General features: G+C 41.3%; 7 protein-coding genes and 1 long non-coding RNA gene across 34 annotated transcripts in view; 3 read left to right on the top strand and 5 right to left on the bottom strand.

Moving 5' to 3' along the window:
- Positions 1–8,525, top strand: part of sorcs2 (sortilin-related VPS10 domain containing receptor 2) — a 292,242-nt gene extending 283,717 nt beyond the window's left edge. For 2 of the 11 annotated variants that reach the window (XM_058625361.1, XM_058625351.1), the window contains exons 18-28: positions 364–535; positions 626–812; positions 1,473–1,606; positions 2,437–2,560; positions 2,839–2,951; positions 3,419–3,541; positions 3,657–3,756; positions 3,872–3,913; positions 4,226–4,328; positions 5,313–5,506; positions 6,312–8,525. In XM_058625361.1, the coding sequence (XP_058481344.1) occupies positions 364–535; positions 626–812; positions 1,473–1,606; positions 2,437–2,560; positions 2,839–2,951; positions 3,419–3,541; positions 3,657–3,756; positions 3,872–3,913; positions 4,226–4,328; positions 5,313–5,506; positions 6,312–6,415 (1,396 nt within the window). In that variant the 3' untranslated portion in view covers positions 6,416–8,525. The other 9 variants (XM_058625358.1, XM_058625356.1, XM_058625353.1 and 6 more) reach the window with 9 other exon arrangements.
- An 8,955-nt stretch (positions 8,526–17,480) lies between these two features.
- Positions 17,481–109,803, bottom strand: afap1 (actin filament associated protein 1). 4 transcript variants are annotated; one of them, XM_058625124.1, is made up of 18 exons: positions 109,735–109,803; positions 55,174–55,302; positions 53,902–53,984; positions 38,607–38,715; positions 38,305–38,516; positions 37,674–37,853; positions 32,281–32,367; positions 30,939–31,014; positions 27,415–27,567; positions 26,452–26,663; positions 25,941–26,086; positions 25,281–25,395; positions 24,483–24,701; positions 22,699–22,828; positions 21,201–21,365; positions 20,892–21,082; positions 20,602–20,769; positions 17,481–19,793 (listed from the first exon to the last, which is right to left on the bottom strand). In XM_058625124.1, the coding sequence occupies exons 1-18, from the start codon at positions 109,757–109,759 to the stop codon at positions 19,767–19,769; spliced, it is 2,427 nt and encodes an 808-aa protein (XP_058481107.1). In that variant the 5' UTR covers positions 109,760–109,803; the 3' UTR covers positions 17,481–19,766. The 4 variants fall into 4 exon arrangements, with proteins under 4 accessions (XP_058481107.1, XP_058481106.1, XP_058481108.1 ...); XM_058625123.1 differs by lacking the exon at positions 109,735–109,803 and adding an exon at positions 69,024–69,261; XM_058625125.1 differs by lacking the exon at positions 109,735–109,803 and adding an exon at positions 69,024–69,261 and having other exon boundaries at positions 38,634–38,715.
- A 4,216-nt stretch (positions 109,804–114,019) lies between these two features.
- Positions 114,020–193,691, bottom strand: ablim2 (actin binding LIM protein family, member 2). 9 transcript variants are annotated; one of them, XM_058623619.1, is made up of 24 exons: positions 177,309–177,553; positions 166,170–166,340; positions 152,622–152,805; positions 149,876–149,988; positions 149,497–149,623; positions 148,953–149,046; positions 142,604–142,691; positions 141,229–141,287; positions 140,588–140,629; positions 139,672–139,749; positions 139,400–139,543; positions 138,476–138,508; positions 136,361–136,478; positions 135,221–135,508; positions 134,166–134,237; positions 131,706–131,807; positions 129,162–129,215; positions 127,176–127,213; positions 126,889–126,997; positions 126,736–126,794; positions 122,947–123,007; positions 120,847–120,854; positions 120,651–120,731; positions 114,020–116,104 (listed from the first exon to the last, which is right to left on the bottom strand). In XM_058623619.1, exons 1-24 carry the CDS (start codon positions 177,322–177,324, stop codon positions 115,991–115,993), a joined length of 2,253 nt encoding a protein of 750 aa, XP_058479602.1. In that variant the 5' UTR covers positions 177,325–177,553; the 3' UTR covers positions 114,020–115,990. The 9 variants fall into 9 exon arrangements, 1 of the variants encoding a protein (XP_058479602.1); XR_009239848.1 differs by lacking the exon at positions 177,309–177,553 and adding an exon at positions 193,289–193,691 and having other exon boundaries at positions 120,651–120,854; XR_009239849.1 differs by having other exon boundaries at positions 120,651–120,854; positions 140,588–140,626; positions 177,309–177,551.
- Positions 193,692–196,077: 2,386 nt separating this feature from the next.
- zcchc4 (zinc finger, CCHC domain containing 4) lies at positions 196,078–204,626 on the top strand. Its single transcript, XM_058624189.1, has 13 exons — positions 196,078–196,284; positions 196,558–196,676; positions 196,767–196,849; positions 197,168–197,440; positions 197,539–197,619; positions 201,856–201,928; positions 202,022–202,172; positions 202,632–202,732; positions 202,975–203,096; positions 203,897–203,972; positions 204,080–204,131; positions 204,225–204,375; positions 204,464–204,626. Exons 1-13 carry the CDS (start codon positions 196,167–196,169, stop codon positions 204,588–204,590), a joined length of 1,527 nt encoding a protein of 508 aa, XP_058480172.1. The 5' UTR covers positions 196,078–196,166; the 3' UTR covers positions 204,591–204,626.
- si:dkey-219e21.4 (E3 ubiquitin-protein ligase TRIM62) lies at positions 197,520–201,857 on the bottom strand. The gene is made up of 7 exons (XM_058624190.1): positions 201,675–201,857; positions 201,191–201,405; positions 200,183–200,278; positions 199,873–200,109; positions 199,034–199,053; positions 198,814–198,944; positions 197,520–198,415 (listed from the first exon to the last, which is right to left on the bottom strand). Exons 2-7 carry the CDS (start codon positions 201,401–201,403, stop codon positions 197,817–197,819), a joined length of 1,296 nt encoding a protein of 431 aa, XP_058480173.1. The 5' UTR covers positions 201,404–201,405; positions 201,675–201,857; the 3' UTR covers positions 197,520–197,816.
- Positions 201,975–269,621, bottom strand: LOC131456142 (uncharacterized). 2 transcript variants are annotated; one of them, XR_009239876.1, is made up of 5 exons: positions 269,035–269,621; positions 263,374–263,545; positions 224,119–224,214; positions 222,661–222,710; positions 201,975–202,197 (listed from the first exon to the last, which is right to left on the bottom strand). It is a non-coding gene; the product is annotated as an uncharacterized LOC131456142 (long non-coding RNA). The 2 variants fall into 2 exon arrangements; XR_009239877.1 differs by lacking the exon at positions 201,975–202,197 and adding an exon at positions 202,950–203,152.
- Positions 209,760–283,086, top strand: pde5ab (phosphodiesterase 5A, cGMP-specific, b). 5 transcript variants are annotated; one of them, XM_058624185.1, is made up of 22 exons: positions 209,760–209,843; positions 235,923–236,439; positions 237,366–237,539; positions 240,792–240,881; positions 241,559–241,630; positions 241,739–241,828; positions 242,461–242,598; positions 252,267–252,334; positions 259,517–259,625; positions 259,718–259,802; positions 262,314–262,489; positions 264,497–264,556; positions 267,421–267,567; positions 269,629–269,754; positions 271,572–271,666; positions 271,802–271,889; positions 276,295–276,395; positions 276,760–276,837; positions 277,166–277,229; positions 280,267–280,341; positions 280,482–280,565; positions 280,679–283,086. In XM_058624185.1, exons 1-22 carry the CDS (start codon positions 209,794–209,796, stop codon positions 280,796–280,798), a joined length of 2,607 nt encoding a protein of 868 aa, XP_058480168.1. In that variant the 5' UTR covers positions 209,760–209,793; the 3' UTR covers positions 280,799–283,086. The 5 variants fall into 5 exon arrangements, with proteins under 5 accessions (XP_058480168.1, XP_058480170.1, XP_058480169.1 ...); XM_058624187.1 differs by lacking the exon at positions 209,760–209,843 and adding an exon at positions 210,910–211,067; XM_058624186.1 differs by lacking the exon at positions 209,760–209,843 and adding an exon at positions 216,620–216,728.
- Positions 283,087–283,910: 824 nt separating this feature from the next.
- On the bottom strand, positions 283,911–287,982 carry mad2l1 (MAD2 mitotic arrest deficient-like 1 (yeast)). The gene is made up of 5 exons (XM_058625297.1): positions 287,814–287,982; positions 286,920–287,066; positions 286,160–286,280; positions 285,368–285,471; positions 283,911–284,441 (listed from the first exon to the last, which is right to left on the bottom strand). The coding sequence occupies exons 1-5, from the start codon at positions 287,875–287,877 to the stop codon at positions 284,269–284,271; spliced, it is 609 nt and encodes a 202-aa protein (XP_058481280.1). The 5' UTR covers positions 287,878–287,982; the 3' UTR covers positions 283,911–284,268.
- Between the last annotated feature and the right edge of the window lie 376 nt (positions 287,983–288,358).

Raw genomic sequence — 288,358 nt, 5'->3', positions numbered from 1 at the left:
ACACCATGCAATCTCTAGCCCCTGCCGTAACATTAACCATCACAACCAAATGCCTAATTGCCCCAAATTCTAACCCTCACCTAAGTGTTAACCCACAAATGTCCTCACTCCCTATCATAAGTTGTTTGGTCCTCACAAAGATACCCATACAAGAACACACACACATGTTTGTGCGGCATCTGTAGCAAGGACACGTGAGAGAATGTGAGGAGCAGCCAAAATTGAATGTCCTCACTTTCCCCAAATGTCTTCACTCCCTATGGTTTGAAGAAAGGTCGACTGTTCAAACTCACAATCTGATCCTGTCACGGCTTAGCAGACATGTCCACACTCTCACATCTGTCCTCTTCTGCTGTCCTTCAGCTACAGGAAGGTGATATTAAACGCGTGCGAAGGAGGGCTAAACAAGCAACAGAGTGCCAAACAGCATAACTGCCCTCTACTGCCCCCTAGAGGACTATGGGTCGGCATCAAGGGGCAGATGCTCGCCGTGGTGCCTGGCGACGATATAACATTTATCGTCCACCAGGAACAGGTAGGTTCGATGAAAGGCGTCTTCCTGTTGGTTTGTCCCGTCTCCATATGTCGAATGTGCTGAGCTGTGTCATTGCTCTCTCCAAACCAGGGCGACACCAGCAGCACCAAGTACCAGGTGGACCTCGGCGATGGTGTCAGGGCCATTTACCAGAACCTGACGGTGACTGATGAACCCATCCAGCATCGCTATGAAAAGCCAGGCATTTACAGGGTCACGGTGAAGGCGGAGAATATGGCCGGGCACGACGAGGCCACCATGTACATCCAGGTCACAGGTTGGTTTCTTTGACTTTCATGTTTTCCTGTATTTTGCTGTGTCTGGAATCTTTTTTTTTTGTTTGTTTTGTTTTAAAGGAGTCAGTGAAGGTTTGGTTCCTGAAATCGCACACTCTGTCAGCAACCTCGCAACTCCTTTGACCTAAATTTGTTTTTACAAGTGCCAGAGAAAAAGATGATGAACACATTGTTTTGTTCTCTCACTTCCTCAAACGCTCAGCCCCTGCTGTGAAGAAGACGGGATTGGGTCTCGTTTTCTTTTCCTTTCTTTTTTTATTTTTATAACTCTTCATTTTTCACTTCCCGGGCACAAATGATTACCTTACCTTGTCTGACACTTGAAGTTTCATTATACAAGGCAAATCTGTGATACCTCAGTCAGCAAATATGTTTTTCTAGAGCTTTAAAACTCAAAGTTCTACCTTTGTTGTAAAATTGATAGTCTACCAACATACAGGCAGCCCCTAAAACTTGTGACCATAAAGACCAAGGTATGAATCCGTGGAAAACCAGAACAACGTTGGCCCTCATTTTAGTTCACGCAACTCTGTACAGACAGGAAACACAGATAATATAAGATTAATTTAAATTTGTTCTTAAATACTGTACTTCTCTAATTGTGGCACTTGATTGACTTGATTTCATGAATTCCGTTCTAGCTCCGCTTCAAGAAGTCCACCTGGAAGTGGTTCCCATCGCAGAAAGAAACCAAGAGGTTAATCTGTCGGCCATTGTTCTCCCCACTGAGGCCAACCTGACTGTCTTCTACTGGTGGATAGGAGACAACCTGCAGGTAAAAGGATGCACCACACGCAACATTTTCAAGCATTCGATCAAACATAGGTGTTATTTTCAGAGGTCCAGAGAACACTGGATCTGTTTACATGTATGCTGAAAGTCAGGTTTTAGTCAGACTAAGATAAATATATATATATTTTTTTAATGTCATGTGAACATGTTAGTCTGACTAAAATCAAACTAGTCTTAATCGGACTAACATACCTGGATAATGCAATTCATAGTCCGATTGCCCCTGCATGAATACGATTAGTCGGACTGGAGTCAGGCTTGGCGTTCTCCGCATGCAGCAAAATGTCCTCCCCGGTCTTTGTCCCGGAAGTAGAAGGAGGCGACCTATAAACTGTAATTCTGTTGCTGGAAATCATGCGGCATCGGCTTATTTGTAGTACAATTAATATGTACAGCAGGTGCGGAACATACAGAACCAAAGCACGATCCATCTCACCGCTCCTCTTGCTGTTCGCTGTTTGTTTTTCTGTGACGTAAAGGTCAACAGGAAACTGATTCAATACACGCTAGCTTATAGAGAGATACAGCAACCGAAACTCGGACTCAATAGGTTGTCCGATTGCCTGTTTTCGTCGGACTAAGGCCTTAGCTCGATTAAACTGTGCATGTAAACATACTGAGTGTCATATTACTGCTAAACACTCACCTCTTGTTGGCTTTTGCACTTTTTTATACGTATTCTGTCATGCAGTATTTGTTTTCATGCTATGTATTAATAAACTTCACTAATAAAGTTGATACAAATGATGAGTAGCCCAAATTCATCAATACAAGACAACCCTGTGATACCTGCTGTGACTCTGTCTCACGCAGCCGACGCTGACTCTGCAGAGCAGCCTTTTGACTCGTTTCCCCGAGACCGGAGAGGTTTCAGTCACCGTCCAGGCCTCCAACGGACGATCCATGGTTCAGGATACCAGGACCGTCCAAGTCTACGGTAACGCAGATCTAGTGTATTTGCACACACGCAGCATTTTATCCAGTCAGCAGCCAGAACTCCACAAAGAGGTGGTTGTTGAGCGCGACAGTTGGTGACTTGGAAATAGCAGTTGAACAAAGCAAACACACACTCTTAACTCACTGTCACATCTCATGGTCTTCCTCAGTGCAAGTGGACAGAAAAAAAATCTTCTTTATGGCTCATTTTTAATGAAACGTTTCTTTGTGAATGCGTTCAATGATCGCTAACTCCTCCCGTGTTCTGTCATGTCCCAGATAACTTCCAGGTCATCCCTCTGAGCTTCAGCAGGAACCTTGACCACTTCAACCCAAACATCCCAGAGTGGCGAGAGGACATTGGCCAAGTGGTCACCAAAATACTCGCAAAGGTTAGACTTTTAAGTAACATGTTTGTTGTTGTTAAGACATAGATCTAATGTATATCTACAATCAGGATTACATTTAATGGACATCTCAATTATCTCTGATCTCTGTGTTTCTTTGGGTCCAGAATTTGCCTCCTGTACGTTGAAATGATTTAAATTCTGCTGTTGAATTTCAGACAGTCCTCATGGACCATGTGACACAGGAAGTTGGTATAAAAACAAACTAGATAACAGGCTCTTTTTTTTTTTAAATTCAGTTACGTTTTTTGACATTGTTATTGGTCGAAACAGTGTAATTTAGTTGGGAATTCTGAGTCAGTATTACCAATTTCCTCATTGCCATATCATGATCTGCTTTTGCAATCTAAATTTTGATATCGATATTTCACCAAATCGATATTTTGACCCACTCACTAGTGTTTTAATTTCACATTTTTTTACTCATTAACACATTAACCATGTGACCTCAGATCACAGGTGTCCCTCAGGAGTCCCTGGTTACCGTGGTGAAGCCGGACCTCCCCACCACCGCCGACCTGTACATTCTCCCACTGAACAGCAAACCAGCCAAGAGGAACTTGTTTGTCGATAAGGTACAGACAGATAAAAAATAAATGACCACATCAACCACTTCTGGATATTTATTTATTTATTATTATATATTTTTTTTTTTACTTTTCGCTGATTGAATATTTTCATCATCCTCAGCGAATTCCAGCCATAATACAGGCCTTCAATGACCACAATGTGAGCTTTGTGGTGCGGGGGGGTCTTCAAGTTCTGGTCATGCTGGCTGACCCAAATGCAGGTTAGTATTTCCACGTCATTTTGTCCGCTTTTGTAAGTGCAATTTTTTTGTGTTTGTTTTTTTGTTTTTTGTTTTCTTTTTATTGATAATTGCATGTTATTGATTTATTTCCAAGGGCTAATTGCTAATGACTCAGCAGCTGCAGCAGCAGAGACGGGTGCGTTCATGAACCATACACCTGCAGCTTTCCACCTCTTAGATCCCTGCGCCTTTTACTTTCCTGGTTTCCTAACTAATCTGAATCTTCTCAAGTCTGACCCTGTCTGTGCTGTGCTGTGCTGTGCTGTGCTTTTTAATCCTCCCGGGTTTTTACCTCAGTGAATTTAACATGGTTGTGTAATCTGTGCAGGTGGTTTAGTTAAAAAAAAATCTGACTAAGACTTTATTGCAAACCTTCTATGCCTCCTGCTCAGAATATCTTCATATATTGTGTTCTTCATGGGTGTGTTTGTGTGGCTCATGAAACTAGGTTACCACGGAGCAGCTGGAGGTCCAGGAATTTGGGCTCTTGCAGTCATTTTTCTTATTAGCATCATTGCCACCGGTTCCTTCATCTTGTACAAGTTCAAAAGGTGAGTCAAGCCCCGTCAAGAACCTGTCACGTGTCATTCAGCCCAAAAAAGATATGTCTGCATGTTGTCTGTTATTTTTTAATATTACTTTTGACATAATACTGTATCTTTTTTATACAACATAGCAATGAAAGGCTGCTATTCTGTCGTATATTCGGATGCTCTCTATTCTAATGGAGTACGACAGGACGTAATATTAGCGCTGCAACTAACGATGAATTTCATAATCGATTAATCAAGTACTTGTTCGGTCTGTAAAATTCCATAAAAATGTTGACCAAACCTGGAAATGATGATGTTTCTGAAATGTCTTCTTTATTTTTTTTGTCCACAAACCAAAATGATTCACTTTTAATGATTTATTTGTCACATGAAGCATGAAACCACAAAATATTCACATTTAAGATGCAGAAAAATCTGAATCTGAATGACTCGATGATCAGAATAGTGGATGAATCATTTAGTGATCGATAAATAATCAAATAATCATTGCATTCTTTCATAATATCACATTGTTTTTGTTCATGAAGACAGAATAATAACAAGTATTACATGAATTACCATGTTGAAACGTGTGAATGGGTGAAAACTGTAGTGTAAAGCAGTTCATTAAGCCTAGAAATGCTCTATATACAGTCAATACAGACCATTACCAACTCTTCTTCTTCTGATTGATGAGTTTTGTACTTGTACTTTGTTACATTACAACACTGTTGTATATTTATAATATACAGTATATCCCGATATACAGCTTTTTATATATATTACCTCATCGCATATTTATCCTTCATCACATTTTGTAGCAAAAGATGATTCACAATGTGTGAAAACAAACTGCATGCGTTTTTTTTCACCCCGCACTTGACTAACTCACCAGCTGCACCTGCTCGTGTCCCAAACACATATATTCACCCTTAAAAAAAAGTCACTTAAATGAAAACAAAAACTAAGACCTCCATCTTACAAAAACAACAAATCCCACAGTCCTTGGCTTAGGACTGAGGATGCCTATCCCCCGCTGTTTTTCAGGAAGCTCCCGGGCAGCCGCAACGTCTACGCGCAGATGCACAACGAGAAGGAGCAGGAAATGACGAGCCCCGTCAACCACAGCGAAGACACCCAGCACATCATCCAGGGGGAGGAGTTCATTGACGACGACCTGGACTCGCAGACTCTAGGTAACGCAGGAGGTAGCCCCGCCTTCCGTTCCCTTATAAGGACCACTACCACTAACCACTGCTACTAAAACCCAAGCTACTAACACCAGCAGCTAACACGCACCAAGGTACCCGATGACTTTTCACTTCTCCGTCCGTATCACTGGTGCTGCCCAAAAAAAAATAAGAATATTCATGTCATTTACTTTGACCTTCAACGTTGGTCACATGGTGGCGTGCAGTTTGCGAGCATGATGATTAAAATCATCTCATAACCGAAGCATGTCATATCATGTTAGTGTGCCATCATGATTACTGTATATATATAGATGCAGCACAGAATATGTCAGTGACCGAAACTTAACAAAAAGAAGATATAAAACCGCCGCATGGTGACATCCATTATAATAAATCACCTATAGATCCTGCAAAAATCCTGCTCTTACCATTAAATCTATTTAAATAAGCTGCTTAATGATTGTTAAATATAAGGTGATATAAGGCTCAGTGTCTCACCTCTGTTCTGTTTCTTCTCTCTCTCTCTCCCCCCACCCCCACGTTTGTTGCCAGGCAACCATTCAGGTGTGGTCCTGAGCATCAACTCGCGAGAGCTACACAGTTACCTAACCAGCTGATGGCTGCCATGACAACGCTAACAAGCTAGCCTAGCCTAGCCAGCTAACGAGCACAGGGACTCCACTTTGCCTTCCTCCTACTCTCTCTCTACTTTCTTTTTCGCCTCCGCGGACACTTTGCCTCCACACCACGGCCTCCTCAACCCTTCAGTTCCAGCTTTGGTGATTTTTTTTTTTTTTCTCCTTGGAAGGGGCGGAGCCTGGTGGAGGGACGTCCCGTTCGACTCCATCCTTTTCCCTCAGTGTCTTTCTGCTCGAGGACGAGAGAGACTCAGCTTCCCCTCCTCGGCCCTGAAGACCCGTGCTGACGCCCGCTGAAGATAATGATGGTGTCACACCAGGTCACACGCTCTCATCGGTGTTCCAAAAGAAAAAAAAAAGGAAAAGTAAATGTGTGTGTGTGTGTGTGTGTGCGCACTGTGTACACATTTGTAGACACTCAAATCATCAACTGTGTGCACTGGTGCACAGTCGGATTCACAGTGGGAGGGGGTTGAATCATTCGTGGCCACGAGGCAGGCGACTGAAAGTGAGTGGTGTCCAAACGCCACTGTGTTCAGGTGATTTTAAAGGGATAGTTCTGGGGTTTTGACGTGGACTAGCCTGAGACACAGAGACTCTGACTGAAAACACAAATTTAAGCAACTTAACAAAAGCCTTTCCTAATCAAATCTTTGCCGATTTAAGCCGTCAGTAAGATGTTCACCCTTTTATCTTGTTATCAAACAGATTTTTCTGACCTGTTTCCACTGAGAGCGAGTCTCCGTGTCTCAGACGCAGAGCGCAGTGAGGCACCGACCATGTGTCGGTCAGTGCCTCGTACGAGCACACTTCAAAACTCATCAACTATCTCTTTAAAGTACTAAATGTCTTTTTACTCTTCCCTCCTTTCATTACACTCTCTCTTGGTTTCTCCCCGTATTTACTCGACACTCCCTCTCCAAAGGCAATAATGTTCCCTCAACGGAATGTAGGATTTGTCGATTTTACCCTTGTGAATTTGCAAAGGAGTAATGTGCACATGCAAAACACAAGAGGGCGGTGTTGCACTCTGTTAAAAGCCCACTCACAGGTACTTGACTCACTCACCTGCTTTCATTCACACCGTTCTCCTTCATCCACCCGTTCACACGCGTGTTTCTTAACTTGCACGCGTCACCTCCTCCCGTACGAGCTCGTCGTCTGTCCCACGGTGCCTAAGACAGCAGAGGGTAATCTGCTCGCTGACCTTTCCTGCTTTCAACTGTATTTATTTCTGATAATCGCCTGCCCTTTCTTCCTCTTCTTCTTCCTCCTCCTCCTCCTCCTCCTTTTTCTGCTCCACAAATTCTGGGTGAAATAAAAAGAAATAAAAAATCATTCCCCTGGAGACAAAGGTCGCCGTCATGGAGGGAAGGTGTAGTTGATATATTTTACTGTATCAGCCTATATTAGGCGTAGCCCATGGTGGAATGGTGTCTCCTTAACGGTTTTGGTTTGTTGTATGTAAATGTGTAAATATGAACAATCTCCACTTTGTATATATATATATATCTCCATATATATATATATATATTACCTTTGACGTGTGTGTGTGTTTTACACGACTACTTTTTTGTTTTGGGGCAGTTTCCAGAATTTGAGCAGTTTTCATTCTTTTCCAGTTTCCTCAGCACCGTTGCCTGCTTCACATAATATCCACTTTTCCACGTTTTCTGTGTAACTTGATGATTAAGATAACTTTTTGGTCTTCATTGTGAACTGGGGAACCATTTTGTCCTATAAAGACACTCACAACCACACGATGTAAACGGATATTTTTGATACACTTCTCGTGTAAACACTGGCGAGTGTTTGGGTTGCCTTTTCTTTGTTTTTGTTTGTATGATTGCACTAATTGTGTGAGAAGTGCCGTCGACACGTACTGGGCAGCTGCACAAATCGACTCTGACTCTGGATCCAAAAGGGGGTCTTAGGGGGTGAAAGGCTTCTTACCAGCCACCAACGCTTTTACCGTCACCACGGAGATCAACCGTCCTGTTTCGTCCTGTGTTTGCCGCAGCAGATCACGTTCACCCGTTCTTATTTACACCATGATTCATCTTTTGTACATATTCTGCACATGTTCTTAGTTCTCTAGTGATGTGTCGTCATTGTATCAATGTCCTCTTAAACAAAAGGGGAAAATGGGAATTATGGAAATACAATATAATAGTGAAGGAGTTTCACAGATGATGGCACTGACCTTGTTTTTTTTGTTTGTTTTTTTGGTCCACACAGTTTTTCTTGTTTTAATATTATTTTCCTCTTTTCTTGCTGTTTGTTTGATCGCTTGTTTTTGGAGATAAAAAACAGTTGTGTGTCCTCATCAGGAAGCATAGTGCACTCAACCTGCATCCTGGAATAAATCTCTACCATAACTTGTACGCCTGCTGGTTTCTCACATAGGTTCACACCTCATGCTGGCAACAGAGCGACATGTATTTTCTTCTGTGTCTTTTGAATCCAACTGTCTGAGATCGAGAGGACAGCCTGACCACCTGGTTGTATCTTCTTTTTCACTCAGTCTTATTGTGTAGACTTAATAACAGTCGTAAGGGGGTAAAGTGGAAAATATGTACAACAGCAATTCAAAACATCGTAAGAGCGTGGTTGCCCTGTTTTGTTTTTCACCACATTGTTAAAAGTAAGAACGATGAGGAGCATTTTGTCAGTTGGATTTTTTCATCAGCTACCGTGGCACAAACGACATGAAACAGCATCTTGCGACGGAGACACACAAGAGGAGAACACAAATAGACTTAAGGTAAGTCTGATGTCAACACGTTCTGTGGCAATAACACAACTTCTGAAGGTGGAAAAATTGCTGCAGCTGAGGCTTCGTTTGTGTGTCATACAATTAACTGTGGTGTTTATAATTTGGTATGAAAACGTGGTAATTTGACGAAAAAAAAATGTCTGACTGTTATCTTGTCGCATTGATCAAGTTTCAGTTGGACCGAACAATCTCAGAGCAGAATAAAAACCTGTTGCTGCCTCCTCCAAGGGGAGCTGTTTTCTACATTGAATATTTTCATAAAGACGTCTTCAGGGCGGGACTATAATCAATCACAGAACATTTGTTTTAGACCTATGGCAAAGTTATATCATGTCGTCCAAAATCACTCAAAAAAGTCATAGTATGCATGTCGTCCAAAATCACTCAAAAAAGTCATAGTATTGTATGTCGTCCAAAATAGACCAAAAAAGTCATAGTATAGTATGTCGTCCAAAATAGGCCAAAAAAGTCATAGTATAGTATGTCGTCCAAAATCACTCAAAAAAGTCATAGTATAGTATGTCGTCCAAAATAGGCCAAAAAAGTCATAGTATAGTATGTCGTCCAAAATCACTCAAAAAAGTCATTGTATAGTATGTCGTCCAAAATAGGCCAAAAAAGTCATAGTATAGTATGTCGTCCAAAATAGGCCAAAAAAGTCATAGTATAGTATGTCGTCCAAAATCACTCAAAAAAGTCATAGTATAGTATGTCGTCCAAAATCACTCAAAAAGGTCATAGTATAGTATGTCGTCCAAAATCACTCAAAAAAGTCATTGTATAGTATGTCGTCCAAAATAGGCCAAAAAAGTCATAGTATAGTATGTCGTCCAAAATAGGCCAAAAAAGTCATAGTATAGTATGTCGTCCAAAATAGGCCAAAAAAGTCATAGTATAGTATGTCGTCCAAAATAGGCCAAAAAAGTCATAGTATAGTATGTCGTCCAAAATAGGCCAAAAAAGTCATAGTATAGTATGTCGTCCAAAATAGGCCAAAAAAGTCATAGTATAGTATGTCGTCCAAAATCACTCAAAAAAGTCATAGTATAGTATGTCGTCCAAAATAGGCCAAAAAAGTCATAGTATAGTTTATCGTCCAAAATAGGTCAAAAAAGTCATAGTATAGTATGTCGTCCAAAATCATTCAAAAAAGTCATAGTATAGTATGTCGTCCAAAATCACTCAAAAAAGTCATAGTATAGCATGTCGTCCAAAATAGGCCAAAAAGTCATAGTATAGTATGTCGTCCAAAATCACTCAAAAATGTCATAGTATAGTATGTCGTCCAAAATCACTCAAAAAAGTCATAGTATAGTATGTCGTCCAAAATAGGCCAAAAAAGTCATAGTATAGTATGTCGTCCAAAATAGGCCAAAAAAGTCATAGTATAGTTAGCGTCCAAAATCACTCAAAAAAGTCATAGTATAGTATGTCGTCCAAAATAGGCCAAAAAAGTCATAGTATAGTATGTCGTCCAAAATCACTCAAAAAAGTCATAGTATAGTATGTCGTCCAAAATCAGTCAAAAAAGTCATAGTATAGTATGTCGTCAAAAATAGGCTAAAAAAGTCATAGTATAGTATGTCATTCAAAATCAGTCAAAAATGTCATAGTAAAAGTATGTCGTCCAAAATCAGTCAAAAAAGTCATAGTATAGTATGTCGTCAAAAATAGGCCAAAAAAGTCATAGCATAGTATGTCGTTCAAAATCAGTCAAAAAAGTCATAGTATAGTATGTCGTCAAAATTAGCCCAAAAAAGTCATAGTATAGTATGTTGTCAAAAATAGGCCAAAAAAGTCATAGTATAGTATGTCGTTCAAAATCACTCAAAAAAGTCATAGTATAGTATGTCGTCCAAAATAGGCCAAAAAAGTCATAGTATAGTATGTCGTCCAAAATCATTCAAAAAAGTCAAAGTATAGTATGTCGTCCAAAATCACTCAAAAAAGTCATAGTATAGTATGTCGTCCAAAATAGGCCAAAAAAGTCATAGTATAGTATGTCGTCCAAAATAGGCCAAAAAAGTCATAGTATAGTATGTGGTCCAAAATAGGCCAAAAAAGTCACAGTATAGTATGCCGTCCAAAATCACTCAAAAAAGTCATAGTATAGTATGTCGTCCAAAATCAGTCAAAAAAGTCATAGTATAGTATGTCGTCCAAAATCACTCAAAAAAGTCATAGTATAGTATGTCGTCCAAAATCACTCAAAAAAGTCATAGTATAGTATGTCGTCCAAAATAGGCCAAAAAAGTCATAGTATAGTATGTCGTCCAAAATAGGCCAAAAAAGTCATAGTATAGTATGTCGTCCAAAATAGGCCAAAAAAGTCATAGTATAGTATGTCGTCAAAAATAGGCCAAAAAAGTCATAGTATAGTATGTCGTTCAAAATCAGTCAAAAAAGTCATAGTATAGTATGTCGTCAAAATTAGCCCAAAAAAGTCATAGTATAGTATGTTGTCAAAAATAGGCCAAAAAAGTCATAGTATAGTATGTTGTCAAAAATAGGCCAAAAAAGTCATAGTATAGTATGTCGTTCAAAATCACTCAAAAAAGTCATAGTATAGTATGTCGTCCAAAATAGGCCCAAAAATCATAGTATAGTATGTCGTCCAAAATCACTCAAAAAAGTCATAGTATAGTATGTCGTCCAAAATCATCCAAAAAAGTCATAGTATAGTATGTCGTCCAAAATAGGCCAAAAAAGTCATAGTATAGTATGTCGTCCAAAATAGGCCAAAAAAGTCATAGTATAGTATGTCGTCCAAAATCACTCAAAAAAGTCATAGTATAGTATGTCGTCCAAAATCACTGAAAAAATACATAGTATAGTATGTCGTCCAAAATCAGTCAGAAAAGTCATAGTATAGTATGTCATCCAAAATCACTCAAAAAAGACATAGTATAGTATGTCGTCAAAAATAGGCCAAAAAAGTCATAGTATAGTATGTCGTCCAAAATAGGCCAAAAAAGTCATAGTATAGTATGTCGTCAAAAATAGGCCAAAAAAGTCATAGTATAGTATGTCATTCAAAATCAGTCAAAAATGTCATAGTAAAAGTATGTCGTCCAAAATCAGTCAAAAAAGTCATAGTATAGTATGTCGTCCAAAATCACTCAAAAAAGTCATAGTATAGTATGTCTTCAAAAATAGGCCAAAAAAGTCATCGTATAGTATGTCGTTCAAAATCAGTCAAAAAAGTCATCGTATAGTATGTCGTTCAAAATCAGTCAAAAAAGTCATAGTATAGTATGTCGTCAAAATTAGCCCAAAAAAGTCATAGTATAGTATGTTGTCAAAAATAGGCCAAAAAAGTCATAGTATAGTATGTCGTTCAAAATCACTCAAAAAAGTCATAGTATAGTATGTCGTCCAAAATAGGCCAAAAAAGTCATAGTATAGTATGTCGTCCAAAATCATTCAAAAAAGTCAAAGTATAGTATGTCGTCCAAAATCACTCAAAAAAGTCATAGTATAGTATGTCGTCCAAAATAGGCCAAAAAAGTCATAGTATAGTATGTCGTCCAAAATAGGCCAAAAAAGTCATAGTATAGTATGTCGTCCAAAATAGGCCAAAAAAGTCACAGTATAGTATGCCGTCCAAAATCACTCAAAAAAGTCATAGTATAGTATGTCGTCCAAAATCAGTCAAAAAAGTCATAGTATAGTATGTCGTCCAAAATCACTCAAAAAAGTCATAGTATAGTATGTCGTCCAAAATCACTCAAAAAAGTCATAGTATAGTATGTCGTCCAAAATAGGCCAAAAAAGTCATAGTATAGTATGTCGTCCAAAATAGGCCAAAAAAGTCATAGTATAGTATGTCGTCAAAAATAGGCCAAAAAAGTCATAGTATAGTATGTCGTTCAAAATCAGTCAAAAAAGTCATAGTATAGTATGTCGTCAAAATTAGCCCAAAAAAGTCATAGTATAGTATGTTGTCAAAAATAGGCCAAAAAAGTCATAGTATAGTATGTTGTCAAAAATAGGCCAAAAAAGTCATAGTATAGTATGTCGTTCAAAATCACTCAAAAAAGTCATAGTATAGTATGTCGTCCAAAATAGGCCCAAAAATCATAGTATAGTATGTCGTCCAAAATCACTCAAAAAAGTCATAGTATAGTATGTCGTCCAAAATCATCCAAAAAAGTCATAGTATAGTATGTCGTCCAAAATAGGCCAAAAAAGTCATAGTATAGTATGTCGTCCAAAATAGGCCAAAAAAGTCATAGTATAGTATGTCGTCCAAAATCACTCAAAAAAGTCATAGTATAGTATGTCGTCCAAAATCACTGAAAAAATACATAGTATAGTATGTCGTCCAAAATCAGTCAGAAAAGTCATAGTATAGTATGTCATCCAAAATCACTCAAAAAAGACATAGTATAGTATGTCGTCAAAAATAGGCCAAAAAAGTCATAGTATAGTATGTCGTCCAAAATAGGCCAAAAAAGTCATAGTATAGTATGTCGTCAAAAATAGGCCAAAAAAGTCATAGTATAGTATGTCATTCAAAATCAGTCAAAAATGTCATAGTAAAAGTATGTCGTCCAAAATCAGTCAAAAAAGTCATAGTATAGTATGTCGTCCAAAATCACTCAAAAAAGTCATAGTATAGTATGTCTTCAAAAATAGGCCAAAAAAGTCATCGTATAGTATGTCGTTCAAAATCAGTCAAAAAAGTCATCGTATAGTATGTCGTTCAAAATCAGTCAAAAAAGTCATAGTATAGTATGTCGTTCAAAATCAGTCAAAAAAGTCATAGTATAGTAGTATATAAATCTCAACAAAGTGTCATCGTATAGTAACTATTCTCTGAATTTTTTAGGTGATTTACATTGAATCTTGAACTCAAAAACATCACAACTTCAGACATTCAAGTCTTAATTTGATAGTACAAGCTATTCTTACTGAGCTGCTTTGTGTTTTTTAGTTCTGTTTCTTGTCTGCAGTTTTAAAAATGTGTGAAATTCACTTTGTTGTAAGATTCAAACCAATTATCTTACAGATACAAGTCACCTTCTGATGGACTGAGCAACTTGCCCTGATGCTCTTCCTCTAAATGTCTTGGTGTTTTTGAGTTTCTCATCTTGGCCAGAGTCTTTCAAACACTGAACCCACCATCTCATGATTTTTTAGAATCACTTTAACCAACGGAGCTACCTGCCCAGACACGTTAGCGACGTTTCACAGGGCTTTACGTTGTTTGCACTGAATATTGGACTTTTAAGATCTCAGTTTCTAATGACTTGTTTGAAATAACAAGTCATTAGAGAACGTCAGTACATTTGATGATTGCTGAATGGTTTTAGGCTTTTTAAGCCCCATTTTATGAACATGTTTTCGCTCTAAACTCTGCGATGACAAACAAAACAAGACATTTATTCATACTTTTCATACTTCACAATACCTTCATTATACCAATGCATTCTGATACATGTATTAAAATGATTTTGTTGAGATGATAAATGGCTGCCTTCACAATTAATTGTGCATTTCGACTGCTTTTTTCCCTTTGTCCTCATCCTGAAAAGACTCTCTTTGCCTCTCTCTCAAAAGCAGTCCTGCATACATATAAACACAAGAGGGCGCTGTTGCACTTTAATTCCTGCAGGTAGAGACAGTAACGAGCTCACACAGTTGTGGTAAAATATTGACTATGATAACTACAGGCAGGTGTACTTTAACATTTTGATTCAGCGGTTTTCAATGGTGTCCCAGTTCCTATATTCAGTTCCATTCTCCTCATAGCCATCTGACCACTGCCAGATAATCTTCTCGTACAGGCCGATCCAAGGCTCGGCACAGTGGCCACAGTGGCCTGTGTATTTCTCTCTGCAGTAGCTCGGAGCTTCAGTCCAATTCTTTGGCTCGGTAACAAAGATGTAATGACGGCGAAGGCGTGACGAGATGTTCCGGCCTGTGATGAGGTTTGGATTTGTTCCATCTAGTTCCACTGAAGGCACTTTTCCACTATAACCTTGGCAAGGCCCGACTCCACACGGTGTGGGTCATTTTCCATTACTATAGTACCAGGTGATGTCCAAGTAACATCACCGTGCCGTGACGATGTTTGATACAAACACACAAACTAGTGACTAGAGAAGCGGTTATTTTCGGCTTTCAGCAGTGCCGTCACTAAATACACCACACTCCTCTGTTAATATTTTATAGATTTGAGAAATTTCCCTGCTAAATGTTGGAGATTAACGCATGTTTTCGGGATTTTTTTTTACCAGTATCAGCTCAGCTCACTTTGAACCTCGCCAGAGAATGTACTAAAAAAAAGTACCAGGTTCTATCCCGGGACAAGTGACGTGTCCTTGGGAACTTGGTCAATTTTTCGTTTGTTCTGCGTAGGCCTCGTCTACTTTACATCAAGCATCAAGAATGTCTATTAATGACGAAAAAGGGCCTCGAAAATGTCTGGGGTTTTTCAAATTCACAAACTTTCAAGGATTTCAAGGACCCGTGGGAAGCCTGAGTAATGGACAGGAAGTAACCCAAAAGTTAACAAAGCTTGATGGCAGCCTTTATGAGTTATATATAAACTAATAAACAAGCTCTGGCCGCTCTGAATAATGTCACCATCAACTGTTAAATACTGTCAACTTCATCACTGAACTATAGCATATATATCCTTTTAGTGTCACCCTATCAACACAAGTCAGATTTCAGACACTTTTCATCACTCAATCACTCACCTGAGAGTTGCAAAACAATCAGCAAGAGGCGAGTCGTCATCGTCATGCTGCTCCCTGGAGTGTGAAAATGCTTCAGACCAACAGGCAACTGGTCACTTTATATCAACACCATCAACAAGGATTGTGTGTGTTTTTTCAAAGATCATATCAGTGAGTCACGACACACACAGGGGTTGCGTTAGGGAGCTCCCCAAAGTCTTGTATGAATTCATTTAATATAATGTATGAAAAAATTAAATGGCAAACAAAAATGGCAGAACATTGTTATAAAACATTACTGGAGAAAAGAGGAACATTATAGTTGGAAATGCAGCCTCAGCATTTTCAGCTAATTACTTTCAAAAAAAAGAGAAAGAAATCCATGCTGGGTAAAAACAAGCATGCCCTCAGGCCCAGGTCTAATATTAGTCATCCTCGCAAGCTATTAAAAAAAAAAACCCTAATTTTTCTCACCTACATCTGACCTAATTATTGATATCAAATACTAAATCATTTTCCAGATTTTTTTCATGATGCTGCCATGTTTTTAGATGAAAAAAAAAAAACAGAAATTAATTATTTCAATATACAACATGCAAAGTAAGTTCTTTATTGTGTTGAATTATTACAGCCTGAGATATAAAAAAAAATACTTTGACCAGCAACACAGTAACAGTGCCATCTAGTGGAAATAGCATGTTTTTTCTCCATACGCCAAATATGGCCAAAATGACGCCAGCCAGTGGAGAGTAGTAAAAATGATCAACTCGGAGGAAAAAGCCCAGATTGACACACAGACATGCTTAAACGCATGTATTATGCTTTAATGGAAGTGAGATCAAAAATTGCAATTTGAATGGATTTCAATGGGACATTTTTGGCGCTCAACAGTACGAGTGTGACACTTGTTTGTACACAGTGTATTTTTGCCTTACTGTAGGAGCTGAGCTGGAAATGACGTCAAATTGAAATATACAATATTGCCAAAATTCACGACATATGCATGAATTTTGGCAAAATTATCAAAGGACAAAGGACAAAGAACAAATAACGAAAAGTGTGACAACAGTCCCTAAGTGTCAAGGTGGAAACTTGATCACCTTCAGGATGTTGACGTGATCTTCATGGAGGGATGAGAGTCCGGTGCTGTCGTCATGGGAATGTTACATCGTGGACAATAAAGCACAGAAGTCAGAGTGAGCTGTTTGTCAGAGGAGTTTATTCATTTATGTACAAGCGCGTCCGTCACAGAGGCGGAGACTGTCTGACACATACAAAACAATAGGAACTGTATAAGGTGCAAAAAACATACACTGATGCATGAGTCTGTCCCCCCCACACACACACAAACACACCCCCACCCTCACCCTAAAAGCCAGTATGTACAGCAGGTTCACATTGACTTACATCAGACAACAGCACAGTTACAAGCTAACGGGGGAAAAAAAAAAGCAACAAACTGCCTCCACGCCGACTTGCCCGCGACACTGTGACTCGCAGACCTGTGGGCTCTTCCGCTGAAAGCACGACGAGGGATAGGACATTATGTACAAGACTGAGGAGCAGTTGGCGCCTGTGCGATTTATGTTGAAAAATCCATTGAATCCATTTTGAGTAACCGCACATGCTAACGCTACTTCCGTCAATCCACACAGGACCCAGTGGACCTGGTGATGTCTACATGGCAGTGAAGTGTCTAGGCAGTGGAACATGTAGTCTTTATAAAAAGAAAAAGAAAAGAAAGAAAAAAAAGCACCATTGACTTGTGATAAGTGACTTTTTTTTTATGCTGTGTTCACACCGGCGAGTTTCCAGCTAAGTCGGTGTACAGACGCGAGTAGATGCTAATTTTGCTTTCGGCCGCCCGGCCCTCACGTGAAAACTGCTCCGACGCTCGAGTTTACAACTAGCAAAGAACCAAACGACGTTGAGATTCTCCGGAGACGTGTGGATCCGCAAAACCAATCCGGAGCCGGACACAACTTGGCAATTATTAGCTAGTTAGGCCAGACAAAAAATTTGACTACTTGCTAGCTCGTTGCGAGGCCAGGCCAGGATTTCCCTGGAGCGATACCAACTAGCGATATCAGCGGAGCTTAACAATGAAATTACCGCTACTTCCCTCCATGCTGACGTTCGGAATGCGAAAGCACAAAAATGCACAAAAGAGATTTACGCACTTGGTGTGGCACGAAAAATCGCAGTTTGTGAGAATGTAGCATGACACAGCAATCAGGGGTTTACAGCAAGTGACCTTATTTTTAGTCAGTGTATAGTTGTTGAGTCTGGAATGTGCCTCAGAGACATTCACGCACACTTGCACACACACACGCGCACACACACACACACACACACACACACACACAGCTACAGTAGAGTGTGTGACTACAGGAGCTGGACTGAGGCTCTTGGATGAGGAACCAACGGCAGCCGCGTCGGTCGAGGTTTCTGAGTTTTCTGGAGCACGCACGCTGTTAAGAGTCCAATCCATTGTCGGTATAAGCGGCGATTCAAGAAGCACAGTTTACTCTGGTAGCTTTACAAGTCTGGCGTGTGTCAGTATTTGCAGTTTCTGCTTTAGCATGAGGCTAGATGTTAGCTCTGAACTTCAGCATGTTGTTGTTGTTGTTGTTGCCGTTGTCTTGTTGTTCTGTGGATGAGCTTCTTCTATTATTTCCAGGCAGACCGCCCAGGCCAGCTTCAGTCTGAATGAAGGTATACATGCACAAGGTTCCCACTTTTTCAAAGCCCTTGAACGCTCTTGAAAATCACCCTGAATAGACATGGCTCATTGAAAGTGCTTGAATTTTGTGCAAGTTGAGTTGACATTTAGGTAAATGTCTCCCTCGTTTGTTACGACGCCACCTACTGTTTCATGCCCCGCGGTGTTTGATGCACGTAGACTAGGCCTACGCAGGACAAACGTGGAGACGTGCGCGTCCAACGTTCAGCAAGAGAGAGCAAATGGCGACGCGTTGCCTGGGAAATGCAAATATCCAAGATCTCTGTCTTACCAAAGAATATCACAAAGACCGACTTTGACCAAGATCCCAAGGACAATCACTTGTCCAGTGGACGCCAAGGGGGCGAAGTGACTCTTTCAAGTTGCCCTCCCGTCTTACGCTGTGTCAGCACATTCAGTCCATGAATTCTGAGAGAATGGGTCCTGGAAAGTCCATGAATTTGAAGTCAACCAAGGTGTGGGAGCCCTGCATTAGTAGCTTGACTCCCAATCGCAGCCAAAAAGTATTTTAAAGGTCCGGTTTTTAGTTGGACACCCTAGCCGGGTACTGGCTGTAAGATCGAGGCTGTGATAGCGTTATTTTAGACGTTCATCACAACAGAGCCAGCAAAAAAAGAAGTGGAGAAAACCGTTGTCGGAGGAGGCGAGGAAGAGGAGATGACTGACGGAGCGAGGGGTCACACACGAGTAAATAGCAGACCGGCTTTTTTTTCAAATGGCGAGAATCAATAAAACACAGAAGCATGCAAAATGAAGGTCTGTTCTGTTTACAACAAACGCACATGACCGGGAGAAGGGAAGGAAGGGAGGAGGCGTCAGCAGTGACTTTTTTACAACAGTGAGGATAACGTAGTAGACAATGCATGGATGTTTACGGTGGTGTACTCCAAAACTGTAGGGGGAGCTCTGTAGAGAAAAAAAGGCAAAAAAAACGAAACAAAACGATTTTGTGGAGCGTCACAAATTCAACAAAAGGAAAAAAAAAACAAAAAAACTTTAAATATATCAACATAAATAAACAAAGGAACGCTAGTGTTTCCTTTCAAACATTTACAAATAAATACTTGGTTTTGACTTTTTGACCATTTTGAAACCTAAACTGCCAGAATAGATTTTGAGTGAGGAAAAAAAAATAATAAAAAAAATTGGTGTTTGCTTTTAAGAACAAAACAAAAACGAGTTGCACAACTTAGTACACTGAGCATGCTCAATAGTATAAGAGTTTAAACTGGTGGCTATGTGTACACTGTGGTACTTACAGTATGTGTCGTCCCCCAACTCTCTGAGACCGAATGAACACTTTTAAATAAATATATAGACAGTTTCTTAAAAAGATTTAAAAAAAAAAAAACAACAACAAAACAAACAAAAACAAAAGAAAGAACAGGAAAGGAAGACGTGAGGTGAGGAGGTGAGAGGTTTATGTGCCGCTCTTCTGCTCCCATTCCTGCAACACAGACACGGACAGAGAGAAGCGCAATTAGTTTGTGTGCATTAAAGGGTCCGGTGTGTAGAGTCCAGGTGAAAATTGAAGATGTGGAAGTGTACAATCACCACATTGTATGAAATCAAATCAAAATTTGCTTCTTTTATGTATAGCAGGAGCCAGGTCAGCTCTACAGTCGCTCACGACGGACAAAAGAAATACGTCGTACGACGAAAGGTCAAGCTCATTAACCAGATTAAAGTTAACCAGATTAAAATGAGAGAAACGTGTGTAGGACAGGGAAACACTGATTGTAGCCACTTCATAAATTGCTCTTCTTCTTTTTTCCCACTAGGTCAAATGAAGAATAAACTTAAAATCATGACGATGCTGCTGTGTTTGTTTAATTTGACCAGTTTTTCAAAACTGTATATTTTTTAGGCGAAGTGGCTCATTACGTGTACAGTATCTTATGTTTGCTGCTTTATTTTGCCTTCAGACCGCTGCTTCTGACCAGAGAATTTGTCTCACTTTGTTAAAAAAACAAGCTCACTCCCCTACACCAAAGCCCATGAAGAAAATCAGTGATATGACACGAGAGCAAACAGCCTCCGTCAGAAAGTTTAAATGTGTTATTTACTTATTATTTACTCGCGTGTTTAGACATCCGTCCTTCTGGTTCACCAAAGTCACGCAAACGTATCAAAGGAAGCAGCGGTAGAGCAGCAGCTCCCATGTCCCCCACGAGCTTAAAATGACGATTTTCTCGAGCGCTATCAAAAACAACAAGTTTCAGTCGCATGCCAACCCAAGTCCACCACTCACTGACCTTGGCCTTTCTGAGGACGTGTCCCCGCACTGTCGCGGGCTTCTGACCGGCCTGCTGGCGGCGGAGCAGCGAGGCGCTGTTGACCGGCAGGGAGCAGGACTCTGTGTCGCTGGTGTCGCAGCTGGAGAACGGAGAAGACTCCTGTGTCCGCCGCAGCATTGCCGGCGACTGTGCAAACAAACGCGGAGGAGGAAGAATTAGGCGCCCGACAAAGAGCTGGGGATTTACAGGCGAGCAGTAATTGATTCCTGAACAGCTGTGACACTTCAGTTACAGGCACGTGTTCTGACCTGCAGGCCAGAGGAGCCAGCTTTGGGTTCGATGGTGAGGCCCAGGGTGACGCCTCCGCTCAAGGCCTTCTTCAGACTCTCCTTCACCTCCGTCACCTCCAGCTCCAGGGTCACCCTCTCCTCCTCTTTCTTCCGGCAGTCGTCCTCCACCTTCTTCAGCCGCTCCGACAGGGAGCCGTGTGAACGCTTGCCTAAAGGACAGAGGGGCGGGTGAATTCTCTGCGACTGTTTTTGGTGTTGCTGTTGTGGGGGGAAAAGTGAGAAAGCTTCTTACAGGACAGACTTTTGACTTTTCAGTTGCTCTCTTACCAGCAGCAGCCTCCACAGCAGTGCGCAGGTCTCTCCTCTCCTTCTTCAGCTGTGTCAGATGGTTCCTGATGTCTTGTTTCCTCTTCATCAGCTCTTCCTCCTTGGCCTGCAGCCTCTTGGCGTCGGCCTCCACGCGATTCTTCCCATACTTGCACTGCTCGGCATCTGGATCACAGAGATTTGGCGCAAATTTAAGGTCGACGTCTTTCTCTTTCTGATCCACCGCACAATAAGGAAGCCACAAGTTGAGTTATTGTTATCGCAGAATGTGGACCATGTCTAGTCTTCCGTCTTTCAGATAAGTCAAATTTAAAGACCCCCAAACTTGTCCCTTTTATCCATTTTGATTTTTATAACTTCCCGCACCAAAGTCCATTCAGAAAATCAGCAATTTAAGCGCACAGGAACATGGCCTCTGCTGGTCTACTTCTGCCCCTATTAGTACGTTTGTGTCACTTCAGCAAATCCTGTAAATCACAGTCACAAAATAGCACCTGGCGTGTCTGCAACAAGAGTAGCACGTCCAGCAACATTCATATATTGTATTTATACATTGCTTAACTTTGCAGCTGATTTGTTTATTTATACCAACAGAACTTGTATGTGAGGGGGTCATGACGTTGGTAGAAAGGGATTTTCTTGTGACATGAAACCAGGACCCCAGACCAACATGTGAGCTGGAACAAATAAAGGAAAAGGGGGATTTGGGCCTTTATTATCAGGGCACTGTTGAGACCTGAACCCACACAGCCAATAATTACACCAAGAAGATGCCTTCACTGACTGGAAAATACACCATCCATCCATGTGTGTGTGTGTACTTATGAAGAATAACTCAATCAAACCACAGCTGACTTCTTCAAATTCAATCCCCTTATTTGACGCTGGAAATCTGAAGACTGTGTGGTAAATCCGACATGACACATATTTGGTGTTTCCCACTCTGACATTTGGTGGAGGACGGGCTACAATGAGCGGTTTTTAAAAACCCTCCGCATTCACACGTTGGCCAACATAAATAAATAAATAAATAAATACATCGATTTACTACCACAGGCTTTGTCACGACTACATTTTCGTCCACGGAGCTGGGCCGCGCCTCGGCTTTCAGGTCCGAGCGTTAGGCCAGTGCTGGAAGGAGGGCTCGGGTCTGGCCCACGTGCGCCACACAAATCGTCTCGAGGGGAGGAAAGGTTTTTAAGGTTTTCAAGTTATTTACTCCCCTCCCCAATCCCGAATTAAACCCGACTGTAATTTGGATATCATGCATTTTCCAAATGGCTGTGGAGCTGAGCTTTGCTAGAAAGCAATCAGTGGTGGTGAGGCTGGAACTGGGGGAGCCAGACTCACTGTCTGCTGCTCGCTGTCAGCACATGGCGTGACTGGAGAAGGTGGACTACAGTCAGGAGGCACCATGTTCAACATAGTTTTTAATGTCTGACGTTAAAAACACTTTATTCTACTAATCAGGACACACTTTTTCTCGCACGTTACTTACCGGAGTTGTTGCGTTTCAAAGAGGCCGTGCCATTCATCCCATTGACTCCATTCTTCTTAGACTGGTTCTTTGGCTCCACCTTCTGTTTCGATGCCATCCCATTGGTCGCTGTGCCCTTCTTTCCCTTCAGCTGAGTGTAAAAAGGAGCAAGGAGGAGGAGGGAGACTTTTTAAATTTAGCCATTTACCTCTAATTTAAGTTATCACTGCTAACAAATCACATGTACGGTACATAACCCCGGAAAATGTACCAAAAAAAAAAAGTAGTTGACAGGGACCATGTACAGAACCAGGTCTATACCAGAGTTAGCTAAATAACCAATTTGCATCTGTGGCATAGCATAGGCGCTAAATGATGAAATACATTTATATGTTAAAGGAATACTTCACGGGTTTGCATTTAGCTTTGTATTACTAGAATAGGTGTAGTATTTTTGAAAAATTATGCTTCGGGACGGGACCTCGTTCTCAGAATATAAACAGTGTCCGCCATCTTTGCTAACAGTTACGCTAACAGGACCAAGTGTCACTGTTGGGCATGTAACAAAGAAAAAGAATGAAGATTGTTTCTTGCCTCAGGGGCAAACTGAGGTTGGGACGCACAATTTTTCAAAAATACTACCTATTCTAGTAACACAAAGGTAAATGCAAATTGCTGAAGTATTCCTTTAAACTTCAAATAGGAAAACAAACAACTCTTGGGTTCTCCGAGTTCCGGGGTTTTTGTTGTGTAAATACAAAAACCCCGGAACAATAGCGCCTGACGCCACAGCGCCATCAAATGAGCAACATTCGCAACTCTTAGGCGCTTCTGACATCAAGAATTACGGCAATTTGTACATGTGAGTAAAGCATTAGTCTCCTTGTCTCGCTAGACGAAACTCACACACTGTCTTGACGTCTTTAAACGCAAATTTAAATCTCCGTGCCTCGTCCTCGAATCGCATCCACCGTGCCATCCAGTGTATCGAGTGACGCGGGACAATGGACTTTGTACGTAATCTGAACACGTAACAAATTTGATTTTTCCGGTGTGATCATAGTGCTATTGTGCGTGCAGAAAAAAAAGAAAGCAAAGGATCTTCAATGTAGCTCAGCGGCGTGATGACGCCCTAAAACTCAGTCGAGGTCTTACACCATAAGATTACAGCCTTTACACAAGTTCATTCTAGAACAATGCGTCGATATTGACACAGTGTGACACAATAGCTGACTGCAGCGCGCCGTAAGTAAACCTCGCTCCCAAAACGTAGCCGGGGACGCTACTTAGTGGTCGCAGAGGAAATGTTAACACGCCATCGGACAACGCCACACCGCGGCGCACACATCAGAGAAGTGGCGGGGAGGAGGCGGAGCTTCCCACAACACCATGCGGTGACTTATGGGGCTGTGGAGGCGAGGGTGGTACTTAGAGGAGGGCCATAAAAAAATACAAGGACACACATACACACACACACACACACACACACGCGTGCTATACTTTATACTCAGATTGTACTGGATAACACATAAACATCTGTCTTTTTCACATTACAACACAGCTGTTGATCTGTAGCATATGGTATTGATAATAAATCAGTAAAACATAATTTAACTGCTGCAGTCAGGGATGTTTTCCGCCTGTTTTTCCATTTTTCAACAACTTATTTTCACATTATTCTCCGGGAACTATGACTTTCTCCAACATTTAGCAGATTTTAAGTTGCAGTACAAATAAAAAACATACGCTGAAATAAAGAAGGGTGAGAACAGTGTGCAGCCAGAGCAGGTTAGTGTGTTAGTCACCTGAGCTTTAGTTTTAGAATCAGCAGAGATGAACTTTGAGGAGATTTTAGGAACAGGGGTTTTGTAGTGAGTGGAGGAAGAGGAAGCAGAGGAAGAGGGAGGCTTGGGAGGATAGCGGGAGGTCAACTTGGGGGAGGGCATGTTCTCATAGAGCTCAGTGCTCTCTTCTTTCAGTTGGCGCCCCCCGGTGCTGGGACTGGAGTACTGCACCTCGGGGTCCTCGAGTTAGAGCAGGCAAGCAAGCAGAGGAAGAAAGAATAAGAAAAACATGAGGAAGTAAGAGAAGCAAAAGTGATAGAAATATAACATTAGTTACACTGCAGTACAACATTAATGTGACCAGAGGAGAAAAAAAACCCAGTTAATTCCCATTAAAACTACTCGTGCAGATGAAAGTCAAGTTTTCTTAAGGCAAGGGTTAGGGTAAGGATTTCTCCTTTACTTTCATGACAGGTGCCAACCACAATTGTCCTGAAACCTCAGCAGTAACAGAAAGTAGCCACAATTTCCAGGATGAATCGAGCCTGAGATTTGACATTTTGCAGCCATGATAAATAGTCAAAAGATTATGAAGGAACTGTAGATGAATGATGAATGAATGATTCTCTGTGAGTCAGAGTAGATCAGGAGAGCATAGATCACGTGACACTTTCAAAACTGCTAATAAATAGAGCCCAAAGCTATTCAAACTCTTTTGATTCAGCACACAAGACAGTTAAATTGCTACATGTAATGATTTACTGGGGAAAAAAAAAAATCTACACGTGGCGCCTTTAATTAGCAGTTAGCTAATCTTACCATTCCATTAATGGGCACGTCATCGTAGTGCAGAGCTGTTCCAGTGGGACAGGCGTAGCCGTTGACCGGGTTGTCCAGGTACGGGTTAGGAGAGACGGCACGTTTACTGGTGAAGCTGAGAGGAGAACACACCAAGACGTCAGGTGCCATGCGCCTTAATTACGCACTATACTTTCAGTTTGTTACTTCTTTTTTCAGTCGCGAGAGCACAATGCGGAGCGTGACGTCATACCGCTGCGACAATGTTTTTTTGGGTCGCCAAATCAGCTGACTTTTGTGGGGGGGAGCCGGTCTAGCTTCCCCCGGACTGTACCACTTTGCTCTGGTACCCCAAGGGAAGGGTGCCAAAGAATGCAACCAGCTATTGTGGTAGTGTTCCTAATAGAAATGGAAAAAAAAATTGTGCCACTCAGTGGAAACACGGCTCAATTGTGATTCCAAAAGGGAGACCATGCCCCACTGGTGGTCTATGATGGTACTGCAGGGCGTTCCGGGTCATTAAAAGAACACTTTTGAGCTTCGTGGTTTTACAGATCATATCCGATTTTACCTTTTCTTTTTCTGATAACTGATTCCAGTGATTTCGGCCAGTATTGGACAGTAAAGAAAACAAATTTATGAAATTATACATATAAACAAAAAAAGGGTTGTCTCCCTCACCAGAAGGACTGCTTGGCCAGCTGGATGACGTTGGCAGTGGTCTCGACATCGATGTAGTCATAATGCAGCGTGGCGGGGTCAGTGGTGGAGCCGGTCTCCGCCAGCAGAACCCCCAACCATCGACCCATCTCCTCAGAAGAGGAGGCCTGAGAGAGTTCACATCAGATCGGTTTATACTCTACATGTAGATGAAATTCAATTTCTGCACTTTAGAAATGAAGAGAAATGAAAGAGAACGCAGCCGAAAAAATTAGAATAAGATGAATCATTTTCTGATACAAGGTCAAAACAGTGTCCCTGACTCAAAGACTATGGTCACTGAGCTCCCAATCGGCATTGTATCACACAACTCTGCGTCATCAAGTACACAGAAACAAGTCAGGAGTCCTGACCACATGAGAGGAACACAGCGGATATATATAATGTTTGCTTGTGCCAGTGTGGCTCCATTATTTCCCTGCACTCGACACAACAAATACGAGACGGAACCACATTTGGTGCACTAACTCACCTCCAGCACTGCCACTTCTTGGCTGTTGCGAAGCAGGCGGAAGGCAAAGGGATGTTTGTGGTCCAGGCCGGGGCTGACTTCACAGCCTCGCAGCGGCAGCGAGGCGATGTGGCTCTTCAGGTCGTCCCGGTCCTTGTGGAGCAGCAGCTGGTTGTCTTTCAGGCGGCACCAACGCTCGCGCCAGCGGTTGTTGGACAACACGTTCAGGTAGCCTGTCAATCAAAGCGGGGGTTTGTTGTTTAAAGACTACTAGGTAGGTACCGACACACAGTTTTATCAATGCTGACTTCACACAAAGTCCACAGAGGAAAACAGCATTTTTAGCTCACAGTTCACAGGAGGTGCTGGTCTACTGCTGCCTTGTTTTAGCAAGTTACGTAGTTACGTAGTGGGATGTTGTACCGGTGCGACGACGACTTACAACGACATCGAACACGACCTGTCTCAACAAGACGTTAAGCTTTGTATGTAATACGTACCGTGCCATAACCGAACCGTTCCACTCGGTGGGAACTAGCCATTAGGTCAATTTGACCAAAGGATTTCTGACACTGAAGTCACAGGACGACATATTTAAAGTAAAATCGCTGATTTTGTCTATGGAGTTTGGTGCTGGAGAGTGAGCCTGTTACCAAACGTCAGTTTCCGGCCTCGTAAGGATTCCTAATAGTGGGGGCAAACAAACACTCAAGATATTGTAGACTTTAGATTAGATTTTTGGTAGATTTTAATATGTGAGGCTTTTGTTTAAGTGGTTAAAATCAGGGTTTTTCTATTCTTTTCTTTTCTTTTTTCTGCACCCAATGGGGGGAGCAATTACAAGCAGTTACAAGCCCAATTCCTTTCCTCTTGGCCACGGACTGCCCTAAGATCAAGCATCAAGCTAGTAAATGCCTTCTATGTGTCAGTAACACATAGAACCGCACTTTGTTTTTTAATGACGTCCATTTTTCTTCTTCTCACCACATGTGGGGACGTCTTCCTCCGCCGACGACGTCTGCTCATCCGTGGACGGCTTCTTCTTCCCCAGCCCGATGATCTTGGTGATCTTCTTCCCCGCGCCTTTGCCCACCGTCCCCGTCTTGTTCTCCGACTTGGAGTTCTTTTTCCCTTTTCCTGAGACACACGGACAAACAAGACAAAGACACTTCAAATGAAATCCATGACTCGAACAAAATCAGTAAAGCAAACGCGCGAGAAAGGACTCCCGCGGACTTAATGTGCCTTGCCATCGTTATCCAAACTGGGGTAAATTACAGAGGGAGATGTTTCGAGTTAATTTTGTTGATTCGATTACGTGTGGATGCTTTTTTTCCAACCCTGTAACGAGGAAGAGAGGAATCTTAAGATTCCACTGTAAACAGCCATGAGTTAGAAATCACTTGTACCAGGTTTAATCAGACCCTTGTGGGTTCAAAAGCTTTTTGTTGAAGGATTAGGATCCACGTGCGATCCCAGCCTATCCTAGTTTCTATCCAGAGAGGGGAGGATGGAGAGGAGGGAGAGGAGGGAGAGGAGGGAGAGGAGGGAGAGGAGTGACGGTGCACATTCCGCTGGAAGTCAAATAAGCCGCTCCATCTCTCCGTCTGTTCAAAGGAGGGAAATAGCTTCTGCTTGGCTCACTGTTTTTAGAAACTGTGGTCTGTGGTGTTTTTATGAGTGTGACAGAGTTAAAAGCAAGAAAATTAAAGACGAGAAAGAAAGTGAAAGGAAAAAATAAAAAGTCAGATACCGACGCGGAGACGACGGTGGACAAAACGTAGCAGAGGAAAACGAATAATCCTTAATATTAAGCGATAGAAACTCTTTGGAATTAATTGTTTTTGGCCCTCATGAGCTTCGGTTTCCACATTTTTGGTAGCGTATTTGGCCCCCGGCATGATGCGACAACTACCACGGCGACAGCCTTAATTAAACAGTCACAGGGTTCTTTTCTCGTAATATGAAATAATACAAACACACGACAATGCAGGCCCGAGGTGGAAAGCAAGACACACCACCACCTCAGGTCACAGATGTGAAAGTGATTTGCAAAGAAGGAAAGAAAGAAAGAGAGGAAGAATTACTATTTTTTCCCGTCAGGAGATGAGGCACAGGAAAAGTCTGATCAGGTAAATTTGATTCCAGTAAATCAGCTTTTTTTTTTCTTTTTGTTACCAGCCATGGAAAGAACGAAGGCAGATGAAGCTAAAAACGCTGACACATCTGTTGTTTTTACGGTTGCTCTACATGAAATAAAGAGGGTAACACGACACAAAATGAAATCAAATCACATTATATCACATGCTGTCTTGTTACTGGGAGCCTTTGCAGTCGTTTCCGTGAGTTCACGCGACGCGAGTGACCGCTAAGGGTGGGAAATGTATTGATATTATATCAATAAATTAGTGAAAAACCAGTGTAAATTTCGCTTAATACCACTTGTTTAATGTTAAGCCAAATGAATTGTATTATAGCAAAATGTGACCATATTTATAGAAGTTGTTTTTTTTGTTCTTCACGTAATTATCCCTTATTTAACATAAAAAGCCAAAGAAATAAACCAGGTATTATCTGAAATGAAAGGTAATAACAGCGTTTTAGATATTATTTTGGGTGCAACACAGTGAGGATGGAAATTGTACAGTCATAAATACCAGGTCAGAAAGGTCAAACCTCCACTAGCCCTGCGCTGCCTCCATAATCACATTCAGAATTAACAACTGGTGGGAAATTTGTCCGAGACATAATGTTGGAAAAATGCACCGATCTTAACAAGGAGGAGAAAAAAAAAATGAAGAGTGTTAAATTTGAGCTTTTTTTTAAGACAATCCAAATAACCGAGCTGACACATACGTAAAAATGAAATTTCTCTCCCTGAGGAGAATCTGCCTGCTGAGCAAACAAACAGAGACAAATCAGAGACTATTTCATCCGTATCTCTTTGCTTTGGCATCCAGTTCTGCTCAGGGAAGACCGTCTCTGTGTTAAAAATCACGTTACATAAATCCAAATGCTCGTTTGTCATGCTTCATGCATTGTTATTATGCATGAAGGCTCGACTTTTTCAGAGCTCCTCTGAATTATGAGTCAGATGATGACGGGGGAACGGCAACAGAAATATCCCCATGTAGATGCCGAGGTGCGATTTTTTTTGTTGATTCCGAGAAACGACACTGACATGGGGATTACAGTTCAGGTTTTTTGTACATGCTTTAGTTAATAAAATAAATGGAGCTGCATGATTGCAGTGTTCCATGGACGGGATTAGACTCTGAAAACCGTGTAAAACCATGTAATCCACGTCCTCGTTTTGTCTCCAGGTGAAACTGGCTCTTGGACTCAACACATCCGAGTTTAAAGTCTTGATCGAACTCAAATTTGGAGATAAAGCCGGAATATCATGTCAAGATTTAAATAAACATGTCGACTTTTATCTCGACTTTAATCTCGACCGCTCCACAGAAGCTGCAACTGAATCCGGACGGTCAGCCTCAGACGTGGTTGGAGCGTGAACGTGAGTTTTTGAAACTCTTTTTTTTCTTGACTGGAAGCGGAAAAATATCAATAACGTCGAGACTCTCGTAATGTCTCTCTTTGGTGACGTTACTGTTAATGGGGTCAACTGCTCATTTCAGGTTTTCCTCAATAAAACATGATGTCAAGTTTCCAATTTAGAGGAAAATAGATAATAAAGTTTAATAACAAAAGACGTTTTATGTGACGTCTCTGAACTTCCGATGGCAAAGACTCAATTCGGGACTCTGGACTTGTCCAAATGGGAGTTCAGATTTGTGACCCGGGTCTAATGGTGCATTCAAATCATCATGCATACATTTAATGGTTAAAAAGAAATATTTAAAATTCCCCGGCAGGATTGACCTGAAGAAAAGTCACCATACTTTCCGCTGTGTGTGTCCACAGAGCTCGAGTATACCGCACATTCCAGTGGTTAAATTCATGTTAAAATGAGGTCAAAGCATTAATGTGTGTGTCATGGGTGCACAATGACACTCTTTTCCTTATTTTATGTATTAGCTAGTCGCTGTGACAGACTTCTGTTTGCAGGAATCATTGATATTTCAGAGGTCCTGATTGAGAAGGGGGTTAGTGTAACTCAGACAGCAGCAGGGACATTATTGGACACTTAAGAGACTGCTGTGAAACATGACAAGAAAACCCTGCAACTTTTTCACTTAATTCCCCTTGTCTATCAAAGAGTGCGGTCGATACACTGGCGTCATCCTCTGCCGCTCTTAAATGTCCTATCATTATGGTGTTTTATTCTTCTTTCCATTGCAAATGAAGCAGAAAGGGATTTTCCAAGTTAAGTATTTTTTTTTTTTAGTTTCCCACCAATGCTAAAACACTCTGGATGTAAATGAATCATTTCTGGTCAAAACAGATGGATTTTTTGGGGTTTTTTTTTCATACAAAGAGCCACGGAGCATCATTTCATTGTTGCAATGAAAATGTAGCCTAATTTTCATTGCTGTGTCGAGCCTCACCTTGGTCCTTCGGGTCGCTGTGTCCGTTCTCGTGGGGCGCCTCTCCGTCTGAGCTCGGCCTGTCACATGACGACTTCTGGCCACGCGAAGACCGTGAAAGAGAAGGCACACAACGTCGTTTTTCAAGACATGAACACACAAATACTGTACATCTGTCTAATTGTGTTGTGCATTAGAAAGAAGAAGAAGAAGAAGAAGAAAAAAGCATTAGGAGCATCTGCAACATGTTATAAATGAATAATTAGGCTGGGCTTGTGTTTGCTGTGCCAATTTGGAGGCAGTTTGTCATTAAAAGGCCTCTGATGTAGCCCGCCCCCCCCCCCATAAACACACGTGTATACAGTGCAGACATACAAGGGTTCCCCCCTTTTGTGCTATTTGCCAAACAGGCTTTTTTTACTACGCAGTGTGATAGTGTTTGATTGTGCCAAGAAAAGAGGCCTCGGGGAATAGGAGGTACACGTACGAATGCTTGTCCACTACGGGACAATGGAATCCAGGATTATGAGGCACAAATGAGACAAATAAACAGTTTCACTGCCTCTGAGATTCAAGACAATTAACGTGAACATGCGGTGCCAAACAGAGGTTGGATTTTATAGCATTTTTTTAACCTATTGTGCTTTATGCTAACAGTTCGTCAAATAACTACAGCGTATGAAATGTGAAATAAGTTCTGCAGGCTTTCAGCTCATTATTTTTTGTCTTAAGGCTCTGGTAGTGCGCGTCGCATATCACGGACCCTGGTATACTGGTGTGTCAGGGTCCTGTAGTATCCCACTTCACCATCGGGTGGACGCGGGGAATAGGACGCATTCCAGCCAAAGAAGAAGAGAACGATGCTATAGCTCCCTCGGAAACGCCTGGTTCAAGCGGCTCACAGCTGAAAGACCCGTCGGGGGTAGGGGGGGTCGGGGTGTCAGCCAGTTCGTGGGTCGCCAGGTCGAGGCTCGGAAGCATTCCTTGGCGACTACTACCACACACTCTCTTCTTACAACTTCTATTATTCACGCTGGTGAACACAGTGAAGCACATTTCCACCATGAGTTGGAGGAGGCCAAAAATAAAACCTGCTAAAAGAGGGGTGAATATTGCAGTCAGGATTTGTAGTTTGTGGCTGCATTGGCACAAATAGTATAATATGATCTTTAGACGCTGGTGTTTCCATGGATCAGTGGTCGAGGGGTTTGATCCCGGGCTCCGCGAGTCTACGTGCTAATGTCTCCCTGGGCGAAAACACTTAAATCAACGAAAATCTGAACGTCTGTGTCCCGGCAGGCGTGTGAGTGGGTGAATGTGGGGGAAGGGTTGTGTGTGATAGACGGCATTTAACGTGCGTTACCTTTTCCAGTTCTGGTTTGTGCACAGGAGATCCAGATCGACCTCCGTCCAAGTCCACGAACCCGTTAACGCACACTTCCCGCATCACCTGCAACACACAGATGTACAGTACAGCATGAAATATTGGGTCCACAGCATGATCCGAACACATGGGTGTATCCCTGAAACATTTCCTCACACGATTGCCACATAATTAAGCAGCTCATTCCTTCGGTGTAGACGGCATGCCTGGACTAATGTGGGCCACATGTGTGGTAAAACTCCCTCCTCCATCGTTCTCCATCGCGCTACTGAACGGCAGACAGAGGCCTCGTGAGAGGTGCGCGGCCTACAGGAGGCGGCAGAGTGCGCGCATGCAGAGGAGTTTCAGCCTCAGCCAACAGCAGTGAGCATTGTTGAGTACACATATATTTTGTTTTTAGATTTGTTGATTGTTGTTTGTGTTTGTGGTTTCATATTTTAGTAAGTTTTAGACTTGTATGTGGATAAGTTGTTGGTTTTTGTATCATCAGGTATCAGTCATTTTTATTACATTACATTACATGACTATTAGGGCTGCAACTAATGATTATCTTCATAATCGATGTTGATCCGTGAAATGATGACGTTCTCAAATGTCTCGTTTTGTCCACAAACCAAAATCATTCAGTTTTAATGATTTCTTTCCTAAATGGAGCAAAAAAAAAAACAGAAAATATTCACATTTAAGAAGCTGAAAGATCAAAGAGCTTGCTTTAATTATTGAAAAAAAACGACTTGATTAATTTAGTATCCATTAATCGAATAATCATAGTATATTTTTATGATTTAGTATTTAGTGTATATACGGTTCATATGCACATATCAACATTTACTCTTAAATATAGTGGTTTGTTTTTAATTTGCTTATATTTTAGATGTTCCAGCTGTTGTATTTACTGCATATTTATACTTCATATTGTTGTGTAATTGTTTAATTTTCCATTCTTCGTTGACATAGCTGTAACAAAAAACTATTTCCCCCGGGAACTAATTAAGATTTTTTCGATTCCTTCCTCACTCGGACGTTTCATAGTTGGCTTCCTGAAGTTAGAGCACAGACGGTAAAGTGGATGATGTCATCACAGGATGACCAAACTCAAACGGCCTGTTACCCTTGGATAGAAATACAGATTTTTAGTCCTGTAAATGTTTCGTTTTATCTAAGTATGTAAGTGCACCACTTTTGCTGCAGAAATATTACATACTATATCTTTAAATTGCCCCTGTGCGGGACGAATAAAGTGTTTTTTGAATTGCATTGAATGTGTGGTAGGAACTGGTGGAGGGATTGTGGGGTGGGGATCTGCTATACATATTAGACACCGCAGAGATTTACTACGTCCATGGAATCCTTGTGCAAATGTGGTCCAGTAGGGGCGAATGAGATCTGCAGGACTCTGGACGAGGGCGCCAGTGTGCATTACCATGACCTCGTTGGACTTCAGACCTGGCAACCCCCGTTGCCAAAAACTGGCAGTCCCGGGGCACGCGGTGGTTGACAGCGGTGTGTGCGCAGATGAGCGTCGGCAGGGCAGAGGGAAATGAGATTTCGGATGAACCACTGTGTAAGCACGTCAGCTAATGCACTCCGACACACACACACACAGACACACACTTTTCCACAAGCATTCTGAACCATCTCTGGCTGTGTAGTTCCTCCTCAGTTCATTGGTTTTGGCTCAGATGGAGCATAATTGGGTTTTGCGGGGAAAATGACAGGCTGTGGCTCCGGGGGTTTGGCCCGGAGAGCGACGCGGAGGCCAGAGAGCCGGACAGACGGCAGCCTCGACGGAGAGAACAGACTCGGGTATGAAGTCAAGCTCATGATGCAGAACATGTCGAGTTCTTCAGTGTCCATGAGAAAACATGTTGGTGGACATGTTGCTGCGGTATCCTTCAGCCAAGCGATTCTCGCGGATGGGTCGCAGGTGACTTTTGGGGGGTCACCAAATGAACTGCTTGATCTTTTACTCCAGCCTTTACTTAAGATTTATTCATTAAATTATCTTCTACTGCTTTATCCTCCGTAAGAGGGTCGCTGGTGCGGTGCCAATCCCAGCAGACACATTCACACCTATGGTCAATCTAGAGTGTCCAATTTGCCTAATCCCCAAATCAATGCATGTTTTTGGACTGCGAGAGGAAACCAAAGATTATTGAATTGATTTATTAAATAAGAAAATGGAATATAAATGCGTAACGGTTAGGTGTTATTACAAATGGCACATCTACATCTATCTTGTCATTATAACCTGTCCCTCCACATGAAGTAGTACCAACAGACGGACACTGGTGACCACATAACCTCCTCGTAGTGGACAACCATGATGCACCAGGGCCTGGATTGTCAATCTCACATTTGAATAACACTCAAATAGACGGTGAACTTTGAGAAGAAAAGGAGACCTTGGTGAACTGATGTCACGTCAGCATGTGAAGCAATAAATCGGGTCATGCTCTAGTGGGAGAAAAGGGAGGGAAACAATTAAAAAAAAAAGGATCTTGGAAGCTTCAGGGGAATGAAGTAAGGACAGAATATGGATGTGCGTTCCATAAACACATCGTTAGCGGACAATGTCTGGGATAAGCATTACTGTAACTCACAGGCTTTGGAAAGCCTCAGGTACTCTCCTCGCTTTGCCTCCACCCTCCTTTCCTCTCTTACATTCATCCCTTTCCTCTGCCTCTCAACTTGTTTCCTTTGTTTCCTCTCTTCCTTCCTTCCGTCCTCTCCCCTGCTCTCATCTCTTTCAGCTATATTTGATTTTCACGTGGCTTCACAAGGACAAACTGTCGGGCCAGCTCGTCCAACGAGGGCGGGACGCAAGAGATCACTCTTTCCATGATCCAAATCTCTAATATTAAATGTAAAAATGGCTTTTATTTTCAGTTTTATCTGTGGCTGGAAGAGGAGTTCAAGTTTTGTGAAGTCACAGTGACCTTGAACTTAAACCACTAAATTATAATCAGGTCATCCTTGAAATAAATTGAATGTTTGTGACGCACGTCGTAAAACTACGGGTGTTCTTTGACCTTGACCCTGGATCGTAAGAATCTATTCAGTACTGAGTGAACGATATTGTGCCAAATTTGAAAAGATTTACTGTAGATGTTCCTGATCACAGTCTGTAAATAAACGGTGGGTTCTTCCCGTTTGCAGGACAAGTCGAAACAGGACCCAACAATTTACTGAATCGCCACAAGGGGGTGACTTATTTGGTTGCAAAATGGACTTTGTTTAAATGGAAATGAGAAAATGAGCTTTTTACTTGATTTATATTGTCAGTATAAATTCTCCTAGGGGGTTAATGATCTCAATCAGTAGTTTCAGGTCTTCTTTGATAAAAAATTACGTTATGTAAACTATGTTCAACACTGGCTAGTGTTAGCACACTAGCCAGTGTTTGACCGCTTGTACCATCCAACAGGTGGTCGTGGCTTGATTGACCGCTTGTACCATCCAACAGGTGAACTTACGGTTCCGAAAAGTGACATGCCTTAAGTCAAATCATGACTTTTCCAAAATGAAGGTTTCTTTTTTTCCAACAGAGAGACCATGTCCCGTGTTGCAGATATATCACGTTCACACGGTAAAACCCCCCCCAAAAAAACTTAATTGTGAGGTCACAGCAACATTAGCGTTTGACGTAGGACCACCAAAATCTAATCAATTCATCCCCAAGTCCAAGAGAATGTTTTAAAAGGTTCTCTGAAGTCGTTCCTGACTGATTAGATTCGAAAGGCAAAAAAAATCGAGATGGGGGAAAAAAAAGAAAAGAAAAACAAGCGTTGCGAGGTCACAGCGAGAATAATGTTTGACTTTGGACCCATAAAACCTAATCAAGTCATCTGTGAGTCCAAGTGAAGGATTCCCTCAAGATGTTCTCCTGATATCATATTGACAAGAACAACCCAAAACGTGTAACGCCTCTGGTCACGGACATAAAAAGCCAGAGAGAAACAAAGACGAGTGGAATACATGAGACAATGTTTGATACCCAGTGGTCCTAGCAACACAATATCCAAACACAGACACAAAGGCAAAGCTAATCTCCCTGGCTGCGTCCCACTTCTTACACGCCCTGCGGTCCGAGGGAGTCTGGTGCGGGCCAAGGAAACCCGAGCCTCCATCACCCTCCCGCTAACGACACAAAACGCGGCACGCGGACTTTTAAATCCAGAGCCGCCACGAGGGCGTGAGGGGACGAGACGACTCCAAACTCCATGTCGCAATGAGTAAGTGAACAGAAACAACACTGACTGGCACAACCTTATCACTCCAACGTGTCTCCAATATCCCGGCACCTGACTAAATACACCCCGAGATCCAGTTTTGTCAACAAGCACCAATTAGTGCACTCTTTACCAGAGTTTGGGTGGTACTGGGATTTGTATATTTTCACGGGTCTGGTTGCGCGCGCCTGCAGATACCTGCCCACGCTGATCAATAAACAATGGCTGATTAGTGAGCGGTGACGGGTGATCGAAACCAAGGAGAAAAGACTGGCGTTTCCATTGACGTCGTTTTTAATAAGGCCTTCGATAACTGCTGCAAAGGAGCTGGAAAAAGCTAGCGGCAGAATGATTACGGAAATGCCAAACAGGCAAGGAGGAAGCTTAAAATAGAACACAATGCAAAGTAAAAGGACAAACAAGGAATTCCAGGGAGTTCTCCTGCATGAGAGCAAGGGTGAGGAGGAAGGAGTGTGTGTGTGTGTGTGTGTGTGTGTGTGTGTATGTGGAGGGGGGGGGGGGTTTCTTTTAAATCCAAAGACCAGATGAGGCCTGTTTTTTCCCTCCTGTGATTGAAAGAGAAAAGAGCCCAGAGGAGCTGGCACCACACTGACAACAAATAGACGCACAGTTTTAACAAAAAGGGAGCCAAAAAGTACCGGGGTCTATTTGATGTTGATGGGGTGGGTTTGTTTTGTCGAGCAGCCGCGGGGTGGGGGGAGGATCAAAGTGTGAAAAGAGATTATGATGTACGGGTTTGGAGGAGGTGAGAGGAAGAGAAGAGAGCGGATCAGAAAGCAAACATTTTCACATCAGAGGGAAACCAGCAGAAACACCTTTCCATAACAACCCAGTGGTCACACAATGTCAGGAAAACACTTCATCCTGAGGAGCCAAGGGTCGGGTTATTCTTGCACAAGAGTTGCGCCCTTTATCTCACAATGCTATTGGAAAACAAGGACGCTGCACGAGTGGCGTTTCATTTTGTCGCCCCAAACAACAACGACCAAAATCCAACCTAGAGCCAAGACTTTCATCCCCGTCAGAACTCCGGCTGTGAAGCGTCTTCCTGTTCCTTCATCTGCGTCACATGGGAGGAGAGATAACACCGCCGCACGTTTGCCACGTCATTGTTTTTACCTTGAGCCATTCTTCGGCCTGTTCTTTGCTCTGCACGGCCAGCACCAGGGCATCCGCCCCCTGGTGGACGATCTTCAGCTCGTGCTTCTTCTTCTTGCCGTCTTTGGGGATGTGCGTGATGCTGCAGCCGGACAGCGTCAGCTCCATCTGCGGGGTGTGGTCTTTGGAGGATTTGTAACACTGGGGGAGGAGCAGAGAAGAGGGGACGGTTACAGTGGAGGAACGGGATTAGTTTCGCATGGGGAGGTGGAGTAATGTCAGTTTTACCACAGGACATCTGTAATATTAATGACCAATTCGCATGGGATACGTCAGTAAAACGACCACAACTGGGAGAGGTAAATCGCTCCATGTGTCCCAGGAGCCCTTTACTGGGCCCAATCATGTTCCAGGTCCATTTTACCCAAGGTAAAAGTCGCTGCAATCTTAGCTGACATCGTTTAGTAATGATTAACGTCATGGCTAAAATCTCTGAGAAGTTAATAATTACTTCACTCCAAATCTGTTATATTGTCTTTTAATGGTCCAGTGTGTAAGAACGAGTGATATCTTGTGGTGAGACAACAGGTTGTAACAAATGGACGACTCACGCCGGATGCACACACGAATGTAGACTGTAAGTGTCTCATACCAGCAGTTTGTTATCTTTGATGACGCAGAGGAGTTTGGTCCACTGGCCGAAGCGTTTCTTGCGCAGCAGGAATGCACAGATGCGGGCGTCCTTCACCAGATCCATGGACGCCTCCTCAGACGGCCACTGGTGACGCATCTTCTGGCCCTTTCCGTCCTCCTCTTCCTCGTCGTACGACTCATAGGAGCTGCTCATGGCGTCAGAGTCATAGTCTGAGAGGGGGGAGAGAAAAAAAACAACATTTTTGCATGTATGGATTGTAATTTCGACGACGCGCAAATGTCAGTAAGCGCATCACTCACTGGAGGTGATGTATTCAGGAGCTTTACCGGGACTTAAAGGAACTGCCTCCTCATAGTAGCCTTCTGGCAGAGAGGAGCTGGGTAGTGGAGGAGGGCCATTGTTCGGAGGCTGTGGAGAGAACAGAAGTTTCCACTGATTAGTGTGACGGACGACTGACTCACATCCTTAAAACATCTACCAACACCTCTGCTCATTTATAGTAATTATAATCGATGAATCTTTTCAACGGACATTTAAAGAAAAACAAAAAAACACCTCATGCTGACAGACTGAAGTATCTAAGACACAGCTCATTCACATTTTATTCAATTTATAGTATTAACCACTGAACTCTTTAATACATGCACATTTTCTAGCAGTGACTGCTTTGGTTCATTCATTTCCTCCACTCATGTTTCAGAAAATCCTAAAAACGCCAATAGTCGCCTCCCAGCAACTTCACGCTCCTCTTTTTGAATGTAATACAATGTCTAGTATGTTTGTCTACAGAGTTTACTGCATGTTAGAGAGAGAAATCATGGTAAACTTAAACAGATTTCCTTAAAGATTTTACACTTGACCAAGACGGGAAAGTCGTATCAATAAAAGCTACAGTTTAAATCTGCGATACAATTCATTGGACTTGGTTGTGCTTCGACTGGAGAAGATAACGTTGTTTCCCTGTCTCGTAGTTACAAAATCTTGGCCAATAATCACAGATTTCTGTGCAGAAAATCAACGAGATGAACAATTAGAGCACTGGAGCGGTACCAACGTACCAAACGACACTGCATTTACTGGTGTGACTGGCGACTGGTGTTTCCATGAGGCCGTTTTCTAGACAAGAATGAAGTTACTTTAAAAAATGAATCACTATCAGTTGCTAACAAGTCAAGTGTTGTCCACTTTTTAAACCAGCTTGTCGAGTCGTGATGACGAGCTGCACATTTACGTTTGTGGTTCAGTGCACGTGCACAGGAAGGTTACAGAAGATGACGGATAATAAACGACACTCCTCTGTTAAAGCAATAAAAACAGAGAAAGCAGGTAGCCAGATGAATTACGGCAGCGATGAAGGCTCGTCTGGTGAGTCATTAGCGATGCTGACGGACGGTCGTTTATTCCGCCGTCAGCAATTTGGCCCAAAGTCTGGGTTGCAAGACAGGACGGGACGTTTTCAGCGGTAAAGTGAAGTCACTTTAAAGTGACACATTTTCAAGAAACCAAAGATGACGCCATCAATTCCTAGGGTGTCAGCTCAAATCAGCGGGCAACCACTTAGCGGGACGTTGTCACCTTTAAGCCCATAACGTGAGAAGAGGAGGGTGAGAAAGAATGTGTTTGAGGAAGAAAAAAAAGATGTAATTATAAGGTACTGCGTGACAGTGAAAACAAGCGAGTGGCCAAGTCTTGTGTTGGTTTAAGAAACCTAAGCAGAGGTCTTATTGATACTGACTGGAACTGAATTTAAAAGTGATTCAGTAGGCAAAATAAAGAAGCTGAGAAAAATGGTTAATTTGGGACTAAAGGCGCTGCAGAGAGGCATCCGCGTTATTGCGTGATGACTGATTTGGCCCTCAGTGGTTTTGAAGATGTTTTTATGGCATTGCAGAGCAGAGCTCATGACAGGAACGGAGAGGATTGGAGGAGAAATGAGACCTCCTTTGTTTGGACTTGGTTCTCTTTGGCAACGCGTCGTCCCCACAAATCCAGTTGTTAGAGCGGGGGATCAACTGCGCAGCCTGACGTGATCCATCTTGGCCGGAGCCGTTACCCAGTTTGCCGGCTCTGAGTAATAACAGAACTGTCACCGTGAACTGCAGACCTGATCCTCATAGAGCACATGGGAACAAGACTCGGCCTTACTGGTTGGATCATACAGCACTGTGATTCAACACTCAAGAAATAAGAAAAGTCACCAGGAGCTTTTCAGTCACTGATTTCTTAGAGCAGGTGAATGTGTCCGGGATAAACTAAAAAAAAGGAACTAGCAGTGAATCTACAGGCTTGGGTGATGGAAGTCACAGACACATAAATACTCAACAAAGCAACCAAAGCTACCACCTTTGACCCCACCATACTATTCTCCTTGTGTAGAAATGTTTTGTTGTATGAATCTGAGAACTTGTGGTCGGACCAGACCAACACTGGCCAACTGGGTGCCAGTGGACGTCAGTGTGTCCTACACAACGGTGGAAAGTCAGCAGCAGATTGAATCGGTAATGGAGGCCACAAAAAACGAGTCTAAAAAAGTTACTCTGATGTCAGCTAAGCGAATTACTCTGCACGAATAAAAATGGAAATTAACATAACCAAGCCAGAGGCTTTGGCTAAAGTCACATACTGGACATGATGTCGAAGGTGTTCTGGTTTATCTTTGACTCAGGACCTTGTGGTGTGTTCTGTGCAATGTATTTAACCAAAATCAACCAAACTAGAGGTGACGTGAGCCAAATTTGACCTTTGTTGACAGACCGACTGTTTCACCTCAAGTTTTATTGGAATTCTTCTCCACGGCTTATTTTTGTGCAAACGGAAAATACAGATAAGGAAAGGTGTTGCTAGAGAAAACCAACAACGATTGTGTTTTCCTCAAGCGTGCGTCAGTGAGCTTGCTAACCCTAAAACTGGATCGGCAACATGGACTTGAGACACCATTTATTATATTGTTTCCATTTTTGGGGGTCCCCACTGCGCCATGTCATAATAACAGCTGTGAAAATGGACTTTATCTGAAGGAGCATCTTCAGTTTTGTTGGTCCCCAGGAAGAGGTTGCATTGTTCAGCTTCTGATGTCAAATGGCTGTTTTTCCAAGTTTATCAAAATGGAAATCGTGATTTTTTTTTTTTATGACACAAATTAACACAACATTGTGTCTAAATCATTCCTCCCCAGAAGACCAGAGGAGTACAGCATGAACCAATAAATCAGCGTTTCTTCTGGAGTCTCATTCTAATAGTCAGTCTACATTACCGGCCAGTACCAGACAACTTTAAAGTGCAGAAAATGTCAAGCAGTAAAGACCTTAATGCCACACATTGGAGTCTTCTTGAAAGGCGTTTTCACAGGACCGTGGCTAAGCTGCACACATTTTCCTCGGATTGGAAAGCCTCTTTGATTTTTTCCCTTTGATTTTATTCTCTGGTGTCGGAGACAAGTTTTCCACTGGTGAACCCGTAATAAAGGGGGAACAATCCGATAGCTTTAAAAGTTATTGTTAACAGTTGACTCAACCAGTGCTGTGGTGAGGTCAGAGTCCACAACTGCAGCAGCGTGGGCTGTTCGTAAAAAAGTGTCCAGGCTGGCGTGCAGCGTCGATGACAAGCTTTTTCAAAGTGCAGAAAGTGTGTGTCACAGTGCCACAACAGTGGACGGAAGTCATCCTGCCACAATTACACTGCTGCTGTGATGAAAGGAAACGGTAGAATTTTATTTTAATGTCCGTGACTCTCAAGTATGCCAAGAATAATCTGTTGGACCAGTCCTTTCCATGAAGATCAACTGTGAACCTCTTGTTGGTAGGGCCTCGTTTTTTTTTGGCAGTCTTTCATGGTGATTTTTCTTTTGGATTATTTCGATGTAGAGTGTTTTCCAGGTTGGGTTGTGCAGCTCAAAACATCATGATGTAGCCTATATTTCTCATATGACAAACACAATCTAATCCTTCACAAGGCTTAAGGACTATGGAGCTATGATTCACTGGTCGAGCCCAGTGAAGGAAGTTGTGATTTGTAAATATGGGTACTCTTACGAGCAAAGAAAATATTGAAAAGTGACACTTGTATTGAATCCCTTATCCCTAATTGATCATAATGTGAAGAGTATAAACTAATTAAAGTATTTTTCTGTAACCAAATTGTCAACTGTTTATGAAAAGCTTCAGTATAAGTACCCCCAACAACATGCATTCAAATTTGTTTCCCAAACTTCCTCCTCTTACCGGAGACCATCACTCACAACCGCAACACTGGGTCATTTGTTAATATCTCAAACAGACAAAACTCTTTCATCCTAGCCAAACATTCAAGTCTTCTTTCCTTCCTACTGCTCTATCTCCATCACGTTTATTCACAAAGAAGTCCTCTAGAATCCAGCTTTTCAATCTTCACACAACTTTAAACTGCGGAGGGCAGCATTGCACCTTCCGGAAGAAACAATAATTATTATTAGAACACAATGTACATGATGTTACATTGAAAACACAATGTACATGATCTTCTAAAGCATTCCCCATTCACTGTGCACAATGCAAGGATTAGTTTCGTCTTCTTCTGTCTCATCTCGGTCAATGCAGCCGCCCCCTCCCCCCCGTTAATCCTCCTCTTCATCCTGCCTGGTTCTCTTTCCTCATCTATAAGTCAAGTGCTGAGCCAGACCTCGAGCAGAAACCTTATCGCGCCTCCTCTGGGGGAAACAGTGGTTCAGTGAACTCATTTCTTGGCAGAGATTCGCTAACCCACTAAAATCCAGCGCCGCCAGCGTTCTCCTCCCTAAACCAGCCCTAAGACAGAAAAAAGAAAAAGAATCCCCCTGAGAGGAAGACAGACAGAAAGCCAGGCAGAGAAGTGAAAAGAACAAAAGCATTCAGCCTCAAACAATGGGGCACAATATCAGGTTCGAGGAAGCGCAAGTTCAACTGGACGTGTTTTTGTTGATGGAGGGAGATTGTTGACATGAAGTCTGAAGCTTCATATCTCACATCACAATGACTTCCTTCAGGAAACCTTTGCACAACAATAATACATTAATAATCTTGCACAAACTGATTGTTTGAGGAGGCTTTTTTTTTTCTTCCCGAGTGCAGCTGAATACATTGCATTTGCACTCCAGAGAATGTGATCCCATTGCTCTGCTATGTAGAGACTCAAAGCTTCGAGGGACACGGGTGAGGAGAGTGTGTTTTTCATGCGCACAGGCACACACACAGACATACACCATACTAACTAATATGCACTTTAGCACAGTTTAACTTGTGCGTTTGCTTCCTTTCGCCAAAACAACAGCTTGGCCTTATCACACAAGTGATCTGCAGATAAATTACAGTGTGGCTCGAAAACGAAATTGAAGTTCACTGTGGTCAGGGGTGCATACCACCCCTGTGATGACCGGAAAAACACACATTATACGCAAATTGCACGTGTCTACATGTGTGCATGGTGCAATTAACTGGATTCCCGTTATTACCCGCAGGCGTATCCTCTTATTAATTAATTACAACAAGTTATTAAATGTGTTGTCGGCGATGTTCTTTTGGTTAACGTTTGGATAACTTACCGTACGACTTGGTATCCCCCGCCCCCCCCCCCCCCCCCCCTCACCTAAAATCACAAGCAGAGAGGACCGCCTCTTTGTGGAGTTTTGGCTCCTGATTGGGTAAACCCATGTCACTGAGCAAACAGAATCAGGAGTCGATACAATACTCAATATTGGTGCGATACCGGCAAAAATGAAAAGAAAAAGTAAACTCCAAATGGTTGGTTTAAAAGATTTAATGAGTGTATCCGTCTTAGTAGGAATTCAAAGTTGAGATATTGGTATTATTATCGGACATCGGAGGCATCCCAAGCAGAAATTTGGAGCAATTAATCACAGATTTGAATAGAAGTGAGGAAAAACCTACCCCTACATAAAAAAGTGAAATAAAACATGCCAGTAATGATACGTCCATATTACTTTTCATACTTTATGGAACTGCCAATCCACTTACATTACATTTAAAAGGGAGTTTTCATGTCCCACCATGGTTCAACTGCTGTTCCTCCCTCACAGTAACTAAAGAGAACACTGCTACAACCATAAGTGGAGCATCACATACAGGTCATGTGCATGGATGCAGATCAGAATGTCAGAATTCCACAGTCATAATGTGTAATTAGGTAGTGGTAAAGGAGTCCTGACCTTGGTTTGGATACTTGGGACTGGGAGGAGTGTCTGCTGCTGTGGCCCTGGCCTGAAACTCACATCCAAACATTTATGCTAAGTATCCATTTCTGCTCAGCGTAGGAGGACTGGACCTGAAAAAATGTTTCTGCCACGGTGCCAGTGCAACGCTGGAATGGATAAACGGAGTGGACACAGGAAAGCCACTCCCTAAAGAGAGGATATGGAAAGAGAAAAACTGCATTTCCCATGATTCTTGGCAAACAACCAAGTACTGCATGTTTCCAGCTATTACCAATTTTTCGTATTTGACTTATTGACTCAGATTATTTTGGGGAATCAATGGACTGAAGAAAAAAAGTGATGTCTGGTAGGTTCATGCTAGTGCTCTGCTTTCAGATTCTGGGTCAAATTTGGGAAGACTTTTCCAACTCTGGGTCACTATACAGTTTCTATGTGCAACAGCTGGTATTGTCAGGTAAACCCCTGTGCCAATAGGTCATTAATCAAACATCTCTCACTGTTACATTGCTCTCTTGATCATAGAACATCTCTAGAAGCTTTTGCAGTATCCCACAACACTTTATCCAGACAGTATCAACTCCACAAAGACGCGTCCTCACTGATCATGAAGTTAGGCCATTTGAGCCAAAGTGGCATAAAGGTAAAACTGCAAATACTCTTACTACCAGTTCATTTCAATAGCCTTGCATTTCCACAGCAACACATACACAAAACTGTACCCTTCGGAGAAAATGACTGTGTCAAAACCTGGACATCAAGTACTTCCATTTGACCGGGCCTTCAGTTCCTTCAGAGAAAGGATTATGGGTGAAATGTTATTGCAAGCTTTGCTTAAACCATTATTTATTTAGTGGAGGGTTTTGTTAAGGCCTATGTTCTTTTCCAGCACCGCCCTGCATCACAGTTACACACATTCACATCTGGGAGCTGCAGAGTACAACCACAGTCTTCTCCTGCTGGCGCCCGGTCATCGTGTACTAGAGGTTAAGTGCCTTGCTGAAGGTCACATGGATGGTAGTCATTTGAGGGAAGGAGGGGTGGGGTGGGGGGTGATGTTACTCCTTTTCTTTCCTTGACCAGACTTTCGCAGCTGGTCCTGGCCATTTTGCCTCATTTCCAAGCTACTGCCACCCATATTTGTTCAAGCACATGTGTTTTCAGTCCTGTCTCTTGTCAGATAAATCAAGGGCTGACCAAAATGTTTGAGCACACTCGTGGCTACATCGGCACAGCTAGGAACATTAGAAAGTTTATCAAGCAGCATGCGAGGGTGTGATCCTTGTCAGAGCTTCAGTAATACCGAAAGGCAAAGCGAGGTCAGATGGGACCAAATGTGGGCAGATATCCATGCAGACACACAAACCTCCACCCCCCAATCACATTCTTTGAAGCTCACGCATGAGGTCAAGCTGAAGCATTAAGTTAGAAATTGAAGCCAGGCTGAAGGAGAAGATGAAAGCACAGAGAGCAAAAGGCTTTGACGCAAGTTACCCACCAGCCTCTGGGCTGACCTTGAATGTCCTGCCATTGTCACAAGACAACCCTGGGACAGAAGACACATCAACCTTTGACCACAATCTGATTAATTTATCCTTGAATTGTGCCAAATTTGAGAAATTCCCTCAAGGTGATACTGAAAATAAATTAATGACAGTCTAATCTAAAATCCCTGTTGATAGAAGCGGGGCTGACATTGAATTCAAGGACTTTTCAAGGGCTTTTCCAAGACATCAAATTCAAGGACTGAATGTGCTGACACAGCTTAAGATGGGAGGGCAACGTCACCCATGGTGTCCACTTTTATAGATTTGCAGCACACTCTGCATCTGGACTAGTGATTGTCCTTGGGATCCTGGACAAGTCAGTCTCTGTAATTTTCTTTGGTGAGACAGAGATCTTGGAATTTTCATTTCCCAGGCATCACTGAATTTGCTCTCTCTTGCTTAACGCTACTCGCTCATTGTTCCGCATGGAATCGCATGTCAACGACAGAGAGACAGTGGACAGTGTCCACAACATCTCCAGTAACTACGGCCTGACGTTTGGCGTAGGCCTAGTCTATGTACATCAAGCAATGAAGGGCATGAAACAGTAGGTGGTGTCATAACAAACAAGGGAGACCAAAATATCAACTTGTCTTCTTTCTAACACAAAATTCAAGCACTTGCAATGACCAATGTCTATTTAGGGTGATTTTCAAAAAACTTTACATTCGTAAACCTTCAAGGATTTCAAGGACCTGTGGGAACCCTGCAGAATGCGTTGGCTGTTTCTGTTTAGTTCCAATTTTGTTTAATACAAAAAAGGAAAACACTTGATGAGTATTGAATGCCAAAAGCCATTAACCTTACACTCTCAATTTATGTACGGTGACATTTAGAAGTGTCAGAACACGCTGTGTGTATAAATGTGAGTAATCACTTGGAATATTGTGATAACAAACCGCAGCACCTCATTATGTTGGCGGCAACAGTGGCAGCTCTCCACCAGCATTACTGAAAGCCTCATTGTTTGGGGGAGGAATTGAACGCGGATGTCAGCCGATTAGACAACGCATACTCAACAGCACATACATAACAGTCCTCTTTTATGCCTCGCTCACATTCTAACATGCGGGTAAGTGTCCACACACGAACTGTTTGTACGAGAAGGAACAAGAAAACAAAAGACAAAGCAGAGTGTGATACTCCATTTCCTACAAAAAAAAAAAATCTGTGCAGGATTCAAGTCCTGAGCCAAGTCTCTAGATCCTGCCAAACTCTGCGATACACATCGAGGTGTTCCACCTCCGTGTTTATACATGAACCACCCATGCTAGTGTTACCCACCGACAAAATAAAACCCCTTTCTCACAACTCCCATTTTCTTAACTTCCCTTTCACCACTTTCTCTTAAGTTGAGTGTGTATTTTTGCAGGACAGGTGCACTCGGCCGAGGGCCTCTTACTGGCAGACGTGCCAGCTTACAGAGCGAGCTAAAACAGAAAACTGGTGAGAGAGATTGGGCTGGGAGTTTCCTGCGTTTCTCTCACTTCACAATGAGGTGGAAATGTGGGTCAGAGGCAAAGAGGAGATGGTTTTGGGGGTGAAAAAGGGAAGGACTGGATTGGAACCTGTGTGCTGTACAACATTTAACGCAGGGATCTTGAACTCAAACAACCTGGGGGCCACTGAGTGTCTAGTTTGGTCAGTAGGGTGCCAAAGAAGTCCAACTTTTTTTGAGAAAAAGACATTGAAAAAATAATATTTATGATGCTATTTCTCATAATTCCAAATTAAAAGTGTTTGTTTTAATGTGGAACGATAAATATGCAATATAAATGTATCTATTATGATGCAAAATGAATCTATCAATTAAAATAAAACTCATTATAACTTGATATAAAGTGGCGAGCCCAAATGTAGAGCGTAATTTAACATATTCAAACTTGATACAAACTTTCCAAACTGAGCAACTAATGAAGAAAATTGCTTAAATTTAAATTTTAATTAGGTAGCAGTCACCCAAATATGTGCCAAGTTAGAAAATACACTTTCTTTTGTGCTTCTCAACTGCGATTTCAACACTTCCACCAACACATTTGATAAAAAAAAGAAAAAAAAAGTAGCACTGTGTCATATAACCTGAATGATTTCTGTCCAATGTGTTAAATGTTGCCTTTGGCTCACGTGGGACATCCACATAATGGGTCAGACGTTTTCCCAGACCTCTTCCGTTCATTTCAGCTGAAAGTCTTGACGACATGAATTTATTTCCCACCAATATTCACAATTACGGTAACCCGTGCCAGAATAACACTCTCTCGTTTTACTGCTCAACTGGCGAGTCGGGAAACTGGATACTTTAGCATGATGCTGCTTGATTTGCAAAAAGAGAAAAGACATTTCGGCAAGCCTTGAGATAAAGCAGAGAGACACAATATTAAGCAATTTAAGTGAGCATTTTGAGACTTTTCTAATTTAGTCATTTCGAAGTGATTGACCCATTAACCCATTGGTTTGTGGTACATACACACTAGAAATCTAATCTTACATGAACGTGATGTGAAATCAAGTTTAGTCCACCATTCTTGGAAAAACAAACCCCCTTAAAGCTGAAATAGCTTAAACAATGTGATTGCACAGTGAACTGGCTTTACATAAGGCCCTATAAGCCTTGTTTATGCTTTTCTACCATGACCGAAGGGCTTTCTTGAACAAATGACTCCATTTATGACACAGTAGAACTGCCTTAATCCTCATTTAATATCAACCACAGTTTTTTTTCCCCCCAACACCAGCTCCAAGAATGAGAACAAGTGCTTCATGACCAAACAGGAACCGCTATAGACACAAAACTAGTCTGTTGTCCCTTTAAGGTATTGGAATTAATCAAGCTACATCATCATCTTGAATTAAAAAAAAAAAAGATTAATTGAAGGCTGGGCAAAAAGATGTCAATCTGTCATCAGGAAGAATGTGTTCACTTTGTCCATCGCCCTTGGTTTTGTTTGGTTTAAAGGCTAACTGCATTAGCTCTTTATACCAGACGGCAGAAATAGATTAAATTTTCCCTCAGTGTGTTATTAAGTCACTTTGTTCACTTAATATGTCAAGAGAGAAAAAAAAAATCCTGGCATTGTAAAAAGCCTTCGAAAGCACTTTAGTGAGGGGGGGGAAAGAAGTTGTGAAATAGGTTTTCCATCCATGCTCCAGTTTCTCAGCGGGGACTTTTTCCAGAGTGTCAGACCAAGTAGGACGAAATGGTTCTGGCACTTGGGATTAACCATGCTGCGGGCATGTGTCACTTAGCCGTGTAGCGAAGACTTAATTAATCTCCAATTTGCCACTTGTTCGGTTGCAGAGTAAGACCCGTCAAAACCACCTCCTTTCCTATCTCAAATGAATGACACAATAGCGCTGATGTCACCAAAAGCTTTGCTGTGGTTGACCAAACCGCCAAGTAGGGGAAGCCCACGGAGGAATTAAGTCAAATATGAAAACAGATTCATCAGCACCGAATGGAAACCAAACGTCGCCATGACAGAAACTACCAAAGGGGGAAAAAATCATTTTCAGAAGACGTACAAAGACAGGACTGGATCGACTGAAATTGTGTGATTGCGAGCCAACTCCTGCTGCACATGCAACGTCGTAGATTGACACAGCACTGTGACACATTTACTTGCTACAATGTGTTTCCCCTTTGGGCTAGAAAACATTTGGTTTGGCAAAATTCATCCGAACTACATGTATTCCAGACACAAAGCTGCTGGTCTTCGGCCACCAACATTGCAATGATTTGCAGCGGGTATTAAATGTTTGGAGACGATGGCGGGGACCAAGGGACCAAGATCCTTCCTCCAACTCGCAGTGACACCTAACAACTTAGAATTAGTGTGCATTTAGACATGAGTGTACACTATTTGTTGTACACAAAGCATTGGGCTGAGATGTATATTTATCTTTGAAAGTGCTCAGGGACGATGGGGGTTGTCTGAAAATGAATTCCAAATGGGACCCAGACTGGAAAGGATACCGCATCCTGGCTTCTATGCCCCTCATATGAACACATTTCCTAACCTGTCGGCGCTCCAAGTAGTCTCTAAGTGTAACAAATATGTCACAGAGTGTGGATTTTTAACGCATGCAGATGAAACGCAAAGGCCAGGCGGTTTTGTTTGACGGGTAGGGCCCTGAAAAGTCTGTTTGGAGGAGGGGGTGGCACCGCTCTCCAACATCAACACAGATGGAAATCATTTGTGTCTCAACAAGAGGACTGGTCCGTATTCAGCTCAAGCAAAGCCACAGCGGAGCCTCGCACGGTCCTTAGGATGCAAATGATGATGTGACTGGATTCCTGATGGAGATGCAGCTGTTTTTTTTTTTTTTGCTGAATAATTATCATAAATGCCAAACACTTGCATGTCATAGCCTCCCCCCAAGATGTGAGGGTTCGCTGCCTTTATCTGGTTTGCATCATTGCAAATTGAATATCCTCGGGTTTTTTACAGTACGCAGTTCAAAAATGAGGAATCATCTTGTGGTTCAAGTTTTCTTGCCTGTTAATCCTGATCGATCTATTCGAAAAAACTGACTTAAACTTTCCTATAATTGCCCAAATTTGCCAGAAAGAAAATTTGGAGTCCACGGTTTAGCAGTGCAAATGAAAGGGTCCACGCTTGCAAGCGGTTCCAACTAAATGTGAGGCACGTGTAAATAAAAAAAAAACGTTGTAGGATAGATCACAAAAAGAATCACTGGGTAAAGTACGCAATACTTTCAGGGGGGTACCAACAAATTACTCTGAAACTACCAGTTCATTTTTAACAATTCTACCAGAATAACAGTGTGGAGAGACAAGTCAAACTTGTGGTTACACTTTCCTCAAATCAAATCCCACTGCAATACCCATGGCCAGAAATGCAAATCTGACCAAGGCAACACAACTAACCTAACAACAAACACAAAATACATGCACTCAAGACCTTAGCCCTTCATTTGTATTTAAAAAGGTATTTAAAAACCATAACACACTTTTGGCTCAATGGGATACACGATAGATTTGCAAATGGGACGACGGTGGACCAGTGGTACAGCGATTTGTCTTTCAACTGGACTGGATTTACCATTTGTTTGCACAAACGGAAGCTGAATTAAGGATGCAAAACAAGTTAAAACTTTGAACTTCTATCTTTGAAAAACTTTGCTAATACTGGTGCTAACCTCTCAAAGGAAACGTCTACAAAGTGATTCTACCACAGCAAAGAGAAAATGAGCGTACAGTATTTACTGTGCGTCACCGTGTTCATTTCCTTGTTTTCATTTTGTGACAGCATGACATATGGACACTGCAGAGAAGGTCTTGTAACAAAATTCCAGTGACTAATCACTTCTGGAAGGATGCTTGCCGGATTTATGTGTTCAGCGAAGCGGCTCCATTCTCCATCTGGAGCTTAATCCCCCTTTTAATGCAGCTTAATGGAAACGCACATCATTTACATTAACTTTTTTGTTTTTTTCTCTCAGGACCTTTGTTCATACGACTCGACAGCCGGGTGGAACGCGTTCATACAGCTGAGACGCTGAGCTTGTCGATGAGAGGAAGGGTTTTTTTTTTTTTTTTTTTTTTTTACTGCCAAAGATAAAAGTGCAATGCAAGCGTCGCATAAATCTTGGATAAGAAAACAGAGAAAGGGTCTTTCAAGACCTCACTTGGATTTGTCACATTCAGAGGTCATTATGATCGAATTAGAGCCGGATCTTGTTTTACTGTGCGTGAAAGTACATGTGCATATAACACGTTGTAAAATGGTGGTGCAATGCACTTTCTTAGATCACTGTAGATATTAACAAGGTGAGGGGTGTAGACAAGCCAACTAAATGCTATGTAAACAATGTATAATGTCAGTTGCACAGAAGATCAGTTGCTGTTGTGCCGCTTTTCATTTTCATGATCTATAAATCTGTCAGTTGTTTTCTCGAGTCATCGCTTGGTCCATAAAATCTCAATAAATATTGATCGGCGTGACCCAAACCTTGAAACGACGACATTCTCAAATGTCTCTTTAAATTATTCCAATTGAATGATTTCCTTGTTACGTGGAGCAAAGAAAACATTTATCAAAATAGTTGCCACTTAAACAATCAAGTACTTAGAATGCATGCAGTTTTAGGTTCATATCCACCCAGTGTTGCCATTATTAAAATAGTCGTTCAACACTCGAGCAGAACTTTCCAATTAGTTATAAATCAGTCGATAAATACATTAAAACGATCTAGTTTTAAATCCACTGAGGTTCCCTGAACTGACGACTCCTTATATAACCCGTGAGTAATCAAAATGGCTGCCACTGGTGTAACTTCTGAAGCCACAGGCTCTCTCGGTATTGCAGAGAGCGCTGGTTTGGCTCAGCACTGAGCCTTGACGGGTCACAGACAGACCATAGCCAAGGCCGTCTCTTGCTCCTCCGTGCTCCCCCGTTCTTCAACCACATCTCTCCTCTTTTTACTTTTTTTTATTTTGCTGCACTGACTCACCCTCATGCAACTCAGAAAATATCATATTTTACACGTTGAAAAAAAAGGAAAACTTATCAGTGTCCCGTCTGCACCAGATCTTGCTCTGCTTTGTGTCTTCAACTTATTGTTTCCCCCCCCTTCGCATTCTTCTCTCTCTCTCTCTTCCTTTTAACCATCTATCTTTTCTTTTTTTTTTTTTACCCCCTGCACGCTAAAATTTATTTAAACTTAAAATGAAGCAGGCTGGAGATTGGAAAGCGGGAGCGGAGCGGCTCTTTCGTCCTCCGTCTGGACAGCTTATCCAGAGGTCAGGGAGGAAATGTGATGAATGGTCATTTCAGTGCAGAGGGACAGTAAGAGAGCACTGGAAGAGAATAAAAGATAGCAGCTGGCTTTCCGTCCAAGTGTATTTATGAGAACTGTACTTTACTGCCGTCATTCTGCGCAGCAAGCACATACGGCACTTTGAGTATTCTTTATATATATATATATATACATATATATATATATATGTATATATATATCCCCCCATGGCGATCTAGACGAAGGTGGCGACCAGTCCATCCACCCAGAAAGTAATTAAAAAAAAGACAATCGGTCTTCCTCTTTCATCCAGTTTTGTTGTTTCCAGACACACACACAGGGGTCACTGGAGGAAGCAGATGCTGAGCAGTGGTTTTAATTAAAAACTGCACTGTTAAGGCCTTGTGTGTGTGTGTGTGTGGATTTAGAACGAGGAGTTGCGGCATATTGTTATGAAGAGAGAGAGCGAGAGCTTTGTGAGCCAGATGCAGCAACTCCAACAGTTTCTGAGGAAATTAAAAGTTCACTCGTTTGAGAACTACTTGAAACAAAAAGCAACATCCACTTTTTCTTTGCCCAGTTGATGTCAATTACTCTTTGTCTGTTTACAATAAAAGAAACAGGAGGTGTCAGAGCTGCTTCCCAGTCCTGAAACAAGACCACACCCAGAGCCCTGACCTGCGAGTCCACAACATCACGTTGTTCACACTGGAATTTCTCTACGCCGCTATGACAATCGGGGAAGTTTATTGTTCATTTATCATCATTTTGGCTTGGCCAGAGATTGGGAAGCAGGAGACAAGACACAGCGGTGGAATCCGAGTGACACGAAGTTGGCCGGTGTTCGGAGAAACAGCTCTTTTCACTCTCAGACGCCCCAAAACTAGGGCTGAAACTGAGATGTTTCTCGTAAGCTGGGCTCAGACGACAGGAATTTTAGGCCGATTTAAATCCGAGGATGCATCTGGTCTCTAAATTTAATTAGTCATGATCTTTCGGCCCAGACTGTCTTGTGGTTTAAGGGGCATCTGAGTCGCCCTTTACTCTGTACAACTGTTTAAAAAGGACGATCCAGGTGAAGGTTTAGGGACTGGATGAAAGTCTTACCAGCCATGGGTGAGGGATTTCTGGGAGGGGCATCTGGGGTGGAGCTGGTAGTCCGCTGTGGATCTCCGACTTGAACGAAGGTTCTGCGGGGACAAAAAAGGGAAAAGTGACAGAATATAAGAGGATGTTCTTTAATACATGTGCATAGTGAAGTCTAGAAACATTCAGTCACTGCAACTGGGTAAGAAGTTACAGTTTGTTTTTGGGAAATCTTGTTTTGAGTTCTATTTAGTAGCCGATTCCTTTTTGTTTATGTGTTCAAACTAGACTCGGAAAGACCTTTCACTCCCATTTTCCCATTCTGCATAATCACATGCACAAACTGTTTATACAGATTAGAAACTTGGATTAAATATTCAGCATACAAACAGGCTTTTACACAGCCGGATGAATAAGAATGTGAGGACTGTCATTATATCTCACCGACGACTTGGACGCCAGAGTTTAAACACTGGCTTCGGTTGAGACACTGGATAATGGAGGTGAAATTAGTCAGGCATGTGGTTTAAATGAATGACCCAGCACGAACCGGGTGTGTTGCACGTGTCTGACTGTTTCAGCTAACGCCATTTCATTAGAAATAGAAACGGGACTGAAGCCTCTTCCAACAGGAAACTGAAGTTTGTGCCGCTTCCCAAACGACTCCCCCTCCTGGACCAGAGTCCATTGACGAAGTTTTTCATTTAGACTGACCTAATGAGCACAAACCTACTAAATGAATCAGCAGTGGAGGAGTATTTTCTGTGTCTTGTGAGCCAAAACTGCTGTTTTTGTCAATGGCGTTTGGTGCGAGGGAGCGATCGGTTTACAAAGTGACACAAACGTCAGTTCCCCCTTTGGGAAAGCACACAAGCAGATGCAGAGGGGAGCCTTTAAATCTGGTTTCCCTGTTGTCCCCGGGTTGCTGCCATGTTTTCAATGAGCTCAGGCCCGTCCACCAAAAAAAACCTTAACTATGTGTCGTCAGTATCCAAAACTGGTATCGGGGACGAGGAAAGTTTGATCGGTGCATCTTATATCTGAACACTTTGCTCTGTTCAGGGGGTAAAAATAACATCTGTTATCATTTCAAGCTGTTTTTAGGCACAGTTTTATCTACACTATCAGTAAAATGTGTCCAAAACAGCCTCACCCTCCTCCAAACATGTGCAACCTCTGAATTCTCACAGGTGAAGCCAACAATCTGATCATGTACCAAGATATCAGTTCCAGATATGTCTAAAAGTGTTTCACGGGGAGTGCAAACGTTGCATTAGTGGGTTTGTATCGCACCTTTGTCAGAGAGAACTCTGTGAAGGATGTTGGACAGGTAGATCTTCTTCTCTCGGACCCCGGCGCTCAGGTACTCCCTGTCCAGCAGGTCCAGGAACAGACGAAGCTCAAACACCAGCTCCTCCATCGCTGCGGGACAAAAAACACAGATGATGTCAATTTCGGGGGAAGCTATTATTATCACTCCAGATAACGAGGATGTTTATTACATCTGTAATCGCACTCATAACAATGAAAAAATGCTTCTGGCCAAACAAGCACGTCTACAATTAGATCCACAACCCACAATTTGTGTTTTAAGTCCCTCAGGTTGTAGAAACTCTTCAGTCCCACCATTAGACGTCATCGATTCCTGACCTTTGCCCTTTAAAGCACAGCGACGGGCGACGTCAACAGCTATTAATCATCCCTTTGCGCCACATGTTTGAGCGAAAGCTGTCGGCGGCGTCTTATCGCTCTCGGGGCCAACGCAAAACAGACACCGAACAAAAGCAACGCACCGTTATATAACAGGTACGAGCGCAGCCAGGCACGGAGATGAAAGACGGGGGCCTTTCAGTCAGTCGCTCAATCATCGAATCAAATCGCTCTTCATTCCAGCTAAAGAGACCCAGCGGGGCTGATAGCCGCTCGGCCAGGACAGACCTGGCAACCCACCTGACAGACATATCGCGGGTGAATTATTAGAACCTGGTGGAAAGACGCTCTACGGCCAGAAAAGATAAAAAAAAAAACATTACAGCAGAAACTAAATATAGCACAGATCTAGAGGCTTAGGTATGTGTGTGTGTGTGTGTGTGTGTGCCGCAGTGAGGTGAGCAGTGTGTTCATGTGTAGGTTAAAGTGTGCGCTTTGTGCGTTCCTTCTCCACACACTCGTATCGGAGAGCCTGTTGTGATACGGATGGTATCAGGGCTGAGATCATAAGCGTGACTCTGAGTGGCCGCGCAGAGCCCCGTCCTGAAGCCACTCGAGCTTCTTGTCAACATCTGATTACATCGCAGGTGACGACATCGCGCTGGAGAAGCAGCTGCAGGCTGAACGAGGGCGAGTGGAGTTGACGGTGATTCGTTCAACGTGTTCTTTCCTTTTTACAACCCCTGATCCTGCGTCACACAGAAACTGTGAAACTCCCCAAAACTGTGGAGGATAAAAACTGACTTGACTGAATTTGAAGCTATAACGTGTAACATTTCTGCATTTAAATATCCAGAAATGAAAGGACTGTGTTGTGGATTTCCACTCTTTGAATTTCTATTCAAGGTTGTGGATCGTTTCCCTGTGGTTGCCTTTTAATGGCATCATATGCCTTACTCACAAATCCCATGATCCCACGCTGCTTCCTGACTTCATCAAACTTTGTGTTGTTTTGAATGTATTTATTTTGTTGTATCGACCACACAAAGCCTGATTTTGCACCTTTAATAACTTTAGATTGTTTAAATTTGACTTATTTTTCTTCATGCCCCATCCCGAGCTCTGAAGTCTAATAACAGGCTGCTTTTGGATTTTAGTGCCAAAATCCCAACTTTTGTGTAGCTACCCTTAACTTTGGAAAGAGTTACCCAGGGATATTAAATCCACATTTAAAGACCCACCTCTTCTCCTTGGCCTTCACTTCAGGATAAAAATAGTCAACCTGGACACTTTTATGTAGTTTTTACCATTTTACTATTTCATTATGACACTATTTTTACTAGTTTTACTTCTATTTTTTTTAGTGATTTTATGTTTTATACCTTTTAGGTTGCCGAGCCTTTAAATCTGTGAAGCACTTTGGTCAACCTTGGTTGTTTTTTTTTGAATGTGCTCGAGAAATAAAGTCGACTTATGCTTCAGTAAAAGGGTCCAGTCATCTCCATGGTAACCGAACACCTAACCTAACAATATAGGAATCACAGGGTACCTCATGACACGATACATGGCCCACGATACCAATAATATTGCGATACAGCGATTGTGTGATAATCAATATATTGCAAGACAATCATAAAGCGATACATCACGATATCTGACGATATATCATCAAATGGATATTTTGAGCCAACCCTAATCCTAATGGCTGGCTAGCATACGTGTTTGTCACAAGTGGCACTAAAGATGACACATTCCAGTGTTTTGGGGGACAAACTTTTATAAGATGGCTGACAGGAAGGGGTAGGAAGCCTTGGTTTAGTGTTTTTCGAAATGTAGCCTGCTGTTGCTAGCTTTTCCACACTTTCATACCCTATCTTTAATGTTAACGAAAGTGCACCATCAAGGGAGATGGAAAGGGAAAGGAAATGCAACAAGAGATGTGAAGACGAAGAAATTAAGACACAACATAAAAGTTAAACAGAAAAAAAAACGAGCTTCCAGCTAAATTGATTCATGCGTTTGTACATTTTCAAACAAAAAAACCCCAAACTGCCTCGTCTGAGCCCCTCAGTGGTGAGGATTTTTAACTTTTGCTTGGCCCGGTGTTACAGAGAATTAATTATCTTTTGGGCTCTTTCTCCGATAAATGGGACACGGACACTGAACAAATAGTCATTCAATACAGATCGTAAAAAATAATAAGCGCATTAATCCATAATAAACATGCTACATAGATGCAGTCCCAACAAGACTTCATGGCCATGAAAACCAGCAGAGAGTCCTTCTGCTCGACCACACAAACATTCTGAAATGGAAAAAAAAACTGATTTCGGGAAAGGTTTAAGAAATTCAACTTTTGTTTTACGTCCCAAAAGTCATGATTCTCTTAAATCCAAGACTGAAACTGTCTTAGTTCCTCACACATAGAAGCTCATGCTACCCGCTAAGATAGCCGTGACGTGTCCACTTATCCATATAAATGGGACAAAAAGCAAATGGAGGACTGACATGATCAGTCTTAAACTAACCATCCCCTCCAGCTGTTCCACAAATCGATCTAAGGTGAGGGATTAGAATATACCAGATTGGATCATAACTCACTCGCGTCCCATCACACAGATATCTACGATTAATCTGCAACAGGTGAGAAAGCTGGTAGCTGGCAGGGCGATGGAGGCGAACCATTCCAGAACATTTCATCATAGTCCCTCCATGTTTCAACAATGAATTCTCCATGAGGAGGTTTGCTCTCGGGCGTCCAAGCCAAGTGTAATGGATTTTTCATAGCTGCAGAGGAGGTTTGTGAACTGGGCAGCAGCTCCGAGGGCTGGATACACAGCCACGTTCACATATTCCTCACACATTGTGATGATTCTGGAGGAGAGAGAGGTGTAAACAGTGTGTGTCCAAGAAGATGGAATAAAAAAGGGGAGTGAATGTGGGAAACGCTTCGAAAGACGAAAGAGAAAACCGAAGTGGTGAAGAGATAGAAGTCATGTTTCCATCAAATATTCTGAAATATCAGATTATTACCAGTCGGTTTCCATCTCCGCCAACCTTTCACCATTGGCAGAAATTTATCACAATAGTAGTAAAGTCATTTTCTCAGTTAATAATTTAGTTTCTTCTTCTGAGTTTCCTTGACAATTATTTTAGAAACCAGACAACAGAGAAAAGGGGAAGTTTAAAAAGAGATGATCACTATGAAAGAAAACAACACCATTTTAAGCAGACAAAGACAGACAGTTGGAGGATTATTTTGGTCTGAAGCTTCCACTGGCAGGAAATCCTACAGTTACTTACTGATTTATAACAATTTATACGTGAACTTGGAAACTATTCACGGCTAAAATAACCAGAGGATTTGTTTATGGCTACTCCAGCAAACTGTGCATTCCCTCCCGAGACTTTAAAGTAACCACAACCTTGGTACAAAACGCTGGCGTAATCCACAACGTTTGTCCAAGTCTCACAGCAGAGACGCTATAAAAAGAATTGCATCTTAAAAACTGCGCTTCGGCGTCGGACACAAGCGTCATCAATCATGGAGCTGTCTGATTCTATTCAGAGAACGACAAATACACAAAAAAATGCACGCGCGCACACGCACACTGTGTCTGTTTTTATGTAACAGCGAGAGCAGCCAAGCACTCGGCTGCACCATTTACTGTTTCATAGCGCTTTGTGCAACCTGTGCAATGCTTTACCTCCACGAGGGTGGTCAAAGAGCTGTGTGTGTGTGTGTGTGTCATTAAAAACTTAAAGTCCTCCAGATCACCAAAGAGGGGGCGAGGGAAAATGAAGCGACGCGGCGTTTAAGGAGGACCACCCTCAAACAAGGCCTGAGGGCAAGCAGAAGAAAAAAAAAAGCCTCATCATGCAAACACACCACCCACGGCCTTTTATTCACAGAGCAAAAAAAACACTCTCTCCTGTTCCTTCACCCTTTTGTCCATCTGTCACTCAACTCCCTCCTTCACTTCCATTTCCTTTAACAACACCTCACGAATGCAAACTTCTAATACTTCCAATTCTTCTACCTTCTGCACTTATTGAATTAACTGGGAATTTAAAGTACCAGAGGTCAAACACACATTTTGTCATTGTAACCTTTGCTTGCCCAAATCTAAGTAAGTCCAAATTTATTTAAAAATGATTCTCTCAATGTGTTCCTTGCATCTCAAGGTGTTGCTGGGTCCACAGTGTGATGTTGAAAATTCACCACTAAGATCTAAACACTTCATACTTGAGTTCGAACATGTTTTGCCAAATCTAAAAGGATTATATCACCAAAGAGGCATCATAAAAACAATGATTTTGCAGTGATTTGGGCTTCTAAAATGTGACTTTTTCACCATTATGTTCAGGTTTTCACACATTTACTGGACCAAACAACAAATCCATTAAAGCTTGAATCCTCATGTTGGTAAAAATCTAGTAATCCAAATGTTCTTTCTATTTTCCCCAGAGAGTTTAGATAGTTCCCAGTTTACTGATCAGGATTTCAAGAAACAAGATAAAAAAGTACAATAAAACTTCACGATAAAAGGTCAGATCAGAAGCAAACTTGCTAGGATTGATTATAGTCCTGTGCCAAAGACATCCATGTATCATTTCATTGGTTACAGAAAACAACATATACATAATAAATAACATAAAAAACATTAAAAAAAATTTAAACATAAAACAAAAAGAAAAAAAAAAACATTTTGGTCCTTTTTCAAAGTTTGGAAATGTGTCGCACAAATATTTTCTAATATATTTACACAAAATACATTCTTGGCCGTGTAATTTACCGCTAACCACACCTGCTGTGTCAACACTGGGCTGGCATGACAAATGATAGCGAGAGCTATTAGATTCCCGCACACACACACACGAAAACAAAAACAAAGCTGCTAAAACACCGAGACAAGTCAGCGGGTTGTTTTCACTGCGAGCTGCAAGGACAAAAGGCATGGGTTTTCCTGGGTGAGCTGCGTGTTTTCGGTGTGTTTGTGCGAGGCAACGGGGTCATGTTTGGGTCTCGCAGGGAACCTGAGACCCTGTGGCTCCACTGTTGTTGTCAGTGCAAAAATGCTTAGGCAGGTTAGAGAGAGAAAAAGAGGAGGAGGAGGAGGAGGTGGGCCCAGTCTCCTCTTCCCAGAATACAGCTGTTGTGATTGACAACACACAGACAGGAGCTATCTGTGTGTGTGTGTGTGTGTGTGTGTAAAAAGGCAGATCCTGACCTGAAAGCTTGTCAAAAGCCCAGACTAAACACATCCCTAAAGTGTTAAAGACACTGTTAGTAACAAGAAACAGACACCTGAAGACACACAGTCAGTACATTTCCATGCACACTTTAACATTTAATTGATTTATCTCAAAAAAAGTGTGTCTGCCTCAACTACACAAGGTAGCTATATGCCCCATTTTAAGCTTGCTGGTGTTATGAGAAGACAACGTAAGCTGGCAGCTGGTTGGTAACATGTCGAGCACCATTTTGCATCTTTATACCCTCAATTAACTTCAAAATATTTAATTGTTTTGGATTACAGAGCTTAAATTTGTCTCCTCGTCAGCCCAAAAATGTACCTGTCGGGATTTTGTCATGTTGTTCTCGTCCCCTTCTGAAATGAACATGTGCAGAGCTCTTAGGCCAGTTTGGGTCCAGTTGAATGAATACATGCAACAGTATTTCGACTCCCAATTGCATTATCTAAGTCCGGTTTTAATTGGACTCCTCATAAGCTAAGAGTTCATGTAAATGTACGAACGGCTTCAAAGACTTCACGTCACTCGATTGAAATGAATACACTTTCTCTCACCGAGTGTTTTGAATTCCCGTGTCCAACTCCTTCTAATTACAAACCATCAACACCATAAACTCGCGCCACTTCTGTAAATCTTAACCATCATGGGCTCTATGTTTACTCAGATAAGTGAGGGTTCTTAAAAAAATAAAAAAATTAAAAAAATCATAAAAGCCTCTGAATCTTGGCAGGGACGACTAACTTTGTGCAGTCAAAAAGATTCTGCTGTAAAACTGATACGACGACGTGAAGGTGCGTGTTCCTGAAGGCGTCGTGGATCAAGGTCAAGTCTGGCGAGAAGAATTTTTGCAAGCAAATGTGACTTGAACTAAAGCCGAGATTCAATTCACACACGATATATAATTACAACCGCTTTTTTTAAAACTTCACTTTTTACAACCATATATTTTAGCGAGTGCTCTTTTCACCGGAGGTGAGAATTCCAGTGTACCTCACGATAAAACACACAATACAAGAAACCAGAGCATATACACATTAAAAGGAGCTTGTCTTCATGAATCATTGTAGTAATCAATGTAGAAAACATTACTTGCACTCATTAAATATTGACACACATCCATATAAAGTGTAGCAGGCCTCTCTGTGGCATGACGTGGAACGGAAGACTAAGAAGTGGTTAATAACTGTTGAAAAGTAAATAAAAACTGACCCAACACACACCACAAACAAACCTGAGTGATGTAAAGTCACTCAACACCATGGCATGCATGTCTTCTCACGTGCCAGACATCTGCTGCTTCCAGCTATGCATTCTGGGTACTAAAACTACACAGGATGTGCAGATACAACAGTTTCCTTCCATTTCCGACACCTGGTGTGTGTTTTACTGCTGCAGGTGATAGACCCTCCCTTACGGAGCTTAGCTTAAACAGTTTCATGAGCCTGAACCAACCACCAGCCGCTCAGCGACGGTGAGCACTTTCTGTGCTTCTGGGAAACTTAATTGTGCAGTGCGGTCGGGTGTTACAGTAAGGCGGTGGTTGTCGTTAATTGAGGTTGGTTTACAGCCTTGCATCGTCATGGTTACTGCCCCCAGCGGGCCACCAAATCACAGCGGGGCATGACTGGACGGTGTTCGTTTGGATAATGGGCACACGGTTTTATAGGAAACCACTCACACAGAAGCAGAGGGACGAGCATCAGAACAAGAAAACTTCATGTAGGTGAAAATGAAATTGGCCTCTTCATTACTAGTAATGTGTGTGGGGTGAAAGTTAGTCTATATTTCAGCTTACATTTCCCTGAAAGTTGTAGTCATTTGCATTTTTAGTCAAAATAAATGCAACAAATGCTCCTCTCCAGCAACACGGATGGAAGAAAACTGCCAAACGTATCACATTCGAGAAAGGAAAGAGTTTTTTGTATGTGCATGTTTGTTCTGCACTGCTGCTGAAAGGCTATGGAAGTCTTGAAATATGACCTAATAGCATAAATGTTTCATAAAGGGTTTGTAAGGCCTCGACTTGGACGAGCACCAGTAGAGAGGGAGAGTTATGAGCAGATCAGAGGACGTGCAGCGCTGCATTAGTTTACGATGAAAGACAAGCTGTCTCTGCTCTCGCTCCCCCCCCTTCTTGCTCAGGTCTGTAATTTTGAGTTTTCTGCGTATTCCTCGTTCCGTTGGACATGCCAAGCGAACATCACAGAGCAAGACTGATTGCTATCGAACCGTACAGGTGGTTTACCGTGCGAGCAGATGTTTCCCCCTGACCACAAATATACATCTGCAAAACCCTGATCTGAAGAGGTCTGAGTGGCGGTGGAGGTGGTTAGTGATGGAGGGCCAAGGCAGTGATGACGGAGGTTTGAAGAAGATACGAGGAAAAGAGGAGGAAAGAGGGAGGGGGTCCAAATGCAAACCAAAGGCAGATAGTGTTTGGGGTGAGTGCGCTCTTTGGTATCTCTTTTAAGAAGATAATTAGAGGGTGCACATCTAAAAACCACAAGCCATGGAGTGGGAGATGGGAGAAAAGGGATGGAGGGAAAGTAGAAGCTCCAGCTTAGAGAGTCCATGTATCTTCTGGTGGGAACGGAGGATATGTGGTTTGCTTGATTGGACTGGGAATGGTAGCAGCCCGGGTGTGAGAATTAGTGAAGTTATGGAAGTGGCAAACCTACTTACAGCCATCAATTATCCTCTGATGACAGAACTACCCAACTCAGATGAAGACTAGGCACATGACTGTATCTGATCTGCTTCCAGAACAGACTGCAGGTCAGGTTTCTTAGTCGACATCTTTATGAAAATCAGTGGCTCTACCTCAAAATACAAAACAGTTTTAGAGCCACAGAAATCCGTGGAACTAATATGACCTTATATAGATGTTTTGTGCGCTCCTGCTGTTGTAATATTAATCTGAGAACACGCTCATTCATCCACATATTATTCCACTGTGAACTCATCAACAACAAATCCATTTATTGTGTCATTACGACTGTAAACTCACTATGCATGTGTGGTTTTAAAGTATTAGTGAGGCACTATTGCTAAAAACAAGTCAATAAAGGGTTCCAGAAGGTTGTTAAGCCAGCAACACATTAATCATTATGTGGCATTATATTTCAGATTACTAACAAAATGTTTGAATAGGATTCTGGTTGCCTTGCCCTGATCTACACCGTCACTGTAGTACAAATCATTTTGGACCTCTGCTGCCAACAGACTGTATCTAACCCCGTGCTATGCAAGTGCACACACCCATGGGAAAGTCTGAGATCTGCAAGGGTGTGTAAATCTTCGCACTGACAGAATATAACTGGCTGAACACCGTGGTGCCTGTCCAGATGCCAGTGGAAGCACATCTCTAGATGCTCACACAGTCCTGACAGTCAACCGTTACATCCCTCCTACAGTACCAGAACCCCCCCCCCCCCCCCCCCAAAACCACTGTACCAGACACACCCTTATGGGCATCTGACAAACACAAGTCAGAACATGGTGTAACACCCACATAAACACAAGGAAATCCCACATGTAAACACATCCTGTGGCCACAAGTGTATCCATTTGTCCAAACCTACCCTTTAGCCCTTCCTTTGTTTTTGGTGCCGTCTCTGCTGCAGGACCTCCCCTACTCTACCAGATTTCCCCCCCACACACTCTGATGATTTGATTCATGCACACACAGCAAACACACCTGCACAGTTAGACTCATTAAAAACAGAATTGTGCTCTCACAAACAAATCTTGACGTCAATGTGTAATTGAATAAAGAGCAAGGACAACAGATTCAACCAAATGTAGTCACAAGAGACACATCCAGGACACGTTTTGATGCCAAGTGCAGAGTTGTACTTTGGGCTGTCCACATGTGATCATATCATTGAGGACAGATGTTAATACCGGGTCTGAATGGTGCTTACATTACCTCTGCTAATTTAGCAATTCCCCCTCCTCCTACCCACAACCAATGCAGCTTTGGTCTTGTAATCCTTAAAACTTTGTCCAAGACAGACAATTCCGACAGCATCCCAAGCAAACCAGCTCATCCTATTACAAGAAAAAGCCTATTAAAGGCGCCTGGTGAGGCTCATCAGGAATGATCCTCTCCTAATGGACCCAAATTACCAGTTAACCATCAATGCCAAGACTAAATAGCACTATTTCATCTGAGCAAGGAGTCCAAAAGCTGAATACTTGGTTGATGATGTTAAATAACAGGGCGAGTTGCCAGTTTGTACTTGGCATACATCAGGTTCTTCTGAATTGTGCTCGAGCTTGGCCCGAGATCAAAATCCCTTCTTGCTGTGTTTTTCCAGATGGATATTGACACAGAGGGAAGGCAGGGAGAGCTATGATTAGTCGGTCTGAAATAAAAAAAAAAAGAAATTCTCTGTTCCCACATGCCAGCTTACTGACAGGCCGGCTTTGGAGGGAAGGAGGGGGAGATTACAAACTCATTTCTCCTCATCTGTCCTCTCCACTCCTGTGATCCGTCTTCCCCCAGCCACCAAAAGGGAGGGGCTCACGCGTCTGACAGATGAAAGCTTTTAAACTTCAATCATCGGGGTGAATGGGAGTCCTGAACAAGGCCACATGAAGTACAGTGACACCCCCCCCCCCCCCACCCCCCCCCCCCCAAAAAAAAATATATATATATATATATATAAAATGCATAGTCAAATGAACCATGTGGACCAGAAGGGTGACACCATCTACCCATTCTGCCCACATCACACACACGCCCCAGTTGATTGCTCATCGACTCAGGGTTTCCGTGAGGAAAGCTGCAAATAATGAAAGGCAATAAACACTTTAACACTTGTGCTTTCCCACCCCCAAAAAAAAAGAAAACCCTTGCACCCCTTAAGTGAGAGACCATTTGAGGGAAGGACTTTTCCGTGACTGTTACCCTGTTATTCCAAAATCTGTGGGTCGAAAAGAAAGAAAATGTTTCACTGTAGAGCAGCTCATACACTAGATTTCATAATAACAAGTTCATTTCAATGGAACTACCAAGATTCTTGATGGAGTTATTTTTGGTCGACTTCATGTTTGGGGAACATTGACGAAAGTGACCCAACAGCAATGAATCACGGTCCTATGTGACTTAGCGACAGCATGAATTGATGCACTTGTACTTATAGATAATAATGGTCAGAATATGCAATTGTAGCCTTTTTTACAGGCTGCTAAATATATGTGGTGATATGTAGTGAATGCAACTGGGCTTTATGTCATTATACAACAAAGTAACCCACCATTTCCTATAAATATACCTCCCACAAAAATGCAAGTTGAAGGCATTGGGAAACTGGGTAAACTGAACCACTTCACCCTCTATTACATACCTGCATATTGGATGTCTTAAACTCACAGTGGTCAAAGCCACGTTCCAAATCCAAAACCAAAACACGATCAGCTACATTCTTATGCACTGCAGAGATGTGATTACAGCCCTTCGAAACAATGGGCGTCTGTCAGAACCTCACCAAGTGCTGGGCAGAGGAGTGCCGCGGGGCTATCTGATACCCTGCAGCTGCTAGCAGAGGTCCTGTTATTGTAAGGCTCCATTCACCGCAACAAGCAACAGACAGTATAAAGAGATATGGAGCATTTGCGTTGTCATTCCAAGAACTGGGTTAGTGTGGCTTTACCCCACAGATGACCTGGACTGTGTAAGAAGTGACTGGGCACTGGCGGCGAACACTGAGCTGGGGTAATGTGATAGAAAATAAGTGAAGACCGAAGTGAAATGCAATGCTTTACTGTAGAGATGGACGATAAGCATTGCAGTGAGAAAGAAAGCCTCAGCTAAAACCAAAAAGATGGTTAGGCTAATACGTCTTTCAGCTAAAATTAGACATGTGTGGGTTAACAGATTAAAGTTAGGGATATCACTTTTTTCGTGTCCAATAACAACACCAATATCACAGTCTTAAGGTATCTGCTACGTGTGGGAATCACCAGAGACACCACAATACGATATTATCACGATCATTTAATACAACAGCTCTAATGAGAGTAAGCACTTGGCACCATCTAGTGGACTGAAATATCAATTTATTTTTTATGCTAATCCCCCCAAAAAATAAGTTAAGACATTATATAATAATAAAAAAAAAAAAAACGGTATCTACCGGTACCGTTGACTATAGAAGTCCACATAGCTCACAGGATCACTGCATCTCTCACTCTCCATTTATGTGATATTTAAGGTTTTTGGCTCAAACCGGATTTAACATTTTAATATTTTTCTATACCCGTGCCAGTGATTTTGACATGTACCGTCAATGAATCTTAAGAAAACACACAATGGAAGGAAGCACCAGCAGTTCCACTCATATCTTTCACTTCAGTCCAAACGACTGCCAAAATGAAGCAATAAACGGCGAGATTCACACAGACGTCATGTTTACATTGTCATCAAACTGAGGCTGAGGTGATAAAAACCTGTTGTCTATCGCAGAGTCTTCAACCATTCTACCTTTGCAGACAAAAGCCAGATGCTAGTGGGTGTTAGGGAGGTTTTTGCCAAGTGGAAAAGGGGCTTAACTGAGGTCATTTTTCTTTCTTGGGTATTACCAAGTGAAAAATCTGTATTGAATCATTTGAAATCTAGGCCATACGTTGAGGAGGCAAGGACAGAACTCCCCCTCTTTGTTGATACTGTACGAGGCAGCCAAAACTGCACAGCAATAAGCTCTGCTCCAGCAGAGTTCAGTGGCAAGAGTTTCTTTGCACAACTTACAGTAATTTGCATCCCTTATTTTATGTTTCACTGAGGCATGCAACATAAAAAATGTGTTGTTGATGTATCTGGGTCAGACTGTTGTCTAGCAACCATGAGGTAATCAGAAACAGACTTGTTTTTTAAGGTCACAATGATGCATGCTTTTTGAGGCTAGTTGCTGCAGAGCAAGTCAACGTGGAAAACGGTAAAAAAAAGAATGAAGTGAGCATCAGTTTTCTCATCCTTACAGGTAAACAGGTCTCAGTCTAGTCCGTCACCTACAGCCTCTAAGGTCATGGGACTCTTCAGCTCCATCCTCTGATCATTCCACCAAATTCTACAGTCATAGATAGAAGCAGTGAGCAGCCTGCACTGTCGAAACGTTTCACTATAATCAGTTTAAGTGCTGTAAAGTATGCTTTGCTCATAAAAAAAAGGGGGTCAGGGTTCAAAACCCCTGCAGACAAAAGGCCTTCTCTTACAGTCATAAAGGAATTAGGGCTGGAAGCAAATCGCAATTTGAAACAACTAATTAGCAAGTCAATTAGTGACTGTTTTCATGGTATCTCATGTGGTCATGTGAAGGTCGACCTAAAAGACGCAAAAGACAACAGAAGAACCAAGACTCTGGTAAGTTGTGTGGGTCAAAGTGTCTCTGCAGTGTTTTGGACATGGACTCCTGGCGTTTGTTTGCATCGTACATTGATTATGCGGCGACCAAGAGGACAAAATGTCACGAACAAGACAAGACGTACCGGTCTTAATATAAATGAATATAAAAACAGTTACGCGACGGTGTATTCTGTGTGTCAAAAAGTGGTGTATTATTCCAGTTTTACAGAAAGGAATATTCCCCGCACGTCAAATCCAAACATCTGTCAGGGAAGACGCAATCTGACGTTTCCTCAACGCGACTCAGGCCTGAAGTGAAGCCACGTTCATTTGGCAGATGTTTGAATGGAGTTTGGACTGAAGTTCACGCTATATGTTGGACCACAACCCTAATGACGCCTGTCAGGAGCCAAGTGTCGCTCCTCGGTGTCTCCCTGCCACTCTGTCACTGAAATAACCTTGAATAAGTATTTAAACATTGCATATTTAATGTCTACCCTCTTTTATAAAGCTGAATGTTATGTTTCTTTCCAGTGCATGCCATGTGTGCACAACAGTACGTGCAGGCCTGCTGTGCCAACGTGTAGTGGTAAATGCAATTTCACAATAAAAGTCATGCAAAAAGAATTGATTATAGTGGAAAATATATTGTTGTTGGTTTTTTAAAGATTATTACCAATAAATGTTTTTACATTATGATAAAATAGACATAAAAACTTTCACTGCAGTTTTTTTAACGCATGCAGCAACATGACAGCCCAGACCAGTGTAATAAAAATCACTGATATGAGCTTTAATCTCCTGCGTGGGCTTTTCCTAAGAATGCGGAGCAAAAACACTGGTTTTCCGTAGTCACTCACTCACCCACCCACTCACTCACTCACTCACTCACCCCTGCTGGAAGTGAACAGAACAGGGTCGCTCCTCATCGTCAAGCCTCTCTCATCTAATCCACACAGAGCGCGTGCCCAGCGGCTCCTCGGCACCAGTAAAATCCACGCACACACACAAACTTCGTGCCGTTTTTTCTTTTTTCTTTCCTCCTGCGTCGGAGCCTCCGCTCGCTCACTCACTCACTCACTCCCTCTGAGAAGAACCGGCCACTAAACCTCTCTGTCTCTCTTTCAAACTTCTCTTTCCACTCCTCCTCCTCCTTCCTTTCCTTTCCCTTCTCTCCTCCCATCGTCCCTCTCTCTCTCAAGCTGCCAGCATGGAGACTTATGGTGCGTTTAAAACTGTCGGAAATATGGAGTTTCGCTCTCGGCATTCTCGGCTAAAACTTTTAAAAAGCATTGAATAGTTGTTTTTACTTTTTTTTTTTGTTATATGAACTGTTGGCATACCATTAAGAGGCTTTTTATTTCATTATATTTTAATTTTGTTACATTTATTGCTGTAAAACCATGTGTGCATACATTTTATGGTGAGGCCCAGAGGTGGAAAGAGAACTGACATATTCTACTCAAGTAAAAGTTAAAAGTTACTCAGAGTAAAAGTTAGGGTTATTTCTTGTGTTGTGCAAAAAGGACAAGGGGACACAAATCTCACATGAATTGTTTGAAACTAAAGGCAAACCTTTACTAATGAGTGCTGACAAAATTAAATACGCAAACACATCATGCATCAATCAAAACGGGTCAATGTATGTGATTTAAAATGTAGCAAAGTACAGCTATTAAAAAAAACATATTTTAGTAAAAGTAAAATTATAAATTTAACACAAAAAAACCTATCAAAAATGACTTTCCACCTCTGGTGAGACCATAGAAAACTTTTCTTCAAATTCAAAACAGTTCACGTACTATACTAGATTCACTCATTTGAAGTTAATTTAAATGATTAGAAATATTCAACAATAGTCAAAAATCATGTGAAATGCAAACCAAAATAATAACCAATTTCCATAACCTAGGTCTTAAAAGTTATGAAGCTAAAGCACATGTGTGCACAAGTCTCCTGCCTGACTGCACTTGAACGCAGCATTTCCCACCTCAGCCTCTCTGTAATGTAATCCACAAGCTCGTCATTTGTTTATGTTCCTGTCTTAAAGATACTTTACTGCTACTCTTTTGACTAGACTGCGATAAACAGGACATTAACAATTAAATAAAACAACAGTATTCAACACAGAGATTAAAAAAAATCATAATAAAATAATAAAGGTGTATTGACTTGTAAGTGCAGTCCCATTTTGATGTGAGGAGTTGGAAGAGACTTCATGTGATACATAGAAACACTTTTTATGAAAAAGACATCAAAATAATAATATTTGTTGTTTGTTTTGATATGGAAACAACAAACAGTTCACATATACACTCATTTATGATGCTAAATTAATCTAGTAATAAAAAGACACACAGAAATAAGTCCTTATGGCTTTGACCTATGATCTGTTGTCTAATAACTAAGCGTCGTTCTGATAGTCTGCAGATTAAACTGTTGAGTGAATTTCAAAACTGTAGGAGTGGAGTTAAAGCCACACACAGAAGGAAAGCATCACTTAAAGAGAGAGAGAGAGAGAGGCTAGCCTCCCTAATTACACCCATTACTATAAGATGCTGCTGACCGACCTCAAACACACACACACACACATCCCCAGGAGGATGCAAGAGCCAGTCTGAGTTCAATATCCCATCTGCCACCAGGAGAGGAGGAGGAGGATAGGGAGGCAGATGGGGGAGTTAGACTGAGTTTATGCAGTGCTGTATTTTTTCTCTTTTTTCCCCCTTATTTTCTTCACGGCTGCGCTTTTTCAGCGAGAAACATGAGACAGAGGGAGGGAACGGCATGGAGAGAAAGAATAATGTGCCCGGCTCCACTTTCAGTTCCACCCGTATGAGGGGGGGAAGCGTGGAATGGCTGAAGTTGTTGAAGTGCATTTCCCTAAAGGATAATCACAGTAATGTTCCTGTAACTGACCTATTCCTCAGTGTGTGTGTGGGTTACAATGTTTTTCTTTTATTTTGTAATTGATTAATCACAGATTTCTGGAGTATGTTGTTCACTGTGAAGGCCCCACTGCCCTAAAAAGACTTTCCTAACATACAGTGACTCCAAAAGGTTCAGGTCGGATATCTGACTCTGAAAGTTGGAATAACCTTGCCAAACCTGACTTTAAAATAAAAACGGCTGCTCAGCACATCATTATGATCATATTAAAGCCCTGGTATACTTCCACGCACATGCCGCGTGTGCCGAAGTGTGCGTGGTGTACACGTATTCCTACCAAAGAAGAAGAGAACAACGCTATATCTCCCTCGGACATGTCTGGTTCGAGCGGCTCACAGCTGAAAGGCATCGGGGTGTCAGCTGGTTCGAGGGTCGCCAGATGGAGGCTCAGATGACTATCCTTGGCGACCTCTTCTTCTGTTGTTGAAATGGTTTTTTGCATGTTGGGTCAGCACGCGCTGTGCACGGAATACCAGGGCCTTTATCCATGTTTGATCCATTAAAGTGTTTCCTACAATGTTTACAAATGTCTTGTTTTGTCCACGAGTTCTTTGTCATGATGAGAAAAGAGATTTACATTGTACAGTTCTAGCACGGCTCGGCTCGGCTCAACTCTACTGGGTTTTTTTTTTTACCTGGTGCTTTTTTTAGTACCAGCTCTGGCAAGGCTCCAAGTGAACTGAGCCGATACTAAAATGTGACGTGGACAGACTGCCGGCCACTGATTGGTCAGAGAGTGTCGTCACTGGAAGAGTCAAGAATCAAGAATCAAACCGAACAATGCCGAACTGTAGATAATTTTAAAAAATCCTGAAAATGTGCGTTAATCTCTAACATTTCTAAAATGTCCATATTGAACAAAGTCTGAACGGAGTCTGGAGTATTTAGCGATGTCTGATGGAGTCTGTGCTCCGCTCTTGCAGGAACTAATGTTTTTAGTGAACTGATTCTAATGATTCAGTTCACCAAAAAGAACTGCTTTGCCCTTCACTAGATTGTCTGTTTGTGTTGCACATTAAAACAACATCACTGTAGTTTTAAGCAGCCGTACTATGATGACCACGCCCACGTTGAGGACATCCTATAGCAGTGGAAAACGCCGTGACTGATACCAAACCAAGTATAGAGTCAAGTAGTGCTAGAACTGTGTCACGGAGAAGCGCCATACATCTACATCTTTACTTGGAATCTTCACCCTCTTTCCTTATCCATAAGGATTCATCGCAACAGGCAGCAACAGACCACACACACAAATTGCGGTCCGACAATTGCCTGTCAAAACATAGTGCTGGATAATCGGACCCCCCCCCCCCCCCCCAAAATAAACCCTCCAGATTTTCAATCCATTAAAACCCACTTTGCTGTTCTTAAAACAACAGGAGCAAACTAACACCACTGAGTGTAGAGAAGACAAGGAGGAGCAGCTCGGCTGTGTTTGTATGGGCAGAGGAAGGCGGTGGTGTTCGCTCAGCCCACGGCGGAGAGAAATCCAGTGGGAGTTCCTGTGCTTGAGCTACGAGACTCTTATCACAGGCTGAGGTACGATGATGAAGAGGGAGTGAGGGGTTGAAAAGATGAGTGCTGAAAGGCTGGATGGGTTGCAGTGGAAAATGGATGTCTGTTGTAACTCACTGTATTGTATGTGTGTGTGTGTGTTGGCCTGGCTCTGCTGCATTACAGTCAACACTGACATCATTATTTGGCCCCTGACTGAGATTAAATCTAATAGATATTGAGATAGTGTAATAACTTGGACTCTTCTCTGGACTGGACCGGACTGGTCAGCCATCAACCTGTCAGGATTTTCAGACACCCCACTAAGAAGACACACATACACAAATATGCACACTTGCACACACACACACACACACAAAGAGTAAAGCCAGCAAAGAAACAGCCAGGGTTTTTAATATAAATGAATAACTGAGTGCATCAATCTCTCGCACAAACTCTCGTGAGACCGACAGTTTGAGGGGTAAACAAACATCCCCAATCGTTGTATTGCTGTTCCCACTACTTCCTGTGTCCCACCTACTCCTTTTTAAATGGCTGTTGTGTCTGTAATCAGCACACAAAACCCGATTGCGTCCAGAGTCGGCTCAAAAAATGAAAACATGTTTGATTTACTTGGGCTGGGTCTGTTACCCTCACACACTTGCCGATTCAAGTACAGCATCTACCATCAAGGACACCAAGGTCATCTTCCTGGTTATATATCAGGAAATGTGGCATGAAAACAAGCATACATATACACTGTGGTTTAACACATAATTACACACAATGGGTAAAGTGACTTTAAATGTTTTCAAGAGCTAAATACGGACTTTTTAAAAACGTCCACAACTCCTCTGTTGGGTAAAGGTCTGTGCACAGACTGGGTTGCTCCAAAAAGTGTAAGTTCTTCCTTTAAAGTCAGTTCCTTTTTAGTAGATTTAAGTGTTACTGTCCTAGGAGACATTTTTCACTTAATTATGGTGTAAATAGCCCCAAATTATGATGCTTCCTCCACTAATGCTAATTGTGTGGTATTGTACATGAGAATATCCCACCAATTTTGGACTGACACGTTTAGTGTATAGATCTTGGCAAAGCAATTCATCTGCATGATAAAGAAACACTTCTTCAACTTTTTCTTTTCAGTCCGTAACGTAAAAGTATTATCTATACTGAACCTTCTCTATTCGAGCACACACAATCCGTTTAAACCATTTCAATCAATAGCCTCAACAACTCTTTATGGACTGCCCTGTGTAAAACTGTTTATAAAAATGTAATGTAGAGGAGGAGACGCAACCAAACCGTGACGAGTCATCTGTCGTGTCACATGGTCGGAGTGTGACATGACATAATTGCCCCCCCCCCCGTTCTCCAGGTCGCCTGATTGAATTAAGACAAATGGTTTGGGGTTTGAGACAAAGTGAGCCTTGTCCCCGGAGTGAGAGGAGCCACTGGTGGAGTGCATTTCTGTCAGGGGCTGATGGGAAACCAGAGACGCAGGGCTCGCACCAGTCTACGTTAGAGACTACTACTGGGACTGACGTATTGATTGTGAGTACTTTAGCTCCATCCTGACTCTTTGTTGGTTGAAAAATGGTGGGTGTCGGTCCTTGTGACGACGCATTTGTATTTACACTAAAGCTTCCACTAGCTACAATCCTAAAATGACTTTGTGCGTCTGAATTCGCAATTGGTTCTTGCTCCTTTTATTCAACACAAACTCTTAACCACTCCATCTATCTCTTCCTCCACACTGAGCCAGCGTAGAGGTGCCAGTTTTGGGGCCCGGCAACAAAACGCTGGCGTAGTGACGTAGTAAAGCCGCAGTTGCAATTACAGATAAAAAAAGTTAAATTGACCAAGTTCAATGTTTTTTTGGAAACCAGCACTTTTCCGCGAGTTCTACACTGGAATTTTGCTGAGAGCTGGACGCAACTGTATGCAACACGAGCAATGACGGTGACTTTACTGCACAACAAACACCGACACCAAACTATCTAAATGTCATGAATGAAATGCTTTTCTTTGGGCAGGAAGACGGTACAAATCCCATGATCAAAATCCAAACAAAACCTAACCTCAAACATTTGAGCTCAACCTGTATAAGTGAAGATCCTTGATGTACAGTGACAAGACACAGGAAGGAAATGAACTATGGATTGTGGCCAGTGTGTTCAGTCAGAGGTGGAACTATCAAGAGAGAGAGCAGCAACAATAAGGAAAATGGAGAATATTATTGGAATGTTTGATCGAACATTTGTCTTGTGGACCAAAATCCATTCATCTACACTTGGCCAGAAAGCAGAGTTCGCAGACTATTTCAAATCCCACCAGCGCCGCACTGAATACGCCCCAGCAGTGGCAGCAGCAGGCTAACAGGTCAGCAAAGTGAACTAACTCTGCCTGACCCCGGTGACGGCCACACGAGTGTGTCTGTGTCTGCGCCGACAAAATAAAACAGGGGTGGGATGAAAGGGCTCGACTGTGTGCATATACACAGGGCAGCTTGTTTTGATTCAGTGTGTTTCCCCTTTCCCAGAAAAAGGCTGGCATTCAAGGCACGCCTGTCAAAACAGCAGCCAACCTGAGCGCCCTTCAGCACGCGCACACACACACACACACACACACACAGGTTTGTGCAGATATCCTTTTAAGGACTCTAATTGATTTCCTTTCATTTAAATGACCCTAACAAGGCGTTAAACCTAAAACCAGTTAATGCATAACCCTACACACACACACATATATGCCTGTCTGTCAAGCAAACCAGGGTGGAGAAACTCACGAGGGACAGCTGTTCCGTGTTGAATTGTGAGTTTGTGTACAGAGTGAGTGGATGCATAGTTTTGGAACTGTGTCGCTGCGCAGGAAATCCCTCCGGATTTTCGGCGCAGAGATTACCAACGAACCGAAATGAACGTCCACACCCATCTCCAGCCTCAGAGTTCAGGGCTTGAGTTACAAGTTTCCAAGACGCACAATTGTTTCATAGCTACTGTTGTGTTTGTTTTGCCATCTTCAGACAATGATAATCTGAATTTTGACTTCCAAAACCCCAGTCCAACGTGTCCACCATGGATTGCCCCCTGTCCCTGCACGCGTTTGGAGACTCTGCCGTCCATAACTCGTCAACGCAGAAACGCGAGGAGGAGGAGAGAACAACTGTCTTGCTTTAGAAGCTGCTGCCTAAAGGTACAAAGGTTGTCATTTTTAAACCTGGTAGCCGTCTGGTTTGGATTCAGGCACTGCTGTTTTTTTTTTTTTACTGCAGGGTGCAAAGGTCAACAGAATCAAAGCCAAAGCTGCAATGGGTTTTTCCCGGACATGTCGTTTTAAATTGGGTGAAGAGAGGAATGTTTTCCATCAGCGACAAATAATGACAGGTCTTGTTCTCTTCAAGGGTCAAGCAACACCGGTGAGGGTGGGACGCGGTACGATGTGTACGGACAGGTATCAGGGGGAAAAAATCAAGTCTTTTCTGACTTCTTATGGACTTGCAAAGCTGATACAGATATCATTGTTCGCCAACCACATCAGCATTCATTTGCATTCATGTCTCCAGTCACTGCATGGATGTTGAGTCCAATACTCACTCTTGTTTTAGCTTTGTTGTGGTCTCCAACAACTCCTGGGGGAAATATCTGGTAGCTGCTAAATGCTCCATTGTGTTCAATAGAGCTGGTCGCTAACTGGGTCTGTCTGCTGTTGTTTGGTGCACAGTAAAGTTGCAGGTTGTAAAAACCAAAGACAATGGGCCTCTTTCATTAATATCTTTTGAAATTATTTTTAATTTCTTTCCTTAAGAGAGTTCCCCAGAAAAGTCTACGCCAGGTTTACAACAGAAACGGAGTGTAGCGAGTAAAATATTTATTAAAAAATATAACAAAATACGATTTTATGGTGATTTATATTCTACAATATTATACAACTTTGGAACTGAAGACAACTCTCCATTTTTCATGAGTATGTCAATAGTCACATTTGAATATGTGTAGATTCAGTTCCTGCCTAAGAACACATCCCAAACAAAGCATTTGTGAGTCTCAGGATCTAAGTGGGTTTTAGGGAAGAAAGGTGTCACTAAGAACTTTGGTGAATGATGCCGTATGAGCTGTTATATGTTAAAAGACAGTATGGAACAGAGGCTCAATGAGTTGAATGCACATTTTCTCTCCTTTCACCACCATTGGACCCATTGTTAATACGAAAATATTGATTAGAACAATGTACATGTAAAATGTAATGAATCCTATAAAGTTCAAGTAAAGCACAGGTTAATAAAAACTATATAATATTCTTTTCTTTCTTTCAGAAGAAGAAGATTGAATTGAGAGATGGACTGAGTACAAATTTTGTTCAAATTTTTGTTCTCATAAACTTGATTAATGTTGATAAGTGTGGGGAGGGCAAAGGAAATTGGCTAAATATATGGGGCAAGAAGAATCAACATCACTTATAGACCATCAGCTGCCCTAATATCTAAAAACCGACGTGGGCAAAGAAAATTCCATATCGATCAGCCTCTAATATTAACTATGAGTCGACAGTTGCTGCTGCACAACGGTCCAGGTTACTTCAGGCTGCGCTGCACTCTCTTTTGTTTTTCCACACATAAACAAGTCGAGCTAAATGAGTCATCTCGGGCTTTTCAGGTCAAATCTTTGCTCACTTGGACAATTCTGTTGGCAGAATAATGCGCCGGGGACAAACAGAATGACCGCATGATCTGTTGGCTGTAGGAAAAGTGTTAGCACACACTGGACTTTCCCCCCCCCTTAAGGGTTGAGCCGACTCTAATCCTTGAGGTACTGGAATGTGGGTGAGGGCTGGAGGAATTCCTCTGGATCCCAGAACTCCTGCTGGCTGTGTTACAACAGGCTGCAGCTCTAACATCAAGCGCGCCGCATTGCTTTCCCAACACATCCAGTAGCGAGCGCGATCGCTCAGTAACACGTGTTTGTTAATCTGCCCTGTGCCTGTTTTCCATATGCGATAGACACAGTCCACTAATACCGAATAGTGGGGAGGAAGATATGCCGCTAAAAACTTAAAAATACTCTGGAGATGTATGTGTTTGCAGCTGGTTGTGTCTGTAGATAATGCATTTATGTCAGGCCATACGTATTTACATTTTCTTAGTATGCAAGAATAATACAATGTCCAGATGTTTCACATTAAACTAGTGCCATAAGAGCCCACAGGCTATGGTTAAATAGTGTTTTTGAGGCTAAGAAACACTAGGAAACCAAACACAGCCCGGAGCTTTTCTGCAGGCTGTGTTTTCTTTAATGGGCTTCAAATCACCGTATAATAAACAGTATTGTTTCACATGCACACACACACACACATGGTCACACCACCGGCTCACCTTTCTTAACTGGAAGTGTGTAATGGATGTTGACGTCAAGGTATTATAAATCTCAAGTCCGAGTGCGTCACAGCTGAGCAGGCCAGCTCGAATGTCCCTATCTGGAAGTCCCATCATCATTATAATCATCATCATCATCCTCCTCATCCTCACCAGAGTCAGAGACTTCTGTGTCTGCCTGAGTGTGTTCTGTGCCGCGAGGCACGACACTCGCTGGTCATTACTGCAGCCACAACTACGTGTCCATATGGGCTTTATGTATTGAGCTGCAATCATAGATTGTGCAACCGAAATAGGCGTAGCCTTCAAATTTGAAAAGTGAAGCTCGGGAAGCAGGAATTAAGTAGCAGTTGGCCACCAGGGAGCGACTCCACTGACGTATTTAGAATGCAGGTCTATGGGGAAAATGAGCCAACTTCTCAGTAATAAGTAGTTAATAGTTTCAGGTCCTCCTCAAAAGAAGATGACATCAATTTGGTAAATTGTGTTCCATTTAGAGGACAGCTGTGATCTGCAGTAGGTGCCTGGTTGCAGGTGAACTTCTGTTTTCAGAACCTGTCATGGTGCCAGTGAAATCCCAAATCTCAAACTGTGTCTACTACGTCCACTCGACATATGAATCATGGCTGCAACGCACAACTGCTGGTGGGAATGCAACAGCGCCAAATGCCGACTTGCTGGCTCTCAATCAGAGGTCAAATCTCTGCTCGTTCAATTGAATGTTCCAGAAATCCTCAACCTCATTTAGTATTGCAAGAAAAAAAGGTAAACCACTGCAATAAAAATGTAGCGAGACAAAGATCAGGACAAGACTTGGAAACCATTTCTGGAGCCCACAGTGTTCTCATCACCACAATGGTCTCAACAAGTGTGTAATGGAAGAAGTATGGAACCACCCGGATTCCTCCCCGAGGTAGTCAAGAAGGGTAGTGGTCAAGGAGGTGAGTGAGAAGCCAACTATTTCTCTAACAGAGCAGTAGAGGTCACTTCAATTTTATTGCCCCAGACTGGAAAATTGGCTTCAGACAAAGTACAAAAGTTATTTCGATAGCATAACAAAATAACACCTACTAAAAGACAGCCAAACATGCTAAGAATTAGGAATTGAAGCAAGATTATTACACATAATACTAAAACAATATCTGAGTTCAAAATCTAGAGTTTCATGGGCACATTCACCAGGGTTATTGCACCTGGTTCAAGGGAGGTTTTTTTTGTTGTTTTTTTTTTTTCAAACTCCTATTGCACTTGAACTGCACTTCACTGACTCTCTAGCCTGAGGGGGAAGTTTCAAATTCTTCTGCAGAATCGGTAGAAGCTGCAGGAATTAAAACAAGGACAATCCAGCAACAAGACCAGACCAGGATGCCAGGTTTCCATTATGGTACGGTCCGGTGGAGAACAGTAAAGCCGCGGGTCAGTCTTGTGTTTCAATTGAGAACAGTACCTTTACTTGGTAAGTGGGGTGTAGGCTGTGCACAATGGCCGCATCAGAAAGATACGTAGCGCACTGTACTGGAGCGACGACAACCAACGACAACATTGAAGGCAACATGATCTCTTTTTTTGCTCCATTTGTGGCTGTTTGTCTCAACAAGACTAGACAGCAGGCCTTGAAGAAACACCGGGTGCAAGATAGTTGCGTTTTTTCTGTTGCCCAATCAGCTGACCATGCCAATTTTTACTCCCTTCCCCAAGGGAAGGGTGCCAAATCTGGAATGTTGGGGTCGGTTCTTTTGGTAGCATTGGTAGCAAAAGAAATATGTAACGTACCAAACCGAACCTTTCCACTTGGTGCAAACACGACTTAAAAACTCTCTAATCTGTGTTACAAGACTTGAACATCTTGGAGAGAACTCCAAACACTATGTAAACACATGACACAATGGTGGTGACAGCATTATGCAATGCATGAAGGACTGTGGTATGCAACTTTGTGCATAACCATTACCCAAAGCATAATGCAAGGACAATGGTGGTGATTGGGATTCCAGACAGGTCTCCAACTGCACTTGAGTGGCCCGAAGAAATCCTGACTTAAACCCTGTGGATGATAAGCGTGGAGACATGAAGGTGGCTGTTCCCTCTTAAAGAGTGGATCTGTCAAGAAAAAGAATGTGATTAACTGCCAAAATCCAGGTGTACAGAGTGTCAAGAGACTTTTTCAAGAAGATTAATAGTGCGTAATTGCAGCTATAGGGGTTTGCACAAAGAAAGAACTTAAGAGTTAAGGGTCAAATTTGTGTAAATCTGTATTTTCATCTACATCTAGTTTTCCCTTTTTTGGTGTTAAATGGCAGTGATCATCTGTCCTGTTGAATTAGCGCTCCATTATTTTACTGGCTTTGCACACCTTAGCTATTCCTGGGTACAAACTTAGTACAAAGGAATGTTAAACTTGCAAAGAAACTCGGCACAAACAACAAGCTGCGTCAATAGTACAGTGTCTCTGCTTTAATTAGGAAGAAATATGACTATTTTCAAGAAAACATGTCAGCGATGGAATCTCTTTCACCTGCCATGAACTGCTGGTGTCTGTTTCGAAGACAGGAGTTTTTCTCTGAGAAAGACAGTGTTGCATAATTTGATACGTCTGTCTCTGTCACAGAACAGCTGCATATTGCAGCCGCTGCCTTAATCCAAACTGAACAAGACTTGCAGGCAGACTGGTGAGGGAATTATGTCGAGAATGGAACCAGGTGTTTTTACAGTGAGTGCGCCCTTCGAAAACACAGATCTCTGTGTGTGTGTGTGTGTGTGCAATCATACTGTTTTCTTCATAGAAATATCTGCCATGAATCTCTCTGCCCCAGTGATATGCAAGCAAAATGGGTTACTAGAGCTTGTTGAATTAATGATAACATTTTTTTATCATCTATTTTAGTCATACATTAAATTGCCAGAGGTAAATACCGGCAAATGTAGCTCAAAGCCATGGTGTCTCTAAGCCACAGTGAAGAAATGGATAGAGAACAGATGGAAGCAATGTCCAAGAAGTTGTTTTGTCCACAAGCTCTAGTTCCTGCTAGAAATGTTGACCTGCACCTGTAAATATAAATCATATCCATTTATTTAAGCCATCAGGCCCATCTTAGCATCACCCATCGTCAGTATATGACAATTCTTACTATGTTACTGTAACATTTATGAGAAATGAAGGCCTCAAGGTGCTAGCCTCGTGTACAAATGGGTATTTTGCAAACCTTTGGTCATGGTGCCCCTTTGGTAGATTATTTAACAAGCGATGACACATAACTTCTGTTTTTGTACTCTAGTATTTTGTGCTCCCTGCACATTAAATTGTGGCGTTTGTCTGTCTTGACTTGACTAGAGCCCCATGTGGTTACTTAAGCTCCGCTAAGTTTGTACCTTGTCCGTGGCATGCAATTGTTGCCACGGGAACTGCTTGTTTTTCCTTGTGAGGTGTAAATACACTTCAACAGAAGGGCTATGTTTCTTCACTGGTTTCACAATTTGAATCACAATTGTCATGTCCAAACCTCAATTCATTGTCTATTTTATTCAACTTAAAAGCACATCGTGGCATCAGCCAACATGACAGGACCAAAAATATTTGTTCAAACCTGGTCTAGCCCATCAAGTCCTATTAGGCCCTTGTGGGGCAAGGTAAGGAAAGTTCTGCCACAAAGCTGGAGGTTGTGCTTAGGGCCTCTGTGTAGGGGTCAAACCCAGATGTCGGAAGTGTGCTTGTTTCGGGGTCAAAGTGCACTACATGGCGGTCAAATGTCACTGGCTCCAGCCTCTGTTCTTCCACTGGGACTCTTTTTTACTTTTTTATGACGGAGAAAGTATCCATTCGCCTCCTAATGGCCCTCAAAAATTACTCTTAACCTCTGTGTAACTTGCTTTAAAAACACAAAGACACAAGGCTCAGCAACAACCTTTCCCCTTGCACTCCTGTTTCAAAGTAGCGTCACATCTCAAACTTTGGTAAATACTCGCAGTGGCTTTATTGCTGTCAGAAGTCCTACTTTTGTAACCCTAAACCCATTCAAAATAGCATGAAATACTTAGCTCTCGCTCACCTTAAACGTCCCTACACCTCATTTATCAGCAAAAGACCCTTTTAATTCTGCCATAAACTGCACCAAGCCTCAAAATATTCCCTCAAATTCCAAACTTTCGCAGAGCAAAAACCCTTATAACTACAAAATGCCCCGGACCTCTAACTAACATGCCTTCAAAATCCTTGAAAAACAAGTCTTAACCTCCACTTTCTCCTCAAAACAGGCCCCAGAGCAAACTTCATCTCCTACGTACCCATTCAAATAACCTCTGACCCTCAGCTACCTCCCTCAAAATATTTATCTTTCAGCACCTGACAGACAAAGAACTCTCCAGGCTGAAGTCACCCCTCAGAGTCCAGCTTAGTCGGTCACTGACCTGCTGTAACAAATCATTTTATAGCTATAGTGTGTTTCACCTGAGCTAATGGTGAAAACAGACGGTAAAAGGAGATGATGGAGGTGTCTCAGGTTCAGGCGGAAGAGGGAGCTTTCCTCTTCGGAGCTGTAAAGGTGTGTGTGTGTGTGTGTGTGTGTGTGTATTCGATCTTGGGTTTCGGTCATGTAGGCTGTTCTCATAGTGTAGAAGACATTTAAATGACACTCTGGCCACCCTCACACACTATAATTTCACTTTTTTCCAAAAAAGCATGCTTGACATGCTTTGTCGACAGATTTGTTCATTACTTTGCTTTACTATTCTTACACACTACCTTTTAGAAGCACAGTGTAGCTCGTAGCTAGCTAGCCAGCTAGCTGCAAAATGTGCTTCTAGGCTGTATATGTTGAGCACAAATGCGTTTTTAAGGTTCAAGTTTGAACTTTCCCTACCCAAGTTCTAATGGATACCCAGATTATGGCTAAAAGGTGAGAGCCTTTAGATTTGGTAAAGTTTGGTAAACCACAGTGTTCTGCTAATATTTCGCACGCCAGGGTACAAAACAACCCATATTAGACATTAATTATGGCAATCGTATTAAATTGCCATAAGGTATTGTGTTGCAAATTTGACAGATGCAATCTTAATTATATGATCATCAGAATTAGGGGTGGGTAAAAATTTTGATTTGGTGACATATCGGCGTCCGTCCTCGTGCAACGTGATAATCGATACGCCAGGACAGATATTGATATTTTAATTAATAAATGAAGGCGCTCTAAAGCAAACAGTTCCTGCCCGTATCACTTGCCAGACATCACTACCTGATGTCTCCTCTTGGTGGCGCTGCTCAAATAAATGAGGGAAACTTGAGCCGAAGAAGAGGGAGTTTACAGTGGGATAATGGTGGAGAAAGCTACGTTAACAGACGCTCCACCCACGTTTAATTCATTGAATTTATGCACTTTGTTCTCTATGTTGTGAATCAAAAGAGAAATCCTGCACTTTTTACTTTTCATGGACGTTTTGTTTTCTTCAGTTAGACAGATATCGTGATGTATCGCTATATGAATGTCTTGCAATTGATTATCACAGAATCATTGTATTGTGATATTATTGGTATCATAGACCATGTATCGCCTATCGTATCGTGAGGTATCCTGTGATTCCCAACGCCAATCAGCGAGCCCATTCATTTGCAGGTGATATCAAGTTTACATAAACATGTTTCATTATTATGTCATATTTTGAAACTAAATGTGCAACTGTTGAAACTAAAACGGAGCCAGCAGAGGAAAAACAGAGGAACCAAAAGGCAAAGACAGGATTGGATCGTGTCTGGGCTCGCCAGTGTCAGGTCTACCATTGTTTGCAACCACCATCACGACCAGATGTGAGTTTGTTGGCAAACATACGGTTGTTGTTTTTTTCGCTTTCTTTCTTTTTCTGAAGCGGACTCAAAGCAAATATACTGATCATTATCTCAGTAGACTCTGGCGTAATATGCTGTAAACATAATGGCAGCCCTGACACAGAGGAAACTGGCAGCTGCACATGTGCAAACAAGTGGAAAAACTTCCACATGGACACTGGGGCCAGATTTATACTTGTGAACAGGGAAGAGCATTTGAGAAGGCTGATTACAGCCAGGTCGAGGAGTGGAAATGGGTACTGAAATTGGTACCTCTAATGTTAACAAATAATCACATTGGGAGTACAAAGCATCAATTTCATCTACTCCTCCAGCACCTGAAGAAGTAAGAGAGAGAGCGGCACAGCTGTTCAGGCTTCATACATCACAGAGAATCATTGACTGCTCTGCCTCTGACTGTGAGCTACAGCGGAGCTTTGGTCTGAAAGACTACAAATGGACCGCGACCCAAACCTAATTATAATTTCAAAACAGGCTATTTTGTCCTGGGTGTGTGATCAGCTGTTCTGGCTCCTCACAACAGCTGCTTGGCAGCACAGAGTCACAGAATGCAAAATGTTTCTTATTTTGTTAAAAACAGTCAAAGTTGATCCTGATGTTTCCAACGCTGAGTTAACAACAGGAAAAGGTGTGAAGGAACAGCCATTTACCTTTACATCTTCCTCTTAAAGTTAAAGTTGTGCCGTTACAAGGTGAGTAAATTAGCGGTTAAACAAGTTTGCATGTTGTAGATGTAACTACAAAGTACATCAAAAAACACACCTCTATACTACACTGTAAAAAACAGTGTAAGAAAATTGTAGTATGTGCCGCAAATGTATGACTATATTTTTACAGTCAATTGAAAAACAAAATCACTAATAAAATATAATTTACTTTTAAATAACGGGTATGTAGTGATATTTCATGTGACGCAATAATATACAATGGCATTCTTTGTCCTCGATGGTTCAGTATGAGTCAGCATCTTCCACCACTGATGTCTTTATGAGTGGCCGTTTGTCCACTTGCTCATACATTTGTAATGGCGCTCACCCAAATACACACACAATAAAATGTCCTTTGACGACTTACACACACTTTGATTTCTTAAAAAAAGTGAAGGATGATGGATGAAGGATCGGGGGGAGGGTGTGGATTTTATTGGGAATGGTGATAAACCACTTTTTTGTGTCCAATACCAATACCTCAAATTAGAGTATCTGCCGATACCGATATCTGTCCAATACAATCATTTTAGACCTTTCAAACCATTTTTTACCTTTATCAACTAATTTGTGCAATTTCAAGGACATAATTCTCCAACTGTGAAACCAATATTCTTCTCCCATGAAGCAGAAATAAACAGTCCACAACATGACTCAGCTAAAATGCTATTTGTATTTACATTTCTACAGTCTGTGCATAGTGAAGCAAGCAATACGTAGGATTTTTGGAGTGAATTGGTGCAATATCCGATATCTGATTTTAACCAGTATCGAATACCGCCAATACTGAGTATCGTATCGGCTCATCCCTAAGATATATATCAAACAAAAATACAGAGTCAGGGTTGTACGTCTATAATTTTGGGCCGATTTTTGATCTTTTGCAAATATAATGGTCTGCCCAATATGGTTTGGAATGATACAGCTGATTGGCTGGATAAATTATGAAGCTACGTAATAAGTGTCATCTACGTTTAAAGCGCAAACGTCATACCAGTGTGACACACATTGTCACTAAATTTCACAAGGAAAAAGAAGGCCTTTTTAAAAATCTACCTTTCCGTGATTTTTCGTCCAAGAAAGTAAACTTTTACCACCTTGTAAATAACAACAAACTATAAATTGAGTAAGCTCCGCCATAATGTGGCCAGACTACTTTGCTTGGTAACCTGGCAGAAGGATGCCAAAAACTGGGATGATGACTGCACTGTTTGGTGGAAACGGAGCTTAAACGGTTCATCTTCTCGTTTCCTCTAATTTGGTCTAATGAACTGAAACGCTGTATGCCTCCGGTCATTTGGATGCCTTCTTTCCTCTTTCACAAAAAAAGTCTGTTGTGGAACAGCTGTCTTTGCACATTTACGTTGAATCAGTGGTTGTTGTTGGCCCGACGGTTAGCAAATCAGAGTTTTGTACCTAAAGCTTGAGGCGTAGGTCAAAACGGATGCAAAACATTATGCCGCTCGCGTGTTTGCTTTGGTTTTCCGGCATCACATTTTCCATTTGCGGCACGCTTTCCGTTGTTGCATTTGAAGTTCCAGGATTAGTGGCACGTTCCTCCTGATGGAAACCTCCTGGGGCCTTTGCAGAGTATTTGTTCTTGCGACAAAACCACTTGTTTTCAAATCTTATCAGCTTTCTTTTTATAAATAACAGTGATTTTTCCCACTGACTATTCTTTGAATATTACAGGGAGGAGGCAGTGGTGTTTGCCATGCACGAGGAGTCACATCAGTGCAATATAAAAGCCATATGCTCTGCAATGTGGTAGGTGATCCCGGGGATGGAAGGGGAATGACTTCATCTCTTTCCACTGAATCCAGGAGGAAGACGAAGGGTGAAGGAGGTGGGACAGCGAGAGCCTGGAGAGCAGAGGATGTTTCATCATCCTGCTTCCAGCTCACTGTCTCATGGTATTTATAGTACAGACGTTTGGTGAAGTCATCTCTCTCTTTGTGTGTGTGTAAGTGTGTGGACTTTGATACTGCATTTGAAGCTCACACAGACACAGAACTCTCTCTCTCTCACACACACACACACACACGTGTACACCTCAGTCAGCCGCCATGCTGGCCAACTGCTCTGCTTGGCATGTAGGTAGGAAAGTGAGCCTACGCCACACACCATTGGCTGCTAAGTGGTCAGAGCGGGACTCCAAACAGCCAACCAGCATTCAGCCAAATCCCAGCTCTGTTTCCGGGCCTGGAAACCAGTCTCAAGACTTTGTACATGCAAGTGAATATTTTATACACCATTAATCAAGCTCAGCGTTAACTTTTTATCATATAAATCACATTCTAATAGCATTAAGATGTTAATCTCGCAACCAGTGGTGGCATTTCATGCCTCATTCTTTACTGTCTTGTGTAATAAGGTAGTGTTTCTATTCGTTAGACGTGATTAACATCATTACATTTCAGCCTTGGGCTGATTTCTTACATTTTAATTTCACTGGTATCAAAGAACAAAGGACATAATAGTAGAATATCATGAGGTGAATCAATGTGGCAACAAATGACGTGATGGTAGTCTTGAGACATAAACTTCACCTAACGTGCAGTGTGGAATAAAGCCACTGTGTGGCAGCAGAGGTCAATTGACACGGTGCAGCGCATATATCAATAACATCGATTGCCCTTGGTGTTAAATGTTAATAATGTAGCTGTTATGGTCAAAATGGCCGTGTATCGCAATATGTATCGTATGTTTGCCTCTGTATTGTGATACGTGTCATATTATGAGGTTTTTCCAAAGAATAACAGTAATATTTTGTTGAACATATTATATAATTTAACCTAATTTATTGCTACCCATAAAGTGGATAGTCACATCAAGACAGGGCTTTTCGTTTGTCGAGGATGGAAGGACGCACCATATTGGACTTTTTGCCGATTATATCAGGATTAATTGGGCGATAACCAATTCCAATACCGATATTGCATACACACGTCACAGCGGAGGTAGATATAAGTTTCCGTAGTTCCGAAAATAAATAAACATAATACTCTATGCAAGCATAGAATGACAATGAAACAGCACCTACTGTTTCATTGTCATTTTGGGGATTTTGGCGTGTTTGCTGAATACCAATACTACATTGTAAAGCCGATACTGCCGATAATATCGTGCATCCCTAGCCTCTCTGCTTCATCGTCAACCTTGGGACAAACTTTTCAGGTTTTGTTTAATTCCCTTTCGGGGCTAGGTGACCTGTCCTGTGAGTCAGTGCAGATACAATCTTCAACCTCCTCCATCCATCCAATTAGCATTTTTCTGTTTTTGCAAATGCGACTGAAACTCTTTTTCTTTTTTTTATCTCTTCCAAGAATCCCTGAAATTACAAACACCAGTGTGAAGCTGAAATCTAATCTCAAACACTTTTCCATCCAATGTAATATAAGTCATGTAAATAACTACACAGCTACCGCACCCTACGAACACATCAAAGAGGGAAGGGAGAGAGAACCCACATAAGAGCCGGGGACCATGTAAGGACAAACCAGAGGTCCACATGATTCACGTTAGGAAACCCAACCATGTTGAGCTATATGAAACTAACTCTGATCAACAGCTTAGACTCCACTGCTTCATCTTATTACCAAAAGTTCACTTAAGTCTCCCTTGATTCTACATTACAGAAGAAAAACAGCTAATATGGAGGAACTGAGAGCTAGAGCTATTCGAGTAACGCAAAACACGTCTTTCCTCTCACACGAGGCTCTGACATGCATTCCTCTGGTAGACGTTTTTCAGAAGTTTGGCTGATTGATGACAGACAACAGCAGTGTCCCAAAACACGCAACCTCCGAATGAGGTGCCTGTGCAAGAGGCCTGTCCAAAGACAACAACAAGCTGTCTGTCTGGTAAGAAAGTTTCTCTCCCTGCCTTGAAGTTAACATAATTAAACAATATGATTAAACTTAGCCGCTTTAAAACTGTTAAAAGGGATGTTAAAATCCTATATAAACATGGGACTGCAGGTGCTTTTACTTTGAAGTGCTGGTTTTCCAGCTGTGTTACTTTTGTTGTAGCTTTACTTTCTGTTCACCTGTCAGTTACTTATTTCCTGTATCGCTGTACAAACTGCAGCATTAAACGCTAAACGTTACGTAAACAGAGAGACATGCGGCGGTCGTTACTCGAACGCTCCCTGTCGCCAAGCAGTGCCAACTATGAACTATGAAAAATAAATTTTCAGTGTCACTCAGATAAAACCAAGACGTAGTAACAAATATATGTGCACGCCACGAAAACAGAATAAGTCATCCAAAGCCATTATGTGCATTACATTTGAATTTTCTCAGTGTCGTGTTAAAAGTCCAATTTTAGTCTGACTAAGACAATAGAGTCAAGTTAACATGTTAGTCTGACTATAATCTAACTATTCTTAGTCGGACTAACACACCTAGGTAATTCGATTCGAAGTCTGATTACTCCTGCATGTACACTCCCAGTCAAAATTCAGACACACCTTTCCATTTACTTGAATGAAGAAGTGTGTCCAAACTTTTGACTGGTAGTGTATACACTTAAACAGACTGGAGATGGACTTATGCTCTCCCTGGTCTTTGACCTGAAAGTAAAAGGACACGACTGCAGTACCGTTGCCGGAAAAGAACAAACAACACAATATGGTTGTATCGGCTTAAGTGCAAGCTGTAGAGAAGACCCACTCGCAGGTATGTTGCTCATTTGTCTGTGATGTAAAGGTCAACAGGAAACTCATTAAAAAGCACTAGATTAAAAAAAAATTCCCCAAAGTGTCAATCCACTCTAGACTTTGCCCATACCCTTTTAGTTTTATTTGCTTGTCTGTAATACCAAACCCCATACACATTTTTCTTCTTTCTTTTTAATCGGGAAAAGAAAAAACAAGAAAACAAAACAATACCACCCCATGTTTATGTTCAAATCATGTTCTGTCATTGTACTGCTTGTAGCAGGAAAAATCACTACGTAGAACTGTCATAAAGATACTGATTTTATTGCGGAGAAGATGTGAATTTTTAATGAAAAATAAAAAGCACTAGCTTATAGAGCGATACAGCCCCACCTGTGGAGGCGGAGTCAGATGCACACGGTCAGTAAACCGAATTTTTCCTCGCATGTATACAAATAAAATGAAGTAGTGACTGTAAATGTAGTCACTGAAGTTCCCAATTTGTTTTTAATTCATGTATGGTACGAGATTGGAATATTAACCAATGGAGATGAAGACACCTTAACCCCAGATGACGTCTAAAAAGACTTTGTCCACATGCACATTCCAGCTAAGAAAATGCGACCAATTTTCCATGACATGTAACTGTCTGACAATGAAAACGATGTGTTTAGTGGAAAGAAAACATCAGCCATTAAACGGACGCTGTAATTTGGGGTTAACTGCACACGTTTGTGGGGAACTGCACGGAGGATGACATTCACATCCCTGCTCCTTTAGGGCAGGTTTCGGAAGACAGCGGAGGGAATCCATATCCTGTCTGGCACGGTCAGATGACACTAAATAAAGCACATATAGCACTCTGGTTAGTCTGCTGCATCAATTACCAGATTACCAGGGGATGGAAGACATTTCAGATTAAAATAAACAAGCAATCTTGTCTCTCTCACACACAAATAAGTGCATTCTCAAATGCTGAAGTTTGGTGTATGTCAGAAACTGTGGTCTGTTTATTTTTTAGCCGTTTTCACACTAAAATGACCTGCTATAACTGGGATTAATTAACCTGAATGAACCTGATTAAAATATGCGATTGTGGGGATAGTGGGATTATTCTGCCGTGTGGAAAGAAAGCAACGGAAACAGAATACGTGGCAGACTAGGGCTGAACAATTTTATCGAAATCGCAATTATTGTCTTGACCTACACACTTCTTATCCTACAGACTGAAAGGGAACGTGTTTGTTTCTCACAGATCTGCACAAATATCACACAGTAATCATTTTTTAAATAGGGTTTTTTGAATGAAAATGAGAATAACGACCACTCCCTCTGGCATAGCGAATCGTATGGCAACCGCAACTCCTGTCTAAACAAATGACGTAGATATTTATTCAAAGTTGTTCAATGCTATTGCAGACTAAGAAGAGATGGCGGTAGAAGATGAGCGAGTGAATATTCTCACTGGTCAAAAGTCTGTATTAACCCACGTTTAAATGAGCATGAATGATGTGATGTTGTGCCACCACCTTCACCTCCACCTCCACCCACCAGGTGAGTCACTGTTGGTTATTTTGTCAAAAACAAACGTAATCCGGGGAAAAAATTGCAGTTAAAATATGTAGGAATGTGATTTTTTTTTGTGTCTCTTTCGCACATGGTCTCTCGTAGCGTCTTAATTTTGATGTTCGGTTTAATTGCTACTGTGCAAATGGTTTCAATAATACTTCCAAATGCACCAGGAAATCATTACAGAGTACGAATGTCAGTGAGTTCTACAAAGGCAGGGTCTTCTGCAGAAACAGCGGGGGAGCGCTGCGATAACAAGACGAGTGAAGTCTTCATTAGGCCACAGTCTGGCTGTGTGACTTCCATCTACGGTGACGCCATCCCATCGGCCAGCAGCTACGAGTACAAGCCGCAAAATTTGAAATGATTTCGTTATTTACCTCCTTGGCAAGACTCGGAGGTGAAGACACACCGCCAAGGGAAACACATATTTTCAAAGACCCAAATTATGCAGTAAATCCACGCGATCCAGGCGCAGATTTACGGCCTAATGAGAGGCAAAAGAAGAAGAGTATTAGAGAGAAGATGATGAGGTAATGAGAAAATGGTGATGAGTTTCACATGTCTGCTGAAGTAATACACGCAAAAGACAGAAGGAGAAGGGCACAGCGGGTAATAAAGACCATGCAGCAGCTTTTTGAGAAAAAAAAAAAAACAACCACACCACATAATCACAAGGATGCGACGCGGCACGGTAAACAACATGAGGGCTGGATCTGCAGCGGGGAGAGAGCAGAGCAACAGATGAGCTCACTGCTAACTCCATTTAAAACGCCAACTCCTTCTTTATCGTCATTAGTCAACAGGAATAACTAATTACATCCTGACTCGGCAGATTTTCCCTTTGATTCTGCGTGAAGCAACTTTGCAATTTCTGTGTCGCTCATCACTATAATAAACAACACAGAACTGTATTATATCTGGCAATACGATGCACATCCTGATACACAGGTGATGTCCGGTAGACTGCGATGTATTGGGATACTTTAAGACAAGTTGATGTACTGAGATGTATTCAAGAAAAACTTGCATAGAAAAGAAAGAATGCTACTTCCTTAGCTTGGAAAGTCCGGTTCTTTTGGGGAGGTGCGAATGCGCAACCAAACTCTCATGTGCACCAAAGAAGCGAACTCTGGTCCACCTTTAAACATAGGTCTCGGTTTTGCTTCAACTGAACTAAATGCAGGAAGTGGACTACAACACAGGGCATTGTGGGTACAACACAACCAAAACACACGGGCCCATGTTTTGCTCGGAAACAAAAGTTGCCCTGCATTAACCAAGAGATTAGCGAGTTTTCTTGTTCATTGTTTGTCTCGTCTTCTCCTTCAGTAATTATTGATGCAGCGCCGCCTCAGACGAGGAGGGGAACGCGTTATTAAAAAGGTTCGGGTTCACTAAAGTTCAGTGTGAAAGGAAAGCAGCTGAGTGTTACCGAGTCGCCAAATGTCTAGTGGACTATTAGGTGTGAAAATGACCTTAGTGAGAGGAGTGGAAGGAGTGAGAGAGAGCGAGGGCGTTGCCAACTAGTGGTTGGAGGCTTAAATACATCACCATGAGAAAACCACCGCCAAGAATATTTCCACATCGATTTAAATAATCAATACAGGATCAACCCATTAAAGAGTGCAATATTTGTTATTTTACAACACTAGTGGCAACATAACATTAGAGATTAATCATTTCTGAGATCTCAGAGACATTGAAGTCCACTTAAATCCACAGATTATTTTGATTTTACGCGTGTCACACACTGGACCTTTAAAAGGTTATTGCAAAGCAAATCGCAAAGTTGGAATAATTGCAATTGAATATTTTTTCCTCCAAAACTGTTAAAGCACAGTGCATGCATGCCTGCATGTGTGAGACCTTGTCCGTGCTCAGCTCTGGTTTCCACTTAGCCTCTCGTTAGAGTCATGGAGGCAGCGATATACTCAAGGATCCCACTTCATAAATGACCACACACACACACACACAGTAAACACACGGCAAATAAACAAACACGTTCGCCCACACACACACTTCACGACAAAGCGGGAATACCTCAGCTGCCCTTTACAGTTGTGATTTTCTCTGCACACATTTTTCCCCCCTTCACTTATATTTTCTTCAACTAATTTCTTTGAGGGCGTGTCTCGCTCATTATCAGGGTAAATATCGTGACCGAAAGCCCAGAATAGCCGACGGAGGGAGAGAGAGAGAGAGAGAGAGAGAGAGAGAGGAGGGAAAAAAGTGGGTTAGAAAAATAACAGAATGGAAACTTTGCATGAAATTGACTCTCAGCCTCGCCACTAGCACGCGGGCCTTGTATAAATAATGAGTGGATAGGACCTGCCAACGACACGCACATGCACACACACACGCACATACACATGTGCATACGCACATACATGCATACAAACACACACACACACACTTGGAAAGAAATGCGAGGCGCCGCGTATTAACATGAACTCAATTTGCCAGAAAGTCACACATGGCAAATGCGCAGTTCTGCAAGAGGCTGGAGGGAAAAGAAGAGAAATGAAAATGGACGACACATCCGATAAACAGTGTGTGTGTGTGTGTGTGTGTGTGTGATGTGAATGCATGTCTGGAAAAGCTCATCCGCACTGAAGCAAACACAACAGAGTTCTGCGGCGGTGACGTATTCCCGTAGGCCGGTACGGATGTTATCATCACTCTGCTCTCCTCCGAAACGGATCCATGTTCATGGTTTCCATTCACTGTGAGTTGAAATATCATAAACAACGGCTTTTTTTTTGCTCTGCAAGACAACCGTCACTGTCAAATTTCAAGGACTTTTTCCAGGACCAGTTCCCTCAAATTCAAGGACCGAATGTGCCGAAACAGCTCAAGACGGGAGGGCAACCTTATCCACTTTGCAGGACGCTCTGCATCTGGATAAGTGATTGTCCTTGGGATCTTGGTCACAAAATCCAAGCACTTTCAATGACCCATGTCTATTTAGGGCAATTTCAAGGACCCTTGGGAACACATGCCCTCAATGTTACCAACTAACCAACAGGTTGTTTTTTTTTTTGTCTAAACCTTGACAAAGTGAATTCACTGCTTCTTATTTACCCTCCAAAAAGCACCACAACTAATTAAAACCCCATCAAGTTCCATGTCAATACTGGAAGTGATTACATTTTCTTTCAGAAATGAGGCACCTCGTCTTGACGTCACTCACGAGAAGCTGCACTTTGTTTTGAAGCCCCCAAAGTCGCAATTTGGCCGTCGCAACAGAATAATGACACACTTTTGTTTTCAGATCTTTGAAGATCATTCTGTTCTTTTTACTCTCTCCTTCTTTCTCTTCTCTCTGTTTTTTGTCACATGTGTTTTTAATAGCGTAGGTAGCTGGAAGCTGTCGTGGCGCGCGGCACGTTCCCCGAATCTCCCGCTGCCCTCCGCACGTGCGCGCGTGACCCCACAACAAAGGCGGAGGTCACGAGACGACCTCTGACAATCACACACACACACACACACACACACACACAAGTTTCTCGTTTACACCTGTGGCCCACTGGGACCGATTCCACTTTCATCAGGTTCTGCTTCTTCTCCACAAAAATGTAGAGACACACATGTTCGTGCTTTGAGATTCAAAGGCGGATGAAGGCTTTAGGAAAGTAGTACTGCACTGCGGATCGACTACTGAATTAGTCGTCGACTATTCAAGTTTTTTTAATAATGAAAACAAGCTCTCTGATTTTTCAGCTTCTTAAATGCTCCATTTGACAAAGGGATCATTAAACATCATCATTTTGAGCCAAACAAATACTTGATTAATCGAGAAAATGATCGTCAGATTAATCAATTATGAAGTTGCAATGGCACAAATGTTAGCAGCAAAGCTAGTGAGTGGACATCTCACTCTTATACCTATTTTAAAAGGTATAAGGCAGTTTTTTAAGTGTGTTTCAATGTGACGTATCTGGCCCCTGTGCCAAAAACCAAATTTCAGCCAATTAATAAGAGGTTAATTCTATCAAATCTATATGATATCATAAGAGTATACGGAACCACTTCAACTCAAACTCAGAAGGCACTTTTCCAACTGAAACCGACGTTTTTGTCACTGTAAAACTGCCACACCAAAGTCCATAGAGAAAATAAGCAATCTCACGTCATGGCACACAGCAGTCGTTGATCCACTGCTGCCTCCGTTACTACGTAAAATCCTTCATTTGGATTCACCTAAATGACAAACTCACCATAACATAGCACAGGTAGACAAGTTACTTCAACACTCTTGTGAGCTAAAAAAAACCCACTTTTTTTTTCTTCATGGAGTCTGTTGCGTGAAAAACCCTCAGCCAGACGAACTGCTTCATTCATTTTTAGCTAAATGAAGTCTGTGTCCATGTGACACTGAGGCATTTCATTCCCATAATGAAGTGAGCTGGAATACTTTTTTTTTTTTTTTTTTTCCTGACCACAGCATGAATCTGCCTCATCACATTCCATCCAATCACAGACTGGGTTTGTCTCGTTCCACTCACGTTCTGGTGTGAAGGAATGCAAAGTCGGAAAGGTACGGGCCGAGACACTGCAGTGTGTGTGTGTGTGTAGCTCTGTCCCTCTGAACGTTATTAGGGTTTCTGTCTTTCTCTCTATGGGACATTCTTCTGTTGTCGTCCCCCTGCAGGCTTTTTAATAAACATCCTTTATCTGTCATCAGACTACAACAACAAGGCAGAGCCCGGCCGTTTATCCCTCATACAGGAAATGGAATCCTACTGGCAGTGGACTGAGCATTAGCATTCTTATCAATTAATTAATAACTAGCCTAAACATAAAAATGAAAACACGACACAGAGTAATTTTTTTTGCATATAAATATATGCAAATGATTGGACAATGGATTCAAATTCATGACTTTATTTGGAACTTTTTCACCTTTTTAAACAGCAACTGAGAGGGGTAATCGATATTTACAATATTTTTTATTATATTTTAATATTATATCGCTTTTGACACACCAAGTATAACTTTTTGAGGTGTGGCATAAAACTTATCAAATTGACGTATCAGTCCACTAGATGGTGCCAAGTGCTCACTCTCACTCGGGCTTTTGTGTCAAGTATATATCGTAATAATATCGTATCGTAGTAGCTCCAGCAATTCCCACCGCTAGCAACGGAAGTTTTTCTATACTGTTGTGTCAAATATAAAAATTAGCAATAAGGTAGATAAGGTAAAAAATTTGGCCAATGTTTGCAATTTTTTTAATAATCTGATTAATATTTATTGATAAGAATTTCTGTTCTCAGAAACTGTTTTGAAGTCACTAAACTTTATTTTTTAATCCAAAATGTAAAACTTTTTTTGTTTTTTGATGACATGGTTCACATATTTTTCACAGTTTGCAATTTTTTATCATCAGATTTTTATTTATCAATCGGCCAGTGATTACAAATGACACATTTTTGTTCTCAGAAACCTTATAAATGTTTTCAAGTCACTAGAACAAACACATTTTTTTGATGTAATTGTTTCATGTATTTTTCATATTATTTTTATTGTAAATATGGTATAATTGCACTGCACTGCAGACATAACATTAGTATTGTTCAATCAATGGAATTTTTTGTATTATTTGTTACCATTAAACAGCAATGGAAGAAAAACAACACAACAATTGGCATCAATTACCTAAAAATCAGCATTGGTCACAGAAAAATCCAGACTGGTTGACCTCTAAAATGATTAGCGATCCCTAGTCAGACTTGATTATTCTGCTTTTTTTCCACCTTGTCATTTACTGTAAATCATAAATCATATTAAGACTAATAACGAGTCGTTATTCTCACGTGACGTCTTTACTGCGGCGAAGAAGCCGGTGGGTAAAACCTGTCAGAGATGACGACGATCTCAGGACGACTGAAAACGGTTAAAACGTCAGGCAAATTAATCGAGCGAGAGACTTTAAACTCGGTGAACTGTCGAGAGATTGAAGATTTTGTGAAGGAGCCAAACTGTCACTGTTATGAGAGCATGAGAGAATTGAATCCATTTACTCTAATGACGCATTAAGCAACCAGACATGAGGTAAATGTTTTCATGTGATGAGATTATACACACAAAGTCGAAGCCAGCGCCTGATTGAATAAACAGTCACACTAGGGCTGAACGATTCTGAATAAATATCTTATTTTGACAGTTACTGTGTAGACATCAGGTGCTGTTGAAGAAGACCTGGAACTATCGAATGAAACAATAAGTCCGTGAGAAATTGTTTACAGTCGTTGTAAATCAAGTGAGAAGCTAATTTTCCCAGTTAGAGGAGCTGCTCCCAGGTGGCTTTTCAGTATATTTTTACTTCCACATTAGCATCTCCCGGTAAACTGGGAGAGGTCCAGTCTATTTACATGTCATCAATGTCTTTGATTACAGTTTCAAAGCTCAAATACTGCTTACAACTCCTAAAACAGCTTCTGTCCAGGTTTCTCTCTGTAGTAAAATTGGGGCTACAGCCTTTAAATGGTGTGACGTGAGGGGAAACAGGTGTTGTTTTGGGTGCTGTGAGGCATTCAGGGACCTTATGGCGAGGCTGTTAACAAGTCCGGGCCAGTTTTTCTGACCTACATTAATACATTAACACACAGCAGGATCGCATGGGGAGGGAGGACACACAGACGGACGGACGGACGGACACAGGAGGTGACATGAGGTCTACGTGATGTCTGTCACTCCTTCTAAATCTAATTGTTCACTCTTTGTTTCACAACACCTGCTTTCTTTTTGTATTCCATTCGAGCCGGGCAGACAAATTATGACGGTGAAGAATCATGTTTTTCTTGTGTGTGCAGAGGAGCAGCTGTGCGTGATGCACAGCAGCAAAAATGTGATGACACGACGTAAATCTAACACCTTCACGGGGCAGCAGATCAGCAGCGAGCGCATTGTTCACTTTGTTCTCCGTGTGGACACACGTGCACACACCGTTACAGTCCACTGACGGAAGATTAAGAGTAGGTTTTTGTTTGAGGACAGTTTTGTGACGCTGGATTAATCGAGTGAACGCCTCCTTTCATGAACTTGCACGGACTGAGGGTCTCGCATCAATTCATTGACGAGTCGCTTGACAGGCTTCAAATCTAACAGACGACTGGGTGAGGACACCAGTGTGTGCAGCGTCGGAATCAAAGAAATATCGGTAGAAATGCAACGGATATATCGCTAAAAGACAAGCATTTGCCTTTTCTGCAACAAAACAAACAACAAGAAGAAAAAAAATCAAGAAATTCAAAAAACTAGGCACATATTGGCTGCCGTCTAGTGGACAAACTATGTAATAGCAACAGCGACGGCCAGCTACATTTAAACAAACTACTTGAATTATTAGCCAACGTGTGATAAAATTGTTATCAAACACTTCATGTTAACACGTTTTCTTTTAAGTAGATAAATCGTCATCATGACCAAATCGGTTCGTGGACAAAACAAGACATTTGCGAAACATACTTTCATGATTAATCGTGAAAACAGTCGACATTCGAGTATTCGATTATAAAGAAAATCTTTTTATTTCGCTGGAATCATAACCTAGAACTGATATTAAAAAATAAAGACACATAAACCTGTCCCGAATACCACGTGGATATTTAAGTGAGGTAGGCGGATTGATGCCAGAAATTGATGTTGGGAAAATATAAAATCATATTTATAAGTGCATTAATAAGTCCAAAGAAGCTAAATAGGAAAGATACATAACAGAGAACAGGCCAGTTTAGGATGTTTCTCTGATATTCTTTCCATAATTACGTCTGACATTGTCTCCTACACTAAATCAGAATTTTATCGCGCCAGAAATGAGTCCAATTCATACACAGATGAATGTGATTTGATGTTATTATAATAATACGACTGGTAGAGATGTGATGACATTTATCATCATCATCCTCTGAGTCTCCTCTTTGATGGGACACAAGAAAACGAGCCACAGTCTCCACACGGACGACGTAAACTGCGGTTCTAAGATGGTGGAGGTCTCGGTTTCGGGGCCTTCTGATACGATGCTGCCTCCTCTAAACAGAAGGACTTTGCCTCAGCGTAGCATCTGTGAGCCATTTCGCAAAAGTGCAGCGTGTGTTTAACAAGATCAGAGTTCCTCGTTCAGACCAACACACCACCCTTTACTTACTGCTCCCTGAAGGTAAGTAAGGTTGAAGCACCACCCGTTGCTCTTTAACTGCATCTACTTTGGACCAAGGCCAAACCACAGCACACACACATACCTACACACACCCTTTCACACAACGTCTCTGCTTAAGTTTCTCCTTGGATGTGGTGGAGGTGCTAACGACCCATCCTCTATCTTCATGTTCTCATCCCTCACATGCAAGAACCATGTGGGAGGTGATCAGGTTTATCGCGCGTGTGTGAAGAATACCAGATTTTGTCTTTTCTCGTCTCTTATCAGCTCACCTTTATCTGCTTTGGAGCAAAGAGCAGGAGATGTGCACAGAGACCAAACACAGAAAGGGGAAATCCAATTTGTGCCACAACTAACGATAATTTGAAAAATCATATGGAGCAAAAAAAAATGGAAAATATTCACATTTAAACATTACTGAAAAATGCTCAGACTGATTCATCAATTATCAAAATAGTCAACGATTAATATTGTATTTGATAGGAATGGGACGATGCCACTTTTTTGTCTCCGGTACCAATACCGAAATCACGAACACGAGTTTCTACCGATACTGATATTATCCCGATTCATTATTCATTTTAGACCATTTATGAACGTATGATGACACATTTGTGCCGAGTCATTTCAGAGACACAATTCTCCAACTCCCCAAAAAGAAGAAATAAACAAACCCAACCATGACTCAGCTAAAAATGCTTTTGCTGATTTGTATCTACATTTTTTTTTTTTTGTAGGATTTTTGGATTGTATTGGATTTTTTATTTTTATCTGTCTGATTTCCGATGATTTTGACCAGTATCGGATCAATACCGATACCGATTCCCATCCCTAGTATTCGATTAATAATCTCGTTCTTGCACACTCTACTGTGTCATGCAAATTAAAAAGGAAAATGTACTGTCAAAAAAGAAGCAGGTCATAATAAACATTCATTAAATTAAACCGATCATTACTTCAGTAATAGGTTAATCAATTTGTGTACAAATCAAAACTCAAATGATATTCAGTACTCATAAATAAACATTTCTGTAATCAGTGTAAAAAATAAACATGAATATACAGCAGATGAGACAACGTGAGCCGAAGAGGTGACCCCTGACCTGACCTGAGGATGGACTGCGCTCATGCAGCTCCTCAAACCACCTCCAAATGTGGTTTCTGTGATCAGATCCATCACAGGCGTGATCAGACCACTCCGGGTGGATGTTAATACCAAGATTGAGTGGGGTCTTAGGGGCTTTACAGCAGACAGATTGTATCTGTCAGCTCCCTCTGGTGGTAAAAATATGTCATAGCATATACATTAACCCAAAATTTAAAAAAAAATCTACCTCATCTTTTAACAATGAAACTGGAAAATAATTACATACAACAAACCTAAGACCTCCAGAGACTTAGTGGACATTTGATGGATGGATGGAGAGTAGCTGTGAAAGACGGAGAGGAAGATTGAGACAAAGCCTCTCCTGTGTGCGAAGACCTCGCTACACACACACACACACACACACACATCAACAAGCAGCTCCTTGCCTCTCAGACAGACAGTGACTCACAGCAGCGAGGCTTCATCTGTTAAATACCTTGACATCTCCTCCCTAACACACACACAAAGTAAGAAAGAAAAAAAAAAACTCCCCTCTCCTTTATTTCTCACTAATGCTTTTCCTTCACCTGCCCTGCAGCAGTCTGGATGGTATATAGCGTCTTAATGGAGATGAACACACATGCACACACACATCTGTTCTACTCGAGCCAGTGTTGACTCAAGACATTCCTCAACACGTGTTTAACTTCACACACTGAAAGCTTTAAAACCTTAATTTGAAACATACTCCAAACAAGAATATGTGGATTGAATACATAATAAAAATATATATGGAAAATACACACACACGGACAGGTGTGGTCGTTTGGACTGGGCTCAGAGATGTTTGATAAACATTAATATGTAATTATATGAAACAGCAAAGTGGAAAATTAATTTTAATGGAGAAATGTTACATATCATATTTTTAGAAATATGTTTAAAGTGAAAAACAAAGAATTGCAACATTATTATAAATTATGAGGTCCTGGAATGACTGAGAAAAATACAGGTTCCCTCTTGTGGCAATTCACTATTGATAATCCTGATAATGGAAACTCACCATGTTTAACTTCTAGTTCATGCTTTTCATCATTATATAATATAAAATCACATGTTGCTGCACGTTAAAAGTCAGATTTTTGTCAGACCAAGACAACAATTTGGTTTTCTTAATGTCATGTAAACACGTTAGTCCGACTAAAATCGAGCTAGTCTTAGTCAGACTAACATACCTGGATAATGCGATTGATAGTCTGATTACTCCTGCATGTATACATTTAGTTTTACTGGAGTGGGACTTTGCATGCACCAACATTTCCGGTAAGTTGCCGATTTGACGATTTATGTACATTAGGTACAAAACATACAGAACCACAGCACGATCTATCTCACTGTTCGCTGGAAATTGATTCAATACGCACTAGCTTATAGAGCGATACAGCGCCACCTACAGAGGCGGAGTCAGACGTACACAGCCAATAAATTTATTTTCTCCTCCACATGTATACTTAGACTGCGCAAGTTGTCCAATTGCCTGCCTTAGTCAGACTACGGCCTTAGCTTGATTAAACTGTGCATGTAAACGTACGGACTGTCAGAGAAAATGATCCATTAAAGAAATAGCGCCCTCTTCTGTTTCTTTAGCTCCACTGTGGGTCGTCTGCATTTACAGAAACATATGAGATACAAACAAACCACACAAAACAACCTATTCAAGAGTCAGTGATATCTGCCGAAAACCAAAGTCTTGGTCTTTAAACTTGCAACACATAACAGAGGTGAGGACTGACGCGGTGTCTCCACACGGTGACTTTCTTCAGCCTCCTGCACAGTCAATGTCAGGACATTTGATCTCTGTGCAAGAACACACACGGGGACTCAGCACCACTTTATAACTCTGTAATACAATTCCTCCTCGCCCTCTAATCACTTATGGTTATCTGTCCTGCTGAAGCAGTGGAGGATCAGAGCGAGGGGCGAGTGCCAACAAACACACATACACAAAATCAGTCCAACGCATGATTGGATTACAGAGACTCACTTTGTCTTGGTCTTTTTTACAGGCTTTTCATTCTCTCACCTCAGGCTTTCAAGTTCTCGTCCTGTCATGTTTTCATTGACTGAGGAGGTGAACACAGGCTGCAGGAGGAAAGTGTGCGTAGGTGTGAACTCAGGGGCCTGTACTAGGAGAGGTCGGAATGATCAACACAGTGAAATATTGCGATATTTTGCGAGGCGATATTACAAACATTAAACATTTTGAGGAATAGCATAGCATTAAAAAAAAGAATCTATTGACATTTCAGTCCACTAGATGCTAGGTGCTCATGAGAGCTGTTTACGCAAGATAACGCAAATGCAGTTATAGCGCCACGTCCAGGCCTGGCATACATACTTCTGTTGACAGAAAACTTCTTCAGAACGAAAAAGAAAAATATTGTGTTGGCAAACTTTTGTTTCCGCGAGGAGAAGGCTTTAGGCTGTGAGTGCATACATGGGTAACTGGATGGTAGCACCTCATGATATTGGGAAAACATGCAAAATGTGGTAATGTTGTTTATTATCGCAACGACAGTAGGACTTGTTGTCATATTGGAAGAATTGGATGCTAGTGTCTGCACTGGGTTTGCTGCTAAAACAGAACCAGATAGTAGCTTAAAAAAACGTGTCACGTAAACACACCAATCCATATCATACAATCAAGAGGAGTGGTGTATGCGGTTTTTCCTAGCACGACTTGGGTTATCGTGAGTCTCTAAACGTGTGAACGTGACAGATTCTCTTCTCATTTCTCGGCCCACCAAGAAGTTTGGGTATGATGGTGTTGCAGTATATATAAATATACACATACCTTTCCTGTAAGTTCTTGTACAAAAAAATCTAGTAGAGAACGGCACAATAATTTGCAGTTAAAGCAGTTTTTTTTTTTGCCCACCAAGAAACGTGCACATGCATGAACGTGCATGTTTGTGTTAATTAAAACTAAAAGCATCTCAGAAACTTAGAGTGTTTTGCAGACGTGACGAGTGAAGGTGAAGACGAGTTATAAGCACACACACACACACACACACCATAAACTTCCCGATCCCTCGCTGAGAGCCTTGACTCAGAAAAAGCGTTGAAGCTTAAGTGTCACTGAGATGCTCCGATAACAGAAGGTTTACGGCCTCTGCTGACAACCTGTTGTTACAGTTAAACCACAAAATTCCCCTGAAGTTCCTCAGTCACGTGTGTCCAAATTCAGCAAAAACATCCCCAGTCCAAACAGCACAGTCCTGAGAAACCAGTCCACAGGTATCCTTAACTTTATGATTCCATCTTTGGTGATAAACCAAATGTTATGGTTATGGTTTCGCACTCACACTCCCATAGGCTAGATGTCAATCACACAAAACCCTATACTGCTGGATTAACAGGTGTTTCCATTATTTTGTTCACACTATCTTTTTCAATGAAGATATAGTGTTACATGATCGCTTCTATAAAGCCTGTCCAACCAGTGAACAAAGAAGAATGGTACATTCCTGTGCCATTGTATCACTAAGACTGCGCTCCTCTTGGCTTCCACATGTTTGTGATTACACTTGAATATTTAAAAAAAACTATGGAAATAGATTTGTGTCAATATTTTCCCAAAGCGTGCAACACAGTTTTCCCCAACATCCGACAAGGTCCTTATAATGATTGAAATAATTGTAAGTATCTAACGTTCGTCAGATTATCTTTGAGTTCCAGACGGACAGCGACTCCAAGACCGTGTCTACTTCAGGTCCATTGAGCTCGCGTTCCAAAACTCAGTAGCCAATCAGCAGTATTTTTAAACCAATTGTTGCTTGTTTGATACCAATCTAATTCCATAAAACCCAGATCAAGTTTTCATTACTTAATATCTTCCATTGGTGTTTAACTCCTGAAGTTCAGTAGTCAGACCCTCACATTAGCTCATGAATGCACCGCCAAGTACACAAATCACTCCACCACGTGTACACTATTAAAACTCCAGAACTACAGGACTTTACCACAAACCAGAGTGGAGAAATGTTCCATCGTGGTGCAAAAGTTATGTTTAGCTACTGCATCTTCTGAGCCAGAGGCTCTCAAAGACTTCTAGAGGTATGCAACACCTTACAAGTGGAGGTGAAAACCCAATTTAAAATCATTAAGCAATCCAATCCAACACAGTTGCCCAAAGTGCTGTACAATAACATCAAACACAACATCTCACATTCACATGGCTATAAAAAAAACGAGGGGAAACAACAGTTCTGCACAACACCAACAGCTCAAACTGTGTCAAAGGCCAAAGGAGAAGAAGTGCGTCTTAAGACGAGCTTTAAAAACAGAAGGTGAAGGAGCATGTCTGATATTAAAAGGCAACTCATTCCAGAGTTTGGGAGCCAAGGATAAGGACGTAAGACCAGTCCCCTCTGGGCTTCAGCCAAGTTCTGGGTACATTCAGAAGCAGCTGATCAGCAGATCTGAGAGCCCGCGATGGAGCAGAGCACTGAAGCAAGTATGTTTCAGTCCTGCCCTTCACTGACTGGATTTTGGGCCATAATATCCAACTGGTTCCCTCCCTATGGAAACTGGTCTGGCCATCTTTGCTAGCTCATCCCTACGGATATGCAACAATCTCTGATGCTAGGAATGGTTGTGGCCAAAAGACTGATTCTGAAGGATTGGAAATTATCTTCTCTCCCCTTTCCTTAGACACGACAGTGCTCATACAGATGGAAAGACTCCGATTTTTTAGGGCATTTTCATCTGTTTGGGAGCCATTTCTTTCTTTCTTGGACAGGGCCAGTCACTTCCCCTGCCTGACTGCCTGCCATAGAGTGTGACTTAATGCACAACACCCACACACAAAGGTCTAGCAGCGAGATATGTTGAGGATTATTTTGTGTGTCTTTTCAAGCCTTCCAAAATAACCCAGGAAGAGTGAGAGGTGAAGAAAGGCGAACTTGTACTGACAGAGTGTGAACTGTCCAAACAAATTAGCTCCTGAGCCGCAGATGTGCCGGGCCGTGTTCCGACTTGACGTTCAGCACCTGAGCTTCTCGACATTGCAGTCATGCATCTCCTCGTCTGCGTCTCCTCACAAGCACCGACAGGCTGGAAATCCCTGAGCTCTGAGGCACAAAGTCGGAAATGTGCTCTCCTGCGTGACCAACACGGCGCTACGTGACCTCATTCATCCATTCACTGATGAAAGTGCTGAAATAATGCTTTTGTGCAAAGTTAGTCAGGAAAATGATGCTGTTATGAAATGGAGACTATGAAATGGATGAAAATAATCGGTAGTTGCAGCCCTAGTCACGTTGATATCGCAACTCGGAAGTCGGCGCTGGGAGTGACGTCACCTCTGAGTTGACCATGTTCCAATCCAATCCCATTTTATTTATAAAGCAGGTTGGTGCAGTGGTTAGCACTCTTGCCTTTGCAGCAAGAAGACCTGGGTTCGCGACCCTGTCGGAACAAGGGCCTCTCTGTGACCCTCATGTGGAGGATAAAGTGGTAGAAGATGGATGGATGGATGGATTTTTAAACCACAGCATGGAACAAAGGGAAGTACATACACTACAAATTAACAATAAGAGGGCTAAAAGCCAATACATGAAGCATTTTAAAAAAAAGAAAAAAAGAAAAGAACACACATAAGAAACAACTCACTCTGGGTTTTTAAACAAGATTGAAAAGCAAGAAGTGTGGGGGCCTGTCTGATGTGGTGATGTGTTGAACTCATCCCACAATTTAACAGCCGAGACAGAGAAAGCTCTGCCCCCCTTGATTTTGAGAGGAGCTGATCCACAGATCTTAGTGACCTTGAGGGAAACTATGGCTGGAGCAGATCACAAAGATAGGGAAGAGCAAGATTGCGAAGGCATTCAAAGGCAAATATAAGAAAATTCCAGATAGAAGTTGAGAAAAAACCACAGACACAAACATATCTCAGGCTAGCCTTTGTTAACAATCTTGCAATCCTAACTCAGGGTTTGTGAGGGTCTTCCAAGCAATTTCAGAATTCCAACTCCAAATGGAACGTCCCATTACAGTTACAGCACAGCCAGTTTTCCTCCTATACAGTATGCTCCTTCTATATAAAAGGCCGTATGGGCCACTTATTCAATGGTCAGAAAACACAGACCGACATACCTTAACTCATACATATCTGACACATAAACGCAAGAGACTGTAGACAAAATGATTCATCTTCTTCATAATCACTAATGATGAGAACAGAGTTTTCACCTGCAGGCAAACATCTGCACCGGGGCAGCGAGGAGGAGGAGGGGGAGAGGATATTGACTCTAGGGCAGACAGCAGACTGGTGATGTTGGCCCACAGCAAAGCACAGTGGGAGACAAGTGGTGGTGGTGGTGGTGGTGGTGGTGGTGGTGGGGGGGGAACGGAACAGAAGGGAGAATAAAAGGGAAACACTTCAGAAATGGTGAGGATGGAGAAGAGGAGACAGGACCAGAGAAAGTCAGACAAGACATTTTCCCAGAAATCCACGAGTCCATTTGCAACAGATTCAGTGACTTTTGGAAAACTAGGACCTGGATGAATGATAATCTATGCCGTACACTGTATGTTGCAATATAGAAAATTCTTACACACACGTACTTAAAAACAGATGCGGAACTGAAGAGTGAAAGGGAGAACATATGTCACACTGTTGCCATGGCGCCCACACACACGCGCAAACACAAACTACACATGAATCACTCTGACAAATTTATACCAGAATTACAGTGTCAAAAATTTCAGTGGGCTCATGCACAACTGAAAATAATATGTACGTTGTTTTTTGGGTTTTATTTTTGGGTGTTGGGACATTTATTCAACTGAAGCAATTAAGTTTGAATAAACAAAATACATGTAGGTTGGATTTGTGGTGAAACTATGTTCTGTTTTACTGCATCCAGTGGTTAAATGATGCAAACCGAAGGACAACACGGAGAGGAAGTGACACTGAAAGCTTCAGGTTACATTATTGATAAGTTATCAATAATTTAAAGACACAAATTAGCATGTTTTCTCCCCAATTTCTGCATAGCATACACTCATCTGAAACAGTGCTCACTTTTAATTAACTTTTCTTAAAAGTACAGAGCAATTTGCAGGGATGATTTTTGCATATTCTTTATCATTTCTTATTTATATAAGTTTAAATACTTGGGTCCTCGTACACTAAAAATTTATTTGACAAAGTTTAGATTTGATTACCTATTTAATGTATTTAATATTTAGTTTACTAAACTATTTTTATTTAAATATGCACACAATTCAGAATGCAGACAGAGACATTCAGTGAATGTTTATTAAGTTAAGCAATCCTGTGTTTCATTTACTTGTTTTTATTTATCAGATGGAGGGGAAAAAGAAAACCAGACAATCATATGCATGTCCAAAAAAAAATCTTCGCATATCAACCGCCCCGATTTCTTTCTCCATATGTTCTCCAGACGGCACAGCCATCTCGTCTTTGCTCTTATAAAAACCAAATACTGTAAAAGCCACATTATTCAGACTCCGTCCTCTAATAAAGCTGGAGAGAGAAAAAAAAACCCTCCTGTGGTTAAAACCACACACTGCTTGTCGTAGTGTGTGGTTTTTCCTGCTACACTCGCACAAGTGTAGAGTGCATGTCTGTCAGTCTGTCCCTCGGTCTTTCAAATCAATCCTGGATTACCACACACACACACACACAGATGTCCCGTGGTGGTGATGTCACCAGCATTATTGACAGGCTCTGGATAATGGAGCCAGCTGCTCACGAAGCTCAAGGCTCGTGTCATGTCGTCAAAGTGTACGAACTGATTTGAATACAAAGACCCATGTGCATTTCATTTCATTGTGTCACGAGAGACGTACAAAAGTGTGTCCTTTTATACATATTCGGCTGATCCTGCATTCAGAGAGAACACGGTACAGCTGCTGTAAACACAGAGACAAAATAGTTCATTTTTGGGTCAATATTAGATCTTTCTAAGCAAATTTAAAAATGCCCATGATCGTTTCAGGAGTGCACCGCCGTGTTAAAAGTAGATAAAAATCATTCATACTGGCATAAATCACATGTAAATACAAGCTTAATGCTTTATAATTACAAGTCATTTCCAGTTTTTTTCATCCAATTAACTGATCCTGCCTAATTTTTCCTAATCCCATGCTCTGCCCGTCCGCTTTCTCTATTGAATTTGATAAATTGGCTTTGTTCCACATCAATGAGATGCAGGAACGCCCTCCCTCATCCACAGTCTGCTGCATTACATTAGGGCTTGAGGTGGCGGGGGGCTCAAATCAGCTGATGCCATGAGGCGCTGCATTAAAACTAAATTTCTTGAACAAAAAAGTATTCAACTATTGGAAATGAGAGACAGTGAGAATGATGCTCAGGGTGACGAAATTTTCCCAGCTTTTTTTTTTCCCAGTGTGCATCTTTGAGTGGTGAAGCACTCTCTCATTACATGAATCATCTGTCCATTAAAACGCCTCATCCTCTCTATAAAAGAACCTTGGGAGCTGTGTTCTGGAGGTCACAGCACGGGGAGCTGACAGGAATCCATGCACCCAGCTGGCCTCCCCCTCTCCTCCTCTCCCTCTCCTCCTCCTCCTCCTCCTGCAGGGCTGAGGATGCTGGCTGGCCCAGGGCATCCAATAGTCTCAGTCTGCCAATTAATCACACTCCTCCTCCTCCTCCTCTTCCCCTATCCCTCTACCACATGGTCCTTTGTACCCCTCTGCAGTCTAACACTCGTGTGTTTTGCACTGATTTAGCAAAAATGGGGGAAATATCTGACTGATTTTTCCTCCAAACATTGAAATTGTACTTTTATTTGCTAGACTATTGTTATTCAAGATTTTAATAATGTAAATAAAGCTTTCCCACATGAGATTATGTGAAGAATATTAAGCACACTACAGTATATGCAAGGACAAGAACATCATACTGCAATGACCTACATTTTCTGAGTATGTCAAGAATGTGAAAGACATTAATAAATAAACTGGAGCCTTTGTGATTCACTAAAATTGATCAAAACTCTAATTCAAAAACAAAGATATTGCTTAGCCTTGGCAAGTAAAAATATAATCATTGTCTGTAACAAAAACTATGTAATATAATCTTCAATATACCAAAGGTTCAATACACATTGATATAATAGTTAACACTTGCATAAACACTTTTGCAATTAAATGTTTTGACTCAGATTCGCTAAATGGTTCTGTGTTTGTTGTATTCCGTTTAAAAATGATTTTAAAACCGCGGTTAATTGTTTTCTTTGACTTACACTTCGAACAAAACGTAATCTTTCATTATGCTCAAATTTTATAGCGACGATAACAACAGAATTTAACCACTTTTTTATAGCAATAACATCTTGTAGCCATGTTGCCCAGTGAGAAACCAGTCAGGTGCTATTTAGATATCACAGTATCACCTTGAAATACGTAGAAAATAATAATGGCTAATATTTATACACTAAATAATATCACACAGTACATTTATGTCAGCACTATAAAGGAAAAGACGCCATTTTAGTTTGTTGTTTATGTTTTGTTTTCCTTCTTTTTTTAATTAAACCTCCCTCTCCATCCTCCGCGTGACTCCCGGAAGCGCCGGAGACAACAGACAACAGAGTTCACGCTGAACCGAGCAGCGACGACCAGACACCGACCCGTGAATGAAAGTTGACCCGTGTGTTTGGGGGTGAAAGTGTTGTTGTGACGCGGCGGACACACAGCAGCAGACTCTTACCTTTGTCGCTGCTCTCCTGCTCCATGTTCTACATTGATGATATTCCCCCCTCACTCTGACCGACCGCCGGTGACAATAGAGTTCCGGTTGTCACGTGACGGACACGCCCCTTGGCAGGAAACAACCATCATCCCATTTGACATGGGGGGTCTCCAGCTGTTTTCCTCTCATGGTTTATTTCAACCCAAACAAACTGCTTGTTTTGTCCATAACTCACAGTTTGCAATACACTTGACAAAAATATAGTATTTAATAATTATTCAATTAAAATATTAATGCTGTCAAAACAATAACAATGCTATTATACACCAAATTTGGACTTATTCACTTTTCATTGTGTTCTTATCTGTCCACATGTCACTGTATCACAAAAAGAGAGACATATACTGGAGTGTATTCACTTAGGTTCACTTCATTTAAATGAGTGTAAACACTTTACAGTTTACACTCATAAAACAAAACTCTTGTTTCCCATTCTTTGTGGAAAGTAGTATGTCTTTGACAACTAATTAAGTAGAATTGGAGTAAGTTACTTTTACTTGAGTAAAAGTTTTGATTTCTGCTCAGTGGTTCTTAAAATAAGTTGATTAGACAATTACAGGATCATGTCAGAAAAAGTTGATTTTCTGTTTACATCAAAAACATCCAGGTTTTACTTGACTCAATGCTAAAGTAATGCCACTTTTTTTTTTATATGCCCCTTTTTTTACCATGATGGAATTTAAAATGACTCAATAAGAACTGCAATTGATAGGCTGAACCCGAACAAGAACTGGTTTTGATGAAATTCACATGATATAAATTGGTTTACGTCCACACTACTATGTTTTCATTATGCAAACAACATTGATCTGCGTCCAGACGAGCGTTTCAGCCCCATATTGGAAGTGATTTGCGTCCATAATTCAGGTGTCCTGTGTGTGTCATGTGAGCAGGAAGCTGGTCCTCTCGTCCCACTTAAGAAAAACACTTAAAAAAGTCCGAATGGAACGATATTTTTTTTAATGGAATACACTTTTGATTACAGCTGATGGTGTTGCCTGATGAGAACTGAATGTGTGTCTGTTTCTGACCGTCCAGACTACAGCCCAGTCCCAGAGTTTTCAAAAAACAATTGAGCCAATGCCTGTGTCCACTGCACCTTCACGCCTCGTCCCCTCTCATGTGTCTCCTGCTCTGCTCTGACAGGAAACTCCAGGGCAGCATGTTTGTCCTCCTCCACTCCTCCTCCGTCTGCTGCAGCTCGTCCACCACCAGCTTGTGCCAGTGCGTCACGGCCTCCACCTCCATCCTCAGCCGGGCGATGTCGCCCTCCTTCTGCAGCGACATCCTCGCCACCTCCGCCTCCTCGCCTTCCGACTCCCCGCCGGACTGTAACTGGAGGAACTGTCGGCTCGGCATCTCGTTCTGCACCTCGTAGGCGTTCACCAGGGACGCGATGAAGGCCTTCGTCCTCTGCTCAAATTGCTGGAGACGGTTGATCTCTTCCCCTTGCTGACCGAGCTGCCGCCGAAGCTTGGAGTTTTCTTCAAGCAGGTCTTGAGTGCTTTTGGTATCCATGCTCTCGGCGGCTGCCGAGTCCATAAGTTGGTAAAAGCAGGTATTTTTCTAATAATTCAGGTTGTATACCAAGAGATGCAACACTGTCCACAGGAAAACCCCAATAAAAACCAGATAAAGTTCCTTTTTTCTTTGATGTTTCACAACAGTTTGCATCCTTGATGTTGCTTTACTTCCCCCTTCAACCTTGAATCCCCTGGATTATCTTGACAGTGCAGTAATTCTGTACCTTGAATGCTTAGAATTCTCAGGCCAGTTCAAAGTCAACTGTGGATGATGTCACAAGGTCCTTCAATGGCGTATTAAAAGGATATTCACAGTCTTTGTCCTATGTTTTATGATGGGTTCCTTTTAAATAGGGAGTCAGGACTGGTCAGAACTGAGTTGAGCGCATTCCAACATTCCAGTTGAGCGTTGTTTGAAAAATACGACCAATAATGGAGCCACGGGAGTCATGATACACCCTTATGTTACCCCTCGACTACTCCGTTCATCAAAGGACTCTTTTCATGTGTCGTTCCATGCTGGTGGAAGGACCTACCGAGCGCTACCAGAAACAGGTCCATCTCCAAGAAGGTCTTGAAGACCCAACTCTTCCAAGAGCATCTTCTGTCCTTGCACTTACCTTTAGCCCCTCCCCTGCACTTGGATCCACCTCTGCTCTCTCACCCTCTATCAGTCCAATGGTCCTATCTAGTGGAGTTCTTTCCGAGACTACTTCTATATAGCCAATTCCTCTTTTGTAAGTCGCTTTGGATAATTGGATAATTGGATAATGCTTCGATGTAAATGTGTCAGTGATGAGTTAAGTTGAAAGATTTTATTGAAGACAGCTCAGGTCCGAGGAGAAGAGATTCTGTCGAGCAGCGTGCCAGGTCTGATACAAGACTTGAGATAGTGTATCCAGTCCAGATGTCTGGCACTTTGGTATCTAAAGAGGAAAACCTTGAAAGACGCCTCATTTGTGTCTTGTTCTAAGTTATGGCTGCTTATATTGAACACCAGGTCTGGTTATAAGAATTATGTGAGTAATTAAACTTGGAGTTGGCTGAAGATTACAAATAGTAAGACAAAAAAGTGCAGTAAAATACAATTGACGTTTGTAAGGTTGCTCCTACTAGGTCCACACTTACAGTATGTATAACCTAAACTATCACTTCAACTTTTACTGTCTACCTGAACCCCAAACTGCATTTGTGTCCCGACGTGAACAAACGAGCGCACGCTGCATTCCAAACATTCAACATTAATGTATTTTCCTGTATAAGGATTAGAGAGTAGGAGGAGGAGGACATGATGGAACAGAAACAAACCCGAGATAACGATAAGAGCTCATAATGGAAATACCACTGTCAGAGATAAAGGATGGTTCTGGCAAACTCCTGTGCTCTTCATTCATTGTCTGATCATTACGCGAATATTAATCATAATCTATCAGTGGGACGTTTCATTTTGTGCAACCACATAATATGAGTCGACGCTGAACTACATTTCACATTTATTACAAGCACAAAATGGCAACAAAGCAAACCAGGGAACAGGTCGGTGAAGGAGACGGAGCACTTACAAGCAAACAGCCGTCGCACGCTTGTTTTTAGACGATCTTAGAACGCACGTACGTGCCAAAGCTGGATTGAAAGTGTGAAATTGTAATTATGTTTTGTTAGGTTTTCCATGTGTGCTGACTCAGCACTCCCCAAAAAAACAGGCCTTTACACGCAGTGGTGATTAAACAGGTGTACAGTAGGTGCAGACAGAAAAGCCCCTATTTATTAACATGTATGAAAAAATATCGGATGATTTCCAATTCAAATCTGGCACTATTGTTCAAAAATAATATTTCCATCCAAGATAAGATGTGGTGAATGAAGGTTAAAGAAGAGCTAACCCCCTTGTCTTTACTGGTTGCCACAAGTTCTCAAATAGTAGTAAGAAATGTACCAATTTGCAGTTTAATTGGACTTAAATAAGGAGAAATAAAGCATTTTTTAACTTCTCATCGCTGTTTTCCTCACAGCAATTTCATTTGAGATACTGTATGTATTTTTTTTTAAGTCAAGCTTGAATTCAACATTCACTAATAGTGAAATAGATTTAAAGAAGAAAATCCAAACATTGATAAGTATATAATCTAAAGATATGAACTGTGTCCAAATGTGTGAGTCACATTTACATAGAAAACACAACAATCAAATCTAAATATTAAATATATCAATTAAATTGTGGCCATTGGGAGTTGCTAATCGCAATCAGAAAAAGGATTAATAGCTACGCTCTAGTTTTCATGTTGTGCAGATCCCAGATTGTGAATTTTGAGTTGAGAGATATAATCTGTGACATTTTTGGAAGAACTATACGACGGACAGCTAATCTTTCAGCCCAGTGTTTGCCAAACCTTTTTTATATGGGGAACTCACTTTTGAAATTAAATTCAAATCAAAAGTGAACGTGTGCATCAGTGTCTGGCTCTGAGTGACTCTGAGCCTGTAATTTGAGATCTCTATTTGATAAATGAATCACAACTTGATTTTTCTTGCGCACGTTATTTGACAAATCCAGATTAACGCGTGGAGGAAATTCAAACAAAAATACTTCCCGTGACCCGTTGTTGGGTCCCACCCCACACTTTGGAACATCAATCTAAATGAAAATGAAAGTCGAAAAAATCAACGTTTGCCTGTGGGCAACCAAAGAAAGGAGAGGAAAAAACAGCCACACGTTTAAATATGTATCGCACACTTTACTTAAAAGTATCACCGTCATTCCATTTCACTTTTGACATCCATTTAATGAACAAACTCAAGCACTCCAGTCCATACTGACTGTGGACTTTTTTTTTTAGATAAAGCACTTTAATAGCAGACGAATATTAGAACAGGATGCTTGATGACAACGAGTTAGTGTGTTACTTACAAGAGCAAAAACAAAAAATGAAATAAAATAAAAAGTGATTTGACACTCTCACTTAAAATTAAACTTAGTTTGATATGTTTCTCTTTCCCGAAAGTTCTCTCTCTCTCTCTGTCCTCGGTGATGCTAGTCCGTTCAGCGCTACACACTCGTCAGATTTAAAAAATAAAATCCCTTCCTTAAAAATGGCAATTCAATAAATATCTAACACAAGCTAACGTAAGCAACTGACCCAGGCGTTGTTGTTGTTTTTTTTTTCACGCGACCGAAAAAAATAATCAGTCGCTCAAAACACAGTCTTCTTAATACGAGGTCAGTGGACAAACAAACTCCTCCCCCTCCCCCCGCCTGCCCCTGTTTTCCTCATCCTCATGCATGCCATGTAGAGTTATACACCGCGGTGGATTGTATACAGACAAATAAATCTGGTATATGTCCAGTACATGTTCACACACATTATGAACAGTATGTTAGTTGGCGGGCGGATCCGTTTAATGGTCGAGCAGAAGACTTCAGCTTCGATATGTAGCTTCTTTTCTTTCTTTTTTTTAAAACACTGCTTTCAAATGACAAACATATAAAGAGTTAGGGTTCCCTACGTCGGAGAACGCGATACAACACGGTTATAGTATTGAGAGTTTTAAACCGAGCAAGTGCCGCTGCAGGTCTGAGAAGCTGAAACAAAAGTGGACGTGGCCTTTTCACGATTCCTCTCTCGGTTTCCGCGTCCCGTGACTCGTGTGACGGCCCTTTCCAGAAGTCAAAAATAGCTTATAAAAATAATTTATTTTTATGTGTGTGTATGCAACGTTTGACACCTTTGTTTACCCTGAAACTGTCTACTGTACTGTTGTTGTTTTTTTTTCCTTTTTCAACTCCTTCCATGTGTGATTTACTGCCATGTTGTGGCCCCTTTCCAGCCTCGGCTCTCCCCGTCTGCACTGATTTATGAGAGGCTTATGCAAGACGTGGGACCGCGTTCAGAGCACACATATCAAAACTACCCATCCAGGCTTTCTGAAACTGAACGGATCGCGAAGGAAAACTGAAAACAAAAGCCCGTGATGTGATGCGTTTTGACAGATCTGGAAATAAAGATAGCACAAGAAGTTGTTGCTAAATCCCCCCGTCTTTGGGGCCTTGACGCGCTCGAGCGGTGAGTCTCTTCAGTGTCCTGGACTGAACGGCATTGGGGTGTGAAAGGGGGACTTGCTCAGCAAGGTAACAGTCAGTCAGTGCAGGGGAGAAGAAGTGAAAATGATGGAGGGACAGAAAAGACGATATGATAAAAAGGAATACGACGAGGCACATAAAACAGTCAGGACCACACAACCCGGTGTGAAAGTGTCAGGATGGGGTGGGTCAGAGTCGAGAGGGAGGGAGGGAGGTAGGGGGTGACGGTGGATGCAGAAACCACACGGGAGGTGAGGAGCATCAACAACAGGCCATGCAAACGCAGCTCCTCGCCCTCGAGCCGCGGACTTGTCAGTCAAACATTCGGACCACATTGCATACAAAAAGCTATAGATGCTGCCACACGCATGTGTGTGTGTGTGCAAGAGAGTGTTCTCGTCTCTCCCGCGGCGACACGGGCAGATTACACGGCATGGCATTTTACAGGTGGAGAGTAAGTCGGTATCACGGCGGTGCATATATAGAGATTTCAAATGGGTCGTTGTTTTTGCGCTTCTGCCTCCTTCCGGAACAGGATGGTCGGTTGTTGAGATGTTGCGTGGTGTGTTTGTATTATTTATTGATTTTTTTTCCTCTTCTTTTCCTCGTCTGTCTAAAAAAGGCGTGCCCTCTTCTTCATGTCGTTCCTCTTCCACAGGGCCAGGCGGTCGAACTGATCCAGGGTCATGCCGAAAACCTGCTGGAAGTCTTGGGGAGATAGGTGTCTCTGGAGAAATGAAACACAGCAAAACAAAATAAATGGCATTACTAGAAACAGTGTGACGTGAGTTGCCTCTCTTAAATGTCTCAGTTTATGCTAAAACGCAGTCCCCGAGAAACTTAATAACTGAGAACATGTGTAAGAATTATAAGTGTGGAGTAAAGACTGAAAACATTTTCTCTCCAGTCTTAGGTGTGTCTAAAAAAACATTGCTCAATGACGCGCCGGAGCCATAGCTAGCATAAATCCTCCTCGAACGAAATTAAACGCCTCAGTGAACTTTATCAGAAGAAACAAGCCACTCTGGTTTGATACCAGAGCGTGCGCACTAAAGTGTGTGTGTGTGTATGTACTTGTATTTGTTAACTCTTCGGGACCAAGCAAAAACACTGCCCTTGTCAGGACCAGTAGTCGAAATGAGGCGGAAGCTAATTTCTGAGGAGGTTGTCAAGTTTGGATTTGAATTGTGGTTAGGTTAAGGTTAGGGTTAGGCAATAACTTGTTATGGTTATGGTTTAAGTTAGGGATAACGCTTTGGTTGAGGTGTCCGAATGAATGGAAGTCAATGCATGTCTTGAAAGGTCAGCTGTGCGAACCTGTGTGTGTATGTTTATTTGTTGTTGTTTTTTTAAAAACATTTTTTCATGATTTGAAATCTATGTTTTAAACACTTAGAGCAGAGGTCCCAAACCCGTGGCCCATGGCCCACATGCGGCCCGCCAATCGATTTCATGAGACTCAGTTATTCCTGTATGGGCTTTTTTAATTCATAGATTAATCTTAGTTCAAAAATGCCTTTCAACCTTGACCTACTGACCAGACTAGATGCTCATTGGCCCCCAGGTCATTTGAGCTTTTTTAGTCAACTTGGCAAGTTGGTTAGTAGCATGTTGATTTTTCTTTTTATCGCTTTACATGTTCTTTAAACTCCTAGGTTTAAGGGCTCCATAAAGTGGACAACAGGCATATCTGGCGTAGAATTCATGGATGTGAATGTAGCGTTTGGCTCATTCGAAACTTTAATCCACACCAACAACATGATTTCGGACCTCAGGCTAGCTTGGCTTCTCGCCTCCTCCTCCTCTGCGGAGCGGCAAATCAGCAGCAGCTCTCAGCTTGGACTCGCATATGAAAGACTTTCACAGAGTCTGAAAACCATATTTGTGTTCACCGCATGAGCAAGCGTTACATTGCCTTTTGTGTTTGAGGTTTAACACAACAAATTCAATTGCGTGCCTCGCAAAATCATCCAAATCCACACTGAACTGCCCCCCCAAACCCCAGCTTTGGCTCACGCTGCAAAGACTCCCTCTGTAAATGTCAAACATATAGCATAGGGCACAAAAAAAGATGGGCATGCTACTAATTAAGAGCCACAACAAAAGGCTTGATGGCGCTTTATTGTAAAACTTTAATAACACGCTTTAAAGTTAGGCGATCCACATCTTTACATGACAGTTACAGTAAACTAAAGGCAGGTGTTTGCTGTGTGTGTGTTTGCCAATCACCTGTTTGCCATATCAGCAAACAAAATTAAGAGGCAAAAAATCCTCCAAATCCATCTAATTCCTGTCCTACCATGCTGACTGGATTAAAACATGACTCAGAATACATCTCTTTTGCGGCTGAAATCGAATTTTCAAAACACATTACTCATCAAATTGATCATTTCCAGAAGAAAATTTAACTTTCTCTCCCCCTTTTCTTCCCATGATCAAAGGGCTGCTGATAATTTCCACAATCAATTAATCTGTGGACTGTTTCCTTGATTCATCGATCAGTTCTTGAGGCTGTCATATATCAGAAGATGTTGATTATTGCTTACCCAACCTCGTAATGATGACGATCTCAAATTTCTTGTTTAAATTGACTCAGTTCTAAAGAGTTCTTTGTGAAATATTCACATTTAAGAAATAGATGAATCGTTGCAGCCCAATATCATCATAACTATTAATAATGGAAAAAAAACATCAACAATGTTGTATTATAGGCTATTTATGTACATATTGTAAAACGTATGAAGCCAGAAAGGCCTGACATTCTATGTAATTCTGTATTTCTTAACTTGCAAACATGATATGGGTATAAATCTCAGTCCCAGGTCAAAAATATCATATTTGTGTGGTATTGCCTCATGGGAAACTGTGTCTATCTTGGCTCACACTCAGAGTTTTCTTACAGATCCAGTTGCTGATGAGTTTTGGTAAACCAGCAGCACTTTGGGGTCAGAGATCAAGGAAAGGGGTGGTAAAAGAGAGCTCAGAGGATTTCTCTCTGTCCCGCACGCATTCACACTAATGACAGTCTAATGTTCCCAACCACAGACGGACATCTTGAGTCAGTCACACATCACCATTCCGACCAACTGACTCCTCTTTTGGGAATATCCCCGATTAAGCCACAGGCTCAGAGGGAGTTCTCGTGTTAGGGTTCGAGATTAAGGTTCACGAGACATTTTCTGAGTGAAGGGGGAGCCACACAGTCAATGTTTTTTTTTTTTTTTTTTAAAGGTTACTTTTGCGCTTAAAACGTTTCCTGTTTACCATTGAGTTAATGAACGATCTGCATCTGAAAATGGGCCGTGTAAGAATAACAGTGGCAGGAAATCAGTTATTACGAGACATTAAGTCCAATTATGCTTGGATTTTTTTATTATAACACATGCTTGTGGGCTAAACTTGCAGTGACCTGGGGCGAGAGAAAGTAACACCGCCACCAATTATGCTCATGTCTCTCAATAAAATCCCACAATTTACCAAAATGTTATTTTCCATTTAAGAGATTGGAATTGAAGGGTTTTCTTAGAGCAAACTAGGGAAGGGCTCGTGGTGAACCCCTAATTCCAGATCCATTGTCATTAATGTGCCGCTCATATAACAGCCGCCAGTTCTTTTCTTCTTGGTTCTCCACCAGATTTTTGGACGTAGTTGCCGCCTCTGAGGTCATTGACTCATTCAGTATGTTTGCATGACATTAGACAAAAAAAAAAAAAATTATTGTGTTTGTTTGACTAAACCTGGACTTTGAAAGGACATGCAAGCCTATTAGACTGACTGAAATTGTACAAAATCTAATTTCTCCAAATGTGATGGGGAGACGGATTGCTCAGTCGGTACACACGCAGAAGAGTAAGACGACCTTGACAAAAACATGGCGAAATTTAGGTCGGTAAGTTTTTTAGACTGACGAGGAGACCGATTTTATGCTACACCAGAAACCGCCTAATACTAACAAGCTGAAAGGGGTCATTTTGCTGGGACATACTGGGACAAGGACAGTCGTCCAGTTGGACAGCATATTCCAGCTTGATGTAAAACTGCATGGAAACATGCTGACCGACTATAAGCCTGACTCTATCAGACAAAGGTGTTGAGGTCAATGTCCATCTACGCCAAGGGACTTGGCTTTATGCTGCGCGGTTCAGCTCCACACGGTACGGTTTGCAACAGTAAACTCTGACTTGGCTTGCCTTTCCACCGTGACGTGTGTTGGCCCAGTGGCGATAGCTGCTTCGGCTCAATACATAATGTGACTAAATTCAATGAAGAAGAAGAACGCGACACAACAAACGCTGTTGCATGCCAACAATATTGGTTACAAAAGGCCTTGAATCCTCTCCCTCACATTCCATTCACGTTGTTCCCTGGAATTGCCAATTATCTGTCAACCAATCGACAGATTACAGTGTATATAGCTGGACCACTGTGCTAGGTAGCCCAACTGAACGTGGCTTATGTAATGTAAAGAACTGAATCAGCTGTACTGCTTGGGCCAAACACAAACTGTTGACAAAAAGCAAGGAACTCTTTCTTGTCGTGCATCTCCATTTCTTTGGCTCACTGGTATTTGGTATTCTTTGATCAACTAAGTTGTTTTTTGACATTATTCTTGAGTCACTGCTCTCTATAGTTCACAGTCAATATGATCCAAAAAGCACGCTGCAATTTCAAAGCAAAGATGGCAATCCAATACTATTCATCATTAACTTTTAAAGGAATTCAATATTCAATGGGATTAGTTAGTGATTGTTATCAATATCAGACTTCATTTATTGAATCTTGCCGTTGAGGATAAAGGAAAATAAACCCCACTCTATTGTTGTTTGTTCAAATGAAAAGGTAAGTAGTGGTAGGAGGAATATAAATGAAAAACTCGTCCATGTTTCACTTTCAAAGAGTTGGTCAGTCCCTGAGTAAAGTTGGCATAATTGTTGGGATGGTGTGGGAACATTGTCAAATCGCGTTAAACACAGCAGATTTAAGGATTTGATAATAACAACCCCAGACCAGAAGACCACAAAACACAATAGTGTCTGCATACTTCTGGCCATACAGCGATTATACGTATATTTCAAACTTGTAATCATTTTTCTGCTTTTACAAAAAAATAGGAGATGATGCCGCGTTAAGCTTTGGGTGATACTTTCATCCCAAATGGCTCGAGACTTTTTTTTTTCTAGGCCACAGTGTCACATCATTCTCCCAGGCTTTTTAATGAGCTGTGGTTAGAGCAGAGGAAATGACAGAGCAGGGAGAGGAAGATTAGAGCTCACCTCCAGTCTGGTGCGATCTACGTCTCTGGGAAGCTTCACTTTCACTCTATGCGTCACTGCCAGCATTTCATAAGGGTAGACCTGGCACACACAAAGTAAGCATTGTGGAAGATTACTGGGGAATAAAATTTGAATCCAGTGGCCAAACCAGCTGCCAAGTATATTAAAGAATATTTGTTAAGTATTAAACTCTTACCTTGTACTCTGTGAGGAAAGAGAGAGAGAAAAAGAAGAGAAAAGAAAGGATTAATCTGGTGGCACAATGAGTTTTATTCCCACTGTAGCCCTATTATGAAAACTACCATAATGAAGTCTGGACTTGCACACAAGTCTTTGCAATATTGGGTTTCAAAGGCGTCAAAAGGATTATAAATTGTTATACACACACACATCGTGTAACGAGGTTGGCATCTTGTCAACTCGCGCTTTGCTTGATATGGCCAGAACTGTACAAACACACTTGTAAACACACGGCAATAATTCTGCAGCTGGAAAAATGACATCACCTATCCACCCTGTTACCACACAGTCACTGATCTGGAGCCAGAGCTGCAGGGTTCTACATGATTGGTCAGAGATTATAAATAAGGAAATACAATTTAGACTATAGAGCTCCGGTAGCTGACGTCATGCAAGACTCCCAACCAAAACAATGCTGTTCAAATCCAGACACATGCACTACACAGGCACAACAGCTACAGAATCCAAATGTCTTATTTATTTAACACACTTTATTATGGTGTGTAAACTGTTTTCTGGAGTAGGATGAGATGAACTTAATCAGGAACTTTAAGATGTTGGGTTACTGCAGGTCTGGAACTGTCTCCATACTTGTGAAAAGCCCTCAGGGGTATTGTAAGGGTCTGGTTCTGCGATACATTGCTTGATCTCCATGGATTTAAAGGTACGTGGACAGCCAGCACTGGCATTGTTAATTTCTGCACAAGCTTTTGCTGCCAACATGGTGGAGGAACAAAACGTTATTTTGCACATTTTATAGATTAAGATTTCAGACAATTTTTTGGCATGAAGGGAGAAGTAATTAGGGGGAATTACTCTCTGCTGTAATTTTTGTAAACTGAGATGAAGTTGTTCTTTCAGAAAACCAGTTCATTTTCAGCAGTGAAAAAAAGGTGACTTACATTTGAGAACAAATAAGCTTTGATAATTGCAAAGCTCTTGGTTAAATTAAATTTTCTGGATCTTCAATTTAATAAGGAAAGGAACAAAGGAGTGTATGAAAAGTAAACTGGATACGTTTTGCTAATTATGACGCATCAGATCATGCTTACCTGAAAGAGGTAATACAAAAGTTCAATAGTACTGCAGAGGACCAAGAATTGTACCCTGTGGGACTCCACAGGTCATGGTGGTGATCATCAAAAAGAACAGCATAGCCTGTGCCTTTAAGATAATATCTAAACCAACAAGGGACTGTACTAGATGATTAGAGCCAATCGTCCAATCTGTCAAGAATAATTTCCTGGTTCGGTGCAGCAATGCAGAGCTGAGTTAGCTCTTTTCCCCCCATGACTTTGTTTTTCAGATGACTGAAATTGTATATTTATATCAGGGCAATCTCCCTGCTCCGTGATGTCGTTTAAAGGGACTCTGAACTTTGACCAATCTCCATTAGAGAAGTCATTAAATTAAATTAAACATCAAACAGCTTCCTTCAAATAAAGAAAGATTAGAGAGTTTGTGGTGATTAACGTCCAAGCTGTCGTTAAAAAAAGGGAAAAACAGTCCCACAAACAATGGCTTCAACCTTAGAATGTTTGGACAATGGTTCTAATACTGAATTCAAATTATTTTAAGGGTGTTCACATTAGGAACGTGAATAACATACGTGATGTTTACATATTGTTTATACAGAGATACACTGCGATATTATAGAATTTAGAATAGACTGGAATGGACACTGGAGTAAACTCATCATATTACATTATGTATCTTGGTGATATTGTACCAGGTTTAGGACAGCCTACATTATTTCTTGCTGACATCAGTCTGGTCTTAAGTAGTTAAACAGACAACTGGGTTATGGTATACTGGGTTACTGGCATCCAGCTGTCCCATGATGCCTTGTATGGACAAAATTGACTAATAAAAAAGGGGTTTACGAAGACTAAACTGTTAACCCAACATTGTTATTGTTTTCTTCCAAACTCGAAAATTCTGGAGTGGATCCAAAGCAATTTCAGTGGAGCACGGTTAAAAGCATGTAAACCACTAACATAAACCAGAGCGAAAAAAAACCCAAGATAAACAGCTTTAAATTGATTTTCTCTCTCACCTCTCATGCCTCCCCAACTCTGGGAGTCTGGGTCCACTTCATCCTCCACCATCTCAGCAGCCTGCAGGAACACAGACACATAAACAGACCCACAGTTAGACATTTATTTTTTTTTAAATGTGCTTCATGCTCCATGATGCCAAAAACGCTGCTGGCCTTTATCACATGCTTTGGAGCTGATCTGAAGCCTTTCAGCCACTGCTTTTGCCCTTCATTCGCTCACATTCTTTCATGGTGACCAATAGGAAGTGAGTGCAATGCTTTGTTGATAGAGAGCTTACATTATTGAGTTTGGAGAGGCTAAAAGGCAGCTGAGGAGAAAAGGGAAGCAATCATGTCAGAAAAACTTGTGTTTGTCCACTTCAAACGAGTAATTAACAACAGCTTTGTGCTTTTGGCCGTCGAGTCCAACTAAAATCAAAACTTTTCCATTAGCCCTCCAAGTTTGAGCGTGCGAGCTGCTGCTGTCTTCGATTAAGAGCCTCAACATACAATTGAGATTTAAATTAACACTGTCAAATGCAGCTGAGAAGATATAGACTGTGTTTTTGTTGGCGACGGTGTTGAAACACAAACTATTAGGACATCGAAATTGATAAATCTTTACATTTTAAGGCTAACTTTGTTTGCTGTAACATTAGCTTTGCCCGCATCACGCACTATATTGATTTCATTCTGTTTTAAGAGACAAACAATATTAGCTAGAATACCTGTCTAGCTTTTGTACAATGCTATTAGCTGGTAAAGAAAAACGGTCAATTCTGCTAAACAACCAAAAACCAAAAAAATGAAATATCCGTGACACTCATTAGCGTTAGCTTTTCTTCAGATCCAGTGCTAATTAACGAAAGTCCTTGCTGCCTAATTTTATTGCTAATAGACTTGTACTTTTGTACATTTCGTTAGCATTTGGCTAATACATGCCGACTCATCAGGAACAGGACACCTTTTTTCTTTAGCACTTAAGAGTCGAAAGACAAATTCATAGCGTCGACCGAAATTAGTGATGTGGGATGTGAAAAGTAACCCTTTAGGAAAGTGAATGCAGTCAAACTACACACTACTACAAAAGTAAATCTGTCTCATTTTGCAGTTTTCAACTTGTTTTGGTGCCATGACAACCATGTTCTACATGTGCACAAAAACAGATTACGGTGTACTTATAGAAAGGTGTTTTAATAGTATCTATTAAAGTAGTAGTAATAGTATCTTGGCCCCCATTTGACCCAAAGTACGTAGCGTATGCATCCTACACAACCCAGACACTGTGAGAGTGAAAGTCTTATAAATCCACCCTGTTCATTTCACAATTGCAAAGCTGGGTAAACAGATGAGGGCAATAAAAGACAACTAAAATGGAACAGTGCTTTAAATGTAAATTGATTTACAATGATTTTGATGGATTTAAAGAGGGTAATGCAATTAAAGGCACCCAAGAAAGGTTGAATATCATATATTAAAATTACAACACTAACCAGCACCGTCAGATAGTGAAAAATTGTTAAGTTTATTTAGGTCATGTATCCATCGTGGCTCCCAAGCTTTCATTTCCTCCTCAGTTCTGTTTTGTCTCCGTGTCCATGATCCATCAACAGTCACAGAGGGAGAGCAGCAATATCACATCAGGGGGGATGATAGACTAAATACCCCCAACGTCCTCATAATAAACCAGGCCCTGCCTGTGTGGAGTGAATGGTACTGACTGACCTGTGAGTAATCTGATCCCAAAGCTGTGAGAGAAAGACCCTAAGGGAGGTTGATTTCTAAAATGGAGGAAGCCTTTCCAGTGCTACACTAAGGTTTACAGTGTTGACGGCAGAGAGTGGGACATAATGGTGGTGGTGGTGATTTGTGTGGGTGTGTTAATTTGATTAAAACCTTGATGCGACCTTGTGAAGATGGAGACCACCCTGACGACTTAGCTTTGAGGCAGCACCACCCAGTGGTTTATAAAAAGGATCCTTTCAACACCTGAAGCCCAATTTCCACAAGTACAAAACAGTTCAGTACCATCACGGGTATGGAATAGACCCAAGCCTTGCCTTTTATTAAATGAATCCATTTTTAATGACAGGGTTTCCACATCGTGGTTGACAAATTCAAGGCCTTTTTAAGGACTTTCCAGGACCAATTCCTTGAAATTCATGGACCAAATGTGCTGACACAGCTTAAGACGGGAAGACAACTTGTAAGAGTCGCTTCGCCCATTGCCTCCACTTTTATTGATTTGCAGCACGCTCTGCATCTGGACAAGTGATTGTCCTTTGGATCTTGGACAAAGTCAGTCTTTGTAATTGTCCTTGGTGAGCCAGAGATCTTGGAATTCTCATTTCCCAGGCATCAAGTAATTTACTCACTCTTGCTTCACTCATTTTTCTGCACGGAATCTAACGTCAACGGGAGAGAGGGAGATACAGTGGACCGCTAGTAATTATGACTCAACGTTTGTTCTGTGTAGGCCTAGTCTACGTGCAACAAGCAATGCAGGGCGCATGAAACAGTAGGTGGTGTTGTAACAAACAAGGGTGACATTTACCTTAATATCAACTGAACTTTGGGCGATTTTCAAAAACATTCAAGGGCCTTTCTCAAATTCACAAACCTTCAAGGATTTCAAAGAACCTGTGGGAAGCCTGTATTTAACGGACAATATCAACGCACAGCTGCCGTTTAATGTGTCACAATTCTTTGAATTTAACTGTGGACAACACTGTGACATGCTGGTATAATTTCATACAGTGTACACAGCGATCACCACCTTTGCTACGGTGGAAAGTCAGATCGGCATTTACCATTCCAAACTGTTCCCTGGCGAGCTGAATTTGACTATACCACTTGGTGGAGACACAGTTTTAGACAGCTCTTTATGGCATGAAACAGCCAAAGCAACAACTCAATATTAAACGTCCTTGGATCTCTGGACACACTTAGTTTGGGAACAAACACACCCCATTTCCCATTAGGAGTCACTGTCCAGTGTTTTAGATAATAAATGTTCCTAGCAAGCACAAATCAAGCCCACCCCACCATGGCTCCAACCCTGCCAAGGTTTGGGGCCTGAGCTTTATTAAGCCTGACTAACACAAAAAAGGACATTGTTCAAAATTAAATCAATGCATTGTGTAATGCTGAGTCAGGCTGAAACGCTGAATTTAAAAAAACAATATTGCACAAAGTGTTCACTGTATACTTGGAACCATATGTAAAGTTCTGGTTCAGTTTCAACCCAACATTCAAATTCAATCATTTGTGTCAAAGGATTGATGTGTATCACACACACACGAATATACAACTGGACATGGGAATATAGAAACATTTCGTGTCGTGATTATCCTGACAGAAACGATTGCGATTGACGATATCATTGCGATGAGATACACATTTAGGGTAGACATTTGTTTTAATTAACAAAGGCTTGAAAAAAGGTCCTGGAATGACTGGAAAGATGCAGGCTCCCCCTTGTGGAACTCCAAAATAAATCAGTAGGATTGTGCGTTTGTGCGCTAGGCAGCATTTCAAACTTATTCGCATGAGATTTCAATGACTTGATTATCCTAATAACGTAAATTTAACACATCCATCCCTAAACACAACATACAGCCTCCAGAGAACATCTTGTCACTGTAAAACATGTTGGCTTGTTCACAATCTAATTTTTCCCAAGACTTGTTGGACGTACTGTCCAAAAAAAATCCAGCTGTGAAACACAGCATAGCTTTTTAAAGTACTATGAAGGAAGATGCATTAAATTTGCTCGATCTGCCTGACTGCATCAGTTTGGTCGCTCACCTTGTAGATGCCGTTCCTTCCATATCCTGGTAAAGACGCAGACTTATTGTAAGGGAAATCTGCAGAGAGGAGACAAACACATCTCTTTTCACGCCCGACACACTTTCCTGCATCCATTTGGCTCGGCGTTCGAGCTCATGGTTGGCTACTCACTTGGCTGGGAGGTGTCAGTGGGAAGACTGCAAGTGGACTTGCGCGGGTCCAGGTCTTCTGGACCCATTTGTCCATCAATCTCACTCTTCAAGATCATCCAACTGGTCCTCTACGGAGAGAGAGAGCGATACAGAGAGAGAGAAACGGAAAAACAGTGATGGATGATGGCAAAGTATGAGTTAGTGAATTAGTAAATGGGTGTACAGCTTTCGAAAAAGTTGGCAGAAAATGGCTTGAAAGGAGACACACATGGACAGACAGACAGAGACATTTACATAGAGACCCACCTTGCCATCCTCCCCATCCTGCCAGGATGTTCTAGAAGCTGTAAAACATGTCACACGTTACAGGATGTCACATTTCATGTGCCCTCAGCTCCACTGAACTGCACTACGACTGACATCACCAGTTGCAGACGGCATCTCGAGCGAACTCGCTGTGCAAGTGATCAGTAAAAACAGGGCTACGCTGTAGCATGTGGGAGTTTGGACCGTGGCATAATCAGAGCAAAGTGTGTGAACAGCTACAGCACTGACGACCATGAACTTCCAAACAGATGTTCACGGTACCACGAGGATGACTACAGCTGATTTCAACTACTGAAAAATATTCCACTTGACTAAACAATTACCTTCTCTGTGATAATCATGATCCTTAAAGGATACGTCTATGACTATCAAGGCCACCATCAACTTCAACTTTTTGACTTTTACTCAAGAAATAGTACGACGTTGAAGTTTGACATTCATGTTCCCCAGGGGACGATTTTGGTCTTCTCTACTCCGCACATTTTATTCCCCCCTTTAGACTCACAAACCAGTGGAGTTGCCCCCTGGTGGACATTTAAGAGAATACGGGGTTTAGGACATTCAACATTGGCTTCACTTTCTGGATCTGGATTTGTTTTTTCTGGGTCTACGGCACACACTTTGTTGCTGACCTCACATCTGCCTCTATGAACACAATCGAGACGCTGACAGCTCATGAATCTATAGGGCCGTGCCATGTGCAGCTGATTTAGTCGTCATATTCCATAAAGATGAATATTTCCTTGTGTAATGGAGGGGAAAAACAGGCTCCACGCCCTCCTACAAACACGTGTTTTTGGAGTGATGTGCACATACAGCTAGAGGGGGGGGGAAATACAGTTAAAAAAAAACAACCATACACCATAATTAAGACACACAGACAATGGTTAGGAGTGAGAGTCATGTGACTGGTACAACACTAATGACACCGTACAGAGTGATTCATGTGCCCGACCGCTCACGGTGAACACACAGTCACAGCATCACCACGAAAACCGACAAAGGAGCCTGGTGAGATGAGTGCAGACATGCAAGAACGGGGGTTAGCACAGTAACACCCACAGGGCACCACTCCCACTTAACTTTAATTAACAGAGTGCTGCTGTGTTGCACTGTCAAACTAGGGTAAGTGAAATGTTTTACAGGTAAAATCCAATCAATCAAGCTTTATGTTTTTCCCACATTAAAGCCGGTCTCCCCAACATGATGGTACCATAAAGCCATACCTCCAACTGCTGCTGCACTGCCCTCTAGAGGTTAAACATTGCAATCATGTTTAAGTGCGTAGAGAATCACTTGATTTGGTTAAAAATGTCTTTGCCTCCTCTCGGCTTCTATTCTCCATTAACTTAAGAATACTCACTTCTTGAAGCTGTCAGACCTTAAAATTGATCTTTTCGTTTGTCCCAAAAATTTTTAAAATTTGCCATGTTTTTGTTCTGTAGCCACCATTATAGGCTAAGCCCCTCCCCGTTAGCGCACTTGTACCATAAACTGCATATTGTTTTCTTTTTCATGATTTTTAAACCTTACTACTGGCCAATGCAAATTGCCCATTGCAAAGCAGTCATTTTGACAGGGAAAAGCAGGAAAATCAAGATGGATGTCACAGATTTGCAACTTTAGAGCTGATTTTAGGACAACTTCTCTCAATGCAGGTTCATCAATAAAGGTACCATCATGGATTCCTTTCCATCTTGTGGGGAAATAAAGAATTGTTTGGTCTAAATGGTTAACCTCGATCGATTATTGTCTTTTGAATCATTTTTAGAACACAGAATGGGTGCAGTGTGCGTACGCCAGTCCTTTGCATGTACTGTAGATCCATAGAATCTACTGGATGAGGGCGGGGCTTGGTGAAGAGGAAGGTGGAGTGGGATAAAACAGGTGACTGACAGGCGACATGCGACACATCGTGCAGAGACCAGACCAGAGTAGGAGGTGTTAAAGAAGTTTGGACTGTACCATGCTGTTTGTAGATGGGGGGTTTTCTATAGATATTATCTTTGACCACAGTCTCTGAAGATGGGATCAGATGCGGAGTAAAGAAAATGGAAGAAGCCAACATGGGAGGGAGGGAGGGAGAGAAAGAAAGAGAGAGAATGGAGAAAAGGAAGCATGAGTTAGCCGTTATTGAGGGATGAGATATTTTTTCGAGGGAGCAAAAAAGGGGCTGCAGTAGAGCTCGAGTCGACACATTTTTGTCATTTGTATTGTCACACATCAGAATCATCACCATTTTTTTATATTATTCATGCAACATGTTCAGAATAAATCAGCGTATGGGGGAATGGTAATAGACAAAAACCAATGACATTCAAAGGATAATATCAGAAACCACACATGGTTCCCATGCATCAAACCGTATGTTTATACAGCATGAAGAAGTCAAATTAAATAATTAAAAAAAGGAATAGCTGTTCATATGAGGTACTGATTCATTCTATGCCTGCTAAAGTCTCTGATATCGAATATGAAAAGAAGACGTATACTTCTTTACAAACCACTCAATATCCTAACCAAAGCCCATTGAGAAAATCAGCGATTTTACATCGCTGCAAACAAAAGTTGTAAACCTCCATTAAATGAATAATAAAATAAAACAAACATTATTTAATGACTTTGTTGTATGGAATATTTTGTTCCGATTCACCTTAGTGACATTAACGTGTCGGAAGAGGCAGCAGAAGACCAGCATCTCCTGATCCCCCATGAGCTAAAAACGTGGATTTTCTCATTGGGATTTGGTGTAAGAGAGCAAACTTCAGATAACGCTGTCGACTGGACCTAAATAAACAATATTTGCAACAATAAAGGAGGTAAATTGGAGTCAAGTTGCGTAAAATACACTGTTAGACTTAGTATTGTATTAGTAAAATGGGGACAGTACGTTTTTTTTCCCTCCTTAAGCTGATCTAATCCATCCTCAGGATCCAGACAGGCCTCTAACAGAGATGCTTTGTAACAACTGTCGCACATTAAGCCACAGGAGAACATGACTCACAACAAAACAACACATATGGGTCATTTCTTTGGCTTGTTTCAGTGTCTGCCAGCATCTGAAACAATATCCATATAAAAGCAGTAAGGATGATGGGTATGAAAGCCATTAAGTGAATAATCGTTGGCTGTTTTTACCCCTTAACTTGCTTCCAACTTGGGAGGCTTTCTTTCTGTTCCCTCTGCATGACTGACAGTGCAACTCTCAATGGGAACAATATGTTGGATCAAATCGGTTTTCCTCCGCAAAGGGACTTGAAGCGATGATGGAGGCGACATTTAACGTCAGCTCCCGTCCAAACGTATTCTAAATTTCAGCATAAACAGCGAGGTCTCGTGCCAGATCTCTGCTGCGTGTCAAAGAGAATTCGCTTTGAAATTAGAAAACAGTAGGGGCGAGATGGTAAATGTGCAATCCGTGAGTTAACTGCTACACCACAGTAAGTACAAACACATTGGGTAAACAGCAGTCTCACGTTTTCTTACTTAATAAGATTCTGCCGTCACCCAATTAACCATGTTTTTACTTACAAATGTCATGAGAATGTGGGATTATCATTGCAGTACATATTCTACACAGCTCTGCCTTGTTATTTCGCTAACATTTTATACCATCAAAGAACCAGATGATGGTAAATGCCATTTAAAAACATGGCACTCCCTATGCAAACATTATGGGAAAAGTAAGAATCATATTTTCTCTGGTGACGAGATGCGCCTGTGATCTCGCAGATGCTTCCTATCCGTGCTTTGCTCGAAAAACAAATATTCCCAGACTGTATTTCTCCTGCTCATCTCTACTTCTTCTTCTCTAAACCCACAATTGAGAATGTAAAATGTAACCAGACGTTTCATCTTTCAAGGCAGATAATGATGTTTTTGGATTAAAGTGATTAAAGTGAGAAGTGAGGAAATGAACCAAAAACTATACTAAATGTTACACACTGAAATCATGGAGTAACATATGGAGCTCTGAGGTTCATATGACTGATTCTAAAAGGCTCAGTAGCTTCGACCTGCTTTGATGTTTCAAGTATGGTACGGTAATAAAATCCATCCACCAAAGCTGTGGTTCACTAGCAGCTGTTCGGGTTTTTAATCATGTCTACAGTTGAACTACTTGTCATCAGATAAAGCATGGATGTAGCAACCGTTTTTGTGTCCCATTACGCCACTACCAACTACTTGATTCCAATAGCAGTATTTCAGATTTTTATTTGGACTGATAAAAGATGTGCTTCTAGGCTGTATATTCTGCACTTAAACAGGTTTTTAAGGTTGAAGTTTACAGTCTGCTCTGGGATCTGAGTCTAGCATCACAGACATGGGTGGATGATGACGTTACCCAAAATTTGGACCCCAGCAGAAAGTGTGAATTGGCCTTCAGAGAACGAGTGGTTTTGCAAAGCTTACCTTGTAATCCAGGTGCAGTCTACTCTCTAGAAAGATGTGTGAAGATGTTGGGGGGAAAAAAGCAAAGGTTGAGTTGCAAGCCAAGCATCGCCATACCTGGTATGTGGAAATGCCGTGGAACGGGTACGTATGAAGAGGAGGGAGATTTGCCATCAGAGTAGGTGGATAAGCTGGGGGTACTCCGACCACTTTCACTACCTCCAGTTGGGGATGGGAGTGGACAGGCGTTGCGCATGAAAGGCAAAAGGGTAAGGGTTTGGGGAGAAAAGAAAGGACATTGGGGGGCAAACAAATAAGCAGTGTTAAGCTGGGCATTTTAGATTAAGCTCAAACAAGCAGGTATTATTAATACAATGACACAAGTGACTTGATAACCCAGCCATTTACCGCGTAAGTGTTTTCTGTACCGCTCCATCTACTGACCTGTTGCGTAATGAGGTCCTAAAGTCATCCTGCAGTTTCTTGGATGCAAACATTTCACATACAATTAAGTGAAAAGTTGTCAATCTTTGGACCAAATCACATTTTTAGCTGTCGGACAGACGCTCTTTGGGTCCCCACAACTATGCAACTCTTGCAACCTAAAAGCTAAAGGCATCAGAACAATGAGAAGGAAAGCTAAATGATGATCAGAGAGGATTTGATGTCATTACTTAACAGTAAATAATAGTCCAATGATAGTAGAAACACATTTGTTTTTCCAGTTTGTATGTGCTTAGTGCATAATCGTTTTGTTGAGTGTTTGCATGTGTTTGCATGTGTGTGTTGTGTATTCAGGGTTCCCTCTTTTGTTATATCGAAAACAGGCTAGGTGATGGAGTCACTGACACTGTTACAGCCTTAGGGTCAAAATAAGAATCACTGTACATCCAGAGCTTTGGGGAGGAAATTAAGAGAGAGGGATGTGCGTGTTATGTGTGTGTTTTTTTCCCTGATTGATCACGCTCTACCATTTGACAAACAGGAACCATCGGCAGAGATCTGGATGCAAGTGGATGAGATCACCGAGACACTCTCACTCACACACACACACATGGCCGAGCTGTTAGTGCTGCTCTGAGTGATCTCCTTCTCACACACACACACACACACACACACACACACACATGCCTGTAAACACAAACACACAAACAGTGTGTGTCTAAATGTGTGGTAGGTCCAACGCACAAACATCTGGAGCGAAAGGGAGTTTGGAAGGAGATGCGTTGACATTTATCGGAGCAGACTTCACATTTAACAAAAGGTGGGGTCCATTCATTAATCATAAACTACTGACACAACAATGAGAAACAAAGGGTTCATGGTCATTTCAAAACGAGAGCATGCATTAAACACTCTTGTGAGATCCTTTCCTCACGTCTCCTTCAGTCCCCATCACGTAGCCTTAATGCCGTTGCCTAATAACTCATTAAAACACAAGCCTGTTGCATGAAAACAAATAGTCCTCTTTCATGGCAAGTTAGTAACCGCTACGGCCAGAATGAGGCCAATGCAGTGCCGCGTTGCATGCCACTGCAACTGGCAACCGGACCCCAAATTACAGCTTGGCTCTCTCCATTTCTTTCATTCCTCCGCTCCCCCTCCTCTCTTTCATCTCCTCCATCGGAACACTCCACTCCCAGCTTCTCCACCCTGTCATGGAGAAACCGCCAAAACCCTGGACCGCGTGTTAGTGATTTTCTGTGCAAAATGTTTGAGTGGAAGCTCATGCCGCTTCGCTCTCGAAACCTCCTCCTCCTCCTTCTAATCAGGCTATTTCAAGGTCGTTGCACGCATATGACGGAAGAATATGATGCACAGAGTTCTGTATTAAAAAACAAACAAAGACCATACATTTTAAGGCAATGGTTTGAAAATTAGCCTATATGGGACCTTAATGCTGCAGTTGGAGGAATTAATATTCGGAGCAAACACTGAGCTCAAGATTGTTCTTTCTAAGGAATCACCAACTCACTCATCTTCTACTGCTTTATCCTCCACATGGGCGCTGGAGGCAATCCCAGCTGAGATGGGCGAAAGGCGGGGTCACACCCTGGACAGATCACAAGTCCATCGCAAGGCCACATAGAGACAAATAACCATCCACTCCTACAGTCCAATTTGGCTAATCCCCAAATAGGCATGTTTTTGGACTGTGGGAGGAAACTGAACCCGCAGAAAACCTTTCTAACCTTCACTAACATAAGCAGCAATCTCTTCCATAACCACAACAAAATCCAACCACATCAATGGAATAAAATCTGAGACATGATAATGAACAGGGAATCATTCAGGGAAGACAACAGGGTAGTCAGGCAAACAATCAGGCCAGTAATCTGAACAATCTAATCTGTATCAGAGTCATGTCAACCATGCATAAACAACAACCACGTCCACAGACACGACGGAGGAGAGCAAGCAGAAGGATAAAACTCAGTGGTCCTACGATCGTACCTTGATGCACACCATGAAACCTGACAACACCACGATACCGGACAACAACATCACAAAACCTTCTAACCATTCCAACCAGGGGAGGGGAGACACATAGGAGAGAAAGACTACGTGTGCTTTTACCGTTAGGAGGAGGTAAACTGAGATGCAGGGATGTCCTAGGTTTAGGGTCAGGTAGGGGGTCCTGTTTGAACCCTAGGGTTGAGGGATTGGGGAGAAGATTAGGGAAAGGGAGGTGGTTGGATGAGCCTATCAGCTCAAGGTTAAATCGTGCAAGGCTACAGCGCCGGTTTGTGATGTTGATTTCAGTGGCGTGTGGTATCGTGAAGAGCATTAGCAGTTTCATGGCTTTAGTTCATGAATGAATTAAAACCTCCGTGAGTGAAAAAAACATTAGTTACAGATTCATATTCAGCACACAACACCAGGTCAGGATATTCTGTTTCCCATTACAATTAATTAGTCTCTGATGAGCCAAGAGACCTGGGTGAGTTTATAACACGTGGTCAATTTAATGCAGAACCAAGATCCGTGCCGACTAAACTCAATTCAAAGTGGTTGTATCACTGCACTCCATTCTGAAAGACGTCTGATCTTGGTCGTATACAGACAGGACTTTGCTGCTGTCCCTAAATCCGAGAGTTGCAACCATAGACTGTGTATAAAAAGGATGGCAGTCTTGTGATTTGAAAACATACTCCTGTTGTGACTGTCAATCAGGTACATTTGGACGACACCAGCTGCCAGTCACACTGGTGTCCACTCCCGCAGTAAATGCCATGATTTATCATCTATTTTGAATGCAATGTACAAAACTGACGTCATGTTCTACTGAAGAAGACTTGAGGCTAGAGATTGACATCATGAACTCCTCAGGGAAACATTTACTGGTGTTATAAATCAAGGGAGAAGCTAATTTCCTCAAAAACTTGTGGAGTCGTCACCTGTTAGTTAACTGCTACGCCAGTCCTACTTCCTATTTTACACTTGCTTCACAAGTCCTTTCCTTATACACAGTCTATGTTTACGAGACTCATCCTCTTTCGAGTAACCAAACTTTTAAATCAACTTCCACAAATTAGCTCATCTCTTGAGAGGCTTTTTTTAATGGCCCCAACATCAGCAACATGTCCATTGTCTGTATTGGACCAGGTCTTGGTCTCTACGTGCTTTTATACCTTTGAAGTAAGGGATGTAGTTGTGCTGCTGCAGCAGGGCCAGGGTCGTGGGGTTCAGGTGTAATGACATGCCTGCACCGCCACCTGCTGGTGTGGGTGAGTGCTTGTCACCACCACCAACACCTCCACTGCCCTCAGCCCCACCAGAATAGTACACAGGGAGGGAGGAGGAGTCCCTGGCCCAGGTGGAAGGGTACTTAATGCCACCCATGATGGTCGGGGGCAGAGGAAGAGAGCTGGGGTCACGGGTTTGGATGACATGTCTACCAGCAAGGTTTAACTCTGGCCCTGAATGTCCAATCAGAAGACACGTGAGGATACTAGATAATCAGGTCTTTGTAAAAACTAGCAAAAAAAAAAAAAATGTTCTATTATTTATCAGTTCGTAAAAACAACATAAATGACACTGAAGGTGCGTCCTTTTGTGGGAATAAGAGAAATAAAGATTCTACACAAACATTTCTATTAGTTAAACAGCTTAAATTGAAATGATTCACTTATTTTGGTGAAGAAAAGACAATTTCAGAATGATTTGGATAGAAATATACTAGGACTTTTGCATTTACCAATAATCAACAGGATCTAATCTGCACAGTATGACAAACATTTGATGTCACACCCTTTTAAGGACATCATATTTCTCAAAAGCGGTGTCTAAACAGCCATATTTGGAAAACAACTGCATAAAATGATGATTTAAATTCATAAAAAAAAAATTAATTCAATGGGAGTCACTATGTGAAATATTCTAAAATGTTGTTTTGAACAAATTTGAGTTATACAAATCATGTCAAATTTGTGTAAATATAATATTAAGGTAACTTTTGACAGAATTTAAATGTTTTTTATTTGGTCAAACAAATTTATTTCTAATTTAAAGTCATTTCAAATACATCTGGTCCTGACTGAAATAACAGAGGGATGGATGTCTACTTTATCAGGAAACACAAAAGCAACATTTCACTTGGCTTGAAATCGTCATAATTTGTTTTGATAGAATAATAAAAGAGTTGCCGATTGTAATCAAACCAGAGAGGAGCATGTCATTTAATTTCTGCTTTTGGAAATTATGAATGGAAGCAAGTGTTCTTCAAAGAAAACGAGCATTATCGATGTCACATGTGAGTATGAGGCTGATACCTGGTCGGCTGACGTTTTGGGGGGAACGGCATGGGGTGTAACGTCCGTACCCCCCCAGTGAGCTGTTAGAGCTGGGGCTGGAGGGCCTCCTCTGCCGGGGCGACTTCTCCCCATCGCCCTGGATACACAAACACATCCAAGAAACACAGCTTTAATCTCACTTCAATCTCAATGTGGCAACAATTGCATTAGTGATATTTTCATAAAGGAAACAGATTAATCGTGTTGCACGAGGGAAAACAAAACAGATGATGGAAAATGGAACCTCAACACAACACAGATGGGAATATTCTCATTGTTACGTGTCATTTAAACCGATTCAGGTCATTAATCAACAAATGAAAATTAACTGTAATGCATACGGCAAGCAACAAAAATGAAGGCACAGAAAAGCAATACCATGTACGTGGTTGCAATCAGAGTGAAACTGTCAACAATGACCACTGAAATCAGATCTACGCTTCAAAGCTTCACGTGTTTGTCTGTTTCTTGGCTTCAATATGGTGAAAAAGATGCAATAGAAACTTTGCATTATTCTTTCAGAATCATGTCTGCTGTGCAAAAAAGTCTCGGGCCACCATTAGGTTTGTTGTTTTAGCAATTCTGTAATGACAAAGTCCCTTTATTAGAGAATTTAGTCCCTTTATTAGTTAACCCTAAAGGCTGACTGACACGTACACAACAGGGTTGACAAATTAAATGCTTCTTATTCAGTTTGAATGGAGCAGCCTCAAGCATTACTGAAGTGAACTGTGGTTCCACTGCTGTGCTTTGCTCGCGTTGCAAGTACCAGAAGTTCAACTTTTCAAGCAAGCGTTGGCCAATCACATCACGTTAATCAAATTATTCCAACACAGGGACCAAATGTTGATCAAATCATGTTTATGACTTTAGCTCAGAAACAGAAAGCTTGTTTTCCCCAATGCAAAATGTATATTTTTTTGTCAGACAATGTCAGACAATGTGCATCCAATAAAAGCAGACATGATAACATCATCATCACTTTTGCAACATTAGCAACTCTGCATACTACATATTGAACCATGACTGCTCTGCTCACCTCTGCGTCAGGCCCACCCACCATCACGCATTAAAACCACACAAACAAACGTGTGAGTTGGCTGTAATTATTATTAGTCATTGGCCAGATTTATTCATATGACATGCACATGTTGTGCGAGTGTAACTCAGTGCAAGTTTAATAATATACAGTATAAGTTTTATAAGACTTCATTCAATTAAAATAAAAATCACAAAATTTAACATAAATTGCAGTTTTGCTTTAGCAAGGCCACTCTCTAATGGAAATATACATGTGTATATACATTGCTTAGAAAATCAAATAAGAAACTGAATTTGCCTTTTTCAAATTTGAGCGTAACATTCAACCACCAAAACTATTTTTATGTTCAGGAAAGTAAGTAAATAACTATAATTTGACATCTTAATCAAGACATAATAATGTGCGTTAGTAATTTTTTTGTCATTTTTTGGGGAAAAAATATTCATGGATACAATAAAAATTATATTTTAGCATTGGAAATTATAATTTCAGTTATAGAGCTTCTACATACTGTGCATTTAGGGCAGCTGTGGCTTTGGGTGGTCTATATATACACATATATACATATATACATATATATATATATATATATTCTCCCTCTCTAGGGGTTGCCACAGCGGATGACCCATATATTTGATTAATCAGGGTTTAATCTTTAAGTCAGATGCCCTTACAATCCAGGTTACGGATTGGCACTAGGACTATACCGGACTAAACGTGGCTTGGGTCATTTTAGAGTGTCAGAATGGGCCTGACCTTACCTGGGATCTGAAGCGACAACCCTCTGGTTACGAGCCCAATTTCCTTCCACTTAGCCATAGACTACCCAAAAATATAAATGTGTGACTTTGCTAAAACAAAGCTAGAGGTGGCCTAAGACTAACACTACTGAACATAAAAATGCCTTCAAGGTTCTTATTGTAAAGGTCTCAAGCACACAACCAAATACTTCCCAAGTACCGTGTTAGTACAACTCCATATACACACACAAATACACACATGACAGTGATTGAGGTTGGCGTCATGCAGCAATACATCGGGCATTAAATTACCTCTGTGGGAGTAGGAGAAAGTAGCAGGGGGGACTGCAAATGAAGAGGGGAAGAAAGCAAAAAATGGTTAGGACGAACTCATATGTGAGGTTATATGAGTTAACCATCCAAACCATGAGTGTGATCATTCACACTGAATGTGAGTAATCACATCCACAGGGAGGGGATTCGTGGAATGAGGGAAGTGGACTCAAAGTTGACCGTTTGTTTCGTGTACATGCTCAGAGCTCGAGTGGGTGTGACTGACTGCACCGCGGAGGAATGGGTGTCTGGAATGAGAGGGAAATGGAGTGTGGCATTGATGAATGACTGTCGCTGGCTTTACTGCGAGTGTGAGGGAGGACGATGGAAGCAACACAGCAGCTGCAGAAGGAACGTTGCGCAAAACAACGGCGATGTGGTGCGAATTTGTGTGTTTGAAATAAAGATGGTGATGATACTTCCTGAAAAAAAATGTCATATGGGTCAAACAAAGACACTTTCCTAGGATTGGGGTTAGTCTTCTCCTTCTTCTACTTTAGTAGAGTACAGGTAATTGAGCCAATTGCTTAGCGAAGCTATATTTTTAGATTCCTCAGTTACTGATACACCAATGACTTTTGGATAAATATAGCGGTGAGTCGTCTGCAATTAGTATAATACATCTAAAGTTTAGAGCATTTTGATTGGACTTTGATTGAAAAGTAAATATCAGATCAAGTTTATAGTTTGGGGCCTCACTGGAGGATTTTGAACCAAGCCATTTGTCACTTTCTCCTGCTGTTACTTTGGTAACTCTAAATTAAGAATGGCAAACACCAAAGTCACAAAATTACACATTTAAAGACAAACAACTCCTGTGTTTTGTAATGTTAAATTACTGAATTTCTCAATGGACATTGGTGCAAAAACAACAGTGTCAATACAGAAGGAAGGGCAGTCTACCTCTCCGTAATGCCTCTCCTCGGATGGATAGCTGACATATGGAGAGTAGGACAACATGTCAGGCCTCTCGATGTTGTAGATGGCCTTGGTCTTTGGAAGAGCAGCCAGGTCCTTGTAGTCCAGCATCTCCTCACCTAGTTTGGCCTGGCAGTAAAGCGGTTATTATTTCACAGCAGTGAAATACATTCCACTTTTTCAAAGACATTATGATGCTCTGAAGTGTAACTGAACTATGTGGAGCTGCTGCCCCCTAGTGGTGGTGTGTCGCTTACATAGATGACTCTGCTGGGAGAGCCTGAGGCGCTGGACGCTGGGACTGAGGTGATGCTCTCGGATGAAGTCCGGGTCACCTGAAAAACAGAAGACGCCAACACAATTAGTGGTAAATCATAGGTGGATGGGGGCAGGAGACAGGGAGGAACATAAAAGTTATTGCTCATCAACTCAAGCTCATGCTTTGAGTAACGAAAGGCTTGAGTTAAATACAGATTATCAGCTCACACCAGTCATCGAATAACTTCTCTGCCCTCCCAACACTCATGCACAGATATTAAACTTGAAATCCAGTACAACAAAGCTCTTCTACTGTACTGTATTGCCTATTTATTTTTTGCATGCTATATGATAATGAGAAACAAATGTCCCTTAATGTCTGCAATATTGGACAATAAATATTTGTTATCTCTTGATGTAGTAAAATGTTAATCTTCTGCCTCGCAGAGCAGATAATTGGAGCATAGCCGAGGCAGTTCTGCTACTTTTTCCTAATTTTACCTCACTGTTTGGACCTTTAACCACATTTATTATGATTGTCTTAAAATGTAACATTAAAAATATGACAGGAAATGAAGAAAAACATAGCAGTGTGTCCACAAGTTGTGTGTGTTCCCCTCTAAATATACAAAATGACGCAGCCTGAAGATGCAGCGTCTGTCACATCAGTCACTTCTGCTTGTACATGAAACCATCACTCTACATGCACACGCTCTATGAAGCATCATCAGCCACTGAACAATTAAATCAGGAAAACTGGAATGAAGCATGTGGTGTCTTTGGAGTATGTGTCTCAACGCAAAGCAAATGTCAAGTGCTACAGTATGATCAACCCATGCAGCGGATGTTTTTCATGGGGAGGGAGGGAGGGAGAGAGCGGGGGTTTGAGTTGAGTTGACATTCGGGAGCACAGACCTGCTGCTCAGTGTTGTCATTGAGCTGTATCCGGACCTGCTTCTGGGAAGGAGAGGGGTTATGATGAGGAATGAGGATGGGAAATGAAGGGTAGATAAATAATGTCCAGAACTGAATGAAAACCCTTTGCTTTTCTTTGATGTGAAGGAGCTGATGCATCCACTGTGTAGCGCATGAAAAACCCGTGCCCAGTTTTACTCATATTATATGACTTAACTTGTGTTTTGTGAATCTCTTTCCTGATGACTTAGAAGTGTGTGAGATCATCAGCGATGACATAAGTCATGCATCACTGAGGCAGACTGTTGACCCTTCTACAGTAGCTGTATCCAAAGCTAGGCAAAGCTAGTTCAAGCAATTTTGACTTTGTGTTCACACTGAAAAACAACAGCCTTTTATATAGTATAAAGTCAATAAACAGACCAAAGTAATCGATTTCTGAAGATGCACGTCTGTTTAAGTACTGCGTAAGACACTCACAACTTAAATGTTTGTCTAAAATGGTAATATTGCATAAGAAAGAATTGAAAAGATATTGCTTGACGGGCAAATATTGAATGCCGACACTTCTATTTGTCTGTTTTGGTGTTGAGATATAAGCATCTCATTTGTTCTGGAAACATAAATGTGAGTCAACTAACCTTACTCTTCTCCTCCTGCTTGGCTGCTTGTCGGCATGGAGGATGCCAGATAGAAGATCCTGGAGACACAGGGACAAAAGACAGAAACTGTCAAAGACCACATATAAATGTTCCTATAAATTCACATTGACACACGTCAGGATGGTAGCCATGGTGACTATAACTAGAGATGGCACAATACTACTTTTCCTGTCCGATACCCATATCTCAAACTCTAGTATCTTCCAATGCTGATAATGATGCAATACAGTCATTTTAGACCTTTCAAACTATGAAGCTGCTAACAACACATTTAATGATGAGTAGCTAACATTATAATAAATTGCAATATATTTAACAACCATAAAATTATAAGACCAAGTCCTGAACACCAAATTAAAAGTTATAGACTTTTATATCAGCTGTTAATACATTAATGTTAGTCTACTTACAAGTTAGCTGTTGTTAGCATTCAGTTGACAAGCAACCAACTTGCTTAGACCACTAGCATAACAAACATATTTAATGTACCAGAAACTCGGGTATTTAAATTTTGAAAGTTTGAGGAAATTCAAAACTTGGGCATTGTTATTTTCATCAAGCTTTCATCATGTGATTATGTTAGCAGTCCTACACTAGCATTAGCGCACAGCTATCGATGTTGGCTGTGACTCTGTTCTGCCTGGTCATTTATCCAGTCCACTCCAATTTTATTTATAAAGCACTTTTGGTCATGGTTAAGTCAAAGTGTACAGAAAGAAATGTTTAACAGACGATATTAAAATGTACATTATGAACACATTTGCGTCAATTCTTTTTAAATAAACAACTTATTTTCTCATCTGTTGTAGTTGCATATCATATATGGAATCAAAAGGCTTTTTAACACTATAAAATGAATGCTCAATAAGACTTGAAACAAATCAATGACCCAAGGACACTGGCACCAGCTGCTACCTTGTGTCAGAACAACAGCAGTGTCTGATGTGTGGCTGTGACTCAAATGTCAAATGGCACAAATGTGAATTAACTAAACTGCTAATCCACTTCATTAGGATCAAGGAGACCCATATGCGATTGGGTTCATGCTGACGCCGGGTACTGCTGATGGTGAGCGAGAGCAAACAGAGACTGCGGACAGGTGTTGGAGCTTTAGAGAGACTGCAATAAGAGAGGGGGTGCGATAAAGAGAGAACAGGGTGAACCAACGGATTCTGTCATCACTAGGCCAACAGCTCTTCTGCTTCTTATCATCTAAGAATAGACAGTCATGTGTTGTGTGACTGATTCCTTTTGTGGCTCAGAGGAAGCAGTTGAAGCAGCTACCCTGGATGGTTTGAGGTAGGACACAACACTCTGTATCTCTATATCCAAGAAGTCAACAAATGGTGTTTACCTTGCAGGTACATTTCTTCGCCTTCTGCAAACATCTGCTCACAGCGGGCGCAGCGGGCACATGTGGGGTGGTAATGCTTCTCTCCAGCCTGTGGAGCAGGAGACAGGAATAAGTTATTGTCATAGTTGGTATAAGGTGTTAGTATAAGCTCTACAGATGAATCATTGAAAGGAGACTCAAGCTTTTATGTATTTCACTAAATATGAGTCTTATTTTAAAAATAAGGAAAATAGACACTTCTGAAGGCCAAATCAAGCAGTTCCAGAAAATAATGTATGGGTTGTCATATTTCATTATATCATCATTACAGAACTTTGGAGTCATTTGGTGTATAGAACATATTTCCCATGTTTTTCGTACATTTATGATCATATATAGACGTAATAATGAAGACAAAATAATGCAGACATCAAAAAGGGAGACAGACAAACAAAAAATCTGGCTAATCAAACGATTCATGGTATAAAATATCACAATATGTCAGTTGTGTTTCAGTTGTGTTTTGTTATTTAGCCACAAGGTGGAGCACTTGTTTAGAGTAAGGAGCCGCTTCATTCAGGGCAGAGAGATGAAAGAAGCCTACTATCTCATGAGAAGATAAACAACGTTCTCGTATGGTTGATTCATTGATTAACACGACTGATCAAAAACAACTTTCCAACTTTAGTAATCACCTCAAACCACCATTAGAATCTTCTCAACAAACCTGCACAAGTCTGCAGCATCTAATTATGAAGGAGATGTCATTACATGGCTTGACATTCGGAGGCTCATGGAGGTCGTGTGTTACCACCAGAGCTCGAGGAGGAATCCACACAGCAGTGTAAAGAAGGGAGGATGACACGGCGAGGATGGATGTTCCTGTTATATTGCGTTATCGTCCAAAAGTTGATTACTTTTGGACTTGTTAAATCACAGGCCGCTGGGATCTCCAAGTCTTGAGGGATCCATTTTATGACTATGACTCAGTCGAGGACAAAAGTCCAGCTGTTTTTTCTTCTTCTATTGGGAACGTTCATGCCTGGTTTATACTTCATCACGAGGCACTTTTGATAACTGTTGCTTGACAAAGATGAACGAGTCGTAGGACATTTTCTGTGGATTCCCCCAGTGGATGTTTTCAGTAATTTCCTTGACAACTAACCCCACACTACCTTCCAACCAGCTCTTCTGATCCTGACCAACTTGTGCTTCTGTCCGCTTGTTTATTTTACAATCTGTGCTACCTTTTCCTTTTTTGATAATGGCTGGATTTGATAAAGTTGTCGATGAAATTTCGGGGAGAAAAGTTTTGTTCTGATTTAAAGTTTGTTCTGGGTTTTGACCAATGGAGCATATACCAGGTTGTGATTAGATTTATTCGGATCTGGTCACACTCTCTGTGGTTCCTTCCTGGATCAGGATCTTTGTACTTGACAAGTAACCTGCTAAATGCATATGCACACTTTGTTTTAGACCTCAGAAAAGAATTTGGATGTGCATGTGTGGAAGCAAACCATCAGGCCAAGTTGAGACTGCAGTGTTTTTGCTCAAGAGAACTTCAGAAGTAGTAGTTGGTGTTTGACTGGTGGTTTTCCAAGTAGGTGTAAGTATTAAAACTAGCAAACTATTCTTCTAAAATCAAATTCTCTCCCAATACACATCCATGTTTTGATGAATCTTCCAGTCTGTAACCAAAACAAAGACCTCAGCACCAACTAGCCACCCAATAGGGATTTACTAAGCCTAACTCCATCTTGTTTTGAGTTTTAACAACTCAAACCCTGTTGAATAAGTACAATTATCTCACTCCGTTGGCCTGATTAATGGACTCAATAACAAGATGCAAATACTTATACGATGAAATCATTCTTTGTCTCTCTTTGCAAAATAATCATCTGATGGTTGCTGAGCTCCACCTCCACACTGCATCACATCATGATTCAACAACAGGCCGAATACACAACAGTCCCTCTGAGGTTCCTGAACTTTGCTGCATCATCTCAGAAATACAATGACAACAGAAAACAGGATGTCAACACCCTAATTGTTGGATACAACTCCACTAAGCTAATGCTTATCTGAAACACATGGGCTGCAGATGGAGAGAGGAGGCACGCGGAGACACAAACTGACCACAAATGAGACTAAATCCTGGTATTACTGGGAGAAAAATAAGGTCAGGTACTTAGTAACTGGCAGCAGGCAGTGGCAGCCATGCCAAATCTTCATATTTAAAGTGAAATGAGACAGATACATAGACAAGAGACAGAGAGAGAAGAGGAAGTTGACTTAGAAACACTGAGGCCAGGAGATAAAAAGACTGGAACTGGATTGAAATTCCAACATGGAAAGTATGAGAGCACCGGAAAGGAGATAGGACCGCAATCAAATCTTTCCTTTGACAGGCTGAATGAGGGGAAAATGATCATATTCAATGTCCTGCAGGACTGATAAGTCAAGGAAGAGAAGGGGTTGAGGGCGGGTTGGGAGGGGAATGAACTTGGAAGCAGATGATTGGATGTATTTCGAAGAAATGGGGGTAAAGAGGGGGTTGAGATTTTTCCGTGAAACTCTCACGGACTTTATCGTTTTTTAAAGCAGCAGTGGTACAGATGTTGGTGTGTCTATGGCGGCCCTGTGGCAATAGGGCAGGGGAGGTTACAAAGAGATGTCGAGCCTTCTCTACCGCTTTATGGTTTGGTTAAACTTTTAAAAATACAAACAAATGTCCAAATGTCAGCTCCACACAACTCTGTCACTCTCTTTCGGATGTGTTACAGTAGGGGGTAACAACTATTTCGTAATTTAACTATTTTACAATTGCAAGGAATCCTTGCCGACATTGTTCCCAGACCGCTTCCAGACCATCTTGTCGTTTTTTTTAACAACCCATATTTTCATCTCACAATTGCACAAACCAGTCAGACGAGAGAGTTGATCCATTTAGAAGATTGGAAGAGATTTTGGTGAGCGCACCATTCCCATTATTCTTTTCAAGGTCTAGGTCGTCAAACTCATTTTCTAATTTTAAATCCATCTGGCTCTCTTCTCTCTGCACTACTGGCTACTATAACCATGTGTTTCCTCACAACAGCACATACTCATAGTCAAGCTATATCAATACAATGGGAAGTCTAGCGATTAAACAAAAAAAAAAATTAAAAATAGAGGAAAGCACAAGAAATAACATTTCAATCCGCCCTCCTCTGCTGCTGTAAGTCCCAACTATTGACTGCGTTCCTCCCCACAGAGCAGACTCTTTGATCTCGAAACAAATGGCATGACATTTTGAAAGCTCCATCTCGTATCGGCCACTGTTTCAAAGTGCACTCCAGCACTGGTAAAGTGTTTGAAAATGGCCTCTCAAGCTAACACACTGGGACAACTGTGTGTGCTGGCATTTCATTTAGAAAAAAACCAAAAGACAGCAAAGAGCTGGAATCGCATTTATCAAAGCTGCAGGACTGAGAATACACCACATAGACAATGGTATTCGAACACCTGACCCTAACACCAACAGGGACTGTAATGATGTATTCAAATACATATACAGCACTTTAATATAGTTGGTTCCCCTTTTGCAACTATAACAGCTTCAGCACTTCTACTTTCCTCAAGATTTTGAAGTGTTTCTATGGGAATTTGTGAGCTTTCATCCATTCTGTAGAGCATTTATGAGGTTGGACAAGAAGGCCTGGCTCACAATCTCTGCTCCAGTTCATCCCAAAGGTGCTCCATGGGGTTGAGGTCAGGTCAGCCAAGTCCTTCCACGCGAAAACTCATCAAACCATGTCTTTATAGTCCTTGCTTTGTGCACTGGGACCATACTCTAGTTGGAACAGAAAAGGGTCTTCCTCAAATTGTTGCAAAAAGCACAGCATTGTCCAAAATGTCTTGGTATGCTGAGGAGTTTAGATTGTCCTTCACTAGACATAAGGGGCCTAGAGCCCAAAGACTAATTGAAACACCTGAATTCAATAATGAACTGGTGTGGCCAAATACTTTTGTCCATATCGTCTAATTGATTGTCGAGTTTCATTCACTGGACTTCAAAATGTAGACATTTTGGGATCACGGCTCTCTTCCCCAGGCTCCTCTAATTGTGACCAGAGGCAATCTCTCCGCGTCTGAAACCCTCCGGCTGCATTGACACATGTTTTATTGCTCGTAAGGTCCGACTCACTTTCCTTTTTTTAACATTACGTACAGCATTGGCATACTTTGCTGATATTGGAATAGCAATCTTCCTACCAAATGGACCTACATGCAGAGCTGCTTAGTAGAGCAGCCACAGGAGGCACTCTCTATCTCTATCTCTATCTCTGACCTGTCCGGTTATAAGTCAATGTCTTCCATCATGGGCCAAATTTGCCCGAGGCTGTAAACAAAATCTTATCGAGGAGGTGCAGAAGTCTGATTGTATCTCAGACAGCTTGATTTACATTGTGCTAAAAATACTTTTTTGAACAGAAACGTCACAAATATGTTACGTACTGTATCTTTAAGCATCAAAAACGACGTTGTTTTTGTTCAAATCATGTAATATTAACTCACCCTTGGGGTGCTGCTGGGGCTCATTAAAAATACAATAAGAAAAATATACTGCCATCTCGCTTCTTCAATATCAGTACAACAAGGGATCACTGTATACACAAACACACACGGCATTAGCTTCCGTTCCTTTGGATTTGGACGGTTAATGCCCAACACTAACCTTAACCTAAACCAGAATTCCAATATTAACTTGCAAACATTTAACTAGTTCCTCAGAAATGAGGTTCTGCCTCATAAGGACCAGGTTTTGCTCTCCATGAGGACTACTGGTCCTGACAAGGTCAGTGTTTATGCCAGAAAAGGTCCTAAAGAGGTAACAGAAACACACACAGAGAGAGAGAGAGAAAGATAAACGCTCTCATTCCATTTCTTATGTTTCTTCCTCTCTCCAGACACTGGAACCTGATAGGTGTTTATGAAAGGAGGGAATATGAGAGTCCGTTGTGTGATGAAGGAACGGGAGAAAGTGAGGGATTGTTGTTTGGCCCTGCTGTTTTCCGAGGTCACGGCGGGAGCTACCAAGAAGCGCCCGCCACCCCCCCCCCCACACACACCCACCACCACAGCCATCCTCCCCCACCCTCATCTAAAAGCTTTCTTCTTCTCCTCTTCCTCTCATCCCTCTCTCCACCGCCGAGCAGGGTATCCCATGTCACTTCCTTCCATCACTGCAGAACAAACAGGCTGCTTCACACTGATTTCTACCGGCCTCCACAGTGAACCCAACCTCATCCAACTCACAACAATCTCTCTGCTCATTTCCTGTCCGTTCTTCCATTTCTTATTCACAGAGAACGGGCTCCACTAATGGATCAAAATAACATCAAAATAAGTAGAAAAAAAATAACAGCAACCACCATGCCTCTATTCTCCCTCCATATCTAATAGCACTTTCTTTTTTTTTGCAGTAAATCCTTGAACACAGATGACCTTTCAAGAGGACGACATGTGTAATGTGGCCTGGATTCTTCCAAGAGCGGCTGTCTGTGTCGCTTTGTTTCATAGCAGCACCTGACAGGACCGCAGAGGCCGAGCAGCACCTGAGCGTGGCTGATGATGAATGGATGACCAGCCCGAGGGAGGGAGGGAGGGAGGAAGGAAGGAAGGACGGACAGAGGGGAAGCAAGGAACCTACATCTTGTTCTACGCAGTGGACCCACACACACTGCAGTGTCTTGTTCACATAAACATATTATTTACAGTAGAAACGCACACAAATGAGACCGATGCAGACGTGACCGAGGTGAAAACATTGCCAGCCAGCCAAGGACTTTCACCACGTGTCTCATACTTGAGCCAAAGACAAAGGTCAAACTGGTCTTTCTCAACTCCAGTGAAGCAGCAGCAGCAGCAACTTCACTCATCTCAGCAGCTCCCAGGTTTTGGTTGCTTAGTAAAAGCACCTCTGGATTCTACTTTTTTCAACAGTTTACGTGTGAACGGACCCTAAAGTCACACAATTCACAGAAGCTGGTCTCAGATCTGCTTCTTCTTCTCCAGACAAACAGGAATGAAGCAGTTCTTTTTTGCTGTCTGTCTTTTTTTTCCTGCTCTGGAAGCGCTTCTCATGTATCTGCATCAGCGGCGCATAAGAGCGGATAAAAGTTTAATGACCGCCTTGGAAAAATGGGGTCAACGCTATATATACAGTACATACACTATAGCTTTCACACCAAAACAGACCTACAAAGAAAAAGATCATATTGAATCGTGACCTTGAAATCTAATCGAATCAAGGATTTGCAGAATCGTGACACCCCGAGCAGACGCCCTCATAAATGACATGTACAGTCCGTCAGAGCAGTAACGTTACCTCCAGGACTTTCCCGGTGATGTACTTCTTGCAGCTCTCGCACTGGATGCCAAACATGGCGTGGTAGTCCATCTCGCAGAAAGGGATCCCGTCCCTGATGGATGACAAGACAATGTGAGAATCAGTTATTGAATATCAAAGTCATTCGTCGTCCAAAAGCTCCAGTTACGATGATGAAAATCAAAACGCTCACTATGTCATTACTTATCAGCTCTATTTAGCTGTGACTGAGCATGGACGTTGTGTGCAGTGTGTGTGTGTGTGTGTCTGAGAGAGAAAGGGACACACTGTGTTGCTTCATAGACTTTGAACATAAACGTCCGAATGAGTTTAACCAGATATTAAACAGACGTGACACTGCCAGCTCTCTGCTGCGGAGCCTGTGTAATGTTCAACTGCTCTGACGCGTGAATAGAACGGAGTGTTTTCAGGAGGTGTGAGTGTGTCTCCCGTGGGGGGAAAACGTCCTGTTCCTGATCACCTTTTTTTTTTTTTTAAACACGTTATAACCGAGCTGAAGTGGCGGCGGCGGTGGCGGACTTACTTGCTGATGTACTCGGCGTTGAGCACCTTGTTGCAGACATGGCACTTGAAGCAGCCCAGGTGCCAGTGTTTGTCCAGAGCCACGAGAGACTGTTCGTTCTTAAACTCCTTCCCACAGCCGCAGCAATCTGCATTAATCAACAGTTGATTAATATTATAACTTAATTAAGCAAAAGAATCAGAGGGTACATTGTGTATTTCCCATTTCCAGAGAATGATGATGCCAATTTAAGGGGACAGAGGAGAAAATTACAGAAAGCGTAGGTGCAAATCAGAGGTTGCAAGAGGACAAAGTTTACGCTCTTTTCTTTTTTTTGGTTTGCATGATTTATGCCAAAGACGAGACAGGGGATAAACAAAGACATAAACAAAGCACTGACTGTGGACAGCCTGTATGGGTGCTGGGCTATTGGCAGGGAGCGGCTGGGTACATTTTTGGCAGATACACTCCTTCCCGTTAAATGTCACTCGGTCGCCGGCCGGGAATGGCTGTCTGCAAACAAACAGAAAACAGACAGAACATCAGATGAGTTACTGATATACCAATGTGGTTTATTATCGCCAGGGTTCAAATTAAAAAACAAAAAAAATCTTAGGGGTGGTTACTCTATTGATTAAGTGTGTTAATTCAATTCATGAAATCAGGTGATAATTTAGGTGAGGCCCAGTTCAGATTATTCGATATGCCAATTATATCGGGAGTGCTTGATACCGATACCAATATATACTCTATATACGATTTTCCCTATGATTTTTTCCCCTATGTTTTTTTTATATATATATAGTGCTTTTCTAGTCTTCACAACAGTTTTGCCATTCACCCATTCACTCACACTCATTCGGCACATTTTTCTGTAACTCATCTTTGGTACCCATGTATACCCATTCACACGCACAGCGGTCAGGACCAATGCGGGGTTAAGTGTCTTGCCCAAGGACACATTGGCACGTAGACTAACGGAGCCCGGAATCGAACCCATAACCTTTGTTGAATGACGACTCCCGCGACCACTGAGCTACCGTCACCCCTCATGCTTCTGTAAACATGAATGATATTTAACCATTAGGAAAAAAAATGGCGATTAGTGTTAAGATTGTGGCAGGAGGTGAGGCACATGCGTATATTCGGAGCGATAGTTGAAACCAAGAGCAGAGAAAGACTCACAACTAGTCATCACCAGGCAAACAGCCTTCAGAGACGAAAGCCATTGTATTAAGATGCATTACAAACACAGTGCTAATGTCTCGTGGCACGGCGCGCCCGTCAAACGCGGCCGCTGTCGCAGAGAGAGTTACTGATGGACTGACGAGTCCTTGGCAGAGCGCCGCGACTGAGCGCTGCGTCCTACAGCTCAGAAATGTGACATTTGAGCTGCGGTCGCTCTGTGACAGCCAGCTACTGAGGGAGGAACACGTCCAGGCAAAAGTGAGAGGAGCCAGATTACAGATTACTCGCACATAAACAGTCCAAACGTTTATTTATTTTAGGTTTGATGTGTTAAGTCTGTCTCATTTTAAAACTTACTTTTAAGCTGTCGTTGTTACTGCCCGTGACAATTTTGAGTGATGTTTTATTTACTTTTAGTACATAGAGTGCGTACAATTAGGCAGAATTTTGAATATACTACCTATACATGTGTTTGTTTAAGCACATATTTGCTTTGAGGTAAAAATTGCCTGAGTAAAAACAATACATAGGTAATTTAGATGAGGGCTTTGCTTAATGAAGGCCACAATCTTGCAACACCACGTTTCCACGGCAGCCTAAATGGACAAACAAGTCAGAGAATGTGTTTTTTGGGGTGGTTTGAAGCAGAAGCTTTCGGTTAGGAAGACGAAAAACATCCTTTCTGGGGTGTGAAGGCCACCGTCGTTCCCTGACACTCCTGGGAAAGGGAGGAGTGAGCAGAGGAGTCCTCTGTTTGTTACAATCGGCAGTCCTGGGATTGGATGTCACCAGTTCTTACACACTTGATCTTTCAACAACGAGAGGAAAAAGATAAAAGAAACGCTTAAAACCAACACTGAAGACATAAGGGACGGCAAATGTCCAATTCAGGATGAATTCAGGACGTCTGTTGGGCAGAGTTGTGAGGAAGGTCCTAGCTGTGCAACATTGAACCCAAAAAAAAAGAAAACTCTCCTTTCTTTTATTAAGAGGATGGTATTTAACCTGATTTTGGTTGTACACTCTGCCATAAAGCAAACAAAGAGGTCCAGACAGAGGTTGTGCAGAACACAGACAGATTACTGGTGGTGAATTATTGATGATCACTACGGTGCTGCGACCGTGAGACGCGCTCGCACAGCGGAGTCTGCTGCTTCATCTCCGGCAGCATCTGCCCTATTTTTATATCTCTCACAATAAACCTGAGTGTTGGATCTCCACAAAAGGCTCATTTGTTGTAAGACGAGTGGCGAAGTTTGACGATCACGTTACAAACCACAAACGCCGCTGGAACATTCTGTTGATCTCAGGTTCAGCACTGGGCTCGCCGAGGTACGGTAGCACACACACAAACACACACACGGTACACTTGACACAAGCTACGGGAATGGTCTAAGTGGGCTGATCATACACACTTAAAATTCCAGCCAATGAGAGGCTCCTATTACCTTTCTAGGCCCAACAACACACACATTCTTGACCAGCATCCTTAATGAGAACATCTATACATAGAATGCATTCTGTAGCCATCTTACCCCAATATTAACCATCGCAAAATCTAAACCCAATCCTCACTAACCCTAAAGCACAGTTATTCTTCTTAGGACAGTGACTACCAACTCTAACCTTAACCAACCCAGAATATGACACGACCACTGATGAGTGAGACCACTGAGTACTCATTTTTCAGGTTCTGAACCAATTATTTGGCCGGTGTGAGGACTAATGCTCCTGAAAGGTCATTGTTTATGCCACAGAAGTACCTAAAGACACACATCCACACAACTCCAGCTTTAAATGTGCTTCTTAAATAACCACGCCTTCTTCTTATCCATACCATAAGCAGCAGCAAACGACAAACAGAAATAACTGACATCTGACGTTGATGAGGATTGACAAGTGTAAAAAACAAGCAGCACACACATGTGACTTTGTGACATTATTAGAAAAATCCTTACTTGCAGGAGGCACAGACGAAGCAGCGGGGATGGTAGGTCTTGCCCAGAGCGGACACCACTTCCCCCTCGATGAAGTCCTGGCAGCTGAAGCAGCGAGTGCCGTACAGTCGCTGGTAGTCCAGAGTACAGATGTACTCGCCCTGCCGCACGAAGAAGCCTCCCTGGGCCAGTTCACATCCACAGACTGGGGAGGTTCACAGGTACAGGAGAAAAGACAGAGAGGGAGAAAGAGGTGGAGAAAGACAGGAAATGGACAAATTAGATTACAATGATGACACGTTTAGAGATTATACTGCAAGCAAAAGATATCAATGCACACCCTGCAACTGCCATAGGGATGATTTACATCATCGATTATTTTATTTGCTCCATAAAATGTCAGAAAATGTTGATCAGTGTTTTTCAAACCTGGACACAATGTTCTCACACGTCTTGCTAAAATTCAGGCTGATTTCTTTGTTATTTAGAGCAAAGAAACCAGACAATATTCACATTTAAGAAGCTGGAAATTCACAAATCTTGTTTTAATAACGGAATACAAAAAACTCAAGCCGATGAATCGATCATGAAAAGTCATTTAGTAATCTATTAATCGAGTAATTGTTTAAACCCTAATGAAAAACAGGACAGGAACAAACTTTGGGATTCACTTTTTTTCTGCCTTCACTCATTCTATAATACACAACTTGTTGATATGAAATGTTAAATACAAATATCTCCATCATAACATTCAGATACTACTATTTTTTTTATATTAATATGCCATGTTTTATCCATACCAGTATACAGTTAGCTTTGCATAGCTTAGCTTAACATTTTAACATAGAGAGTGGGGTAAACAGCCCCTGTTTCTTAATGTTGTTGACTTCAACATTTCATAAATATACTTATTTACTTTCTAACAGACACCTTAATGAGAGTATTGACATTTTTCAGACAAATTTGCCTGTTTAATATAAAATTCGAATGCAGTTAGCTTAGCCTAGTTTAGCTTAGCTTAGAGGAATGGGAAAGAACCTGACTTTGTCCAAAGGTAAACTCTTTAGTGACTTACCTTTTAGTACTTAACGATTAAATGAAACTTTTATTTCCTCAGATGCACTTTATAAAATGACTTAATAGACAGTTCAGATCATTAGACTGACTTACTTGCATGTCATTAAACGTTATGTCTCCATTTTGTCCCCACAGTGTTCAATACAAGGCGGCACCAAATGATTACAGTCATGTTTTAATGTCTTTTAAATAAGGGTTGTCAACATCCTGTCGTCTGTCAACAATATCAAAAATACCACAAAAGGGGAAACACACAAACATTCAGCCTACAAATCCTGTACGTAGTCATTTTACGTGCAAAGACTTAAGTAGAAGAGGAGGCTTTGTATTGAACGCAGCCCGTTTGACAACGTCTGATTGTTTTTACACTGACAATGGCCTAGTATGTGTGTGTGTGCTTGTATTTATATCTTTGTAAGTTCCAAACACAACACACAAGCACAACTTTAAAGTGCTTTTTCAGGGTTCCGTTTTTGGGGTAAGGGTTAAGGGTAGGCCCTTAGTTGTGATGGTTAAGGTTCGGGTAAGGGGCTAGGGAGTGCATTATGTCTATGAGGCGTCCCCACCAAGGTACAAAAACAAGTTTGTGTGTGTGTGTGTAGGCTGCAAAGTGTCTGTCTAGCTTTAACAATGTCTAACAGCAACTCCCCCACTGTAAAAAAACCCCAAACAAACAGTACACACTCATGAACACGCAGTAACCGGGGCAACTGCATGACATCACAGCACAGTCACGCCCTCAGGGGAAACCTCACTCTATTATTCCACTCCTTTAGCAAAAACAATATGCTTTTCCTTTCTTTTCCCGCCATTCTTTCTGTGTGTCAGGAAAGATAAATGAGCGGCGTTTTGCGCCTGCGGCCCTGGTAACGCTCACTGAACCTTTCTCACAGTCTCAAAGTCACAAGGATGTGTGAAGGTGTGAGATAAGACACATCAGCCGCATGTGGGTGAGATCACACACACACACACACACAGATACCGTGTGTCCTTACATGCGAACATGAGAAGGCAAAACATGGATTTAAACACACCAAATTAGTTAGTTATATGAAGTGATAGTCACTTCTGTGTTAAATTTCACTGGAATTCAGAGACTGCATCGAATAGTGACGCACATCTGGCTTTTTTAGCTGATAAACTGACCCATTGTTACGCTATAAATAACAAAGCACCACAGTGTGGGCCAAATTTCTGTCCACCTATGATTAAATCACAGACAATTATTGCACAAACAGAAAGAGAACCATAGCAAATTAGATGGCTCACCACTGGCAATTCGAAAAACGTAATTATATTGATTGCTCCTTGTTCGTGTATGTCCCTAATCCCCAAATAGTCCCCGAAATGTGTGGGTTGTTTGCACGGAAATAAGCAATAAATTGCTGCAATCCTGAAATTTAGGCTCGGTTATACGAGTCTTGTAGCTTTTCTTTTCCTCTTGTGACAAGGCACACTCATAAATACATGTCTGGGGTATAAAGATTATGCCCACAGGGATTACAGGGGATTTAAAAAGTATCCTAAAAGCAACGTTTGCAGTACTTCTGAGGCTCTTCCTCCACACGTTTATCTTATATTGCAACATTTCACTTTTTTCCTACTGGTTTGCACAACAGTCCAACTCTCCCACCCTTTTTTATCAGCTTATGAAAACTTTTCCCCCGACACGTTGGACAACCTTTGTCCAGCATTTTGCCCCGCGTACTGTATTTTCTTTCTCCGATCCCCTCCCAGTGGTTGGGACATGCTAATAAAACAACCACAACAATACAAGCAGGAATGTTTTCTCAGGATGTGGACGACGTACTTTCCAGCGCCTGCTGACAGCACCAGCACGTCCGGTTCACATGTGCGGCAACAGGTCTACAATTATGAGATAACAGCTCCAGGCTGATGGTGTAATCTTGATGGATTGATGGATTGATGGATGGCAGGGCTGCGCGATTTATCACAAAATGATCAAAATATCCAAAAGACACTGCGATTATTTGATAAAGATTAAACGTATGACAGAACAGCATTATGAGGGGATTCTGCAGAAGCAAAATCTTGTACTTCACATGAGAAAATATGATTTATTTGTCAAAATAACCGCAATATGATTTGGTAAAATTAAGTAATTTAAGCATAGTTTGACTGAGAACCTTTCTAAAAGCTTCTTTATAATCATGTAAGGATAAAAAAGACGCTATTTTTGCACTAGACCATGTCCTGTCCACTTCACTAAGGCTGGATTGGAACCATTTTCAAACAGTTTTTTGGGACTAAACAGTTTCACAGTCATTATCCTGGCGTGTGCAGCAGAGAAACAGCTTTGAAAATGGGGGACTTAATGTTGCATGAAATGCAGAAGCAACAAAATTGGCAAATTGACTTACACCCTATCACAGAATAGTTGTATCGTGATATTATTGGCATCGTGGACCATGTATCGCGTTAAGATATCCTGCGATTCCCACCCCTACTTGAGAGAAGTCGAAACCCCAGAAATGATTGATCTTCAGGACTGACACGGCTTTGTCTCCACTGAAGAGACAGTCTCCAATAGACCCAAAGTCAAAAATGACTTGACAGACCATTGATTTGACTTCGGATTCTGTTAAATTAAATAAATTTTACATGACCTAGACCTCTGCAAGAACAATTTCATTTGTAACTGGCTCATACCATTTTATGCGAGTTCTTTCACGCTTACGTTTCACTTTAGAGGACTAATTTTTACTCTGACAGGCTTGAAATTTGTCCCTAAAGACTCAATGACAGCAGCTCTGGCAGAGAGAAATATGGACTGGAAGAGACAGAGCCAGAAATCCAAACTCACGAGTCCAGAGTGCCGGTTCCCACCAGCTCATCTTTCAGACCCTGTATATATTTATACATGTGCTGCCAGTTGGCACATGCACGCGTCTCCTTACTGTATGATAAGTCGGTTCCTTAAGCAGCTCGCACCTCCTCCATCATTTATAGACCACCAGGAAGCGTGGCATACGTTTAAAAGTGAACCTAAACGTTTGATATAATTCATTTCATCTGCAGTGCAGCAGTGCGGTGCGCCCGCCGAGAGAGAAAACGCAGAGCAGCAGACGAGCCTCCAACGCCGATCAGCTCGTGTCTGAACGGATTACATAAGTCTTCTCATCTCGTCCGTCATCGCTGATGGAAATCTTCAAAGCGGGCGTTCTTCTTATCCGCTTGTATCCCTCATTCACGTGGGAAAAGGAAGGGAGGATTACGGAGCGAGTAAATTGAGTTTTCAAGAAGTGGAGAGTTCACTTTCAAATGTGCACACAATCAAAACTTCAATCTGAACTAACTTCGGTTCTTGGTAATGTATCATTGCTTCTTCTATAAAATAAAACAACTATTCCCAGACAGAAGAAGTTAAGATAAAACACAGAATAAATCACCAACTGTAGCTAACAAAGCAAGAAGGTATAATATCTTCTTCTTTCAGCTTCTCCCTTGTGTCCTCTTCCGTTACACCAACTGTCCTCATGTCCTCCTTCACAACATCCATGACCTTTCTCTGCCCGTCTACTTCTTTTCCTCCTTCCTGGCAGCTCCATACAGGAACTACTCATTAATGAACACAAGACTACGACCTTTCCTATTTCAGTTTCCCTTCGTCACTACTTCAAGACTACTCATGGTGGCAGCTTAACTGAAAAGATGAGGACATTGACGACACTTTAGGGCCCGACCTATTGTCTTCTTCCAGGAATTATTATTTTCCTCCCTGAAAGATTGCATTTTGAGGCTGTGAACGTTGGTCAAAACTGACACGTAAACCAGAACGGGCGGAAAAATAAGGGAAATACGTGAATGTGGTGCAAAATGGCTCAGCAGAGACCCCTATGGTGAAATGCTGGAGAAAGCCAAAACTAAGTTGCACCAAATTTCACTAAACTTGGTGGAAACATGTCACAGCCCAAAACGGACAAAAAAGTCCATTGGGACCATGGCCTCAACTCAACAGGAAGTTGGCTATTTTGAATTTGGAGTCCATCTTGGCGATTTGCACGTTTCATAAAGCGACATAAAAAAAGTGTAAGTTTATACTGAGCAGATCAAAAATGAAATGTTATCAAAAGTTTTGCAGATTCAAAAAGGCGTGGCAAAGTCAGAAATCGGAATTTCTGCGAATTTCGACCATTCGCCACCAAACAGGAAGTGCCCTATAACTTCATCATACATTGACCGATCGGCTCAAAACTTCACACGTGAGACAAGAGACCCGGCCATAAAACAACAGCAGATGAAAACTGAGTCAAGGGCATAGCGCCACCTGCTGACAGGGCGCTGGCTGTGAGTGCTTGCACAACTCTTATATATGAAAGAGCTAAAAAATGTCAGATACAGCCAGAAACATCTACACAAAACATTTTGAAAAGGACACAACATTACAGACACAGTATCTGTATTCATCAGTATTGAACCCTGTTCCAAAACCCAGCAAGTTAGAACAATTTCATCATTTTGAAACCATTCCGTCTCCATGACAACAGTGGGTGTTTGTGTTCTTCTCTCACTCGGGCCTCGGTGTATGAGCTCATGATGCAGTTAATTAGACGTCTTGTCCCGAGACTCAGCAGAGGAGGACAGAATGTGTTCGAGGGCCCACATTTCTGCAGCAAGACGTGAACCCACAGGAGGGTTTCACCTCTGGACGTCTGGGTGGGTGGGACAAGGGTGTGTGCGTGTGAATGAATGCATGATTGGGGAGCTTTTTAAGCGATTGTGTGGAGATATTGGAACTTCGGAACCAAGAAAAGTTCCACTTCAGTTCAACTACAGGCAGCGAAAGCAATAACACGTTCGTTATTGTCTCTCAGGTTCCGCTATGAAGAAGCTATAAAGTCTCAACTGCATTAAGGACCATGATTATGACATTTTCCAGAGCTGAAAGTCAGATTACCTCACAGGAAACGGATTACTTCCATCTCTAAAGAGATTCATCTCATGCACTGCGAAGCCACTTACATAATGTGAGTGTGCACTGAGGAATTCCGCGCCGTCCAGAGCCAAGTCTGTTCTGCTCTTCCTTGAATTCAGCAGAGTGCGGAGGCTGTTACATCCTAATAAATACGCCGCACAACTGCCCCGTTGTGACTTGTAAATAAAATATAGTGCAGCTGATTCATTTGTGTACAAACAAGGTGTACAAAAGCTTCTTTTTTTTTTACGTTTTAAGTATGATGTTAGTTAACTATGTGAGGCCAATGCTTTAGAGCAAACCAAATGTGTGTCTAGCAACATGTGCATCTGGTTATACTGTAAAATGGGGGGGGGGGGGGGGGAGGAAATCTGGAGAGAAAAAGGACTGAAAATAACTCATTTACTCATAACATTTTTACACCACATTAAGTGGATTTAGTCAACAATGTCATCTGAAGTATAGTCTAGATTAGTCAGATTAAAAGTGTAAATGCAGAAAAACCAGTATCTGACGAATGAATCCTGAAATCCTTGTCTGTCAGACACAGATGTGAGATAAATCAATGATAGGTCAGACTGAACCGAGTTAAAGTGATAAATGTGTGTTTTTTTCCTCTTTTAACTACTTGTTTTGCTGTACTTGTGTGCATCTACTTACAAGTTACAACAGTCAAAAGTATCAACTATTAATGTTGAATTAACTTTTAAATAAACAGTATTATGTCCAATATAATATAATATAATAATTATTTTATAGAACATGTTGATGCTGGTAAAATATCAAATATCATTATAATTGTAATATTGGCCTCAATTAACGTGGTCTGCCACTTCATATCAAGCTACATTATAGACAGAATATAATACTAAATATAATATATATCACACTTTTAATTAAATTCACCATAAATATGTTTTTTTAATGTCTACTGTCATGTCTACTGTCATGACAAACACTTTTACTTTGAAAATCTATGAAATATCATCATAAATGTAGTTGATTTTTAGCTAATTTCCCACAGGACCAGACTGGACACTCATTGGCCCCCAGGTCATTTGAGTTTGAGGCCCCTGGTCGAGGCTAATGTGATATCAGTAATTTAGCCGAATCCAGTTCAGCAGGACTGTGTGTGTGAGAGAGACGGACAGAACATGTGTCTATTTGAGACACTACACCCCCAGAGATCTTATTTATGGTATATGATATACTGTTATAACATATACTATCCCTGACTGTGTTTCACAAAGACTCTCACTGTGTGTGTGTGTAAGCAGGGATAAATATACATGTGCTATGTGCTTTCTGCTATGAATGTGCAACCTTGACTGCACCTCATGTTTTACGATGACTCACCATGTCTGTGTGCATGTGTGTGTGTATGTGTGTGTTAGGGCCACATTCATTAGTCTAGTCCTTGACCTTGCCTGTACAGTTGTGAGCCTGCTGGCGTTGATGGGACTATGGGACTGAACTTAGAGAAAATTCAAGGTTGATCCTTGCGACATGTCAAACGAATCCACAGTGATCCACACTCTCACTGCACCGTAATTATTTACAAGTAGGTTTCTTATGTGGGGCCGTTGGTCTTTGGTCTAACAGTGACTACAATACATCTTATAACGCCCATTTTGACCCATCGATCCATTATCTTCCACTTGTCCAACAAGGATCCTGGGGGAGCTCGAGCCAATCCCAGTTGACATCATCAGAGAGGCGGATTATAAACTGGACAGGTCACCAGCCCATAACAGGACCAACATACAGAGAAGGGCTTTTTTTTTTTTTGGCTATAAAGTGAAGTAATCACTCATTCCATCCCAAGCACCCACACTCTCACAGGTCCAATTGAGCCACCTGAAATTGTGTTTAATTTATTTTTTCAGAGATTACATTGATTTATACCAAAAACATTATACTTTGAAGCAATATAATCCCAGGATTCTCTGTATATCTATCTATCTATCTATCTATTTATCTATCTATCTATCTATCTATCTATCTATCTATCTATCTATCTATCTATCTATCTATCTATCTATCACTCTATCTCTTTCTCAGTATCTATTTATCTTGCATTTCCCCTTGATATGTGTGTGTGTGTATGAGGTCAACATCCCTGGCCCAGTAACACACACACACACACACACTCCCCACCTGGCTCTGTTCTGCTCAGCCTGCTTCCAAGAAGGAGACAATCCAATAGCCAACACCCAACTGAGAACATCGCAACCATCTGCTAATATAACACCAGTGATCCCACCGTCAGGACCTCCACATGTGTGTCCAGCACCGCCAGCGTCCGTGTACTGATCACCTTCCAGGAAGAAACACAGCCGCACGGAGAGGAAGGTCAGAAACAATGTAATCCATAAATCTGTCAGAAGCTCAAACGGGAGACGCTACGAAGGAGTCAAGGCTGTAATTCACACATCACGCTGTAAACATTACCGTTAAAGTCTGCTGACACTGATGATTTATTATCCAAACAGTTGTTGACCAAACAATCTCAGATTAGCACGACTCACTTTTACAGTATTTTGTAGGAATTGACAATCATGTACAACACTATAACATACACTTTTCAGCCACTTTATTAGGCACACCTCTTCAACTGATTAATGCAAATATCTAATCAGCCAATCACATGGTAGCAACTCACTGCATTTAGACATGGAAACATGGTAAAGACAACCTAAGAACCACTTTAAATCGAGGAAGAAAGGTGATTTAAATGACTTTAAACATGACATGGCTGTTGGTGTCAACTGTGCTGGTCTCGGTTTTTTCAGAAACTGCTGGGATTTTTACACATAAGTAGAGCTGCAACTAAGGATTATTATCATAGTCCATCAACCGTTTGGTCCATAAAATGTCAGAAAATGTTGACCAGTGTTTTTCAAACCTCAAAACAAGGAAGCTTTAGCTTAGCTTATGTTTATTTTATATAGACGTTACATAGTATTTATAGTAATTGTTGCAGCTCCACACATAAGCATCTCTAAAAGGGTGTTTTTAATGCCAGTGGTCAGAGAACGAACCGCCAAACTAGTTTTAAAACACATAATAAGCAGGTTTAAGCAGGTTTGCCCCTTTAAAAAGAAAGATATGTTAAAGAATCTGGGTCGTGTTTTAATCAGAAAAATGGAACTCATCTGACGTGGCTGCCTACTGTACAAATAAATCTGTTTTCAGATTTATAGAAGCAATAAAATTCCACTCCCGTGTTTGGGAGTGTGTCTAAATGCTCATAAACGTGTGTGTAAATAGTGAGTGTCTGACATAAGGATTCTTTCACCACTGCACTGACTTTGCAATCAGTTCTCATACGGCCTTGCAGACATTGGGGTGTGGCAGCATATTTTAGTATTCCCTGCTGTATTCAAATGCTGTTTGGATGAGGTGATGGTACTTAAGAGGAGTAGAAACAGATTTCGGATTAAAGTCCGTGAGAGATGTTTTGCAGACGGTGTGGGCTTAAAAGCACGCGCGAGACGCAGACATAACAGGATATATAGAGACAGGCAAAGTTGGTACCTAAACAAAACACACTTCCTCAACCGCACGGCTTGATGTTGACGGCAGCTGCCATGAAAACAGCAATTACGGCTCGTCATGTTCTGTAATCTGAGGCGATTAAAGCTGCAGTCAGGGTTTTTGTTTTTGTAAGTAGCAACACAACGGTAAACCATAATCAAATTACCAAAAAAAAGTTAACCATCAACAAACCACATGTGGCGGTGAAGGTCCTTCCAGAGCTACTAAATGGACCAAATAGTTAACAAAATATTTATATATTGATGCGTTAAAAATGCAAGACTGTCATTTTCTAACAATGCAACATGCACAGTATATCAAAAAAGTAAATAAATGCCACCAATCAACATTAACAAACGTAAAGAAGATAATATTAATACCGCATTAATCATTTACAAAATTTGCCTTAGTGGGAAACGGTGGCGGCCCAGGTTCTAAAACTGTGTATTTAAACTTTATTATGCAGTTATATCTTAACCAAAGGCCCTATATTTATGATTCAAATAGTATGTGAACTAAATCATGACATCAGCCAAAATTATGTCGGCATTAAATAGAGAAAGTGTGAAAATATGACTTTCTTGAGTGTATAATGTATTATTATCTTAAATATGAGAAATGTATGTAAGAGAAATATTAAATTTAAGTATATTTTTACTCACAATCCTTCTTTTTTACCTCTTGACGATTAATCTTATATCGGAGCATATTTTTCATCCAGTTGTATGTCATTTTGATATAAAAAGAAGCTAACGTGATTGCTAGCTTGTGGGTTTTAGCCTGAAAATTATATATTTATACTTCACTACAGCTTGGTTATTTTATTTATTATTTATTTTTTCCCTTTTATATAGCCATGTAGTGTGTTGGTAACACACGGTAAAAAACACTTTGTGTTAATCATTAGTAAACCAAGAGCTACATTGATATAAATCAAGTGCTAAAGAGGCTAACACCAGCTCATGCTAATCCTGTCCTCATTTCTGTCCGGTGTTAATTACACATATTATCTGACCGCTCCTCCACTTTAAACCTGGCGCTGTTGGATTACTGGCTAACGCCCAGGGTTGGTTGTAATTGGCACTAAAACATCAGTTAGTGTCAGGGGACGTGGGCTTGAATCTCCTCCAGGTTCATTGTGAGAACTTTGAGATACTGTGGCAGGTCTGAGGTGAAGTAGTAGCTCCAGAGACTGGGTGTCTATGGTCTGTATGTCACACTTTTACCGGATATTATTATCTATGAAGAATGTGCTGCATCCAAATTTAGTTTCCACTCAAATTGCTGTGGTTTATTTGTGCTAAACTCTGATAAATACTCCAGATGTCAGAGAACTTTTTGTGTTTTTATTTGTATTTTAATCTTGCATTTTTATTTGGTTATTTATCATATTTTAATTACAATGTATTTGACTTTGAATATCTTCCTTTTGAACATTTATCGTCATTATTGCTAAATACTAAAAGATAATTGTATTATCTATTATCTGTTATATTATAATTGTTGGTATTGTATGGAAGAGGATTAGGATTTTTTTAAATTTTCGAATGACTTTAATCTCAGAATTTGTCTTTCTTCTCAGAATTTTGGCTTTAATCTCAGAATTCTCTTAATTTCCCCCCTCAAACGTATTTAATCCTAATAATTCTGACTTTAATCTCAGAATTCTGACCATTTTTTCTCAAAAGTCAGGCTTTTATTTTTTTAAATTTAATTTCCAATTTGTTTATTACTTGTGTCCCTCATCCTCTTATATTACATGTATATTATATTCATGGCATTTTATTACACTCATTATTCTCCTTACAGTCCTATGTATCCGTATTGTATTTTTAAACCTTTAGCTGTGTTGTCATGTTGTGGATTTATGAATAGGAGGAGTCTTGTGTTGTTTCCTGTGCTCAAACAAAACCTCTGTGACTGTTGCGTCTACATGGTATTAATACACCTCCGGTATGTCACGCAGTAAATCAGCCAGCTTTTCCCAATTAAGCACTTCTGAAAAGTGAACCTAACAAGTTCATCCAGAGAGGAGAACATTCTGTCTTTAACCATTACCAAAATAATAACATTAGACATCTGATAAATGTAACCTGAGGCATGTAATCATCTCTATTGACTCATTTCTTTGCAGGTTAAACATAAAAGCTGCTCCTGAAAGAATAAACTCAGCCTAATTAATGAGGTATGAATGTCTGGTTCCTTCAGGTGTCATTAATCAGCACAAACATTGTGTGACTGTGAAAAATTAAAGGGGGTGAGCAAAGAAAATGTTTAAATTCTCCAAGCAGTGGCTTTAAAGCTGGGGTAAGCAGATGAAAAAAATCTTGACTATAAAGTCTCTCAGTCCTAAGCCCCTCCCACACAAAGACAGGCGCAAAGGACCCGAGGCGAAGTCTCCGTCTCTCAAAGTCTTCATCCATATTGACACGTAGTTTACCGTGTTTTTTTTTTTGAATTTACATTTCCACCGAAGGGACATGTACTGTACATGCAGCTGCTTTGTAGGACAGCCAATAGGAGGCGCCCTCTCTCTCTGACCTGTGCTGTGATTGGTCAAAGTTATCTAGTTCTTTTTTTCAGTAATGCCAAAAATATGTTGCTTTTTCCCACCTTAAATACAGAACGGATGTAGATATTAGTATTTTTTGTAAATAATCTGCAAAAAGAAAGAAACTTTACACACAATAAGCAAAGTAAGACATGATGTTGCCTGAAAATCTTGATTTAATCTTTACAAAAGAAACACATTCTTAAATATATTGAGATAATATTGTTATTGTGGCTTAATGTGAACACAGCATAATTAATCTCACCATCTTCCCAGATTGTATCTATTAACTCAGTGAGCACATTGTTGTCATTAATTGCTCAGAGCTTTTGGCAAAAACTATAAAACAGAAAAGATCCAATTAAGTGTAATTATCCTTTAAGTGGACACAGGAAACAGCTGATGATTATTTGCAATTGTCGTGCATCACTGACACTGACATGTGACCGCTCACAGCGTCCAGATTAAGATAGAGGACGAGGACATGAATGCAGAGACAGGGAGTCTGCCTGTCGCTGACATATTAAAAAAAAAGGGGGGGTGGGGGTGGGGGGGGGGGTGATAAACTCCTGGAAGCTACCGACACTGTAGCGACCCAGCCGGTAACCTAGCAACCGGGGCGTGTGTTGACAACAACATTGGTGTGACACAAGGCTCGTGCCGAGAGTCTGGGCTGGGAGGGGCGCAAACACACATTCTAATAAAGTACGGTCACATGCAGAAAGAAGTCCTACACACACACACACACACACACATCTGAAGTATCTAACGCAAACACCCAGCCAAAAATACACACACGCGCACACTGAATAACCCACATCTACTTCTATGAGCGACAAATTAAATGAATTATTTTCTGAATTACAAATGATTTAGTAGTTAAGGACGTCCACAATTGTTCACACAGACTCTTGATCGTGATAATCCATGACTTACTGTAATCCAAACAAAAGTTAGCATAGTTTTGCTGTATTGTTTTCATCTATGAAGCCTCTCGTTGATGCTAAAATAACGATGCACTAATCAAGTCCAATACCCTATCTAAGGTCCTTGTAATACGCTGGAATTGATTGAACAGCCATCTGTGAGACCTAATGACGCTCATAAATATAAATAAGTCATAAGTATCTTCGGTATCGATCCGATACTGGTCAAAATAACTGGATCTGTATCGCATGCTTCACTAAGCACACACTAAAAAAGTAGCTCATTTTAGCTGAGTCATGCTTATTTCTTCTTTCTGGTGGAAGAATATTTGTTGCACAGTTGGGGAATCTCTGAAATGACTCAGCACAAAGGTGTTAACAGTTTTTTAGTTTGAAAGAATGGTCTAAAATAGCTGGATCTAAGTGATATCGGTTGGTGATATCGGTATCGGACACAACTTCAGAGGAGATGTTTCTGTTTTCCACAGATGGGGTGAGGTGGGGGAGGAGGGGCGAGTACACAGAGGTGAGCTGTGACATACCTTTACATACGAAGCACTTGATGTGGAAGTGTTTGTTCTGAACCCGCAGGGCCTCGCCTTTGCACGGCTTCCCACAGTTCTGACAGGGGATCGGTCCTCCTCCGCCGCCGCCGCCCTGCTTCTTCTTCTGCTGCTGCTCCAGAGGGCTGTGGACAGCCTGCTGCTGAAACACTGCAGGACACGACCACACGGAGACACAGAGAGAGAGAGAGGGGGACACTTTGTAAGACACGTAAGACAGCGTATGTAGATGCAAAAAAAAAAACAGACGTATACGAGACGAGAGATAAACCAGATGCACACACTTCAGGACAGGTCTTTTCTTAAGCGTCATCACAGGCATTAACTTTAATGTACAACTATCCAGTCCATTATCCACCATCATATTATATCTGTTTGAAAGCCCATTCAATTATTTCAAAATAAAGGCCCCTCAATTCTTTGGTGCTCCATGATACAACTACCTAATAAGTTCTTCTCCAGGTGGGACAGTCATGTACAGTCTTAGAGTGCTTAGAGTCTCAGTTTGATCCACGGTTACTGTCACGGACAAGGGTGGTCTGGTCCACTGCAGACCGAAGTGGGCCAGACTCACGGAGAACAGGAACTGGCCTTAAAGTGACATAAACCAGAAATTAGATAGGAAGGATCTAAAAGATAAAAACACAATGGGCTCGTACAGAACCTGCCTGTAACCCAAAAATACGAGGCCATGAAACCTGTTTTTCACACTTAAACGTGTTTGTTTTTACTACTCATGACATCGTCTACCTTCGGTCCCTGGAGGACTCGGCTTGCCCCGGGTTGTTAGTCTAGTCTAGTAAAGACTAAAATGAATATTAACGGTAACATTTAACAGTTTGTCGGGTGTTTTAGGGGACCAAGAAACATGAAGTCACTGAAGAGCCGAGCAGAGTACAACAACCTTCAAAGAGTCACCTGGCGATGACACAAGAAGGCAAAACACGCAACGGAAGCGCTTGACATCTCCATCAAAACACTACTTTTCACCCCTTTTATAATAACCACGCCTGAATATTCTCACATGCTTATCAGCCTTTCATGGCATCGGTTGCATAAAAGTCTCTTTGTGTGCTCAGGAAACGCCGGTGTCGTCAGACCGGTTTCACCGTGCCTCCGTGGTTACTGATAATTGGGCTTGGAAAAAAGAGGAGTTGATCAAATGAACTGATTTAGAAAAAAGAGGCAGAGAGAGAAAGAGAGGGAATCATAGCAGTGAGGCAAGCAGAGCTGCTCTCTGGAAACTCACTAAGAACTTTGTTTCTGGTGGGAATTGTCTTTCTTTCAAGTTCCCTGGATTAACTAGATTATGAGTGGCTGTTTTATCGGCTGACTGAGATGAACTAAAATGCACAACGTTTCTCAGGTTTTTTCTCTGTATAGCCTATGATGCAGGAAAATTAAACATTTCAAAAGAGAATGCATTAGTTTTGGGCCACTTATTGCTCAGTCTGGCCAAACCAAACATTCTATTCAAATGGTTACGAGGGTGATTGATTCATTCAAATATACGCATTATTCTTTTAACAATGAGAAATGTCACTCAAATCAAGCAAGAAGAGGCTTTAAATTCTAAAATTGTTCTCTTCCATTTGGTTTATCTGATGTAAATAAAGACAATAAAACAGTTGTAAACACATTTACCAGCTATTAATTAAGTGTGGTTGCCTTATTTCTAGGAAACAATAAGAGAAGACAGACAACATCGCTCTCATGTCTGGATGTTTGGTGTGGTTTGGCACAAAGACTTAAAGGCAGGTGGAAACAACAAGCCCATCTCTTTCCAAGGTCAAAAACACAACCATTATTCTGACAGAAACTAAATTCAATTGTGAAAACGGCAAAAGCCAGTGAGGCCAGTCATGGCATCGGTGATCTTATCTGTGTTTCTCTGCCTCTCCTTTACACCTCACACTTTGTCCAAAGCCCAAATTGAATTTACTCCTTGATGTTAACAGTGGGTACAGAGTGAAAAGAGATTAAGCGGCAGATTACGCAGTGTCACTTTTTATGTCTCTGTGCCAGTGGTAACCTTGGCTACAGAGTCTGTCAAATTGTCTCTTAAGAGAATTCCCTCAAATGTGGTACTAACGTCTACTTGGACAGTTTCCGTGACTTGACAAAACACATTTTCAGCATGGAGAATGCTATACCTCAAGCCACAGTAACTAGTTTTAGTAACAGTGGTATGTCTGCACTACATATCTAGACAAACGTGGATGTAAACTCAAGCTACAGTGGTTTGCAGGGGTATACAACTATAAAACTAACTTACTCCATCTCTAGTTTGAGGTATAATCATTTATTTTGAAAGTTCCGTTTCTACCATTCCACACAAAAAGGTATTGGCCCATTTGTGCCCTGCTCTGCTGGGGGATTCTTGACAGGAGAGTAAGAACAGCCACCAGACCAAAGAGACCCACAGGAGCAACACATTCTTCAGCAAGTTTTACAAGGGCCTCTCACCCACAGTGGGGGTACAAAGCCATTTCTCAGCATTGTAGAGTGTGCGACTGTGAGTCCAAGACAAACACAGCCTCCCAAAGCTACTTAGATCTCATTACAATGATAAACCCTTATTCCAGAGATTCAACTGTAAAATCCCCAAATGGGAAATGCATCACGGAGACACTTAGCATTCATAGGGTCAGCAAATATAATGAAAACGTGGAGAGAGGAAATTCCTTGCGGAGTTTTCTTTGGATGACACTTAAGTCCTCAGAGCTGCTTTCATTCAGTCCACATGTCTTTCTTACAATGTGACCTCCGATTTGAAAATGTGCTGACTCCGAAATTGAATTACAACAACAATAGGGATTTTGGGGAGTGTGGTGCCTATATTGTTTTGTACGTAGGAGGTGTGGTTTTACACCAGCTACCAGTGTCGAGTGCAGTTGTGGGCATGCTACCCAATAAAGACAAGAATTTAGGAGGGGAAAGTCTTGAGTCCTCGTAAAATAACAGGTCTAAGACCCGGGTTGATTGCAACCATCTGTAACAGACCATCCAAGAGTAAGACTGGGTGTAAGGCAGAAGGGATTGGTAGTCATCGGGGAGCCGGGTGGGGCTCTGGCTTCCGATATGACCCAGCATGCAATGCTGTGCCCTTGCACCTGTTGGTGGGGATCCAGTATCTCTACTTCCTCTCCAGGCAACAAATAGAAACGGAAGGCGGGGATGAGAAGGAGACACGACATGATCTTTAGGGCCAGATGTAGAACCTAGCGAGTTGCACCAGACATTCAGGCTGCCAGTGGTCTGTGATAAGGCTCCAGTATGCTGTCAATGGGGACGTGGGGGAGGAGGTGGAAGTGAGAGGTTGTTGCTGTTTATAGTTGATAAATTTAGCTGCTCAAATGTATAATGAGGAGTCAGTATAAACCATGGATGAATCACCGCTGCTTGTGTCCTTGTTAGGCTTCATGACAGGCAACAAATGTGTTTCCCAAGGGCGCAGTTTGCACCAGTGAATTGCTGTTCGAGCAAGTGGCTTACACTAAAGGGGTCAAAGGTTGAAGACCTCATGGCCTTGACATTTCTGTGCTAATCTAGATGAAGAGAGAGCTGGGTGAAAGACTACAAATGAGCTAACTTGTTATCAGTCCAGTATTGGCAAAATACACAAGATACTCAGATACTGGAGAAAGAAAAGAGTAAAATACAATATGAAGAAAAGGCTTCATTCAACACAGGCAACATGCTTTAGAGAGACGTCTGCCATGACAGTGGAACTCCAATAGAGGATGTAAGAAGTGGAAATGATTTGGACATTGGTGACTTTGGCCTTGATAAGTTCCACACAAATTGAACAGAACATCGCAAAACCAGTCTCGGCCTTCACCGAGTTGTTCTTGCATGATTGTTTCGAGAGCGATTTTTCCTGCATTTGTGCTTGAAAGAAGCACCACAAACACTTACGTTGTTACGAAATCAACCTGTACAGATAAGTTGGTTATGTCTGGATACACAAATCTAATTTGGTCACTTGCAGACAGTGTGCCTGATTTGGACAGACAGTGACTTAATTCATGCTGTCGTGCAGAGCAGCATGAAGAGTTCAAAACCTACCACCGCCCCCCGAGCCACCCTCTATCCTTCCTACTCCAGCCTGTGTCCTGTCCTCTCCAGTTGCCCAGTTGTCCATATCATCAATCACCCTTTCGGGTGTCTGTTCTCGGGTTGACAGCCACTACTGATGCTGTTGTCCTAGAGGCCGCCGCCCCCAAGCAGGCAGCTATCTGAGCAATTCAACTCTACACGTCTGTAATGCCCACACTCACACCACTGGAAGCCCCTGAGAACACACACTGAGTGTTGGTGGACATTTGCGGCTAACCACCTGCACAAATGTACCACACAAATGCCCAAACATGGGCATGAAGCTACAAAACGTGGATATATAGCATCTGCCTCTGATGCCTCATGAAGTAGTTGCCCTATATCTTATGCATGGTCAACAACTATATTTTAGATGGTACATATTTGAAATCTTGCTCAACGCCAAACTACTGCTACTGGGATAGGAATTTTAAAGAGAAACAAATTTCAAATGACTTCTGCAACAACATGAAATGTCTTATAGTGTACACACACTGGATATATGATAAGGGATACACAAGCAACTTTATCTCAAATGCCTTTTCAAGAAGTCATGCTCTAGCACCTGCTAAAAATAGAGTTCCCTCAGCTCGTGGGGATCCCATGGTACTCTGCAACATTCCTGGTGTGAACCATCTGCAGAGGTGGCGGGGAATCAAACTGCTCATATTACCACGGCAGGAGTACTTTGTGGTCGCCGAGCTGTTGACCTTGGGGACTTTCACTCTCATATGTATAAACGCACCATCATACGCCAAAGAAATGCAGATTATGTGCGTGTGTTACTTTCATGGAAACGTTCAGGGCATAATGGAAATACTTGGACTCCATCAAGAGTTCTATGGAAATGATACCATCCATCCATCATCCATCCATCTTCTACCGCTTCATCCTCCATATGAGGGTCGTGGGGGGTGCTGTGCCAATCTCAGCTGACATAGGGCGTTAGGTGGGGTACACCCTGGATAGGTGTTGCAAGACATCCAAAATAAAAAGCAACCGTATGAACACCAAGACTAGCACAATAAAAACGGCTAAGGCTAGCATCACAATAAGCCAAGTTGTCACATGGATCATAAGCTCTCGTGTCAGAAACCAAGATCAAAATAAGTACCAGAAGACAGAACTCTTGGCATCTTCGATAGACTTTCTCGTTTTTTTTAAAAATGGCTGGTTTGATTGTGGTGTCGCACTCATGACCCTTCTAGTGAGGACAATCTCTGCCCAATCGGTGGCCGACAGTCTTGGGCAGTCAGTATCGGCTCAGCTTGCTTGGGAACCTCGCCAGAGCAGGTACAAAAACAACAACAGGTACCGGGTACTATTCCTGAGGGACACATGCTACACTGAATCAGTGTACAGTTAAAACTTATCTCCTTTGTGATGGTACTTTGTTGGTGGGAAGGCTTGTCTGTGGATCCTACATAACTACGGTACTGGGACTTTAGCCTCTAGCAGGTCTAACCAAGCCGTACAGGTTCACAGGGTTTGAAGTACATGGTCCTACCCAGTATATCTACCATCAAGATACAGAAGCAACGCATGCTTTATGCCCCTAAGACGAAGGGGACAAACAATTTTGTAGTTGTAAAATTATTGATTCTACCCACTACTATCACAAGAAATGGGATTTAACATCCTTCAACCTTCCATCAAGTTTCAATAAGGTCATGGATTGTTTTATAAAGTTGCAAATGGAATCTGAGCTTGCCCAAAGTATACGTGCAAAACACATCAAGACATTCAACAGACTTGTTCAAGCTTTTGAACACTATCGACTGATTAGATTTACCGCAAGGAGAGTTTCTAAGAACCTGCTGAAACCTGGCTCGCCTTTCATTACCTTCTACTGTACATGACCATTACTTCACTGCCGGGGAGTTTCCTGTCCACCGTCCAAACAGAAAACCCACTCCATTATCTCACTCTAGTTAGAAGCCAAGAAAAAGACATGAAGTCAGCCTGTAGGCCAAGTCGACTGACAACCACTGCTACAGTAAAAACAGGAGCAGAAAAACAACGAGTAGCTCTGAAGAACGATCTTATCTTGGTATGATTATAAATACACGGGGCAGATATTATATATTTTTCATGCAAGGGCCTGAAAGTCCACCTGTGCAGTCACACCTGCAACCTGACCGCGGCAGCATTTGATCCTCGACCTGAGGTCAAGCACTACAGAAAGCTGACCTCCGACCTCCCTGGCAAATGACACCAGTGCGGCCTTGTTGGCTCAGCCCTTTTTTAAGATAAGGGAATGTCATATAAACAGAGAAGTTTAAAGCATAAATTACAATTTATTAGGCATGTTTTGATACTGAAAACATGAATACTACTGGAATACTATTTCTTATAATAGCAATACAACGGTAACCACAACATTATCAAATCAGCCATAAATCTCCAAAAATGGCAAATATGGCGCGGTCTCATGAATATGGTCTTCATGAAATTCCTTTGAAAGATGAGTCTGTGAATATTTCAACCACGACAATCATTACTAACAGATACAATCCCATGAGTTACTGGAAGAGCCTGCACTGGAACACCTCTCTCCATGTTGTTGCTTCTTGAAAATGAAAACACAGAGAGTTCAAACAGCACAAAAAGCAGGATTAAGTATCACTGACGTATACACTGGATTATTGAGACATCACGAGACATTTTTGGCAATAGGAGCGAATGAGTGTCCTAGTTTCAAAATCGACACTCACACAATACTTGACTGACATGCACAGATCCCTGACCTCGACACAAAATTCAACACCTATAGGTTGAATTGGAAGGCAAACTGTGAGCCAGACTTAATCTAATGCAAAGCCAAGTAACAAGTAGGTGAGCCCGATTCATACGACCAATCCTTGTAGGGAACTTAAGGATCATTTTGGGAATGGGAAATATGGCAAAATCTGACTTTTTCATTCATAGTAACTGAAATTTCACAATTTATACGCCGTCAATATACTGTTTTTAGTCTAAATGAATGAGTTGGCAGTGTTGAGAGGCATCAACGCAAAGTTTGACACTATACCTTGAAATCAGAGCATTTGAGGAATCTTCCAATATATGGTCTTATTGTTTGTTTGGCTTGAAATTACATGAATAAATCAGTTATCCGAACATTTTTAATGTGTTAATGGTGGCTATGTACTATTTCGGAAACCAGGACAAGAGGGAAACACAGATTAACACAGACTGAGCCTGGGGACAAAGTCATTTTTGGAAACAGATAATCATTAATGATGAGCGGAACAGGTAAAAAGTGCTGTGTCATAACGGGGATCGAGTGACTGGAGCACGGACACGGTGATGCAGCAAAACTGAGAACTGTAGCATAGCTCAGCTCATTCCAGCACACGTGTGTGTCTGTGCTTGGTTATACTGCGGATATATCTGTGAATGTCATGACTGTGCAGCAGGAAAAGCTGATTGCGAGGGGAAAGAGCCGGGAGTAAAGAAGACAGTGAGCGATTGGAGCTGCTGGCTAGTTATTTTAACCCAGAGAGAAACAGCATGACTCATGAATAGAAGCTCTCTCTCTCTCTCTCTCTGTGTAGAAAACACTGTGTCAGCTTTTTTGAGCAGAGCTGGTTGCAGAAACGCCAGCATATGCCACACAGGTTTGGCACCTGAGGGAGAAAGAGCCAGTGCAACAGCAGCTGGATTCAAAACACACAGGCCGTGAATGACACAAAGCTGCATTATACACTTAAAGTGAGCATTTTACCAGAAAACACAGGAGGTTAATGCACTTTGTATAGATAACAATACTTTCCAAAGCTGAAGTAGCCACTTGTAAACAGAGAATCAAATGCCAGAGTGCTGAGTCATTTATAGAAATTAATCTAATTTTAACATCGCTCTGCTCTGTGGGTTTTTTTAATTAACTTATTGATTCGATTTAGTTTGGATAAACCCACCACAAACACACACACACACACACACACCACCTGCTCAACACAAACACAGCAGTTAGAAAACAACCAAATTAGCTGATGATTTAGCAAAAATCATTATTAATGTTAGTGACATTTTACAGTTGATTTCAATGGATTCATTTCTACCCGAGTGTTATTATCTTTATTTTATTTATTGCCCGTCTTTTATATTGATTGCTTGTGTTTGCATTCGTCTCCCATCTTAAACTTCATTGAAGTTTAACATGTAAATATAAATAAAGTTTGAGTGATTGATTAATTCCTGACTCTCATCTTGCATCTTATATACAGTATTTACGTAAATATCAATACATCCCATCACATATTTGTGTCCATAATTATTAAATCGTGACAAGAATAAAACATTTGGGAATTACTCTCATAAAGCAATGTTTTATTTTAACTTCTAATTCTGACAAATTTCTCATTTCCTAGAAATGTTTCTGTCCCCGTTTTACAGATGAAGGCTTGTTGTCATCGGCTCCATTAAAAGACCAGGCAAAATAACCAAGTATTCCATGTGTTCAGAGCTTAATACATCCTTCCTCTGTGCTAAAAGAGCTCCATTGTTGTCTTAAAACTATTAAAAGCACATTCAATAAGCCATACTGCTGACCTGGGTGACACGTGGATTCATTACCATGAATACACACAATGTGGGTTATTTTGACCCCCACAAAAATAACCACCAAAGAACTCCACATGGAGGAATATGCTTCTAAAAATATAGTCCCCGATAAGTGCACCTTTGTCTTAAAAATAAAGAATTATGCGCGTGAATACCAAAGGCAGCATAGGAAACACGTAGAACACCACCAGCTTTGTTTGAATTCTTAGAGAATAGGCTATAAAATGGCAGCGGGGGTACCGGTGGACACCGATGGACACACACGTGGTTTGTTTACTGGCAGGCCTGGAATAACGTCAGGCGTCCCTGTGACTGCTGACAACCAGCCATGTATTACATCACAGGCCCAGGATACACTGTCCTTGGCTGGGACTGAGATGCAGCCTGCAGTCGTGTGTGTGTGTGTGTGTGTGTGTGTGTGTGTGTGTTAATGACTGTGTGCACATGGTTGTTTACTCAGTGTTTCTCCCACATTCCATTTAAATGTGCTCAAAACTATGTAAATCTTTATGTGCAGAAGCACATGGCCCTGTGTGTGTGTGTGTGTGTTGGTGGGTGTGTCTCCTGTGTTTCCATCCCGCGGAACTTTACTAGTTTCATCACGTTGTTATGAAAGAACGCATTTACCTCCCTGTTTTAAATAGTTACAGCCCTGCTGTTGGAAACACAGTGTTAACACTAAAGGCGGCTGAGGACAAGACACTTTGGGAGAAGAGGAAATATTTGTGGTGTGTTTACATGGAAAAATAAGAACAGTGGGGCTTCCCTTTTGGAGTCAACAGGGTAGAGGTCAACTGTGCAAAGTTGTGATTTAGTGAATCTACTTATACAATACTGAACTACATTATATTTTTTTTACTAGCTGCTGTAGGCTAGTAGTAACTAGAATGACCTTTTCTTACAGTAATCATTCTCATCATAACCTCACACCTGTGTACTAAAACCAATATGTTTCCAACTAATACTGAGTTGCCAATATTAATTTGACTTTAGCAAGCTGCAAATTCAACATGCTACTAGCCACAGTTAGCTTTGATAAGTCACTGTAAAGTAACATGATTCTGGGGTGATTTTAAAACACCTATTAACATTGTTTTTATCCACAACCATACAGTAAATCACCAATGTTCAATTCTTAAGGTTTTTTTTCTACAACCATACAAAGCTCATGTGTTGATCTTTTTTTTGCTAAGTCCCTATAGCTGCTGTAGGCTAGTAGTAGCTAACTAGAACTACCTTTTATTACAGTAACATATTTTCATCAAAACCCTCACACCTAGATAATAACAACACATTTCCAACTATTACCAAGTTGTCAACATTAGCAAGTGTCTTTAGCAAGTTAAAAAGGCAACATGCTACTAGCCACAGTTAGCTTCGGAAAGTAAAGAAATGGTAGGCTGTGTAAAAAAGGTATGTAAAGAAACATGATTCTGGGGTGATTTTAAAACACATATTAACCTATTATTAGCCTGTTAACATTGTTTTTTTTCTACAACCACAGAATTCACCTGGAAGCAACGATCAATGATATTGATGTTCTTTTCAAATTAGTAATAGAACGACTTCATTGTCCTTCTGTTGCACACAAAAGACAGATTTGTCTCTGCTTTTGTCCATAAAACAATGCCTTTTGTGACAAACTGAATCAAGACGTAGCCAACTACCATGCTAGCATTTGTTGTAATTGAATTATGAATGCTAATGTGTGTTTGAGTTCATTTTTTTTATGTTAGCATATGTGTTTATCATAATACTTATATAGTCGTGAGTTGTACAGATGCAACTCTTACTTTAGTTTTTTCACTCTCACTTAAAAAAATGTAAAGAAATACAAGAAAATAGACAATCACTGAGTCCAAAAATGACTATATAATGTCCTGATGAAATACTGAAGACACTGTGTAAATCCCTACAACAACATCACAGCGATTTTTGCTTAGTAACTGGCCCTGACCCTTTTGCAAGCAGACCAAGTGGCTGAGCTCCCGGCGTGAGAGATTCAGGCAGGAGACCAAGACAACAGTGTTGTTGCCAGGCATGTTGCAGGCAGGACGCACACCAACCTGCAGCATGAGCATTCAGCACTCAGCATTGCTGCTGCCACACAGACTTGTTGTTGTTGTCGTCATTCACGCTGTATTCAAACCAAAAGTGCTACATATGCTTCTGACTGGTGTTACATAATAGGAAACCTGTTTAGCTGTTAGGTGAGTGACTGCCGCTTACATAGTTAAATGTCCCGTAAATGCACACAACCTTTACAGGTTTTACAGGGATTTCCATGTTTTAAAGTTGTGGAGTTATTATTTCCTTAACTGTTTAATGAGTAGTTCATGGATGTGAGACACAGACAGGTTAGTGCTGGGTAATATACAAATCATTAGCTGCCACTCCTCCTCCTCTGGCAGGTGAACACAGCACATACAGGAAGATAAAAAGGGTCTTTATTACCTTTTTCCTCTGGCATTGTCACTCAGCCGTTTAAGCCCAGATGTGATTTATTGTCACGTCCTTTGATGATAATACTTATTGGCGATATCCAAAACAAATCTTTTTTTTTTTCAGAGTCCTGCGACGGTGTTGCGACACATCCTCCGCACGCTCTGCAGCTCTGGTGTAATATTAGCTGGGAGCACGGAGTGAGTGCTCTGTCTGTCACTATCTCTGGAATGAGCTGTGGGTCATATGACTCCCTATGTCTCTCTTTCTCTCTCTCTCTCTCTCTCTCCTACCTCTCTGAGTTATTGCAGCTATCTGTTATAAATAGAAGCATGTGCAGCTCAAAGAGAACGACACCTCCTCCTGGTAATCAGTCGCTGGGTGTGTCCCGCTCCTCCCTGTCCACACAGAATACGTCCAATGTGCTTAAAAAACATGCACGACTCTAAACTCTTCAGGGTGAGTGGGAATTGATATTTTACGGCACCACTTCACTGACAAATATTCTCAATTTCAATCCTATTAATGTGAATAAACGTGGCAAATACTGCACCCTCTGAGGCAATTTAGACAAAATAAAGCTGCATGAGCCGGTATTTGTAGTATTTCGCGTTAACATTCTTGTGATTCTGCACTCTAGGGGTAAGGGGAGACTGAGATTTGAGCAAGACAACATTCCTCTAGGAAGGAAGTCCATCTACTCAAAAACCTTTTAAATATTACACAAGTTACTTCCAGTGTTTGCACTTGGAAGTAAACAGTCATTAGCGTCTTTTCAAACTGGACCAAAAAAAGGCAAAAACACACACAAACATCTGGTGTTTTTGTGCTAAAAGGTCATCGACACATTTCTGGTAAGGTCGATTGTTTTGAAATGGAAATGTGAGAGAACAAAAATGTCTATAATTATATATACTGTAAATATAGTGAGTAATATTTCCATGTTGTCATGTTTCAAAAGTATTTGACTTGGCTTAAATTACATTAGGATTACAAAATGAGCTGCAATCACAATATTACAATATTGCTTTTCCCAAAAATCATTCAGCTCTAATTCCTGGTGTAAAGGATTCTTTAGTGGTCAGAGCTTATGAATGTATGAAATCCAGGTGGTCAAACAAATGTTCACCCCTTCATGAGGGATGCATTGGAGTGATTCACTGTTACCAAAAAACAACCACACATTTTTCATTCACTATTATGATAACATTTTTAACCAAAATCCAAAGTGGAATTCTAGGGAAGCATCTTGTTTGTGCACAAAAGAGCCAGCTATGTTTACAAGATAAAAGGAAAAACAAATATTGATTCATCAGTAGGGTTAGCAAATACGCTCGTAAATGACTGTAGCCTCAGAAAATAAGCTACCACTTGACAGTGTGTGTGTGTGTGTGTGTGTGTGTGTGTGTGTGTGGCTTTGCATATGGCTGCCATAGATAAAACCTACAGCTCAAATTCTGAGACCACAGCCAAACTTGTGAAGCTCACCTTTCAGCCGTGACCTTCTGAAAAGGCGCTGGGGATAATGAGAGGCTTATATGTGAATAATTATGTGCCAATACATCTCACACTCAGGGGCAAAAATAACTTTCCTTTAGTATTATAAACTGTGCAAACAAGACAAAGTCACTGTCTCATTGAGATTTCTCTGACATGTGTCGCAATTCGGTCAAAAAGGTTTTGTGTTGTGGCGCATTCCCGCATGACCATCAAAATATTAACTACTTTACACTAATGCGAGGAAGTTATTCAGGTTTCTATCTATGTATGTTAACTTTAAATGTGCATATTTGCAATTTGCTAATTGATTTTCATTTGCCAATTTTCCAATAGAGAAAATTCGCAATTTTAAATGACAGCACACAGATGCGACTGATCCACTGCTGCCTCTATCGGTTAAGTCATACTGTGTTATAATGTGACTTCGGCATTTGAAATCCTTTCATCTCCTTTCTTCTACCATTTTAACAGAAATTTACCAAACAAGGCAGCAGAAGACCAGCGACTTTTTTGTCCGACAGGCTTAAAGTAGCTGATTTTCTCCGTGAACATTGGTGCAGAGGACCGAACCATTTACAGAGCATGAATGATTACTTTCTCTGCTATAATATGCTTTTTAAACCATATCAGAGGAGGCACCAATGATAAGAGATGATTAAAAAGCTCACAGATGATATAGATGTTTTTTGTTTTGTATCTGTTATGAGTTTAAAGTGAAGGTGAAGTTGAAAATGATCTCAGATAATGCAGATGTTTACATAAGGAACTGGTTGATGCGGTTAGTCCACTTGGAAACACTCGTCACTGCTCGACCGTTGCATTTTTGAAAGCAAGAATGAACAGCAACACACGATCACAATCTTCAACAATCAACAAATTGCACGATTCTAGTTTCTCCTCATATCTGAGGTTCAAGGTGACTCTCAATATTGAGCTGGTATCTAATCAATATCCAGGCAGTTCCTGTAAACACAGCAGCTGTTTATCCCCAGGAGTAAGAACACAACAGGATGTAAACTACAGTACAGGAAGAAGCTGGACATCAATAACTATCACGAAAACACAGCCCTGTTCATTTTTTGTGTCTGTTTTCTTTAGCGAATTTTCAAATGAGCCATAGCGACGACTCAATAGCCCCCTTTACATGATCTGCAATGTTGCGTGACTTGACTAACAAACCATTAGGAACTCGCCGCTGTCAATTTGAGGGTCGGGTAAATGGCCGCATGATGTGTCTGCACAAAGTATGTACAGAGCGGGGGGGGGGTGTGTGTGTGTGTGTGGGGGGGGGGCGAAACAATGAGGTCATTCTTCATTCAGATGCCGGTGGGTCACCTTAGGGTAACGATGAAAGCGTTGGACCCTCTCCACGACCTGGGCCCCAGTAAAACAATGGACACTTCCACAGTGGTGAAGTAAGCAGGCACTCATTAGGCACTGGGCCAAACTTTCAGAGCCAGAAGACCTGACAGAGACTATTCTGCAACTACAAATCAGCTGATTAGGCTTAATCAGCCTAAATGTCATTCAGAATTGGGAAGAAAAGATAAGGAATGCTAGGAGTCTTACCTGGAGGACCAAGAGGCACAAAGTGTCTCTTGAAACTTCCGCTAAACTATAAACTAGCTCCATAACTTTACAGTCAGTTGCCGCCGAGGGATAATGTTAGGGATTAAAGCTTCCTACGTCGTTTGACATCTTTTGCATTGTTTAATTTCTTAGTAGTTAAGGGATTCCTGAGGGATTCAACATGACCTCTAAAATGAATAAGCAGAGCACTGCTGTGTCCCTCTGACACACACACAGCCGCCGCGAAATTCTACAACTCGTTGCCAAATACTTTTGGTAACTTCTGCAAACACCGACGGTAAAACATCTCTCTGCATCTCTGTCTGACAGATTACCAGAGACGAGATGGGGCTGGATTATTATTAAAAAAAAGAAATGGGACAAAAGTGTGCAAATAGTCAATAGGCAGGGGGTGAGATAAGGCAGAAACAGAAACAGAAATATTGATTAAAACCTGAAAATGATGTTTCTCAAATGTCTTGTTTTGTCCACAAACCAAAAGGATTCAGTTTTAATGCTTTCTTTGTTCTATGGAGCAAAAAAACAGAACATATTCACATTTAAGAAGCTGAAAAATCTGAGAAAAAACACTGAAACCCTGTACTTGATTATCATATAGTTGATGATTAATTCAGTACTCGATTAATAACTGATTTAAAAAGAAATATACTCCATTAAAGTACAGCAGAAAGACTAGTTTCTAAAGGCCATGAATGGGATGTAGTTTGTCTTTGCTGGATCTTTTTAACTATTTCACAATAGTTACTATTCTACATAACATTTCTCACGTTCGTTCACTGAGCATTTATCCCTGACACTGTTGGGAGGTCCCACTTTCTCAGAAGCAGTGATTCAGTCAAGTGTAATTGTTGTTTTTGGCCTGAAGTCTGACACAAATATTCATGGCTCCCAGAGAATGAATCCTAACCACGTTGAAATTCCATCAACTCTCCTTAAGCGGCATCATAAAGTTGGAATTTGTGGTTTTTCAGTGCAGTGTTAACACCTTCACAGAGAATGTATTATATTATTAATATTGTTGTGCCAACTTCAGATCAGTGGATTCTTTCATCCAGTGAAATATGGCAACATCTACATTCTGTTTCATGTGTTTTCAAAAAAAAGAAAAAGAAAAGAGGACAGTTCCAGCCGGAACTGCAGGTGAATGAGCATCTGTGCTGTGCCAGACCAGACCAGGCCAGGCCAGGCCAGGCCGGGCCAAACCCAGCAGGAGCCCATTCAAAAAAATGACCAAAAATAACAGACAGGACGTTCCAGAGAAGAGAAGTAAAGACTGAGCTGATTGTCGAGGGGAGACATGCCGGTGGGACGGACCTCTGTAACGTGGCCTCATTTCATCGGCGACAATTCGCTCCCGTCACACACTTCCTCTGCTCTTCTGTCCCTTCTGTCCCTTCTGTCCCTCCCTGTCATCTGAAGCTGTGACTGATCATCACCGGAACATTAGGTGAAGGAAAAGGCTTCAGTAAAATAGTAGGAAGCTTCAGGGTGAATGGTGGACTTTGTCATGTGACTCAGCTGGAGGCACATCGGTCTCTTCTCTCTTTCTCTCTCTCTCTCTCGTACGGGTGTGTGTGTGTGTGTGTGTGTGTGTGTGTGTGTGTGTGATCTGCATTGCAAATCATCCCACACCAGAGCAGCAGCAGAGCGTCTACAACAAACCCAGACAACGAACCAAAGCCGAAACATGATTTGAGGCAACATGACGAACATTTATGACTTTTGACTACGATAAGGAAAGGCCCACTTTAGGCTGTTGTCGTATGAATCCAGGCATCAATCCTGCTGAAAACAATGACTCAGCTGCTTCTCCTCCTCCGACTGCGATCAATGACAATCCGGGGCTTTCGCTCGGCAGCCTTCGAGCAACAGCTTCGTCATGTGTGGCGCCGAGGGCGAACACACAGGTCTGCAAATGTTCAAACTCAAACCCTGGAACTCGGTGGATCATTGCATAGCAGGTTAATACGTGATGATTTTAGCCTGAAGTAGAGAAGTGAACCAGGATTTCATTAAAGAGCCGTGACTTCTGAGGCCCTGGTGACCAAATCTGTGCTGGGAATACTGGCTGCCTGGTTAATGGATCAGAGAATGAGGCTTGAGCAGCAGAACTTCACAGAGGGATCACAGAAAATGAGGAGGTAGGCCTCTCTCTCTCTCTGTCGCTCTCTTTCATTAGTATGTATGAGCGTACATGAGTGTGTGTGTGTGTGTGTGTCTCTGAAATACACCATCGACCCCGATTCCAAATCCCAGCACCAATCGTAAAATCAGTTCAGTTTAAAGATTCAAAAGAGTTAAAGGATTCCATTACGGTGGAGATGGAGAACCTTTAAGAAGAATTCTAAATCTCATACCTAAGGATCCCTTCATTTTAAGGTTTTAAGTCACTTTTCGTGTCCTGGATTTACATGCCGTGTCGAGACTGTACAGCGGAAAAGTTGTGTCCCAATCCAGGCCTTAGTTGGCCATTTTTATTTGTTACTATTTCTCTTTTACCTACTGTTTAGATCACAATTAGCATTTTAGTCTACAGTGTTTTTGAGGTCCATGAGGTCTTTTTGAGGTCTCCGTTGCTATTTCTTAATACGTAATACCAGCCACATGTCAGCTGAAATGGTTTGAGTTGTATAAAAAGTGCTTGATTGATTGATTGATGTAAACTGTGGATTCCCATTTTGGTCCAAATAATCCTGAGACAGTTTGGATCCTTCCTTACATGAGGATGAGGATGGACACTTTAGGTCTTTTTCAGCAGTACAACCTGAAAAAAGTTGGGTCAGTTGGTTATATGTAAACAAACCATGAGGAAACAAAAGCTTGCATGGACACAAACTATTCAGGATTTCAAAATGAATGAATAAATGTGTCCAAAACATTTTTGTAACAAGGTTCAAAGGGGAGGGTTTTACTCTTCATTGTTTATTTCAGGCTATTTTTGACATTTAGTCAGAAACACCACTGACACATGATTTGCTGCGGCAGAAATCGCCAAGAGACATAACTCGTGCGGTCGATCCGTCAAAGTACTTTTGTTTTTTGTTTAATCTCCATTCTCCAGGTTACTCATACGTGGCTGTGTCGGGTGGATGTGTGGGTTCCACATGAGGCGGAGGCAGAAAAGCATCATTGTTTACTGAGTTCTGCTCTTGAACGTCCACTCCCACCAAGACATGAAATACCGAGTGCAGCAGAGACCGCAAATCAAACTCTGCAGTGATGTAAGCTGCGGTTTGGTGGACGCACACACACACACACACACACTTCCTCACTCACCGCCAGCTTTAGATTTCCCCTTAAGGGAAGGCGGGGATGATAAATGAGGCTGTAACCGGTGGCAACGGGCAGAGGGAGGGATGGAGGGTCATCTCTGGACTCAAACTAGTTCTCCACAACCTGCTGTGACCTGGAATGACCTTTGACCTTTTGTACCTATAGAGCACATATAAGCGTCTTCAGGTTTGCAGCCCGAAGCCAACACGGAAGTAAGATTATGTTGGATAGCCACCAGGGGGCGACTCTGCTGGTTGCAAAAACAACTCAGTTTGAAGAGCTTCTGCTTCTAACTTTTTTTTCTAAATTTTTAACATCAGCAAACATTGTCCTGAGGAGTTTATGGTTTCAATCACTAGTTTTACATCTGGTTTACTAGAAAAGATTGTCAATTTTGCCAATTATGTTCCCATTTAGAGGAAAAATAAACGAGCACCGGCCAAATCGCAAACCTTGAGGCTTCAAAACAGGAGTTGTGATTCTTACGACGAGTTAAACTGTCTTTCCTGAAAGAAGTATCTCATACTTTTTTCTCTGCTAAAAGGGCTTTTCTGATTTGTAAATATCAGCCAGACTTATTAAACTTGATTGGTGGACTGATTAAAAACACTGGTGCCCGTGAACTCTTTTCATGTGGTTTTAAAAAAGGGCGCGTTTAAAAAGCATTTTTTCCTCCTCGCATCACAACATTCTCCGTCCATTAAAAGGACACAGCAAAATGTCCCGATGGAGAACAATCTGCAACAAATCTTCCAATAGTGGGTCTTAAAAAAAAAACCTGTGGTCTGCTGCTTGGCGGACGCTACGCTTTTGTCACACGCCTCCTCCTCCAACCGCCAACCCCTGGTGACAATCATCGCTGGTGATGTGTCACAGAGACGGGAAAACGTAATCTGGGAGAAAATGTGTTCCATGTGAAAAGAGTAAACGAGTAGTTGTGTGCAAACGTAAATTTTGGGGGGGCGAGGATTCCTGGTTGTTTTACTTGTTTAATCTCTCTTCATGCTGCCGGTCTTTTAATGTGGCACCGCAGTCATTCTCCCTGTAAATGTCTTAAAAAACAAAAGTCTCACGCTGTTTTCAGTGGAATTAGAGGGGGAAAATAATTGGCATTTTTTTATGTAAATGATTAATGAGCAGGAAAAGCACAGGTTTTAACCTTTTGTTGACATCAAACATCCAATTCAAGGACTTTCCAGGACCAATTCAAGGACAGAATGTGCTGGCACAACTCGTCATCGTCGACGTGAAGAAAAATCTGCCTTCGCTACATTTTCCCCTCTGCTGTTGAGCGGGGAATTAACACGACAGATAAAAAATCATGAGTCTGACCCACATTTACGGTCCGACTTTAAAAACATCTCAATAAAAAAACTGCAGTGATTTAGTAAGAACTCATCAGCCTAATTGGTTCATTCAGTGGGGAACTGCAGACGGAAATTAGAGACGAGTAGTGGGGGGAAAAAAGAAAGGAAAGGGAGATTAGTGAATGCGGACACACACATATTAATTCTGTCTCTATGACGATCAATCACAGCACAAGAACACACACACACACACACACACACACGCACGCACACTCAGGAGAAAGTGAACCGATGAATAATTCACTGAAGCTCATTGATCTCTGCGTCTCAGCACATCGCAGTAATGTGACCCGCGGTTTAAAGTGCACAGTTGGCTCTCACAGCGGTAGCTTCCCATACCTTCCCATGATGCATTTCACCGACACAGAGAGAAAAACATACGCTGTGTTCCTTCAAACACACCCTACACATATCACTGTAGCGACAGTTACTATGAAGCAGTAACAGGAAACTGGAAGTTTGTGTTGCTTTACTCCCCACACCAAACCCCATAAAGAAAATTGACGATTTTACATCAAGGCACACAGGAGTTGGTGATCCACTGCTGCATCGATTAGTTTAAAAAAAAAGTTTAAAAAGTTACTAAGACGATTGAAAAACTTCATTTTGGTTCATCTATGAGATGCAAACTGAACAAATGAGGCCGCAGTAGACCAGCAACTCCTGTGTCCCGGTGAGCTAAAAACACTGATTTTCTGTATGGAATTTGGTGTGGGAGAGTGAGCATTTAACAAAACAATACATTTTCTGTGTGTTTCATTTAAATCGGCATTCTACGGCTGCTTTAGCTCCGCCTCTAACGCAGCCGCGTGCCGCACGGCTCCCGCTGAACCGCACGACTGACCTCTGCGGCTGCCATCGCGCCGTGTTCAACACGCGGGACTCTTCACACTTGTACGATATAAAGTAGGACCCGACATGTTCGGAGGGGAAAGTAATTTACGGCAGGGCAGCATGAGATGTCACATTTCTGTGAAACTCTCAAACTGTCATTCACTTTAATAATGCAGGAAGTTCCATCTCTGCTTCCCCGTTGGTAAGCTAAGCAGGTCGTAACGATGCAGTCGGTAAAACAGCTGTTGAGTCTGACTCTCAGGTTGTTAAAAACATTTTTAGATCACGGCTACTGTCATGATGACCCCACTCCCACCAGAGCAGTGTTTCCCCAAACTTTCTACGGGGGGAAACACAACAGCAAATCACTGCACTAGAAGATCAGTCAGTATTCGGGCTGCAACTAACGATTAACTTTCATAATTGATTAATCAGTCGTTCATTTTTCTCGATTATTCAAGTGGTCGTTGCTCCGTAAAATACCAGAAAATGTTCATCATGATGATGTTCTCAAACGTCTGGTTTTTGTACACAAACCAAAATGAGTCAGTGTTTGTGATTTATTTGCTATCTATTTAGAAGCTGAAAAATCACAGAAAAAACGCTATAACCGCTGCAGCCCTACGTTTACATCACGTTACAGAAACAAATGATTGTTTTAGTCTGACCAAAACCAGACTTTTAGAAGAAAAAAAAGACTATATCTTATTTCACCCTGATTGGGAGTCAAATTACAAGATATTATATTTAGCCATTTGACAGACGCTTTTATCCACAGTGACTTACAAGCAATCCACATATTAAGGTTACGATGTAATAGGAAACATTCAATTCCAAGATTCGGCTGCATGCACCGAGGACTAGATCGCGTTAAAAATGCAGTAAATAAAGGTCATTTTCTGATAAAACCTTTAAAGTTAAACAAGCCAGATATTATGTTGCCTCTGTGTGAGTAAAGATTTAATGCTAATGAATTCTTAACTAAAAGAAAACTATATATCAGTGAACTTTTCTGTGTTCGTTGCGTCACATTGGACAAACAACATGCCGTTCCTGCCTTCATCAAAGACCCATGTAAAACAGCGGGCTGTGGGGAAATGTCACAGGCCCACACCACATTTCAGCCTTAATTACTGCTGTGTGTTTGTGTGTGAGGGGGCTTAGAACCAGCGAGGTCAGCCAGTGTTTATCCCACTGTGGTGTCAGCGTGATTCCACTGAGGAGTTGCCCACCACTTGTGTCCACGACTGCACCGTCATGCACCGTGAACACCTGACCGTCACCCTCATCCACGCATGTTGACTTCGAAGACATGAATGTTTACAACACACGCCCCCAAAACTGGAATGTAATCAAGTGATTTTGAGGCAAAACAAAAACTTTGTGTTACAAGGTACGAGCTGCAAATCACTTGATTGTACTGGCAATTTATAGTGATTCAAATAAATAAAAAGGACTGGGTGAGGTATAATCTGTCAAATATTAGCCTCACGAATGAAACCGAGTGATTTTGAAGTAGAAAAAAACAGGAGCGCCGTTGTCCTGCTCGCTCATGGGGGAAACTTAGGCTGGGAGATGTTACGTGATGCTAATGTTGTGAGTTCTGTGGCTGAATGTCAATGGTATTCCCGCCCATGCGCACATGGTATTCTAAATAGCAAGAATTTCGATGTCAATACTAGTAAAAAGGTGAGGAATTATTACGATCAAAATAGCGCTACGCTGATTGAAAATTAGCTAGCCATGCGCTAGCTAGAGCGCTATATGGCAGCAGACAATGCTAGGAGTCACTTGTTATCACCCAGTTCCTCAAAAAAAAAGGGGTTCTGCCTTATTGGGATCAGGTCTTGGTCTCCATGAGGACTTCTGGTCCCGACAAGGTAAGGGTTTATGCTTAAAGAAAAAAACACTTGTTCGTCTTTCTTCACCGTCTCCTGCACAAACACACGTGTGCGCACATACATCATCGCTCTTCAACAGAGAACACACCAACACGCCCTGAAGGCGCGTGGCGTTCAGCACGAACCTCCCGCCGTACATCACAAACTTGTGACAGACGGTATTTAACGACACAGAGTCACAGAGAGCCGGCATTAGTGCAGCTCTGTCAGAAATGCCAAAAGATAATCATATAGTTCTGTATATTATGTGCATTGTTGTGTGTTTGCTTTGCAGCTGTAATTTGTCACGACTTCGTACTTAGCCAAGATTTGACGCTTCATATTTTGACAAATGACATTATCTTTATCAGTTTTTACAGTTTGATGTAAATATATGTAGAGTATCTATAGTGGGTGCAGATTCCAACAATCTAAATATCTTTAGATACTTTCCAAGTATGCCAGAGAACCTTTTGAGGCCTTAAAAACAACATCAAATCCTCCCTTTAACATATTTAAGTAATTAGTTAGCATTTACTGTAACATCCTTTCATTGTTGTGAGATCCCTGCAAAGTCGGGGTACATGGATTTTGTTTGAGGGAATTCAAATTGCCTGGAACGCTCACTAACAGCTGCGTGTCGCGACAAAGCACGCACAAGACTCCAGTGTCATTCTTAAAGAAGGAGAAGTAGAAGAAAGGAAGACGTTACAGAGCTAGTAATGTGTTAAGATGATTTTCCTAAACGTGTCTCGTCCGTTGACCTCCAAACTCATGCACTTTCATTTGAAAACAGCAGTTCCACACTAAAAAAGAGAGAGATCTCTCTGGTCAGTGAGGTCCTGTTCTTCCATACTTCATTATTCAGGGACACCAGGTATGGGCTTGCCAATGTAAACATGGAGTAGATTCTTGAACTCCTGAGGTTGTTTGCTTATAGATTTAGAAAGTAGTAGTCACAAGAAACAACAATGGTGAAAAGTGAGAGCAAGAATTTCTGTTTAGAGACTGAGGACGGGGAGAATCTGACGGTCTTAAAGGTCAGATTAAGTCACTTAAACATGTTAGGCCAACTAAAATAAAGCTGGTCTTAGTCCGACTAATATACCTGGATAATGCGTTTCATAGTCCGATTAGTCCTGCGTATGCTTAGTCGGACTGGAGTCGGACTTTGCACCAAAATTTCCTGGTTTTTGACCGGGAAGTGGAAGGAGACAAAGTCTGCGTTCCAACTTGGAAAGTCGTAGCAACATCACATATCCCATCATAGGACTCCAAAATGGCTGCCACTAACATCAATAGTAAAAACACTCTGTTACTTTTACTATTAATTGCGCTTTTGTCTTATTACAAAATACATTTGCATCCATGTTTTCTACTGACATCTCACCAAAATGCGGGAAAGTAATTAAAACTTCTCAGTTTTAGGACCTTGAAACATTGGGGTAGTGTGGACAGCAGGCAGAATGTATGTGTTTTCCAATGAAATGTAAGTCATGTGGATAAAAAGGAAAAAAAAAAAAGGTCCTGGGGCTCAACAGATCAATTTAATCTCAGTTATATTGATCCCAGCCGTCACTAAAGGGTCCCTGAAGCAGCCCGGAAGTCAGTATTGATCAGACGTGTCCATGTGTGACCTGTGGCAGTAATCTGATAATCTGAGTTGGAATTAACAGGCTATCTCCTGTGGACATCCATCCCTATTAGTCACTGACAATTGTTTCTTGTGGTGATGGAGCTCAGTAACATTTACCTGTCTGCCGTTCAACACATGAAATATAATTGTTTTTGTCTGGATTTTTATAAAGAATGCATACAGGCTCCTACGTCAGGGTGTGTTCGTGATGCCAAGCCTGTTTGGAGAGGTTTATTTAAGTTTGAGTGCACCACTCCTGTCATTTGACCAGGTGACATTAAACAAACACACACTGTAAATACAGGTCAGTTTTCCATCAAACAGAAAGGCATTCTTGTTATTTTGCTATGAGGGTAATGCCAATTTATCTGAGAATCACTTGGGAGGATACAAAAATATACATATTTACGGGATAGACCATGGATTAGATCAGGAATCCCATGGAAAACTGCATGAATCTGATGGAGTGTTTACATTAGAATGTCAGGATCGGGAATCGCCAGGTCCAGAGGAAGTAAAGACGCTGGCAGAGAAGCGTTCTAGGAGCCAAAGGGTTTGTTTACTCATCATTCGAACTGAAGAGACCATTATTGTTATCCCTCACTTCTGTAGCACAGCTACATTTATGTCTTACCCATTGTGAAACCGTGATTTTAGGCCACGTGGAAGAATAATTGGGGCAATTTCATCGAATGGAAGGCTAATGTGGTCTTTTATTATCACTGTATACTGTATTTGTAGTGAAACTGGGGCGGAATCTGGATGAAATCACAACACAATCAGGACAGGACCAGGAATAGGAGTAAAGTATGATTACTGCATGACAGCTAGTTAGTTAGAAATAAGCGTTGCGCAACACTTTCCTCTCATGTCATGAATTTTCTTGTCATATTTTGTTGTACGATGTAACGGTGAGTCACTGTTAGACTGACTGCTCCCGTTATCAAATCCACCTGTTATCAAAATGAAGAAAAAAACAAAAACAAATTATAAAACCCTGACTAAACGCTTTCCCCCGAAGCATAAATTGGAAACTTTTGCATGACTTTGTGTTTTTGTTGAGCTGCAAAGTGTTGAGCAAAAGTGTCTCAAATCAGGCTGAAGCGAAACACAGAAACTGATTTCAATCGAGGGAAACATTCCCAAAACACACAATTCCGAGGCGATCAATCTTTCCACTGCCTCGCCAAAGAGGCGGAAATCACCACTGTGCTTTGAAGCAAAGAAAAACACATATCACACGTGACGTGATCTCAGCACAGACCGACGCTTGCACGTCTTTCAAATTAGATTCTCATGAGACAATTACGTATAAATCCGACTGGATCTGGACTCTCACACACACACACACACATGTACATACATACATACACAAACACGCCGGATATTGTTTACCAGGGCGGAGCAAACTCAGCGCACATGTGGAAACCAGCTGTCATCACAAACAGGTGGAAATCTGAATTCTCTGCTCGTGTCGACACACACACACACACACACACACACACAGAGACAACACCCTCCACGGGTTAAAAAGGTCAAACATCTGAAAGGCATCACAAAGTACAGGAGGACAAATGGCGTCCCCTGTTTGCCTGTTTTCTCTCACAGTGACTTTCTCCCCTCTCGACTCTGAGACCAACTCATTAGCAGCGCTGCAGAGTTGTCAACACAACAGGTCTGCTCATTAAAACTGGGTGGCAGCTCGATTTCAAACATCTGCCCAAGCCTCTGTCCTCAAGAGATTCCAAGAGATTTCATTTTACATATTTAAAATTCAAATGTGGATGACAGTTCACCCTAATAAAGCCTGCTTATATCTAGAATAATAATAATAATATATTTGCCCCTAAATCTGACCAGAAATGAAACTTTCTGCTGCCATCTAAAGTGCTCACTGCCTGCACCAAAGTCCATAGAGAAAAGCAGTGATTTTCTGATCCAGTGCTGCCTCCATTACTCAATTGAAATATGCTATTGTTTTAACGAACATCCGTTTCCAGTCTGAAACGAGGACTAACTTAATCAGCTGTTCTCGAGGGTTCCCGCTTGAGGGTCTCGGGTACGGTAATTGCCCGTTATGCATACTCCCCCGTGGCACAACGTGAGCCTACGTCTTTACACGGGTAAACCACAGACTGCAGTGTTGCTGCAGGGCCCCCGCGGTTCAAATGTAGACCAGCCTCTTGTTACATTTGTCCAAATCTTCTCCGGGGACAAAGCGAGCTGTGGCAGCAGAGCAAGCAGTCACACTTGATAATTGCCTGCAGAGAAACATGAGCGACCAGAGCCTGAGAGTCTGGGTGTTTCTGCGTCCTCACTTATGACACCACAAGTCATCAACTCTTACTGGAACGAGACTGAAACTCTGTGTAAACACTCCGAATTGCCGAATTGTAGCATAGGATATTAGAGATGCAGGGTCATTAAAACAAGGGAGCGCAAAGCAAGCACTTCCCTGGAACTCAAAGCTGAGTACCTTAAACTTTGAGGTCAAATTGGTTTCATTGAATATACTATCTATAAGTATGGTTGTATCAGCATAAAATTAATAGCATTACAATAAATCTGTTATATTAACTTAAGACAAGGGCCTTGCTTTACAGATACGGCCATCTTGGGCCATGTTTCTAGAGCAGCCTAAAAGGACAAACTAGCTTAAGTGTGCATTTGGCCTTCTGAAAAGAAAGCTTACTTTATAAAAACAAAGGAAAAATGACATTGACTCTGGAATTCCCCAACATGCTCGCGCAGAAGAGCCCTTTGTTTGTTACAATCCGCAGTCTCACCACTAGATATCAGTATAGGCACTGGACCTTTAAGCGGCTTTCAGAGCCGTACTGAAGTCCACATATTTTTCTGGAATTGTCCAGAGTCTGCTGAAGTCACGCTTGACCTTTTCGGAACTTCTCAAGTCGACTATTTAGTCAAATGTCTGGATTTTGGACGATGTCCTGCTGTTGCTAGCGTCTACATTCGTCACACGTGAATGGAAAGAACGTACCAAGACTCAGTTCATGATGGGAAAAGCGTTTAAAACACAGGACACATAGCGTTAAATATGGACCGCCACGTACGTCTTCCTGTTTCCATTTTTTCCAATGACGAAAAATAGTCTACCACCACCTGCTGGTCAGGAAAGTACTTTGTCTTCATGCATGTGTAGAACGTACAGCCTGGATAGTCATCAGCTATGGGCTAACCAAGGAGCCTCAAACTCAAATAACCAAGGGGCCAGTGAGCATCTAGTCTGGTCAGGAGGGGGCCGGTCAAAATGAGTTTAACAATAACAATATGCATAACAGGGTTTTTTTTACACAGAATTTCCAAAGGTTACAAATACTTTACAATAAGAACATACTTATGATGCAAAAATGAATCTTTAAATCACAAAAACAGACAGAAATAACTAATTAGAACTTGATATTAGGTGGCGGGCCACATGAGATTGATTGGGGGGGCCACATGTGGCCCGTGGGCCGCAAGTTTCAGCCCTCTGGGCTAAGTGTGTGCTTTGTCTTGAAGCTAATAATGCACAAACAAAAACCTGTAAGGGCTACTATTGTGCTCAGTTTTGGGGCGGTACAGTGTTTTGATCTACTTTGATGTGGGCCCACCCCAGGTTCCTATTGCCAGGGGGGCCCCAAGCTCCCTTGTAACGCCTCTGCTGATACAAACACAGTAGCCTACATAATCTCACTAGAGCTTTAAAAATCCAGAATATGGTATTATTTTTCAAAAAGGGGGCCAGTGATACAGTGATGTCAGAGTGTAAATAAAGAACAAAGCAGTGACTTAGTGCTGATCAAAACAATAACAATGGAACCTGTGATTGCATTTTTACAATCTACAATCGATATAATAAGAATTTATATCTAAAAAAAGAGGCAGGAATAAAGAAAAAGCTCTTCTTACCAGTGCTGCTCATGGTTCCAGTCAGACGTCTTCTCTGCTCTGATGCTTCACAGTAAATATGCCACTATCCACACTGACAGTACATGAAGGAGGAGGAGGACGAGGAGGAGGAGGAGGATGCTACCAGCTGCAGAGCTCGCAACCCAGAGGTGGATGAGGTGTTTACACGGGGTGACTGCCGCAGAGAGCCCGGCTGACCGCGGCTGCTGAAGCCGCAGAGACTCGCTAAGAACAACCGCACTATGGAGACAATTGTCCCGTGCACACACACCAATGTGTCTCTCTCTCACACACACACACACACACAGACTCTGCCGCAGCAGGGGCTGCGCCGTCTCTTCAGGCAGGCAGTGCAGGTTGGGTGTGGGCGCACGGTGGAGAGACGCGACTACAGTTAAGATAGAGAGAAGAGGTACGGTTAGTTTCCGGTGACGCATTCAAAATAAAAGTCATCATGAAAGCCAGTCTACTCAGGCTGACCTTGATAAACCCCGTTTTAATTTTATGTGGATTAAATAGTCATTAACCACGTAACGAACGCCCTATACAGTAAAAATATATGCATGTTTACTGTCAGTAAACCGGTGTCGTGCCGAAAAGAGACTGCTTGCCGAAAAACGACTGCTCCCGACGGGAACGCCCATAAATTCAGAGGAAGTGAGCGTAGGTGTACTCGTAGATATAATACAGTGCAATAGAAATGTCCTGCTACGGAAAAAGAACGGCGCAGATAAAAAAAAAGTAACCTGTAAGCAGAAAAGTAAAAATAAGCAGTCTCTTTTCGGCACTACACAGGCATAGGGCCTGCTCTTGGCATAGGCGATATAGGAGGTCGTCTGGAGCGCCCTCTGCTGGAAGGGAGCCGCCAGTCACCCTTGGCCTTGAGGGAAAAAAAACCCCAAAACAGTTATTTTTGATGCCCATTGTCGCCTTCCCTTCGTGTGTTCTGTCTTGAAAATAATAAATATTAACAAATAAATAAACAATGACTGCCAATTGCGGTGCTGAGTCACGTGACGAGTGCGCACCTCAGTGTCAGAGGGGTCAGAGGTCACAGGTCAAGTGACAGACAGGTGACGGTTTACTTGCGAGATGAAAAGGCCGTCAGAATTGCAAGAGAAGAAAAGAGGAGAAGAAGAAATCGCTATATAAAGGTAACATTATGCCATGTTTGTTTTTTTTATAATGAAGACGTATTATTTGTGGTAGGTCTTTTAATGGGAAATGCACTGCATCGGCGCTGTTTATGTTTGTTCATTCGTTATATTATAGGATAGTTTCTACACAGTTATCAACTCTGCCTGTATGCCTGGTCTGATTTGGTATTTCATTTCAGTTTCATCACGTCATTATGTTTGGTAGAGTTGAAAATTAATTTTTACCATAGTCATCACTGTTATTAACGACTGTGTGCCCATTGACACTGTTGCTGCTGCTTAGTTCTCCTCCTTCTACTGTACTTGTCACGTTTGATATTGGGCTAAAAATTAGTAGCCAAGTGAGGAAAATGCAATTGCTTGTACAGTAATAAGTTTATCTACTCTATGTCTGTCTAGATGCACTGGGAGCAGTGGATTAAACAACTCCCATGTGTTGTGACGTAAACTCGCTGATTTTCACAATGGGTTTTGGTGCAAGGATTTTTTTTTAACCTCTTCCATTTCCGATTATAAATAACTGTCTAGTTCAAAATGCACATTTTAATAATGAGAGCACGGTTTTCTACAATAGCTCAGTGCAGTTCAGCAGGTGCTTTTATTTTGAAGGAATCCCCCTATAACGTCCGGTCTGGTGTTTGATAACAGTGGGCATCTTGTGTGTTTTCGCTTCAGGAGCCTGCAGATGCTGCTGCTGCTGCTGTGCACGGTTTTCAGGCTGACAGCGCCACTGCGCTGGTGGCTCAGGGACACATGGGATTTGTAGTCATTACACAAAGTAAACAATTACTCTAATGAGCAGAATTGTGCTGATTTGGGACTACAAGTCATGCTCAGTTTAAACAAACTGCACTGTGTGTGTGTGTGTGTGAGAGAGAGAGAGATAGAGGTGGAACTGGGTGAGTATATAGGTCACAGAATCAATGCAGACATTTATTATTTTATATATATTAAAAAACGAGGCATAATCTGATTCACCTATAATCAGTTTGAGAGCCTGCATTTACATGTTTGGGGCACATGGTCAATTAGTTGTCCCCCCCCCCCCCCCCCCCCCCCTTTTCTTTCAAAATTATATCAGAAAGTTGCATTGATTTAAAAATATACAGCATGTATACATCATGTCAGAGTAAGCCTATTTAAAATATAAAGGAAAATAATATATGATAATGGTAGGTACCATGTATTTGAATATAGAAAATGTATTTTTCACTCCAAGATAATGGTTAAAACTAAAGATTAACGTCCTATTATCTGCTTTTTAAAGAGACATTTCAACTGCATATACATATATGCAATTTTTTCATGATTTTACACAATATTTTTCAAATCAAAATAGATAACCGTCACTTAATGGTCTACTATGTCATGTTAATTATGCATCCAACGAGCTTGACTCTTGTTATAAATGTATTTATGTCAGTTAGGGAAGGACATAATCAAAATAATACACAATAAAACACTAGGTTTCAGTAACAGACCCACGTTAAAGACTAATATCAATACACGTTGTCCCAAAATACACGATACTGCCCAGTTTAATCGAAAATAATCCAATAAATGACCAAATTAATGACATTCTTTTGTGTTTTCGTATGTGGCCAATGAGCTTTTAGTGCGACGAAACATTGATTGCGTCATCAGTCTGCGACTCATAGCAGCATGGCTTCCACTTGCTGCCGGGACTGAACGCTGGTCTTTGAAAGGTTTTTAAAAAGTTAATGTCAACAACTGTAAGAAATATAAAAGAAATGGAAATGACGGAGACACACGACGACACATTTGGAATAGAAGTTATTCTTCTTCCAGAGGGTCAAACGGCGCCATGTTGCCCACATGGTAAGTCTAAAAACAACACCAGGTCTCATTAGGAATTCATGTATATTAACAGTTTACTTGGCTTTTAATCTATGTCCGCGTCTTAAATTTTGTTGTTCTGAATAATTTATGCAAGAACGTGGTGTTTTGGTAAATTCGGCGACTTAGCAGGGTGTTTTAATAGGCAAGCCGTATTCAACAAGGTATAAAAACCAAAACACATGTATCTGGTATTGTTTATATTTGAACACATTTTCCAACATGTGTATTAATGTCACTTGTGTGTTTTGCCAGGTCCAACCTTGTTGTTTCAGAAAGTGGGCAGAGGAGGAGAGAAGGGCCGGAGGTTTTACGCCTGCTCAGCCTGTAGAGACAGGAAAGACTGCAACTTTTTCCAGTGGGAAGACGACAAGGTGGGTTCATGCGCACTCACGTATATCACCCTATAAACCAGACTAGTGATTTATGAAATTTAATTAATATACATTCCTGTTTCTGTGAAGGTGTCAGAGGCCAGGCTGTTGGCCAGAGAGGCAGAGAACCAGTCCCGCAGGCCTGTGATCAGCCATGAGGAGAACTGTAACAGGTGAGAGGTCAACTACTGAGAAACAGACCTTTTAATAGTTTTTATAGGGTTGATGTGTTTTTACAAGTTCTCATTTTCACAGATTTTAGCACGACTTAATAACATTAAAAGCTTGTTCAGGTTCTCATAGCATAATAGTCCTGATTATGCCAAACCTATATGGTCTCTGGCTGTAGTTTTCAAGGTAATATCTGGGGGGGGTTCTCTGGCCGTCTTCTTTAGCTTATCTTCAGAAGTCTTGGTTTTAAAATAATAAATCTAGTCGTTGTTAAAAGCAGGATCAGAATTCCTTCCATGACTCCTTTTTTTATCCCACAGGTTCAGAAAGTTTGTCTCCCTCCCTGCTGATGAGAAGATCTTCTGTCAGGACTGTCAGGTTCTGCTCCTGCCAGGAGAACGTGAGGCTCACTCCCCTCACAAACGCGTCATCGTCACCGCGGCACAGCTGAGGAGGCCCAGTGTCCTGCTGCGCCCTCTGGACAACAAGAAGAGCAACGCCCAGTATCTGTTCACTGACCGCAGCTCACACTTCCTGCTGGACACCTTAGCTGCTCTGGGCTACAGGAAGGTCCTGTGTGTGGGAGCACCCAGGTGAGGCACATGTACACTTCAGACAAGGGTGAGATGTGCGAGTGCATAGGAACACATTCAGAAGTCAGTTTGGTTGTTAATGGTTGTGTTTATTTCAGACTCCAGGAGTTGATCAAACTGCGAAACCTGGAGCAGCAACATGAGCCGATGAAGAGTCTGCTGCTGGACATTGACTTCAGGTTAGTTTCTTATTACATCGCATACATCAGGGCTGTGCTAAAAGAACAAAAACACTCAAACCGAACATTGGTGCCGTAATAAATTTGTAAAGCGCTGTACATCGACCTGAACAACTGCACGCGTCATCTTGAACATGAAGCGAGTGTCGTCGTCCTCGTCCTCGTCCTCTTCGTCCTCCTCGTCCTCCTCCTCCTCCTCACAGAGCGCTGAGGTGACAGAGCTCCATGTGGTTCGGCCACGTCTGGTTCTGTGTCGGCTTCAGGAAGCGTATGGCGGGATACAGGGGCTCGGTGAACTGGTGATGAGCTCTGTCGAACACCGGCGTCACCGCCGCCGAGAACTTCTGCAGGACGACCATGGCGTCCGCGTCGTAAAACATCAGCTGACCCTTGTCGTAATTCACCCACACGCCCACCCTCGCCAGCGGGGTCTGCCCGACGCCGTGACACGCCACGTGCCGGTCGTTGTGCCAAGCGGACAGGCTGTGGTTGCGGAGCTCCACGCACCACGAGTTCCGGTTCCGGCCCAGCTTGGCGCCCTTGTCCTTTCCTTTCCTCTGCAGGCTGGTGTAGGCCACGCCCACAGCCCAGGCTGAGCAGCAGCGCACGTCGACCTCCCAGTAATTCTGACCCGCCGTGATCGGCGATGAAGCCAGAGCGCAGCAGACTCTGTCAAACTGCAGAGGGCGATCGGGGGTGGACGGGCCGGAGCCCGAGAAGGACATGCCCCGCCCCTCTGAGGTCACCGTGATCTGACTGTGACACGTCTGCCTGTCAATCACCACAGGGGACGCATCTGTAAATTAAAGGTGGAATCCATGGTTTATGTTATTATGGCATTATTTACATCTTTTATAGCCTGTTTATTTTATACTGACTCTTTTAGTGTGAGATCAATAAAGTCAAGTCTAAAATAATCTAATACAGTATAACATCTAATCAAATAAAACTTAATACAACCCAATCTAATGTAACCTAATACAACTAAACCTATTATAACCTAATATATAATCATATCTAATCAAATAAAATAGTGTAAATGTAATATGGTAGAAATTAGGTAAAAACCTTCTTTAGGCTGAAATTTCAAAGCAGATTCTCGCCCACCATCAAAAATCGTACTTATTATTCTCAGCTCACGACATCAGCGTCCTGCTCTAAACGAGACAAAGAATAGAATCATGGGTTCAGTACCTAACAGGAGCGTCTTCCTCTGCAGCTGGGCTCTCAGGTTTTTAGAGACGGAGGACAGCGTTTTCAGGAGCCTCTCGAACCTCTCGTCGTTCAGCCGGATTTCCTTTTCAGAGGCGTCGGGCTTCTTAGGACTGAAGGAGCAACGAGACAATAAATGAGCGACAAACGCAGAGAGTCTGCAGCGTTAAAGACGTTTTATGTGACGGTGAATCGTTTTTACCTCAGAGGCTCGAACTGACCCTTGAGAGGAGACACAAACAAAAACACATGTGACAACAGCAGCTAAATACCTTCAATTAATATCGTTAAGTTCCTTGCAAGAGAATCCAAAGTTAGGGATGGAACAATACCACTTTTCACAATAAACTGGAGTATCTATCAATACTGATATTAGTCCAATACAGTCATTTTACACCATTTATGAACTATGAAGCTGTTAATGACATAATTCTGTGTAACAAATATTGTCTGTATCCAAAGTACTAAACATATTGATTCATTATTAACTTGGCCTTCAATTGTAATAAATGTAACAAATGTAATCGCAATAGTATAATTTAACAGTAATGCACTTTACATTGCTGTAATTACGCGACAATTTGTGCTATCGGAAAAATAGCACAAATTGAAAGCAGTTTTTGAAAGCTGAGAAGTTGCACATTAAAGCCAGCGTGTGTTATTACGGTAATTTCACTCGCGCTGTTGCAGGAAGTTGGCGAATCAGCGTTTTTGTCGCCAGAGAGTTGGAAAAACGTCTGCACAAGTTACAATTTTTTGGTCTGTTTTTGGACTCAAACAAATGTTATTTTAAATATGTGTTATACTGTTCAAATTTAACACACAAATTATGGTGTTCATGTACAACTACAGTGGGTTTTTTCTTCATTTTAAATTGTCACAACACTATTATAACATGCAGTAAGTTGTAAATAACTGCCAGATATTGAAAGTTAATCTGGAAAAATGGGCAAAAGCACTTACAGGACATTTTCTGGTTAAAATAAGCAAAAAAAAAAAAGCCCTGTATGACGACATGACACAAGATAAAACTCTTCAGACCTCGTCGTCTTCCTTCGCTGCCGAGCTCTTGCTCAGCGCTCTCTGGAGGCTGCAGACGCTCTTGGTGACCTGGTCCTGGTGCTGCTTCCAGGTCTTCAGAACCTGGTCCAGCCTGGTTCTGGTCCGCCTCAGGTCCAGCTCCAGCGAGTCCAGGACGGCCTGTTCATCCCGCCTCAGGGCAGCTCGCATGTTCTCAAAGTGCTCAAGGACGCGCTGCTTCATCGCCTCTGTGCTCTTCTGCAGGGAGGAAACGTGACGTGTTATCGCGTTTGTGTTGCGATGATGTTCAGGGATCTGGATCCATACTTACAGACAGGTCTGTGCTGCGCTTTTTCAGAGACTTGATGTGAGCGTCAGTCCTGGATCTTTCCGCCTGTAGCTCGTCTAAATGTCTGGACAGCTGCTCCTGTAGAGTCACAGTTACAGGCGTGAGAATCAATATCATACATGACATAATAGTGATCATTTAAATACATACATCTATATATATATATATATATATATATATATATATATATATATATATATACACACAACAATACATTAACATTCTTATTGAAGAATATATAATGCCTCTAAAAGTGCATGATTTGCAGTAGTGACATTGTTTTCACTTCTCTCTAATTCAATCAAAAATATTTATTTATCCTCCTGAAATGAGTCAAAGTTTCTGTGTTTTTGAATTTTCAGCCACTTGTGTTCATTTATACTCTTGAATCGTGCTAATGAGTCATTATTTTTCAAATTAAACTTTTAATATTTGGTGTCTGAGTTAGTGGAAAAAAAACAAACCACTCATTTACTTGAATTTGTAACAAATGGAATTTATTGTGAATTTACCTTTTAAAATAACTACATTATTGTATGTTGTGTATATTCATGCAGCTTTACTCGAGCTGCATGTTCATCCCGGGGATTCCATTGTACGGGACAGGAAGTCAAACACCGTTATGACAATAAAATTATTTTCAGAATAATGTTTTGTAATCATTTGGGCTTATAATCATAATTTAAGTTACCATTACTTGTTTCACGATGTCAACTTTGAAAATTATTTATAAAAAAAACCGAGAAACTCAAGGCTTCACAACAGGAGTTATATTATGGAGTTTTATGAAAACCAGGAATGGATTTTGTTCCAAGTGATAAAATCCCAGGCCTCTTTTGTAAACATGGATGACGCGTCTCCACTTCTTCTAACTGTACAAAAACAGTGACTGACATTTACATGGGTCTGTGAAGTCAGTATCTGGGAGTGGAGCCGCTCCACTAATTGCTAGTAAATCTAAAACTATCAATTTTCACACACATTATTCACCTTCGTGGGCTTGGCAGATTTCCTCCTCTGTAGTTTTGGCGAGCGTGGAAACGGCTGAACCACTCGGTCACTGCTGGAATCCAGCGGCGTGAGGCTCAGTCCTCCCTGCAGTACACTGCTGGCGCCTGTAGGTGGTGCGGCGAGACCGCTCTGCACGGACTGGGCGGTTGTTGACTGTGCTTCACCGCCACACTGCGACTCATTTTCTGCCATTTCTGAGCAGAGAACACAAACACACACGCATTTACAAGTGTTTTTATTGTTTTATGTCTTAAGTTGCACTGTTTTTGTGTTGTTGTTTTGCTTCAGCTGCGTCTACAGAGGAAACCAGTTCCTCAGGTTTTTAGTAAAGTCTACGTTCCGTTTGTTTACTGTGGAATAAACGTGAAACTCCTGCACGCTGTGAAAACACATCCATGATGATAACATGCAGGAAAATCTACATTTTTTTTTTTTAGTTCTAAGAATAGAAATCTATTCTTACCTGAGATCTGCTTTTCCGACTGTCGTCCCTGTTTTCTGTCAAGAATGTGCAGGAGGGCGTGTCCCTGTGGTGCAAGCTTCAGCCTGCAGGTTTTTTTTTTTTTTATGTTTGTGTTTGAATGATTTTGTGTGCACAGTACACACAGCTGATACGTTCACACTTGTTGTCGCCTGTGTTCCAGATATGCTCAGTTCTACGGCCGGGACGAGTTCTGCCACTACAACATGTTCAACCATCACTTGTTTGGTGGAGAGGTAAACCTTCACGTGCTGTTAGTAACTCACCCACTCTTCCCCACTCCCAGCGTGTGTCATGTTCATTTATGGAACGTTTCCTCTCCCGTCCAGGCGTCCAGCGCGGTGCTGCGCTCCTTCCTCGCGGAGGCCGACGGAGAGAAGGCGGTGATGGTGGCCGACCCTCCGTTCGGCGGCCTGGTGAAGCCTCTGGCCAACAGCTTCTGCCTCGTCTCGCAGACGTGGAAGAAGCTGCAGAGCTCTGGTCAGTGTCGCTGTGGCGTTAGAGGCTTAAAACAACAAAAAATAATAATGCAAAAAAAGGAAATATCATGAAATAATCGATCTAAAATGAGACAAAAGAAAAATACACAACACTTTTGATTGTCAAACTTCTGTGTTTCTTCTAACTTTCTATACATCTATCTTTTCAAAGATGGCCAATAATTTTGACCCAAAATCCCAATGTAACATCAAATATCAGCCATATCTAATGTTATTTTAAATGAGCAAACTACCTATTTACAGGAGACGTTTGGTAAATTAACACTTTATTTATTTATAATGTCAAAAATCTTCAATAAAAGGTTGAGGAAAGTCTGAAATTTTGTTTTGAGACCCAAAAAACATCTCCTGCGACCCTTCTATGGGTCTCAACCCAGTGTTTGGGAGTCTCCCTAAACGTATACTGTATTTTTTGGTGTGTGTGTGTGTATCTGTGCAGAAAACGGCGACGCTGAAATGCCCACACTGTGGATCTTCCCGTATTTCTTCGAGCCGCGTATCCTGGAGTGTCTCCCTTCGTTCACCATGCTGGACTATCAGGTTAACACCAGCACGTCCAACACAAATGTACCTGTCTCTTCATAGGCTGGATTTATCATCCTACACATCTGTAGTGCAACATACAGTATTTAAATAGTCCTCGTGTAAACATGCACTTGGTCCATATTGTCTTTAATGAAGACAAATTCTGGTATAAACAGTAATAATATACATAGACTCTCTGTCTGTGAGTGTCTCCTCTGTGGACCATGAACAGTATTTGGTCTTTGGTTTCTCACCAGGTGGACTACGACAACCATCCTCTGTACAAACACGGCAAGACGGGCCGGAAGCAGTCGCCCGTCCGACTCTTCACCAACGTCTGTCCCAGAGACGTCGTCCTGCCCAAACAGGAGGGCTACAGGTACGCGGCTGCGTCCACGGCAACACAAAAGACTGTTTTAATGTGGAAAAAAACATCTGGAAAAACAAACATGTTCAGTGTGAATGTAACCGGACACAAAACAAACACTTTTATTTTGAAATTCTATGAAATATCGTCACAAATGTTGTTATTGCTGTATCACGATGGACTTTTGTGATATTATTTGACGCTCATATTGCCATATATTGTTTTTCCAACACAGGTCGACTTCCCCCCCCACTTGACCCCGCCCCTCCTGACCAGACTAGAAGTTCATGTAGTCGTAGTATGTTGTAGTTACAGGGGCGTCAAACGCAAATGACCTGGGGGCCAATGAGAGTGTAGTCTGGTCCAGATGGGGCTGGACCAGAGAACTGTTCAGTAGTGGTTGGACAATATGACCTTACAATTATAACGCGATAAAGACACTTTCTTGATGATATTTCACTGAATTTCAAAGTAAAAGTACTTGTTTTGACATGGAACAATGTATCGTTCACAATACAAATTTATGATGCAAAAACGGAGAATATAATCAACTGAATAATAACGTGCACATCTGTAATTAAAATTATATTTACATAATTTTAAACTGAATGTAATACATTTACAAATACATAGTATACGTAGTATTATATTCTATCACCTCACTGTTCAAATGAAGAGGAGCTCACGTTATCAAGATATTAAGTGGTGAGCCGCATATAATCAATTGGGGGGGGCCACGTGTGGCTCACGGGCCAGCAGTTTGACACCTCTGTTGTGGTATAAATCCTGAATCTTGTCTTTCCTGCTTCTAGATTTTGCTCCGTGTGTCAGAGATACGTGTGGTCCCTGAACAAACACTGTGCCAAATGCAACATCTGTCCATCCAAGGTATTAAACCACACTTTTATATACATTATATATACATTATTTATACGTTTCCTACTCAAAATAAAGGCCGTCGAGTTATGAACGTTGCACTTTTGTCATGTCTGCAGGATGGCCGTGAATGGAAGCACTGCTCCACGTGTGAGAAATGTGTGAAACCATGTATGTACAGTACACTCTTACACATTTTCTCCACTACAAAATGGACAAAAATCTCTGCCTGACGCTCTATTTATTTATTTTTATTGCTCGCAGCGTGGAAACACTGTCAGGCGTGTGGCCGCTGTGCTCTCCCCGACCACCCGTGTGGTGAGGGCGGTCAGATGAAGCAGGGCTGCTTCAGCTGCGGCAGCCTGCAGCACAAACGCAAATCCTGTCCCGTCAGAGTGGCGCAGACGAAAAGCAGGTGAGGCTACAGAGCGGTGGAACTCGTCCACTCAGCGTTGAAAATATTACTAACGCGTCCTAACCTGTTTGTGTCTGTGTCCGCATAGTAATCGGTCTAATAACGCCAAGAGCGGAGGCAAAGATCTGTCCCATCATCCCGTCAACAAGCCGAAATCGAAGAGGAAGTCGGGAGCAGCTCGCAGAGCGAAGAAGTTGGCTGCTCAGTCTGTGTGACCTTGGTGTTCAATAAAAAGAGAGTTTATTAACTAAGATTTGGGCCTTTTATTTTGTATAATCAAGTATTTCTAGACACGTTTTCACAGTTGTGCTGTGTAATGGCTGCAGCTATAGTATTTTCTAACAATAAAACATGTATAGGGTATTGTTAATTAACACATTTAAGGCCTGTGAAATGATAGAAATACAATTTACTGTGGTTATTTTTACAGTAAAACCCAATTTTTTCTTGTCAACTTTTAAAAATCAACAGGTCAAACTGAGGAGGATAAGGTAAAGAAGTTATTCACTGTGAAAAACATGCAGAGAATCATTGAGGAAGTAAGTTAAATACTTTTTTTAAAGCCTCTTTTACCTTGTTTTTTTTACTCATTTGTTGGATTAATTTCTAATTTCCAGCTGCTGAGTTTGAATATTAGTGGCTGCTCCTAAGTGTCGGTAAATACATACAAACTACTACGTGTTCTAAAAGTGCTTAAACATTAACGCAAATCTTATTATTGCCAGTGTTCCACTGAAATATGTGAATAAAGTTAATATATTAACTAATAAACTACAACTATATAGACTGTTTCCCTCATCTTATTTTTTCATCATGTGCCAAATTAGTGTGTTATTGTTGGTTTTAAAGTCTATATCAGTCATTTTGATGAAGTGTTCTTTTCTTGGCCACAAGATGGCAGTAATGTTAAGGTTTTCTTAATGTGTGTGTGTGTGTGTGGGGGGGGATTGTTTCCAGGGAGTCATGTGTAGGTTGTGTTTCTATTACAACAATTATACTAAGAGTGCCACATATTATTTTCCTTTTAAGAGCAACAGCACAAACATTTACACACACGGTGTATGATTCTCTTGTCTTCTAATGGAGCAGTTTTTATATATATATATATATATATAAATAAAATAGTTAAATGTACTACACATTCAGACAAAACAATGTGCTGCATGTGTATTTATGGGGATGGTAATTAAAAGGCTAATGCATTCTGAGGAGCGCGCAAACACACACACACCTGCTCTCAGTGATGTTTACCTCATGTGAATGTTGATGACAGCCAGACAGAAGAAGACACCTCCCCCTCCGTGTGGACACACACAATGACTCAGCAATAACAAAAGGACCCATTTAAATGAAGAAAAGAGCAATAAAGGCTCAAGAAATAACAGAAATAACACTTTAACATTTAAACCTGCTGCAGGATTTCTAGCCTCAATGACACTTTTTCGCCATAAATCACATTCACGTGTTCTAAAAACCGTATAACGTGCAGTGTTTTGTCGATTATAAATTGAAAAATGCAGCTTTAACACAAAATCTTCTTACAGGCCTCACTGAGCTCCTTTAAAAAAGTGAACCGATGTGGGTTTCTGTGAATCCTGCAGTGCTCATTTCTAATCAAAACCTGTAAAGTGGACTGCTCGGAAATACTTTTCATCATAAGAAAAATGCATTTTGATTTCGTGGGTCCATCCATGTTGATATTTACAGTATCCAAGCAGCCGGAGAGCTGTGATAAAGTCCAGTCTCTCATTTGTCTGATTGCTGCTTTTGGACTTTTTTTTGGCTCCAGGGATTTTTTTTTTCTTCCCCTTTTTCACCAGTGTGTGTCTCATTTCCTGTCACATTCCAGATTCTGTAGATTCATGCAAATCTAATCTCCCGCGGTCGGCGCGACACGCAGCTCAGCTTTCTTGGAAGCGCATCCCGCGTCCGCTGATAGCACGCTGAAGACTCTGTTGGGACTGGACGAGATGTTGATGTTCTCATGCCGCGGTGGTCATCAACAGAGCGCTGTGTAAACACGCTGTTTGTGGAGCCGTTGCTTTGAGTTATTGTTTTATACATGTGGATGTTTTTGTTCAAAAAGAAAAAAATTCTACTAATCTACTACGTGTGTTGGGGTTGTCACTTTTCCATAATACTGTCTTTTATACGAGACACAGACACCACGCCGCTAGTATCGAAATGGGTCAAAGACGGCAGGTGTTTTATCTACAATGAACCAAAGCAGCGTTTGTAGCCGAGGGCTGAAAAGGAGGCGAGCTGAAAGAGGCGGTTGACGGTTCCAAACCCGTTCCTTGTCTGAAAGCATTTCCTGCCAGAGCGGCTGCTTTAATCTGCGAACAACAAAGAGACGCGAGAGCGTGTCCCGGCCGTCACGGAGCAGGTGGACACACACACACACACACACACACACAGAACAAAACTAAACATCACTGCAGACACCGAACTACGGTAGCCCCCGCGTACCAAAAAGGATATTATTCTTCAGGAGCCTTTGTTTGAAAACATGAAATCTGACCCCTGAAAAACAAGACTCGTGCCTCAAGTACTCAAGTAATTTTAAAGTGAATATCGACTAGAAGTTACAGACTGGATCTTTAAATGTTGCTCAAGAGTGAATACTGTAAAATTCCTCGTGGTAAGAACACCAAATCTTTCAAATCCTGCTAAACTATTAAAGTGGTGCAGTCAGTGAAATCCTTCAGCTCAAAACAGATCTTTATAGACTAAATAGCGCTCTGTATATTTGACTATGATCAAAAATGATTTTTTTTCTCTGTATTCTGAAGACTATCACTGATCTAGAGTGAATTTCTTGATATATCTGACAATTATCACTAATCTAAAGTAATTTTCTCGATATATTCTTTAGACTATCACTGATCTAAACTGATTTTCTTGAGATATTCAAGACTAGCACTCATCTAAAGTCATTTTCTCTGTATATTCTGAAGACTATCACTGATCTAAAGGGAATTTCTTGATATATCTGACAATTATCACTCATCTAAAGTCATTTTCTCTGTATATTCTGAAGACTATCACTGATCTAAAGGGAATTTCTTGATATATCTGACAATTATCACTCATCTAAAGTCATTTTCTCTGTATATTCTGAAGACTATCACTGATCTAAAGGGAATTTCTTGATATATCTGACAATTATCACTCATCTAAAGTCATTTTCTCTGTATATTCTGAAGACTATCACTGATCTAAAGGGAATTTCTTGATATATCTGACAATTATCACTCATCTAAAGTCATTTTCTCTGTATATTCTGAAGACTATCACTGATCTAAAGGGAATTTCTTGATATATCTGACAATTATCACTAATCTAAAGTAATTTCCTCTATATATTCTGAAGACTATCACTGATCTAAACTGATTTTCTTGATATATTCAAGACTAGCACTCATCTAAAGTCATTTTCTCTGTATATTCTGAAGACTATCACTGATCTAAAGGGAATTTCTTGATATATCTGACAATTATCACTCATCTAAAGTCATTTTCTCTGTATATTCTGAAGACTATCACTGATCTAAAGGGAATTTCTTGATATATCTGACAATTATCACTAATCTAAAGTAATTTCCTCTATATATTCTGAAGACTATCACTGATCTAAACTGATTTTCTTGATATATTCAAGACTAGCACTCATCTAAAGTCATTTTCTCTGTATATTCTGAAGACTATCACTGATCTAAAGGGAATTTCTTGATATATCTGACAATTATCACTAATCTAAAGTCATTTTCTCTGTATATTCTGAAGACTATCACTGATCTAAAGGGAATTTCTTGATATATCTGACAATTATCACTCATCTAAAGTCATTTTCTCTGTATATTCTGAAGACTATCACTGATCTAAAGGGAATTTCTTGATATATCTGACAATTATCACTCATCTAAAGTCATTTTCTCTGTATATTCTGAAGACTATCACTGATCTAAAGGGAATTTCTTGATATATCTGACAATTATCACTCATCTAAAGTCATTTTCTCTGTATATTCTGAAGACTATCACTGATCTAAAGGGAATTTCTTGATATATCTGACAATTATCACTAATCTAAAGTAATTTCCTCTATATATTCTGAAGACTATCACTGATCTAAACTGATTTTCTTGATATATTCAAGACTAGCACTCATCTAAAGTCATTTTCTCTGTATATTCTGAAGACTATCACTGATCTAAAGGGAATTTCTTGATATATCTGACAATTATCACTCATCTAAAGTCATTTTCTCTGTATATTCTGAAGACTATCACTGATCTAAAGGGAATTTCTTGATATATCTGACAATTATCACTAATCTAAAGTAATTTCCTCTATATATTCTGAAGACTATCACTGATCTAAACTGATTTTCTTGATATATTCAAGACTAGCACTCATCTAAAGTCATTTTCTCTGTATATTCTGAAGACTATCACTGATCTAAAGGGAATTTCTTGATATATCTGACAATTATCACTAATCTAAAGTCATTTTCTCTGTATATTCTGAAGACTATCACTCATCTAAAGTGAATTTCTTGATTTTCTCTCCATATTCCGACGACTAAACCTCAATTCTAGAGTGTTTAAGGCTCGGACAGTAAATCGAGGAGAATCTTTTCCAGTTTCTCATCTCAACCGTGTGTCAGAACCTCACACAATCACACTTTAAATATGACTTGAAACACAAGACAAACAGTAGGAGTCTCGGTGTCAAAGAGGCAAACCACTGGAAGACGTGGTCAACTGAAAACCTATACTTATCTCAGCGGGGGGTAAATTTCTTTATGAAACAGAGTGGGATCTGCGGTTTGAGAGATCTCATTCACCCAGAAAGCTTAGGAAAACTTCTAGATAACCATTCCAACCACCAATTGAATCATTTTGTTTTCCTGGCTCCGACGATTGGCCTCTAGAGTCCTGCTTATTTGCCGTCAGGTCATCTGATCCGAGACATATTAAGAAACCTGGAATCGTGTTCCTGGACTTTTCAACCCATCTACTACGCTATCACATCATCGGAAAAAGAAAAAGAAAAAAAAGGAGGAAGAGGAAAACGACTTCCCACGTCGCGCAAGACTCCAAACTCCTGTCACCACAGAGGAGGGGAGTGGAAAAGATGGATGATTGGAGGGAGATTAGTGTTTCACGAGAGGCTGGTGAAGGTCCCTGACATGGGACATGGGGAGCAATTATTATCATCCTGTCTCTTGTTCCGTTTCTTAACACCTTCTTTTTCCTCTCTTTAAAAAAAAAAAAAACAACCAAAAACATTTCTCTTCCTCTCCAGCTCCAAAAAAGGAATGAGCTGAAGCCACAGGGGGGGAAAGAGGGGAAAGGAGGGTGGGGGGTAAAAAGGAGTGATGGTACCCGCTTGGTGGACTCCATCAGTGAACGTGTATGATTGTGTCAGCAGTGCCAGACGGAATCATTTGCACCACCATCATGGGGTGAGTACTACACTCGAGTGAGGACGAGGGCAACCACAGCCACATTATCAGTGAGGCAATTTCACAATGTGTGTGTGTGTGTGTGGGTGTTTTGGCCGGTTCTTGCAACATATGAGAGGATTTTGATGGTTAAAACGAGGTTTTACGGACTGGGTTAATGTTTGGTTTAGGTTAAGGGTTTGGTTGTAATGGTTAAGGTTAAGGTAAGGGACTAGGGAATGCATTAGATCAATAAGTGCCTACACTGAGGATGCTGAGTGTGTGTGTGTGTGTGGGGGGGTTATTTAAGTTTTACTTTGCTGTGTTTCAGTGAGTGTGATATAAATAGTCGTGTCTGTTTTTGTCGCACTTGATGACAGTAATTAACCTGTGTGTGTGTGTGTGTGTGTGTGTGTGTGTGTGTGTGTGTGTGTGTGTGTGTGTTTGTGTGTGCGTGCACCGTCAATCATTTCTAGGACTTCACAGGCTTATGACAAGAAACTTTTGGAGTGTCTCTTTAACAGTTAAACGACAGCATTTCTGCTGCTACAGTAAACTATAGTCTATGATACAGTATTTTACTGTAAAAAAAAAAAAAAACACGGTAATTTGTTGTTTAAGTAATATTTTACATGTGTGTGTCTGTGTAGACCTGTTGCTGTAATTGACTACGGAATGGAACAATTTGAGCTTAATTCCCTCCGAGTGAAACTTTCGCACTTAAAGAAAAGTAAAGAAAAGAAAAAGTGTTGCTGGCGTTTTAAAAAGACTTAGGAGAGAGCGGACGCTTCAACGCCGCAAAGGAAGGATTTTATTCCCCCCGGCCAGGTTCCAAGTCGGCCTCGTTTTCCCTCCATTTCTGTCCGAACCGTTTATCTTCCAGTCGCGCAGCCTTATTAAACACACTGTGTCAACCCTCACACTTTAACGACCCCTCCTCCCCCCGGACGATTTTTCATGTGTCGCCGTCGCCGCCCACCGAGGCTAATATAAATAAACACATGCAGTCATTTAGAGATTTTTTAAAAAAAAGAAAAGGAGGAGAAAAGCCGTCGGCGCAGATCCCACAGTCCGTCACCAGTGCCGGCGAGGTTGTGCGACTTGTGGGGCTGATTCTGAACGAGGTCCAGGAACTGGGGTTATGGAGCGCGACAGCTGAAGCCTAACCTTTGACCTACCCCCCCCCGTTTTCTGAGAGTGGACTATCGTGATTGGCCGCTTCAGCCGAGGAGAAGAGAGACTCTGGTCAGTTTGTGTTGAGGGATTATGTGTGCGTTTTGTCGTCCTCCTTTTCTGTTTCTTCCACATTTTCTCTCTTTGCACCAGGGTTTGTTTTTTTCCCTCCTGTGAGCTCAGGATTCTTGACATTTTTCCCCTCTTATCTTCAGGAACAGCTCAGCGTCCTGAGTTGTTGGCCACCTGAGCCTAACGATGAGTTTGTTCTGACTATATAAGGCCTCCGTCTTCTTCGCTGTGTTTTCACCACGTAGGATCAAGAGATGTTTTTACTGCAGAGTTCTTTTTAAGTGATGTGGATGCGATGTAGCACGTAGCGCCGCTTTAGCTCAGAGCTTTGGTGCACGTGCATGTTGGAGGGGTTTACAGGTTTGGGTGGGTAATGAGGCGAAGTGGAAACTGTCTCCACTGTACGCGGGTATTATTAGCATCCCGCGTAAGAACATAAAAAAAGATCGGCTTGGAATTTTGCTTCAATTGAGGTTGAATGAAAGTTCTGTAATTACCAGCTCAGAGTGACAAAACCACACTGGAGCTCTCTGCTTCTGCTTTAATGCCGCACTCCTCTCCATTTCTAATATTAACAGTAAATGTAGGGACTACGTGTGATGTGACAGTGTTACCGTGGCGGAGAATTACCTCCAAACTCTGCAGGAGAGCCGCAGCTTCTTGCAGCTCATCCTTCTTGCACCCGTCAAACCTCTGCTTTGTTTCCAGAGGCAGCAGACGTCCATCTTCTCTGATGAACCCTAAACTACACCGCCGGCCGAGCTTCAAAGCTCAGACAGCGCGGTCTGGCAAAGAATGGTTTACATTGCGCGGATAAATAGTCTGACGCTGACTAGAAACACGGCTGTAAAGGCCTGTTAATGCTCCTCCGTAGAAACCCTCAGCGCTACATCCTATAGATAAAAAAGAAGCGTTGAAGTGATAGAATAGACCATCTTTAAAACCGGATTTTATTACTACTTTGCTAGTCTACTATTTATGCAATAAAAAGGTATAGAAAATCAAAATCTATTTTTCTACCCATCCAGTAAGCTGTAATAGCCTTTTGCCAAATAGTGAGACTGCATCACGCTGTGAAAACTGTTAAAATATATCTGTAATAGTTTGTTAATTGTCTTTTTTAAAGTTTTGTGTAAACTTTTTGTAACGTTTTAGCATCCTACTCTTCCTCGTATCTATCCATCCATCCACTAAGCTGTAATAGCGTCTTGCCAAATAGTGAGACCGCATCACTGTGTGAAATCTGTTGGAATTTGCCTATAACACTTTATTAATTCTGTTTTTATAAAGTTTTTTGTAAACTTTTTGTAAAGCTTAGTGTCGTACTCTTCATCGTAACCATCCATCCACTATGCTGTAATGGCATCTTGCCAAATAGTGAGACCGCATCACTGTGTGAAAACTGTTGAAATTTGTCTATAATACTTTAGTAATTGTCTCTTTTATGAAAGTTTTTGTAAACTTTTTGCATCCTACTCTTCATCGTATCTATCCATAGATCCACTAAGCTGTACTAGCATCTTGCCAAATAGCGAGACTTCGTCATGGTGCGAAAACTGTTAAAATATGTCTATAATATCTTATTAATTCTCTTTTTTTTTGTTAAATTTTAGCATTATACTCTTTCAGTGTCTTTCACTGCCATGTAGTGAGCAAAATATATTTTAAATGTTGAGTTTTTTTTGGTTACAAATAACAAAAAGTGACCTTTACCACATCAGACATTCATCTCTAACAGTACACTGATGTGTTTCTACTGCGACTGAGGCCGCGCTACATTTCTAAGCCGTGACAGGATATAAACACCGCGGACAGTCGTGTGTTTACACAGAGGTATATCTTCTCCTCCTGCAGCCGTATAAAAAAAAAACCTTTTGGATGTAACACTTTGATTAATGGCCCCGTTCTTGGACTAGATTTGGATTAGTCCCGCGGGGCCTTGCATGGAAGTTATTACTTTATAATGGGAACATGTAAGCAAAGGCCATGTGCTTTTCATCACTCCCAGAACGACAACTGCACGATGAGCAGGCAAAGAAAAAGTCGGATCAAAAGTCTCCAAACAGCGGGAGATGATTCTATGTGGACAAGTGTCACATGTTGATGCGTTTGTCCACATTTTCTACCGCCTTTCCCCTTTTGTTTTGGTCTGTCCCGCTGTTCTTTCAGTTACGGCGAGTTTTTAGAGCCGAGTTCACATTGTGTCTGTCCCAAATTTCCAGATCTCCGGGCATGCAAAGCTATTCCAAGCTGTAGCCGGGTTAAAAATAAACCTTCGCAAAAGTGAGATGAGACGTAGAGGAAGAACTGTAATCCAGGGAGCGAGCGGGAATGATGTGAACAGATGTGGAAAAGCTGTTCCATGCTTCGTTTAGCTCGTCTTGTTAGACACTGAATGTGGCAGACTTCATTGGAAACTACTCGGAAAAAGTACCGAGAGTCGCACACGCGTCCAGGGATCGAGTTTTCTTGCTGCCGTTCGGACACTTAAACACCTGCGACGAGTTTTTGTACATGAGCTCCGACGTGACTAACACTGAACAGACCTCACTCTCTGTGGGACATATACGGGGGTTAGAACAGCAGGACTGATTCTGACTAATGTGCAGAATCTCGGGCCTGTTTCCGCTGCAGAGCAGAGGAATCGGACGCCTTTAGACTGATTCGATGAGTCTGTGAACGGGTGACAATAGGCAGGATATACGGAGAATACGGAGAATACGGGAGCAGGGTGAATCATTTGTTATTAAGGCAATGACCGGAGCTGCCCCTGAGTGAGGGAGACAAGGATTTACGGCCTCTCTTATCACTAATAATAAGGGAGCTCCAGAAGTGTGCAAGTTCAAAGGCTATAACACTGGTGTTACATAAACTGCACATGTATGTACACACACACACACACACACACACACACACACACAGGTCATGGTGTGCTCTTATACACAGGTGTGTGGCGTTCGTGCTCGGCAGAGATTCAGCATGTGTTGAATTTTGTCGAATAAACATAGTTTCCTCGACTCTGTGGCCGAAATAAAATGATACATTCACAGACTGGGAGATTGCGGTTGTGTCAAAGTAGCCTCACGGCGAGATACGATCACATTCCAGGAAAGTGTTACAGCAGCGGCGGTCGTAAAAGGAAAAAAAAAGGAAAGGTCATAAATAAATAAATAAATAAATAAATCAATAAATCAATAAATAAACAAACACCAGGAAGTGTATAAAAGCTACACAGAAACCACAACTAGTTTATTACTACATCATATTATTATTAATATTATTATTATACACGACAGCATACATGGTCAAAGTACATCAGGTACACGAGACTAAGAGTTTGTTAACAGTACATTATACTGAAATATTCTCATGTCACATGACCACCAGTACCTGACCTAATGACTATATACTGATGTGACACAAATCTGATCTTTGGAAATCTGTTTTGTTTTTCTATGGTCGTGGCTGATAACTGATGGAGATAAATGAATTTTTCCCTCCATCTGATCAAATATAGCTGTTAAATGATAAGTAATAATACAAATCTACAATGTATGTCTGCACTGCAGTATTTTCAATACAACTTATGCATGAACTATCAAATACAGTCTTGGTGACTTGGCAACATTTATCAAGTTCCTGAGAACAAAAATGATCATGTGTAGTAAAAGGCCGATGGGATCATTAATAAATGTCAAATACCTCCATTCTGCGGTACTGAATACACAGTTGACGTCACAGAATTTAGTTTCCTAAACGGAACTCTCGACAGGACAAGTTTGCATTTGGAGACAAATTAAGTTTCTGCTGAACGCAGACGACTCGGTGTTGCAGTAATTTGAGGTGGTCTATGGAGGTTTTGTTATAATGGGACTCTGCACTCTCTGCCTCAGGGGAGGAGCTGATACTCAAGGTCACAGACCTGAGCTGGGTCTGACATTATCTATTGCACATGCCTATTTACAGTTTGCACAGAAAACACCTTGGAGACTGAGGTGTTTGGTGGAACTCCCTGGAAAATTACTGTATGCCGGGTGTGAAGACTGATAGGTCTGTTAGTCATTGCCAGGGATTGTGTTCCCACTTGAGTTTTCCCCCCTCTGATGAATTAATGGGCGTAAGAACAGGTGGTTCACTCTGTCTCTGCCAGCTCACGAGTGCCAACCACCTCAGCATCAACATCCAGAGCAGACCTCCCTGAGCGCGCGAGCCCTGATGATTATGATGGATGCTCAGGACCGCGTTCTCCCCGGCACGTTACCCAACACCTACTGCTGGCTATTCATCAGCCTGCAGCCACAGTGAAGCTAATCTGGTTAGCGGGGCGGCACGCGGCGCAAACAGAGAGCGCGACCGTAGAGTCGTTTTTCACCTAATAAAATGCCACTAAAGCGCGGCGGAGGCGATTTGTTTGCTCTGTGACGGGTGAACTTTCAACGTCTCACACGGCACTTAAGTCCAGAGGAATCAAATCTTACCCCACTTCCACAGAAATGAAGATCGGGACCAGGTTTTTAACCTGATAAAGGTCAGTGTTTATGCCATAAAAAGAGGCGACAAATACAAGTATACACGCGCGTATATATTTTATTCTTTTTTATATACTTTCACTATACAATTCTACCTTATCCATGCTGCTTCTGTGCAGGTGAGTCGACGCCAAGCACAAAGATATTGGACGTAAGATAAGTAGTTTTCGTTGTGGAGGTTCTGCTTGAGAGCAAGAAGGGGCCTTGTAAAAGAGAATTTAAGTCCAATTTGAAGTCCTAGTTTGAAGAACTTGCTCATTGGTGTCTTTTTGTAATGTGCCGTACCTTCTTTGCTGCTAAATGACCTGCCTCTTTGAGGACAAAGGTGCCTGACTGAAGTTCACTTCCTCTTAAACTGATGCCAAGACATTATCTGCTTGTGCCAGCACTTATTAGCAGATATAATTCATAACTGCCATACGCGGATTAGACTGGGCGCTGTCGGAACTGGATGCAACGCGACAATAGTACGGGCAGCTTGTGGAAAAGGTAATCTGCATTAGTTAATATTTACTGGAGCGATGTGTGATGTAGGGATATCCCTCGATATGAACGTTTGATTAACCTTTATAATATCGACCTTCAACAAGACCGGGACTGTTAAATATGTGGCCTGGGGGCCAAAGTTTGCCCGTCAAATTGTTTGATGTGGCCCCCCCCAGACTTGCTGTATGATATGATCACTGAGTGTTTATTTGCAAGGAACATGTGCGAGAATGAGGGTTGTTACGTTGTTAGTATTTATCCGTATTTAAAGCTGGCATACGTACTCTTCTTTACCTGTGGGTCTGTAGTTTGTGAAAGCACTTTTTTTTTTGTGGTATTGGTGTAGGTTGACATTAGGCGAGGTGGAAGCCAACAGTGCTGTTTATTTGAAAGTCAAAACATGGTTGGACTATGTGGGCGGGAACGCCTGATAAATGAGGATGATCCTGACGTCAGTGTTTTACATGTCACTTTCAAAAGGGGTGGTTGTTTTTATCTGCCCAACCTGTTTGACAACAACAAGCAAGAGAGTAACTGCAGTGCATCTACAGTTCTGCTCAAAAGCTTTTGAAGCTTCACTAAAGCTGCCAGGACAGAGCACAAAAAAACAAAACATGCAGTCGAGTTCACCAACAAATACTGAGAGGTAAGCAAATTCTGATGCCGATCTATAGTTTTATGGATGTTAACTGGTTTATCTTGCGCATAAAGCTACTATAGCAATGAACAGGACTGAATCAGGCATAACATATCTGTTAATACTGATGTGTCATTGTGAAGCATTTAGGATTTTTGGCAGAAATGGAATATCACGTTAACATTTTTAAAAATGTTTTTTCGGAGTTTTAAAACAAGTACTTGAGAGTGTGTTTGTTTTGGATGACTTAAAAGGTCCAGTATGTAAACGTTGGTTCACAAGCAGGGTCAGCTCTGTTGGTCCCGCCATTTTGGCCCACCATGTTTTTACAGTAGCCCACAATGGACAAACTAAACGTGTTTTTTGAGCTACAACATGCAAACCAGGGCGTTGCAAGTGTTTTAAAGACTTATCAGGACATGATACATCCCGCTTGAAAGAAAGACAATCCCAGACAAACTGGGACAAAAGTGTCCAAGGTCCCTTTTGACCCAGGGCAATGTCTTTAGGGTCATTTTCTCAGACTTTACTGTCGTAAGAATGACGTATTAGGGCACATTTGCTGTTGATCTTGGCTAGGACTTGAGATTCAATCTGTCAGACACGGAACGTCTAACAAGAGACAGTTTTGAGAGGCATCATGGGATCTGGAGGATTGGCTGTCGTTAGAGCTCGACTCCATGGGGACTGAAAGCCTGTTCTGCTTTGATAATGATCATTTCCCTTTCACGCTCTCTCTGTGAATTGCTCGTACTAAAAGCAAAAAAAAAAAAAAAAAAAAATGTTGTACATTTTAGGTGTAGAGCACGGGTGACTACCAGAAGTACATAGTGTACACAGTGTCTGCAGAGACGCACATCTGATGACAACCACAAATGCAGAACATTTCCCCACTGGCAGCAGCTAAACAAGAACACAATTAAAAATCAGCGCCATTAAAAGAAGGGAAATGTTCTCATGTGTAGGGAGTTAAAAATCCACCAAAACAGCATTTACACCACCGCGGGACACAAAAACGCTAATGAAAGTCTTAAAAGGTAGGTCAGAAGCTTCATAAGAGCGGATGAGGCAGGTTTGCGGTCGGACTGCCCCTGAGGTGCTTTAGCAGAAAATAGGTTCTCCATTAAATGGCCCACAACAAAAACAAAGTGACACGAGTGAAGTAAGGTTTTAAAGCCTAAGGCGTCAATGTAGAACCCGTCGCCTTGATTGTTTTTGCAGACCAGACTCGACTCCACTGGCGTTTGGTCAGTAGCTGAGAGGAAGAGTGAGTGGCAATGATGTGTTATGTCATTTAATTCCCACTTCAACACCCTTCAGTCTGTGGGAAACTTCCTAGAAGGAAACGGTTTCTGGGAAACCCGAGGAGTCCTGTTAAAACAAGAATCACCCAGGTTGCTATTTTTCCACTAAAGCGTACAATAATAGAGAGTAACTCGATCCCAGAAATGTTCCTGATGCACTTGACTCAGAGGATTAACTAAACGCTTCAGATTTAGATGATTGGGATCGCGGTTTATCCGGTGCTGTCTGGAGCAGTTCCTCTGTTGGAACCACTGGTAGACACCAACGTTTGGGGCTCTAAAGGTCCAATGAGTAACTTTTTAGGAGGGTTTATTGGCAGATATTAAATAATCTACATGTCATGTTTCCACTGAGTGGAACAGTTCACTTCGGTACAGTACATATTTTGCCTTTCCATTAGGAATAGCACCAAAATAACCAGCCCCAACTATTCCATTTTCCAGTGCCCTTCTCTTGGGGTACCAGGGTAACGATATGCGATATGGTACGTGTGGAGCTACCCACGACAGTCAGCTGATTGGACGACAGAAAAGCGCCACTATCTTGCAACCGGTGTTTCTTCAACGCCCGCGGTCTATTCTCATACAAAGCTTGTTGTCTTGTTGAGACAAACAGCCACAAACCAAAGCAAGATCTTGCTTTGCAGAGGCCACGCTCCTACAGTCACCTGAATCTAAAATCCACTTAAATCACAACTATCTTTTAATCCAGAATGAGATTTCTACAGCTTAATTCTAACTCGCGATCATTAAAGCATTGTTGTGACTAATTCAAACTTGAGGCTTATTGTATATGGAATTGAGATGAATTACAAATATCTTGAATTTGAGTAGTTACAATTAACTAGCTAAGTGGAGCTGGAAAAGCAATTTTGTTGCATGTTCGACAGAATCTTGACTTCTTCATTTGCAGACTTGCCTATAAACAGGTGTGTGTTTGTGTGTTGGACAGGATGTTTCCTTTTCAGTGTTTGTGGACTGTGCGAGTGTTTATCCCTGCATGTTTTGACTTTTTTGGGGAAAGCTAATTGGGAGCGACTTCCTAAACCTCCAGGCGATAGTCTGTGTTGCCTCCATAGATGTTTGGAATACATTATGGTGACTTTATGTCTTTCAGACTCTCTTCTACTGCACCGAGTATACCATATGCTATGAACTTTATAACTGTATCATTGTCAAACGAGCTCCAATAGCATAGCAGTAATTAGATCTCATGTCACTCTGCAACATTCCCGTTTTATGTCTTTCTTGATTTGTGTGTGCTTCCCGTATCTACTGCTCACAGTGTGGCTCCATAATCACAGCATTTCTCTCGTGACAGTGTCTCTGTTTTTCACCACGACTGTAATAATTGACCAGGGAGCGTGTGGATGAGCAGTTTGTACTGATCATGGCCTGTGTGGACACAAGTGCATCATGGGACACGGGGGGGGGCGAGCGCATTACGCATGTGTGTGTACGTTAGTAACCAAACAACATCTGAGCACAACCCTGGGGCATCACACAACAAACACACACACACACAAATGCGCGCGTGCCCGCACACCTGCACTAACGCCGTTAATGAGTGTGTTTCCACTCAACATTGATTTCTCCCGCTTCCCCCCTACAGTGTTTCCACACAGGGTGATTTTCCACATACGTGCACACGCACGCACGCGCCTGAAACTGACGGGTAGGTGGAAAAGAGAAAGTACTGGACAATTATATTTCCAATTATGTGGAACTTTGAGAAATAGAAGTATGAAACCTCCACATACAGTCAGTGATGCTGCTAACTGACCTTGTATTGGTTAGGAGATTTCAATCTCAATGTGAGTTCCCACTAAAATAAAAGGAAGAATAATCCGCAGTATTCAAGGTGTTCCTGTTTAATTGGACGTTAGTCGGAAATTTATCCCCAAGATAGCTTATGTCAGCTGCACACACACACACCTGGCCTGATTCATTCTGATGTGGGAGACCAACAGCTTTCATAGGTTTTTCTATGGTGACTCAGGTTTGGCCTCGGACTGTGGTGAGAATTCAGATGAATCAGCAATTTCTTTTAGGTCCGTCACGTTCGCTGTGACAAATCTTTCCACCACTTTCACAATACTTTTACTTTGGTGTGCACCTGGAACCCTGGCAAACAGATGCAACCATGGGGGATTTTGTCTGAAACATTCAGGCATGGAGACAGAGTGCAGGACACTCACCCACAATTGGGAAGTACCAAAAAAGTCAAATGTCTGGATGAAAGATTTAGTACCACCAGGTCTTGTAGTGGCTGTTGAACGCACTTATTAAAGGCTTTTGTTTGATTTTAGACAAATGTCATGTAGCGTGTGCACATATTTCAAAAAGGACTGTAGGCGCTTTGTGGTACATCTGCCGTAAATCTTTGGCCTAATTACATTAGTTGCCAGAGTCAATCTTCCCTTTGTTTCCCCCTGCACTTCTCCGGTATCCTCAGAAAACAAACCATCGCTGAATTACACGCATCTTTAAAGCAAACTAGGGCAGGAATTGGTGCGACAGCTCCACAGAATCATTACTCGATAACAGTCAAAGTTCAGAATGAGGTCACTGGAAGACAATACCAAACTCAAAGGTAAATCTTTACACATCACCATGAAAACTGATGCCTTCCAGATGACAGTATCTACTGTAAGGCTGTTTTTTTTGAGTTACAATTGCTATGATCGCCGTGGAAATGGCCATAAATCTGAGCCGTAATTGAGATCAGGACAAATGTATCTTTCATGTGAGCTAGATGACTGGGGAATTGAACGCATTCCCAGGAATGAAGCGAAAAGCCAAAGTCCTCTGGGAGACAAGCGATAGGAAGGGAGGGTATTAAAGTGAAGTATTATTAGTGGTCCAAACCCTGGAATCTAAAAAGGAATGCATCAGTTGATGCTTTTCATCAACTCATATTTCAATAGGTCAAGCTAGGTCGGGATTGAAAGCAGAAAAGAGCTAGGTCGGGATTTTCTAAAGTGCAGTTCTAAGATGTACTCACACAATATCTGTGAAAACATGCCTGGCATAGTATAAATACATACTCAGAATAGGTGTGGCCCTGTATCATGCAGTTAGACAGACCTTTCCAAGCTGACATGTTCCCATATGGACCCTCACCAAGGTCCAAAGAGAAAATCAGTGATTTCACATCATGGCAACACGGGAGGTTTTTGATCCTCTGCTGCCACCATTAGCCATTGAGTCACGTTGAATGCCACCATTCAAGGTGATGGTAACTTTCTTTCGAGCTGTAGCACTGAATTTATCCTCCGCGCCTCTTAAAGCTGCGTGTGACTTTCCACAAGACATACTGGCAATGAACCGTTTCTCAAACAATGTTCCTAAACCCAGACTTTATAACATGGTTCAGCTTTTCTCTTTACTGCCCAAGTTGATCGCATGACCGAGGCTTACGCTCGCAACAGAATATGTCCATCATTTAGGATAAGACTGATAATTAAGCAGCGGTGTCGGCTCCAATAGCTGACACTATTCAGTTTTAGTGTACCAAAAAATCCCCAGGGGGAGTTGTATTGTTGTAGCTTTATCTCCTCTAACAGCGTCTACCACTGTGACATGTCAATCTACCAACAGGAGCAGAGGCGATACAGCTGAAATGGCGAATCTCTCCTCATCAAAACAACTTTGACTCGGGGCTCATTTGCATAAAGCTCATCAGGAAACTAAGTGGCCATGCAAATGGGTGATAATGTTTCAGCTGAGTGTCTGTTATCATGCGCCATTTATCCTCTGTAGGGGTGGAGAGGCAATCAATTCCAGCATCACTCCAAAAAAAAAAAAAAAAACTTGACTGAGAAGTGAAAAGTTCACAGCTTATAAATTTGCTGTTCACGGTGTCTGGCTGAGCTGAGCCGGACCCGTGGGTGTTGAAACAGGGAAAGTAGGCATTTGCAAAGAGCCCCAAGTTAAGAGGGAGGGCATTCAGAAGCATTATGAAGTTCTGCAAAAGTTTCATTCTTGCAGATCTTTTGATTTATATTACAAACTCTATTGAATACAGACTAATCAGGCCACAGATTAGTCCTCCTGGACCTTCAGCCATGGACAAACTAGTGACGAACAAAGCAGTCGTTTTACGGTGTGCTGAATCATTAGAATCAGTTCATTAAAAAGATGAGTTCAGTACTTCCTGCGTGACCGGAGCACAGATTCCATCGAACACAGTCACTGAGCTGAAATACGAGCGAGTTGTGGCGATTAATGCATGTTTTCAGGATTTTTAAGTCTTTTTCACTGATCTACAGTTTGGCATTGTTTGGTTTGATTCCTGTGTCAGACATTGGCGCAGCTCGCTTGGAACCTCGCCAGAGCAGGTACCAGAAAAGCAACAGTGGAAAAGCAAAAAAAAACCCAAGTAGACTTGAGATCCGTATAGTGGAAAAGTGCCAATAATTTCAAAATGAGACAGTGGCAGTTACATTGAATAAAAGTAGTTACAGCAAAGGTTTAGTTGGTAGCATATAAAAATATCAATGCTAACAACGGCTTGTCAAGTAAACGCTAACATTAGCAGAAGCATTAGAAGAATTGTTAAAAACAGTAGTTTATGAGTTTTTAATGTTGGAAAATAGATTTTTTTTTTTTTAGATTGAATCCAATGCGTCACTCACCTTGCAGATTTTGTGGTAGTCCCGTCTTCTTGGCTTATCCCAGCATGCACCTGGCGAAAGGTGTGGTTGGAAAAATCAGGTCAATCAATCTTATCCATGATTAGAAGCAAACATCACTGCCAGCACCAGTCGTACTTCCTTCAAACCAATTTCTCTCTCTCTCTCTCTCTCTCCGTCGACAGTAACACAGATTAACATTCCCACCACATTTCCACCGTGGGTGCAAAAAAAGCAGATGGAACAATTTTCTAAATTGGAGCAGCCTTTGAAAATAAGGGTTTGCTCTGTTTTCTTTCTAATTTGGATTTCCAACTGTTTTTGCTTTGTGTTTTTCAAACGACTAAATTGCCAACGCCAGTTCACAGCAGGACAACGTGGGACTTGCACAGATAATGTGAAGAAACAAGTTTACTTTATCTCGCCAAGGAAATTGCACTTTAGTGAGATGTTTGGAACATCAGCTCTGACCTCTGAGTCAGGCTGTAAATGTTTTCTGTTGCCATGACAGTCGCTGTCCTTCAAGTCAGAAGACAAACGGTTAAGGCTTAAAGGACAAATTATACAACGGTTTTTTTTCAACCGCACTGTCACTCTGCTGTGATTTCCCGAAGAACAATGCCACTCATTCTGTACAGGAGGAGCTCTGTCGCTCTCCCTCGTGTGAGATTTATTCCTGTTGTCCCTTCTCTGTGCTGACACTGTGCAGACACGCGTCTGTGTTTCCTCAGACATCCGCGGGGATGAAGGGAAACCATTAAACATAGCTCTGCTCACAAACAGTTCTGTTTTCTGGATCCGAGGTGATGCTGAGAGGACGGCTTTTTTAAAAAGTTGACTTGTCAAAGCTGGAATTGAAAAAAAAAGAAAAAAAAGTGCACTTGCGGTTTTGTGGATTGTTTTGGTTTCAGCGGTGGAGGAGGGGAGCGTGTTTAAAGATTTGTGAGCTTCTCCCTTTGACAACACTGATATCCAATCACTGTGAGCTGTGGTTTCATGTGTGAGCTGTGTCTGGTTCAGGTATGGCCGATGGCTCGCTCAGGCTTTTATTTCCTTCCTTCGTGCTTCAGACTTGTTTACTGAGCGGCTCCAGACGGAGAGAGGCCTGAGGGCATAGTCCAGTAAACCTCTATTTTAGACTCTGTGTGTGTGTGTCCCTGATTCATGTCTGTTTGCTTTTCATACAGTACCTTGGGCACATTATTGTGTTGCATAATGCCTGGATGTGTGTGGTATGTGTCTGTGTGTACATATTTCATGCAATATTTACTTTTATTTGAACTTGTGCAACAACCGTACAGTAAATTCTTCACTGAAGAAAAATCCAGCTGTTAGTGGAGATTTTGCCTAGTGTTATTGTGGCTTTTTTTTTTTCTCCCCCCCCCCAGCCCTGATGTTTTGGTGGCTGTAAACAAAACACAACAAAACACACACTGCTTATGAATGGATGAAAACACTCACATTAAAAAAGGAGGACATAGAAGCCTGTGACTTCAGGAGCAGACATGTCAGATGATGAGGTGGATGATTCTGGTGCTAATTCTTTCAGTCACAAACCTGAAAAGAATCGACAAAAGATGAATATATTTATATAATATGGGTTAGCAAAGGTTATGAACACATCAAAAAATGTCATGTCATCACAATAAAACGTTGAGAGACACGACAAACAGTCAGTGGCCCTAAATAAATGCATATATAATATATACAAAATTGCACTGAACCCCACTATCTCACATCATAAACGCTGGAACACGGGTTAATATTTTCATATGGATGGGTTCTCATCATGTAGACGTATAGTGTGGCCAGAGTGGCTGCCCAGACAAAGAACACAGGCTCAGATTACAACTCACACAGAAGCTGCGTGACCTCATTCTCTGCCCATTACTCCACCGTCTTTACACAGAAAACAGTTGCTTCCTGCTCAATTCTATATGAAAAAAAAAAAAAAAACAAGGCTAGAAGCACATTCTGATCAATTTATCTTGTACAGTATTTAACGCACAGTTTATCATCTCAGGAACATGAATTTGGCACGTTTATCAGGCACTAGAGGGAAAACAACGGCCAGCAAAATAACCTGAATCAATGTTTTCTGTGAGGATCATGGTCGGATATTGAGGGAATGCAGAGTGTTGGATAGTCTTGACCCAGAAGTGTTAAAAATCACCCTCTGTGGATAATGAATATGTGACCAAATACTTTCCTAGACCAAACAAACCAAAGCCAGCGTAGAGTAGAAGAGAACTTTCTATCCCCTGACCCTCAAAATTACAATGTTAACCCAAAGAATTAACCTGCTGTAACTGATTCTGCCGATAATCAACACTGATCTCAAAAGGTCAAAGAAAATCACAATTTCTATATTTTTAAACAATTCTAACAAAAATACAGATTTTTTTTTTCCACCCTCGTTGCTTTTTTGTTGTATTTAATTAATGAAAATCCTCTTGCGACACCTCAGGAGGTCCTGACCCTTAGTTTAGTAACCACTGGTCTAGACATATCGGTTTTTAAAAGTAGTTTATAGACCAGGACCTTGGTGAGTTTAAGTGTCTGACCTCAGGTACTTGAAACAGGGAAACTGGAAGGTTAATGACACGTCGCCGACAGTACAGTGGAGTGTTTACTGTTGGTCACAAGTGGTCAGGGATATAATTTGTGTGTCAAAGTCACAAAATCCTCCATAAAGACGTCAGCAGCGTCTGGTTTGAGGTGACTGGGGAAACTTAAAGGGTGCAACAATCGATTATTTTCATAATCCATTCATCTGTCTGACTATTTTCTCGATTAATAACAAAATGTCGAAAAATGTTGACCGTTGTTTCCCAAACCTGGAAATGATGTATTGTCCACAAACCAAAATGATTCAGTTTGAAGGATTTCTTTGTTCTATGGAGCAAAGAAAATATTCACATTTAAGAAGCTGAAAAACCTGTAAAAATTGTTTTAATTCTTTATAAAAATTTAAAAAATTGTTTAGTTAAAAAATTGTTAATTGTTTCAGCCCTAATGTCAACAATAGTCGATGGCTTCTTTTACACATTTTTGATCTCAGGAACTTGACAAAGACAAAAATCTTATAAAAATCTCATATAACGTTATACATTTTGTTTATATAAAAGGTTTGTTGAATTGTTTGAATTACAATTTTGTGTCAATAATATAATCAAAAGTAATTGATTTATCTTAAATTACACCCAACCAAATAATTTATGCCCTTAGTAATGAGGTAAAAAATGTTGTTTACAGTGACTTAATTTACATTATACTGTTTTCTGACTGATACATTATTTCCTTTACATGTTTATGCGTTACAGATCATAGTCTGATTACGAGTTATTCTGGTTAAAGTAATCAGATGACGGCGTTTAGACGGCAGACGATTGTCTCCATCGTGTTAAAATTGAAATATTTCTGTCCATGTAAACAAAGTCAAAGAAAACACAACTGATGGGCAAACATCACCACAGACGTCTGAACAAATAAAGCCCTTTTCTTAAACCGTAGGTTTTCCAGCAGTAGCCAAAACGCAGACTTACAAAAAGACGGAAGCGTAGGAGTTGCGAAGGACATTGAAAAGGCTTACACGTTGTCCAGGTGGTGAGCAGACGGAGAGAAAGTCCAAAATACTCATGAAGAACATGAAGCAGATGCACAGCAAGGTCAAACTCAGACACACAGACCAAGCAGACTGACAAAAAAAGTGATAATTGGACACAGGTGAGGCACGGTGAGGTGGGGCAGCCAATCAAGGGCAGGAAGTAGAACATGTGTGGTAAGAAATATCAAAATAAAACAGGAAATGAGGGAGAAACATGAGTAATGTTGATTTTAGGTAGGGCAACTAACAATGAATCGCTTCATTGTTTGGTTGTATGTTAAAAAACTGACATTTTTCAATTTGTCATAGAGGAGCAAGGAGGAGAAACAATGCCAACATATGTTGTTCAACAAGCTGAAAAGTAAGCTCTTAAAGAAAGACGTTGTGTTTGTGTAAGACGTTATTGACTAATAATAAGCTTGTGAGTGAGACATTTGAAACACTTTTGAACAGACGCCGTCTTCTGCTTTTCTGTGCAGAATCTAGTTCTCTGCAATCATCACCACTTTCACAGATTTTCTCTGACAATAGTATTGACTAGACTCTTTTTTCTTTTTAAATCTTTAGTGGTTGGTGGAGCTGTGCAGTTACAGCAGGATAACATTGAGTGGCTGCGACAAGTTGTGACCAGCTCGGCCCTAAAACACATTAAAAAGGGCTTTAGGAGCCTGAGGGACTTTACTGTGTGTGTGAGTGTGTGTGTGTATATGAGTGCTTCTTTCTATGGTTGTGCAGATAATTTTTGTCTCAAAGCAATCGCTTGTCTGACAAACTTCAGTGGCTTTTTGATGCTTTGAAGACTTAGTTTTAGGGTTAGAATATAAGGATTAAAGTTAGGGTTAGGTGAAGATTAGGCGAGATTTCATGCTTAATGGATCATTCTAATTCTTGATACTCTCCTTGATAATCTGATAATCGACAGTATAGATTATTGGAATCTTTATTTTAGAAAGCCAAAGCCTTGTTGTTTTGTTTGAACTGAAAGCATCGATTAATGTCAGTCAGTCTGTTAATTTACCACTTTGATTCGAGACTGAAATAAACTAGTGGCTGACATTTATGTTCCCGTGAGGAATCGCTTCCTATCGACCGCGGTGATCCCTTTGCTTTTCTTTTAGCGCCACCAGCAGGTCAAATTTCTCACATATCCAGTGAATAAACATCTGCTGTTATGGGGGTTCACCCAAACTTTGATCCACAAGGATAACTAAGTTGATTTCCATTCAAAAGTAATTTGTAGGACATTTTGTCCTACTGAGACTTTTGTTTTTTGATATGTGGACAAATAGATTGTACGTTGTCTCTGATTGGTTCTCTGTGCCGTTGGGAGGGAGGGAGGGATGGAAGTCTTGGAGGGGGTTGGGGTGCTACTGCCGAGTGGGTTACCCTTGGGACAACCGGCCACCATCTGCTGGTAAGGTAACACCGCCGGTGGGGGCCCGAGCGTCCAGCTGGGAGGACACTGGAGACCGACAGAGCGAGTGCAGACACAGATGCTGAAAGCCATTAGACTCCATCAATAAAAGCCCCGAGTTCCTCCAGCGATGTGATTCACAGAAAATTGAAAAGTTAATTATTGCTTTGGGTTTATTGGGAATTGTTTATTTGGAATTAGCAGCTTAATCACAGAGGCTAAGGTCAAGCGAGGCGAGTGAGCGGACGACATGAGTCGGATGTCGGAAGAAACAGTCATTCCTCTAAATCTGAACCAATCTGGATATCTTGAAAAGTTTCCCAAATATGCACTTTATAATATTTGCCTTGCTTTGGTCTGTTATTGTAGACTATTACTGGACTGTGAGAAGCAATCTGCGTCTTACTTGGGAAGTCATCACAACAAATGTCAAGGCTAAAAGGTCCGCTTACAAGTCACTATTGTATAAACCAAATATCTAAAAATACAAAAGAATCAAAAGCCACCATTACTGTTTATTCCCCGGAGGTGACTAATGTCCGTTCTTGCATACAGGACAAGAAAGTTAAATAAACACAAATGAGCGTATCATACTTTGGACGGGTTGATAAGAGTTTTGCTGGATTTCATTCTTTTGACTATTAGTCAGTAAAATAAGTCAGATTTTAGCCTTTGGTGTTTTTAAGCTGTGGCTTTGTAATTGATTAATGTTACAGTAATTGTAGTAGGTTTTTTTAGCAATAGTAGGGGTAGTTTTTTGTGTACTTTGTGTAATTTTTTAAGTAGTTTTTTGGAACTATTGTTCTTGGCTACATTACAAATAGCACGACCATTTTAGGGCCTAATTCCCAAAATCTGCATGTTTTTGGATTGTGGGAGGAAACCGGAGAACCTGTGCAGAAAGACCCTTGTCCCAACCGGGTCAGGAACCCAGGTCTTCTTGATCTAAAGACAAGAGTGCTACAATAACATGTTTCTAAATCAAGCAAATACTTCCTTTACTGGTGTGGATAGTGTAGAAAAGACAAATGGTTGACTGAATCCAGCCTTTTTTTCTTCTTGAACATTTTTGATGGAAAATTAGGCACTGAAATGACACATTATACCTTAAATGTTTTAAATTCCATGTCGATTTTTAGACCATGTAATAGTACTTTAACTTGAGCAGAAATGAATTGAACCTTGCTGTTGTTGGTATCCTCTCAGCTCCAGTTGTCATTTTTGTTAAAATGATATATATATATTCTTCTCTACCACAAACTTACTTGAGTTCTGCTACCTGCCATCAATTCAGTGGATTCCCACAAGCTAGTGTTGAGGTTTTAGGTTGTAATTACGGGATTTTGTCAGCTTGCGTTTCCCGTCTGTGGTCAGATTCCGGTCTGAAACTTGACAATATCTATCATTTTCAGGATTGGGTCTAAGGCCACGTTTTTGATGGCCTGCCTGTTCTCAGTTTGATACAAGGAGAAATCTCAAGTACCTCACTGTTTAAAGATAATTCTAGAAATGTTCAACTATTCTTTTTTATTATTTCCTGGAGCGTTCCCAGAAGGTCCTGACATAACCGTCATTTGTGGTTACATAAACAGTGTCACGCAGCTATCAGAAAGTGAAACACATCCATAAAACATTATGGAAGTAGAATTACTCATCTACTATGGATCATTCCATAAACTACAACAATAAATCTACCCTAAGAGGAATGTGGGAATGTTAGGGAACGTTACTTTCTAACCTCATGGGAACATCCTTCTAACCTTCCCAGAACTTTTCCCTCGAGACTGTTCCATGGTACTTTTATAGAGGCCGTATATAGTCAGTTCAGACAGATACATGATGACCTGTCAACTCCTAAAGACGTCTAACTTGCTTGAATGCCACATCTACTCTGACTGAAGTGTTGACGAATGTGTGTAATGTATCGCTCCTTGGTAGAAGAAGATCTCTGTCAATTTCACACATGAAAACACCGCTGTACGATGTATCCAGTGACTCTCCAGGAGCTTTGTTGTTTTGAGTGGTTGCCCCTGATGAGGTTTGTTTGGACTGGTGTGAACGCAGTCTGGGACATTTCCAAGAGAACCCACCGGCGAGAACTCCATCCACACATTTGACAGGAAGTTTAGCAGTTAGGTCTACAGCCTCCGTGTTCTCAACCACAGCCCCAGTGAGGAGATGGGGAGGACCTGGACTTAATAACATCGTTTTGTTTAAGAAGCTATTCTTATAAAATAAATACATGTTCAGAGTTAGGGTTTGTTGTAAAGGTCAGGGTTGAGCGACTTCTAGAAGCGCATGTTTGAGATTTTGCTGACACTGTTCCTGCTTCAGCATCTCGCTTTGGAAACTTTCAAACTACAGCATTCCTAGACTTAGTGCAAGAAGCAAATATTAATATTATGTTATCTCTACCCAACTGGTATCATGAACCTGATTTGTTCGATGTGTAAAGAGTGGCTACTTCCTGTCAAAACAATAATATAATGTTGTGTTTTAGAAGCTATTCTTGTAAAAATAAATATATTCATTTTAAGGGTTAGGGTTTGTTGTGCCACCACTTCATTTTTTGCGTCATAAATATGTTTTTTTATTATAGTTTATATTTATTACAATTTCAATTGGGAATAGTTATTTATATTAATTAATTATCAAGTTCTTTGTGCTTTTGGAGTCTAGTGTTGCGTTAAACCACTTTATGTGTAATAAAGAATGAATTGGAATATCTATCTATTTATCTACACCGTGTGTGTGTGTGTGTGTGTGTGTACACTGTTGCGTGTATTTGTGGCGTCCTTTATCGTGACAGGGTGAGAGAGGGGGCAACTCTCTCACTCTCTCTCCCTCTCAGTCGCTTCGCCAAAGAGGAAGCGCACAAACAGTCACAGCTTTATGATCCGCGTGCACTGACCGAGCGACCAGCCTGTATAGCTCCTCTCTCTCTCTCTTTCGATCACTCTCTCTTCCTCTGACCTGCTCTCTCTCTCTCTCTCTCCCTCTCGCGCGCGCTCATTATTCGGTACCGCGTTCCATCCGCGCGCACAGCCTCTTCATGTAGACGGTAAGCAGCGCCTCTGTCGTCGGCTTCCTCTGCGCCATGGAGGAGGAGGAGGACTGCTGCTGCTCCCCGGAACGCGAGAGGATGGAAGCGTGGCTGGACGACCACTTGGAGTTCACTCACTCCTACTTTATCAGGAAAGCGTCAAGGTAACCGCGGTGCACAGTCAACCCGTATTAATCACTGTGTTTACACTTGTGTGTGTGAGTGTGTGTGTAGCCTGCACAGGCAGAATGTGAGTGTGTAGTTTTTCTCTGTGCAAATAAAAACAAAAGTCCGTTTGCTTTTGAGTGCGCGCGGCTGTGATTGTGTGATCGCCTCTTGTTAGTTTTGGACTGTTTGTGCTGCAGGTATCACTTTACCCTCTCTCTCTGTTAAAGCAAAGGGAGTGAGCGCACTGGTCTCATCCAACACAGGGAGCATCCTGCGGTGGGGGGGGCGGGAGGGCAGGAGGTGGGGGTCAGGTGTTCCGTCCATCTGTATGTTTTGATTTACGCATAAAAAAAGTGGGAAGAAATGGTGATATTTTGGGGGTGAAAAAAAGGGGGTAAGAGTTGACCTGGCTTTCGATTCACGCTTATATAAACTGTATGAGATTAAAATGAATATTTATGCAGTATTGCATAAAAATAAATACATAAATAACTGGAACAGTTGGCGCATCAGTGGGTGTGTTTCCATGAGTCCATAAAAGTCGATTTGTCCACACAAAAGCTGAATGGAAACAGTCTTATTGCAATATTGTATTAAAGATTTTACACTTGAGGAAGAGACAGAAGTGTTGGTTGATTAAGCATTTGGCTTTAGAACGTTCGGGAGAGGGAAGGAGACAAGGAGGTACGACAAGGAAACTACCACAACAGCAAATTGAAACTGTAAAAAAAAAAAAAAAATTGTTCTCTGTCAATTTAGGGAATTTAAATAAAATAATGTTATACTTTTTTAGTACCACGGTTCTCAAACTGTGGCATGTGTCCCACCAGTGGTACGTGAGCTTCCTCTAGTGGTACTCGGAGGGAAATCAGAAATACTGTTCTACTGTGTAAAAAAAAAAGAAAATTATAGTACATGAAATAATAGTAATTAGAGTCTCGCTCCATCTTAATCTAATTCCACTATACTAGTGTGTGTGAGGAAGAGGAGGATTGGGAGTAAATCTGCCTCCTGTGAAAAGTCTGTGGCTGACATTTACTTACTTACTTTATTTACACCACTGTATTTTAACACTAGCAATAAAGACATTTCTTAGTTGGTACTCTAGAACAAATCGGGTTCCCACTACGGATTAGGCCGCGACACTCTTTATTTACGTTCAAGTTGTGGCTTGTGATCCCTCTGGGTGACACAAACTTGTGCGCTACCTAACGCCCGATATTCACACTCATGAGTCATCGCAGAGTTTTATTGCTGCTTCTGATTTTCAAAAATCACAATTATGTGACTCCATATCGGTAATTATTTCAACGAGTGCTGCAGTTCATGGAGCAAACCTCTACCTTTTATCAATTTGTCACCTCGTTTAAACTTTAATGCAAACCTTTTTTTCAGTTCTTCAAAGCAAAGAATTTCTGGACTTAAGAGGAAATGACAGCATTCCTCAACCTTTATTATTTATTCACCGTACGTAGTCTTTATATCTCTCTTCTGTCGTGGGCTGGACTTTAAAAGTTGCCACCACCGACCCCTTACTTCTACAAACTTCCAACTTTCATTCATGAGCAGTGGAAGACGAGTGTGCCGTGTCTTTTTAGACAATTTGTGACACTATTTCAATGGAAACAAGGTTAGTGTGTCCACTTTCTCACAGCTCAGCTCTCTCTTTCTACCGTTTCGCCTGCCGCCGTGCAATCAGTAACAGCTCTGAGAGTTGCACAGGGCCCTTTAAACATTAACTTTTACTGCCGTTTAATTCACAGCATTCTGTTCAATGGGTCCTCGGTGATAATTATACAAGCCCACCCCTCCACGTCGGGTGCTTGTGCCATTAAAGGAAATTGCTTTTTCTTCTGTTGCAGCCTCCTCCAAATTTAGAAGCTCAGAAAATTGGCCATTTCATTTCCAAATCGTTCAGCAGCTATATAAGGCTCTCTGTTTTTCCTGCAGCAGGCATATCTGGGCGTTTCATCAGCCTGGCAGCACTTCATCAGGACACTCCACGTCTGTTTGTTTTAGTGACAAACCCATTCAGACCCCATTATCCACTTAAACTGCCATGGCAACTTCACTTGGTTTCCTTTTTTTATCCCACTCCGGCCCAAAAGAAAAAAAAAATCTCGATTTGATCTCAGTGTCAAAATATCTTTCCATAAACAGGATCGTCACATGTTTTCCTCTCCTGCTGTTTGTCAACTGTGTTGTAAAGAGTGAAAAAGTTGATTGGCATGGCGCGAGGCGGTTGCCCACGTCAGCCAGTCTGCCGTTCTGGTTGAGAGGCATTTTTCCTAGAGAGGTATTGATTCAGCCACACCTCCCGTGGATACATTAGGGTCGGGCTCTGCGGGGAGGGCAGGCAGCTCAGCGGGTGATGGAGTAAAGAGGACTCAACCTGACCGGTTCTGACACAGTGCACGCAGATAACAGCCCATTCTCTGGGGCTTTTAGGAGCTTTTTTGGGGGGTTTTATTTGCCTGAATTATGGCCCAAAAATACCATGGTAAATGTCATCGCCAGATCCTTTTACTGTTTAGTTTTTTTTGGGTCCAATGGAGCCGTTGATAGGAAAACACGATGTGACTTTCAGCTTGTTTGAAAACTTTGGTTAAAAACAGCTTCAGGTTTTTTAAGAGTGGTTGTAAGCGCTCAGTGAAAACATGGATGCCAGTGGACAAAGAGGGGGAAAAAAACTCACTTTAGCTGCGTAACAAACGACTTACCGCTAATAAAATCGACATCTGTTCAAGTGTAGGCTATCTCAAGAACATGTCGGCCGCTGTAGCTCACTGTTAGATAGCCTTTTCATAGTGGAACGTGGCATTTCTGTTGATTTGTAAACTGCTTCCTCTCCTGCACCAAACTCCATAGAGAAAATCTGCGTTTTTAGTCCATTTGGACACAGGTGGTGCTGGTCTACTGCTGCCTCATTTGGGAAGTTAGTGCCACTGAGGTAAATCTGAGAGAAGGATTTCAATCACAGAAGTCACAAAATAACACTTTGAACTTACTGATAAAGGCAGCAGTTGATCAACAACTCCTGTTTGCTGTGATGTAAAATCCCATATTTTCTCTATGGACTTTGGTGCAGGGAGTGAGCAGTTTACAAAACAAGACAAACTTTATTTTCTAGCTGTGAGATAGAGCAGCAAAGCAATTATTATATATTATTATATAATAATAATATATATTACTTCCTATGAGGTGAGCTTTTGTTAGATGTCTGTGTGCGTGTGACTGGGTTGCAGGGGTTGATTATACCGTGTGTTGGCTGATTAGAGTGTCTCCGCTATCACATCCAATTAGGTGCTCACACACAAACATGCTGCCCTGACACACACAAGATCACATTAGGTTTGATCCAGCAGATATCCACATTAGTGGCGTGGAGTGGCGACAACACGCATGAGCTGAACAAAAGCAGCTCAGCGCATGGACTGAGTTCAACAATGAGACCCGAAAAGTCAAAGCTTTTGATTAAGCGGCGGCCACGGGCTTTGGTGAGTGACCAAAGGAATGAGGCTTTGGATCCAAGTGGCTGAAATGACGGCGTCTGGTTTGCGCCTTAGAGAAAGGACGGAGGGTCAATTCATCCTGAGAAGGTTTGGAGTAGAGCCACTGCTCCTTCAAGTCAAGGAGGAGCTTTGTGGGAGCAACATTCAGACCTTCAGGAAACAGTTGTTAGATTCTAGAGCAAAGAGCAGCATCACAATTTGGTAGTGGTTCTGCCTGTTGTATTTGGGAACCATCGGAACTGCTGGACCCAGTATACAAATGTGAAATGGCGTTGTTTACCATGTTCATGAGACAAGGACAAGTCTTCAGAGAGCTCCAGGTTCTGGGTGTCCTGTTCTTGACGTCCCATGTCGCAGTTACAAGTTGCACTTGAACGCAGCAATAGACGCGGCGAGTAATGAGCTTCACGGTAGCGACAGAATGTGTTCAGCTAAAGAAGTCCCTCTGGTTTCTCTCCTCCTGGACTGAGTTAGTAATTTGATGCATAAATAATGGAAACATCTGATTTCATGGTGTGCTTTCCTGCTTATCCGTGAGTTTGTTACGGTGCGATTTGCTGCTCCCCGGTTTGGCTGTGTTGGTTTGCATTCACTTGCACTCTCCTGTCGTTTAGAAAAAAGTGTTTTCATATAATGTGCATAGGCAAAAGAGAGAAAAAGTGGCTCCACAACAGCATATAATTAGCTGGAGTGGCAGGTGGATTGATGGGTGGTTATATTTACCTGCATCTCCAGCAAACAAGGCCTATTTAGCAATTCATCACATCCTTTTTTTTTATTCATAGTTAATCTTTGCAATGAGCCTGCATTATTCCAGGATGGTTAGCCATTTTGGAACCAGATACAAAAGACCAGTTTATGAATCATTAAAGAGGATGCCCATTTCCTGCCTGATTGTTTGATACTAAGATGCCATTAAAGCAGCTTTTCATGACTCAAATGGTCTCAAAAAGTTTGACCGTCGGTCCTGCAGCTGCACGGCTGAACCTGATCACTGCAGAGCAGTGTGTGCCGCCTGGGCTGTCGTCTGTTAAATGTCTCTAGTGTTGTTTTGATAAACCAGTTGATCAGGTTTCAGTATAAAGCCGCAGCTCAAAACCTCACCTCACTCTTATCAAGCTGTTCCCTCTGCAGAGTTTACTGTCCTTGTTGTGCTGCAGCATCAGTCAGTCAGACAAACTGTTTCCGAATCATTTCTGCTTTTCTTTTGGTGCAGAAACAGGAGAATTTGTTGTCTTGTTGGAGTTTAGGCAGTGATTACTAGGGCTGACTTTCACCTGCTCTAACCCCGAGGGAAGTACACAAAGCTTTAAAACCTATTTGAGGTCCAAATATACATCCTAAAGCAAGGGACAGTGATGTTGGCGCATTCAAGTATTTCACGTTCGTCTTGAAAATGACAGCCCTTTGTTTACGAAAGGTGACACTAATCATGCACTTAATTCACTGTTGTTCAGTTTGTGGTCTTTATCACCCTGTCACATTATGTCAAAGCATCTGACACAGTCTCTTCCTGCACAGGGAGATGGTGAATGCCTGGTTCGCTGAGCGCGTCCACACCATCCAACCATCGGCCTCCAAAGAGAATCCTCTAGAGCAGCGCTCGTCTACCATACCCACCATCCTCCCGCCAACCATCACCCTCTTGGACAACCGCTGCCCTTCCCCAGGGTCAGTCCCCAGCCCGGCCCCCAGCACCCCTACTCGCAAAATCTCAGCGTCAGAGTTCGACCGCCCGCTCAGACCCATCGTGGTGAAAGACTCTGAGGGCTCATTGACATTTCTGAGCGACGCAGACCGCGAGACTGTTCTTCTGCGTGGCCCGGTGATGGGCGAGGGCGGCCATGTTGGAGGTGACGGCGGTCACGGAGGTGGAGGCAGCAGCGGGGGAGGCAGTGGCACCGAGGGCGACCGCTGCGCCAGGCTGCTGGAGCTGGTGAAGGAAGTGTCGAGTCACCTGGATGTGACAGCACTCTGCCACAAGATCTTCCTGCACATCAATGAGCTGATTGCTGCTGACCGCTACTCGCTGTTCCTGGTAGGAATGTCGGGGAAGTGGCAGAGAGGGAGGGAGGGAGGGGTCACTGTGATCAGCCACAGCTGGTGAGGCAGACCATAGTTCTTTAGAGCAGGGGATTTCATTTCTTTCATCATCCAAAGATCAGGACTAGATACAACATATTTAGGTTATTACCTCATGTATTTCCTTTGCAATAATTTGAGTGTACAGCAATTTCTTTTGATTAGAAAGTAGTCTATGAACAATTGAAGATTACAAAGTGAGCATTTATTTACATTTTATTGGACTTATTGGATGTTTTCACAGTTACCTGTTAGTGTCTCACTGACCCTCATTTGAGAGCCACTGCCAGATTCTGTTTCCAGACTTTGGCCAAGCTGACTTGTAATGGGAGACTTTGACCAATCACAGGGCAGTTCACAGAGAGAAGGTGCCTTCTATTGGCTGTTCTATGGGAGATCATTCCTCCCCTCAACCTAAATCAGTGTTATCTCTCAGCATATTAAAAAACATTCGTTTTTGTACCTTCATATTCATCTGATTTCACTATATTTGGTCTTTCCCAATCCTGGTTCTCAGGGACCCCTGTCCTGCATGTTTGAGATGTTTTCCCTGCTCCAACACACCTGATTGATTTAATCAACTTTCCATCATTAGCCATTGAGATTTTCCCATAGATGCAGGAGAAGACCAAGCCGTATGACTGTCCTTTTTGAAGTTTTGAGCACCACAGGCCTCCGCTGATTGGTCAAATTTCCCAATGGCACTTTCTGTGTCGTAGCTGGATCTGAAATATACGTGTTTCTAAGATCTTGGGGTAGCACACGGTAACGCGGTTCTGGATGTCTGCAGAAGTTACTGAATATAGTTGTTTGCCCGGTAAAGGGTTAAATATTTAATCTTCCTGGATGGCGCTAAGCATATGACTGTGTGTGTGGTCTCAGGTGGGCGAGGACAGCTCCAACAGGAAGTTCTTGGTGAGCCGGCTGTTTGACGTGGCCGAGGGATCCACGCTGGAAGAGTCGTCCAGTAGCTGCATCCGTCTGGAGTGGAACAAGGGCATCGTGGGACACGTCGCCGCGACGGGACAGCTGCTCAATATCAAGAACGCATACGAGGTACTTTTGTTTACTCTCTGCCACATTAGCGGGGACAGTGCAGACGCTGCTGCAGCCACTAATGACGTGTGAGACGCAGGCTCGTGTTTGCTTTGGGGGTATAGTCGATGGCTCCTGCTGACAGAGCAGGTGTGAGTGCGGAGCATGAAGAGGGATAAAAGAAGGACAAGTAGGTCAAAGTGCTTGTCTGGACGGTTCATCTTTACACACAGGCACAGTCGCGATTCTCTTCTTTTGCTTTGACCCCTGACAGGTTGAGTGTATTGACCTTGCGGGTGATCAGATTTCGAAAACAAGGCCATTCTCTTACGCCAATCAATGATCAAACCAATCTGACTTTAAAATCTATTATCAGTGAAATGAGTATGGGAAAAAACTGCATATTAAAGTCTGCAAATCTCCATCTTTCTGCTAAAACAAACACTTTAGTGGGGACCAAAACTGCTCTCTGTCTCCCTCCTTCTCTATCAGTGGTACTGCAGCCTCACAGCAGGAGACTGCTCCTCTTTCTTTTTTTTCTTCCCAACTTCATTTCCTCATCTTAAGGAATTTTAATATAATTGGAGAAGCTTTATTTTACACACTTGAAATGAATACTTAAAAATATGCTTATTCAGTTTAATTTAATTGGGACGTAGCTACTGTCGCCTATTGTGTCTTTTATTGGACTTGGTAGTCTGTCAGCTGATTAAAATAATCAATATCTATACATCTTTGTTATATTATCATACTGCTATTTATGATTTAAAAAAGAATTGATTCTGTCGTATCGTATGTAAGGTTTAATTTGCATATGTCAATAAGTTCGACTCACTGCCTTATTTAGTTTCTACGTAGCTGCGGATTGGATTTCAGCTATTGTGACCTCTGACCCCTGCAGCTGCCTCCCACCATTTAATTTGCAACACTCTTCAATAGACTGAGAGCAGCAGGGAGGTGGACGGAGGCGTGAAATTGTGTTAGCGTGTGTGTGCTGTGGTCGAGTTACATGATGTTTGTGTGTGTGTGTGCGAAAGAGAGAGAGGATACGGAATAAGTAAAGGGAGTGCATACTGTCTGTGGCTATAATTGAATGCACGTGTTTTGTTTTGTTGCGTTTGTGTGCTTGAATGAATCGGTGTCCTCATTTGAACTGCTGAACAAAACAAAATCACCTTTAAAGATGCACGTGGTTGAAGTTACAGTTTTTTTCTACGCTCCTCTGCCATGGTACTATCTTTAAACAATGTCTTTGTACATCATGGTTCAGCAGCACCTGTTTTTGTTTTTACCTTTTGCTGGCATAAACGCTGACCTCCACGTGGAGACTAAAACCTGGTCCTCATGAGGCAGAACCTCGTTTCTGAAGAACTGGTTGAGTTTAGGGCTAAGATTGAAGCTGTGTCCTTCAGAGAATAGCTGTGCAAACCTCTGTGTGTGTGTGTGTAGGTGTGTGTGTGTGTGTCATCGCGCTGCTGAAATTAGTGCTGAGCGCACTAATGGAAAAGCTTAAGATCCAATCAGAGAACAGGGGGAGTCCCTCAGATGACGCAGAATGACTTCCTGAAAGCAGTATCAGGTTCTGCTCTTGTACAACTGCACACACACACACACACTGCCGCACGCACACTAAGGAGCAGGATACACCTACTTTAACACACACACATTTATCTACAGACGCAAGTAGTTTATGAACATTCATTTTAAGTCGATGTTCATTTTGATTATGCACTTATTAAACGATTACTAAATGAATCGATTATTGGGTTTCTCTTTTGTAATTGACCTGGAATCTTGTTTTAAACGGGTAAATAGAGCTGCAACGATTACTTTCAATTATTACGATTATTAATGAATTACTAAATTAACTATTCAGCTACTTTCATAATCGATTCATTGGTTTGAGTGTTTTTGTACTAATTAAAACGTTCAACAGCTTCTAAAATGGGAATGTTTTCCATTTAACCAGAAATCATTAAAGCGTGATCAGTATTTCGAGGTGTATGAAACGGCAGTCAACAGGAAATATAATCGTTTGTTCCAGTCCTAAATTATTCTCTGTACATTTGCAGTACTTGTACAGGACATGTACTGCAGTGTATTTAGAATACTTCGTGCCTTTTTTCCTTATACTTTTTTTCTTTTAACATCCAGCCCATGAAAAGCAGTTTCTCTGTGTTTTCGGCGTCTAAAATGTGACTATTGGCTTATTTTATTTGCTCCACATAACAAAAAAAATATTTTGGGAGGTTTGGGAAACACGGATCGATATTTTGTGGACCAAAGAATTACTGAATTACTGAAAATAATCATTAGTTGCAGCCCTAAAATGAAGTGTTCTTATTCTTAATGTTTACGTTTATGGCTTATTTGCTCAGTCCACTGTGGCTGAAGAGCAAGATGCAGACACACTCATGCAGTGTTACTCTGACGCTACATTGGAAATGAATGTGTGTAGCCCTCAAGGTTTTAAAGCCTTTCCCCCTGCCAGTGATGAAGAAGTGAGTGAGAAGCGTCACCGCCGCGTTCCTGAAGCAAATGTGTAGATGTACACGGGAATGTTAATGGTAAAGGCCTGTCCTGTCTCTTATATAAGCCTGTGAAGTAAAAAAAATAAAGCGCACAGACCACGAGGAACCATGTTATCTTACCACACACAGCCTTTGTTTGGAATGTGTTTTGTCACGTCCATGAGCAGATGAGGGACACACACACACACACACACACACACCTCTAGAGTTCAGCAGATAATGTTAATGGACAGTGATTAGCCGAGTGCTTAAAGGTCAGCTGGTGGGTGGGAGAGTTGCCCAGCAGGAGAACAACCCTCTGAACACAACATGCCTCTGTCCGATGGTCCTCGACATGCCTTTCGGAAGCCACTTACCTTTAAATTCAATATTTACTCGCCGAAGACGGCGTGTGGCTTTCGTCGCGGACTCCAAGCACCGCGAAAATTACAGCGTGTATATGTAAGACTCCGAGTGGGACTCGGTGTTGCATAACGGTGGCGGCTGCGTTTGTGGAGCCACTACAGAATATCTGTCTCTTTATGCAAATCGGACCTGGAGTCGTCCTGAGTGTAGGTGGCGGGGCTGGTTGTTGAGCGTCTGAATACAGATGAGGACTGAAGTTGCTCGCACTTTCTTCCCCTCTCAAGTTTGAGTCATTGAGTGTTTGGGCAGGAGAAGTAACGCAACGCAGCTAACCGACGACGAACCAGCGTGTGAGTGTGTTTTGTTGTCTGACGTCCGTGCTCTGCTTCCCCCCCAGGACCCCAGGTTCAACGCCGAGGTCGATCTGATCACAGGTTACAAAACCCAGAGCATCCTTTGTCTGCCCATCAAGAACCACAGAGACGAGGTGAGAGCACATAACTGAAGGCCCTGTCGGATATCGCGGACCCTGGTATACTCGCGCGTCAGGTCCCTGTAGCATCCCACGTCACCAGCACTTTAAATGTGGGATTTAGATGAAAATGAGATTAATTATGTAAAAATGACCATTCCGAATCATCATCGCAATTTCAGTCAAAATAATCACAATAAGATTCAACATCGTTCAGTCCTATTCGGTAGATACCAATATCAATATTGGACATAAAACAGTGGCACCCAGCAGTTGTCCAATGATATTAAAATCGCGTCTGATAATCCGTCACACTACAGGATAATTTGGCCAGATAATCTGTTCAAATGCATTGTAGAGGCGAGAGAGGAGGCTCTGACACGACATGTCATTAAAAACGTGCTGGAGCACATAGAGTCTGTCATTATACCGTTTACCGACTTAATGGAACATTGAATCCTCCTCAACGAAAACAAAAAACAATCAGTAAACAGCAGCTTGTGGTACCTCCACAATTCCTACGGCTCGCTACCACTTTTTTTACGTGGTCAATACCACTGACGTTTTCAGCTACTTGGGAAACATCAGCCTACAACTCTCATCTTTCGGGCTTTGGCGTTGATTGGCAATCAGAGACTTGTTGGTTGACCCTTGGTGTCAGCTCATCCAAACGTGTGTTCTTTCCATCACAGGTAGTTGGAGTGGCTCAGGCTATCAATAAGAAATGTGGGGAGGACGGTGCGTTCACTGAACAGGATGAAAAGGTGGGTAAAACTCAGTTTGTGAAACGTTTTGTTTCATTCCTTCCATCAGTTCATCCTCAGTCTTCCTTTCACGCCGCGCTCACGTCTTGTCGTGTTCCTCCCTCACAGGATTTCTCAGCCTATTTGGCCTTTTCGGGCATCGTCCTGCACAACGCTCAGCTCTACGAGACGTCGCAGCTGGAAAACAGACGCAATCAGGTGAAGAGAAGAAATACATGTAATGATAAGGAGGTCGTTTTCTCCCCGCAACCATCAGGTTTTTCAATAACGCAACTATTGACGCTTTTTCACTCCATGGTACGTGACGTCAACAGACTGCTGTCCATCGATTGGTCAGAGAGTGTCTTCACTCGAAGAGGCATGAGCAAGACGTCTGACACAAGAATCACACCGAACAATGCCAAACTATTAAAAAGACCTAAAAATCCTGAAAACATGTGTTAATCTCCAACCTTTAGGAAGGAAATGTCTAAAATCTCAATATTTAACAGAGGAATCTGGTGTATTTAGCGACAGCTCTGCTGAAAGCCGGCAATCATGAGTCGAATCACAACCCATTCAGCCGTATTTCAGTTCAGTGACTGTCAAATCCTTTTAATCAACTGATTTTAATGATTCAGTACATCAAAAATAACTACTTGACAAGGGTTCCCATGTTTTTAGTGTTTTCAGTGACCTTGCACTGAACCCTGTGACCGTGACTTGAACTTTTATTGTTTTATTGCTATATGTTTTTATTGTTGGATGTACTGTTATGTATTTATATGTATTGTAAAAGTATTTGTATGACACAACAATCTATATGTGATGGTTTTTGTGTCCTTGTTCAGGTGCTGTTGGACTTGGCCAGTCTGATCTTTGAGGAGCAGCAGTGTCTGGAGGTTCTCCTGAGGAAGATCGCCGGAACCATCTTGTCCTTCATGCAGGCCCAAGCCTGTACCGTCTTCATTGCCGATGAAGACTCAATGGTAAGTCGATGCACATGCTAGAACTGAACTAAACAGCTCCTCAAAAAAAAAAATGAGGTTCTGCATCAGTAGGACCAGGTTTTGGTCTCCATGGGCACTACTGGTCCTGACAAGGTCAGTGTTTATGCCAGAAAAGGTCCTACAGTGACACACACAGCCTCTTCCCTGACATATCCAGTGCGCCAGATAAAATACACATTATTCACACGATAAAATCTATGCTTTTATGACGCCGACTGTTTTTATCTCGTAAATTCAGACGAGTGGCTCCATGTTACCTCGAGTTTATGAGCTTCCCTTCACTGCGTGATGGATGACGGGTAAACAGTGCTCCAGGTCAGCGATGATAGTATGAGTATGAGCACGAAAACACTCCGTATGATAACGCACGTCAGTGATTGTCACAAAGAGCAAACAGGGACAGTTTATTTCTGGCTTCCATTTAACGACCGGCGTATCGCTGTTGACAACACATCTGCGTTATATATATTGGATTGTATCCAATTTGAAATTTTTGAATCTTTCTAATATCCAACCGTAATATGGAATGGATAACATTATACAAAATGTGCCTCCGTCCGTCAAATAATAACAATAACCTTTGTTTTTTATGTCTATTTGCTATTTTCAAATCTTCTGCTTCTGTTTTATTTGCCTGAGTGTTGGTATTTTCTTGGTACATGTACAGCAATTTATTCCATGAAAATAAATTCATACTATAAAGACTACATTTTAACAAGGTTTTGATTAAAGGAAATTTAAATGAACAGTAAAACACACTCAATAGTTTACTTTGTAAGGAGTATCATCATAAATCAGGGCAACCAATGTGGGATTGTTTTCAAAGGTATTCAAAAATGGCTGTATTTGCTCAGTTGTTACGTCTGAAGGTTAAAATTGTGATATTCCACTCCGGTGTGTAGACACTGATAGAGGTTATACGTATGCCACTGCACTATATAACAATCGGGACCGTTTATTTTTACGGTCACTGACAAAATATGAGGTGATTATAGAGTCTCTGTGAACAATGAATGATTCAGTGGCATAAACAAAGAGGTGAATGTTGTGCACACACACACACACACAGAGCCACGAGAGAATAAGTTGTCAGGACCAAAATGAAAAAGTGACAGATGCACAGACTGGTGCAAAGTGAAATGAGACAGTGAGGAGGAAGGGAGTGAGTGATTGTGATGTGGAGCAGCAGTGCACAGGATTTTCTGCCTCTCAGTCACAAAAACTAACAAAAGACAGGGGTTTGGTGACATGTGGGTGTCGTGAAGAATCAAAGGAATTGTCCTCAAAGTTCTCATACTTTACAAAACACACAATTTTACATATACAACAGAGATTCCATCATTTTTAGATATTTTGAGTTAGAAATATGACAAATTCAGAATTAAATACAAGAAAAGAAATAGAAATCACTGCCACTTTCTGACCTTTTTTTGTGTTTGCTCTAAATCATTTGAGAACAGCCAATGTCAAAAGTTGCAGCTGTTAAAATGTAATAACAGAGAGAGTGACTGCAACATACGGCTGTTTAGTTTCACCGCTTCGACAAGTGAAACAGAGTTTAACGGCAGGAAATGAAAAGCAGCTTCTGCGGACGCGATGAATTATATCTGACACACACACACACACACACACATACACTTACCTTACCTTAACTATCACAATTATTTGCTTAAACCTAACCTTTAACCATAAGTAGGGTTGGGGTTCTTTCTTCTGTCATGCAAAAAGGACAAGGGGACACAAATCTCACATGAATTGTTTTTGATTAAAGACAAACCTTTACAAATTAAAGTGCTGACAAATGTCAACACATAATGTATCAGTCAACATGGTCAAAGGTCACAAATGTCACTAACTCAGGGACCTTAATTAACACCACTTCACCTGCCCTCATTGTGATTTAAAATGTAGTGAGGTACAGTACAAAAAACATACTTAAGAAAAAGTAAAATTACAAATTTAAACAGTACAAGTACACAAAAGCCTACTCAATTACAGTAAAACGAGTAAATATAATTAATTATTTTCCTCCTCTGCCTTTAACCGAACCCAAACCCAATTCTTTCCCTAAAAGAGCCCTTTAATGTTGTGAGGACCAGCCAAAATGTCCTCACAAAGACAGGTTTGAACCTAAAATTCTCACAGTCTACTACAGCCACACACACACACACACAGGGTCAGTCCCTGTGCTGGGCACAAACATTTGTTTTGGCGTGTCGTCCTCAGAGGCATCAAGAGTTTTGAAAAACACACACACTGACACGATGTCAAACTACTGCTACATCTCTGTAAGTGCAAAACTTGTGCTCACAGGGCATCACTCAGTTCACCATTATCCACGCATTCCAAACATCAGGCTTCCACCAGCCCGAGTCAGTTCTGCTCTCTGTTCCTTCATTCATACACGGGGATAGTTGGTGCATTTACGTTTACTCTGAAATTATGTTTGTGCAGTAATTAAAAGGAAACTAAAAGCTCCAGTGCGGCAAGTCTGTCGCCCCCATGAGGAATGTCTGAGTAATTACGGGTGATCTTGCACCAGAACAACTCTCCACTAAAGTTTCAATGTTGAACATTGAGTTTTTAGTCTGTCGGGATGGCACAATACCACATTTTGTGTCTGATACTGAGCTGTTACCATAGAACATTTGTGCCATTTCAAGCTATTTCGAACATAATTCTCAAAATTTGTGACAAATATTCTCCTCCCATAAAGCACAAAATAAACAGTCCACAACATGACTCAGCTAAAATGCGATTGCTGATTTTTAGTCTGCGCATGCGATATTTAGCTCTAGCTAGCGCATAGTAGTATACAGGCCCGTTGCGCTATGATTTGCGGCCAACATGCAAAATTGAGGACGCTACAATAATTTTCCATCAGCGTAACAGTATTTTTACTGTATTTACTTGTCTAATAATGCCAAATCTAATGTGATAAAAACCTAGGTAAGCTATAAAAAGTTTATAATTTACCCATCAAGAATTTATGGTGGAAAAATAACAATGTTCCCCTTTGGGTACCCTTAGAATGGCCAATTTTCACCTTAAATTTCCGAAAACTTCACACCAATACCATTATGCAAATAAAAAAAAATTGTATCGGATTTTACGTTTTTATCCGATATCCAATCCACTGATTTTAACAGTATTGGCCAATCCCTAGAGTACATTTTGTGTAAATGGGTCAAGAGTGTGAGATATTTCTCTCATAATTAATTTGAGTGCTCTTCCTCAAGCAACAGTTTATTTTATCACAGCGTTGGTCAGAGGAGAGGAGAACCTCTCCCTGCCCATCTCTGCCTTTGCGTGCTGTATTTATGGAGTAAGTAGAACGGGAGTGCAGGGCGGTGAGGTTGACGTCATTATGGACCACAAAACAGCAGTTTTTCAGAAGGTAGGCGGTGATTCATGGCGAGTTCAAGAGCAGAAAATGACAGAGCTAATATCCAGTGCATGCGATGAGACAAAAACTATCATTTTGTCGTAGAAAAATACTAAAAAGTAAAAGCAGAAGCACTCGATGTTTGGTTGCATCATTTATTCTTTTCACTCGGTCTCCGTCGTGATCAAGGCTGAAGATGTGTGAGTCATAAATGTTTCACCTCCTGAAGAGTAAGACTGCCTGTGCGAAGACGAAACAGCTGCTCGATGAACCAAACAGCTGGGTAATTGAGGAAAAAAAAACAAACAACTCTATATGGTTTAAGAGCTTTTGAACGGTAATAATGTAAACCTTTTCCAGATGGCTCCCCATGAACTTGGAGGCAATTACAAAATGAAAATCATTGGTGTTAAAAATGATCAAATTAAAGCTATAAAAATTTGCAGTAATCATTATACACTGATTTATGGATTTAATCTGTTTTCTAATTAGGTAAAAATGTATTACAACTTGTCCTTTGCATTGTTTTGGTCATCATTTATTCAGTTTTGAAAATAATAACACAAACCGTGCACAGAAAATAATAGAAATATTGGAGATAATAAATCAACTGACCAAAAGCTAATGTTTTGGAGGAGTAACCATTATACTGTTGTCAACTTCTTGTTCAAGCCTGTTTTTGTTTGTTTTTTTCTTTTGTTCATGTTACTCTTACACTCGTGATGAGTATTACAATGAGTCAAATTGGCAGTAAATTTGTGAAGAGGACCATATATTTGAAATTAAAGAATCAATAATTAGTGCCAGCATGTCGAAAATCCTTTCTTACGAGCATAATTGTCACTTTAAGCGACGCAACCGTTTCATTTCTTATCCAAACACCATCTTGTGTGGGCCAAAGCCTGCCCCACACTAGAGGATAGTTGACCAGACTTCGGTCCCAATGCGGCCCTTTCCGAAAACCGTGGATTTCAAATCTTAAGTATTACACATGTTTGTGATTGGGGGCCGTGAGCAGAACCAGGCAACAATCAATGAGAGCGAGTTGACCAGGAAACGGACATTGCATACTTTTCTTTGGAGCCATAACTTGTACAAGCCAAGTTGATCGTGTCTTCTCACAGTTTTTTTTGCGTTTCTCAGCACAGAACATGGCACACACAACAGCTATTAACTGACATTGACAGTCCGCCTCGAGTTTCTGTGAGATCCAAAATCCCTCAAATCTCCTCCCTGAAACTGTTGGATTAAACACCAAGTGTGTGGTGCTGCGTCTTGACTGGACTGTCTCGTCTGTGCTTTCTCAGGATTGAAACATTGAAAAAAACGGTTACAAAGTTTGTTATGTCTGTGGTCTCCCGCATTTTTTAAATCCTTTAGTAAGTCTCCTGACGTGTTTGAAAACAGACAGACATTCCTTGTATTTATACACAGATTTAAAGTGAAAGCTAATGATATAGCGGTAGAGTTGTATGGAAAGCACAAAGAATCCCACCTCCAACAACAACACATCATCCACGCCATAACATCACATCAAACCATCCTTAACAATAGTTTGCCTAACACTTCAGAACATTTACTGCCCACAACTCAGAGCCTTTCAACCGAAAAATGGATGCATCTGACAGGTCTGCTATTCTGACTCCACTTCTGTAAACACCGTTAGTGAATGCTCCGCTATTCTAATCACCAAAGCCATAAAGTGACAACATCAATGCACATAATTGTCCGTTTAGCAGCTGAAGAGTGGGTGCTGGTTTGATGTGCTACGGTGTTAACGTTTGTTTTATGTTCTGGGACAAGAATATTTTTGCAAAACTTTGTCCTCATTCTTCAGCAGAGATCCAAACATGCGCCGCGTTCCTTCTTCTCTGCTAATACTTTCCAATAAACAGGATTAAATTGATGTTTATCTACTCCTTACCTACACGATTTAGCTTGGCTCGGTGCGCCGCGCCCAGCCATTTACAGCCTTACCACCAACCTCACCAACGAGAGCTCAGTCTGAGGATTCATGTCAGTGGGCTGGCGGCTGAATGTCAAGTTGTTGTAAATATTGGTTTCACAAAGTATCACCTACATCGCCAATTTACCATTCAGTGTTTGTGTTAAGGTCTGGGTTAACTGGACGGAGAATGCAATACCACTGAAGTGGTTTGTATCCGGGTTACAAAACAATGGGGTTTGACTTTCCCTGCTGGTTTTCAAAACAGGGTCAGCAAAACTGAGATTGAAAACATTGTCCAGGCTATAAAAGCAGCTTTCACTACACTCATACATCAACATCCAACAGCTAAAATGTTTTTAAATTCCAATTTGTGGTGACTAAAGGATGAGAAAATCTTCATGTTGATGCTCAAGATTGCTCATAGCTTTGGTTTTGCATGTTCATGTTTTGAGATTTCCAGCTGTTGCCTCATCCAAAATGCATACAATGGAAAGCAATGTTGAAAAACGCTTACAGAGACTATTTTCAGGTTCATCTGCGAGGAGCTTATACTCCAAGTACTGAAAACTGGGTTACTAACTGTGCAAAGGAGACTACCTCCAACCCCTCAGGGGCTACAACAGCCCTTAATTGTTTTAAATCGTTGCAATATGACACTAGAGCTCAACTGAAACCTGACAAGGGTTTTTAAAAGCGGACGCTGTGTTTTGCCTCGCGGTGAAGCTTTTTACATAAAAGCATGTTGCCTCTCTATTGGCCAAATTTAGCACAAATGTCGCACTTAACGTACTGTAAGAGCTTCAGGCATGTACTGCAGTAACTCTCCAGATCAGCAGGTGGCAGTAATTAGTACTCGTCACATGGAGAGGGAAATCAGAAGACAAAAAAACAAAAATGTTTGTACATTTTACCACAACAACACTGAACAACTAGAACAACACTGTCATTCCTTTGTTGTTGTTTGGTTTCATTACGTCCGTTTTTCCTCCTTCAGTTGTTTCGCTAATCGGACAAATAATTTATTGTCAGCCAAACAGTTGCTGATGTTGCCTGAAATACAGTATCGCTGAATTATGACTCTTAGGCAAAAATTGGTGCAATTATGATTCCTAAAAGGAATAATCATAGTGCAGTTTCTAGCACTTTCTGGCAATATTCACATTTCTTTGACCTGTAAATCTCACTGAATCATTGCTGTTGATGTCATTTTCCAATGCTGTAATCACGTTGAATGAAATTCCATTAACTCTTCCACCAGAGAGAAGTGAGGAAAATTCCTTTTTTTCCTACATTTATAAATGTCATAAATGTAGATGCCATATTATAGAGATGTTACAGGCTTCGATCCACTTTAAACATGACATATTATATGTGAGGAGTTTGTGTGCGTGACCCGCTCATGACCTCTGGGTTGCCAGACGAGCTGTCTCCCCTTTCTTACTAAACATTTACTCTGCGATTGTGGACTTTTACTGGCCTTATCTGTGAGACGGCCGTCTGTATACAAGTGTCAGCGCCTGTGGCTTCTCAAGTCGGACTCGCTGGTCTGCGGCCGCGAGCGCAGCCTTTCCTCCAGGAGAGACGCTTTCCTGGAGGAAATCTAGTAAATGCTTGTCTCGTAACGCTGGCCGTACCAACGATAACATGGTTGTTTTTTTTTTAGATGTTGGCCTGCGCTGGCTCACTTCACTTTACTGCACTGTGTGGCATCTGTTTTGGAAACAGGGTTCGGCACATTTGCATGTTTTTTATGTGCGTATGGGATATTTAAAGCAAGTGTGATTACATGCATGTGTGAGTATTGTATGTGTTTTTGCATAATTCACTATTTTTGTGAGTTTGCCGGCATGCGTATGGCGTGTGTAAGCGATTATGTGATAGAGTCTGACATCTGTGTTTTGTTCTTCTGTGTTTCCAGCAGAAATAAATGAAAGAATGGGCAACAGGTCTCCTGAAACACATTAGGCAGTGTGTGTTTGTGTGTGTGTGTGTGTGTAGATGTTTTACAAATCCCTGCGGATGTTAGTTCTCAGTTTTCTCTGTTTGTCTTCCTGTTTTCCCCCCAAAACCCTCATGTTTCCTTGCCTTAAAATCATTCCAAGCTGTTTTTCCGAGAACCATCCGCTGACGTGATCTGGCAATTCTGATAACATTAATTCTGATATGGCATGGTGGTCAAATTAAAAGGACCTTTTTATTAAATCAAATTAAAGGACAGGTTAAGGTAAAGATGTAAAGACCAAGAGTTCTTTCGCCACCTTGCTGCCTTCTCTCCACCAAAAGATTCCCAGGCAAAGCCAGGGGGAGAATGAGGTGGTTGTTCCAAACGGACAATCAAAACAAATGAATTCAAACTGACTTTGAACTCTTGCCTTTACCGAATAATTTGATTTGATTTTGATAATTTTGATTTGATCGACTTCTCAGGCCAAGTACAACTTATAGCAATAAGAGACATGAAAACTGCTGTCATTCTATTTTATTTAGTATTTTATCCAGTACAATACCCCTTTTATTCTTTAGGTGTTATCAGTTTACACATTTATTTTTGCTTATCGAAATGTCTGTGTTTTTAATCTCAAGCCAAGCTCATAATTCATTCTGGAATCTTGAATTTTGGCGCACAGTTAAAGTTTATCCATTTGTATTAATCAGCCTGAAAGAATTGTAACTTTATAGTCATGTTACTGATGCCTTTGATACCCAGAGGCGATTATGCTTACGGATATGACTGCAAGAATTCACTCGAAGCAAAAGCCTTTAAGTAAACAATCAGTAAAAGTATAAGTTTTAAGTTTTGTTATGATAGACTTTGATTTCCTTTCCTCTGTTATCGTTGTCCAAAGCCCAGCTCCACCATGCAACACACAAATCACATCATAACATGAGCGGACAGTAGGAGATTTATGTATCTGGCCAAGACTCTGATAAGTGCACATCAAAAACCCTTTGTCCCGCTTTGACATTGTACGTAAAGCCTTTACTGATGCTTCCAAGGAATATAAGAAAGCAGGTTTGAATTATTTCAATATTCCTACAGGCAGGGAAAAAAATTCCATCATCCCATGTCATCCTGTTATAAACCTCCTCCTTTTGCCAAGGACTCCAATAAATGTCATAACATTGCCAGGTCCTTTTTCTTTCTCTTTAAAACAGCTTTATTACCTTCACCTAGATAGATCATTGAACTGATGCCACAGACTGAAGGTGTGTGTGTGTGTGTGTGCAAGGCAAAAGGAAAAAAAAGCCTTGTCTATCTTTAACATCCTGTCCCCACCTCTTAAAAATGGAAAAAGGATCCTTTTGCGAGGGGTTGGAAGTGCAGGTTGAAAGAAAACAAGTCCCTATAAGGGGGAAAGGCAAAGGGAGCACTGGAATGTCGAAATAAACTCTTGTTCTGGGATGGCTTGATAGGTAATAGATCAATGTCCCGTTTTTTTTTTGTGCTGCGAGATGTGTTTTGGGCTGCGTGCGCTGTTTGAATCTTGGGTTAAGTTGTAAAGAGTAAAAAAAAAAACATTTCTGAGACTAAACTGAACAAAACTCTTGTTGAATGTTCCTTATGACCATTAGTGTCAATAAATCGTAATAAACACATGATTGCAGACACTTATAGGCTCTTATAAGAAACTTGTAAACTGTTTACATACCGGCCATTAACATTGATGAGCTATTTATCGACAAAAATAAGTGTTGTTGGTATATTGTTATATCTAGACCTGAAACAAGCGGTTATTAATCGATTACTAAATTAATCGACAACTAAAACAAGATTTACGATTGTTTAAGCTTCTTAATTGTGAGTATTTTCTTCATTTCTTTGCTCTGGATAACAAAGAAATCATTAAAAGTTAATCATTTTGGTTTGTGGACAAAATAAGACATTTGAGAACATCATCATTTCCAACACCGATCAACATTTTTTAAGGTTTTCTGATATTTTATGGACCAAACGATTAATCGATTAAAAGAGAAAATAATCAACAGATTAATCGATTATAAAAATAATCGTTAGTTGCAGCTCTACTTATATCATTATAAAGACTCAGTCATGTTAATATACATCTTACTCAGGATCACAAGGTATATAAAACATCTCTAGTAAGTGCTTATAATGTTGTTAATAAATACCTTAAGTTTACACATTTTTGATTACAGCCTACAAGTGCCTTTAAAACAATAATAAATGTGTTATTTGTGCTTTGTTCATGTTCACATGCATCTTATAAAGGACTTATTTAAATAAAGTGTAGTAAATAGGCACCAGTCTGTAATACCTGAAACAAATAAACTTGTTTTTCTATCTTCTCGCAGAACTCCTTCTCTAGTGTCTTTTACATGGAGTACGAGGAGCTCCGTGAAGTCTTAGATGCTCCCAAAAGGTAAGACGACCGCCCTCAACTCAAACATGTTATTAAATCAAAAGCCCCGTAGATTCAACTTGAGGCTCATCCACTTACTTGCACCGGTTATTAGCGCTAATGTTTCCTTGAATTTGCAGACTTTTCCTCTCCCCCTCAGAGTCCCCTTAGATGACGTTTGTGTAACGGGCACTTGCACAGGGATTTCATTATCATCACTTGGACGGGGAAAGTGAAAAACTTACAAAAAGATGTAAGGCAATGTTTGGCAGCAATGGGAGTCGTCATTGTGCCCATTCTGTCACTTTGAATTGGAAGAGAAAATGTAGCAGTTCAGCCCGGTCCGTTTGCTGTGCTGATTCGCATCCCCGCGGGATCATTCTGAAGTCGTCTACTTCGTTCACCTGCCAAATTCCAAGGATTTCGATCGCAGGCTTTTCAGCTCAAAGCCTTTGTTTTCATTAACTGAACTGTTTTTGGCTTGGTGCGCCGTCTTTTTTGGTTAATTTGACAGCTCTTCAATCACAATCTGATTATCATGATAGAGTGGGCCCTTTGACCAAACTTGGAGGAGGTCCAGGACCTTTCCAGAAGGGTCTAACAATCAGCCGTCGTGCCCAGACGCAATTGCTGAGAGGTCAACATGCGCTTATTGCTTGTGACAGGCACATTAGTTGCATATGTGGGTTAACATTTTCAACTGTGCTGAATTCAGATTGCTGCTCTGTTTAAATCAGTAAATGTCTATGTTCATGTTACCTATGTTCATGTTGCACTCACCGACTACAGACAAATGTATCCCTAAAGTGGCCTCCAATACAAGACCTAATTTTCCACTTGCTGGTAATGGGGAGGGGGTCGACGGTGGGGGAGTTAGATAGATAGAGAGATCATGACTTTCTGGTTCACTTGCTCTATGGAGCCAAAGTTGTTATCGATTCACTATTAGCTCTATGGCGACAGTGCGTCCAGATTCCTTGTCCTATGGCAGAGAACGTATCCGCTAAGTGCTACCATCACTCTGGCTGCATCACCCGCTCACAGTAGCTGTCTTGCTTTTCTGTTCAGTTGCATCACAAACATTTATTAGAGATGTGCCATGAGGGATGGCTTGTTTTCTTTCTCTCTCTCACTCTCTCACTCTCAGCCTCTTTTCTCTCTGGCTTTAGCTAACTCTTCCCCACATCCCTGAAGTCATCAGTAAGCATCCCCGCAGTCCCAGACCGATAGTCAAGGATATGTTTTACAGGTTGATGAGATGAACACCCTGCTAGAGCTGGGTATTTTCCTACAACCTCATGATACAATACTTATCGCGATCAAAGACCACTATTCACCGTACAGTTGTAGTAAGGCATGGCTCGAGTCTACTGTTTTTTTTTTTGCTTTTCTATTAGCGATAGCACCTGGTGCTTTTTTTAGTACCTGCTATGGCAAGCAACACAGGAATCAAACCGAACGATGCTGACCTGTAGAAAATCCTGAAAACGTGTTAATGTCCAACATTTAGCGAGGAAATCTCTAAAATCTCAATATTTGTATGAATAAAACCACCTCACTGCATTGTCATGCAGCCGTGGTATGACGACTCTATACTGTACTATAGTAATGTGTAGAGTCACGCTGTGCTACCACTGTGCAGTGGAAAAGCGCCACTGTTTTGCATTGCATTATGTCTGTTGACTTGTGCTGCCAGGGATGTTGGTTTATCAAGACTACCATCACAACATTTGCTGTCATACCTCCAATCCCACCAGGGATGGTGTTTCTTTACTCAGGTAGCACTATTGAGGGGGACACAGTGTTCAATGTGCTCATGTGTCTTCTGAAATTGTCCACTATAACTGTAATATTCCAGCTATACCATGTAAATGCAGTCGGTAATAGAATTACTGAACTAAGTAATAGAATAGACCCATTTCCCCTTAAGTCGTGCCTTGGGTTTTTAGAGGAAGGGTATGCTATTGATTGCAGGAATTCATCTCTGCCAATTCAACATTGTTTCCAACGATTCAAGTGGCTTAAGTGCAAGTTATTCTGCCAATTTGTGTGCGAGAGAAACACTAAGTAGAGACTGTCCAAAAAATGTGAGCAACATGCCCAAAATTCAGGACTGATCGCATCGTGTCTTTTCCTTTGATGGAATTTTAAATGGCTTTGTCTTATTGATTAAGTGGTTTGTGTACACAGGCCTTTATACTGTACAGATGTCACAGGGATACAGTTGGGGTCATGACCATTGTTTGCATCGTATTTTTGGTTAGGGTTAAGCTATTAAGACGCAGAGTAAGGAAGCACAGGAAGATTGTGAGAAGCAAATGAAATATCTGAAAGAAGGTGGGAGGTGAACTTGGAAAGCTCAAGAGTCAACTTTCCCACTAAATGCAAATTACTTTTATATGAACATAACTTTGAGGAGACAAGGTTGGCCGCATTTACAGATGAAGCAGCACATCACAGGAAACCAAAGGACTCCAGGATTTACAGGCAGGATGAGTAGATGGCGAGGATGAGAGAAAAGGAATGGAGGAGCTGCAGAGCTTCCTGACATCAACCCGTGCTCCAGCCAGGAGGAGTGAATAGGCAGTAATCTGATTTAAGATGCAATGAGATAGAAATCCCCACCCTAGAGACAGCAGGGCTTGCCTTCCCAGTTGCTATGCGGCATCTTAAATTCAATCTCAACCCAAGCAACAGAACTAGATTGTGCATGTACGCGTTAATGTGTGTGTCTATTTGTGTTTGTGACACCCTATGTGTTCTTGGATCAACCTACCATCACGAAGCACGCATTATATCGCAGTGTGGTCCATGTGAACAGTTACGCTACAGCCTGATGGACCACACAGTTGTTGCGTATTAATAATACACAAGAACATTGAGCAGGCGTGAACTTCAGCCACAATGAAAAGCATTGAAGAGGTGATGCATACTCTGCACACATGGTTTATGCCCCAGTGAGGGATGGAGTAAGTAAGTAGAGGAAGTCCCAGAATACCCAGAATAAACCATCACAGACAGAGGGGGGAACATACATACTCCACAAAAAGCTGACCAGGCGATGCCAACATCATGTCGTTGGAGAACATACATTAGTATGAGGTAAAATTAATCTGCATTCAGCTGAAAATCATCCCAGTTTGCAGCATTACCTATTGTTCTAGGTGACAGCTGTACAAGTATTAAGTAAATTAAACAGGATAATTTAAGCCTAGTCAAATGAACATTTCAGCTGTAAGGTTTGCCAAGGGTACGCATGCCTAATCCTGTCGTCGACAACAGGGTGGTCACAGGAGGGTTACCTAAATCTAAAAACCTTAAGTGTTGTAGTCAAGATCACAAGAACAAGCCCAAGACCAGACTCATACCAAGAACAACGTAGATTAGGGTGAGACCAAATCAAGACTAAGACGAGTTCACTGTACAATATATATGCTGTATATGCCCCGGCTTGGTCTTGACACTTCTCAGTCCCTAACGCTATGTAATTCAGATTCCACACAGATGGCACATATCATCAGATAGTCTCCCAATCTGGTTGACAACAACGATACAAAAATACTGAGAGAGAGAGAGAGAGAGAGAACAACTCCTTGTTTGGTTTTTGTGCACTGTAATGACAAGACTATGGTTATGACATGATATGAAATATGAAGAGATACTTTAAACAGAACAAAAGGACAGTTAAGACCTTCGGAAGGTAAGAGAGAAGCTCACAGTTAGTACTGGTCTATCTTTTTCATATACACTGTACAGACCATGCTTTCCATCAGCTTTTATTGGCTGTGTTTTCACACTAATACCTTCTCTTGGCAAAGACGGAGCGACAGGACATAAAGTCAATAAAGGCTGATAGAAACCACAGTCCGAGAGCCTCTTTTTATTGGTGAAACAGATGGACCTGTCAGATCTTGTGAGCTTTTTGTTTTGAAAGGGAGACTCGACACAGTTTTCCGAGGCTCAAAGACTCCGACTGCACTGAAACCCAGGGAGGGGATTTTGTCCAAATTAAAGTTGTTGTGTATGTTTGTGCAAACAGAACTCAGCGTGTAAGAGACCGAGAAAAAGAAAGAGGGAGGAAAAAAGAAAAACACAGTGCAGTGAAAATCCCTGCACTGTCAGGGGTGACACAAACCAGATGTCTTATCTTGTCTCGTCCTCTATAGTGTCTCATTTTTTACAGCCTTCTCTCATGGCTGTGTGTCTCTGCTGTTTAGATCTAATGACTCTTTAAATACCACTGTGTGTATGTGCTGGATTTCCTCTGGGAGGGCTGAGATACAGCAAACTGGGCCAGCGCTAGAGGGGAGGGGCCCTGCAGGATGTTAGCTTTGACCCGGCTAGAACCGCAGGAGGCTTTTTATAGTGACATTCACCCCAGGCTGTGGCTTCGCTACGACACAGCGTCTGTTTCGCCGAAGTAGGAAGCTCAGTCGAGCTACACCAACGAGGACCCAGAGTGTTTTTAAACTAACAAAGTTGGGGAAATTATGTTTTTGTGGATTTTGGGTTTGATTGTCCTGAATCGAAACACTATTATGGTTTCGTGATGAAGCCGGCAGCTACTCTGTGGCCTAATTCGAGTCAATCACATAGAGAGGAAGAGGAAATGTGGATTTTAGTGAACAAAATATGCAACATTTCAGGGTGTGTATGTGTGTGTGCAGGCTGAGGCCAGCGTGGACAGAACACATTGTTATAATTAGCCTGGAGCCTTAAAGTCATCCAAACTGCTTCTCATGGACTGGATGTTAAAAACGATAAGAATGAAGTCCTAAATACACTGTACTACATGTAGTAAAAAGTATTGCAATGTCAATGTAAGTGAAGTAAAAGTACATAGTATCACCTAGGGTTGCAACAAACAATTACTTTCCTTATCAAATAATGTTGATTGCTCTTGTTTTGTATGACTTATCCGGTATATGGAGCATCGATTATTCACATTTAAGAAGCTGATAAAACAGAGCGCTTGTTTTAATTATTAAAAAAACAAAATGGATTATCAGAATAGTTGATTAAATAGCCTGAGCATGGGCTCCATAAATAGCCCATGGTCAGCTCATCATCAAACGCTGCAAATGATCCATTCCATTTTAATCGAGTGTGAGGATCAGTCACTTTATCAGGAAGTGAACAGAAGCTCGTGATCGCACGCTGCTTCCTGACGTCATCAAACCACCACCAACTCCAGGCAATGTTTTTAGCCTTAGCTAAAGGGGGGTGGCTCCTATTGGCTGTTCTATTACATGTCCTATAAACCTAATGTACCCATTTACATTCCACCACAGCTCATCTGTCCCTGTCTTTTCTTCCTCCTGAAACACGTCCATGTTCACACATGTTTTCTATTCTCTCTGTTATCTATTATTCCCTCTCACACACACACGCACCAATACCGTCGCACCGCAGCCCTCCGGCCAAAATCCACTGGCTTTCGCCTAAACCTCACATTATGTTTACATATCCATTTTCCATCATTTATCACGCAGTATTATAGCCGAGCTCTGTGGTTGCACTCGGAGCAGCTTAAGATAACAAACAGGCCTATTAAGCGCTAACAGACGTGACCGATGGCTTCAGATTCCAGACCCGAGTCAGGATGGAGGCAGGGTGGACTCAGGTGCAGCTCTTTCATTAACCAGTAGATGCTTTTAGTCAATGGTTGGAGTGGTCACTACATTATAGTTAAGGAGTTAAGCTGGTAAAGGTGCATCAAGGAATACCCTCCTTAGTAAAGTAGATCAGTCCAATTAAAAGAGTCGGAAAGGGGTGAAGCTATGGATCAGTCTGTAGGACTGTTTAGGAATTACTGTTATTGATATATATAAGGTTCCGAATAATTCAGTGTACAATAAGTCTGCATGAGTTTGCCTGGGGTAACTTGTTGATGCATTTTCTTTTCTCTTCTGTTGCTGTATTTCGTTGTCATATGACCAAAATAACTGCCAAAATAAGCAATATTTCAAATTAAAAGTAGGGTCCCTACAGAGATGAGGCAAATTCTGGGAAAGCATAATTGGGACAGGCCAGGCAAGGGTGTAAGGAGAAGACGTACCGGACAAAACATGCACGTGCAAAGGATTGTGGGAACTAGCGTGCTGCACTGATGTTACACAACATTGATGATAGGAATGATGATGTTCTCAAATGTCCTGTTTTGTCCACAAACAAAATTATTTAGTTTTTAATGATTTCTTTGTTATATGGAGCAAAGAAAACAAAAAATATTCACATTTAAGAAGCTGAATAATCAGAGAAACTGGTTTCAGTTATTGAAAAAAAAAAACTCCACAAACTGATTAAACGATTATTGAAGTAGTAATAAATGATTAATTGAATAGCCATTGCAGCCCCAGCCACATCTATACTATTGTGTAAAAATTGTAACAAGGATTTTTTTCAACATCAGTTATTTGCATCCATTCCAACACACCTGAGAATATACATGTGCATGCTGGTGTAAACAGGAAGCAGATTATCTCCACTGCAGTTCTAATAACAAGAATTCACAACTTAATCATAGTTAAGTTGCGACTGATAATAACCAATCAGGAAGTACATGCAGGTTAATGTGTCCTGTTACTCAAAGGTCACAATTTCACACTAAAATGTTGCCCTGGATGCTTTTTTAAAAAAAAACTAAAATTGATCCAGCTGTTTTCAAACTAATCGATTTAAGGGGGCTTGAAAACTCAAATATGCAGTGATTAAGTGTCCACAAATTTTAAAGTGCTATGCATGTTGAGTAAGTAAACACACACACACACACACACATGACCTAAGATCAGTATCACAATTGAAAGCAGTAAGGATGATTCAATCATGAAAAATGTTTACATACTAAAGTAGAAAAATGAACCTTTTAAACCTGCCGGCAGGTTCTTTGTCTCCTTGCTAAAGGCTCCCACAATGTTCACCAGCTGCTCTCACTTGTGTCTGTCTGCTGTTTGCTGCGGGACAGGTGCTGGATGGTGGGGTTTATCTGATTTTTTTTTTTCCATACACTCCACACGGAGTCAAAACAATGAGCCGAAAGCAGCTAAATGGCTGCAACGCCTATTACATTACGCTGAATTAGTCCACACAATGGTGACTTTACATTGCACGCTGGCAAAATGCAAGCCAGCTGATTAATCCAGGTGAGCTGAGTGTTTCGCCCTCATTATTCTTGCTTGTTTGCTTGTTTGTGTGTCTCCTCAGGGACTGTGACGTCGGTCAGATTGACTACATGTTTGCGCAGTATGTTAAAAACACCATGCAGCCTCTCAACATCGCAGACGTCACCAAGGACCAACGCTTTCCCTGGACTGTTAGTGCTCTCTTTACTTAGTTTTAATTTTTTATTTGCTTCTTTGCTCCTTTTTTTCCTCTCAGTGAACAATCCTCTCTCTTTTTTGACAGAGTGAAAACCCAGATCACACCAACTACCAGATAAAGAGTTTGCTCTGCACTCCCATCAGAAATGGAAAGAAGGACAAAGTCATAGGTACAATTCTCCATCTATCTATCTGTCTTTGAAGATCTGAACCTGGGTTTAAATAGATATAGATCTTTTGGGGCCAAGCTATTACCCCAGCGCAACCCATTAAGGTGTACTAAACCACTTTCTGGAAAAAAACAGCCTCTCAAAACCTGAGGGTTTCCTGAAAATTCCATTCACTGCATTCACTTCATCCATAATTTCTCTGCCTCTAAGAATGTGATTTACAATAAAAGCCCAAGACTGAAGCTCACAGATAGTTTTTAAGCCAAGGTTTTATCTTCAGAGGTTGACAGGTCCGTGTTAACCTCGCACTTTTACCACTGATAACTGGCAATTTCTCATAAATCCTGATCTTATGTCCGCAGCAATATGTTTTCATTTGAGTCCCATCTCTTTTTGACACGAGCATCTGTATCAGAAACAATCTCGGTCCACACTAACACACCTATGCGACTATGCAGACACACCAATGCCTGAATACTCTTAGTTGTTTTTATGAAAACAACAGCTGCAATTTTTGATCTTTTGTTCTTCTCTGCACTCAAGTCGTGAGCTAAATTCCGTTTGGGAGCTAAAACTGTGGAAAATAACAAACAAAATACTTTTCCTGTGTTGCAATTTACCGTCCCGATGTGAATTTGGTGAAGCACAACACATTTCAGGTGCAGATGCTGCATTATTCTGTATTTAAATCCATGTTTTACACCCTGTCTTAAAGGGACGTACATGTGTTCACCCTGGTCTTAAAGGGACATGCGGCACATGCATATTTTACAAACTGTAAAATATGCATGTGTGTCCTTTTAAGACAAACTGTCTTAAAGGAACATACATGCATATGCTAAAGCTGGTCTTAAAGGACCGTGTCTTAAAGGGACATACTGTACATGTGTTAAACCTGACCTTAAATGAACATACATGCATGTGTTACACCCTACTTTAAACGGACATACACATTATGTTTTATACCGTGTTTTAAAGAGATATACATGCATTATGTCCTGCCTTAAATGGACATGGATGCATGTGTAAGCCTATTTTAAAGGGACATACACATAATGTGTCACACTGTGTCTTAAAGAGACATTCAGTTAAATATAATCATGTGTTATTGAATGTAATCATGGTGAAATTGTCCTTTACAGTGTATTTTCACTACAAATCCTCTATTTATGAAAAAACTAAGCCCAAATGCTCAGTATGTTGGTCGTGCAGATTGTTTAAATCCTTAAACAGTCTCTGTGGTTTTAATTTTACTTTTTAATGCACTGATTAATAACAGTCTTAAATCCAGGGCCTTCCACTTTCAGCCAGCTCAGCATTACCACTTTTATGATCCCTCCATGAATTGTCCCATCACTCCATCCATCACAGTGATTATCGGCCGCATAATTAGCTGATAGCAGCTCCATTAGTGGGCTACGAACATGACTAATGACCGCGCTTCTCCCTCACTGATCAAACGGAGCAGGTCCTCGTAGCCACTCCCCCGGACTCAAAGATTCCCGCTGACGAGCGACATCAAAACACCCCCGTGCATATTAATGAAATGATCCTCACCCTTTCACTTTACACTCATCAATTCAGGTTTACTAATGTTGTCATGAATACATGATTGACATTATACATGCAATTTCCTGTGCCGTGTCATTATATGACGCAGCTTTGAGTCCAGGTTAAACAAAAACTGGATAATTGCATCTCATTTGAGAGTTATGCAACCGGTCGTTACACCGCGCTGCTAATGTTCGGTGCACACCAGTCAACGTGGCTCGTCATTGAGCTGTAGACTGTGTTCACATTCTGAGCTGTTAGAAAATGCAACGTTCAAACGGAATAATCTAATGTTTGCCTTCATTTATCATACATTAAAAGGTTGTGAAGAGTAAACAGGTTAACATCTCTATTAAAAAAATACTGTAAACCTGAGGGTATTAACTAACTCACAAAAAAACAGTTGAATCTTCTGACATCTTCTAATTTTGCACCAAATTATGCAGAATCAATAAGTATCATTAAATCATCAAAAACATATTTATTTTATGTCATTTCGGGCCCAGCAAATGTCATAAAGCCTCAGAAATTTGACTGACGGTAACTCTTATGGCTAAATGTGTAGCTACTAACGTAACACGCTGTTAGCATCCCTTTTAAGAACTTGTAATATACATTCTGGAGAAACTAATGAAAAAAAACAGTTCAATCTTCTCACATTATCTAATTTTTAGAGAAAATAATATCAATAAGAGTATAAATAAGTATTGGTATCAATAAGCAGTACCTTTAGCATCAATAGCGATAAAATCTTAACAATAGCCATCCCTATGTCAGTGTCTCAATGTCCCAAAATGTCCTGTAACATCCAAACTATACCTTAACAGCATACTAGCATACCACAGTTTACGTGACATGAGGTCTAGTGTGTAATCTGCTCCCGTGAAAACCTATGAAAAGTGGACTAAGACACAGTTAGCAACCAGACGGATCAGCGCTTGTATTTCTGTGTCCGTGCAGGTGTCTGTCAGTTGGCGAACAAGATGGACGAAGCTTCGGGCAGCGTGAAGGCCTTCAACAGGAACGACGAGCAGTTCCTGGAGGCGTTCGCCATATTCTGCGGCCTGGGCATCCAGAACACACAGATGTACGAGACTGTGGAGCGAGCCATGGCAAAGCAGGAGGTCACACTGGAGGTCAGCACGCACCAGCCACAGCCACTCATTTAGGCAGCCTAACCAAAACCTTAACCAGAACCACTTAATCCTTAGCCCTGCACTTAAACAGTTCCTCAGGAATTCTGCATTGTTAGGGCCAGACTTTGGTCTCCAAGACGATAAATGGTTCTGATTAGGTCTTTCAGTGCGTTTACATGCATGTAAATAGATTTTAGTCGCACCTAGACAATATATTTTTTTTCTTACTGTGATGAAAACAAGTTAGTCCGACTAAATCGAGTAAGTCTTAGCCGGACTAACATACCTGGATAATACGATTCATAGTCCGATTACTGCTGCATTTATACGGACACGGCAACCACAAAAGCCAAGCTCGATCTAATCTGTAGACGTAGTCGCCAAGGATAGTCATCCGAGCCTCGACTTGGCAACCCTCGAACCGCCTGACGAGCTGATGAGCCGCTTGAACCCGACGTGTCCGAGGGAGCTGTAGCATTGTTCTCTTCTTCTGTGTCCGCCACCCGATGGTGAAGTGAGATACCACAGGACCCTAACGCGCGAGTATACCGGGGTCCGCGATATGCGACAAGCGGCGGCATGTGTGCGGAAGTACACCAGGGCCTCATAAGCATACAGTATGGCATGTGTGAGAAAGCATCTTTAAGTTGTAGGCGTGTGAGTGACGGTGCTGAGTCGTGGCAGACAGATGTTGGGGGGGGGTTTTTTGTTGTGAGAAGCATCTTGACACTTCTCTGCCTTCAGCTACTGTGTTTGACAGCCAGAAAAGCACAAATTGGTAATCATGGAGCCCACACACACACACCCTGTGCTCAGTTTGCATTGGGCTCACCCTCTTTTACTTTCAGCCACACACACACACACACACACACTAGAATACATACCGGACACTCTTGCTGTTCCCACAGTGTGTTGTCCACGCAGGAGCTGTCAGCTTCAGGGTGTTGGAGGTGACGTCTCCTCTCGGCTGCAGCTGACGTCCACCTCCTCTGCCACTTTACCCAGTTAGTCCATGTTACACTCGCACTGGTTGTACTGAGCCTCTTCCTTTTCATCCTGAATTTTAACGAGAGGAGACGAGCTAATGAACGGGAGCACAGTTTAATCAGCTCTTGTTCGCAATTTGTCCAGATTTTTAATGAGGGTTGGATCGAGTCTTCAAAGACCACACGCACACACACACACACACGCGGGCAAATATACAGCATATGTAACTTTGAGGAAACTGGGCCAAAATGTGCTTGTTAGGTGATGAAGATGAGAAGCCGTCACTGTGGGGCGTCTTTGATCACACAGCTGCATCCATGTGGGTAGTTATTAAAGTATATTTAAAGACAGTCACTGAAGTGAAAGCTATGATTACTTAAGCCTAACTATATCTGTCAGGGCATTAGCAGGAGAGCAGTATTTGGAGAAAACCCCAAGTACATTTTCTGATGAACTATGAGTGATTTTTATTAATATGTCTAATTAAACACCAGGCAAAATGCACAATTTAGTAATACAGTAACAAGGGCAAGTCAGTGTATTAGTTTCTCTTGTACTTTTTCTATTGTGACATTTCAAAATCTCTGAAAATGAAATGGCAGACTCATAATTCATAACCAATATAAAGCCCTTGTTTTTTAAACTGCACTGCGTAACCTTTAATTCAAAGCATTGTCAAAAAAGTTGATTTTCAGCCCAACACATTTAAAATAATGCTTAGTTGTTATTTTACGAAGCATGTCTGTCTTTTTAATACGTTTAATACAAATTAATTGTTAATTTTATAACATGAATCTTAATTAAAGCGTTCTAAGAAACCTAATTCTGAACAAATACATGAAAACAACTGATTATATGGATGAATGAGGCTCATTAATTACAAATAAAGGTTGGTTTAAAATAAAGAAAGGGGACCTATGGTAGTGGAAGTGTACAAATGAGAAGCTGTATTGATATTGTAAAGTAGTGTGTGTATATGACCTAACATCTGCATATGTAATGTGTGTGTGTGTGTTCCAGGTCCTGTCATATCACGCCTCTGCCACAGAGGAAGAATCGAGGGAACTCCAGGTAACCACGGTAACTTACAATTTATTATTTTAACATTGAACATACTCAAACACTCACATCAATGTCCTACACTTAATTAATTATTCAATACATACACACACACACACACACACACACAGACAGCAGGTGTGGACCCGCAGGGTCAGAGGAAGTGGTGTGTGTCCGTGAGATTCAGTCGTGTAACACAACACCACGCTGCTGAATCAGCGTCCAAAAGCCATTGCAGCAACTCTATATAACGCAGCTGTGTTTTGCATGTGCAAACACATTTTGAGTAAAAGATTATTGACCAGTTCAGCAAATAATGCACTGAAACCATGAATAATTAACCCGCAACAGTGGACTGTGATGACCTAAGGCATTCTTAGAATTCAACATACAAATTATACAGTGTACATCATAATTGTGTCTCAGATGTTGAGGGAACTGAAACATTTATTGCCCCAAATGGGCAAATTTGTCTTGCGCTGAGAGCATAAAAACATTAAAAATCATAAAAGGCATCCGTGGCTGAACATGACTCTACTAAATAAACCATTATGTCATTAAAGCGAAGCATGACTTCATTACGCAGTGTCAATGACATGCATAATAAAGTGCAAAGATCATAGTGTAAGATCAGAGCTTGTTCAGCAGTCGAACGATGTAATGCCTTTTTTTGTCCACGTCTGAGGAATCCTGTATCTGTGCCCGTAATTTGAAAGTACATACCCATACCAATGGTTCTGTTTTGATCTTGTGAGGTAATTCTAACATGTACAATGACACTCAGTATTAGAAACATAAGGAATAACGTCCAAACGAATAAATTAAAAACAAAATACAAAAAAGAAATATGTGCTTTGACCATTTAAGGGTTTATAAGAGCAGGACAGAATTATTGCACATGAATTAATGCACCAAGTGCAGATGGAACATTGATAATGCCATAGCTACTCCAGCTACACTGAAGAATCAAACTGATAATGCACCAACTGGACGATCTTGTCCAGTCTGTTTTTGTTTAGTTTTGTACAAGAAAAGTACAAAATTAAACTCTTTACAAAGTTTTAAAAGCAGGCCAACATTTATATTAAGTAATTCAATGTGATGAATGAACAGAAGACCGACAATAGATCCCTGAGGAACTCCTGAGATTATTTGCAAGATGTACGTTCGCAAAAAAATTAAAACATAAACGAACACATGAAAAAAAATTAGACCAAATAACTATATTGGATGCTTTTGACAAAAGCTGATTCTGTATGATAGTCATTGTAATATAATGTGTGTGATTATTACTTGAAATAAGATAATATTATGTAGGACCGACTCTTATAATGGAAGCAGCAAGAAGTTGAAGAGATGACTTCCCAACACTGAAGCAACTTTTGGCTTAAATTATATTCAAATTTTGACCTAGTACTGTCAAATTTAAAACCCCTCAGTTTCCTTTAAAAAAAATAAAAAAATCAAGTTGCTGCTGAGCCTTTGCAAATCTTGCGTTGGTGTTAGTCACAACAGAGGCACATCACAACAGACATGACAGCTTCATAAAACACCTCGGAAAAGCCTAGAAGCTGTGTACACAAGCAGGTGATCAAACGTAAAGAAGGGGGAAAAATAGTTTCAAAGGAGAAAAGTCCATAAAAGGGAATCATTTTTTGTTTTTTAAAGTCTGCCACTTGCTTGATGTGATTGGCTTGCTGAGCCAAGTATGACACCGACGAGTATGACTTGTACTGAAAAGATGAAAACATGCCAAAATGGTTTGGTTGGTTAAATTTGTAGCAGTGTGTCCTTTGCAGAGGCCAAATAAAAACGTGTCTGCCATCTCAAAGTTTAAAGTTTAAAACCAGCATTGGTCAAAGCAGAGGGTGATTTGAGATGAATTTGCTGCTGTTAGACGTCTTTAAAAGAAAATCAAGCGTCATCATGGCTGTGTCGCTACACTTTCAAAGAGATGGATAAGTTGGGTTTACAGCCCACCTGTTGTAGGTGTTGTTTTGTTTTTCTTCTAATACAAGAGAAATACGTTTTTCAAAGGCATTTTCAGACACAAGCTGTTTTTAAAACAACATGCCGCAGGTGGAGGCACATTAGGCGGATGACTGTGAAGAGATTTGTGATAATAATGCATAAATCCCGACATGGTTTTGGTCTGTGTAGGCGGCCGCCTTGAAGAGAAATGGTTAATAATCGAGGGATTATTTTACATTTCAGCAGCGCACTCTGAACATGTTTTAATGAAAGCTCTTTGGATGATTCATCGTCGTAAATAACTGATGCTTACAAACCTCTACAAGGTGTGTTTCAGCCACGGTCAAGAGAGTCCTTTGGGTGCAGTGGCGAGGATGGTTGCCTCACAGCAAGATGGTCACTGGTTTGGTCTTGTGGCGACCTGTCCGGGGTGTTACCCCGCCTTTCAGCTCTTCACAGGCATTTTATAAGCTGCCACTCAGCTCTGCCAAGGTCCCAAAACACCTGACAAAATCACCAGACCCTTTTCGTCATTGTGCCCCATGAGTGCAGGCTTTTGACCAATCACTGTTCAGTTCAGAGAGAGCAAAAGAGCACAGCTCAATCAAGGCAACTCTCCTATAAGGAGCCAAAACATGACCCACTCAACATGTCCTGTTGTGGCCTCTTCTCATGGCAAAGTGGCTGAACTAACAGCATAACCTGATTAAGTGGCCTCCCTCGGGTGCCACATAGAGGACATTTCACTCAATATCTAGGGCACAGGCTTGATTTGTTTTAAGACTGACATGCAGTACAGTATGTGTGCTACATATGCTGATGATACGGCTTAATATTTGTGTGTTTGTCACCGTATCCGCAGCTCGTTGGTGTTTTCTAACATTCCTTTGTGTGTGTGCGTGTGTTTTAAAAAGGTCGCCACGGTGCCTTCTGCCCAGTCACTGCGACTCATAGACTTCAGCTTCAGTGACTTTGACTTGTCGGACACCGAAACCACGCTGGCTACCATCCGCATGTTCGTCGACCTCAACCTGGTGCAGAACTTTCAGATGAAGTACACGGTAAGGACCAATCGGGCCGTGATTTGTTCACGATCGGATTAAATACTCACGACTATTGCCGCTTGTTTTAGGACACTGGGTCTACGAGTCTATGAGCTCTGCATTGAAGGTGGAGCAAAGACACAACCATCCTGATGTTCAGGTTTTGCTCATTTGTGAGGCTTTAAATCCCACTGTTTCCTTTAAGAAGGTCCTTGTTTACTATTGTTTTCCTGTAAGTACAGGAAGTTATGATGATCGAGTTGACATTTTTGGGTTCATATATTGTCTGGACTTCGAGTTAGATCCTTAAAAATGGATAATTGAACATTTCAGTCCTGGTTGATTTGGTCACCAGTGGTAACAAGCATGTGGTTTCATACTCGGAGTGACATTTTGGTTAAAGAAATCAGGGAAAAACTGCAACCGTGGTCTGGTTTTATGCTGCAAACAGCATCAATCTGTCAGACACGTAACTAAGAGCAAGAAGCTTATGTTTTTATTGCTGTCAGTTCTGTGTCTGTCAGTCATGGAGGGCACGGAGATTCCTCAGCACAGGTAATGTGCTGTGCTTCTCAACCTGTGTTTCTCTATGCAGACAAAGCTTGGCTCACATCACAAAACTATCTTCAGGGCTTATCAAAACCACAAAAGTTGCAACCGGCAACATTAATTTGTTGTGTTTCTCTGTACGTCATGGAAAAAGAGAAGAGCAAGTTCTTCTTTTAGCACTGCCAGAAAACAATCTGCTTCACACACTGACAGCGTGTGTGTGTGTGTGTGCATTTTCTATTTTATTTTTTTACCTCTTTAGGACATTTTCCGGTATAAACACTGACCTTGTCAGTAACAGTAGTCCTCATGGAGACCAAAACTGGGCCCTAGGACAAAGATTTGAATTTAGTTAAGGTTAGGGTTTGACATCGACTTAATGCAGTGTCTTGAAAAGTGTAGCTGTGCAAATCTGTGTCTATTAAAGCTGTGAGGGCAAATTCAAATCTGCCATTTTGAGGACATTAAGATCCTGTGGGGACATTTTGGTCAGTCCTCTGAACTTTAAATGGCTTTTTAAGGGTTGAGACCTGGTTATGGGTTCACAATTAGGTTTCTGTTTGGGTTAGATTAAGAATTGAGGTTAAGGTAAGGGACTAGGGAATGTATGATGTCTATGAGCGTCTTCACTGAGAATGTGTGCGTGTGAGTATTTGCTGCTTTGTGAGGACCCAAAAAACATATTAACCAGACAGAGCGTCTTCACATCTTTGTGAAGGGCTTTTACAGAGTTAAGACCAGGTTTTAGGGTTAGGGTAAAGGACTTGGGAATGCATGATGTCTATGAGGGTCCTCACTTTGACTGCTGTGCAACTGGTTGATGAGCGAATGCATTTACAACTGAGTTAATATTTGTGTATTTGCCTGCATACTTAAGAGTGAGACCACACACACACACATACACACACACACAGAGCGCCACCATTCAAAACTCACACAATCCTTCCTCCATTACTGCCGTCTGTCAGAGCCACCGCTCCGCTCATCACCCTCTCTGCCAGCGCCGGCCCGTTGCTCGTGGGTTTGGCTCACGTCCGCAGCAGACTCTCCATGTGAAGAGGTCCTTGTGTGATGGTGGCTGACCTCCAGACTGCCTGCGGAGAGAGACGTCTCATAAAGAGGAGCTTTGATTGGAGATGATTAAGGTCCCTCCAGCAGTGCGGCCTGTCAGTTTTCACGTTCACACTGAGGAGTGACACACTGACCACCCTCGTGCGTCGCATCCTGTGGCTTGAACTGCTCAAGAAGTCATTATTTCATTAGGATTTTAACATATTCAACGTTGGATTGTCAATTATTATGATATGATCCCTGATGAGAAAAGGAATAGACATTTGATTACTTTTCTTTTCATTTGATTAGCTGATTAACAGTTGGCGTTCATGTGGCGTCTTAGATTAAAATACTTTTTCCCACCGTGTCTCCCTTGCGAGTCTTACATGCTGTATTCAAACAATGAATTTGAGCGAGACAAAGGTACTTTATGGACTAATATCAAAGATCTCTTTGTGCACGTCGTCTCCTCTGCAGAGTCTGTGCCAGTGGGTTCTGAGTGTGAAGAAGAACTACAGGAAGAACGTGGCCTATCACAACTGGAGACACGCCTTCAACACAGCGCAGTGCATGTTCGCCCTCCTTAAGTCAGGACGCTTACAGGTCAGAGCTGAGAGGCAACATACTTTATTATTATATTATATTATTCTTTCAAAGGACAAGCTCACTTATTTTATCCAGGGGGTTAAAGGATAAGTAAATGTGTACAAATTATGTTTCTGGCTATTTCTCATAATTTCTTTGATTTCTAATATTATTTTATTAGACATTAAGATAAGATATATATATTAGGGCTGAACAATTTTAAATAAATATCTAATTGGGATTATTTTGACAGGAACTGCCATTGTGATATGATTCACGTTCACATTTTTACATTCTGAAAACATTTAAAATGATTTTTACTGTGTGATATTTATGCAGATCTGTGAGAAACAAAGACGTTCTCTTCAGTCTGTAGAATAAGATGTCTTTAGATCAAAACAAAAATTAAGACAAAAAGATATTTCGACACACATTTTTCGCTTTAAACAACATTGTGCTATAAAATTTAGACAAAAACATAACATAATTTTGTTTCTAAGCAAACAACATTTATTTTTTTGTATATTTACAAAGTAAAACTGAAGTAGTTTTCTCGTTTCTATGCTTAGTGTTGCTGTTTCATAAGCAAATAACTTACTCAGTTTGGTAACTCACTTTGCTTCTCAAAGGCACCTCGTTTGCGAAAGGCTAATTTGTGCTAATTCAGCAGAATTACTCACTTACCTAACTTAACCTTCTTCTATTTAACAGACTTCACCCTCAAAAAAACCCAACTGAAAAAAAAACCCAACCGAGATACACAGAGAAACTTAAAAATGTGTTAATTCACTGGCTAGCAGCACTTAGCATCTATCTGCTTACCGGCGCTATCACATCCATGTGCTATCGTCGCAGCTGTGTTTACTTCTCACTTTAAGTCCCGCCTCTTTCAGAATTTGATTGGTTATACCGTCACTCAAACTTGATAGTGATTGGCTGATGGCAACAGAATTACACCTGAGTGGCAAACACTCAAATCAGAAAAGAGCCAGGTGCATTCAAAGTCAACACAAAACGTAGGAAATTTCAGCGTCTTACCCAGAAATATCCAAGATATTGCTCCATATTAATGTCAAGTTACGTCACATTGCCCATATTTCATAACACACCTGGAAATATAGTTTTATATAGTATGCTTAAGACAAAATGTGAATGTCATAATGAGAAAAGGGTAAATTCAGCTTTATCTACTACTACTAATAATAATAATATCAATAAATAAAGACATTTTATTTTATACATTTATCTATACTGCACTTTTCAATAGAAACACAAACAATAACAATACTAAACTGAAACAGATTACACTATAAAATAGAAATTGGATGTGATAACAACAGTTATTACAATAGTTACTAGACATACTTTGTAAGGCAACTTTGAAAATGTCATATCGAGTTCAGAGCTTTTATTCTGTATAAAAATATGAACTGATTCAAGAAATCTAGAATTGACAGTTAACTTATAGATTAATGTCCATAAAATAACTACTAGAAGCAGTAATTCTTAAAATTCAAATGATGCACAATGAATATTAACAGTGCATGTTTGTATCTGGTGAGTAAAGACAACATATTGTTAGTTTAACGTAGAAAACGTGGGTATTTCTTTCTTTTTTTTAAGGAATATTAAATTTTTTGCTTGTATCTGCACTGACTCTGAGCTGTGTACTTGTACATTATGATGTTATAACCCCCCAAAGTTATTATATGATGTCAATGCAGCAGCAGATTGTTATGTTGTATGGATGAAGCTCATGTGTGAATTATTTTCCTCCCATTTGTCCTTCCCCTCTCTTCCTCCATCCATCCATCCATCCATCCATCACCTGACAGAACAACCTCAGCGACGTGGAGGTCTTGGCTCTGATGATTGCAACTCTCAGCCACGACCTGGACCACAGAGGAGTCAACAACTCCTACATACAGAGGTGCAATACCAGAGAGCATGAGTCACATTTACTGTCGAATCTCCCATCTTCTTCCACTGTATACATGTGTGGGAGCAAACAGACTGTAATCTCTCTGTGGGCTTCTTTACTGACTCCGTGTGTCTGTGTGTCCAGGAGCGACCACCCACTGGCGCAGCTCTACTGCCACTCCACCATGGAGCACCACCACTTTGACCAGTGCCTCATGATCCTCAACAGCCCCGTAGGTGCACTCACTCTCACTCCCTCACCCACACACACGCACTGCAGAAAGACTTTCTTTTCAACTGCCATAAGACTTGTTCACACCAGATTTTAATAAACAACGTAGTATTTATTACTGTTTTTATGAGTGCAATTTCTAGTATAACTGTAATAAAATCAGACGTTTTTTTTAAGATTACAGATGTGCTTTTGTGTTATGTATAACAGGCCTTTCAGCACGGTTTGAAGCTTTTTTCATTATGAAGACAAGATTTCTGATTGTTTTAGCTTCTTAAATGTGAACATTTTCTTCCTTTCTTTGCTCCATATAACAAAGAAATTAATCATTTGTGGAAGAGATTTGAGAACATCATCATTTCCAGGTTTGACAAACACTGATCAATGTTTTTAACGTTTTCTGACATTTTATGCACCGAGCGATTACTCGATTAATCGTTCGTGGATTGATCGAGTACTTGCGAACAGTGGGAACCTATTTTCAGACTTTACCCGGCAACAAGAAATACTTCTGTTTGGCTGATAGATTGCAAATTCAAGACAGCTGTATGAATGGACAACGCAGAGCAATCTGCCTTCGTATCATCCATTCATAGATTACTAATTTATGTGCGGTGAGTTTTATCACTTCTCAGTGTGAGAAAATTTGTCATTTGTGAGCGTGTGAACTTGTTGAAATGCGTGTGTTTCACGCTGAATGTGGGACACGGGAGTCTGTGATTGTGTGTAAGAGTGACACATATCCCACCCCTTCTTCCCAGAAACCAACCATCTCCTTTATAAACAGCTGAACCTAGGGACAAAACAACCAAAACTTCATTTAGGAAATAAGAATTTTAGTTCATGGGGTCTCAGAACCTGCTGGCTTACAGAGTGTGACACATACCCTATCTTTTCAGAAACCAAACATCTGCTGTGCAACAGCTGATGTAGAAAGAAAAAAAACATGGCTTCACTCCCAGATGTTATCCTCATCACAGCAACGCAAGACATGGCATTAGTCACACTTTCACAGCTGCAGCTGATTCACTTCACAGCAGCTGAGATACTTCATCTCCACATCTTGCAAGTCACGACTCGGCTTGACTCCACTCGTTTTTGGTACCTGCTCGGGTGAGGTTCCAAGCGAGCTGAGGCGATACTAAAATGTGACGTCTACATACTGTCGGCCACTGATTGGTCAGAGAGTGTCGTCACTGCAAGAGTCACGAGCGCCGAAACAAACCGAACAATGCCGAACTGTAGATCAGTTAAAAAGACTTGAAAATCCCTGAAAGCGTGCGTTAATCTCCAACATTTAGCAAGGAAATGTCTAAAATCTCAAATGGTCGATGTGACTTGATACGTGATCAAATAATATTTGTAGCATCCAGTCCAAGAAACGGGAACTCTTTGACTGAAGTATTTATGAATTTATGAACAGCTGGTTATGTGCAGCTCAATATTTAATGTAAATTAATTAACCACCTTTTTAATTATCTATAGGACAAAAAACTAGAAAATGGAATCAGTTATTATATTTTATGCACAAAAGGCTATGTGCTTATATATTATGTGCATAATATATTCATCACAATTTCTACGGTTCCCCAAATATTCACGACTTTACTTTGGGGGTCGTCTCATTGCGATTGCTGTGTTTCACCATTTTCTTTTTTCCATGTCAAGTGATTTATACTTAAAAGCTCCACACGACTTAGCCCACCCAGTGTTTGCAGTGACGTGTGGGTCACACGGGAAAAACAATCACATTAAAACTGGGTCACAAATCACTTTTGACTTTACCAGGCTCTGGTCATTGTAAAATAAAAATGCTGAGAGCTGTTGATCGTGTGTGTGTGTGTGTGTGTGGACCTGAGAGCATCAGTTCACACCATAGACTCTAGATATAGAGTCAGACAACACGGCAGCTCACAAAAGTGACGCCAAAGCTTTCTTATCGCCCCCTGGTGGTGTGATAAACCTCCACGATCACGACTCAAACTACATCTATGCTTAGTGTTGCTGTTTCATAAGAAAACAACTTAGAAATAAGTGAAGTACACTTTGCTTCTAAGAGGAACCTCCTGTTTGTAAAGGCTAATTAGCTGTTGCTAATTGTTGGCTGTGTACAGTCTACCACCGGATTTGTGCTAATTCAGTAGAATTACTCACTTTAAAAACGTCACATTCTTTTATTTAACAAGATTCACCCTCAAAAAAATACCCCACCCAGCTTCCAACTGAGATACACAGAGAAACTTAACAGTGTGTTAAGTCATTGGCTAGCGGCACTTAGCATCTATCTGCTAACCGGTGCTATCACTGCAACTGTGTTTACTTGTGACGTCACAAATCCAAGTCATGACACAACATAAATGTCTTAAGTGTGGTGCAGTTTATCAAATTTACCCCAAACTTAATCTTTTATTTGGCTCAGCCTTAAATTTTCAATCTGTTAGTCTATTTTTATTTTTTTTTTTTTAAAGTAGATTTTCCAATACTTGAGCACCAGATGAAATTAATTTGCGCGGACAAATTAACCCAAATAGCGGGAACTGAACCTTTAGTGCTTTACAAGAATGGGTTTACAGTTACATAAACAACATTATCAGCGATGTGTATGTCATATAAAACTGTAATTGGTCAGAAAGAACATCTTCGAATTGGGTCACAGTTCAGCCTCGGGGCCGCCGGCAGTCGCTGCGCGGGAAAACAGCGGCTACGTACGCGCCGTTGACGGCGTCTTATATAAAAAAAACTATCTGCTGTGAGCTGCCTGCTCACTGCAGGGTCCTGGCTCTCCCTTTCTCTCCCATTCATCGCTGTGTCTTTCTTATTTATTGCACCCATTCTGCTTATTCTCCAGCTGCTTGCCTGAGCCTAACACAAAACGCTGCGATGATAGCCCAATAAAATATGGTTACTTACAGCCCGCTCTGATCTTTATGGCCTCAAAACAAACTCTAAATACACTCACCGCTCACACAGCACCACTTAACCCCACTGCTGCTGGACACATTTACACACACACACACACACACACACACACACCATATTGCAGACCTTGTCACATGCAGCATTAGTGTAATCACACAAACACTTGAAGTGGAAGAGACATGGAATAATGTGTCAACACACACACACACGCATGCATATGTCCACTCGCTAGAGACATGTGGACTGGATTCATATGTTTAATTTATTTGCGCACGCGGTTTTCCCGTCTGTCGTCGTCATGGCAACCCCTGCTGGTCTACCCTCAGTGCATGGCATCTATTCCTACATAGGATCAAACACATGTATACTGTGAAACTTTTATGTATGACCTCTGCGTAAGTCGGTGCATTTGCATTACGACTAAAACCTCCTACGATTGCGAGTCAACGCGGTAGTCCGACTGAAATTGTACTTAACGAGTTTCTCAAACGCAGATCACGTGCAGGATTTCCGCGGGTTCTTGAAAACCTTTAAAGATTGTGAACGGTTGTTGTAAATCGCCCCAAAATCGACATTGAAAGTGCTTGAATTTTGTGCAAGAAAGAAGTCAAGTAAAGGTCTCCCGAGTTTGTTATGATGCCACAAACTGTTTTGTGCGCTCTACGTTGCTTGATGTACGTAGACTAGGCCTACGCAGAGCAAACATGGTGTTATAATTGCAGAACAATGAGTGAGTAATGTTAAGCAAGGGAGAGCAAATGACGACGTGATGTCTGGGAAATGGAAATTCAAAGAACTCTGGCTCACAAAGACTGACTTTGACCAAGATCCCAAGGACAATCACTTGACCAGACGCAGAGTGCGCTGCAAATTAATACAAGTGGACGCCATGTCCCATCTTAAGCTGTGTCAGCACATTCTGCCCTTGAATTTGAGGGAACAGGTCCTTGAAAAGTCCTTCATTTTGCTGTCAACTCAGGTGTGGATGTGGCTGGGAGTTGATCTAGACCAGTGGTCACCAACGTGGTGCCCGCGGGCACTTGGTAGCCCGCGAGCAGCCAGCGAGGTGCCCGTGGGCTCATTTCACTTCACCTCACTTGCATGTATCCAAATGATCACTGAGTAAAATGTCCTGATATTATTTATAAAAACTGTGATAATCATTAGGAGTAAGCACTGGATTTAATGTGTATGCAATTAAATGCATAATATTCATCATTTCAATGGTAAATTGCATAAAATGTTAATATGGTAGCCCTCCATATTATTCTCTACCCTTCAGGTAGCTCTCGGTCTCAAAAAGGTTGGTGACCCCTGATCTAGACGCTCTCTGACATCCTTGTAAACAATAGAAGACAAAAGCAAATCTCAGCCAATAACAGTAACGGATGTTTCAAAGTTCATGCGTGCTAAGAAGACTCAGAACGGGGCTCAACATGCTAATATCTACCCTCAAGCTCAACGTGACAATCTCTCTTTCTCTCCAGGGAAACCAGATCCTGAGCGGCCTCTCCCTGGACGAGTACAAAGCCACTCTGAAGATGATTGAGAGGGCTATTCTGGCCACAGACTTGGCCCTGTACATGAAGTAGGTACCAAACGTCAAGGCCAGATGGAAATCTACATGGAGAGGGGACCAAAAGAGAGGGAAGGGTGGAGGAAGGAAAGTCATTACAGGCCAAGCGGAGGAAGATTAGTGGGGTTACGTTGGAGTGGTTTTCACTCAAATGAGCCAAATGAGACCCGTCATATCGTTCGAGGATGTTTGAAATTTCATTCCCGTCTTGGGACATAAAGTACAGTATATGATAATTACAGTCGCCGTCTCACAACTGCTATTAACAGCTACACATGCAGGGCAGTATGCGTTTAACTGTCTCAGCTTGAGCCTTTATATTTCCAGAGTGTAATATAATGTGTGTGTATGTGTGTGTGTGTGTTTGTGTTATCAGGAGGCGAGGGGAGTTCTTTGAGCTCACTAAAAACAGCCAGTTTGACTGGGAGGACGAGTATCACAGAGATTTACTGAGGTGAGTCTGAAGCCTTTACTGAAGTCTGGACACTTTCCTGAAACTTCATTTTCATAAAACCTTCTTTAAAGTCTGTCGGAAGGACTTTGGAACTTTGCGTCCAAATTATTATTATAAGTGTACAATCACACAATGGTGCGTTTTGATGCTAAATCAAAGCGACATAGATTCACCGTTAAATGTTGCTTAATTTTTAACACACTTGAACCCTTTCACCTGAAATTATCCTAAATTAAAAGGGAGCTTTTCAACGTTGTTAACAAATGCAGAGGGGACCGTTTCCTGCTTGTGACCAGGTCAATATATATCAATGTGTCTCCCCCTACAGGTCAATGCTGATGACTGCATGTGACATATCAGCCATCACCAAACCCTGGCCAGTGCAAAAGAGGGTAAAGACTCGTCACATCCACAGTATATTGTTTGTATTGTGTGTGTTGGTCCTTCAGTCTTTGGCTTTTTCTGGTGAAGATTTTCCCTCTTTTGTTTTCTTCTTGACTTGATCATGAGACATGTCCTCAGTTTTCTATTCATAAGTTACACTCTTAGATTAATCATCTAAAGCCTGCCCCACACTAGAGGATAAGTTGCCAGATTTTGGTTACGATCTGGCCTTTCCAACAATCGTGGGTTACGATTTTAAGGCGGATTTGAACAGATTATTTGGCCAAATTATCCTGTAGTGTAAGGGATTAACAGACACGATTTTAAAGTCATAGGAAGCATCAGAGTCTTCCCGATTTCAAATCATAATTATTAAACGTGTTTGATATTTACGACTTCAACAGCGATTGGGGGGCGTGAGCGAGAACCCTGCAATAACCAATGAGAGCGAGTTGCGCGGGAAACGGATGGCGCGTAATTTTGTTTAGAACCGTAACTTGAACAAGCCAAATTGATTCCTTCTCCTCAGCCATTTTTTCCCACACAACGGCTATTAATCGACGATGACGACAGTCTGAAGTCACGTTAAATCACGCGTGTTTCTGTGAGATCCCAAATTCCTGGAATCTCTCAGATCTCACTCTCTCTCAGATTTGAAAATCCTATCTCTGTGTGACGTAGGCTTTACTCTCTGTCCTCACTTCTGTTTACTGTTCTTCTCTTTGTCTTTCTCTCTCGCTCACTCACACACACAGGTTTGTGTAGCTGTTCCTCTCAGAACTAAACAATTCGTCAACCCTAACCTTAACTAGAACAATTAAAACCCAAACCCTAACCTAATCTAATTCAAATCTTGACCCTGAATTTAACAAGTTCCTCAGAAATTAGATTCTGCCTACTTAAGACCAGGTTTTGGTCTCCATGAAGACTACCGGTCCTAACAAGGTCAGTGTTTATGCTAGAAAAGGTCTTGAAGAGGTAGCAAATGCAAGACCTCACACACACACACACATAATGGTTTCATCCTTCTCCTTGGTGACCTCGGTTAGTCCACACCTCGTTATGAGCCACACACTAGTGTTAGTGTGCGTGTGTGTGTTTTCATGAGTGTGCGCTCATTAATAAAAGCAGCTGTGTCCTCAGACGACACCTTTTAAAACTCAGGCCAGCAAAACGCACACACACGCTAATGTGTCCTCATTTAAACACTCACACGAGCGTCTCATCCGGATCTCATTAACAAACGGTGCATCTCATCTGCCTGAGCTGAGCTGAGAGGAAGATTACAACAAGGTGCTTTCACCCTCACATGGGGGGGAGAAGCTACATGGACAAAGCCATCGTTCATTATCGATTATTTACACCCATAATTGTCTTACCGGTCAAAATGGCTGCTGTTCAAAGACCCAAACTGATAATGGATTGAATGATGAGGGAGGACTTAATCATGTGGGTGTGGCTAAAAGGACACAGGTGAAATGAATTAAGGTGGGGCATGTAATCAAGCTGGTGGGAGTGTTCCAGAAATACTGATTAGCGACAGTTTCAGTAAATTGAAACTATCAAATAATAAGAATGATTCCTTTTTCACTGGATTTCTACTGTTACTATTGGCTTTACATGTTCCACATGTTACTTAAATGTGTATCAATGCACTTCTGCCTTTTCACTTAACAAAATAATAGTTGAAATGATTTAACAATAACTTTTTTCCCCCACTAAAGTAGTTAACTTAACGGCATATTGTGTAACATTTAGCAAAGCGTATTGGAAGAAATGATAAAAACATGAGGGTCCAAAATATAAAAAGGCTCATCCCAGGGTAATAAAAACAACATTTCATAGAATACAGTGATTGTGCTCCTTTAAAATTTTCTTTGATTTCTGCAAAAAGAAGAATAAATCCACCTAGATTTTACACACTGGCCCTTTAACAGCATAATTAGTCGGTCTTCAACCGCCTCTAAATTCAACAGACACACTTTCATGAATCCGGTCTGTGTGTTTTGCTGTTGTTGGAAGTCTTTAAAAAATAAAAAAAATAAATCCACTGCCACTGGACTATTATTTTGACATGAAGAACTTTTTGACTGACATGAGGGCAAGTAAATAAAGACAGAGTTACTTAGAATCACGGGTAACGTTTACCTCATGCCTGGTGTTTGTTTAGTCAGCTGTAATAAGTCGTCTTTCTCTCTGGCTGAGGTTCCTGCACCTCTACACTCTGCTGAGCCTTGATTACAAACCCAGTCAGTTTCAACACTCACAAAAACATAGAGTGTGATCCTGATTAGAGCCTGAGGCTGCAGTCAGAGCTCATTTACCTTTCTGCATACACACTGAGACTATTACCTTAGCGTGGGTACCACTCGCTGCCAGGCCATTTGCTCTGTCTTACTCACTTAATTATGTTTTGGCTCAACATAACTTCATACAACTTAACTTATTTCACTGCCACTTCCGCTATTTTACTGTTTACCTGCCTCAAATCCTTTGGTTCTTGCCTTTAAAATAAATTAAATATAATATAAAAAGATATTTGTCCTTTTTTACCGAGCCCCAGACAATTTTGGCCACAACTCGGGCTGCAACTCACGATTATTTTGTACTTGTTTGGTCCGTAAAGTGTCCGAAAATGTTCAGTGTTTACCAAACCTGTAAATTATTCAGTTTTAATGTATTAATTGTTATATGGAGTAAAGAATCGAGAACATATTCACATTTAAACTCAAACTGATTAATGGATTATCAAAATAGTTGGCTATTAAGTATTTGATTAATAATCGGAAACATTGTCACAGCCCTAGCCACAACACACACATTCATAAATTGGTGTTTATTATGCACGTTATGTATCTGTTGTAGACATATTTGAGAACTCCAATATCCATTGTCAAGTCGTGACATATTCCTTGAAATTCAATTATTTGAGCGTAAGTGATGACAGCGTAAAATGACAGTCACTCAGTAATACTAAAAGCGAAAGTAAGTGTGAGTATTTTACATTTTTGCCTTTTTTTCGCCCCCTTCTTGACGGTGATGCAGATCGCAGAGCTGGTGGCCACTGAGTTTTTTGAGCAGGGGGATAAAGAGAGACAAGAGCTCAACATTGAACCCATTGTAAGTACTGGAGTGACTGCATTCTGTGTGTCGTGGGGTAAAACCTCTTCTTGTGGTGCACCACAGGGATCCGTTTTGGGGGCTTTAGTCTTTATATCACTGATGTGTTGTTGTTTTTTTTCTACATCCCTTTACTTTAGGACCTAATGAATCGTGAGAAGAGAGATAAGATTCCCAGCATGCAGGTGTCCTTCATTGATGCCATTTGCATTCAGTTATATGAGGTAATTCAGACAATCTACCGTGCCTAGGGAAAAGACATCCACATCCTTTTAAACCGTGTCTTATATCGTGAAGAAATATGATAACAAATGTTATACTTTTCTTGTTGTCACAGACTTTGGCTGGGATGTCGGAGTACTGTTCTCCTTTGTTGGAGGGATGTCAGAAAAACCGGCAGAATTGGAAGCGTTTGGCCGAGGAGTGCGAGAAGGAACTGGTCAACGGCTTGGTGTGATTCCACAGCACAGCTTTCCTGGGTTTTTACGTGTTCAACACAGTCTCACGAAGTTTCATAAATTTGGTATAAACGTAAACGGAGAAGATTGTATTATGTCATGATACATCTAACTTGTGATCCAATTTTTACACTCGGTACACAAGTTTTTGTGATCCGCGATATTGCGATAATTAAGGAAAAAAAAGTTTTAAACACTTGAAAAGTCACTAACATTTTATTTTATTTAAAAAACAACATTTTAGATAATTGTTCTCTTTTTGTCTGCAGTTAAGTTAAAAAAATTGCTCATTTATGAATGAAATAGTGTCCATAATGCTCCAAAGTAAATGAAAAATGTTCGAAATGGAGCTTAAAACTATTACAACTCATTAACAGTAACCCATAAATGTACTTTCTAAATTAAATGGCAGTCTAGCTAGCTTTAGCAAAAAAAAAAAGGGTCACACCTATGAAATTATAAAAGTTATAATATCTCTAAGTGTGTGTAAATACACTTTAATCCCTTAAACACAGACTCGTGCTAGCTTAATGTTAGCTAACTAACATTAGTTAGCGAGCTGGTGACATTGGTTCAGTTTCCACGTGTAAATCACACTTTTGTGCTAAATTTGTGAAACTTTGTGAGACAGACTTATTCATTCATAATAGCCGTCACTCACCAGAGACAATAACAGTCAGCACTAAGCTATATTTATTAATAATAGCCGTTTTTATTTTTGCACAGAGTGGCTTTCATTTTGAAGTCTCACACTCACACACACACAAGCGCACACACACTATCTCTCACAGGTAGTGGGGTTTCTAGGGGGAATCACTAAATGGTGACACCGCACTATTTCCAGTGGGCTACAGATATTATTGTATACATACTATATACACTCTACATAGTGTCGCACTCATCCCATATGCTTGTTAAATATGTTTTGAATCACGGCAGACGCACTACAAGGGGTTTGAGTCTTTTGGAACATGTTTTCACTCATTGTCTTAACTATTGCATATTTATTTTTTGTTTGTTTTATATATTTATTAGAGTTTCTATATTGTGGGGCGGGGTGGGGGAGGGGTCGTCCTTTTTGTCAAGAGCACACGGTTCTTTATGTAGGAGAAGTACTTTTCATACTTTAAAAAAAGGGGGGGGGGGGAAATCCCATCTGGGCTTTCTTATAAGAACAACTCTTTCAGATGACGTTTGGAAATGTACTGTATTGTATCGACTTTTGTTTTTATGTAACAATAGCCAAAGACTAGGCCAGCGAATTCAAATGGAAAGAGGGTCTAGATTCTTCCACTGCCTTGTTGTGATAAAGTAGGACCAACTCACAATTTAAAAAAACAAAACAAAACTATATTTTATTTCGTCCATATCTCTCCGAGCCCGTGAATGCCTTTCTCCTATAAGAGGCTGTTTTTGTACGTCCTATTTTTATAAGTGAACGATGCATTGTGGGCTATCCCTTTTACTGTAAAGGGATAGAAATCAGCAGAAACTCCTGTTATGAAATGGTTAAAACTGGGCTTTCAACTTTTGGTTTGTCTTCATTACTGAATAACCAGGTATTTTACTAATTAATCAATTGTTTAAAAAGAAAATAGCAGTGTCAAAACTTACTGGTGACAACTTCCCAGTGAAAAGAACTAACATCAATAATAAAAAACACAAAAAACAGCAATTTTCTTCAATCCCACAGCTGTATGATACCAAATTCAATCATTATTTCATCCAAAGATTATGGTCTAAACTGATTTTAGGTGATGAATTAGGCCCAATCGAAATTTAATTTACTCACTTAAACAAGCAGATGACTTTGTAGAAGTGTAGTACGCACAATAAGAGGTGCATTTTTATGAACAGAAACAAACTAGTACAGACAGCCTGGTCTTAACTAAAGCACTTTTGTAGATGCACATGGTCAGAAAGCTCATTTGTCCCTGTGGCTGTTTTTGTATTTTCAGAAGTGTGCAGTCAGTTTCACGTGCCTGTCTACAACAGACGACATTTCCTCCCGGCTTTAGTCTCTGGCTCTTTTTGTTTCCTTGCATGTTCATGAGAGGGCATTACACCAGAGAGAAAGGATTGTTTTAATTAAAAGAATAATCTTTTTGTTGTTTTTTTTAAAGAGAGAATCCCAGACTTGTGTGAGTGTCTATTGCAGGCGAGATAATTTCATATAGAGATGATATGGTACGTTTTTGACAGAGTTCCACATCTGCAACTGTTGACACCACTAAAACACTGTGAGCCAAGTAATGGTATGTGCTATTAAAGAATAATGCTAATTTTCCATGTGTTTGGTGTGTTGTTCTTTTATTTTTCCATAATTATTTTTATAATATAATGTGCATAGGTCGGGACAATATTTAATTTACATTCATTGCCCACCAGGGGGCCTCAGCCGAATTGTAAATTGGTTGTAAAAATGTTTAACCTAAAATGAATTAAATTCAGCAAAAATTAATAAATGATGACTATATTAACCCCTTAAACACACCGACACATTTTTTTTCATTTACTTTTTATTTGTAGTCTATTGTAAACATCAGTTAACTAAAAATACTAACACACCTACACGTCACAATGTGCTCATTAAAACCTGTTGAAATCACTATTTTTGATGCATTATGACAAAAACTTGTTTTAATGAGCACATTTTGGTGCTCTGGGTGTGTTAATGTGAGTATTTTATAAACTGTGACATTACAAAAAAATAATAATGCATATAAACCTGATTACAACCCAGTTTACATGAAGTACATTGAAAATAATTTCTGTCTTTTTTTAAAAAACATAAAATGAAGGTACATCTAGCAAAAAGTTGGCAATTTAAGGGTTACATTTTTTCTTCTAAAATTCACTAATATTTGATGTTTGGAAAGGACTGATGTTGGTTTTTATTAAAATAAATCAATCAATTTGTAGCTTCATTTTTTATGAAGACATTTTGGTGCTCTAGGGGTGTGAATGTAACAGATATTAATGTGAATAAACTTAATTTGCTTAGGTTTTACTAATTTAAGTAATAATTTTCTTTCTCAGGGCAGTTCAGACTCAAAATGAAGATTGTGTTGCGCTGCCACCTCTCGGTCAAAAGCAGTAATACCATATGAGTGATGGAGCACAAATTATATTCATTTTATTTATTTATTTTTTCACATAAAAGTTGAACATATAAACCACTAGCTTCTAAAACAGAGCTGGACAACTAGAGCGAGAGAGAGAGAGAGAGAGAAAGAAAGAAAAGGAGGAAAACAACAGTAAAGAAAACATATAAATCACTGTTCAAGAGAAATATTTACACCAGTGTGGACGCAGATGTTTGCACACACGTCTGCAAAAACACAAATGAGACGAGGTGAAGTTCTGAGAAGGACAGGACAGACGGGAGGTAGGACAGAGCACTGTAAAATCTACTGTTTTCTGTAAAGGGCACGGGTTGTTGCCGGGCAGAGCAGAGCTCGTGGGACGTTTAAACCGAGTCGGCCCTCTTGTACGCCACCATGCTGTTCACCTTGTGGATGGAGGTGGTGAAGGAGCGGAGGCGCACTTCCTCCGACTGGCTGATGATCTGAGGCCCTGACTCCTCCCACTTCTCTGGGACCACCAGGTCTTTGTCCGTGTAGACCAGGAGGTCAAACGCACCTGGACGAGGAGGAGGAGGACCGGGTCAGAACACATTGACACGCCCACAAAACAAAAAAAAATCAATGTTCAGACCTGGTATTAAAGTGGGAAATCTATGATTTTTAAACCTGGACTCTCCATGTTTATAAATGTGGGTGCGTAAGTGTATAGTACTTACAAAAACTTTTAGATTCGGTCCAGTAGATCGGTTTGGCCCGGCAGCAATCACTACTGTGTAATCCTATAGGGCAACTGAGACAGTCTCCATAATATCCATGCATTTACTGTTGCCTCTGGTGCTGTTCCTTGTAAGTCTTGTGTTCCACACATCCGGATCTCACCTTTAACTTAAGTAAGCCTGATTTCTCACCAGGAAGTCACCCTCAATTGTGAGAGCAATGAATGAGGGCCACATGGGGGCTAATGAAGCTGAGCTGATGAACATATTGCACGTAAAAGCATGATTCGGTTTACATTTCGCCTTAAATGTGTGAATTGTGATTGAAGACGTGACTTCTTCACAATGCAGTTGTAACAGTTTAATTAATGATAATGGAAAGGAGTTAAACTCTTGTTTTCCGTTACAAATGCACTGTTGTTAAAAATAGTGGTGGGTAACCACACACAGTGAGACAGAGACTTTCAAAAGACTGATAGAAAGTGCATCGTTAATCACTTTCTAATCGAATCGTGAGGCACCTAAAGATTCTCACCCCTCGGAGCAACATGCAATAAGTGTGTACAGTTGACATTGATTCAAAGTGGAGGATTGGCAGATGATAAAAATCACACGGTCCCAGGTGAACGTTTGCAAATAGATAGCTTAATTTTTTAAATCACTCCAGCAAACGAATGTCGTCGTCTTAGAGTGACTGCACACGTTCGTGTAAACATTTTTATGTTACTACCAGGTCTGAACGAGTTTGTCGGTTTGTGTTACTCACATGGCGTCTCCAGCAGAGGCAGGAAAGTAACCGTGGCTGTGATCTGTCTGATGACGGAGCGGATCTCGTCCTGAATGGTCTTGATGGACTTCTCTCTGGGAGCACTGGGAGACACGAATGAACTCAGTCAAAAACACACGTTAAAGAAGAGGGAGAAAAGGGAGATTAATACAGTCATCGAGTCAGTAGCAACTGGACGTTGACCTATAATCCAGATAGAGGGATAATCAATAGCAGCAGCTTAAGACATAGCAGCATACGCCAAGATTAGACACATAAAGAAAAACTGTAAAAAACAACAACATACAGAATAAAAGATAAGATAAGAATCAGGAGTGTGCGCAAGCTACACAGACATGTAAACAAATGTTTGAAAGGAAATTCTAATAGTAACAACCACTGGTTTTGAGGTTATTGTTTTCAAAACACTGAAAAGTATTGTAAAATTTACGATATTAATTCAGCCACTTATGCTTTAATGTAAAGCAAATGTTTCAAGTTACTGAAACACAAACGTATATGGTGTAATTTGTTATTCTGAAATGTTATTTATAACTCCAGGTGCTCAATGATTAGTACTCATTAAGTACTAAAAATTACCACACACACACTGATAACTGATGAGGGAAAGTGTTGAAATAAGAAACGAGTCATAGCTGCCACCTGCTGGTATCAGAGTGTACTGCCACTCAAACACACACAAGAAATCTTCCTTTAAAATGTAATAAATTCAATAACTTAAACGAGCATCAAACCACTGTCAGTAGTTGAGTGTTGAGGGACTGAACTGACCTGCTCTCCTTGGCCGATTTGTCGCACTCGATGTCAAACTGCCATCTCTCCAGCACCTCGTTTGTTTCCAGACACGTGATCACCAGCACAAGCTTCTGCACCGTGCACTCAAACAGCCACTCTGTAACAGACACGACAAACCACAGACACTAAGCTGAACCGTCCTATTAATGTAGTGATGCTTTTAGGTTAGCTGGGGATCATAAAATTAACACTAATAATCAATAAATGAACACAATTCTCTAGTTGCAGCTTCTTGAACGTGGGATCATGTGTCTGGTCATTCATTTGTGTCACAATTAAGTGATTTTTTTACGGGACCAATTCATATTATTTCCTCAACCTTGTTCTACAAAATATAGACATTTATCATTGTCTGGGACAAAAAAAGCATCAAATCCTCAGATATGGGAAATTAGGAATATCACAAATTTGCCATGTATGCTTAAAAAACACAAAATGCTTACTCAATTACAGATTATTTAGAAAACATACAAATCTGTGGAGTTCTATTCTTCCCTATTCCCTAGTTTTATTTATTTATTCATATATATATATATATATATATATATATATATATATATATATATATATATATATATATATATATATATATATATACATACATACATACACACACAAACATACATATATATATACATACACATATATATATATACATACACATATATATACAGTATATATTTTTTTTACTTCCGTGAGACGTGTGATGAAGAAGCAAACATGTCTCTGCTTTTACCTTTAAGCTGAGAGACCACATTGGTGAGGTAGTTCTTCAGTTTGGAGTCGGTGGTGAGCAGGAGGCTCATGTCATAGTGGGTGACTCTGGTGAACATCTCTGGAGGATAAATGCCCCGCTGGTACAGGATGCTGTTGATGCCGAAAGCTGTGATTGATGGAAGGAAACAGAGGTTACAGACCGTGAAGAAACAAGTAAACAGTTCAATTCACTTAAGGGCTGAACAATTCATCATTTTCAAAACAAAATCATGACATGATGTAACACATATCCTTGCACTCATTTCAAGACATAAGAGACTAAATGACCTGAAACATGCACATGTATGTATATATACACACACACACGTATATATATATATATATATATATATATATATATATATACGAATTCTTCCTCTAACCCTTTTATTGTTATTTATTTCGTTTATGTTCACAATAGCTCCAAAATGGATTGTAAAATAATTGAATTCTGTGCTCTTAAATTTAATAATCTGTATTTCATAAAGTGTTTGTACATTGCATTGTATAAATAAAGTTTTTGGGTTGCACTGATTTTACTGGCGACAGACATATCTCGTAGTCTATGACCTACATTGTTAGTACATCAGATATTATATAATTCAGCCGAATTCTCTCGTTTGTTCGCCTCCACCTTCTCATCGTGGAACACGATTTAAAAACACGACAGTTAAAATGTGTAGAATAGCATGTTGACTTTGGTTCACCGTGTGTTAAAGTGTCTAAGGGACAGCTACTTTACTCTCTGTGTGTTGTCCTCCTGCGGAAGCTCCACCACGTTAGCATTAGCCGGCACTAGCACTGCGTGTCCACGGTCTTACACAGCGGGCCAGTAAAAGCACTAAAAACAACCAACTTTCTAGAAAATACTCACAAAAAAACTCCGCCACAAGCTCCGTGCTTCCCTTCAGAGTGATGCCCTTCAATGTGCTCGTCATGTTCACTTAAATTTAACTTAAACGTTTGTGATGTGTTTTCTTTTAGCCTTTTTCAGCTGCAACTACCCGCCGCCTAGTTTGAAATTTGCCAGCTGCCACTGTTGCGCATGCGTGAAGCGCGCAATATGATGACGTCATTAAAACGAGCACTGACCATGGTTGTATTGGCACTGACCCGTTTTCGACACTAGAGTTCAGTGTAACTCCAAGAAATCACAGTTATGTCTACTTTTATTAGCCGAAAACTTGCATTGTATTGCTTTCACTTACATTTTATTACTCTGGAGTTCATTCGTACAAGTATTATTACAACTGTTTCTCTTTGTTTTGTTTAAGAATGTTATTATTTCATACATGTGATTGGAAAATGCAAAATGAAGGCAAACGTTTTGTTTACTCTGTTTTTGCTCAGTTTTTACAAAAAAAGTTCATGAAGTTAAATATGAATTATAATTGTGTACATTCAGTGTTTCATCGATTT

The sequence above is a fragment of the Solea solea genome, chromosome 3 (genome assembly GCF_958295425.1).
Source record: "Solea solea chromosome 3, fSolSol10.1, whole genome shotgun sequence".
NCBI lineage: Eukaryota > Metazoa > Chordata > Actinopteri > Pleuronectiformes > Soleidae > Solea > Solea solea.
The sequence above is the reverse complement of the archived record's forward strand: the minus strand, read 5'-3'. Positions and strand labels throughout refer to the sequence as shown.

Coding starts and splice junctions, on each gene's coding strand:
- afap1 (XM_058625123.1), bottom strand. CDS start 69,060: ATGAGGAGCGACCCTGTTCTGTTCACTTCCAGCAGGG. Junction 38,716..53,901: donor AAATCCCTCACCCATGGCTG/GTAAGACTTTCA, acceptor TTCTCTCCACAG/CCTCCGAACAATGGCCCTCC. Junction 37,854..38,304: donor TCAAAGATAACAAACTGCTG/GTATGAGACACT, acceptor CTCCTCCCCCAG/TGTTACAAATCCTCCAAAGA.
- ablim2 (XM_058623619.1), bottom strand. Junction 129,216..131,705: donor ACGGCATTTCCACATACCAG/GTATGGCGATGC, acceptor TCCCATCTTCAG/AGACTGTGGTCAAAGATAAT. Junction 116,105..120,650: donor TAGATCGCACCAGACTGGAG/GTGAGCTCTAAT, acceptor TCATTTCTCCAG/AGACACCTATCTCCCCAAGA.
- zcchc4 (XM_058624189.1), top strand. CDS start 196,167: ATGTCAACAACTGTAAGAAATATAAAAGAAATGGAAATGACGGAGACA. Junction 197,441..197,538: donor CTGTGTGTGGGAGCACCCAG/GTGAGGCACATG, acceptor TGTTTATTTCAG/ACTCCAGGAGTTGATCAAAC. Junction 202,733..202,974: donor TCACCATGCTGGACTATCAG/GTTAACACCAGC, acceptor GTTTCTCACCAG/GTGGACTACGACAACCATCC.
- si:dkey-219e21.4 (XM_058624190.1), bottom strand. CDS start 201,403: ATGGCAGAAAATGAGTCGCAGTGTGGCGGTGAAGCACAGTCAACAACC. Junction 200,110..200,182: donor AGCGCAGCACAGACCTGTCT/GTAAGTATGGAT, acceptor TCCTCCCTGCAG/AAGAGCACAGAGGCGATGAA. Junction 198,945..199,033: donor GGTCAGTTCGAGCCTCTGAG/GTAAAAACGATT, acceptor TTGCTCCTTCAG/TCCTAAGAAGCCCGACGCCT.
- pde5ab (XM_058624183.1), top strand. CDS start 230,776: ATGGAGGAGGAGGAGGACTGCTGCTGCTCCCCGGAACGCGAGAGGATG. Junction 237,540..240,791: donor ATATCAAGAACGCATACGAG/GTACTTTTGTTT, acceptor CTTCCCCCCCAG/GACCCCAGGTTCAACGCCGA. Junction 271,890..276,294: donor TCATGATCCTCAACAGCCCC/GTAGGTGCACTC, acceptor CTTTCTCTCCAG/GGAAACCAGATCCTGAGCGG.
- mad2l1 (XM_058625297.1), bottom strand. CDS start 287,877: ATGACGAGCACATTGAAGGGCATCACTCTGAAGGGAAGCACGGAGCTT. Junction 287,067..287,813: donor GCTTGTGGCGGAGTTTTTTT/GTGAGTATTTTC, acceptor CATCAATCACAG/CTTTCGGCATCAACAGCATC. Junction 284,442..285,367: donor GCCTCTGCTGGAGACGCCAT/GTGAGTAACACA, acceptor CTCCTCGTCCAG/GTGCGTTTGACCTCCTGGTC.